Source organism: Delphinapterus leucas, chromosome 9 (assembly GCF_059928025.1).
Source record: "Delphinapterus leucas isolate spDelLeu-1000000601 "Yukka" chromosome 9, BTC_Dleu_Yukka2, whole genome shotgun sequence".
NCBI lineage: Eukaryota > Metazoa > Chordata > Mammalia > Artiodactyla > Monodontidae > Delphinapterus > Delphinapterus leucas.
In genome coordinates, this window is record NC_143137.1 from 103624009 (window position 1) to 103912366 (window position 288358).

General features: G+C 46.7%; 3 protein-coding genes across 22 annotated transcripts; 2 read left to right on the forward strand and 1 right to left on the reverse strand.

Moving 5' to 3' along the window:
- The first annotated feature begins 265 nt into the window (after positions 1-265).
- On the forward strand, positions 266-55425 carry DDC (dopa decarboxylase). The gene is made up of 13 exons (XM_022593194.2): positions 266-472; positions 2596-2709; positions 4805-4924; positions 13199-13333; positions 15144-15287; positions 26040-26106; positions 31791-31885; positions 36447-36514; positions 44562-44638; positions 47517-47536; positions 48458-48556; positions 51080-51181; positions 54479-55425. Exons 1-13 carry the CDS (start codon positions 272-274, stop codon positions 54725-54727), a joined length of 1491 nt encoding a protein of 496 aa, XP_022448902.2. The 5' UTR covers positions 266-271; the 3' UTR covers positions 54728-55425.
- A 9835-nt stretch (positions 55426-65260) lies between these two features.
- Positions 65261-71037, forward strand: FIGNL1 (fidgetin like 1). Of its 8 annotated transcripts, none has more exons than XM_089917931.1 (3): positions 65261-65321; positions 66086-66181; positions 66597-71037. In XM_089917931.1, exon 3 carries the CDS (start codon positions 68263-68265, stop codon positions 70294-70296), a length of 2034 nt encoding a protein of 677 aa, XP_089774057.1. In that variant the 5' UTR covers positions 65261-65321; positions 66086-66181; positions 66597-68262; the 3' UTR covers positions 70297-71037. The 8 variants fall into 8 exon arrangements, with proteins under 8 accessions (XP_089774057.1, XP_089774063.1, XP_089774062.1 ...); XM_089917937.1 differs by lacking the exon at positions 66086-66181 and having other exon boundaries at positions 65281-65321; positions 67142-67177; positions 68253-71037; XM_089917936.1 differs by lacking the exon at positions 65261-65321 and having other exon boundaries at positions 65553-66181; positions 67142-67177; positions 68253-71037.
- A 29524-nt stretch (positions 71038-100561) lies between these two features.
- IKZF1 (IKAROS family zinc finger 1) lies at positions 100562-215846 on the reverse strand. 13 transcript variants are annotated; one of them, XM_022593203.3, is made up of 13 exons: positions 215721-215844; positions 210225-210312; positions 202748-202872; positions 199144-199277; positions 196387-196534; positions 178475-178528; positions 170078-170197; positions 132718-132777; positions 124717-124977; positions 118926-119093; positions 114688-114813; positions 111796-111900; positions 100562-104931 (listed from the first exon to the last, which is right to left on the reverse strand). In XM_022593203.3, the coding sequence occupies exons 5-13, from the start codon at positions 196421-196423 to the stop codon at positions 104222-104224; spliced, it is 1641 nt and encodes a 546-aa protein (XP_022448911.1). In that variant the 5' UTR covers positions 196424-196534; positions 199144-199277; positions 202748-202872; positions 210225-210312; positions 215721-215844; the 3' UTR covers positions 100562-104221. The 13 variants fall into 13 exon arrangements, with proteins under 13 accessions (XP_022448911.1, XP_022448910.1, XP_022448916.1 ...); XM_022593202.3 differs by having other exon boundaries at positions 111766-111900; positions 215721-215843; XM_022593208.3 differs by lacking the exon at positions 114688-114813 and having other exon boundaries at positions 111766-111900; positions 215721-215845.
- Positions 215847-288358: the final 72512 nt, after the last annotated feature.

The following is a 288358-nucleotide window of genomic DNA, read 5'->3' on the forward strand; positions in this document are numbered from 1 at the left end:
CATTGTCTTTAGCTGAGTAGCTGGCGAATAGCACAATAAGCACTTTGCTGCCGTCTCCAAATCCAGGGTCATTTCCACCCCATCCAGACAAGGAAGGAGAGTGCTGCTGGCTTGGGGTCTGGTGGACTCCAGGGTGTTTGGGTCTCCACCCAGGCAGCCCCAGCTGTCAGCTTGCTTGGAACTGCCCTGCTCCAAGTGAGACCTCATCATGTTTGCAGACTGGTTTCTTTTCTCTTTGTGCAGGTTTTGCCTCTGAGGAAGCCCGGTCACCATGAATGCACATGAGTTCCGCAGGAGAGGGAAGGAGATGGTGGATTACGTGGCTGACTACTTGGAGGGCGTCGAGGGGCGCCAGGTGTACCCCGACGTGGAGCCTGGCTACCTGCGCCCCCTGCTCCCCACTGCTGCTCCTCAGGAGCCAGAAACATTTGAGGACATCATTAAGGACGTCGAGAAGATCATCATGCCAGGGGTAAGCCTGTGTCCAAGATCGGAAAACAGGAGGGCTAGTGCTAATTTAATATTGATACTGACTGGGCGTCAGGCAATTCATATGAATTATTTCACCTAATCCTCACAACCATTTCCTTGGATAGAAACTTTTTTATTTCTATTTTATAACTGAGGCAACTGAAGCCCAGAGAGGTTGGGTGATCAGCCTAAGGTCGCACAGCTAGTAAGTGACGGAGCCAGGATTACAACCCAGATCGTGTGGGCTCCAAAGGCAGCGACTGTGCTTTCCCCCCAGCCCCGCAGTTTGTCACCGAACCAACTTGGGTCCGCTCACCCACATGCAGTAAAGCCGATCTACTGACACCAGGTTGTGGTGAAGGAAAGTGCAGAGTTTACTGCAGGTGCCAAGCAAGGAGTCCTGGACAGCTAATGCTCAAAAACCCCGAGCTCCCTGATGGGTTTCAGCAGAGCATTTTTAAGACCAGGTGAGGGAGGGGAGGCCCCGGTTAAGTCATCAGCTAGTGCACAGTTCTCTGATTGGTTGATGGTGAGGTAATGGGAATTCTCAGGCACCAGTAGGTCTGGGGGCTATGTGGTCATGGTCATCAGGTAGTTAATTTTTTCCATTTGGTGAGGGTTTTAGCATTGGTAAAATAACTCAGGAAATATGTGCATCAGATACTGTTATCTGGGTACTTCAGAGAGGAGCCACAGCAGAGGACATGGGGGAGGGGCCTGTCCCGGGAAGGCCCCATGGGGTCCTGCTCTCCTACAAGGTTAGACCCCTACCCTGAGACCCTGCTAGGTGAGAGAGTCGTCACATGACTGTTGAGGAAGTGAACCCCTGGAGGCTGGTTTCAAGTAAGTTAATTGCTCCAAATAAAGCACACTCTTACTATTTTGTGTTCAGCAGAGGGGAGATCACACGTGTGGAAGAAATGTTTCCTTTATTTTACGTGAGAATATGGGCTGCGTGGTGCTGTGTCCTCTTTGAGGCCAGTGTGCCTCGGTGTGGGGTGTGCCAGGGGCCGCAGACAGGAGTGGGGAGGACCCAGGACAGTTGTCCCCACAAGAGTCACTTGGAAGGGAGCAGACAGCTCCAGTTCAAAGGAAACTGCACTGCGGCTTCATGCTTGCACGGTGAGGTGTTCCCTGCCCAGGACTCGCCTAAAAGCATGTTCACTGCTGTGGCAGGAGGGCCAGACCCTCAGCCTTACCCTCTCATCTGCAGTCAGGACCCCGGGGCGTGGGATCTCAGGACCTGGGGCTCAGGGTGCAGAGCCCCTGCCCACGGGGTACTGGGCCTCCGGCCTCAGCTCCCTGATAAGTCCCTCAAGCCCAGCTCCCCTCTCTCGTCCTCCCTGGAGTTCCCGTGACATTTGTGCTTTGAGCTGAGCACAAGATTCCGGTTCTCGCCGGCCGGGAGGTTGTCTGTGCACACACGAGAAGCCGCGCAGCATCAAATCCCTCCCAGGAGTGAGGTTAAATGTCAGGCCCCGCCCGGGCTGTCCTGGCTGTTCTGCGGCTGCAGACACCGCCGCTAGCGTCTTGGACAGCGCATCCACTTCTCACGGGGCTGAGGCTGGGCGTCCGAGGCCAAGGTTCTTGCAGATCCCCCTCCTGGGGGGTTCTCATCCTGGCCTCTCCTCCCTGCGGGGGTGAGGTTAGGGGGGCCCACCCTCACCATCTCATCCTACCCATCACCTCCCGAAGGCCCCAGCCCCGGGCACATCGCACAGGGTTAGGGCTTCAACACAGGAATTTGGGGACACACACTACAGACCGTGACGGGGGCGCAGGGAGACTGTGGAACCCGGAAGCTTTGCTCCATTAGCAAGGAAGGGATTGTACGGGAGAGTGAGGGGGCAGCAGTAAGGCGGCTAAAGAAACCTCAAAAATCAGACCTCTTTTTTTTTTTTTTTGATATAGACTAGTTTTTGGAGTACTTTCAGGAAAAACAATCTCGTAACAGGAAGAGATGGGGCCTCAGGGGCAGACCCCTCACTGGCACATGCTCCTGGCCAGGATTTAAAGCAGGGTTATTCTAAGAGACTTGGTTGGCCATGGCAAACCCAGCGCCCTGGGTCCCCTGCCCCCGGGGCCGGCCTCCCTGGCCCCAAGTGACCGCCATGTCCCGTACAGGTGACCCACTGGCACAGCCCGTACTTCTTTGCCTACTTCCCCACGGCCAGCTCGTACCCGGCCATGCTCGCGGACATGCTGTGTGGGGCTATCGGCTGCATCGGCTTCTCCTGGGTGAGTGTCGGCAGGGGCGCCCTGGGGGTCCTTCACGGGGACGTGCAACCAGGACTCAGCCGGTGAGCAGGTGGCGGTGCCCCCGCAGGAGGGAGGTGGACCCAGCCCTGGAGGGGGGTGCCTCATGAGGGCATTTGGGGAAAGAGAGGGGGAGTCATGTCCACATGCAAAAGCCGGTTCTGCACAGCGGTGTGTTTAGAGGTACTTGGCTTGCATTCAACCCGCAGCCACGGCCCTGGAGCTTCTGCAGCCCCAGCATGTCTCCCAAGCAGAACAGGGATCTCTGTACAATCTGCAGTTTGAGAAACACTTCTGCCCTCGTCCCATCCCCTCTGTTCTCGGCCACGTCTGCCGTCCGGAGAGAGAGCCCAGCCCAGCATAACGGGAAAGAGTCCTGCCTTCCCAAATGCAGAGCGCTCGGAAGGAGGGCTGCTTGCTGACTGCGCCCAGGACCCCAGGGCTGCCCACACGCTGGGACTTCTCCCCAGGCCAGCGTCTGCTCTTGGCCTTTTGGGTCCAGAGTGCCTGCCTACTTGCTTGTGCCTTGGAGCCGAGTGGACTCATGACTCCTGCCTGAGGCCTGCAGGAGATGTGCGTTCTTGAACGCACGAGCAGAATTGCCCGCTGCCCCTGCCACCTTCCCCTTGCCCCCAGCTCCCCACTTCCACCCCCCACTGCTCCTCTTTAGCCTGGGGTCCACAGTTGCTGGGGGGGTAGGCCTCGGTGCCCCAAGGAGCACCCGGAGGGTCACCCCCGGGTCCTGCTGCAGTTCTCCGCGGAGAGCAGCCTGGGGCCGCCCTGTGTGGCCTCGGGGACCTTCCTCCGTCTGGGCTGAGCACACCCTCCCCTAAAGGACATTCCTTACATTAGACACCGCAGCAGATTCCACTCAGCTCTGCCACTCCAGAGCCATCCAAGGTGATGATAGCATCTTTCCAACTATGTCTGTCCTTCCCGAGGACAGTCTGATGGTCTAGGGCCTTGGAGGGTTTTCTTGCTGTCTCTAAGGTGTGCTGGCCGAGCCCCGGGTTCTGCACAGCGAGGAAGGTCCCCGTGCCTGGAGCCGGGCTCGGCCAGGATGGAGTGGGACCCTCCGTGTGGGGCTGGCCAGCAGTGCATGGGGAGCTGGAGAGCACTCGGACCACCACAGTGAGACCCACATGGACGGGAGGTCCGTCCACCCTCCGGCGGAGTCTGGGGCCAAGCCGCACCCCTCCTCCCCGAGCGTGGAAGGCAGGATCAGAGGCCTGCGGGGGGTCCCGGGGCTGCACCTCCTCTGCTCAGCCCATCTCACTCCTCCCACTGTGACTGTAGACGAGGGTCCACCAGGGAGCCTTTCTGGCTCCTTCTGTAAACAGGTGGCTGAATGAGCTCCCTGTGCGGGCCCAGCGTGGCTGGGGAGCGGGTCATTGCGATGGTCACTGCCTTCCTGCCCAGGCATCCTCCTCGAGTCACCGTCAAAGAGCATGTTTGACACCTTTTGGGGGCATTTGAACAGCATCTTGGATTGGGAGAGTTTAGTCTGGGTGGGATTCACTGGAAGATTTTCAGCAAGACCTGGGCCCTTGCTATGGCCCCAGCCCTTAGAGGTTTCTCTTGGAGAAGCGTGGGGTGACGTCAGAGTCAGAGGTGACGTCAGCAGGGACCCGTGCCTACGGGTGAGGCATGTAGAGACATGCAAACCCCTGCAGGCAGTGACCTTGGACTTCCAGCGGTCAACCTGGGCCCCGGGGATGGTGGCTCCTTCCATGCTTCTCCAGGTGCCGGGGTCGAGGGGCAGAGCAGAAGGTCATGTGTGCCGCTCTCAGCACCAAGTTCCCCCGCAGTGATCCTCAGTGATGCCTTGGGGATGCTGGGGGGCAGGAGTCCAGCCTCTGCCACTGCTTCTCCGGGAAACCTGTGATGGGAGAGCCCACCTTCAAAGGGGTTCCCACCCAGGGATAGGCCTTTTGAAAATGTTGAGAGCTTTTTGCTAAATCGACCCATCAAAGGGAGGGGAGTAAGGAAGCCTCCCTGTTTGTCACTCCACTGGACCCCAAGCTGGCGGGAAGGTGAGGGCGGCCAGCCTACGGCTCACCCCCACCTCCCGCCGCAGGCTGCCAGCCCAGCGTGCACAGAGCTGGAAACAGTGATGATGGACTGGCTGGGGAAGATGCTACGGCTGCCTGCGGTGTTCTTGGCTGGAGAAGCTGGAGAAGGGGGCGGAGTGATCCAGGTAAGGCAGGGCGGGGGTCCCACATCTGGGGTGCGCGGGCTCCCGGAAGGCGGACAGCAGCAGCTGGGCAAGAGGCCCTTGAGCTTCCTGTGTCCTCATGTTTCTTCTGGAGAATAAGCAGGGCTGAGCCTTAGGAAAGCTCTGGATCTGGATTTGGATCCCCGAGCCAGGCCCCTCTTTAGGGTGGGCAGAGTAGTGGCTATCGCTTGGCTGGTGCATAGCAATAAAAACAACAGTGGAGGGCTTCCCTGGTGGCGCAGTGGTTGAGAGCCCGCCTGCCGATGCAGGGGACACGGGTTCGTGCCCCGGTCCGGGAGGATCCCACATGCCGCGGAGCGGCTGGGTCCGTGAGCCATGGCCGCTGAGCCTGCGCGTCCGGAGCCTGTGCTCCGCAACGGGAGAGGCCACAACAGTGAGAGGCCTGCGTACCGCAAAAAAACGAACAAACAAACAAACAAAAAACAACAGTGGAGATTTGCGTGGTTCCCCATTGCCCGCCAATGTGCTGGAGCACTTCCCAGGCCTGGACTCTGTTCTCACAACGCTATGATTAGGGGCCATTTTAAGATTCCCATTTTACAGGTGAGGAGACTGAGGCTCACAGCAGTCAGGGAACTTGCCCATTGGTCCCCAGCTGGTAAGTTCTAGAGCCAGGGTTTGAGCCTACACCCGTGTGACCGCCACTCAGGGCCATCCTCAGTGGCAGAGGCTACTAGAAACGGCTGCACCTATGGGAACCCACCGTTCACCTAAAGATGCTGCCTTTTCTATGCGCTGATTTAATTCATTCTTCACCTGACATGTACCTTTGAGCGCAACTACGTGCCAGAGGGCCCATCAGGGGACAGGACACGCACAATGACCGTCACAGTGGAACACCTGTGGCACAAATGCCACTAAGAAAACTTGGAGTTCTTGGCTTTCTTCTTTTCTAGTAGGGAAGAGGGATGCTCCTAAACCCACCGCCCTCCCAGGGAAAGCAACCTTTACTTTGGAGAAAAAGGAATTTCCTTTTTCAGACACCGTCTTCTCTCTAAGAATCTGTCATGCATGGCAGTTGTGATTCTGTCCACTCAACGATGAGAACTGAGGCCCGGATGCCTCAGTGTGAGGTCACCTGCCGGAGTGGCCAAATGTGACAGGATGCGAGCCCCAGCCTCCAGGCCCGAGGCTGCTCAACCGACCAGGGTTTTTAAACTCCCATGCGTTTATTTTCTGACAAGCCTATTATCTTACAGTTCTGTAGGTCGGGAGTCTGAGGTGGATCTTACTGGGCTACAATCAGGGTTGACAGCTTGGAGGTTCTGTCCTTGCCTTTTCTAGTTTCTAGAAGTTTCCCGCATTCCTGGACCATGGCACCTCCTCCGTCTTCAAGGTGGCTGTGTTGCATCTCTCTCACCCTTCTTTCATGGCCACCTCTCCCTCTGACCCCAGATGAGAAAGGTTCTTCATGTTTCAGGATGCAGGAGATTAGATCAGGTCCATGCAGATAATCTAAAATAATCCCCCCTCCCCTCCTGTCAAGGTTCTTAAATTAATCACATTGGCAAGGTCCCTATTCCTTGTCAGGTAGAGAGTCACAGCTTCCAGGATGAAAGCATGACATCTTTGGGAGGCCTTATTCTCCCAAACACAGGCAGTACGGCTCAGGGTCAGGGAGGGAGTCTTCCTCTACCCTCACAGATTCAGATTCAACAAGTCTTAGGTGGGCCCAGGAATTAGCATTCTAACCTGCATGTCAGGTGATTCTGATGCAGAGATGCTGACATGCACTTTGATAAATAAGCCTTGTGCTGTGACCCATGGCTGAGTTCTCTGTGACCCACGGCCTATTTACTCTCTCAAAGTAAATCTTTTGTCAGATTTCTTATGTTTATGGTGGGATGCCTGAGGTGATGATGGGTAGTGAGACACGTCAGCACAGGGCAGGTGTTAGTGGTAGACAGGCTTTTCATAAGGGATATGATATAGGTTGGTTCAGTTGGAGTCCTGGCTAGCATGCTCGGATTCATAAAAGCGACGGTCAGGAGGAGGGTTTTGATAATGAAGTTGGCTGTGTGTCATTCTGGCATGTAGGGATTATGGAATGCTCCCAGGATTATAGGATGGCTTCGAAGATGTTTATGATGATACTGGCAGATTCTCTAGGAAAAACAGGGCAAATGGGCCTGCTGCATGGTCCTCGCTGAAGCCAGAGAAGAACTCTCCCTCTGTCAGATCGACTAGGGCCCGGTGGTTTCTGCCAGCGTGGAGATAAATCACATCATGGCTCCAGATTGTGCTGGGAAGATCAGTCACAGATGCTCTCGCGTAATGATTATGCTTGAGGGCGTCACCGATCCGTTTATCAGTAGGACTGATAAGAGGATAACTGCTGTGTCACCTCATATGAATCAGCCCCACCGTCTCTGTCCCCTCCTACCTCACCTCTTTGGTTACAGCACTTTCCCTCCTACATCAGCGATTCTGAGTGGGGCTGATGAGAATGAAGCATCAGCCATGAGTAAGGAAGTTTCCCTACGATGCTGTCAACGGGACTTAGACGTAGCGGCAACGATGATTTTTCTCACAGCTGCAAACATTTCAGCCACCCTGGACAGTTTTCTGCTGGTCAGAGGTGATGCATCCTGGGCAACCTTGGAAAAACCACACACAAAGATTTGAGTTCTCAGCTGCTTCCAGCTTTAGGGAGGGGACTGCTGTACATGGCCCCCTTCCACCCCCCCACACCCGCTCCCCGTCAGTCAGCTGCATCTCACCTTGCAGTGGGGAGGGGTTCCAGTCCCCAGCACATGGGTCCTGAAGCTCTGGGGCTCCGCTGCCAATGGAGAGCAGAGCCCGGCTGTGGGCAGAACAGAAAGTGGCCATAGTAAGAGCAAGAGAGGGGCTGTGATGGGGGCCTTGGTGTTGAATTCTATTCGACTCAGTTCCGGGCCTGGGGGTGATCTGATAGTTCATGACAACCTGGACCTTGCAGTAAACTTACTTTTTCTTTGTAATTCCACACATTTTGCCAAGATCTACTTTGTTCTATCTGTGCTGTTCATCTTGACCCCAACCCCCAGCATCTGGGAAGCCCTATTAATCCGAGACTCAGCTCTTCCCTCACCTGGGGACATTTTAGTCATTGCCTCTGGGCCACTTCACTCTGTTTTTCAGGAGCTTCCATTTTCCACGGATTGGGTACCTCTTCCATAATTTCTAACTTTCTTTTGTCATTTTCTTTTTTTTGTCATTTTCTCTTATGTATTTTTTGGGGACTTTTGCACGGTTTTTTCTACATCATCATCTCCATTTTCCACACTGCCAATTGATTGCCTTCGATGTCAATTTTGGTTCCGTTATTCCACTTAAGAGTATCATCCCCTTTCTACCTATGAAAACTAGACATCCATTAGAAAAATGGAAGAGACACGGAAACATTTAGGGGCAGCTTCCTTCCAGTGTCATTTTAGTACCGATGTGTTTGTGTGTGTGTGTGTACATATATGTGTACATAATACAAACAAAACTGGGATAATGCAACACATCATACAGATTTTCTGTGTGATGTTTTACTTACTATTTTATTGTGAGCATTTCCCATTGTTTAAATAGTCTCTGAGAATATTATTATTGCATGATTTTCTATGATGTGTCACAATTTATATAAATAGGAGATACAGTATATACATTGTGTCACATCTTTCACTCTTATAAATCATATTTCAAAGGACACTCTTTAGGATGAAGGTTAACAATCTCCTAAGAAGATCCTCAGCTTTCTGCTGGGGCTCCCCTGGTTGAGTCCATATTCACCACACATGCTCCACCAAAAATCAAAATCAAACAAAAAAGTTTTTCTGGGTCACTGGAGATTATAACTAAAATAATTTCACGTTCAATTCTTTTCAGCAGCCCAAGCTGATTCCTCTAGTTTGATACTTCTCAAAAATCTTAACGACTACCCTGTCAATCAAGGTGTGTGTATTATAATAATAGCTACTTTGTATTGCACACCCACTCTGAGCTAGGCTGTGTTTTAGTTTTATTTCTTGTGTTTAATGTGCTCATTTTTCAACCTCCAAATATTTATCAGGCTTGATTGGATTATCAACAACCTTTTTCATAGATGAGGAAACCGAGGCCCAGGAACGTCACGCATGGGACCCAAGGGCAGGAGCTATTTAGAGGCAAGGCTGGTGCACATGTGAGCTGGACCCACGAGTGTTCCACCAGCCTGTCCCTGACCCTTTGCTTGGGTGAATGTGCAGAGGTGGGCATGCTGCCATGGGCTCCATCTTTAAATTATCTCTTCTTTGAAAGACAATCCCGTTTTCCAGAAATAGCAGAAGCCCCGGCATTTGGTTATAGGAATAATTCTGACATCACTCAGCCCAGGATTCAATTGAGTCCCCCTTGGAGCCCACCCACCCAGTATGAGGCAGGAATCCCGCCCTTCCCACTGACAAGGCTGATTGTCTGTAATTTGCGAGGTCCTGGAGCGCCTGAGCCTGCTGACAGACGGGGGGCCCGGATGCGGGGATGCGGGGGGAGCCCCTCAGAGGCGTAATCACAGCTGCTGGGCGTCGGCACCGTGACGGGCGTCTGCATCAAACGGCAAATCATCCTTTGATCTGGACAAACGGGACCATGAAAATGGTCTCTTAATTGGGTTTGAAAGCTCTCTTGGAAGAAAAGCCCATTTCCCGCCGTATATGGGGTGACACTTGAAAACCCAGAAGATGAAAGGACATTTCTCCTCGCAGCATTCACAGCCGAGCGGCCGCGCTCACCGTATTTCTTTCTGCCTCCTAGCGGCTTTGCCATGGCAACCTTTGTCTGAGGCAGGAAAGCAAAGGTATCATTACTGTCCTCGGAGCAAGAATGCCCCTGCCCCTACCTCGGCCCAGATCTGCTTCCCACAGAGGCCTGGAGACCGGCTCGTTCTCCTGTCCCGGTCCCCGAGCCATGACACTTATGGATGCCTGGCTGACGATTTTTTCACTGGGCAATTTTTTGTTTGTTTGTTTTGAGTTTTATTTTCAATTCTTCTTGTCAACACATCTCCTTAATGCTGACTACATTTAGTGAAACTTCCTTTAGAAGTGTGTAATGACCCTTTCAGCTATAACTATCCCTGTTAATATTTTTTTTAATATTTTTTAATTCCACATATATGTGATACCATGTGGTATTTGTTTTGCTCTGTCTAGCTTATTTCACTTAGCGTAATGCCCTCTAGGTTTATCCATGTTCCAGGTTTATCCATGACAAGGTTTCCCCTTTTTTTGTTAAGGCTGAAAAATATATATTAATATAATCACATTTTCTTTACTTTTTTTTATTATTAATTTATTTATTTGCGGTACATGGGCCTCTCACTGCTGTGACCTCTCCCACTGCGGAGCACAGGCTCCGGACACGCAGGCCCAGCGGCCATGGCTCACGGGCCCAGCTGCTCCGCGGCATGTGGGATCCTCCCGGACCGGGGCATGAACCCGTGTCCCCTGCATCGGCAGGCGGACTGTCAACCACTGTGCCACCAGGGAAGCCCATGGGTCATCTTTACTATCATTACTCTGAATTCTTTTTCAGGTGGATTGCCTATTTCCTCTTCATTTTTTTGGTCTTGTAGGTTTTTACCTTGCTCCTTCATCTGTGACATATTTTTTTGCTGTCTCATTTTTTTTTTCCTTTTTTTTTATGAGTGGGGTTGTGTTCCTGTCTTACTGGTTGTTTGGCCTGAGGCTTCCAACACTGAATTTTGCAGGCTGTTGGGTGGAGCTGTGTCTTGGTGCTGAGATGAGGACCTCCTGGAGACCTCACTCTGATGAATATTCATTGGGGTCTGACGTTCCCTTTTAGTCCAGTGGTTTGGACTCGGAGCTCCCACCGCAGGAGCTTCAGCCCGACCCCTGGCTTATGAACCAAGATCCCACAAGCTGTGTAAGGGTGGCCAAAAAAAAAAAAAAAAAAAGAGAGGAGAATGATAACAAAGTAAAAAATAAAATTAGACTAGGAAACTAACAGGTATGTTAGAAAAAATTAAAAATAAAAATATAGATGAAACAACTGAAGCTAAAACAGAACCATAATAGTAAAAAGGAGGAGAATAAAAGGTGGAAAAGGCCTTGGCTGTGGAGGGCAGGGCCAAAGCAAGGGCGAAGTTTGGGCAGTGGGCGGGGCCTATGCTTAGGACCCACAGGGCTGGAAAAGGCCGGGGGGGATGGGGGCTTAGGCTCAACAGAACAGAAGGGGCTCAGACGTTCCTCCAGCCTCTGTTCTCAGAGGGCGGGGCACCCCACCTGGGAGCCCAGCAGGCTTCCTGGGTTCGAGTGGACATGGCAATCACCCTCCACTCCTCTCCTGCTCCTCCGGTCCCGGAGGGCCCCTCCCACCTGCCTCTCCTGATCTTCCTGGCCTCCCTCCTATGCCCCCAGGACCCACATGGCATGGAGGGGGCTTTGGAGGGCGGGGCAGCAGCCTGGGAGCTCAGCAGGCTCCCTGAGTCCGAGTGGGCGGGGCAAACGCCCTCCGCTCCTCTACTGGTGGGCCCCTCCCGCTTGCCTCTCTTGTTCTCTCTGGCCTCCCTCCTACGTCCCCAGGACCAACCCAGCCTGGAGGGGACCTCTGAGGGCGTAGAACCTGGTCCGAGAGCCAGGCAGACTTCCCCGGCCGATTAGGCAGGGAAAAAGTTGGGTGCACTCCCCCCTGATCTGAGCCCCCGCAAGGGTCCCTCCAGGCATGGGAACCCCTCCCCCCTCTCAGCCACCCCTCAGGGGCACTGGTCCTGTCCAGCCTCCACTTCTCCTCCCCCCCTCAGTCCCCCCACGTGCTACTGGTTCCCTTGGGGGTTCTGCCCATCTCCGTGGGCGTCGGGGTCCCCCACCAGCATCCAGCAGCCACCCTAGTTGTGGGGAGACGTGAACTCTGCGTCTTCCCACACCGCCATCTTGTCTCCGCCCCCCTCCCCTAAAATCTTATAAACCTCATAGTCAACAAAACTCTACCTTTAAAATTTTTTCTTTCTAATGGTAATACTGTTCAGCTCCTGGTTTCTTCCAGGATTTACTAAGATTCCGTGATCAAGAGCAGGGGGAACAGGAAAGTTGATTATAAATGTGGGGAGGTTCCCGCCGGGCAGATGTGGGCTCACTCCTAACCATCCCACTCCCTAGCTGCTGATTTGGGGCAAGTTACCCTCTCTGAGCATAGTTTCCCACCCTAAGATGATAAAATTTAAAAATGGGATTATTTTGCAAATTAGCTGGGCTAACACGATGGGTGCTGAATCCATATTCTCTTTCACCTCCTCCCACCCTCAGAAGAGTGAATTTTGCATCCTTCTTGACTACTTCGCCAAAATAAGTTGTCGACATTCGTTGTGTTAGCTTGCTAAGGCTACCGCAACGAACAACCACAGACGGGGCAGCTTAAACAACAGACATTGATTGTCTCACAGTCCGGAGGCTGGACGTCTGAGGTCGAGGTGGCAACAGGGCTGATTTCCCGGAGGCCTCTGCCCTTGGCTGGCAGGCGGGCATCTCCTCCCTGTGTCCTCATGTGGCCTCTCCTGCGTGCGTGTGTGTGTGTGTGTGTGTGCGTGCGTGTGTGTGTGTGTGTGTGTGTGTGTGTGTGTGCACATCCTCAGCTCCTCTTCTTACAAGGACATCAGCCAGGCTGGATCAGGGACCCTCTAACTTAGTGACCCCTTTATAGATCTTGTCTCCAAATATGGTCATGTCCTGAGGTACTAGGAGTTAGGGCTTCAACGTATGAAATTTTGGGGGACACACTTCAGCCTGTACCATCAGTGACTGAGGAAAATCCTGCAAGGCAATTTTTGAGTCTCAAAGAAGAGGAATCCCATTTATAGAAACATACAGATTTATCTGTCCACGTTGCTGTGCACACAGAGCTGGGCTGAGAGCTGTGCCCTGGGCCCCATCTCCTCCTCTTCCCGGGGAAATGGGCCAGCACCTCCTGGGTAGACCAGGAGGCGTCCGCGGGAAAGTGCCTGTGAAGTGGGCCCAGTGATGCCTGGTACGCGCTGAGTGCTCAAACATGTGGGAGGTTATCTTATGAAAAACAGACAGAGCAACGTTGAATTGATAATAAGAGCTGCAGGGGCAGTCACAGGTGTGCAGCCTTTTCCCGTTGAAAGGAGAGTGAACTTGGCAATTTCAGATGCATCTTTTAAGAAAATATGGGGACCCCAAATTCCATCTCCCAAGTTTAAGATGATTCCCTGGCTGTACTTGGAAGCCCATTTCGACCTTTTCTTTGATTTAGGGAAGTGCCAGTGAAGCCACCCTGGTGGCCCTGCTGGCCGCTCGGACCAAAGTGACACGATGCCTGCAGGCTGCCTCCCCGGGGCTGACACAGGCCACCATCATGGAGAAGCTGGTGGCCTACGCATCTGACCAGGTGGGTGTGGTTGCCCGGAGCCCCATGGAGCCTCACAGGGCAGAATGATTGGTGTGGTAGCAAGTCAAAACCCAACCAAGCTGTGCAGCATCATTTCCAATCCAAGAACAGTTCCCCAGGGAGACCTATGCTAAAGACAAGGTGTGGGCTGCAGGTAGGAACTTAGTAGATCAAGTTGAAAAGAAAATAAATGTACCATGAGGTCACCGTGACCCCACTTGCACCTGCTCGTGTTGAGGTCATCTGGCTGCCTTCAGAGCAGAGCTGTGGAGACTCATGTGGGACGTGGGCTCAGAGACCTGGGCTCGCATCCCAGCTCTGCTGTTTCAAATTCTGTGATCTCAGGCTCATGACGTCAATTCTCTGAGCCATTATTTTTAACCATCAAACAGGGCCCAAAGCGCCTGTCCCCTGATAATGCAGCTCTGCCAGCTGGTGGCTAAACTAAGATGAAGGATACAGTGGTGCTTTGTAAGGTTTCGAGAACTCTGCAAATCGGGGCATCTAGCATGTGGTCAATTCCAGTGACCAGCCCACTTAAAAACGGTTAAAAACAAAAACAAAACCGAATTGTGTGAGAAGGAACAGGAGGAAAGAGCATTGAGCGGTAGCTCCATGAGTGAAAGTGTAGTCAAGGGGGCACTGAAAAGTGGCACCACTGAAGGATTTGGTTCCACAAGGAATGGCTGATTTAGCTCTGCTGACATAATATTTGTAACAAATTTCTTAAGCCAGGCATTTCAACTGTGACAACTTTGTTCTAGTTAATAAATACGTGTAGCCGGAAATCAACACAACACCTATATTTTGATGCTTAATCAGGAGTACTGTCTCTGTGTGTATTCTAACTCTAGGCATTAGAGCTCCCTGCACATCAAGAAAACTATTCACTTCTATCTCCCTGGTTTCCCAGAAAGACACGAGGAGACTTGAAGAAAATGCACGTGTAGGTGTTCGGTGAACCTAGGCTGGGATAAGTTGCTATGAACGTTAGGGTGTAGCCTTTCCCAATAGGGTTTCCATGAGGGAATTTCACCCTACAGAAGTGATTTGTGATGCTTCTAGATTCTCCCAAGGATGGTGCATGGCTAGTACCATCCTAGGTGATGGCAGTCAGGTGGGTTCCTTACATCCACTGGACGGCCATGGGCTCTAGGACGCAATTCTTCCTCAGCTCTCAGGCAGGTTCCCCAGGAGCGGGACCTTATGCGAGGCTTTAGGGGTTCACTGTTTATTCAGTGGTGCTTTCCGGGGAATCCTGTAGGAGTTAGGGAAGCAGAATGGGCAGCGAAGGAGCAAAAGCAAGGATGTGGCCTCTGAGACAGTCACCGCCTGTCACCTCCTCCTGAATGGAATCTACACTTCAGGAGAGCCTTAGCCCCCGGGAGCACGGGGTCAAGGTGCTGGTTGTAAATTAATAACCTGATCACCTCACTCCTCACCTGAGGTTAAAGAGGACACACAAACCACGAGGAGAACTACTTCCGAGAATTGTCTTACGTTTCACAGACGATTTTAGAGCCTCAGAGGGAAAGAGTAGGAACCGGAGCTTATTGAGTGCCCTTATTAAGGACACACCATTACGTGTCATTATCCCAACTATGCTTTCAAATGGGCATTCACTGCTTCACTAGAATTCAAACCAATGGATGAAAACACCCCCAGTACTGCCGAGCACTTCTCGCTCTAAGTGTCTGAATCATTAAACTGGGAAGCAGATTCCTCAGGACCTGAAACAGCTCCAGGCCGGAAGGTGGGGGGCAGGAGGGCTGTGAGCTGCTGCAGACTCTACCCCTGCGCTCTCTTGCAGGCACACTCCTCGGTGGAAAGAGCCGGCTTGATTGGTGGAGTGAAATTAAAAGCGATCCCTTCGGATGGCAAGTTCGCCATGCGAGCTTCCGCCCTGCAGGAGGCCCTGGAGAGAGACAAGGCCGAGGGCCTGATTCCATTCTTCGTAAGTTTGTGTGGCTCCACGCGCGTGTCTGGGCCCTGCAGGGGTGGGCCCGCAGTGGCAGGGCCACTTTCCAGGCTGCCGCGGTGGTCACACGCCAGGTGGTACTCAGGTCAGCCCGCCTCTCCTTGAGGGTGGCTGGAGCAAAACTCCATTTATTTTTCCTTCCATTTGTGTGAATCTCAGAAACGAGTAACACCAGAGAACCCAGCCTGAAGGATGCTGCGAAGCCGAGAAGGCTTGCTTCTGCTTCCTGTTAAAAATGACGCCATAGGGTGGCCCCTTGACATGGTAGATGCGTGACGGACATCGGAGTGAGCCGAATTAAAAATAAAACACACTTCCCACCTAGATTGGTGTCCTCAGTAGATGCTAAGAGGCGTCCTTTGCGAGAGGTGTATTGCAAGCAAGCAGTGACTAATTAAAATACACATAAATAGGATATAATTAAAACATCTAACTAGCCAAATAGCAGCTAGTTTTCTTGTGCACGGGTGGGCTTTTTCCAGTGGGGAAGAAACAGTTGCTGTTACAACTGGAGGCTGGGAGCTGTCATGCCTGGTGTGATCATGGCATCAGCCGGTGTCTGGACTGGGACGTCAGGTGTGATGGCAGCTGAAAGGCTGTGATTGTGGCACTAGCCCCGTGAGGTCATCTGGCTGCACTTTGGGGTCATCTGGGGAGCTGTAAAGAATGCTGATGCCCAGACCTCGCTCCAGCCTCTCTGGGGATGGGACCAGGCGTTGGAGACGCTTCACAGCAATTTCCAGATTCTCCTGTGTACCCAGGATTCCATGCTCTGAGCCACACCTGTCAGTATCTGGGTATTTCCTAGTTGTAGAGCAATCTAGGTTCAACAGACTCAAGGGGCCATGTAGTAATAACTTCCACTACTTTTTAAGAGTTAATCTTTGAGACAAGCTTTTTTATCCAAAAAATTGTTTTGAGCGATTCAAATTTAGCGCCCTTTATTGAATATCTAACATGTAGGCTGGGAGAGGCACAGAGGGTATGATTTTATACACAATTTGATCCTGATTCGAGGAATTCCCAGAGGAATCAGGAGCATAAACAAATAACTGTGGAGACATCAACAAGATTCAGATTGTTGAGTTTTAAGATTTCTTTGTATATTTTGGACACCAGTGCCTTATCAAAAGGTATGATTTGCAAATGTTTTTTCCAAGTCAGTGACCTGTCCTTTCATTCTCTGAAGTATCTATCACAAAGAATAAGTTTTTATTTTTAATGAAGTCCATCTCATCAATTTTATTTTCATGGAATATGTCATTGGTACCTAAACACTCATCACAAAACCCAAGATGTTCTAGGTCTTCTCCAGTGTTATCTTCTAGGAGTTTTATAGTTTTACATTTAGGTCTCTGATCCATTTTGCTCTGGTTTCTGTAAAAGGTGTAATGTCTGTGTCCAAATCCATTTTTTTTTTTGCATGTGGATGTCCAGTTGTTCTAGTACCATTTGTTGAAAAGTCTATCCTCTCCCCATTAAATTGCCTTTGCTCCTTTGTCAAAGATCAGGTGACCATATTTGTGTGTGTCTATTTCTGGGCTCTCTATTCTGTTCCATTGATCTGTTGGTCTATTCTTTCCCCAATTTTACACTGCCTTGAATTGCAGTAGCTTTATAGTAAGATTTGAAGTCGGGTAGTGTCAGTCCTCTGACTTTGTTCTTCTCCCTCAGTGCTGCGTTGGGTAGGGAATTCCCTGGTGGTCCAGTGGTTAGAACTCGGCAATTTCACTGCCAGGGCCCAGGGCCCGGTTCAATCCCTGGTTGGGGAACTAAGATCCCGCAAGCCACGTGGCAAAATATATACATATATATTGTGTTGGATATTCTGGGTCTTTTGCTTCTCTTTATATACTTTAGACTTGGTTTGTCAATAGCCATAACATGATTGGCTGGAATTTTGGATGGAAGTTTATAGATCAAGTTAGGAAGTACCGAAATCTTGACAATACTGAATCTTCCTATCCATGTACATAGAATATTTGTCCATTTATTTAGATTTTTTTTGAATTCTTTCCTCAGAATTTTATAGTTTTCCTCATATAGATCTCATACATATTTTGTTAGATTTTTACCTAGCATTTCTCTCTCTCTCTCTCTCTCTCTCTCTCTCTCTCGCTCTCTCTCTCTCTCTATCTCTAGTTTGGTGTTAATGTACATGGTATTGTGTTTCTAATTTCAAATGCAAATTTTTCATTGCTGGAATATAAGAAAGCAATTGACTTTTGTATATTATCCTTTATTCTGTATCTTCTTATAATTGCTTATTAGTTTCAGGAGATTTTGGGTTTGATTTTGATTTTGGTTTTTTTGGGGGGTGAGGGGGTAGGATATCTATATAGACAACCATGTCATCTTCAAACCAAGGTAGTTTCATTTTTCCCTCCCAATCTGTATATCTTTTAGTCCCTTTTCTTGTCTTACTGTAATAGGTAGAATTCCCAGCATCGTGTTGAATAGGAGTGGTGAAAGCAAATATCCTTGCCTCGTTTCTGATCTTATCAGGAAATCCTGTAGGTTCTCACTGTTAAGTGTGCTCTCAGGTTTTTAATAGATATTCTTTATCAAGTTGAGGAAATTCCACTCTAATCCTAAATTCGCTAAGAATTTTTTATTATAAATGGATGCTGGATTTTGTTAAATACTTTTTCTGTATCTATTGATATGATTGTGTGATTTTTTTCTTGTTTAGCCTTTTGATATGATAGGTCATATTAATTGATTTTCAATGCTGAATCAGCCATGCATACCTAGAATAAATCCCACCTGGTTATTATTTTTTACATATTATTGAATTCAATTTGCTAATATTTTGTTGAGAATTTTCACATCTATATCCATGAGATATTTGTCTACAGTTCTTTCTTGTAATGTCTTTATCTGATTTTGGAACTAGAGTAAGTCTGGCCTTACAGAATGAGTTAGGGAACATTCCCTTTTCTTCAATTTTCTGGAAGAGATTGTAGAGAATTTGTTTAATTTCTTTTTTTTTAAACTGAAATATAGCTGAGTTACAGTATTATATTAGTTTCAGTTGTACAACATAGTGATTCAGCATTTTTACGGGTTAATTCCATTAAAATTTATTACCATATAATGCGTATAATTTCCTGTGTACAATATATCCTTGTTGCTTATCTATTTTATACATAGTAGTTTTTATCTCTTAATACCCTACCCCTATCCTGCCCCTCCCCCTTCCCTCTCCCCACTGGTAACCACTAGCTTGTTTTCTTTTTTCTTTTTTTTTAAAAAATTAATTTATTTATTTATTTTGTGCTGCATTGGATCTTCGTTGCTGCATGCGAGCTTTCTCTACTTGCCGCTAGTGTACTCTTTGTTGCGGTGCCGCGGGCTTCTCATTGCGGCGGCTTCTCTTGTTGCGGAGCATGGGCTCTAGGCGTGCGGGCTTCAGTAGTTGTGGCTCGCGGGCTCTAGAGCGCAGGCTCAGTAGCTGTGGCGCACGGGCTTAGTTGCTCCGCGGCATGTGGGATCTTCCCGGACCAGGGCTCGAACCAAGGTCCCCTGCATTGGCAAGTGGATTCTTAACCACCGCTCCACCAGGGGAGCCCTAGTTTGTTTTCTATATCTAGTTTAATTCCTTTCTTAAATATTTGGTAGATTTTACCAGTGAACAAAACTGGGCCTGCTGCTTTCTGTTATGGAAGGCTTTTAATTTACTGACTTTATTTCTTTAATAGATATAGGCCATCTTAGTCTGTTCAGGCTGCTGTAATAAAATACCACAGACTAGGTGCTTTATGAACAACAGAAATTTATTTCCCACGCTTCTGGAGGAAGGAAGTCTGAGATCAGGGTGCCAGGGTGGGCTCTGGTGAGGACCCTCTCCTGGGTGCAGACAGCTGACTTCTTGCCATGTCCTTACATGGAAGAAGGGGCAAGGGAGCTCTGTGTGGTGTCTTTTACAGGAGCACCAATCCTGTTCTCAAGGGCCCCACCCTCATGACCTAAGCACCTGCCAAAGGCCCAGCCTCCTAATACAAACAACTCTGGTTTCAAGGGTTTTGCGGAGGTGAGGGGGGAACAGAAATGTTCAAGCCACGGTATAGGCCTATTGAGAGGATCTATTTTTCTTTATGTGAGTTTTTGTAGATTACATCTTTCAAGGAATTGATCCATTTCATTCAGGTTTTCAAATTTGTGGGCATAAAGTTACTCATAATATTCTTGTACTACCCTTTTACCATCCATGAGATCAGTAGTGATGGTCCTTCTTTTATTTCTAATATTAGTAATTTGTGTCCTCTCTTTTTTCTTAGTTAACCTAGTTAGATGTTTATCAATTTTATCAATCTTTTCAAAGTACCGGCATTTGGTTTCGTTGATTCTCTCTATTGATTTCCTGTTCCTAATTTCACTGATGTCTACTCTAATTCTTATTATTTCTTTTCTTTTAGTTCCTTTGGACTTAATTTGCTCTTTGTTTTCTAGTTTCCTAAGGTGGAAGCTTACATTATGGATTTAAAATTTCCTTTCTTCTCTAGTATATGTATGCATTTCATGCTATAAATTTCCCTCTAAGCATTATTTTCACTGCATTCCACAAATTTTGATAAGTTGTATTTTCATTTTCATTGAGTTAAAAATATTTTTAAAATTTCTCTTGAGACTTTCCCTTTGCCCTATATGGTAATTAAAATCTTTACTATGTTGTCTTTCAAGCCATGAACATGATATATCTCTTCGTTTATTTAATCTCCTTTAATTTCTTTCATCATATAAGACTGTACATGTTTTGCTAGATTTATACATACAGAATTATTTTTGAACAACTATAAATGGTATTGAATGTTTAATTTTGATGTCCATGTGTTTATTGTAGCTTATAGAAATAGAATTAATTTTTGTATGTTGATCTTGTATCCTGTAACCCTGCTAAACTAAGAGGGTTTTTTTAATGGATTTCTTGGGGGTTTTCTATCTAGATAATCATGCTATATGCAAATAGGTACAGTTTTACTTCTTCCTTTATGACCTGTATGCCTTTTATTTCTTCTTCTTGCCTTTTTGCACTGGATAGAACTTCCAGTACTATTTGTATAGCAGGGATGAGACTGGGCATTCTTACCTTGTTCCCAATGTTAAGTGAAATGTATTTAGTTTTTCACCATTAAGTAAGATGTTATCTTTAGGTTTTGGTAGGTGTTCATTGCCAGGTTAAGAAAGTTTTTCTCTATTCCTAGAGTTCTGAGAATTTTTATCATAAATTCGTGTTGAATTTTGTCAGATGATTTTTCTACATTGATTGATATGGTCATGTGGTTTTCTTCTTTAGTCTGTTAGCAAGGCGGGTTACATTGAATGTCAAATATTAAACCAGCCTTGCATTCTTGGAATAAATCTCACTTGTTCATAGCGTGTAATTCCTTTTATATATTGCTGGATTCCAGTTACTAATATTTTTAGGATTTTTGCTTCTCTGGTCATGAGTAATATTGGTTTGTAGCTTTCCTTTTTTATAGTCTTGTTCTGGTTTTGATGTTAGGGTAACACTGGCTTCATAAAAAGACTGGAGAAGTGGTTCCTTCCTCTTCTATTTTTCTAGAAGAGATTGTATCGACTGTACTTTAAACATCTGGTTTTGAATTTAACGCCTTTCTATGTATGGGAAGATGCAAGAGTCTGGGCTCAGTGAAATCATTCCTTTGATATGCACCTTAACTGACTAGGCTTTTCTCCATCCTGAATTCCTTCAGGGTGCACAGCTGGGGGAGGCTGCAGTGCTGATGGCGTGATGGCCACAACATCCTTTGTTTACTGATGTGGCAGGTGACATTCTTGTCCACACTCTCATAATCTTGTGGTGGGACTTCAGAGGTAGTGCCGTGTTTCACTTTGGCTGCTACTCTGTGCCTTTGTGTTTACGAGGAGTTTGAAATAAGCATCATTTGTGAGCTCTTCAGGGTGGCCAAGACCTCTGTTGGAACATTCTGTGTGTGTCCTTTAAGAGGCATCTACACTTCCATCGACTACGTTTTACGATCTCCATGGTGGGCTCTCTCATGCAAAAGGTGACAAGTTCATGGCCTTAGGAGCAGCAGGTGCCAGATACTTCCACTGATCGCATTTCAAAGCTTCTGGTGATGGAACAGGCAACAATTCATGTTAATTCACTCAGTCATTCACTTGTTTGACAAATGAATACCCTCCACGTACTGGGCCTGTGGGTGCTGAGATTAAGGGGGGTGGGCCTCAAGGATCTTATTTGCTCAAGTGGAGACATTAAGGGAACAGTCGTTTGCGCCAAGGTAAATGTGAGCTGTGTTCGAAGTCCTGTGATTCAGAGCAGAGGGTTTCACAACTCATCAGAACTCATAGTCTGACCTGCGTAACGTGCCTGTTTCCCTAGAGCACTTCCTGTACCAGCCCTGGGCATCTGTGGAGAGGCGTGGTCCCTTTCCTCCTGCGATGTTCCTGGAGGGAGACAGATGTATCCCTGATCTTATCTGATGAGGACTCTATGCATGTGGACAAGGGGTAGAGGGTACAATGAGTTTCGTAGGGGATGTCAGTGAAGCCTTTGCTAAGAGGTAACACATAAGCCCAGTGTCCTGGAGGACGTGCGGGCACGTGCCTGTCTTGTGAGAGAAAACAGTACTGTAAGGCACAGAGATGTGAAAGATCATAGGATACAGGAGGAGATGCAGCTGGCTGTTATCTTAAAGGGGCAGTCAAGGGCCTGTGAAGCTGCAGAGAGAAGTCCGCCTGGGTCGGGCAGGAGGGTAGCTTGAGCTTTGACATGTGGCTCGCTTATTCCCATTGAAACGAACGCGTGCTGGTTATCATTCTGCACATGCGTAACTCTGTGCCCAACCCTGAGTTGCGGACCCTGATGCCTCGATGTCTTAGGGAGCTTGCTGACCCTGGAGGTCTAGCCAGTTTCCGGAGGTCTGAAAGGCAAGTGAGGCTTTCCTAAGCAAATCAGCCACTCGGAGCCCACAAGCCCTGCCCACCTCCTTCATGATTTCGCAAAGAGGCTGCAGCCCCTTCAAAGTCAAGACCCGCTGCTCAGATCAGGGGTACGTTGGGCAGATTTGAACAGGGAAATCAGAATCACTGCCCCTCCACAAACTCGCTGTGGCTTGTAATAAAGTTCCCTTTCTCATCTCGATGGTTTGCCTTCCTGACTTGCTAAGGTCAGGCCCGAGGGGGAGGGCGGAGCCTGCAGGGCTTGTATTAGAGCAGATCGGGCCCATGGTGAGGACGGCAGAGGAGAAGGAGGGGAGGGGACAGCGGGAGTAGCAGGACCGCCCCGGGCTCTCAGAGATGGGGCGCCCACACAGGCCCCGCCCGTCTCCCCCTGCACAAATGTGATTAGGCCCCTGAAGAGCGCCTGAAATCAGGTTAGCATCACTGAGCTGAGCTGGGGTAATCAGAGCCCGGAGCGCAGCAGGTGCCGGGCTTGAAAGTGGTGTCTGAGAGTGAGGGCAAGCTGACCCACAGCCACTAGAACACCAAGCACGCAGGGCCCGCTCCTCCCCTCCCCTCCCCCTCCCCCCTCCCCCTCCCCTCCCCCTCCCCCTCCCCTCCTCCCCTCCCCCTCCTTCCCTCCCCCCTCCCCTCCCCCTCCTCCCCTCCCCCCTCCCCTCCCCCTCCTCCCCTCCCCCTCCCCCTCCCCTTCCTCCCCTCCCCTCCCCCCCCGCCCCCTTCCGGCCCGCCTGGAACAGCCTCGCGAGAGCCTGGATCCCCGTGCCGCCCACGTGCGGCCCGGTGAGCCGCAAAGGGCTGGGGTCGGTTGGAAGGGCCTCGGGCACGGTCCAGCATGCTGCGTTCTCTAGGCGGCAGGACCAGAGTTCACGCACCTGGGCTCACCTTGTGGTCTGCTCCTGCCTGCGTGTCCCTGGACCAACCCCCGACCCCGCCACAGGAGACTCACGTAAACCAACTGTAAAGTAGGGGTCCCTGAAGGCATCCAGGAGGGTCGTGATGACTGGATATAATCTCTGCAAAGCTCCCAGGCCTGGCTGAGACGTGTTCTCTCCTGAGGCCACTCCTAGGACTGGGCATTTTCTTGTTGTTTTTACAGAATGCTCCATGCTCAGAACAAAAACATCAATAACTACATAAAAAGCTAAGAATAGACGGTTTATATTAGCCAAATCTCATCGTAAGAGACAAGCAGTACTAATATTAGGTGGAATCGTTCTAGACACACTCCTGTGTACACATTAATGGAAAATAATTTTAACAACAATTTAATAATTTTTAATGTTTAGTGTAATTTTAAAAACAGAAGCTATGGCATTTATTTCCATTAGAATTTAGCTGAGGAAAATGAGATGAAACTGAAGGAAGTGCTGAACTACAGAAGCGTCATTCCTAAGAGATTAAAATTGAGAAAATAAATGACAAGTGATATTAAGAAGGTTTAATCATCCTTTGGTTTTCTGAAGCTACATGGTTTATGACATAGACAAAGCATTTTAAGAGTTCCGTGCTCTACCTACCAAACTAGGCCCCTTAGACAAAGCATTTTAGTATTCAGTTATATATTGCAAACACAAGAGAAAAATTGCTCACTGACTTGGATTCCCACTAAGTCATTTATCTTGTCAAGATGAAGCAGACGTGGAGAATGCTTGGCACTTGGACCAGGGAGGGGATGGGCACAGAGGCGGGGAGGAAAGGGGCTGAGAAGCCACGGGAAACGTTGAGGCTGGAAGGTCTACACCCGCAGACCTTAGGGTCTGGGCAGGTCCTGGTCTAGTGCGTTTGTGTTGTAAGTGAGAAAACAAAACCCCAGCAGGTGCCAATGTGATGCAGAACTGGGCCTCCAGTCCCGGCCTTTTTGCCCCAAATGCTGAGCTTCAATGTCTGTGTATTCATCTTGCCTTTTTATTTTCTGTGTTGCTGATGCCTGGATGTCTTAAGGACCTTGCTGACCCTGGAGGTCTAGCCAGTTCCTGGAGAGCTGAAAGGCAAGTGAGCCTTTCCTAAGCAAACCAGCCACCCGGAGCCCACAAGCCCTGCCCACCTCCGCTTTACGAGTCTCTCACACTCCAGGCCACACTTCTCCTTCCCCGATCCCCCCAGGCCACACTTCTCCTTCCCCGATCCCCCCAGAGCCAAGGACCAGACAACCAGGGCAGTGCCTCACAGCCTGCTGAAATCATCTGAAAGAGTTCACACTTGTCAATCCTAAGCCTGCCTGCTCTGGCCTCACCTGTTCCTTTCTGCAGGGAACCCATAGTTCCCGCCCACCTTTTCCCTTCCCTCTGCCTCCTGACTGACCCTGACGCTTCCCTGTGTGGCTCTGCATGGCATGGCATCCCCTCTCCCCATGGGTATAACGAGCTATCTTTTTAGTGGCAATGTCCTCCCAACCTGTTGGCCTCACCACACCTGAATAGCAAAGCAACACTCTCTCCGGCCCAGGTGACTGTGTCAGCTGAGCCATCACAGAGCGGAACCCATGCCCCCCCTGGCCAGAGCACTTTGACTCTCTTTGAAAGACACATTTGGTTTTCAGGTCAAAGGCAGGTGGTTGCAGGCGAAATGCACCAGAGAGGCCTCCAACTGGGTTCTCAGGTTTCCTAGCTTGCGTGTTTCCGACCCCTGTGTCTCTCTTCTCAGGGCACAGAGCATTGCTGGGGGCTCCATAAAGGCCACACAGATTGAATGAAATTTCACAGCCTTATCACATCGAAAGAGAAATTTCATTATCCAGACTGTGCCCGCCATTGTAAATCAATTAGGCTCTTTGGTTTGGAAACATAAGATGCTTTTTGATCATTTGGAGAGCGTTTGCATGCAGCAAATGTTTCAGCACCTATTCTGTGCCAGCAAAGTGTGAGTTCCTAGCAACACAAAGAAATAAGACGTAGACCCTGGTTTCAAGAGTTTCATGGGTCAGGAGGGAGAGACAGCCTCGTGAGTGGGAATTTACAAGTCAGGCGCGCAGGTGTGATCACAGAGCTGCAGGGCGCTCAGGGAGCAGAAGTGAGACGGCAGAGAATTCCCAGCCACGTCTCCCAGCTGGGTGACCAACCGTTCTCAAAGCTTTCTCGGGACACCCTTTAAGAATTATTTTCAGGGTCGGGAGGGCTTTCTCGTGAATTTCCTTAGGAGAGCAAAGCTTCTTCTTTTGAGGGTTGAAGTTAATCTTTGGGAACAGTTTCATTCAGAGAGAAGGGCAGCAGGTGAACACCAGTGAGTGATGCCGTTGGTCCATCTCTGAGCTGACCCGGAGGCTGATCCAGAAGAAGCATCGCACGAGGTCTGGAGCAGCCCCAGCCAGGCCGATGACGTGCGCATCATTCTGTGTGCTTGCTCTGCGTGCGCGCACACACACACACACACACACTCAGCTAAGAAAATCCAGACTCCCTACTTCATGGAAGGAATGATATCCCTATAGTCAATATACACACTTGTATCAATAAAGCGGAACACAGGGAACGCTGTTCACACGGTCCGGGCCTTCCTTCCCGTCCCTCGGCATCCTGGGAAATCTGTGCCAGTGCCCTTTGTAATCTCACAGTCTAGTTTTCTGTTACCAGCTCTGTTTCTCTCAACCCGTTATGATGCTTCCATGCAAATATTAAATACGTATCCACAGACTCACCTCTCCATCCAGCACACGTTCAGCCAGCATGTGTATTCAGGCTGTGGGCCCCATCTGGGTAGGGGTGGTAGCTGTGTGTGTGTGTAGGGTACGACAGTGACTACGATGCAGGGCTGAAGGGACCTCTGCTTCCTGCTCTCCAGGTGGTGGCCACGCTGGGGACCACGTCCTGCTGCTCTTTTGACAACCTCTTAGAAGTGGGTCCCATCTGTAAGTATCTGATTAAAATTTTCTTTTGGAAAATGGTCTCAGTATCCGGGGACTTCAGTAGACTGCCTCTTTGGTCTCTCCTTCATAATATTAACTTCATATCATAATGTAGTATATAAAAGGTAATATAATTATATAGTAATAAAATATATTCATATAATATTAACATCGTTAAACTTATTGCAGGATAGTTTGCCAAACTCTTCTCGTGTTTACAGTGACAAAAACCTCCTTAGCTTGAACCCCATAAACTCAGAATTCGGGCTAATTGGACAAAAGCTAAGCTTAGCTGTACCAACACGCTATTGGTAAGAAAACTATAACAGTGATGACAGATTACAAAGGCTGTGTTGCCCCCGGTTGAGGGGAATCAGCTCTTCACACTCTCAGAGGGTCGTGTGTGTGATGGCAGGAGAATTTTCTGTCCTTGGAGTAGGTCTTCCAGCATCTTTTTTTGCCCTTTTGGAATTCCTGAATATAATTGAGCAAATTAAAGTGATTAAGCAAGTCAATATCAAAAAACTGGATTTCTCCCAAGAAGAGTGTGTGCTTCGTGTGTTTGCCGGGCCCCCTCACCTCCCCCTCACTGGAGCACTGAGGTTTTCTCCAAGAGACAAGAATTCAGAGAATTCAAAGGTGAGCCCTGAATAAGCGGCTTCTTTAAGCTGAGGCCCTGGGAACTCAGCAGGCCCAGGAGGTTTTCTGTGGCCAGAAAGCCTTTCCTCAGGCAGGGGTCCCGGCTTGTGACCCACCCCTCCTCTGTCCTCGGGGCAGGAGGGCCTGTCCCACCGCTGCAGGCGGAGCTGCTGCCCCGGGAAGGGGAGGGCCGGGTGGCAGGAGTCATCGGAAGGGTCTGGGTGTTTCATGGCCGAGCTGCGGCTTGTGCCACTGGGACCTGGCTCACTGCCCGTCTGTGGAACCCCAGCGGTCTCTCGCCTCTCCTCACCTGGGTCTGCCTGTGGACCACACTCAGGGGGTGCGGGAGTGGACCCCCTCTCCCCCGGTGTGACGGAAGTCTGATGGAGTGCGCTGGGCAGGGCTCCGTCACAGGCAGCCGTGGTGCAGCCCAGGCCACCCTTGACGCCGTGTGCCTCAATTCTGAGCTGCGTCCCCATCTGCGAAGTAGAGATGGAAACATTTATTGTAAAGCAATGGGATTGTGAGTGGACAAGTTAATGCACGGAGAGGGCGCGAGACAAGAGCGAGAGAGGAGGGCTTCTCTGGTGGCGCAGTGGTTGAGAGTCCGCCTGCCGATGCAGGGGACATGGGTTCGTGCCCCGGTCCGGGAAGATCCCACATGCCGCGGAGCGGCTGGGCCCGTGAGCCATGGCTGCTGAGCCTGCGCATCCGGAGCCAGTGCTCTGCAACAGGAGAGGCCACAACAGTGAGAGGCCTGTGTACCGCAAAAAAAAAAAAAAAAAAAAAAAAAGAGCGAGAGAGGAGCCTTCGTGCTTTGAGGGACGTGGAGCCGGTGGCTGGTTGGTCAAGTGGCCGCTGGTGTGGCCTGGCCCGTTCCCATGGGCTCCGCCACTGTGACCGTGGCAGATGTCTGTCCGAGCAGCTGGCCGGAGGCAGGGCTGCAGGGCCGGGGGCTGGGAGCCGGGAGGAGGGACAAGCCAGTCGTGGCTGCAGCGGTGGCCTCATGAGCTGCAAACCCTGGACCCAGGCCAAGGCGCTGAGCCCCTGGACTCAGATGTCAGGCCGGGAGCTGGACGCCCTGGCCCGTGGCCGGCTGATGTCACTCCGGGGCCATGGGATTAGAGGGCCGGGTCACCTGCCGGGCACAGCCCACAGGGTCCTGCCGCCCCAGCACCGGCTGTCGTGATGTCCTGGGGCTCCCCCTGCGCTCGGGCCTGGGGGCCATGGGAAGACCTGGATCGGTGATGCGTACGGTGCCAGATGCCGAGGCTGTTCTGGGCAGGCGTGGCGAGTGCCACAACGCTCCACTCGCTGCCGAGGCTTATCCACGAAGCCGATTTGGGCAATTCTGTTCATTACCAGCCATGCTCTTGCTAATCATTGGTGGTGACTTGACGGTGAATGAGCGCCTTTCACCTGCTTCCCCTCCTCTGACGTCATTTACCTGAGTCGCCAAATATTTAGCATCCTTTAACTTCAGACAGGACCAGGCCCACCTTGTTCTCCCGTGCGGTTGGACTACACCATTAAAATAATTCAGATTATTTATCTGCGCACCACCGCGTGACCAAGAGAGCACGTCAAAACTCGGTTTTCTCCCAACTGCTGCTTTAGGAAAGACACTTTCTGTTTAGCTCCTTTCCAAACAGTTTGCCGGAGAGACTGTTTCAGTTGGTCCTCCTGGACCGGTCAGTGGAATTTCCTGGCAGATTTTATTGAGAACAGGATGAGAAACAGAAAGCAGAGAGTTGCAGGGCTTCCCTGGTGGCGCAGCGGTTGAGAGTCCGCCTGCCGATGCAGGGGACACGGGTTCGTGCCCCGGTCCGGGAAGATCCCACATGCCGCGGAGCGGCTGGGCCCGTGAGCCATGGCTGCTGAGCCTGCGCGTCCGGAGCCTGTGCTCCGCGACGGGAGAGGCCACAACAGTGAGAGCCCCGCGTACCGCAAAAGAAAAAAAAGAAAGCAGAGAGTTGCAGGTAGACAGGCAGGCAGTGTGAAAGTGGGAAGCGGGGGTCCCAGGGGTGTGGCAGGGGGAGGGGTGCCTGGCGGGTCTGTAGCTGATGGTGCTGGAGGCCTGTCTGCTCCTGTCCACGGGGGCCTCGAAAGGAAACAGGCAAGGCAGTGGGGGCCCGACAGGCACAGGGGCTGCCCCTTCCCTCTTGGACGCATCAGAAACCTCCCCGTCGAGGCGGCCTTGCCTGCGTGCTGGGTGGGCCTCGTCCTGGGGCATGCGACTCCTGTGCTCTGGCCTTGGGGCCTCAGTGACCCCTGACCCCTACAGAAACCCACCGTATTCGGTGGGCACGGAAAGCAGGTTGTGCTGTCAGCCGATCACACGTAAGACTTGGGATGCAGAGGTGGTGCTCAAGGCTGTTCCCCTCCCCGTGGAGAGAAGAGAAGCCCATTGGGAATCCACTCCCCACGGGTGTCTGGAAGTTCCTCCTGCAGGAGTTTTAGGCCAACTACACGGTTAGAGGGAATCCAGTCCCTCAAAGGCTGTCCCTGGTCCTGACACCAGCTCCAAGGTCAGGGCTTCCAAAGCTTCCCTCAGGTTTGATGCTCCACACCTGAGAGCATACTTGTGGTTACGGTTTATGGCAGGAGGAGGTGCCTGGGGTAGAGTGGGGAAGGGTCCAAACTTGGGGCTTCGGGTCGTCCTCTCCTGTGAAGTCACCCTGGGTCCCCCCAACCAGCCCTGATGCATGACAGTAGGCCCAGAGAGCGGGCCCTCCCTGCCAGGGAAGCTTGCCGAGCCTTCGGTGTCAGGGTTTGTACTGGGCTGTGTCACACACTGGCCGGGAGGCTGCCCTCTTTCCCCAGCCCCTCCCGGACATCCAGCTCATACCTTTCGTTCCCAGTCCTTCAGGACTCAGGACTGACATGGAATGGCCGTCTGGGGGGCCACAACTTCTCTCAGGCCAGGCCTTCCAGGGGCTAGAGGTCCCCTCCCTGGAGCCGAGGGCAAAGGCCAGAGCTCTTCCGGGGTAAGGCTAGTTCTCTCTGGCACCTTCTTTCTGGTGCCCCGCTTTCGAAACCCTGAGCGGCCCCCCATCATTCCCCACACACTGCCCCTCTTGGATCTCCCGTATCCTCTGGAGTGACAGAGACTTGGGGGCTGACATCGTTACAGCCCTGTCCTGGGGGTTCAGGGTCAGATCTCCTCTCCTCCATCTGTCCCGGGTTAGGCCTGGCTAAAGTAAGGGGGTGTGGGTTTTACTGTGTTAAAGCATCCCTCTCTCAGGGTGAGGGCCGAGGGGGAAGGAGAGCCCGTCTGCAGCTCCCAGACTCCGTCCCCTCCTCCAGCCCTCACGGCTGTGTCCCTCCTGCCTTGTCTGCCTGACCCTTCGCTGCTCAGTCCTGAGCCGGACGCAGTCAAACTCCACCCAAGCGCCTCCATCAGAAAATGCAGCTTACCTTAGCAGCTCCCACGGCCCCGAGGAGAGCACAGACCTGCCCTGAGATTTTGTGTCTATCCTGCACGTGCGTCTGAAGCGTCTCCCTCCCCTCAGCGGGTCTGAGCTGTAGCAGCAACAGGTGACAGCACTGCTGCAGCGGTGGCGGCCGTCCTGTCCTTTCCTGATCCCCTTTCTCCCTTCCTGGCTCACGGCCACATCCATGGGGGGCTCCACGGGCACCTGGGGAGGCTGGTCTGAGTGCAGTGATGAACCCGTAAGACGTGCTTTAGGCTCACTCAGCGTGATCCTCTGTGGCGATATCACCACCCCCCCGGACACATTTGATCCTGAGGCAACCAAAGGCTTCATCCCTTCCATCCTGAAGATCAAACTGAACCGAGGCTTTGAATTGCCTCTTCTGTCTTTTATCAGCAGAGCTCAGAACCACTCCTCACACCTCATAGCGTCGTGTGTGATGAATCGGCTTCACGCATGCAAAAGTGAACCGTGAATCCATCCACCAGCACAGATGCAGGTGTCGACGGACCCCTGCCAGGGTGCCCTGATCTGGTGCTCCTGGGGCAGCTCCGCCCCTGGAAGGGAAGGGCGCCCACCCCTTGCTGCAGACCCACAACCTCTCCTGATTGCGTATTTCACGGCCGTGGGCAGTCTACAGCACGGAGGCAGGAAATAATCACGGGGATCCCGTTGCTCTAGGAGCGAGTCTGTCCTAGTGTCGTGACGGGCACATACGAGTGTTACCTAGTTTTTCCCTCAAGGTCTGGGTGCTGTTTCATCTCCATTTGCTGAGAGGGGAACGAGCTTGCAGGAGGGCAATAAGACCACATGGTGGCTGGGTGGCTGGAGATGGGAGTTGAGCCCAGATATGCTTGAATTGAGGGAGCACATTTATTTTTTATTTTACTTTTTTTTTGGCTGCACCATGTAGCATGTGGGATCTTAGATCCATGACCAGGGATCGAACCCGTGTCCCCTGCAGTGGATGCTCGGAGTCCTAACCACTGGACCACCAGGGAAGTCCCGAGGGACCACATTTAGACAGGACTCTATCCCAGCTCAAAGTCAGGCAGGTGCCCTTCCCGCGAGACTTTTCCAGTACGGCTGGAACACAAAAATCTCATTTATGAAGGGAGCTGAGAATGATCTCAGGAAGCGTAAAGCAGGTGACTGAACTTCCTGGAGAGACCAGTGTGGGCTGCGTGGTCCCAGCCTTAAGAGATGCTTGTGGGAAGGATTTCAGACCCAAGAGAATCGAGGAGAAAGTTCCCCGAGGGTGGGGTGGGGAGGGCAGAGCATGGCACCTGCCTGGAGTAGATGTGGGTGGACGGGCTGCTGGTGTGGGGTAGGCTGGCTCCTTGGGGCTCTGCTGGGCGTGAGGGTCAACACCGAGGGTCAGGGGTTCCCCTCACCTCCACGCGTCCTCTGAGCTCTGGTCCCCGTGCCAGGCACCGTCGGGGCCAGTAGCACACGGCCTCTGCCTCAGCATCACTGCTTGTCAGGGATGCAGACATCAGGCCAACAAACGCTCTTGACAGACTGTATTTGAGAAGATGCTGGGCTGGGACAGGTGCTCTGACCCCGGGATGAGGGCGGCCCTCCGAGTGCTCACAGGTCGCTTCTGGGCTTCAGGTCGCGAGGAGGACGTGTGGCTGCATGTGGACGCTGCCTACGCGGGCAGCGCCTTCATCTGCCCCGAGTTCCGGCATCTTCTGAATGGAGTGGAGGTGAGTATGCTCTTCCACAAGAGCGTTTTTAAAAGGTATCCTGTGACCAGTGACTTCTCCTTACAAGGATGTGACATTTATAATTTTTACTACTGTGGTTCGTTTCAGCAAATGACTTCCAAACCAGTTTCTGTGATGAGTGGAGGTTACACTTCCCTGTGACAAGGGGTGAGAACCTTCCCGATCATACAGCCTTGTCTTCTCAAAATACACCTGACGTTTACACTATTTCTCCATCTGCAAATCCTGGGCAGAGCTATCATGATAGGATAGAGTTGAGCTTACAAACGGTGGGAAACTGTTTAGGAAGAAAATAAAATCTGAATGAGTTTCAGATCAAGGGATATTTTTTTAAAAAACAACCTGCAATTCCATGTGATCTGGATCAATAGTCATGTTCTGATCACGCAACTGAGTATGATGTTCACTTTCACTGAGATGGAAAAAACAGCCACCAGTGCGTTGAAATGTCCTGAGCACTTTCAGAATTTGGAAAACATGGCCTGTAACGCCAGCTAAAGTATCTGCTGCTTTAGAGAAGCAGTCACCAAAACGCTTGACAGATGCTCTGCTTCTCCAGGGTGCAGAGTTAACACTAAGTGATGAGTTGTTTCAGGCTGGAGCCGGGTTTCACTGTCGGCAGCTCGCGGGGCAGGAAGTTCCTCCTTGCCAGGGACTCAGATGTACATGCCATGAAGGGTCCAGGGTGGCAGACTTTGTCAGTGAGCGGGGGAAGAGGATAGTAAATCAAAGGAGGCCAGTAATGGCTTCGTGCTCAGAGGCAGGGTTTTCTCGAGACCTTGACCTCACGAGGTGCGTGGTCTTGGGCCTTGGACAGCCTGTTTGCATCCTGGCTTTGCCCTAGGACCAGCCATGTCCCCTCGGGCAGGCTGGTATCCTCTCCCCACCTCACAAGATGGATTTCGTAATCATGCCTCATTTGAGGGGTTGTTTTAAGCATCAGAGAAGTTAACCATATTTCAAGGGCTGAGAAGCAGCGTCTACATACAGCAAGCTATGCACGCATTCCACGCCACTGTCATTTTTCACCACGACCTGGAGAGACCATCCCTCCAAACCTCCCTCTGCTCTCTTGCCTGCCGCCGATCAATTTTCTAGTGACTAATTTGGATTCTCATAACACCATAATACCAGCAAAGTGGGCGTCAGAGGCATAGAATACAAAATTCCCCTCTTTGGGATGAATAATGGCTTTATCACTAATGAATGAAGGCGCATTCTGGTTTATAGCTCCCTCACATCCATCCATTTATTCACTCGTTCATTCAATAATTACTTATTGATCACTGAATGTGTGCGAGGGCTTAGATCAATCCTCGGTGGGTAAATAGAGCTTCCAGAGACCTCTGGAAATATTGGGAAGGGGTGTAGTACATGAGAACTTCTGGTAACGGGAAGCTCACACTGGCCTCTATAGTTCATGGCTGGTAGCTAGTTAGGTGGGTGTTTGGTGCTAGGAAGTGAAGAATAAACCTCTGTACCATGTAAATACCTTTTGTTGTGGTCCTGTGGTCTTGTGTGTGACGATGCACATCACTGGGAATGTCTGTCCCTATGGTCTCCAGGGACCAAGGGCAAAGTATTCATCTGGGAGGTATGTGCTCCTCCCAAGGCCTGGTCTTTTCTAACTCTGAGTATCAGGTGTAGAATCTCACGATCTGTCCCCCTTACACTCCTCTCTTGCCCATGAACCCACAGCTCGAGGTTTCACTTTCATGGGGGTGTCCAATTGTCAGACCACCCCCGTGGTGGGGCTGCAGTGAGATCCTATCAGCAGCAGACAGGATTTCATACCCAACAATGAGTCATTGCCATCTGTCCTCCTGTGGCCACTGGTCCCTGGGCTGGGAGGGCCTGCTGGTCAGCTCGCAGATAAGGGGTGCAATATCCTGTCTGGCCCAGCCCTTCCCTGCAGATAAGAACCTTCCTCTCCATCAGCCGGAAGAAAACGTCGCAGTGGGTAATGAAAGACGTTTCCACAGATCAGCCCCCAGGAGGGAACTAATAAAATGCCAAGCAAACAAAGCCCCTTCTTTCACCTTCTGTTTCCCGTTATCAACAAATGAAACTTGTCATTTCCTGTCTCTTTCTCAATATTGCTTTTATTGGAACCTCGAGGGAAATGAATCTGCTCCCCCAGAGCGGGCAGACGGGTGAGGTTGCCATTGGTGACCACGCATCTCCCTGTCGGCCCCTCCTGGCTACCCCCTCTCCCTTCCCTCGTTGGGATGGAGAAGAGGTGTCCCACGGCCTTGGGGAGACTTCGAAGCTTCCCCACCCCCTACGAGGTTCCTCCCAGCTGGGGCCTTGCCATGGCCGCTGCCATCATTCTGCTTCAATTATAGATGCAGCCGTGTGGCCTCCAGGTGGACCCAGGTCCTGTCCATCCGCCAGAGGATATATGCCAAGAGCCGGCGCTCTGATAATCGTAAGGGCTCGCCACTTGTGATGGCTCAGTGAAAACGCAGACTGCCCTCCTTGACCAGTCTAGGTGGTTGAAATCTCTCATTTTTCTACTTGAAAATGGGATGACACTTGAACTTGAACCTAGAGCCAGCTGTTGGCAGTTGTTACCACTGGCATCCAGGAAGGGACCCTGTTACTGTTATGAGTACGATGAATGTGGAGGGTGTCTTTAGAAATAAAGGAGAAAACATTTAGATAAACGGGAACCGTTGTTGATCTGTTACATCAATGTGGGTAAAAGAACCAAACCCACTAAATGAAAAAAATGGGCTGAGCCTGATTACTGTAGATGAGCTACGAAATTTTCACTTTCCCATTGCTGATCATGATACATACATTCTGAGAACTTTGCCAGTTCATAAAGTTGAGGAAACGTATGCATAAAGTATTTCCCAGGCCAGATCGGTCCAGTTGTCTGACAGAGCACCTGTGAATTAAAATTTTGATTATTCCGAACTGTCTAGTAGTTTGAAATGTGGATAAATTTTATGTGACTTCAGACTGCAAATTTGAAAGCATGCAACATAAGCCATGAATTACATCTCATTTTATGTGGGAAAGTAGAACTGTGAATCTCTCCAATTAAAAATGAATTGGGACTCACAGTTTCAAAGCAGGCAAGCCCCCCCAAATATGAACTGTGTCTGTGTTGCTGCCAGGGTGGGTCTCCTCACGATGACAGAAACTTCCCATGACCTTTGGCAGGGTCGGGCTCCGATTATGCTTTGAAATTCTGCATATTTGCAATTATCCGGGGTCCTCGAAATGCATCCCTTGATCCAAGTGTGAAAGCCCTACACCAAATTAGGTTTAACACATACATAATAGGAAGGCTCTAGATACTATCTCATTCCAATCCCTCACTTATAAATTCCTGTAGGAAAATGTTGCTGCCATATCAGTAGACAAAGGATGTTGCAGCCGTCAAGCCATCACATTACAGCCGCCCTGAAAGTGAGCCCTGAGGGAACTCAGGGTGGGAAAGCATAGGACACTGGCCCCAGGTAGCTGAGGTGCCCATCAAAGGGGTGGTTTCAGTGAGCCCAGACTCTTGCATCTTCCCATAGATGCATAGAAAAGAGCTAAATTCCTTAACTTGAGATGTCTGGTTTTCTTTTATTAATGGTAATCTTTTGATGTTCCCACTACCTGGTCTTTGTTGCAAAAACCCCTCTAGATCCTGGCTTCCCCCTTGCCTCTTCAGAGCAGCCCCTCAGAGCTACCTGAGATGCTGTCTTCTGGGCTTGAAGTTCTCGGAAAGTCCGCCACAAAAAACATAACTCAACTTTTAGGTTGTGCATTTTTTTCAGTCGGCAACCTGGTACCCTTCACGTCCAGCGGACCTCAGCGTCGCTCTGGTTCTGTGGGTGTCTCTCTGCAGGGCACACCCTCCCCTGAGGCACATCCCAGCCCGGCTCAGCCAGTCCCTTCCCTCCGCCTCTGAGCGGGGAGCCAGCTTGAGGGCTACCTGGCGGTCGTTTTCATATGGCCCAGGGACTGTTCTCTTGCCAGGTCTCCCCGCTTAACCAGAGCTGCAGGAGGTCAGTAGCCATTTTCTCATCACGTGGTTCCCTGGGCCACCGAGCTGGCTGGCTTTATAACCACGGAGCAGCGACAGTCTCAGTGTTTGCACTGGACGGTTTCTGCATCACCCTCGGGAGCTGCACTGAAGAGTTTGTGGCTGTGATTGCACGCCTTCCCCACGAAGCAGAACTCCCATCCAGGCCACACGGACAGGCGGTTGTGCCCGGAAGCCAACCCCGATTCTCTGGCTCCAAAGCTCTCTTCCTCCCCTTGCGCTTCAGCCCAGAATCAGATCTACATTAGCTTCATGTTTCATGAGACAGGATTTGAAAATGAAAGAAAAGAGGCTCAGGTAGGAGCGGTGGCTGCCCAGAACTTCCCAAGTGCCCTCGAGCCCCAAACCCCATGGTTCAGCTGCTTCCCTTCTCCTCTGTCTGGTCATGTTGGTTTTCATTTGAGACTGCAAACTGTTAATTACTATGTACGAGGTCTTGTTTTATAGCTAAACATTAACAACTGTTTTCTTTTTGTTGTTATTATTCCTTGGCAGTATGCAGATTCATTTAACTTTAATCCCCACAAATGGCTTTTGGTGAATTTTGACTGCTCTGCCATGTGGTAAGTTGCCCTGCTCATTAGATGTCAATTACCCTGCTCCTTAGAATAGTTTATACGAAAGAAACCTGGCAGGTGAGGTGCCATTGCTGGCGAAGCACATACATCACTTACTGCTTGCCTGCGTTTCTGAGCCATGGGTGGAATGCTTGCTAAATCTTACCCTGCTGTATGCTGTTATCTAGAACATATTGGCACAAGAAAAGAGGATAACAGAGAAAATCTCTGGTCTAATCTATCTAGTATTAATAAAAACAGTGCTTAGTAACCTTAGCACATATTTCTAAATCATTTGCTTCTATGTTTTTATTCGTAAATGTTTAATAAATCTAAGTCTATATGCCTAAAAGCATTTGCTAAGGAAAAATAAAAGCAATTCTGTTTTCTAAGCAGTTTCCTGAAAATTCTTACCAGCAGTACCAGCATCACATTGGTTATCTCTAGAGCAAGAAAAAAGAATTCCAAACTTCCAAAATGAAAGTGGCTGGTATTTCACTACATTGATAATATTTAAAGAAATCATGATGACTGGGAGTGGAAAGGGATTTTACTAGAAACTAGTTCTTCTGAGTTTTTTAGAGTAAGAAGGTGGTTAATGAATCTTGAGATCAGGAGGCTTTGCATGAATTTTGTGCAAAATTGTTCACTGTGTAATTAAGTGAATGGTTTTCCACCTTAGAAAGGTGAGGAAACCAGCTCTCACGTAATCCGGCTAGAGTCAGTTCACCAAGTAATCAGTTCCCCTTGAACTCTGTCTGAAGATAAACTACATGTTCAGTGCTTCACTTCTGTTTAAATCAATTTCTCTTTTTTGTCAGTCTTTGACCCAAACTCTGATACATGATTTTAAAACCCATTCATATTTGGGCTACAGTTTTTCTGCAATGTTAATAAGAACCGATAAAAGATACAGCTTTTATGAATGTTAGTATTCTTGTGGTTGTGTTTGTCTATTTTACCTGGATCGGAACACTTTAAGGCTAGTTTTTGCAGCGTGTCAAAACTCCCTTTTTTCAAACTTTAATTTGGGTTGAGATGTAATTCTGTTTTGCTGGGGTGTTGGGTCGGGCGCAAACACTGTCCGAGGGAGCTGACGGGTGGATTGTGGGTCCAGAGCACCCAGCTGGCATGGGGCCGGCAGGGGTCCCCGAGGCCTCTGTTCTGTGAGGAGGGGTGCTGGCCTCAGAGCAAGTTAACTGGCAGCTAAGGGATCCTTAGCTAAGGCATTTGGCAGAGAAAAGCCACAGAGCCAGCCTGGACAGACCAGCTGACGGCTGATGGGGGATGGAGCGAGGTGACCCCAGAGGGGCCTGTGGTAAGCCGTGATGTTCCATTCATTTCCTGGGTAAAGTAATAGCAAAAATGAATGTGCAAGGAGCCCCCGTCCGTGCAGGCTGCCGTCATCACACGCGATTTAACCGAAGTCACTGCCCTCCCAGGCAGCCTTGCAAAGAGGCTGCCCCCTCTTCCAGACGGGGAGACTGCAGCTGTCAGGGCCCACTGATGTATGAGCCAAAAGCTGAGATGTGATAAGGATGAATACAATAAATGTAGCATCTGCCTTTGCATCCAGAAAGCCAGGGAGCAAGTTAAGGATGAGAGAAAACGTGCTTTATCCGTGGCCTTTCCCAGAGCCTGGTGTGACGGCCGAGGCTGCTGGAAGATGCGGCCAGAGCTGGGGGCTGTGTGTTAATCTGTCTCAGACGGGTCCCTTCTGGCATCTTCTGTTCAGGACCAGCCCGTAGAGGGAGATTTGGCAAAGGGGAGGTGATGTATGGGAGGAGACGGGAAATGTAGGGATGAGGCCACGTCGTTTGGAGATGGAAAACGGACCTGAGCGTTATGAGCCTGTAGGAGAAACTTACACATGAGCCACAAGACACAAGAGCAGCCTCCAGTATTTGAAATTTTGCCAAAGAGAAGGGTGATTAGTTATCCCCTCGGAGTGGGGAATTGAGGGGTGGGAGCCTCCCACCTGCCTGTGGGTTTGAAAGGCTAAATAAATAGAGTAAAAATTTAAATTATAATAGAGGATGTGCCTTCTCTCTCCTGAGCTATTGAGGTCCTGGCCAGAACATTGTCAAGGGTTTTGAGGTGATTTCACACATCTGGGAGATATGGTAATGATGATATGAATATTGATTGATGGAATTTGATCTTGAAGGATTCGTGTTTTAACATAAAAATTACCCATGTCTACTATTTCGGGCGCTGTGCTTATATTACCTTGCTAGGGCTGCTGTAACAGAGTACCACATACTGGGCGGCTTAAAAAACTGAAATCTAATTCTGGAGGCTAGAGGCCCGAGACCAAGGTGTCTGCAGGACTGGTTCCTCCTGAGGCCTCTCTCCTCAGTGTGTAGACAGCCTTCTTCTCCCTGGGTTTTCATATGGTTGTCCCTCTGTGCATGTCTGTGTCCAAATTTCCTCTTCTTAGAAGGATACCAGTCATATGGGATCTGGGCCCAGACATGTGACCACATTTTAATTTAATTACCTCTTTGAAGACCCTGTCTCCAAATGCAGTCACTTTCTAAGGTACCAGGCGTTAGAACTTCAATGTATAAATTTGGGGGGTGGTGACACACTTCAGCCCAGAATAGTGCTCATAAGAAATTACTAGTTAAAGCCAGAAGGCTAAAATTTAGGGAATTAACCCAGGTCAGCTTACTTTAAACCCTAGAATCTTAATTATGCCACCTACTACTTTCTGAGTTTTTGATTCTTATCAAACGTAGGTTTTCCTTTGACCCCAATGTGCCAAGCACCCCTTCCCTGCAAAGAAGTTCTCTCTCCTTGCCCACAGGGGCGTGTTGAGCACTTCCCAGCTTGCGGGGTGCTCACACCGCCCAGACCCCCACCCCAGGGGTTGCCCTGGGTGACGCTAGGGAAGCAGCGTCTGCACCTGGGGGCAGCCCCGTCCAAACCAAGACCTACAAAGGAGAAGGGACGGTCAGGATTTAGTTGGAAAGCATTTCGTTCTGAGCGCTGTGGACTGAAACCAGAGCGCTATCATTCCTGGACTCGAGGAGTCTCAGCCATGGCATAGAGTTTCCAGTAAATAAAATACAACCAAAGGAAACTGAGAACCTAAATGAAATCAAGTCTAGTCCAGTGCAAACTGAGATCCATGGGTTGAGGAGGTGCAGGACAGGGAAAGGGCTTGGGAAGACAGAGGAGAGCGGTTCAGGGGAGAAGCGTGGGGAGCTGGGGGTAGAGAGGGATGTGCGGGAGAGACCCCTTGATCGGCCCCTTTGTTCATTGCCCAGAAGCCTGTCTGGTGAAGTGGCGTCTGACAGAGGGCACGTGAGGAGGGTCCAGACAATGCGGGTGTGGGTGTGTGGGGCAGTGGCCAGTGCAAAGGCCCTGAGACGCACGTGTGCACGACAGCAAACTCAGAAGAGGTGACAGCTACTGAAGATGGTTTCCTGTGGTCCATGTAGGTTTAAATTCCTTTTAAATAAGCTGCCCACATTTAAAAGTTGGTGTTTTTACATAAACGTGCAATTTTCCAATGTCTCATCCATTACTAAGCACCTTTAAAGCATCATTTCTGCCCGTCTGGGATCCTGGGGCATCCTTCCCACCTGGCACAGCCCCGTGGCCAGCCTGGCCCTGTGCACCTGTGAGCACCAGGCTCCTCGAGCATGCACACGTGAAAGATTATAGTTGCTCTCCAAATACTTCTGGTTTGAAGAAATGATGTACCAAGTTAAATCACAGCACCAGATTCTACGAAGAAGTGAGATGTAAACCTAAGTTCTTGGGCTGTGTGAAGAGAATTCCCCCTGCCCTTGCTGGAATGGGCAAAGCAAATGCACCTAAACCCTCATCCAGGGGTGCCTGATTCTTCGGTTTACAGCAGTAATGATGCTTCGAGTACAAATGTTACATTCAAGATATTACCTGCTAGTAGGTGGCCTTTTACTTTCTCATACACCACCTCACCTAATCCTATTGCAGTCTTACTGGTATAGGAATTATCGTCCCTCATCCAGATGAGGCAACTGGAGTTCTGAGGTGTGCATGGGTTTGCTAATGGCACGCAGCCATCCATGCCAGAGCCATGTGTCTGATGCAATAGGGGTGAAGGTTCAAAAACTGTAACTGAGTAAAAAGAGTCAGATACAGAATTATGTATCTCCCAGGATGCAAATGAAGACAAGCACACAAAGCAATATCCATTTCACAAACACACAGGTAAACAGAGGATGCACAGAGAACACGTTGGAATTGTCCCGGATGGATACAGAGAAATTGGAGAATGAGAGCTGTTTTTAGTGTGAGTGAGGCAAAATTGGGCCCTGATTCCATGTCCACTTTTATTCAATCTGACTCTGATTCCACTTTCTCTCTGAATACTGAAAATAATCCTGGATTTTAGCCCTGGCACATACAGCCTAAAGTCCAAAGGAGAGTGAATGGGCCACAGCGTTCCTCTCCTGGTTCAAGGCAGCTACCCCTTTGCCTACCTGAGCTGCGGGTCCACTGAACAAGCTGGGCCCAGGTTGGGGGCCCCTGCGTGTTTGCAGAGGAGGTAAGCGAGCCTTGCGGCCTGGTGACAGAGAGCAGGGAGAGAAGGATGGCTAAGAGTCTACTCAGAGGCTTTTCTGCCCCGTTGTGAAAATCCAGGGGATCACATACATATATTTTGCTATTCTAAGAGGTTATTGCAGCAAAAAATGAGGTGTCCTAACACAGTAGAATGCAAACAGTCCTAAGTTGTGATTTTTTTTTTTCTTTTGCGGTACGCGGGCCTCTCACTGTTGTGGCCCCTCCCGTTGCGGAGCACAGGCTCCGGACGCGCAGGCCCAGCGGCCATGGCTCACGGGCCCAGCCGCTCCGCGGCATGTGGGATCCTCCCGGACCGGGGCACGAACCCGCGTGCCCTGCATCGGCAGGCGGACTCTCAACCACTGTGCCACCAGGGAAGCCCTAGGTTGTGAATCTTTTATAGATGTGTTTAAAGGTTTTGCTAATACAACAAACAAGGTGTAAATGGATTTTGGTTTTTTTTTTGCTCTCACTGGCTTTTTTGTATTCCTCAAAATCATAAGGGTCTGTCTTTTGTTTAATGAAATTTTATCAATGGTTAGTCCATAATTTAAACTCAATTTGTTGGTTACATTCTCTACATATTAAAATGGACAAGATAATAGAAGTTTTAAAAACTTGGCCTCATTACCAGCCCAGTAAATAGGTTTTGTAATGATTTCATTATTCTCTTCATAGGTTCTTTATTGTTCATTTGGGTATTTTGAATCTTTTATATGTAAATATGAACCATTCTGCTCTGACCGCAATGTCCCTTAATATCAGATTTTCTCCAAAGAAAGCCTCAAATTCCACCAAGGGCATGTTTTACTCTGCCTTTAGAAAAGAGGGTTAATTTTTTTCCAAATAAAATTAAATTTTTTAGTTTTATACCTTTTGTACACCCCTGTTATATTGGATTTTTTGAAAAATTCAGTTACTTGGGAAGATTTTAAATCACTCTGGTTATGGTAAGACGTGATTCTAGAAACTGTGCATGACAGCACAGTTTTATCTGAATCTCCTTTGTTTCTTTGCACTTTAGTCCTAGTGCTTTTGTTTTCGCTTTTTTTTTTTTTTGCGGTACGCGGGCCTCTCACTGCTGTGGCCTCTCCTGTTGCGGAGCACAGGCTCCGGACGTGCAGGCTCAGCGGCCATGGCTCACGGGCCCAGCCGCTCCGCGGCATGTGGGATCCTCTCGGACCGGGCAATGAACCCGTGTTCCCTGCATTGGCAGGCGGACTCTCAACCACTGTGCCACCAGGGAAGCCCACTCCTAGTGCTTTTGGCATCTTGAATTCTTTATACTGTTTCTGGCACCAAGAGGTAACAGGAGCCCTCATTCAGGGAGCCCTTCACACACAGTGTTGTAGATTTCTTAAAAAGACAACTGAAGAAGCCATGCTTTCTGCACAGGACAGGCGTCCCCTGCCCCCTCCTCCATCAGGACCATCCCTCAGGAATGTGTCCAGTGACAGGGAGAGGCTTTCCTCACAGTGAGGCCCATCAGGGGTGAGATGACATTGATGCCTAGAGAGGGTGTTTCTGTGCAAGCGTGTGTGTCTGCGTATGTGCGTGCACACGTCCATTTGCTTGTTTAAATAAAGTTTTCTTCTTTGAGTTATCATTAAACTTCACAAGGAAAAGCAAAGCTGGTACTTAAATTTTGAAGAGCAAACCACCACAGACCCACTGGAGCCATGGATCAATGAACAAAGGGAAACTGGAAATCCTAGGACCTGAATGAATGTGAAGATGTGACAGAATTCATGGGCATGCGGTAAAGCAGGACTTGGAGAACAGACTTAAACAGAAAACATGAAAGCCAGAAAATAATTAGCTAAGGGCCCAAAGGAAGCCAGAAAACAGCGACAGAATAAACCCTCAAAACTAGAAGGAGGGAAATAATGACGATGAAGAGACAGACATGAAATAGGAAATAAGGAAACAGGAGCACAGATCAAGAGAGCCACATGCTGGTCCTTGACCTGCCTAATAAAATAGATGATCTCCAGAAAGAAGGACCAGAAATAGAGGAGAAGGCACAGTTTACTGTACTGGAAATATAAGAAAGACAAAACCACAGACACAGCAGGCATTTGAAAAACGAGTCAGAGAGTACTATGAATTACATCATTCCAGAATTGCCTACAAATGTACATATTCAATAACTACAAAAAATATGTCATCAGAACTGACTCAAGAATAAATAGAAAACCTGAAACGTCTCATAGCTGTAAAGACTATGTGCCAATAGTTACATTTCACACAACAGAAACATCCAAATTCTTCTAACAGCAAGTTCTACCAACTGTCAAGGCATCTATAGGTCTAATTATAAATGTAATTCAGAGACCAGCAAGGGGGACATATATCATGAGGTCAGTGTCACTTTGATCCCAAAACCAGATGAGAAGCTGAGAAAGGAAAGCTACAGGACAAGCTCACAAAATTACATGTGGAAATTCCAAGTAAATTTTAGCAAATAAAATTCTATAATGTTTAAGGGGAAAATAAAGATGGTATATTGTGACTAAAATGTGTTCATTCCAGACATCCCAGGGTGGTTGAAAAATATTAAAAGATTTTAAAATGTTATGACCATGTTTAATAGTAAAGGAGAAAAAAAAGTTATCATCTCATTAGATACGGAAAAAGCGTTAATAAAGTTCTAACCCAAGCAAAACAAAAGCTCTAGTAAAAGAGGAACAGAAGAGAACTTTCCAAATCTGATAAAAAAATATCGTCCAAAAAAATACAGCAAACCTATTCTTAGGGGTGAAATATTAGAAAAACTGCCTTTAACATCGGGAGAAAACTTTACAATTCCCTTAATACACACCCTATTCAGCTTTGTGCTTCCCTAACCTGTGCAGTAAGACATGACAGAGAAGTAAAAGTAAGGATTACAGTGGAAGCCGTAAAACTCATGATTCTCAGATGCTGTGAGTGTCTTCAATGAGAACAGAATCTTCCGAGAAAGTATTAATAAGAGAACACAGCAAGATTTCTAGATACACAGCACTTTAAAGGTTGCATTTATTTGCATATATGATAAGTAGCACGTGTAAAATTTTCAAAAGAAATATTCTTTTATAATAGCAAGAAAAGATGTCAGGTTACTATGAATAAATATATCAAAACCTGTGTAGATTTGTATGAAGAAAAGGGTACAACTTTTTGGAAGCCACTCCAGAAGTCCTAACTAAATAAAAATGGAGACTCAGTGTCAGGTCTCAGCGCAATTCTAGCCGGACCAGGAATAAAGACCGAAGACTTATTTTTATTATACCCCGTACCCGCAACCTCAGGGGCCCAGAGCTCTGGAGGTTAATGCTGTGCTACAGCCGAGCCAGGGGATGGGGGCTGCAGATGAGGGCCATGCGTGCCGGGTGGGGTGTCAGGGAGAGGACTGGGGAGCAGGGGAGACTGAACCCGGCGGGAGAAGGAACAGGTGGCATGCAGGCCCACCTGAGACGCCTTCTCGTTAAGCCCCTTGGTTTGTTCTCTAAAACAGGGTGAAAAAGAGAACTGACCTGACCGGAGCCTTTAAACTGGACCCCGTGTACCTAAAGCACAGCCACCAGGACTCAGGTAAGCCGCTGGCCTTGCTTTCTCCAGTCGTTCCCATCAGAGCTGCATCCATGGTACCCAGGAGCCAAGGTGAAGAGTCATGTCCACAGACTGGTACTAGGGGGCCGGGTGCAGAGCCAGGACGAGCTGCTTCCTGAGGCGGGATGCTGGTGGTGACGCGGTCCTGCCTCTTCTCCTCACTGTTTGGGGCAGGGTAGGGGGAGGCACCCATAGGGCCGGAGGGGCCACAGGGCCCTCAACACGGGCATGGGCACCTCCTTCACTGAGCCTTTGAAATGACGACTGCCCTAAAGAGAGTTTGCATCGCTTAGACCAGTAGCACCCGGGGAAGAAACAGCTGGGCCAGGGGCCTGGGGAGGGAAGAGAAAATTGGGCGAGGCTGAGGCAGGAACCACACACAAATGCGGATCTCTAAAAATTAAGTCTCCTAGTAAAAAAAACAAATCTTACGGACTACTTGAGATCCTGATCAGATAAAATGCATGAGGCAACCTGCACAGACTCTCCCCCGTCCCTCTGTGCCCACTCGCTGTAATCCACGTGCTGGGGATGGTGATTTACATGCTTGTCTGTCCCTATAGGACTCAGCCTCCGGGTGGGAGAGGGTTCTCTCATTCTCCAAAGCCCTCATGGCCACCAGCAGGTGCCATGCCGGCCACCATGGGGTCCGGGGACCCCGGGGAGGGAAGGACAGGCCAAGTCTTTGGGAACTTCTGCCACTGTCTCGTTGAGTTTCCTTAGACAACAGTGGATGTTAGTGATGGGAGGGACACCGGAGATCACGTGACCCCACCCTCCACGTACTGAGCAGGAATTGGGCTGGTTGGAAGATGAGGCAGTTTTGATGACTGTGGCAGGAGCGCTGAACAGTAGTGACACAAGTCGAGGCACAGGCCCTTCCCTCCCATGCGGACCCCAGCCCGCGCGGTCTCCACAGAAAGATCAGACCTGGATTTTGCCCTCTTAAACTTGCCCACCATCCCATGGGGCGCATCGGATACAAACACCCAGCCCCTGCTCAGTTGTGCTCAGAACCTAAAACTGCTCTAAAAAATAAAGTCTAGTTTTTAAAAATGGCGTTGGCATAAAGCCATGAGAAATTAGGAACCAGCTGCCAAAGCTCTTCTATTTAAAAATACATTTCATGTTTGAATAATGAAAACCACAGTCATCATGACAGTTAGCAAAATGCGGCTCTTAAACAAGGAAGGAATTCTCGGGACTTCCCTGGCAGTCCAGGGGTTAGGACCCAGCGCTTTCACTACCAGGGCCTGGATTCAATTCAATACCCGACGACCGGGGAGCTAGGATGCCGCAAGCCATGTGACATGGCCAAAAAAAGAAGAAATTCTTAGAATGAGTTTAAGCCATCTCAGTAAAGTTCATTGCTCCAGGAATTTTTAAAAAGTGTAATTTTATTCCACTTTTATAGAAAGGCAGTATCTGATAGAAATATTAGCTGTGGCTGTTAAAGATGAACAATCTTAGTTATTTGTACTTTTTCCCTAAAATAATCTATGAATCAACAAAAGCAATGACCCATTTTGTGTTTACCAAGTAAATCACCCAAAATCAACTTTAAACTTCTGTGGCCACTGGATATAAGCGTCTATTTTATCTGGATGGATCTCACTTTCCTGCTAAGTCTGCTGTAATTTGAAATGGAATATGTTTAGAGTGTTTTTTAAAAAGATCCTTTTTTTTCAATAAAGAAATCTCGGGCTTCCCTGGTGGCGCAGTGGTTGAGAGTCCGCCTGCCGATGCAGGGGACACGGGTTCGTGCCCCGGTCCGGGAGGATCTCACATGCCGCGGAGCGGCTGGGCCTGTGAGCCATGGCCGCTGAGCCTGCGCGTCCGGAGCCTGTGCTCCGCAACGGGAGAGGCCACAGCAGTAAGAGGCCTGCGTACCGCAAAAAAAAAAAAAAGAAAAAAGAAATCTCTTCATTATTTAGCTATTAAAAAACCCACTCAGGACTGCCCACGTGGACTGCCCCTCACCCGACACCCCGCAGCTCCCCAGGCTGCAGCCCAGTCCCTCCTGTGGGTCACTGGGACGCCTCCCTCTCGTCACTGGGATCCAGGACCAAAGTCTCCCACGCAGGGGTCCTCCCAGGCCTCCCGATGTGAGTTCACTTTCTGCACTTACATAAGCATGAAAATCTCAGCTTTCTCCTCGTGCCCGGTGGTAAATTGGCATCAGATCATATACAGCCCTCATCATGCATTCATTCATGCGTGGGAAGGTGAATTTGTGGTATAAAGAGCAATTAGAATGTAAAAAAGAATCAAACTTTTGATGGGTGTTCATCTCTGTATTCTCAGATCTTAGTCTGGGTTCTGGCGCTGAGCAAATACCCAGTGGGTATTCTTCGCGTCAGTTTCATTATCTGGGATTCAAATGGCTTCACAGGGGTTACGAACTAGTTTTCATTTTAGTCTCCCCTTGTGCCAAGAGCTGTAAAGCCAAGGATGGTATGGAGGAAAGAACGCTGGACAAAGAATTTTGTAGACAGAAGTTTCTACGTTTCTAAGTTTCTTGGGCACAGAATCAGGTGGGGATTAGAAAGATGCGTTTTGGACACCTGATGCTCCAATGTTGTCCAGAGGAGGCTCGCTGTGGCTGGTGAGCATCCCCGGCTTCCCAGGTCAGATCAGCTGTGGCATCCATCCATTCATAATTCGGCACTTCCATCTATGCTTTGCTCTCTGGAATCCCTGCCGCCCTTGAATCTGTTACCTTGGGAAGTGGCTCAAAGAACAGTCAGCCCTGCCCTGGGTTTTATGTCTGGTTCAGGAGATGATGGAAAAGACTTGGACATGTAATCAACTAAGGTGTCTAATGGTTCCTTTTTGTTTCCTTTTTCTTTCTCTTTTCCAGGGCTTATCACTGACTACAGGGTAAGTGGAGATTTGTCTCCCTGAGTCCAGGTCCATGGTAATGCAAACTGTGAATGCAGTGCGGGGCACTGTCATGGGCTGTAGCCCCTGCAGTCTCCCGGTCCTCTCAGGATCAGGGTCCCACAAGAGGACACCCTCTAACTGGGTCCTAACTAGAGATCGGGCCTGGCAGTGGGCAGCTCTGCTGAGCCCACGGATGGCAGGTCTCAGGTTAAGAGGAAATGAAGCTGCCCGTGATGCCTGGAAGATTCCTCTGTAAGGTGGGGCGGTCCCTCCATTGTGTGCTCAGGCTGTGTGCCAGGAGCTGACATCCCCGGGACAGTGGGAGAGCAAAGGGTCAGAGGGCATAAGAAGCGCTCAGATGACAGTCTCTTAACTGGCTGCTCTGGTGACAAGCCTCCTTCCCCGGGCAAGAGCCGTGCACTGCTCTGGCAGCTGCAGTGAGCCGGGAGATGGGCTGGGAATCAAATGGCAAACAAGCCTGGGCCCCCTCTTCTCCGAACTCACATCTGGTCGGGGGTGAGGGGAAAAGGCTAGGTGCACAGGGCACCTCTGCCCCCGGGGAATCTACCCCACTCCAGCGAGGTAGTGACAGCATTTTAGGGTGACACAAACATTTTAGGGCCGCACGCCCCATGGGGCAGTCCTGCACCTCCCCCAATCTGCTCACGATGGCTCCCGAGCCTAGCACCGGCCCCCATGTGCCCTGCACGAGCATCTTGGAGCTTTGTAAAGACAGCCTCCGGCTGCCGGACCGCTTACTCCACTGCTGTCAGCTTTGCCATCCAGGATGGGGCATGGCAGCCAGAGGGTTTGGCCTCCAGGGCCTTCAAGACCCCTGGAGGACAAGGCCATGAGCCGTAAAGGAAAGCAGCCCTTAGCGTAGCCCTCACGGATGTGCCGTGTTGTGTCTTATTTCAGCACTGGCAGCTGCCGCTGGGCCGGAGGTTCCGCTCTTTGAAGATGTGGTTTGTTTTTAGGATGTACGGAGTCAAGGGACTGCAGGCCTATATCCGCAAGGTGAGTTTGTTTTCATTATTTATCCGGGTGACATTAGGGAGGTCTTAGACTTTAGAAAGGAAGTAAGATGTCTTCATAAACCGCTATAAGGGAAAGTTTGGGCTGTTGAGAGTGGAGCATTTATAAGATGCTCAATGCACGATCCTGGGTCTTTTAGACACTTTCACGGGGACGGAAGGCTATCACTCCAGGAGACTGTCAAAGTGACAAACACTCTTACCTGCCACTGGAGCCACCGCTGGCCCACAGCGAGGCCCAGTCCACAATGGCGGTAATGAGGATGCAGTAGGTTTCTCTCCAGAAAACTGCCAGAATGGGAGAGATTGGGCTGCGTGGGCTGCATGTCCTCTGACACAGCCCCGACCAGAAGCACATGCACGACCTTGGTCTCTCGGAGTGGGTTTCAGTAACCTCTATATAACAAGCAAACAGGTGGCTGTGATGTACGCTAAACTGTGAGAACCGTGGATCGACCCTAAGCCCCACGACCCTGCTTTGTTGTTTTAATTTTTTTTTTTTTTTTTTTTTGCGGTACGCGGGCCTCTCACTGCCGTGGCCTCTCCCGTTGCGGAGCACAGGCTCCGGACGCGCAGGCTCAGCGTCCATGGCTCACGGGCCCAGCCGCTCCGCGGCATGTGGGATCTTCCAGGACCGGGGCACGAACCCGTGTCCCCTGCATCGGCAGGCGGACTCTCAACCACTGTGCCAGCAGGGAAGCCCTGATTTTTAAAATTTTATTGGAGTAAAGTTCGCTTGCACTGTTGTGCTAGTTTCAGGTGCACGGCAAAGTGACTCAGTTATACATACACGTCTGTTCTGTCTCAGACTCTCCCCCATGGGTTATTACACGATGTTGGGTAGAGTTCCCTGGGCCGCACAGTAGGTCCTTGTTGATTGTCTATTTGATATATAGTAGTGTGTGTCTGTTATACAAGTGATTCAGTTAAATATGGATGGATGTATATCTATACTATACGCGTCTGTTCTGTCTCAGACTCTCCCCCATGGGTTATTACAAGATGTTGGGTAGAGTTCCCTGGGCCGCACAGTAGGATCTTCTTGTTTATTTTATATAGAGTAGCGTGTACACCCTGCTGTTTTGTTGTTTTTTTTTTAAACAATCGAGGACACAGTCCAGAGGAGGCCTCCCTTAACTGGCTGCAGAAGGCCTGCCGATTTCCAGCCGGGCGCTCCCATCCGGCTGTCCTTCCTCACCTGTGGGCCCACCTTGATGGACAGAGGTCCTCAGACATCACGGGGATGGGGCATCCTGCAGTGTCTCACTCTGGTGACAGTGCAGCTTCGGGCGTGCCCTCCCCTGTGACGGGGCACATGGCCCCGGGCCCCTGCGGTACCGCACACGTGAGCATCCATCTGTCTTACAAGGCTGCTCTGGAGGCCATAACGCTCCTGGAGGCTCTCCGTGGGGAAGCGAACAAGGAGGGACGTGTGCGTGAGTTCACGAGTTCTCGCCCACTGCAGGGCCCGTGCTCAGAAGTGATGAGCATGCAGCTGTTCTGGGGAAAGGAGGCGAAACACAGGTGGTTTGGTTCCAGCTGGAAGCTCAGTGGGGAGCTGGGTGTGATCACATCGCTGCTTCCTGAAAAGCCCTGCAAGCCTCCCTGAGAGGGACCGGCCCTGCCTTCCCAGGAGGCAACTGAGTGGCCGGAGCCGGATACAGCCCGGCAGGTGGGCAGCTCCTCAGGACCCAGCTCGAGGGCACCCCTGCCAGCACAGTCTCTGGAGCCCTCTAGTTTGTCCCGGGCCCGGGGACCACTCATTCAAACGATGTGTCTGTCCCAACACTTGGAGCGGCACGATCTCTGCTCAGACGCTCCCGGGGCCCCTGCCAGTGACCCCGCACTGGATACCGGGGTTTAGGACGTGCTCCATGTGTGCCGAGACCCGGGCCAGCTGGCTCTCAGATCACATACTGCGTGAAGCAGCTTTTGGTTTCTGTAAACATCGAGACGTTTAGTGAGGGGGTGGGTTCAGGGAGAGCAGGCAGACCTGGACGGATGAGGTTCTCACCTCCGGTGGCAGGTGCTGCGGCCTAACAAACAGCGGCAGACCTGGAGCTCTGGTATCGGAATCAGCTTCGCTCTGCTGGTCTGCAGAATGGGCGTGACTGCGGTGTCACTCCCTGTGCCGCGGGTCAGCTCGACAGCTGGCTGGTGAAGCGCTCAGGTGCCCAGCCAACGTCGGCCGCTGTTTCTCTTCTGGAATGTTTAAATCCCCCTTGACAGCATTTATCCTAAAATTACAAAAGATTCTTTGGTGGGATGAAAAGAGTCCCCTGAGCAGAAGATGACAAGGGGTGTTTTTCTGAAGACTTCCGGCCTTTTCTTCTGGTAGCCAGTTTCTCAAGCTGCACGGGGAAAGCTGGGAGTGGGTGACATCAGCGCTGGCTACAGCTTATCAATGAATTATATTAAACGTGTGGTCTGATATGGTTTTCCAGGTGGCTAAGCTCTGAACCAAGCGGTGATGAGAAACTCAGACAGATGTCCCTTCCCTTTGCAGCACGTCCAGCTGTCCCACGAATTCGAGGCCTTGGTGCACCAGGACCCCCGCTTTGAAATCTGTGCAGAAGTCACTCTGGGGCTGGTCTGTTTCCGGCTAAAGGTACGTCTAAGTCGACTTAGTCGTCTGAATTTTCTTTGAGCAGGACAGAGAGGAAACTCTCATTCATTATGTCCATGCTCCAAAACCCTCCAGAGCTCCCCAGAGACCGTGGATTCCCCCCGAATTTTCCAGCCTGCTCTTCCCACCTCCCTGCCGGGACACCTACCCTTCTCACTGGTGCTCAGACTTCTTGCCTGTGTAGACCCGGCCCAAGGATGCTTGCCATCTTCTCTATCCATCCATCCCTGCCACTGGAACCCTCCAAGGACTGACCCACCCACGGGCTCACTGGTCCTAGCGTGGTCCCCAGACTAGCATGGGCATCACCTGGGAGCCTGTGAGAAGCCAGTCTCGGGCCCACCCGGGACCCGCTGACCCCTACATGGCCCTCAGGCTGCTGGTGCGCACACAGGGGCTGGAGGACTGCTGGTCCCTGGGGCTCTGTAATTCTGCTGCCTGAGGGCCTCAGCCACCTTTGCTGGGAATCATGATCACATTGCTCCAAAGACCCCAAGAGGAGCTGCACGCACAGGCCCCTTAGTACCCTGCCCTGTGTGAAGGATGCCGGGTTGGGACCTAACGCCCTGCCTGCTCTCCGGCTAGCTTTCTGTTTGCAGAGTTGACGCCACCCACAGGCCTTCTTGTCCGAGTCCACAGAGGGCAGCAGGAGAAGGAACCATGGGCTCAGTCGCCTTGGCAAGGTGCTGCCCATCCAAACGTGGCCCTTCGCTCCCCCTTCCTTTCCCCTCAGCGATTCTTGGGGCTTTGAAGGCTGGCAGGAACCAGCCATGGAAAAGCCTGGAAGCAGGAGAGAGAGAGCAGAGTCCTGACACAAGAGCTGGCAGGGAGACGTGAGGTCCCTGCAGCGCGTCACTCAGAGACGCCTGAGCACAGGTGTGCAGAGGCTGGCGCAAGATCCCCGGGGTGACCGGATGGGGCAGTTCAGTCCGCGCTGGCATTGGTGGCAAGCGTGTTTTGACTTGCTAGCCGTCAGTCAGTTGTTTTTGCTTCTACTGCCAGTGTTCCTGTAGGATTTAAATTCTTTAATTTTTAGCCGTTTTATTGAGATACAATCCACGTGACATACACTTTGTCCATACAAAGTATACATTTCAATGATTTTTAGACTATCCACGGGGTTGCACAGCCTTCACAACAATCTAACTTCAGAACATCTTCATTTTCCCCCAAAGAGAGCCCACACCCACCAGCAGTCACCCCAGCCTCCATCCTTCAGTCCATGGACCCGTTTCCTGTCCCTACGCATCTGTCTGCTCTGGACAGTCATATCCACGGGATCGTCAATATGCTGTCTTTTGTGAATGGCTTATTTCACTGAGCGAAATGTTGTCAAAGTCAAGACTTTCATTTTCTCCTGCTCATTTACAAGGGCACCGAAGCCACCTGTGTGCCCTTCCCACTCTTCTCCTGGACAGCATGGTGTGCCCTCCTGCCCAGGGGCTTTTCAGAAAGCGAAATATGCCTTTGTGAAACTTGTTACTTCCATTCCACGAATCCAGTTTTCTTCTCAGTGAGGAAGTTATCCAGGCATCGTGGCTCACCCTTCTGTCCCCCACATCTGCTATCTCGTTATTCTATTCTTTGCCCCGTGGCTGCCCATTCTGGATGTCAAGTCCTCTCCATCATCCATGGCTCAACGTGTGCGTGGTCTTTATCTGACCTGAAGTGGATAAGCTGTTGCCATGGCATCAATTTCCTCCCCTCCCCCATCTCAGCCAGCCTCCCTGATCCCACTCTGCACCTGCTCAGTCCGTCTTTGCCGTTACTTCTGTTGTTACATCTCAGACGGATTTCTCTGCTGGGTTCTTTGCCTCTAGCTCGTAGAAAATATATCTTGTCCAATCCATTAGAAAATGGCAAGCAAATTTTTCCCAAGTGACTTGCTTTTACTTCCTACATACATAATTTTCAGGTGTTTGCTCTCCTGTGAAGTCTTCCTGGTGAAATTCCATCCTTTCGTACCACCTTCTCCTCCTCATCCTCGAGCAGGTCCGGCTCTGTCTGGACCCGGTGCATGTCAGCAGCTTCTGAGTGGCCTTTGGCTCATGCACTGTGCACGGGGCATCAGCTGGAGTCCCGTGCAGGCCATCAGCCAGCGGCCTGGAGGCCCTGCGCGGACACGAAGCCGGTGTCTGGCATCCGGGCGAGCAGGATGCTTCCCTTCCCACCATCCTCCCTGCCCTTGAGATGAAGCAAGAACAGGAACAGCGTAACCCACTGAGGGTCACATGACCCAGGACTCAGCCCCACTTCCAGGCCCTTCTGCAGCAACTATAAGGCGCGTGGGGGTGGGGTCACTGCCTGGGAACAGAATGGAGACCGAGAGGGCTGGGGGCAGCTATGAGGAACAACGGGACTGACCAGGCAGGAGAGGGACGGCTCCCAGGTCTGTGTGACACACGCCTCCCATCTGGTCCAGTTAGTGTGAGGCGTGGGCCCCCCGTCTCCCTGCCCAAGGCTGCTGGGCTGCTCCTTTCCAGAGGGGGGTCCACCAGTGGTCCCTTGGTCCATAGTTCATGGACAGTTTTCCCAGATCCTAGCAAGCAGTTGGCTATTACACTTCATTTTCTATACAGGTAAGTCCCCTACATAGGAACAAGTTCTGTTCAGAGAGCACAATCGTAAGTCCAATTTGACCGTAAGTCCAACGAAGTTAGCCTAGGTACCCAACTAACACAGCTGGCTGTATACCACTGCTCTTGGGCTTGCTTGCAGACATCCTGGGCTTGAAATAAAGATACTGCACTATTGTACTCTATACAGTCCTGTACAGTAAAGTGCCCCAAAGCACAGCCACTTGTAGAGGATGCACGCACGTGACAATGTACGCCAGACACATGAACTAACTTACGTGATTGGACGTGCGCGTTTGCATCTTTGAAAGTTCGTACGTAGGGGACTTACTATATTGTTGAGAATTCTTCTGAAGCTTTCTCTTCACTGGTGCCGTTAAACAGTTCTGCTCTTTAAGCTCATGAATTTGTAGATAACATGTCTAGGAATCTTCATTTTTTCTTTAAAAACCTGGATCACGGAAGGCTCATCTTCTGACAGCACGCTAGAACATGAAGAAGTTGTCTTGTGGGAGGGCTGCCGTCTTTCAGGGCCACGTAATGATTACTTAGTTGAATTTTCTACCATTGCAGATGAAAGGCCAGTGGTGAGGTGACTCCCTCACTGATCTGGGGCTGTGTCACCCAACGCGGGCCTCACTTGGTGGTGAGTGTTTGGGTCCCCACAGATCTGAGCACTGCCCCTCTCTCTCAATCCCTGCAGGGCTCCAACAAACTGAACGAAGCTCTTCTGGAAAGAATAAACAGTGCCAAGAAAATCCACTTGGTTCCCTGTCACCTGAGAGACCAGTTCGTGCTGCGTTTTGCTATCTGCTCACGCACAGTGGAGTCGGCCCACGTGCAGCTGGCCTGGGAGCACATCCGAGGGCTGGCGACCGACCTGCTGGGAGCACAGAAGGAGGAAAAGGCAGGTAAGCCATGCTGGGGAGGCCAGATTTCCTCCACCATATAAAGAGGGGGCTAAACCCAGGCCCTATCAGGACTTCCCCGGTGCTCCAGCGGTTAGGACTCCACACTTCCAATTCAGTGGGCATGGGTTCGATCCCTGGTTGGGGGAACTAAGATCCCACATGCCACGCAGTGTGGCCAAAAACTAAATAAAATAAAATAAAATACTCTGCATTAAAAAAGAAAAAACAACAACCAGGCCCTGTCTGGTCCGGAGAAGTGGAAGGAACATAGCCTGTAGTGAATCTTTAGTAACTCTGATAGATTTCTGCTTTGTATTCTTTTATTCGAGACCGTCAATCACATATGCCTATGATCTCCCCTCAGCTTTCTTCAGTTTGCATTGAGGCAACTTACGATCACAACAAGCTTATACATTAAACTGGCAAATGGTAGATAACTGAAAATGGGTGAAAACATTCAAAAAGGAATTTGACATGACTGCTGGCTTGCTGTCAGGAAGGACCAAATTCATGATGGTTCAGAGAAAGGAAATGTCTAGAATACTGGGCATCAGTTACAGGAACCCTGAAGACAGCGGGCAGGCGACTTCTAAGGAAAGTATCTGCACAAAGGCAGTGTTGACAACAGGTTGGAATGATGTCTATTGAACCATAGGAATCTTCAGAGCCTCGGCATTAAGCTATTTTAGGAATCATTCCACTAGAGTTTGTCCACCGTCTTGCTTTCTGTCTTTTTGCCTTTCGCCCCACTTGGAGGAGGCAGGTGGTGGGAGCTTCTGCTTCTCTTTCTCTCTCTTCCTGCTCACTGCCCATCTGTCATCACCCACGGGGGATGCAGAACTTCAGTGTGCAATGGGATTAGTCTACTGACTGCATACAACTTGATCTTCTGGGCTCTTAATTTTAACTGCGAATATCTGAGATACTATAGTGCTCAAAAAAATCAAAAGCTAAATACTGTTACATTTATGTGAGAGGTCCATCCAGGCTTCTGACCTGTGAGGTCAGAGACCCACCTCCTCTGTCAGGACATGTCCTGAAACACCAGGTCCTCCTCCTGGCTCGGCAAAGCCCTTTCCTAAAGGTCGGATGCTCGTAAGCTGAGGGGCCACCCTTCCCAGAGCAATGCCACAGTTATAGCTTGATCATCTCTGAAAGGTGTTGGGTAGAGGCCCATAGTTCCAGATTATTCCACTCCTCTGCAATAAGCATGAGTGTGTGTGGTGGGTGTGTGTGTGTGGGGGGGGAGGGGAATAAGATATATTCAAAACAAAATTGCATCAGGCAAACGCTCCAGAGGAACATTTCTGCAGCCCTATGTTTGTGTATCTCGTCATATCTTATTCCCATATGCTCCAAACAACACAGAAAGAGACTGTAGCTCAGAAAAATGATCAGAAACAGAGGCACGTTTCCAACAGAAGTCACAATTACTGTGGAGTCATTATACTTGCTATGAATTGCAAAGCTAAAAACGAAAGGATTTAATTTTTTAAAAATGTAGGATACGATAGTAAATCACCATGCGTGTATATTGTTTTGGTCAGATTAATGACCAGAGTGATGAAAATCTTAATACCTTGGTTTTACCTGTGCTTATGTAAGGCTATATCAAATCCAGTGGTCACAGTTCTGAGAGAAAGAAGGAACTATTTCTATTTGACAAAAGGTAGGAAATTGGACCAAGATTCTAGTTGACATTAATAAAATGTATCATGGAGAAGCCAGATTGGCAATAAAAACTCATTTCTTCCAGTTCAAACTCTTTTCCATTGTACAGTTGGAGAAAGAGTATACTCCTTCTCTGTGTTCAAATGAGGAGTATACAAAGTTCTAATTTTTACATTTTGTGTGTGTGTGTGTGCAATTACACTATTTTATTTAGTATTTTAAAATTAGGTGTTATTTGCTTCATTGTTAAAGGTACACGCTCGGAGAAAACGAAAAAGATGATAATGAGTATTTTGGCCAAGTTTACCCACAGTAGCCTGACTCAATCCTCCAGTCAGTTGAATCCTTTAAAAATCACTTTTTAATGTGATATATAACCTATTATATATATATATTACTTTATTACAGCATGATCAAACTAATCTATTCAATCATTTAGCCAACAAGCATCCATTCTGCCAGGAACTGTGCAAAATCTGGGGGAAATAAAGATGAATAAGAGTCTGATGGAGATGGAGATGGTCGCAGTAACCACTGCTACAGCTTTGATGAATGCAGTGACAAACGCTTTCTCTTCACGTCCTCTGGACACAGTCTAAGCTGTTCTCTCATTTAGCAGCCTGTCCTCTTCTAGCAGCACATTATACAGTGCCTAAAAGAGACATAAGCACACATTAAGAGCTCAGTAAACAATTAAAAGTATTTAACTTAACTTTCGTTTTATTTTGTGTTATGTACAGTGCTAAGTCTTCCAAATGTTTATTGCATGTAATCCGTGTTGTACTGGTAAAAGCCTCTCCCGGGGGAAGAAAGCCTTATTTGTAGTGTTTGCTGATCTCAGTGGCAGAAATGATTTTTGCATTTTTTTGAATACAGCCATATATTCATGTTCTTTTTTTTTTCTTCCCTGTAGAGATCAAACCCTGAAGTGATCTGAATACTGGAATGAGAGGAAAAGATGTATCATCCCAGCTCCATGGAACCAAGTCTGAATGTGGCCCATGCTTCTTTCTCCGAAGTTATCCAGAAAGAACCTCGTGATTACACCTGTTCAGCCTCTCATCAATGAAGACATATGTGCTATAAGTTAACCCCAGTGGATATAGCTTTTATTCATTATCTGGCTGTGACTTTGTTGGTTATAAAATCATCAGTTTCTGTGCCCCTGAAGTTGTCAGTGGTGGTCAAGCCTTATTGAAATATTTTCCGGGGCGATCTATAATTATGGGACTTGACATTATATCCATGGTCTTTAAATTGTTCTGTCATGTGACTTAATGCTTAATAAACAACGTGAAGTGTAACGGCAATTGTGTCTGGTAAGCTTCCTGTTCTACATTGTAGCAAATTGAGCGGCATTCTTGGATATTTTTAAACGGTATTCATTTAGTCAGCAAATGTTTATGGAGTGCCTAGTATATGTCAGGCACTCCTCTTGATGCAATAACAACACACAAGTTTTATTTGGAGATGACTCCAACTTCTAAAGAAATGAATTCAGAACCAAGACATAGCCAGAGACCAAGTTCTGCTGGTGTGATGGGAAAGGCTTCTGGAGCCTTGGTTTCTTCATCTGCTCAGTCTACCTGCCCTGTGGTACCATCACTAATGAACACCTGAAGATGCTCTTTACACACAAATACCAAGAAAATGCAGTTTTTAATCCAAATAACCAATCTTTATTTGAAATCATTTTTGTTCTTAGAAACGTGTATTTTAATCCCAAGACTAGTTCTTGTCATTTGGAAACTATAGAATTATCAAAAACACTCTCAGAATGCGTCCTTGGATTATTAATATGGATATGTGAATTTCAAAGACCTCTGTTATCTCTGTGACGTAATGTACATCTGGTTTTCGGAAATCTGGAAATATGTCAGATGCCACGTGGTCCCCATCTCATTTGGTCAGGTGGTTTGTTCTCTACCCATCAGTGGAGCAGACCTGACCTCCAGCACGGTGCGGGGATGTGGGACGGGCCACTGGGACCCACTGGGGCCACCATTTTAGGAGCTGTAGGAGGCCGAGTGATCAGGCCACTGCGTCGGGGCTGAGGTGCCTGCATTTTACAGTGAGGTTGTCTGCACCTGAGTGCTCTTGAGTTGAGATTGCTGCAGGGCCCCCAGATGGGGTCACAGAGTCACCCATGCAGCCCTCAGCCTTTTGGGAGCAGCTCCACCCAGCCCATCCACAAATGCACTTTGCGATGACTGAGATTTAGTTCGAGTCAGGAGACCAGGAGGCAGATGACAGTAGGTTTGCTGCTGGGAGACGTGCACAGACAGGGGGCAGGAAGCTAGTTGAATGATGAAGAGCCCCCCTCTGAACGGGCTGGATTACTTCATCGGGGATTCTCAGACATCAGCTCAGGTGTAGACCCAGCAGGGATAGAAGCTTGCCCGACTTCTGGCTCAGTTCTAGGTAATTCATGACAATTCACCCCACCTCCAGACCTCTCTAGGCATCTCCATAACATAGCGATCAGACCCCAAACCACCCAGCCTAGAAACAGGAGGACATACTTCCCCCCAGTTTATTTAACACACATCCTCCTGCCATGTGCTCTATGCCAGGCACCGTTGTAAATATTTGTAATATTAACTTATTTAATACTTATTTTAAGGTCCTCAACTATTATTCCCATTTTATCGATGAGGAAGCTGAGACATCAAGAGGTCTAGTGACTTGTCCGCATGAGGACTGGAATGCGGCACCCTTCCCCATCCCCCTCTGCTGTCAAGTGTGCTGTCTGCTCCCGGATGAGCCTTTTCTCAGGATAACCGGTAGTGAGGACATTCACTTCCTCCTGGGAGAAGCCCGCCTTCACCTCCCAGGGTAGAGTCCTGGACCTTGACCCTAACCAGACAATCCCCAAATAGCCCAATGGGGGGAAGTGTTTGAAGGTCTGGATTACACAGCCTAATCCATCTGTACAGCATCTTCATCTAAACCTATATTCAATCTAGTGTCACTGTGTAGCACACAGACCACCACTGGTACTGGAATCAGATAGCATCTCCCGATAATGGGCACCTCCAGTTAGTGCTGGGAAAATGCCAGATCAATCTGGACACAACTAACCTCTTGATACCAGGAAAACAGTTTTTACTTATGACACTTCTGACACCAGATGAAAGGGTTTTCCCTCCTGGCACCAAAAACATGGAGTCTTTTCTAACATCACTTCTCCATCTGTCTGACAGCACCTGCCTGGAGTGAGTGTCATACTGCACAGGTTAAAGTCTTGGTCCCACAAGACACTCTCACCTCACCACAAGCCCGGGACCCCCTGTACTCCTGACTGACCCGCTATAGACTGGGGGTTCCCATCATGCCCTCATCAGGGTCTACAATTGGCCAGAACAGATCACAGAACTCAGGAAGTCACTTTGCTTACGTTTACCAGTTTATTATGAAGGATACAACTCAGGAACAGCCAGAGAGAAGAGAGGCATAGGGCAGGGCAGGGGGAGGGGTGCGGAGCTCCCATGCCCTCCCAGAGGGCAGAGTCTCCAAGCAGCCTGATGTGCTCACCAACCTGTGCTCCAAACCCTGTCGATTAGGCATGTTTATAGGGCTTCCCGTAAATCACTGGTTGATCAAATCATTGGCCATTGTGATTCACTCAGTCTCTGGCCCCTCTCCCCTGCTCCGAGGTTGGGGCTGGGATGGGGCTAAATGTTCCAACCCTCTCACCATGGTGACCGCCTCCATCCTTACCCTCTCTAGGGACCTGCCAAGAGTAGCCTCCTTAGAACAAAAGAGGTTCCTGTTACCCACAGATCCCAAGGGATTTAGGAGCTCTGTGTCAGAAACCGGGACACAGACCAAATACATAGTTCTTATAGTATCAGACCTAAGGGATCTCCTGGAATCATATGCCTCCTCCCTGATATGCAGCAAACAGCCAAACTTCCTGAAACCAGAGACTGGCATGCGGCTGACTCCACGCCAGTCACAAGAGGAATCTGTAGAACAGCCCAGATAAAACGGAGAAGCAGGAATATTACTCAGCCATAAAAAGGAATGATATAATGCCATTTGCTGCAAGATGGATGGACCTAGAGATCACCATACCGAGTGAAGTAAGTCAGACAGAAAAAGACAAACATCGTGTGATATCACATATGTGGAATCTAGAAAGATGATACAAATGGACTTATTTACAAAACAGAAACAGACTCACAGACTTCCAAAACAAACTTGTGGTTAACAAAGGGTAAAAGTGGGGGTGGGGGGAGGATAAATTACGAATTTGGGATTAACACACACCCACTACTATAGATAAAGTAGATAACCAACAAGCACCAATGGTATAGCACAGGGAACTCTATTCAATGCTCTGTAATAACCTATATGGGAAAAGAATCTGAAAAAGAATATAACTTAACATAACTGAATCACTGTGTTGTAGACCTGAAAGTGACACAACATTGTACATCAACTATACCCCAATATAAAATACGAATTCAATTAAAAAATAATAAATTTTAAAAAGGAGAGGCAGTTTGTCACTGGGTGGCCCCCTGATCATCACAGGGGAAACAGAGGAAGACCCCAGAGGAAGCGGGTATCAATCATCCATCGACTTCACACCTATGCCCCTTAACCTGTGAGTCCAACAGACTCAGCAAATTAGCAACAAATATTGCTGATCTTTTCTTCAGAAAGCCTGTTTTTGAGGAAAGGAATGGAAATTGCCCGTTGACTTTTTGAGCTAAGGATTGTTTTCTTGCTTCTCTGAATCATGTAAATCCCTAAATATCAAATCTTTTTTTGCTTTTTTTTTTTTTACTGAATTTGATATTGAAATCTATTTCTTCAGTATCTCTGTGTCATTTGCCATCACCTATACTTGTAATAAGTAATAGAAAAAATTAATAAGAAAGCAGTGAGAGTAATTTGCTTGCATAAACTGGATAAATTTGGAACTACCACTTCAGAGAAAGTTGAGTGTGATACAGGCAGAGATGCAAATTGGATGGATCCCAAAACGTCCAGAAGGTTGAAGTCAAATCCAGACCCCGCCACAGGTAAGTGATGGCAATATCCCCGGGTGTCACAGAGGAACCAAGTCACATGAGGAGGGTTAAAATGCAGGATGTCTGCTGGGAAAGACACAGAGAGGCCTTACTTGGTAGCTGTCTTCAAATTTTACACTCACTCTGACTTGAAGGGACTTTGTTCCTCCAAAGAGCAAGTGGTACAGAGGGAGACAGATTTTTCCAACATGGAAATCAGCCAGTCGTCAAGCAGAATGTGTTTTCTTACAGGGCAGTAAATTCTCCACCACTGTGAGTGTTCATTGGTGACAGGAAAGTCAATGGTTGAGAAATGGTGCAGGAAACATCTCCAAGGGACTGAAACCTACAGTACATGACCATTAAGCTCTCTTCTGTATCTGAGATTCCAACAGTCTATGAAAATAAGAGAATCTGGCTAAATTACAAAGCAGAAACACCACCATCAGCATAGGTTATTTTTCAGTGACAAGCTCTAATCTGGGCAACCCGTGTTGAGCAAAGGGCTCGCCCTGCGATAACAATGCCTGACACTTGGATGGTGTTTCCGGGGGCCAGGCTCTGGTCTGAATGCCCTTCAGATGTCAAGTCCATTTATCCTCCCAGCGGCCCTTGGAATTAGATCATGAGTAGTGGAGCCAGGATTTGAACTCTGGAAAGCTGACTCCACCACCCCTCTGCCATAGCAATACATTGTGTTCGTTTCCTAGGGCTGCTAAAAGGAACAGAAATTTACTCTCTCAGAGTTCTGGAAGCCAGGATCCGGAAGTGAAGGTGTCAGCTGGGCCATGCTCCCTCCAATGCCTCCAGGGAGGATCCCTCTTTCCCTATTCCAGCCTCTGGCACCCCAGACGTTGCCTGACTTGTGGCTGCATAATTTCCACCTCTGCCTCTGTTTTCACTCGGTTGTCTTCTCTCTGTGTCTCTACTCTTCTTCTTTATAAAAACATCAGTCACACTGGATTAGAGTTCATCTCAATCCCGTATAACCTCGTGTTAACTCGATGACATCTGTACAGACCCTGTTTCCAAGCAAGGTGACATTTACAGGTACTGGAGGGTAGGACGTGGACATGTCTTTTGGGGGGATACGATTCAACTCACAACATATGGTATCAAACCGGAAGCACCAGAAGTATGGACTCAGGTTGGCAGTGACGCTCTGGAGGAAAACAACCGAAGCAGATGGTTCCTTCCCGGCTCTGCCCGCCCCATTTCAGGGGAGGCCCATCTCCCCACTCACCAGCTCTGTTTATGATGGTGATGCCAGGGAGCCCATCAGAGCCCTCGCGGGTCATTCAGTGCAGTCAGGGAAAACCTTTTGCTGGCATTGCACATCTCAGTCACTCCAGGTCCACACACCCCTTACTCCTCCGATGGAGGCAGGAACCCATCACCTCGGTCCTCCATCCTCATTCTGCCTTCTTCCTTAACGCTGGACATCAGTCAGAGTCTAGCCACACTCAGGAGTCCCACCAAGAAGGAATTTACTCTTGTCCTGTCTGCTTCCACATCCCCTCTAGCCGATCCACCTCCTTGGACCTACAAACACACCTCTTTTAAAATTAAAGTGACTCTCCTTGTACACGGGGATGCACATTATTTAGGGTCATAGTCTCCCTCCGCTCAAAAACAAATGAGATCACTGAAGTGTGCATTGGCATTTGTTGGAGACCATGTTTATAATATTCATGAATATGGAAATGAGCAGCCAGCTCCCAGAATCCCTTGCGCCAAGAACTGGCGCTCTGTTTGCTGTAAGTGAAAACTTCTTCCCTTGCAGGTTCAAAAATTTCTCCCCAGGAGAAAACAGAACAAAACAACCTATGGTCTCAGAAGGAAAGTTTAAGACCTGCATAGCTCAAGTGCTAAACTCCTACAAATTATGCTAAAGTATTATAACATTATTCTAAAATATCCCGTTTGTAAAAGAAGAAAAAGTCTTGCTATGGCTTAAGGGTTTGGAGCCCCCAAATAGCATTAATAGTAGCAATAAATATAGCATCACAGCTTCTGTTGAATGTCTGCAATGTGCCAGCTCCTGCTTTGATAATTTAATCATTAGATCTCATATTAATCATAACTCTTACGATAGCATCCTGAGTTAGAGATGCTTATTCCTGTTTTATAGATGAGGAGGAGGTTGACGTTCAGAGAGGGTACGGAATTGAGTTAGATTTTGCCAGCTACGCAGGAAGAAAAAACTGCCGGATTGGGAAATGCTTTTCTATCAAACACACAAAAGTAAAGTGGCAACGCTAGTGTCACTTGTTGGAAAAATTTTAATACCGGCAACAATAAATGTACTTCAGTATGTGAACAGTACTCTTAGGAGGATAAGACGGTGGTCTACATGAATTCTCCAAAATGCTATCACTAAAATTTTGGTGATAAAAAAACCAAAAATTGCTAATTACCCAAAGATTATTTATATGGTGATTTCTAAACATACAAGTAAAAAAAAATAGCTAGTGGGTTTCCCTGGTGGCGCAGTGGTTTAAGAGTCCGCCTGCCGATGCAGGGGACACGGGTTCGTGCCCCGGTCCGGGAAGATCCCATATGCTGCGGAGAGGCTGGACCCGTGAGCCATGGCCGCTGAGCCTGCGCGTCCGAAGCCTGTGCTCCGCAACGGGAGAGGCCACAACAGTGAGAGGCCCGCGTACCGCAATAAATAAATAAATAAAAATAGCTAGCAAGCATACAACTGAACTGGTCTTGAGATAATAATGGTTTTCATTTTCTTTTATTTTTATTCTGGGTAATTATAATAATTAGCAAATTAGTTAATAAATTATGAAGAATTAGAATAAAAAAGTCTTTTATTACTATCTAAGCCAAGAGATGAATTGTAAGCTGTCATTTTCCCTTGTCTATTTTTAAAAAGGTATTGTCCAATCATTCCCTTTTGTTTAGTTTGTGCCCATTTTTTAAAATCTTAAAAGAAAGGTCTTAAATGTTTTGCCTCACACTTCTTAGGTCTTGCATTTCAATGTCATGTGCTGTTAATTGCTCCTGTACAGTCATTTTCTCCATGCCCGGTGCCACTCACTTTCCGGGTAAGGGGTACCCACAGGACCCGGGAGCCAAGGAGAGGAGAAGGCACTGGGGCTTTCCGAGGAATGGCTCCTCCTTTTCCCAGGGGAAAGGTTCTTCCCCAGTCCGGCCCCTCCTTCTCGCTTTAAACAGGGTTGTGTGAGCTGGTTCCCTGGGTTGTTGGGGGAGCCCTTGGGACACGGAGGCGACCAGCCGGGGAGGAAGACGGCAGGGTGACAAGGTGGGAAGACGGTCCTTCGGGACCCCCTCAGGTCACGCCATCAAACCTCCACATTTCCCAGGTGACGCGGTGACACAAACGACCCGTAGGCCGCTGTGAGGGCTATTCCGTTCCTCGTCCTGCCCCAGGACACAGTCCGCTGGGAAAAGGGCGCGCTTCCCGGTCTTCTAGGATCGTGTCCCCAGGGCAGCAGGGAGGAAAGGGACGCTCCGGCACCGAGATGCAGATTCCAATTCCCCGATTTGGTCTAAAAATGTGTGAGGGGGGAGGAGCCCCTCCCGAGGGGCAAGCGCGCACCTACGTACGCGCCTGTAGGGGCGCTCGGCCGCGGAGCCTCGGGGGCGTACCTGGGGCGTGCCTGGGGGGGGACGAGCCTGGTAGGGGACGAGCCTGGCGGGGGACGAGCCTGGCGGGGGACGAGCCTGGCGGGGGACGAGCCTGGGGCTTGGACCCCTCCCGGGGGAGCAGCGCTGCCTCTCCCCGGCGCCCCGCCCACCGTGCGCTCGCGCCCCGCCCACCGTGCGTTCACGCCCCGCCGCGCTCCCCCGCCCCGCCGCACGCTCACGCTCGTACAGACGTATGAATGCACGCACGTACGCACAGCGGGGCCGAGCCGGCAGCAGCGCGCAGGCGCACGCGCTCCGCGCGCTTTTCGGAAGTCGCAAATTGGTGGGCAGTGGGGAGCGCTGGGGGGGCCTTGGGGGGGCGGCGGGCTGGTGTTTGCAGGGGGGCGGCGAGGGGGGCTGAGGCCCGGGAGGGGCGCGGGGCCGGAGGGCTGAGGGGCTTCGCTGGCGGGCGAACGGGCAGACCGGCCCGGGAATGTGTTCTCGCGGCTGGCGCGCTCCCGGCGGCGTCGGGTTCGGAGGCGGCCTATGGGGAGGGGCGTCCCGGCGGGCGGGCGCCGCGTTCGCGGAGGCTCCGCGAGGGGCGGCCGGGCGAGCCCTGGGCCGGGAGCTAGGCCTGAGGGGAGGGGCTGCGCCCGGGGTTCCGGCCGGCGGGCGGTGGGCCGTCCCGCCCCGTGAGCGCCGCAGGGTCCCCAGCCCTGTCAGCGCGGTGACTGCTGTCCCCGGGGGCGCCCCGCTCCGGGTGCGGGGAGACAGTCGGTGTGGCGGGGAGCATGTACTGTCTGGACGAACGCCACGTCCTACAACAGGCAGGGAAAACCCCAGAAGATGGGCATGTAGCTCGTGCATCGCTGCCGCCGAGTAACTTTAGTGATACAGACCTAGGAAGTGGTACTTGGGACCCGGCAGTGCCGCTGACGGGCGTGGCCAACACGTCCTTGGTTACCTGTGTCCATAGTTTTTGGGTGAATGCGCTGGAAGGACGAAGTAAGACTTGGGAGGTGAATGTTGAGCAAATAGGAGAGGGTGGAAAGGAAAGAGCAGGGTATTTAGGGAACAGTGACTAGAACTCTGTCTGAGCCTTTGTAGGAATCCCAGTTTTGCGGATGATAAAATGGGATGAAGTCGTGGAGAGGAACAGGATGTTCACAGTAACAGGAAAGTTGGTGATAAATGGTTTCCAAGGTACCTCATTTGCAATTTCTCATTTCAGCTGTTGCATAAAAGATTAAAATATGGTAAAATGGAATAGTGGAAAGAAGGATGAATTGTTTGTCAGGAGATGTCAGTTCTAGTTTTGACTTTATGGCTTTAAGCAAATTAGGATCTCACTAGGCCTTAAGTTTATTTTTTCAAAAATAATTACAAAGGTTTATGAACACCTACCTACAATGTGACAGATTCTTTGTAGGGTTTATGGGAGAAACAGAGCTGTATTGAGCATGGGTCTTGCACCAAAAGAGCTGCTGATTATTAAGCTATATTTATAGGTAATTTGGAAGGTACATTTTAGCGTACACGAGTTCTTGGTTTTTACTTGACTTCAGTACCCTTAGGAAGCTTCATAGTTTTCTTACAAATTTTTCTTCTGGATTGGCAGGTAAACTCTACCCATCTGTCAACATGATACATCCATCTGCAGTCCTGTTAAAATCATTTTAACTTAATGTAAGGAGGCTTATAAAAGTAACCTGAGGAAGAAAATCTAAAATAAACCACTTCAATAACACACTTGTTCTCCTATTTCATTTATCACGACAGCTTCACTTTTTACTGCTTCTTGTGAAATTGGGAAATTGTGAGAGATTCTGAGGCATCCTGTTTTAAGTGCTCATTTATAAATCCTTGAAAACATTTAGTATATGACTAAATACTGTTGTTTGTATTTGTGATCCATGCTGCAGTGACCTTTGGTGGCAGTATGAAGGGGCATTTATTTGGTGAAGTGCACACTAAATGCAGTGAAACTGCTCGTGTGCGAATTTTGGCACCATTGCTCACTGGCTGTGTGACCTCAACCAAGCTTTTGAACTCTGTCTGCCTCAGTTTCTACATTTGTGCAGTAGAGATTATAATAGTAGTTTTTAGGTATTTTCGTGTTCATTATTTGACTGGATTCTCATAATGACTTCTCTCATTTTACAGGTAAAACTGAAGGCCCAGTGATGTGAAGAGGCTTGCGTGAGATCATTCGTCTAATTTTCCTAGGGAACGGAGCTTGGCTTGGTTTGTTTTGCTTTGCTTGTCTCTAGATCCCTTGTTCTTCCATGTTGCCTTTCGTTTGCTGAGTAATTTTTTTTTTAATTTAATTAATTAATTAATTAATTTATGGCTGTGTTGGGTCTTCGTTTCTGTGCGAGGGCTTTCTCTCGTTGCGGCAAGTGGGGGCCACTCTTCATCGCAGTGTGCGGGCCTCTCACTATCGTGGCCTCTCTTGTTGCGGAACACAGGCCCCAGACGCGCAGGCTCAGTAATTGTGGCTCCCGGGCCTAGCTGCTCCGTGGCATGTGGGATCTTCCCAGACCAGGGCTTGAACCCGTGTCCCCTGCATTGGCAGGCAGACTCTCAACCACTGCGCCACCAGGGAAGTCCTGCTGATTAATCTTAAATCCTCTCCATCTAAACCTTTCCCTAATCACAGGGAAAATTATTATATAACTAAAACAGTTTAACCCATAATAGAGCATTATTATTATTATTTTTTTGGCTGCATTGGGTCTTCGTTGCTGCGCACAGGCTTTCTCTAGTTGCGGCGAGCAGGGGCTGCTCTTCGTTGCGGTGCGCGGGCTTCTCGTTGTGGTGGCTTCTCTTATTACAGAGCATGGGCTCTAGGTGCACAGGCTTCAGTAGTTGCAGCACCCGGGCTCAGTAGTTGTGGCGCGCAGCTCTAGAGCACAGGTTCAGTAGTTGTGGCACACGGGCTTAGTTGCTCCATGGCATGTGGGATCTTCCCGGACCAGGGATTGAACCCGTTTCCCCTGCATTGGCAGGCAGGTTCTTAACCACTGCACCACCAGGGAAGTCCCTAGAGCATTATTAAGTCAAGTCTTTAATCTTTTATATCTTGAATGCCTGAAAGCTATGGTTAACTAGATGTTCCCCTATAAACGGTCTTTCCTTATAAATTTACCTTGTAAATGAAAAGTCCAGTGTACCTTCCTTCAGATAGGCAGAGATTTTAAAAGTATCTTTAAAGTATTATGTCTTTGTTTCCTTCTGGATACTGAATCTTTTTCATCTTTGTCGTCTGTTATAGAACCTCTAAAATGCAGGTCTCTAGCTCCAGGTCTGTACACTTGAGTGAATGGCAGAAGAATTACTTTGCAATTACGTCTGGCACGTGTCCATCAGGAGAGAAGGCAGACGCGTACCGAGCACAGATTCTCCGCATTCAGTACGCGTGGGCAAACTCTGAGATCTCCCAGGTCTGTGCTGCCAGACTGTTCAGAACATATGCAGAGAAATATTCTGCAGTTATTGATTCTGACAGTTTTGAAACTGGCTTGAATAACTATGCAGAAAACATTTTAACTCTAGCAAGATCTCGGCAAACTGACAGTGACAAGTGGAAGTCTGGATTGTCAATAAATAACGTGTTCAGAATGAGTAACGTGCAGGAGATGATGCACGCTGGCAGGCAATCCAGAGACTCTCTGTTGGCACCTGCTGATGAGCCAGTAGTCATCCACAGAGTGGCCGCTGTCTTTGATCTTCCTAAATTTAGTGTTTGTGGTGGTTCTGGGGAGAGTGACCCATTAACGAACTCAGCCCATGGTGCCGATAGGACCAAAGACTTCCCAGAGGGCAGTCCTTCTTTGAAGTGCCCTCAGAATGCCCAGCCACCTCTGGTCACTGACACCACTAAGACGTGTCCTACAGTCTCAGGACCTTTCGGTGAGTCAGCCACTGCAAAATTCCATGCCACACCATTATTTGGAAATGTCAAAAAGGAAAATTACAACTTCCCGAAAGCCAACATAGGACTAAGTGTGTTCTCATCTAATCAGTCTTGTTTTCCTTCTGGCTTTGAAAATCCACGGGAAATGAAAGCTTTTTATGGTTCTGGCACCATTGATGCACTTTCCACTCCAGTAATGAATAAGGCTTTTAGTAAAACAGAAGATAATGGCCAAAGAGAGGTGAGCAGCCTGCCTACTTTTAAAACTGCAAAAGAACAGCTATGGGTAGATCAGCAGAAAAAGTACCACCAGCCCCAGCGTGCGTCAGGGTCTTCACATGGTAGTGTCAAAAAGTCTCTGGGAGCTAGTAGATCCCGAGGGATATTTGGAAAGTTTGTTCCCCCTGTACCTAAGCAAGATGGGGGAGGTCAGGGCGGGGGGACACAGTATAAGCCTCATGGCGCAGGAGCTGCAGACCCAGCACATCCCGTGGATGAGCGTCTGAAGAACTTGGAGCCCAAAATGATTGAACTTATTATGAATGAGATTATGGACCAGGGACCGCCAGTAAATTGGGAAGATATTGCAGGAGTGGAATTTGCCAAAACCACAATAAAGGAGATAGTTGTGTGGCCCATGATGCGGCCAGACATCTTCACTGGCTTACGAGGACCCCCTAAAGGAATTCTGCTCTTTGGTCCTCCTGGGACTGGTAAAACTCTGATTGGCAAGTGCATCGCTAGTCAGTCTGGGGCAACATTCTTTAGTATCTCTGCTTCCTCCTTGACTTCTAAGTGGGTGGGCGAGGGAGAGAAAATGGTCCGTGCATTGTTTGCTGTTGCACGATGTCAGCAACCAGCTGTGATATTTATTGATGAAATTGATTCCCTATTATCTCAGCGGGGAGATGGTGAGCATGAATCTTCTAGAAGGATAAAAACCGAATTTCTAGTTCAGTTGGATGGAGCAGCCACATCTTCTGAAGATCGTATTCTAGTGGTAGGAGCAACCAATCGGCCACAGGAGATTGACGAAGCTGCCCGGAGAAGGTTGGTGAAAAGGCTGTATATTCCCCTCCCAGAGGCTTCAGCCAGGAAACAGATAGTCATTAATCTGATGTCCGAGGAGCACTGCTGCCTCACTGAGGAGGAGGTCGACCTGGTGGTGCAGCACTCTGGTGGGTTCTCGGGGGCTGACATGACACAGCTCTGCAGGGAGGCGTCTCTGGGTCCTATTCGCAGTTTACAGGCTGCGGACATTGCCACGGTAACGCCGGATCAAGTTCGACCAATAGCTTACAGTGACTTTGAAGATGCCTTCAGAACTGTGCGACCTAGTGTGTCTCCAGAAGACTTAGAGCTTTATGAAAGCTGGAACAGGACTTTTGGTTGTGGAAAGTAAATGGGACGCTTGAAATTAAAAGATGGCATTTTTGTAGCCCAGTCTTCCCATTTTTTTAGCATAGGAAATTGATTACGTGTGCATCAAATGTATATTCTGAATTCTGTACCTCAAATAAAATAGAATAACAATAGCTCAACTTTTACAATTGATTGACTTAGACTATGTTAATATAAGCTCAATTTTCCTTCCAGTCACCACCTGATACGTAAGCCTATTCATGCGAAATGGGAATGTACTTTTTCTGTTTTGTTCCTAAGAGGTCTTTTCAAGATGTATAGGATGAACAGTGAACTCAAATTGAAACTTAAAATCTGATTTGTATATGAGGATGTATCTGACTTACATGTATCTTTTATTGAAGAAAGTTTCTTCTGAGGATCACATAATTCTTAGTATTGGCTAGTATAGTGGTTTGCATTTGAAACCGAGCGTTGCTTAGTGTTGTTTAATAGATTTAAAATCTCAACCAAAGCTGAAGTGAAAGTGCCAGTTTTTACTTTGTTCTGGCTTGTAACTGCTTATGGTTGTCTTTCCTTCCCAAGACTAATTAATCAGAACATGTTCAGAAATAGCAAAGGGTAATCTAACATCAGAGACAGGTCCACAGAACTGAAAGGGGAAGAATGTTGTGTTTCTCCAGGGGGTGGGTGATGTTTGAAAGTAGTATTTTATTTGGCACTACTTTACAACCTGTAGGGTTGGTCTCTTTCAAAAATAAATGTTTTCAGGTTTTAAAAACGGACTGTTTTGTTTTCCAAATAGTGCATGTTCTATGTAGAAACATTGGAAAATAGAGGTGAACAAAAGGAAGAAAATAAAAGTCAGTTACCCTGCCACTTTGCGGAACACAGTGTTAACATTTCAGCATCACTTCTTCCAGATGTTTTATACAGGAGTGGGGTTGTGCTACGCCTTTTCGTTTGCAGCTGTTTTCTTTAAAGCCCCTCATCATCCTCTTCCACATTGACGTACTTCTGCATCTTCCCGTACGTGAGTGCCTGGGATTCCGTGATATGAGGGGGCCTATAATTTAGTCAGCATTCAGGGCAGTTCCTTAGGTTCACCTTTTGTATATAGTAAATAAAATATGTTAAATGCCTTAGTTATCTTTTTAAAAAACATACATTTCTTGAGTAAAATTCTTGGATTAACAATTTTTAATGCTTTTGGCATGTGTTCTAAATTGTCTTCTGGAACAGTGGTACTTGTGTAGAATTCCTATCTGCACTGAGTCAGAGTGCCTGTTTACCTGAACCTGGTGGTCATGGACACTGTCCAGCTGCCAATTGGACAGTACACAGGTTTTGCATCCATCCATTCAAAAAATATTTATTAGGTGCCAGGCAGTGTTCCAGGCGCTGAAAGTAGACCAGTGAACAACAGACAAAAGTCCTTGGTCTCATGGAGATTACGTTCAAGTTCTAATGTCTTGAGAACAATTCACCTTAAGAAATGGAATTTGAAACTTTTAGTAGATGAATTTAAGCAATTTATATATTGTTTTAATTTTTATTCTTGGTCTGTCTGCTATTTTTATGCTCTTTTAAAAGCTTTATTTCTCCAACTTTTAGTTTTTCCCTTTGAAATATGTAATTGTCTTTTATTAGAATTTGGATGTTAAATCTCTTAATCTTTTGTTGTATCTTTTAAAATCTTAAAGCACTTCACCATATTCATTGCTATCTTCTTTACAGATCACTTCCACCCACTTGGATCTTACAGTTACTGTAGTTATTTAGATTTATCATCAATTGCCTGGGAGGTGTTAGTGTTTTATTTAACTTTGTAACTTGGTCTTAATGTTTATTAGCAGTTTTTTCTCGACAGCAACTTCTGCCAGTTCTGACTTTCAGCTCCATTGATCACCAACCATGGGGCCATGTCCCTCTGTAGAACTTCTTTTTTCTTTTTTTAAAAAAAATTTTTATTGGAGTATAGTTGCTTTACAATATTGTGTCAGTTTATACTGTACAGCAAAGTGAATCAGCTGTACTTTTAGATTTTGACCAAGAGAAAAAAAATCTCATTGGCCCAGCTTATCTTGGACTAGGCAGAGCCATGTCCTTGTTAGATTGTGAAATGGCCCCTCCTGAATTAAGGTCTTCTCTGTTCAACTGAGACTCTAAGCCTGAAAGGAATAAGCAAGTAGGATATTTTAAAGCTGGAGAGAAAATAGGAGATAGGGAGTCACTTGGCAGTTTCTTCTATGTTATACCACATTAGAAGCATCCTTTCTCTCAGCGTTTTGTGATTTACAGTATGTTTCTGAGGCATTTGGGTAGGAAATTTCCTGAAACTTAGACTTGAGATTTCTTTCTATTTCTGCATTATGAATATTCTCTTGATTGAATATGATAATTTTGGGTTGGATTCTCTCCTCCCAAGTGTTTTGTGCTGTGCTGTCTTTAGCCACTGTTTTTGAGAAGGGAATATTTACCTGTTCTTTGTTTGTTCTGTTGTTTTTTTTTTATGTCATTGAAAGATACACTTCCTTTGTAGAAATACACACACACATTTTACCAACACGTGTAACTTGTTTATATATTAATGCTTAAAAATGTTGGTAGGAATACAGAAATTTATCTGAGTTTTTAATGTCAGGACTTTTTAAATGTTTTTGTTATACATCTAATTATAGTTTCTGGTTCTTTTAATGTGTATTCTTTGGGAAATTCGATTCCAATTTACGGTATTTGCCATTCTTTTGAAACTCTAATTCATTTTCTCAGTTCCAAAATACCAAGTCTGCCTCTACGTCGACAAGTTGTTAGGGTGGAATCTGTGTGAAGGGCGTGGACTTTGGCACAAAATGGGCATGTTAGACTCTGTCATTTACTAGTTGGGACTGTAGCCTACCTCTTTGTTCAGTCTCAGTTATGAAATTAGAGTAGTCTGTACCTGTCTTGTTGCAGAATGAGAATGACACAGTAAAATACAGGTTTGAAAAGTCTGACTGCTCAACAATTGTGCACCCTCCTCTGTCCATCCAGCTCGATTCTGCCTTCATTGCTCTGAAGAATCATTTTCTTTTCAACTGTCTCATGTGATTGTCTATTCCATCTTATTATTCTTAATTCTACCTTAATCCAGCGTGGTACTGGCACAAAAATAGACACATAGATCAGTGGAACAGAACAGAGAGCCCAGAAAGAAACCCACACATCTATGGTCAATTAATCTTTGACAAAGGAGGCAAGGATATACAATGGAAAAAAGATAGTCTCTTCAGCAGGTGGTGCTGGGAAAACTGGACAGCTACATGTAAAAGAATGAAATTAGAACATTTCCTCACACCGTATACAAAAATAAACTCAAAATGATTAAAGACTTAAACATTAAGACATGACACCATGAAACTAGAAGAGAATATAGGCAAAACATTCTCTGACACAAGTCATACAATGGTTTTCTTAGGTCAATCTCCCAAGGCAATAGAAATAAAAACAAAAACAAATGGGACCTAATCAAACTTAAAAGCTTTTGCACAGCAAAGGAAACCATAAACAAAACAAAAAGACAGCCTACAGAATGGGAGAAAATACTTGCAAATGATGTGACTGACAAGGGCTTAACTTCTGAAATACACAAACAGCTCATACAGCTCATGGCTGATAGGCACATGAAAAAATGCTCAACATTGCTAATTATTAGAGAAAAGCAAATGAAAACTGCAATGAGGTATCACACCAGTTAGAATGGCCATCATCCAAAAGTCAACAAATAATAAATGCTGGAGAAGGTGTGGAGAAAAAGGAACCCTCCTACACTGTTGGTGGGAATGTAAATTGGTGCAGCCACTATGGAGAACAGTAGGGAGGTCTCTTTAAAAATAGAGCTACCATATGACCCAGGAATCCCACTCCAGGGCGTATATCCAGAAAAGACAAAAACTCTAATTTGAAAAAGACACATGCACTCCTATGTTCACAGCAGCACTGTTTACAGTAGCCAAGACGTGGAAGCAACCTAATGTCCATCAACAGAGGAATGGATAAAGAAGATGTGCTACATGTATACAATGGAATATTACTCGACTATAAAAAGAGAATGAGGGCTTCATTGTCTTGAGAGAATGTGGTTGAGAGTCCGCCTGCCGATGCAGGGGACACGGGTTTGTGCCCCGGTCCGGGAGGATCCCATATGCTGCGGAGCGGCTGGGCCCGTGAGCCATGGCCGCTGGGCCTGCGTGTCCGGAGTCTGTGCTCTGCAACGGGAGAGGCCACACCAGTGAGAGGCCCGCGTACCGCAAAAAAAAATAAAATAAAATAAATGCCATTTGCATCAACATGGTTGGATTAGAGATTATCATACTAAGTGAAGTAAGTCAGAAAAAGACGTATCATATGATATCACTTATATGTGGAATCTAAAATAAGTGATACAAATGAACTTATTTACAAAAGAGAAACAGACTCACAGACATAGAAAACAAACTTATGGTACCAAACGGGAAGCGGGAGGAGGGATACATTAGGAGTATGGGATTAACAAATACATACTATTGTATATAAAACAAATAACAAGGACCTACTGTATAGCAGAGGGAACGATACTCACTATTTTGTAATAACCTATAAGGGAAAAGACATATTCATATATATATGAGTCTCTGTGCTATATACAACATTGTAAATCAACTATACTTCAATCAAAAAAAAAAAAAAAAAAAGAGGTAGGATTAACGTAGTGCAAAACTGACATGAATCCAGAGTCAGAAGCTCAGCCACTGGTCCCATTCCTGGGCCACATGATGAATTTGGGACCTAAGCTAATAGACCGAATAAAGGCAGCTCCACCTTTGCTAGGAAGATCATATCAGTAGACATTTGTCTCATTAAAGAGAGGAAACTGTTTCCTGTGTTTTCAGAGAATCCCTGCTGAAATTCCTGCTGAAATCCTTGGGTTGGAAGTAAAACTAAGCAGGCCTGAAACAATCACAGATGTTGCCAAAGCAGAATTATAGGTGTTTTAATAAGGTGATAACCAACCCACCAATTCCAGGCAGAGCAGACATGATTCAGTAAAGCAACACGTGGGGTTGTAAAGTGCCTACTGTAAATGAGCCAGGGGCCCTACCAAGAATTGATGCTCTTCCTGCAATCCTTATGTCAGCAGCTCATGGGAATAGTTTTTCCTTTGTAATCGCACTTTTCCCAGTCTTTCATCTGTTGAATGGGTGCAGGACATCTAGAACAGGGCTGTTCTATATATATATATATATATATATATATATATATATATATAATGAGAACCACATATGTAATTTGAAATTTTTCAGTAACAACGGTTAAAAAGAAAAAGAACCAGGTGAAATTAATATCTAATTATTGTCATTCCAACATGCAATCAATGTAAGAATTATTCGTGATATATTTTACTTTCTTTTTCTCCTACTGAGTCTTTGAAATCAGTGAGTATTTTTCACTCACAACACATCTCGATCTAAGTGACCATATCCAAATACTAGACGGTCACATGTGACCGGTGGCCACCACACTGGACAGGGCAGGTCCAGAGATGGTATATTCAGCCCCATATTTGTAATTAAGGTAAGTAGTTCTCTTAAACTCTGTGTTGTATATATGCAGTCAGCCTTTTTTTTTTTTTTAACATGTTTATTGGAGTATAATTGTTTTACATTGTTGTGTTAGCCAGCCTTGTAGGAAGTAATTTCTATACCATTAAAGCTAACGTTAAGAATCTGGCTTCAGGAATTGGTGAACTTCATACAATGTCGGCTTCTGGGCAAACAGTTCATCATGTTACCTCAGTACTGCAGCAAATGTGACAATGATCTTTAAACTCTCCCAGGCTTCATTGTCAGGCATTTCGTTGTAGCCCAGGCTCATTCTGTCATCCAAAATCACTGTCAGAGGTAAGTACTTACTATAAAAAAGAGAAGGTATATAAAAATAGAAATGCTTAAAAACAATAATGCTTTTATTGACATAAATTTTCATTTAAAAATGTCTCTAAAATTGTTGATATTGAAGTTCGGAACTCACAGAGTAGTGTGTATTTAATATTGCATTTAACTTCTTGTATCATGTTCTTATGTTCTCTTTAATACTTGGGGTAGATGACTGAATATTGATGAATGTTTCATATTAAATCACTCCTTTAGAATAAATGGCAAATTATTATTCAATCAGCACTGATTAAACATCTAACTATGTAATATATGAATATATATGCATATTTAAATATATATCCCATTTAAATTAAGGTAAAAACAAAACTAATATATATATATGATATATGTGTGTATATGTTTGTATATATATTTTAAATACATCTGTCTAAAATGTAAGTGAAAATGATAGTAAGAAATAAGACAAAGGTAAGAAATGAGATATAAAACCTCCAAATCACCAGAGAAAAATAAAAGCAAGGAAAACCTGATCAATCCAATGAAAGAGAAAAAAAGACTTTTTAAAAAAGCATGAAGAAAAAAAAGAATAAAAGCTTAATAACAGAACATTTTAAGTAAGATGTCAGAAAAAAAGATTAAATACTTCAGGTTCAGAATAAATGGGAAGAACTTGATTAATAAAGCCTCATAGATGAGGTAAAAAAGGCAAAGTTCAATGATATTATCTTTATGAAGTGAAACAAGAACGGTGACAATAAAGGGATGGAGAGAAATGCAAGCAGGAAAGTGCTGACAACAGCAGGAGCGGCACCCTTACTCCCAAGGAGAGAGGAATCGGGGTCAAAAGCAATAAACTTGGTGAGGAAAAATATTTCATGTTGATAAAAGTTTCCTACCTTTCACACCATTCGTGAACCTTTATACGTGGAGGCAAAAGCATCAAAATAAACAATTAACGACTACAAATGATTAAAGCACCAGCAACAATGTGAAATATCCATGGTACTCCGCGCTGGTAAAGCTTTGGAGAGCAGGCATTGCGCACACTGCTGGGGGAGAGTAGAGGTGAGTCCAACCTTGCAGGAAGGCAGTCTGATCACAGCTGCCTAGAAATGCCTCCACTGCTAGGTACGTATTACATAAATACGTTCATGGAAACATTTTAATATGTGAAAACTAGTGCAGACATCTATCAATGGAGAATCGTTAATCTGGTCCATGGGGTTTTAGTAGTGGTTTTTAAGAATCAAGTAGATGTCTGCATATACACTGATGGGAAGAGAGCGCCAGGCTCCATTGTTCATTGAAATGAGCAAGTTGCACGGTAAATCATGTGTCTCTGTGTAAGCAAGGGAATGCAAAAATACTCCAGAAGGGTATGCAGTGACCATTAAGACTGCTTACCTCTTGGAGTGAGGTTGGAGGAGGTGGCCAATTTCCATATCTGACAACAATAATGTACTCTTTTTGTAATTTTTAAAAACTCAGTGAAATAGTATTTTTAAGGTGTTGAACATGGCTTTGTTGAATAATTAAAGTTTTTATTTTTTTTAATTAGAGGAGCCATGAAGTTTGCTAGTAAGGAAGAGGCAAGGGGTGAGAACTGAAAACCCTATCATAAATTCCTTTTAGAAAATATTACTCATTTCATATGGAAAATGAGGCTGAAAAGATGATGACCAAACAGAAAATAAATCTTTAAAAACCAGGGTGGAAGTCTCCCCGTTTTGCACATACATATAATTGTATTTAGAAGTAAACCTCTCAGAATCAGAATTTGTAGCAAATATCATTCATCCAACTCCAAATTGAGCAGGACCATCAAAATTGCTTTAAAAAGTAGCTGTGAGACAAATACAGATTTCATCTGCATTTTAAGAAACTGAATGCTCAGAAACCCATTATACAAAGGAATCTTTGAGAAAGCAACATACATGCATAACATCACAACAATGACCACAGAAGTGGTTCAATTCTATTTTATCAGAGTTTGGGATGCAGATAATGTTGGGGCCTCACATCTGGAAGAAACTGCATGGCCATAAATATGCTTCTGACCCTGTGGGACATGGCAGCTTGAATGTATGAAATTTTGAGACATAATTTCACAAAATATAGGAAATTGCTATAAAACTAGGGCACAATTACAATTTAAGGGAAATGGTGCAGATAAATCTATTTTAGTGGATAAGCTTAGTAGATGCAAAATAAATATGTCAGGACTTCATTATTTATTCCTCTCAACTGGCCTAAATTAGGGTGGAAAATGCACACAATATCCAGCCTGCAGTTGTACACAGAAATGAAAACAATTTGTTTTCCCTAAACCATTTTAGTATTTTGGAGAAACTTAATCCTACTGTATAACTAATCTCAAAGGCTGTTTCTGACTCAACTCCACTACATGATCTATTATGTATCTTTTTGTGTCACACATTACCTAGGCTCACCACTGAAAGAAGTTCACAAATGCCCTTCGGGTCAAGTGAGTCTCTCTGGACTCTAAGGTATTTTCATTCAGCAAAATTTAGGTTAGTGAATTGGACAGAAAGAGCTGCCTGTCATCACTACCAGACAAAAGGGCAAATGGGGATGAGCCCAACACAAAAGGCTGTGATACCTTCCAATTCGGTAACTCTTGGTTTATTGAGCAATGTGATTAAGTCATGAGCAAGGCTTGTCTTTCTTGCAGCCAACACAACAGATAGATTAAGAAGGGGACCTAAAAGTCTAAGTAAACTTTTACGATTCCAGACTCTCCTAAAATTCTACCTAAGTTGAGAAATCAATTCATAGATATTTATCCTAAGAAATGGGGAATTCAGTATAATATTTCCTTTATTATATTAAATTTGCTAATTTATGTAAAAAATAGTACACATTTTATCATGTCCTAGAGAAAATAAGACTTTTTTTTAAAGGCAAAGAAACAAATTCCCTGATAAAATTCTGTAAGTAGTGTTATCCACTTAAGATAAATGAACTCCTCTAAGTTTAGTTATCAACTTGAAACAGGAGAAAGTATATTAAAAAGACAAAGCGGAATTTTGCCTGAGAAAAAAGCCCAACACATTTTCTAAGGAAACCATAAAAGTATGTACAGGTCCAGGGTCAAAAAGTGAAACAACTGAAATTGGGTCGTTCAAGCATAAAAATCAAGAATATAAAATTCTAGGTACTGGGATTTAAGAATATTTGCTCTCCTTGTCTCTTCTTGATGTTTTATGTTTTATTTTTCATAAGGATAATCAGAGACATGCTCAATAGACATTAAAACATTTTTTTCTTTTCTTTCTTCCATTTTCCCCCATTCTTTATCTTTTCTTCAAGTGTTAATTTAAGCCTTCTGATTAGTATTTGGATACATAAGGAGCTTTTTCTAAAATTTTATTTACTTTTATACAGCAGGTTCTTATTAGTTATCTATTTTATACATATTAGTGTATATATGGCAATCGCAGTCTCCCAATTCATCACACCACCACCACCACCTGCCGCTTTCCCCCCTTGGTGTCCATACGTTTGTTCTCTACATCTGTGTCTCTATTTCTGCCTTGCAAACTGGTTCATCTGTACCATTTCTCTAGATTCGACATATATGTATTAATATACAATATTTGTTTTTCTCTTTCTGACTTACTTCACTCTGTATGACAGTCTCTAGGTTCATCCACATCTCTACAAATGACCCAATTTCTTTCCTTTTTATGGCTGAGTAATATTCCACTGTATATATGTACCACATCTTCTTTATCCATTTGTCTGTCGATGGGCATTTAGGTTGCTTCCATGACCTGGCTATTGTAAATAGTGCTGCAATGAACATCGGGGTGCATGTGTCTTTTGGAATTATGGTTTTCTCTGGGTATATGCCCAGTAGTGGGATTGCTGGATCATATGGTAATTCTATTTTTAGTTTTTTAAGGAAGCTCCATACTGTTCTTCATAGTGGCTGTATCAATTTACATTCCCACCAACAGTGCAAGAGGGTTCCCTTTTCTCCACACCCTCTCCAGCATTTGTTGTTCGTAGATTTTCTGATGATGCCCATTCTAACTGGTGTGAAGTGATACCTCATTGTAGTTTTGATTTGCATTTCTCTAATAATTAGTGATGTTGAGCAGATTTTCATGTGCCTCTTGGCCATCTGTATGTCTTCTTTGGAGAAATGTCTATTTAGGTCTTCTAACCATTTTTGGATTGGGTTCTTTTTTTTTTTAATGTTGAGCTGCATGAACTGTTTATATATTTTGGAGATTAATCCTTTGTCGCTTGCTTCATTTGCAAATATTTTCTTCCATTCTGAGGACTGTCTTTTCATCTTGTTTATGGTTTCCTTTGCTGTGCAAAGCTTTTAAGTTTAATTAGGTCCCATTTGTTTATTTTTGTTTTTATTTCCGTTTCGCTAGGAGGTGGGTCAAAAAGGATCTTGCTGTGATTTATGTCATAGAGTGTTCTGCCTATGTTTTCCTCTAAGAGTTTTATAGTGTCTGGCCTTACATTTAGGTCTTTAATCCATTTTGAGTTTATTTTTGTGTATGGTGTTAGGTAGTGTTCTAATTTCATTCTCTTACATGTAGCTGTCCAGTTTTCCCAGCACCACTTATTGAAGAGACTGTCTTTTCTCCATTGTATATCGTTGCCTCCTTTGTCATAGATTAGTTGACCATAGGCGCATGGGTTTATCTCTGGGCTTTCTATCTTCCATTGATCTATATTTCTGTTTTTGTGCCAGTACCATATTGCCTTGATTACTGTAGCTTTGTAGTATAGTCTGAAGTCAGGGAGTCTGATTCCTCCAGCTCCATTTTTTTCCCTCAAGATTGCTTTGGCTGTTGGGGATCTTTTCTGTCTCCATACAAATTTTAAGATTTTTTCTTCTAGTTCTGTAAAAAAATGCCATTAGTAATTTGATAGGGATTGCATTGAATCTGTAGATTGCTTTGGGTAGTATAGTCATTGTCACAACATTGATTCTTCCAATCCAAGAACATGGTATATCTCTCCATCTGTTTGTGTCATCTTTGACTTCTTTCATCAGTGTCTTATGGTTTTTTGAGTACAGGTCTTTTACCTCCTTAGGTAGATTTATTCCTAGGTATTTTATTCTTTTTGTTGCAGTGGTGAATGGGATTGTTTCCTTGATTTCTCTTTCTGATCTTTTGTTTTTATGTATAGGAATGCAAGAGATTTCTGTGCATTAATTTTGTATCCTGCAACTTTACCAGATTCATTGATTAGTTCTAGTAGTTTTCTGGTGGCATCTTTAGGATTATCTATGTATAGTATCATGTCATCTGCAAACAGTGACAGTTTTACTTCTTCCTTTCCAATCTGTATTCCTTTTATTTCTTTTTCTTTTCTGATTGCTGTGGCTAGGACGTCTAAAGCTATGTTGCATAAGAGTGGTGAGAGTGGACATCCTTGTCTTGTTCCTGATCTTAGAGGAAATACTTTCAGTTTTTCACCATAGAGAATGATGTTGGCTGTGAGTTTGTCATATATGGCCTTTATTATGTTGAGATAGGTTCCCTCTATGCTCACTTTCTGGACAGTTTTTATCATAAATGGGTGTTGAATTTTTTTTTTAATTAATTAATTTATTTATTTTGGGCTGTGTTGGGTCTTCATTTCTGTGTGAGGACTTTCTCTAGTTGTGGCAAGTGGGGGCCACTCTTCATCACAGTGCACGGGCCTCTCACTATCGCGGCCTCTCTTGTTGCGGAGCACAGGCTCCAGACATGCAGGCTCAGTAGTTGTGGCTCACGGGCTTAGTTGCTCCGCGGCATGTGGGATCCTCCCAGACCAGGGCTCGAACCCATGTCCCCTGCATTAGCGGGCAGATTCTCAACCACTGTGCCACCAGGGAAGCCCCAAAGCAGGACTTGTAAGTGACTAACTCGTCATTGTGACCAGACACGGGGCTTTCAAGCAAAGTGTGGAAGGTGCTAACTGGTTCCTGCTCATAGTGAAACACAGGAGGAGAGATGGGTACCGATAGAAGAGCCATCAGACAAAGCAGAACCAGGGCTTGATGATTTTCAAAATCCTCAGCCTCTCCAGATGGCAAAGGTGCTAAAATTAAAAGATTTATTGTCAGGAAAATGTCTCGAGGAAAAGCAGAGCGTGTCACTTCAGAAGGATGAAAAGTTCAGAATACTCACACAAAAGACACTTTGGTGCCCCACAGACCCTCCCCATTCAGCTGGCTGGCCTCCATCCCTTGGCCGTGCTCAGGGGCCATGGAACAGGAGGGATGGTCTGAGGGCATCAACATCCCTCAGATGTCTGATGCGGTCAACCCACCAAAATCCACAGAAGGCTCATACAGTATCTGAGAAAAACTGTCTTGGTGGAAACACTGTCAGCTTAGACTAACAGGGACAACGAATAAAAATGAAGGCGGATGGCAGACTCTTGAACACTTCTGGCAGAAAACAGGCTGGTGAAACTGCTCACCTGCCAGTACCTTCCATGAGAAAGGAAGGATGGCTCAGAGGGCGGAACCCGAGACTCGGAAGGCAGAGCCAGGGCCACGGGATCTTGTACTCAGGCCTTGAAACTGAAGCCCCTCCCAGCGTTAACCTGGTGGAATTTCAGAACCTCTCGGGGTCAGTGCCACCCACCTGTGTGCCTCTCCCGTGTCCCCATTTGGCGTGAGGGTGTGTGTAGCTGCTTTCCTACCATTGTACTCAGGTTGTGATGGGGTAGACAGCTTGTCTCTTTCATTTGCAGGCTCTCAGATCAAGAGATTTTGAACCCCAGGAACTTTCTCAGGGGCCACATCTGGACCTGGACTTGACTTAGGTGATAAGAGTTTGGACTTTGAGTTGAATGGGATGAGACTTTTCAAGGGGTGACTGTATCTTACAGGTGTCAGGATAGAGTCACTGGGGCCAGTGGGAGGATTCTGGTGGATGGACTACAAGGCAGTTCCCAGGATCCTGACTTCATTTGTTCATGGTTTCCTGTAATCCCCTCTCCTTGAGGGGATTACAGGAAACCATGAATACAATACAGTAAGTCCAGTACATACAAACCTTCAAGTTGCAAACTTTCAAAGATGCAAACATGCGTTCCATCAACGTCAGGCATGAGTGAAGTTGCAGCTTGCCCTCCATCCCCTGTTGCTGATGACCCTTCAGCTCTACCATCTCCCACCTCCTCTCCCTCCACCAGTCAGTAAGTCTTCTTGCCTGTTCACTCGATGCCAGCCCCTATGTGCCAGCTGTTGTACCACTGTACTTTTCAAGGTACTGTGCTATAAGATTAAAAGTGTTTATTTTTTGTGTTTGTTTTTTTATGTACATATTATTTGTGTGAAAAGTATTGTAAACCTATTACAGTATGGTACTGTATAGCACTGTTAGTGTGTACCTAGGCTAATTGTGTTAGTTGGGTACCTAGGCTAACTTTGTTGGACTTAACGAACAAATTGGACTTACGAATGCGCTCTCAGAATGGAACTCGTTCACATGTAGCGGACTTACTGTATAGCAAAATTGATCAGATGTCACCTCCATGATTAGTTCTCAAAGGCCGGTTTCTAGCTCACTCCTCTCTTGCTGCCTCACTCTGTGGGTGGACGGCTGCCATGTGTGAGCTGCCCTGTGGAGGCCCACACAGCAAGGACAGAGGCCTTTAGCCCATGGTCAGCAAGGAGCTGGGGTTCTCCATCCAACATCCCGAGAGGAATTGCATCTTGACGATCCCATAAATGAACTTGAGTGAATCTCCCCCATTTGAACCTTCAGACAAGACCTCAGCCCAGGCAAACCTTGTTTCCAGTCTTGTTGGATGCCTTGAACCAGAAAACCCAGCTAAGCTGCACCTGCATTCCTGACCTCCAGAAACTTAGAGAAAAAATGTTTCCCGTTTGAAGCTGCTAAGTTTTGGGATAAGGTGTGTATAGCAATAGATAACCAATAAGGCCTGTAAAATGATATTTCTTGCACACTTGAGTTTGTGGCCTGAAATTCAAACATATAATAGTATGCATAATTTCACTGCTAACCATATATGTTTACCCCTAAAACGCTTGCAGTAAAAGGAAGACTTAGGATTTGCTTTCATAGATTCCGTGGTGTCTTTCCCATAGCTACTATTTATTTAAAAACTCAGTGATCCCACTTCTTATTTGAAACTTGCTAGCTCACCCACTTTTTTTTTGTTCTGATTAAAACGTCTCCTATTTTATTCATTAAAAATACTTCCTATATAAAAATTTCAGACTTACAAGAAGTTGCAAAAATAGTACAGGTTTTGTACCCTCTCCCAGTTTCCCCTGTGATAACATCGTACATAACTGTAATTCATCATAAACATCATCTCTAGTTTTTGAATAGAAGAATAAGTCTATTTGGCAGATTTATAAGTAGGAGTTCACCCTCCATGGAAAGTCTCTCTGTCACTGGAGCCTTCCCCCAAATGTGGCTTCAGATCGTCATTCTTCTCTTGTTTAACAGAAATTATTCCAAAGATTGATGGGAACCAATACCTCTGTGCAGGCCTTACACTAGGCTGAATCCCACAAAATTGCCCATATTGGACCACTTTTTGGACCACATTGGACCACCTAAACCATGGAACTTCACAGGGTACAAGCTGATAGGAAGATGATTCTACTACTTCCCAGGCCTCGGGTCATCACTGGTCAGTGGTGCTAGATATGCCCACCCTCAGCCTCCAACCTGCTCTCGGGTCTCCCCTACCCCCGTGACCCTCACAAGCAGGATGCTTCTTGGAGGAAACCGGGCATGGATGGTGTTTCCAGCAGGTTCTCTGTCTTGGGGTCTCTGGTTTATGTGCCCAGTGAAAGGAGCACTTCCTGGCACTGTGTCCTTCCAGGCTGAAGGGAGAACGACTTCGCTGTTCCAGGTCAGTGTTTATGCTGAGGCTCTAGAGCAGAGTTCCCGGGTTCTTCACAATTTTACTGACTTTCAGTCCTCTGTCAGCCTTGGCTTTCCAGCCGTAGATCCAGACTCAGTGTGTCTCTTATTCGGCGTCCTGATTGCTTTGGGTGCTTTCGTACAGGGAGCAGAGTTGTGTGAAGGTTTTACATAGTTAAATGAGAGAGACAGAGACAGAGACAGCAGAGAGAGCTGGGGAGGGGGGGAGGGACAGAGAGACAGAGACAGAGAGACAGGAGAGAGCTGGGGAGGGGGTGAGAGACAGAGAGACAGGAGAGAGAGCTGGGGAGGGGGTGAGAGACAGAGACAGAGGGAGACAGGAGAGAGCTGGGGAGGGGGAGAGAGACAGAGACAGGAGACAGGAGAGAGCTGGGGGGGGTGAGAGACAGAGAGACAGAGACAGGAGAGAAAGCTGGGGAGGGAGTGAGAGACAGAGACAGAGAGACAGAGACAGAGGGAGACACAGAGAGAGACTCCTACGTGCCCACCTTACAAGGAAAAGCCTGTTCCCAGATGCCCAGCAAATGGGTCTCCTTGCCATCTTCCTCTCTAGTCTTGGTTCCTATCTGTTTATGTACCAGACCGCGCAAACTTCGGTGTTTTAATGGACTTTTCTCTTGTTTCACTATATCACAACTCTTTCCTGTAAACTTAGGGTTAGACCTGCTGCTCTCAGATCACTCTGGCGCTCATGCACACGGAGGGAAATGACCTAGGAGTGAGTTTTTGCACTGGATTGCAAGTTCTGAAATTGCACAACCGAATTTCACCACCACATTTTGTGCGGCAAAATGTTGCACTTTGTTTGGGGAAGATCTGCATCTTAATGAACTAAAAATTTGCCTTTTTAAAGATAAAGTTTTAAAGTGGCAACTTGCATCTCAGTGGGGCTTTGGAATGAGTCTTGGGCTTTAACCCCGACTCAGTCCCAATGATGACTTTGGATGTGACCTAACTGCTCTGAACCAAGTCTCCTTATCTGTAAAATGGGTCTGATTGTACCTACTGTGTGTGCCTCACTCGTAGCACTGTGATAAAAACAACTGAAATGACATGTTTAAAAGTACACAGTACCAGTTACATGTGAAACATTAGAAGAAATTCTATAACTGAATTTCACTTATTAATATAAATTATAATGTATATGAAATAGCATATTGTTGTTTAAACTTGATGAAGTAATATTTGTTAATGGGCAGGTGAAAGGAAACAATTGTAAAGGTTTATAAAGTATTTTGCTGTGGTGAAATGAAACGCTTTGCCATCAAGACAGATGATGGAGTAGAAGTATATTCACTGATGTGGGGAGGGTCTCAGGATGGGCAGAGGTGGAGTGGGGGGGGGTCCTCAGACTTCCTGGTTCCACCCAGAGGGATGTCACAGGGCAGGAGAAGGAAGAAACACTCTGTTCTCAGAGAGCAGGACGGAAAAGTGAAGACCATCTCGTGCTTTTTATTTTATCTTGCTTTACCTTATTTGATCTTTATTCTCTTCTATTCTGTTCTATTCTTGCTATACAGAGAGTGCTTCTTGTGGAGATAAGGACCCAAGCTCGCAGGGCCGTGCTTTCCTAGGGCAGCTTTCCAAGTTCATCTTTTCTTCAAAGAAGAAAGGTGTTCCCACGGTGAATGGCCAAGCGTCCACTTGCCCAAAGTCTCCTGAGCCTGGAAAAGGAGGAATTAGAAATATCAGTGGGGAGGAAATATTACTCAAAAATTTTGCAGAGATACGTGATGAGTTATTTGGAAACATCCATCTAAATACCCTGTGACATTTAACAGCATCAAAGGACCATGCTGCCGTTCACATGCCACGTCACATCTGGTCTCACATCCCATGTTTTCTTTCCTTCCACATCCTTGCGTTGTCTAGACCAGCTGTCCCAAAGATCTTTCTGTGATGATGGAAATGTTCTGTGTCTACACTGTCCCAGACAAAATCCATTGGCCACATGTGCTACCGAGCACTTGAAATGTGGCCAGTGTAACTAAGGACCTGAATGTTTCATTTCATTTCATTTTAATTAATTTAAAGTTAAAGCCACATGTGGATGGTGACTACTGTTTGAGACAGCACAGGTCTACATGCCACTGGAAAAACTGTTTATTATCCTGTGTCTCCTGAGCAGATCATTTCCTAAATGGTCTCTACTTACTTAATGGCTTTGCCACATTAATGTTCTGAGTTTTTGCTGGGGACTGCACTGTGAGGTTGATTCCACACTTACTCTTAAATGAAACACCTACAGGGTTTTAAACCTGGACATTGTTGACAAGAGCCCTTGCCTATCCTGAGAGGTGTGAATCAAGAACAGGTCTGTCATTTAGCTGAAAGGGTCTTGTGAAGTCTCACACTTAGGTGCCCAGAGCCAGGATTGAAGTGATGCTTGCTCTTGCCTTGAATCCAAATAGCAGCGCCCCCTTCCTCCTGGAATCTGTGGTGTATGTCACCATGCTGCCGCTGCTATTATTTTGGTGGTGTGGCTTTCCCCTGAAGCCTAGGGCTGTTGGCCTTCTGTGGGGCAGGCTCATCAGGGCTGCAATAGGCAGGCCAGGTTGATGCTGCTCTACCTTTGCTGACGAGCACAGCTCCCCACAGAGATGCTCTGGGGTTCGGGCTCTGCTCCCTGTACAAAGGTACCAAAAGCAATCGGAGGCTGGACAAGATGCACAAGTGGACAAACAACTTCCCAGAACCTGGGCTGAATCCACAGCAATAGCATAAATAATAAGTTAAACACAAATAGTCTCTCCTAGAGAATTAAGTGAGCCTTGGTGGATCTGTGCGCCTGGGCCCCGGTGTGATCCTCAAAAGACACACCGTCCTTTGCTTTTCCCACGTTTCGGATCATTTTCCTGAATAGTCACTGTCTGACACACGAGGGGGCACGCTTAGCGAGATGAGGTCGCCTCACCGCCGTGACCACACCTGCGACTCAGCCAGTGAATCCAAGCGCATCTCAAGGTGAGTCTGGATTTAGAGCCAACATCTTGGCTAAATATCTTCCTTCAGTTCTTCAGCTTTCAGACTTCTCACAACGGCGGCTTATTATTTATTGTTGCCTGTGCCACTAACAGAGTGAGGCAGAATGAGTTAAATAAGTTGAAGGGCTATCATTTCCCTTTTACCTTTAGAATGACTACTAAATACAAGGAATGCGACCCCGTTTCCAGCAAATCCCACATATGGGGTTAAATATTTGTGATTTTGACAACTTGCAAGGGTCCCAGATGCCAGGACGGGCGGTGATGTTATCTGCACTGGATCCTAATGGATGCGTTGTATACGGAGGCCGGTCTCCCGGCCCCAAGGTGAGCCTGGGGTGAAGGACACCACGGGCTTGTCAGTCTTCCTCACGCATGTTGGGAGGACCCTTGTGAAGCTGGGGACCCACGAGTCTCCTGAGGCAAATTTGCTTGTGAATGTCAAGGGTCCGATCTGCTCTAGGACACGGCTGCCCGCCAGGCATCAGAGGTCACTGGTTTGCTCTGACGTTCACACTTTCCCAAATAGTCCATCCTAGCATAGACCAAGAATCCGTAAACGTCAGGGAGCCTCCCGGTTTCCAGGGCTCTGGGGATCCCCGACAGTCTCCAAGGACCAGAATGCAGTCAGTTCCTAGGCAGTCGGACACAACCCTCAGCAATCGATCTCCCGCTGTTGGCAGGTTTTCTCCCACCCTCGGGTTTCCGTGCATTGTTGCAGCCTCCTGTCTGGCCTCAGCCCTTCTTCACAGACATTTATTCAATAAACACATAGGGACAATTGCTGGTGACAGTGGGGTTACAAGTATGAACGGGACGTGAGGCCTGACCTAAAGGAGCCCGCCGTCTGGAGGCCAACAGACCTCATGTATGAGGGCTAGAGCTCCAGGGCCGGGATCTCCCGAGCACTTTCTCCCATCCCTCCTCACATGGTGGGGTTGCCCTTTCTTAAGCACGTGGGCGCCTCCATAAAGACCCTGGACCCACTCCAACGTGTTGGGGGCAGGGGAATTCCCACAGCACCAGGCACTTCTCGGACAGCAGCTGGGGGTCCTACAGTTTAACTCAGATCTGACACTGTCTACCTGGAGGCAGGATCAGATGCCACAGGTGAAGGGCTCAGTCCCACAAGACCACCCTTCACTTCAGGGGCCAGTCCCAAACCCAGACTATTACCTGTGCTTCTAACCAAATGGCTATAAATCAGAGGTTCCCACAACCCCTCCTTGGGTTCGATTCATTGGTTAGAAGAGCTCACAAAACTCACAGAGACATTTTACTGACTGAGTTACTGACTTATTATAAAAGGATATAAGGGATAGAGATGGACATCCAGATGGAGGAGATGCATAGGACAAGGTGGGGGAAAGGTTGTGAGGCTCTCATGCTTTTTCTGGGTGCTGCCATCCCCTCAGCCTCCACATGGTCACCAACCCAGAAGCTCTCTGAACCCCGTTTTCTTGGGATTTTATGGAGGCTTCATGGCACAGGCAGGATGGAGTCAATCATTGGCTGTTGTGATAGATTCAACCTCCAGCCCCTCTTTCCTCCTGGGAAATCGGGGTGGGGGGCGGTGAGGGGCAGGACTGAAAGTTCCAACTGTCTGATCACATGGTTGGTTCTCCTGGAAACCAGCCCCATCCTTAGGTGGGACCCCAAAAGTCACCTTCCCTGAAGGGTTTTCTGGAGCTGATCCCATTGCTTTTATCACTCAGGACAGCCCAAGGAAGGGTTTCAGGATCTGTGAGCCAGGGATGGTGCGTGAAGGCCAATCATATAGGAGAAACGTGCGTGGTGATTCAGGTGAATGAGCAAAAGTATATATGTGTTTCTTATGAATCACAGTATCACAGTACCCGCACCAACCTTACTAGCCAACCCTTACGTACCGTTGCCTTTCCAGAAACTACCAGCCCCGCACATTGAGTCCCTTTCCTCGGTCTCGGCCCTTCTCATTAAATTGATCTTTCTTTGTCTGGATGGTTCAACAGCCCCCAAGCCTCACTGTTTCTTGGGGGGGGTTCTCTCCTTTCTATGAAGTCCCTTGTGCCACGTAAAACTTTTAACACCAAATAAAATTATGTGCCGTTTCTCCTGTTGACCTATTGTTAGCTTATTTCGCAGACTCAGCCACTGAACTTAAGTGGGTAGAGGCCAATTTTTCCTTCCCTACAGACATCAGGTATCTTGGTTCCAGGAACCTGGAGGCCCCGGGTTAAGGGCCAGTGGAAAGAAGAATCACTCCTGAGCAGGTGAGCTCCTGAGACCCCTTGCTCAGGCCAGGGGGAAGCTCCACAGAGGTCGAGGTGGGATGCCAGGTAGGGGTCGGATAGGAGCACCCATCAAGTTAGAAGGGTTCTGGGCTAGAGTGAGGACCCCCCTCTGGGTGGGGGAGGTCCCTGCGCTTGGTGTTGACAGAGTTTATGCCAGAACTGATTTCAGGGGGCATAACAGCTGAATAACGGATTTTAAGGGTGTTGAACATCAAACTATAAGCTAATGATACTGAGAGAACACATTTCCAGCCTTAACATGCTAAGTGACCAGTTCAGTTTTCACTGCCTCAGGGCTCCGTTTGTCCTTGTCGCAGTGGCGAGCTGGGCTCAGTGTGTAGAAACGCTCTCCCCTGGTAGGTGCTGTGAGACCCCGTCCTGGAAGCAGGGGGTTGGCGGCTGCACTCTCTGCCTTCACCACTAGGGGGCGCGCGTCTCCCGCTTTCCTTGGGGCTCTGGGTGGGCTCTGGAGTTGCCTGTATCCAGCCAGCCGTTTGACATTTTTTTTTTAATTTCATTTGTGAGCTCTTTTTTGTTTTATTTTACTTTTTAATTTTTATTGGAGTATAGTTGATTTACAATGTTGTGTTAGTTTCAGGTGTACAGCATAGTACTTCAGTTATAGGTATACAATGTATCTATTCTTTTTCAGATTCTTTTCCCATATAAGTTGTTACAGAGTATTGAGCAGAGCTCCTCGAGCTCTACAGCAGGTCCTTATTAGGTATCTATTTTATACATAGCAGTGCGTGTATGTGTCAACCCCAATGTCCTAATTTATCACTCCCCCTCCCCCCCACCACGTTTCCCTTTTGGTAACCATCAATTTGATTTTGAGATCTGTGAGTCCATTTCTGTTTTGTAAATAAGTTCATTGGTATCATTCTTTAAATTAGATTCCACATATAGGCGATATCATATGGTATTTGTCTTTCCATTTGAAGTTTGATACTATTTTAAGGAATTCCAACTCAGATGTTAGAGAATGTTCAGCTAGTTTGCCACACAACTCAAATATTGAGTTTCTTCACTTTTGTATTTAAACTAAAAACAAATTGTGCTTACTGAATTGGCTTTTAAAAATGCTCTGGCCTATAGTGTTACTGGGAGCTTTCCAGCTGGATTGCTTTACTGATGCTGGTTTCTGTGTACACAGAAAGGGCCTCGAGTCCCTTCCAAGGGACCTGTTCTTTCCTGGGCCAAGCAGACGTGTGAACCGGTGGAGATGGGGGAAGGCGGGCAGTCGGTTCCTTCCACCCTTCCAGCCTCTGTGCTTTCCCAGCTCGGTCGCCTGCCAGAGAGTCCCCAGGTCCTCAGCCCAGACACTGAACACACACACACACACACACACACACACACACACACACGGAATGGCTCCCTGGGAGGGCAGTGCACACGTACTCTCTTGACGTCTAGCGTCTCCTGAACCCTTCCCTCTGCTCTCAGGACGAGTATGTTCAACCTTGCTTGTTACAGAGGAGGCAGGTTAGAGTGAGTTGCTAACCAAGGGGCCCCCAGCCCCCCAGCACACACAGAGGCCTGGACTTTGTCCATTTGCAGCAGGGCCGCGGAGAGGCCTGGGCCTTCGGGAGGCTGCTGCTGGCTGACAAGGTCGCCATCCACCCTGGGAGGTCCCCAGTTCTCGGGGGAAACCTTCCAGAGCTCCCAGAGATGCATCCCGTCCCACCCTGGAGTCCAGCGGAGATGAGCACACACCATCAAAGGAAGAGCTGGATGCTTCGAGCTGGCGTTTGTCTTCCGACAGAGATGCAAGGACTTTAGCCAAAGTCCAGGGATGGGGGAGCCAGGCCCGGGGAGGAAACTGCCATGCAAATCCCTCCTGGAGGCCTGGGTGGCACAGCGTGTGGATGTGTGGAAATCGCTTTCACGAGGAACATTTCTCTAACTGCAAAGGAAATGAGACAAGCAGTTTATCGAGGAGAAGCAGAAGCAAGAGGAAAGTGATTTGCCTTCTTTTCCTCTTTTTCTCCTGAGAGGAGAATGGTCCTGCAAGAATCTACCAGCAGGGCGTCAGAGTCCTTCCCTATTTGCTGGAAATCCCACCCTCCCGCGGCTGCTCGGCAGGTCGCCACTGCCAGGAGGGGACTGGAGGTCACAGGAGGAGCTGCCGGGGCACAGACCCAGGGGAAGCAGGGTGAAAGTCTGGGAGATACCCGTGGGGCATCGGGGAAGAGCAACCCTACCCCAGAGACACCTTGAAGGGCCTGTGAGTCTGCTTTATTAAAGGTACATGGTCTCAGGCAAATGCGGTGTCCCTGCTGGCAGAGTGGAAGGCCTGATTCCCCAAGGGGAAGTGAAAGTTGCTGCATAATTTGAATATTGACGGCAGCCTTCAGGATTCGGTACCCCAGGGCAGGCTTCCTCAGGAACAAGCTGGGAGCCCATGGTTTTCTGGGGGGAGGGAGTTAAGGTGTCCCCCTCCAGGCGCTGGACGCTGAGGGGCTGCTTGGCACCCTGGGACAGAGCTGCCCCTTCGATGGAAAGCTTTCCTATCTGCTCTGTCCAGCATGGCAGCCAGAAGCCCCACGTGGCTTATGGAGCACTTAGAATGAGGCTATTGCAACAGACAGGCTGAATGTTATAATTTATATAGTTCTGATGATTTTAAGTTTAAATCGCCGGGGGTGGCTGGTGGCTAACGTGTGGAACAGCATCGTTCTGTGTAGAACCTCTCTTTGGGGAAGGATCTCAATACTCTGTTCTGGCATTTCCAAGCTGCAGGTGTGGAAAAGGATGCCCTGTTTCTCGAAGCAAACAGGCGAGAAGCAGAATTGCTCTTTGTTTCTGCACGCCTTTGTTTCCGTGCGCCTTTTCGGCTGCTCTGTGTTTAATCTCCCAGTACAGCCTGCGTGGGGCTGGGCGCGCACCCAGAGTGTGTGGCAGTGACCAGGTAATCCTCAGGGTAAGACACTGTTACCTGTTTTCCTTTCTGGTGGTTTAGCATGATCCTGTTGTACACGAGTTCCTGCCCAGGTCACCAGGAGTCTGAGCTGCCCCACGGCCTCGTAGTGTGGTGACAGCTCCCCCCAGCTGGGGGACCCCAGGCCAGGTGGGGACCCTCTAAGCCTCTTTCACATCGTCTCTAGGGCACAGGGATAGCGACACCTTTGTTTCAGGATTGCTATCTGCATTGCTGTGCAGTATTATTCTTTTTCCTATGTGTCTGACCCAGAGAAATATTCATTCAGGGACTGTGTATCTTGGGCATAAGGGGCGTCAGGAAGTGTGGTTCAAGGGTGACTCTCTGTCACCATGAAGGAGTGTCTCTGCTTCCCTGGCCTTCCTTTCACTACCTGAAGCTGCTGATAACGCCCCTCCCCGCCCTTCCTCCGAGGTCCCTTGACAGCCGGGCAGTTCTAGGACCAGGACGGGGGTTCGTTTCCTGCCTCTTTCCCCAAGCCTCGGCTTAGCATTGAGAAGGCCCTTCTCAGTCTCAGTGTGGATGCCCCCCTTCCTGCTGGACCCCCCAGTGGGCTGGCTCCTCAGCACCACGGAGGCTGCAGACCCCAAAAGCCCTTCCGTGTCCCTCTGGCCAAACCCAATGGCATGGCCGTCCCCAAACACATGGCCATGTTCTGGCCTCTGGACCCGTGCTCACCTGTCCCTCTGCCCCAAGTGCCTTCACACCTTTCTTCACCCAAACACCTTCTGTCTTTCCAATCAGCCCCGTCCTTCCTGGTTTTCTGTCTGCTGGATCTGTCTGTTTCTGATGGAGGGTGTTGACGTCTCCAACCGTGAATGGATTTGTCTATTTCTCCTCGTGGTCCTATGGCATATTTGGATGCTCTGTTTGTAGGTGCATACACGTTAAGAATTGTTGCGTCCTCCCAGGGGACTGACCCCTTTATCGTGACACAAGGCCCCTCTTTACCCCTGGTAACTTCCCTGGCTCTGAAGTCCACTGTGTCTGAACGCAGTATAGGCTCCGCTCCTGCTTTCTTCCGACTGGTGTTGGCGGGGTGTGTCCTTCTTCATCCCTTCACTTCGATCTATGTGTCTTATGTTTAAAGTGAATTTCTCATGGATGATGTGTAGTTGGGTCTTGTCTGTGGATCCACCCTGACAGCCGCTGCGTTTTAATCGGTGCATCTAGATCAATGACATTTAAACTAAGGATCGATACAGCTGGACCGGTAGCCACCGCATTTGTTACTGTTCTGTTTGTCGCCCTTGTTCCTCTTCTTTTTAAAAACTTAATTGTCCTCCGCTCCTTCTGCCTTCCCTGGTTTGAATCGAGTGTTTCTGCCTCTGTCTCTCCTGACTCAGCTGAGACGCACTTGGTCAGTGGAACCTGGCTGCCCCGCCTCCAGTCCTTGCTGCTCTCTGAGCAGCAACCCCCAACCCCACCCCCAGGGCTGCTCAGCCTGTCCCCTGGACGAGACACCCCTGACAGGGCCTGAACACCAGGACCCACGAGAGAGGACCCTCCTGGAGACCCCGGGAGCTTGGGCCCTGTGTCCCATTGCCTCCTGCCTTTCTCTGGGGAGGTGACGCTGGCCCTGAAGCAAGTGGAAAGATGGGAGGGGGCTTCAGAAGGAAGAGCCATGGGCTGGGGTCCAGGCCATCATCTTGGGTGAGATAAGACCTCACAGACTTCCAGACGCAGGGGAGGAGAGTCCATCCTACATGCCACGTGCCATTCCTGGGGCCACAGGGGCATGACCCCAGCTTGGATTGGAGGTTTGGGGGTGATGAGGTAAGACCCCTGACTCATAGTCCGACAGGGGAGGTTGGCACTTAACACAGCACCGTGAGGGCCCTGACACAGATTTAAACATGCTGCTCCAGGAGCCCAGAGAACTGGCCTTGAGAAAACTCCAAAAATTAGCCAGGGACAAGGGTTCAGCCTTGTCACACGCCTAGTTCAGCAGCCGGCAAGGCTCGGGGGGCATCCCAGGGCCAGCGGGCTCGTGGTGAGAGGGAGCCTGGGTACCAGGCTGCCTTGAAGGTTGGAAGCAGCCTGGAGAGAGGCCGGGGATCAGGTCTTGATCAGGCTGGATGCCATTCTGGAGGGGGTGGACTTGAACCCCAGACCCGTCTCCCTGACCCCCAGGCCCTTGGTGATGGCAACAGACCCCTGAGCTCATACCCGTGCCTATTCTATTTTTGTAGCAGTGGATATACACGTATGATTGCTTTCTTGTAAGATGGTTCAAAGGCAACTTAGCAAAGGAATTGTGATGCCTTAAGGGGTGGGGTCCGGGTGTGGGCAGGGGGAGCCACGGCGGGTTTTGTGGAGGGCAGTGCCCAGAAGGGAGGAGGGCCCTGAAAGGGGAATCGAACTGAGGGCCTGAAACCGCACGCCCCCCTTGCTGTGGGGCCTCGCCTGCCCTTGCCCACAGGAAGCGGGAGGGCTGATGCAGCCGCAGGTGTGGGGATGGGGTGAGGTGCCCGGGAGGAGCTGCTGCCAGGAGCCTGGGGCCCTGCCACGGGGTCCCTCTGAGAGGGAGCGGGGTTCTGCCTGGGCAGGGGGCACTGCTGGGTTGCCCACAGGGGCCGTGGACCAGCCGGGGAGGGGACCCTGGGAGAGTAAAATCAGGGGAGAGGGAGGAGGCCTGACTCACGCAGGGAGAAAGAAGACATCTTTGGACAATTCACACACTCAATGTCGTATCTAGTTGGCTTGACAAAACATGGGAAAGAAGAAGTGAAATTTGTTAACTGTACCGAGATCCAGGCAGTTCACTTCAGGGGACAGCTTTGGTACCAAATTATCCTTATTATGCAAATGTCCTCCCCAAGCGGCTGGGTCCCAGTTGTGCGCAGGGGACCACGGTGGCCGCATCTGCTTCCGGTCCTGCGATCCCCCAGTCAGCCACAGCCCATCTGCTCTGCCGGGGCGGCACCCCGCTGCCAGGGAAGGGGGGCACGGGCTGCTTGAGTTGGGGAGGGATGTGGGGCCGGCTCCCCAGGGGTGCCCAGAGCCCCAGAAAAGGGTGGCCACAGGAGACATCGCACAGGGATGGTGCCTTGCTCCTGTCCTTGGCTTTGCCAAAAAGCAGAAAAAGTGAGGGGACTTCACACTGAGGTTTTCACCTTCCTCCTTAGGAAAGTTCAGCCCAGTACTTGGCATTTTTGAAGCATCAGGTCCCAGCTGAGGCCTGAGGCCCGTGCTTCAGGGAGTCCCCATTTCTTCTCTGCCAGCGTCTCGGGTCCCAGCCGTCCTCCACCCATCCTTGCCTCTTGAACCCACCTGCCCGACCACCTGCTTTTTGGCCTCTTCTTCATAGAGGAGACCCAGGTGCTGGACCCAGCATGCTTTCCTTCTGTCTGGAACAATCGCCCTCTTCCCTCTGCAGTTCCAAAGCGTCTCCCACCCTCCCACCTGGCTCTCCCCTTGGGCACCTTCCTGTGTCCATCCCGCTTTCCTTGCTGTTGTCCACATGACTCTCAAACTCTGACCTGTCTTCACAGCTGACCTGCTCTTGTCATCCAATGGCTTCAATTAAACAAAACCGAGCTTCCTTCCCCAATCCCACTGCCCAGCCTCCCTACTAACTGCTCATACAGGACCGGAGACTTGGGGTCAACGCCTCATGATTCCTTCATGTGCAATCACGTTAGTCATCTTCAGTAGGTGATTATGCATGATGGTTATTGACCTCCGTCTCCATCTGCGAGCTGCTATAACAAAACGCCAAAGACTGAATGGTTTATAAACAACAGCAATTTATTTCCCCCAGTTCTGGAAGCTGGACGTCTGAGATCAGGGTCGGGTGAGGACCCCCTCCCGGGTGGCAGACTTCTCCCTGTGTCCTCACATTCAAAAGGGTGAGGGAGCTCCTTGAAGCCTCTTTATAAGGGCGCTAATCCCATCACAAGGGCATCACCCATATGACCTCATCACCCACCAAAGGTCCACATTCAAATACCATCACCTTCGGGGGCATAGGATGTCTGCATCTGAATTCTGGGGGGACACAAACATTCAGACAATAGCAAGCACCTACTATGTGCCAGGTACTCTTCTTGACACTGAGGATATGACAGCAAAAAATTGTCCCTGTTCCTGGAGATTGCATTCCAGTGGCAGAGATTCATGTCCTCCCCTCTCTGCTTCTGCTCCAGCCCCGCTGCTGTACAGGTTACAGCCATGTCTCTCCTGCCAGGACTGCTGCCTGGCCCTCCCATCGCTCTCCCTGGTTCCCACTACATCACTCTCTTCTCTGTCTCCAGTGGCTTGCCTGCACCTGGTTCCCTACCTTTCCACACTTGTCTGGCTGCAGGAACTGAGCTTGCTTTCTGCTGCTTTCCTGGGGTCTGCTGCCTGCAGGATGTGGGCTCTGGTCCCCCTCCCCTTTCTTGCAGGGTAGGGGCTGAGCCTCTTCAGGGGGTGCCTGAGTTTAAGTCCTGTCTGCATCCAGCAGAGCAAGTCTGCCTGAGGTTTGCAAGCCCGCTGTGGTCCATGCACTGAAGCCATGTCCTCTAATCTAGGTTTCTACGGGTAGCACGGATAGGATTTTGACTTCCTACTCTCTGACTCTCTTGTCTATATCTGAGTTGTCTCAATCTTAAGAGGGGGAAGAGAGAGACATTATTAATTTTTAATAATTATTCATTTTTATTAATAATTATTAATTTTCTTCCTCTGTCAAAAAAGAGGGGGTTGATTGAGCTGGAGGAGAGGGTGAAGGCTGTACCTGCCTTGACGGCGAGGGGGCTGGGGGGAGTCAGCTTATCCGGACTTGGGGAGCTGGTCCCACACCTGGTGTGTGGGGCTCCATGCAGACCTCCAGCTCCAGAATGGTCAGGAGTGGGTCTCTGGAAACTGCATTTTAAAGAAACAGCCAGGTGATTCTGAGTCGCCTTTGAGAACCAGGGTCATGGGGGAGTTTTGGAAGCCCCGGGGCTTGGGGAAGGTGGCATGGTTTAGGGAGTCCAGAAGCAGCCTTGAGCCAGGAACTGGGAATTTGGGTTAATCTTGGGAGAGGCCAGTGGGAGGACAGCAGCCTGTCTGTGAGGCAGAATTGTTATTCCAGGAGCCAAGGGAATCCATTTCCCCCTCGTTCCTGGGTTCTCTGGGGAAAGGCAGAGAAGATCAACGCTACATAGGCAGTACTCGGGCTCCACCCAGGGTTGCTGCTCTGGGTTCTGGTGGCAGAGAAAGGCCAGCGGGGTTCAGAGCGATGCCCTGGGCTTTGGAGGAATATTGAACTCCTGTGTCAGTGGTCTGAGAACGTCTTCCGAGTCTTCAACAGATTGTCCAGCTCCTAGATGTCTGTTTTGAGCTCTGCTCTGTGTTTGGAGTTGAGAGGTGGCCATACAAAAAAAACAAGACTTTTGGCAATGTCCAAGGGATCCTGTTCCTTGAGAATGCACGTGCTTTTAATGAGAATGCACAACCTCACCAAGGAGTCACAGAACCACCAAGACGTCTTATTTTGATAGCAAAGATGACCAATTAATTGGAAATGGGATCAGAAATCTTTGGCATCTGAACCCCGAATTCTGATGTTTAGCTCCCCAGATTTCACACTAATATTTAAAATATAGCACAGCACTCATCAGGAATAGAACTGGATGAGCAGCTGTTTCCAGGGGGTGGGTGGGGGATGATAAACCGCATGCAGGAAACTTCCAGGGCTGCCCCAGGGGCACCACCAGAGAGGGAGATGTCCAGCACGCGCCAGGCTGTTCCAGGTGCGCTGGGAACAGTGTCAGGTGTGAGAGCTGCGTCCATACCTCGCTTCCTCCACTCAGCCTCTTCCCGGCCCTCCGTGCCGGCCACCGGCTCTTCGAACCTTGCTGCATCCACCTGGAATTAGGCGTAGTCCTCCTGGGGCCAACCAGGCAGACCGATGCTGACTCTGCTCCCTCCCAGGTGTGGAGGTGAAACGCTCTGGTCCTCACCGTCACCCCAAGAAGGTGACACCCTCCAGGTCAGCCTCCCCAGAGTGGGGCCCACCGGGTTGGGCACATGGAGTGGATATACCACTGACTCACTACAAGTTCGCAGGGGCCCAGAGGAAGGTTAATGGGAACGGTGGTTTACAGCATCAGAAAGACATGCTGAGAATAATCATTCTTAGGAGGACTCAAATAGAATAAAAGGTAGTGAAAACCAAGGAATGAAGTCTCGTCTTGCTAGTGGCTCTCGAAGTGGGTGTTTGAAAACTCACCCTCACTCGTCGCCACGTCCCGGGATCCAGGACAGACGCCGCCGCCCCCACCCACCATGCTCAGTCGACGGGCACCAGGGAGGCTGGAGAGAGGAGGGCAGGCAGCTGCTCCCCTCACACCCCTTCCACACACACTCGTTAGGCTTTGTAAGATGTACACAAACACAGTCACGTCCTCACTCTCACGGTCTAACCCCACACTTTTGAGTCACTTTTTCTCCTTAGGTTGAGCCTAGGTCATTTCTGAGTTAATGCAAGCCTTCTTTATTTTTTGGACCTGTGATCACTGAGAAATGACAGGACATAGCTGTGAAACGGTGGGATGGATCTGGCAATGGGTGTGTCATCACGTCTCTCTAAGCCACACGCTCTTTCAGAACTCACGCGCACTGTCAGTGCTGTAACCGAAGGAGGCATTCACCGTGAGAACTTCCTTTGAAGGATGCTGCCTCAGCCAACACCACTTACGAAAAGCTCCTGATGCCAGAGCCTGATGTGAAACAGTACAGTCTATGGATTTCATTAAAGTTTCGCCCCATTTGGGTCAAATGTTGGACCATGGAAACTTAGTCACTTCACCTTGTTTAGTAGATCTGAACCCATAGGATGTCTGGCTGGTTGTCCAAAAGGACCAGAGGGTTTTCACCACCGAGAGTGTCTGCAGCAGAGCTGAAGCGCCCCTGCCCTAAGTGTGCAGCTCTGCAGGGAGAGTGCCACCAGGCGGTCACTGCAGTCGGTCACTGCCTCTGGGCTCGCCGGGCCACGGGCCTGCTGCTTGCGGCATTAAGCACTGCTCTACGAAGAGCCAGGGATGTATGTCTTGCTGCTCTCGACTTCTACCTACCCTCAAACCCACAAGTACCCTAAGCCCAGCACAGCTAGGCCCGGGGCGGGGGCGGGGTGTCAGTCTGCTGAAGTGAACTGACGCACTGGCAGGAACGTCGTACGCAGACGATCACATATTATTCCAACTTGTACTGTACCCGCCCCCAAGCCCATCTCCGTTTCCTCCGACCCGGAGGGGGTCTGTAGCAGGTGGCAGCTCTGCAGGACCTTCTCTCAGACTAGCGTGGGCTTCACAGGATAGGGCAGACAGTACTGGTTGCATTTATTTGTTCTATCACTACAGAGGAAGCTTTTCAAAATGTGTACAAAAGGATACTCTATTCCTCCAGGGGTACACCCCTTGTTCACAGCAAAACAGAAATAATTTAACATCGTCATAGAGGCAGATTGGAAATACAACTGCATTTTCCCATTTACAATCCTGTACACGTAACTGCCAGAATGGCAGCCGAACACCTAAAGCTGCATTAGATACAAACAAGTTGAACCCTGAACAGTCATCACACACAACATTGTAAAAAAGTGTATCAGAAAGTATTGGAAACAAGATTGCATATTCATATCTGGTTACACGGGTTCACAGTGAATGCTATGGCACCAACAGCCTATGTGCTTTTTTTTTTTTCTGATGTCTGTATATCTTAAATAACTCTAATTTTGGTTCATTTTAAAGTAACACACACACACACACACACACACACACACACTGAACTGAAGGAGCGGGATCTGGGTTTTGAGTAGTGGTGACCCTTCATTATTGCTGGAACTTAAGAAGTGCAAGAGAGAGAAATACATTTGCTTCATGACTTGTCTACAGCAGTTCATTCCATCTCGCTTTTGTTTCGGCAAGAAGATGACACCATTGAGAGTCACAATCAAAACAAAACAAGAAAAAAGCACAAAAATAGAAAAGAAAGAAAAAGAACTCACATCTCCATAACAGGTAGCTGTCTTTCTCAGTGAAAATTCTGAGATTTCATTCTGTGGTTGATTCTGAATTGGAAGTGAAACGCGCAGGTATCTGAAGCGCTGGGTGCTGGGACATGCCCTCACGCGATAAAGCAACGGTAACACAATTCCTTTTAGTGACTCTTCTACTAGGACAAGCCCATGCTTTAAGGGACGCGATGCAGGAGGACCTGGGTAAGGAGCGGGCATCCAGGTGTTTCGCATGGAGGGAAGCTGGGTGACACGGAGCGGCAGGAACGCCAAGCAGGGATTTCTCGTTGTGATCAACGAATCCACCTGCTACTAGTGCCCCTCCTTTGGTTGATATTTATTTTCAACGAAACGAGAATGCATGAAACCTAGTGCATCCATGACAGTCCCCGAGACATACACTCACACCATCAAACAGCAGAACAAACCACAGAACAAAAGGGAGTGAGATCATGCAAAATCCTACTTTTACCAGCTAGGAGGAAAACGTTAACAGCTTTCGGTACAGAACATGGCCGCTTTTCAAACATAATTTAAATACTTGTTGACATTATATGAAACTTACTTTAAATACAATAGTTTGAAAGAAAAATGGTGTTACAATAGAAAACCACAACAAAAGGTGTGTAAATAAACAGTTATATTGGCTATAAAAGGCAGAGACAGGGAGGGGAAAGCCCTGGAGAAAAGAACTCCTGTAGCCACTATTTACAGTGGTGGGTCCAGCTCTATTTGAAGTCACAGGGAAAAATAACTCCGTTCAGCCAATGGACCCTGTGGAGCTGGCTGGGAAAGGACAGGGCAGGTGAACTTGGCCTACAAACTGGAAATCTAAGCAGTCTCTCACCTTGAATATATATGTTCTTGGGGATGAGGTGGGTCTTTCTCTGTAACTGCAAATGGAACTAACACTGTCCACAGCCCAGAGCCTCCCTCTGCCCCTTCACCCAGTGCATCAGTGTGTCACTGCCCAAATTATTACAACTTTGTCTATTTCCAGGTTCAAAATGTCAAACGGTTCTGTAAGCAAAGAACCCCATGCCTCAAGGATGCTGGGATGCCATCCTTTCCAGAAAACTCAAATGGACCTGAGAGGGTATGCTTCTGAAGACTGAAGAGGGATAATTCATTGATAGAATTTATAATGAATCCAAAGGAACAGGAGTCAGGCTCCAGCCTGCTGATGGGAAACATTCTTGCAGGGCTTCCAGACCCTTTGGAAGGCCTCCAGACCCTTGACTGGTTCAGAATTTGCTTAGAGCAGTGTTCTCCACTAGGGGCAACTCTTGTTCCCAGGGAACATTTTTGGTAGTCAACTCGGGGTCTTACTGGCATCTATCGGGTAGTGACCAGGGATGCTGTTAGCCTATGATGCCCAGGGGAATCCCCCGCAACAGAATATCCAGCCCCAAATGTCAAGAACTCTGGATTTAGATGAAATGCAGAGGTGCTTGTGCACAATTTTTCCTGTTTCTTCATGGTCACCTTGGACATTTTTGGTGATGACAAATACTGGAAACATTTGAAACTGTATGCCCTTCCTGCTAGATGGTGGAGATGAATGTCCGTAATGACAGAATTACCTTCCTGGTTGGGATGAGAACCCACGGACACCTTCGTGGAGCTTCAGAGAGCACCTCTGGGGCCACCCGCCTCTGTCCTGTTGGACTTCGAGTTCTGGTCACGAGATGGTCCCGAGTCAGACGGGTGCGTCCTGCCTACGTGGATGCAGGGTGCAGCTCTGTCCTTACAGGAGAGAGTTTCAGATGGTTGGAAAGTTTAGTTTCAAACGAATAGGTGCTGTGTGTAAGAAGCGTCTCCCGGACTTCACCTGTCAAACTTCCTTGACCTAAAAATGAAGGGTCATTCTGAATCCTTCTTTTACGGATTTTAAAATGAGAATAATATACACAGCGAGCAGGGTAAGAAATGTACTGACGGTAAGAAATCCAGGCCTGGGGCTGCAAACAAAACATTAACTGAGGTCTAGGATGGGCCTTCTGCAGGGAAAATAGCCTTCTGGTCATAGGTAGAACCCAGCGGGGAAGGAGTACAGAACCAAAGAAATGAGTGTGGAATTTAGAATAAAATTTTGGTTTCTGGGGGATTTTATTATCTGAACATTTCAAAAGGAATTAAGGTTCAAATTTCAGGACTGGTGTTAAAAATGTAGTGATAGGTTTTGGGGGGGGCCTTAAAAGTACTGATATGAGGGAGCAGAGGACAGTAGTCCCAGGTGCCCCAGGGGAACAGGAGTTCATCCCATGTGACAACAGGCCTCGGAAGGCTTAGCTGTGGGCTGAGCAACCTCACGGTCTGGAAATCGAGAATGAGTCCAAAGGCTGTGCAACCCCTCGCTCCCTCTGCCCAATGGTCACTTGTCCCCAACAACGTGCAGAATTTGACTTAGAATCATATCTCTGTTTAGAACCTGTGGCCTGTCTTCCCTGGATGCACACGCAGCTTCCGGCCCTGCTGTAGGGGCACTCACCCCCAGGGTCACCTCACGACCACAGCTCAGGGGCTGCGCACACGGCTCCTGGGACCTCGGAAACCCCATCTGGGGCGTGAATCCCATGCTTAGCACGGAACCGGCTCATTCCTTCCCGGGCTTCCGCCTGTTTTTATAAAATTCTCTCCGAACATGACCCATCATTTGGAGGACAGCAATTTCTAGGGAGCAACAGGGGAGGGGATTTCAGCCAGCGGTCTACAGAATTGTCTAGTAAGAGAGCATTTTGGGGGCTCCGAATGGAACCCTGCATCTAACAAGAAAAACTTCTTGTTTTCAAAAGCAAACCAACTCAGAACAAAACGAAACACGACCTAGAGGTCAAAGCACAGCAGTCGGTCCATCCCGGCTGCCCGCGCAGGGGCTGGCGCGGGTCCTGGATGCTCTTCCTGGGGGCGGGGCGCGGTCCGCGGGTGGGGGTGGGGTGGGGTGGGGGTGGGGGGTGCTTTAGCTCATGTGGAAGCGGTGCTCCCCCCGTGTGATGTGGGACGAGAACTCGTAGCGGTCCTGGCTGTGGTAGCCGCACATGTTGCACTCGAAGGGATCTCGGAAGCCGTGGCAGCCCATGTGGATGGTGTACATGACGTGGTCCAGGAAGAGCACGCGACAGTGTTCGCACCTGTACACCTTGAGGGGCTCCCCGCTCGTGCCGATCACGCGCAGCGCGTCCGCGGGGCCCTCAGAGGCCGCGCGCAGCACGTCGTAGGCCGCGTGCTCCTCCTTGATGGACAGGCCATTGCGCGCGTGAGGGGTGAAGTGGTTGGTCAGGTAGATGAGGCCGCCCCGCTGCTCCTCTGTGTTGCTTTCGGTGTCCGTGGAGTCTTGGCAGCTGTTGCTCGGCGACGCCTCGCGCTCGGAGGACGCGGACTTGGCCTTGGAGAGCAGCAGCAGGTTCTCCACGGCGCCGTCCTGGGCCGAGTGGTTGGAGCGCGTGGGGCCCTCGGCGTGGGGCTTGTGGAGGTGGTACATGGGGCTGAGCACCGGGACCACGTCGGAGCTGCCCGGGGGCGTCTGCACCAGGGGGCGCAGGGACTCGGCCCCCAGGTAGCTGATGGCGTTGTTGATGGCCTGGTCCATCACGTGCGTCTGCATCATCTCGTTCTCCTTCTCGTAGCTGGTGCTGCCGTCGTAGGGCAGGTCCGACAGGCACTTTTCCCCTGTGGGAAGCGGGGGACAGTCAGAGAGGCCCAGGTTACCTCTGCACCCGGCAGCAAGAGCTGACAACTACACCTGCGGGGCACCGACCTCGGGAGCACCTCCAACATGGGGGAGAGCTGACACATCTCTGCCTGCCGGGCACCTGGCACGGGGCTCTGCCCGGGGTCGGCGTTTAAACCAATTTGTCTGGACAGATCAATAAATGAATCGGGGAAATAAGGATGGTGTGCCAATTTAAACAGCATATATTCAAACGGACGAAACCAATACTTGTGTCTTTTACTCCGGATGTTATAAACATTTTTATGTTTAACATTAATATTTAAATGATGTATTTTCAATATACTGTTGTAAGAAATTTACAATGGCTGCTTAATTTATCAAATTTATTTAATTAAAACATAATTATATGATTACAACAATGTGCGACGTACTTATTTAAAATAATATTATCTCGTATGTTTAAATTCCCATCTTTAATATGCTAGAATAAGGCTTAATCAAAAATACCAAAACTGTATATTCTTTATAGTGAAATGGTATCAGTCTTGTCAGTAGCACAAAGCTGGCTCTGACTTGCGTGAGAGTGAAAAGCATCATCGGACGTGCCGGCCTCCACATCCTGCCTGGCCTCCAATTCCACTCTCGCCTCCCAGCCCTTAGCAGCACCGAGCCTGTGCTGCAGAGTCACGTGGTGGAGAGCCGAGAGCAAAGCAAGGAGGCTCCAGGGGTTACATTTACTTGTCCTTTCAAACAACTACTGAGCATGAACGATGCCCGAGAATTGTTGTCAAGGACTTGTCAGCAAGCTTAGCCTCAAGAAACTTAAGGTCTAACATCACGGTTTGTAGAAGGCGGCGAGCTCGCTTCCCCTGGAAAGGGGAAATTTGAGAAAAGGTTTGACTTCTTGTAATTAACTTTCGAGTATAAATTTTCACAATGAAATAAAATGAATATACTTGAAGATACACCTTCCCGATATACTGGTCCTAAGCTCAGTAGGAAACCATGGCTTCATTAGCAAATTCATTAATGAACTGTCTGTCCTCATGGTCAGGGCTATTGATTCACTGGACTTTCAGCGGTGGTTAGTTAATAAGTCACAGGACGAGAGGCCATCCACAGGCAGGTCTGAATTGTTCAAGTAACAGTGGTCCCCATTCTCAGCAGCCCACAGGGGAGACAGACATTAACACATGATAACATGCAGTGCATCCCTGTCTGAGAAGTTGCATGAAAGGAAAGGAAGGTTTGCTACGGGGACCTAATGAAGCTTTCTAGTATGATGAGGCATATTCCTGCCACTTATCAATGGTCACAGATTTTTTTACGGATTAATAATAAGTCTGGGAAGCATGGAGCAGCTTATCCTTCTGTTGCTAAGAGCTGGCTGCAGACCGTGAAGTGTGTCCCACACAGGAGAAGCAAGAGGACCGAGAGGAGAGGGAGACTGGAGCCTTGAAGGGATGGGTGAAGGTGGCCAGAGCCCTGGGCGGATCAGTAGGCTGGGTAAACCCTGCAGAGACTGTGTCTGAAGGAAGACAGAAAGGTCCGAAGGAAGGAAGCACCCTTCTCGGTCACTGGCGGGAGGCAAAGGTGAGGAATGCCTTCCGGCTGCCTAAGGGTCCAGGTTACAGCTGATGGTGGCTGGAGCGGCTGGTGACAGCAAGGACCCCCACACCTCCCACACTGAAACCTGACAGCACGGTCTGCAGCTAGTTCTTAGCAACGAAAGGAAAAATTGCTCCACAGTTCGTAGACTTATTAATAATCCTCAAAAATGTCTGTAACCTTTGATAACTGTCCAGGAGTATGCCCCATCATACGAGAAAGCATCATTAGGTCCCACTTCTTGCTTTGTTAGGGATGTGTATCATACAGCCGCCTGGCTCTCATTCATTCAAATCTGCTGGGGGTCAGGAGCGACACACGCTCTGACAACAGTACAATGTGACCCTTGGATGACACAAAGAAACTTGTCAGTGGACTGCCACGCCCTCTGCAGAACTGCAACAGAATGGAATTTCTACGTAAGTTGGGTGGCAGGGATCACAGAAGTGGTGTTTCTCCCCATTTAAGGTTAGAAGTAATTGAGTAGCATTACAGAAACCACGTGGTTTTTTTTTTTCCTGTTTTTGTGTCGAGGTGCCAAGTGTCTGGTTACATTAACCTCAGAGGAGAAGGAGTCCCTTCTGGCTGGTATCTCAGTCTGCCCCTCCACCAAACCCCAGCAGGGAGGGGAGGGGAGTGGACTTCACAGACAATTCTGATACATATAAAAGTGCTTTACAGCTCCACCAAAAATGGTGCTTTCCCACCTAATCATCCTGTTTCTCCCAAAGTCATGGCTCTGTGGTTTCCTGAGAAACCACTGAAATCTGTTGTTTTTAAAACTGGGAATCAACAACAAAAGGATGTAGGAAATAAAAAACAACAACCTAGATTTCAGACTCACGTGGTATATTAAAACCACCCACAGAATTTCTCTTCCCTACTATTCCACAAAGTGAGAAAATCCCACAACATTCACTTTGGCAATATGCTAAAGAAAGGTACATAGTCTAATGAAATACATGTTTATAAAAAATCAAGGACCAAGGAAAGAAAATTCTGGCATGAGATACATGGCAAAGCTTGGCTGTTGATCTCACTTACAAAAACCTTAAGTATGAATCAACAAAATCTTCAGCATTTTCCCTAATATCCCCATATCCATAGAGAATCAATTCAAATAGGTGTCTTTTTCCACTTATGATCAAAAAGCAGTTAAAACCTCTGCTAATGAGACCAGGTGACCCTGGCCAAGTGAGCAGTGAGACTGGTTCTCTGGATGGGAGACAGGAGAGTTAAGTCCTCAATGCTGTACACTGGGAGGAAATAGCCCAAAGGACCAGAGCAGGCCCCTGTGGGAAATACTCCCCAACCAGGTACAGTGCAGTGATAACTGGTTTAGGGCATTTAACCAGGTCTCAGAACGAGGGACAGAGGGCGGAGAGGAACTCTTTTAACAAAGGCTGCACTTCGCCTCACCTGAACTCTCCCAACCCCATCCTTGGCATTCTTTCAGTATTGAGAAAAGTCAATAGCTCTCACAGGAAAAAAAAAAAAATCTCAGATACAATAGGAAGAATGTAGACATGTCAATCAAACTCTATCAGCCCAAGCTGAATAAGCAAGATGAAAAGAAAAGGTCATGGTTGCTGTGAAGATATTTTCTAGCAAGACAAGGGAAGAAAGGAAGTGAAACACAGACCACTAAGCCCATCCTAGGGAAAAGCTTAATTCAAGGAAGAGAAGTAATGTTTCATAATTGCTTTGTGACACGGATTCAATTAAAAAAGATACTGAAACATGGCAGGCTAAAACAACAGAATAAGATGAAAACAGAGATTTTCGATCTCAGGAAACAAAATGAGGTCCAAACAGTATTATTACAGAATTAACACATGGATTAGAAACATCAAGTAATAGAACATAAACTCCTAAAAATGGAATTACTAACATAGAGGAAAAACACAAGATAATAACAGTGAATAAATGTGAAAAAGCCAAAAAAATGAACTTAGAGAAATGCTAACAGATATGGAAGACAAACTCTCCAACATAAGGACATCTGGTATCTCTGAATAGAGATCACAGCAGATGAAACAAAATATATATTTATAAAAAAGAGAATTTCCAAGAAATAAAAGAGAAAAGAAGGGAATCCCCAGATTAAAATGTCAGGAAATTTTTATTCAGAATGCAAAAACACTAAGACACATCCCAGTTAGGGTATTTAATTTTTAGGTTAAAGAAAAAACTCTTCAGGCATTCAGAGAGAAAATGAAAATCTTGCCTTCAGTCATGATGGCAAGATCTAAAAAGTTCCCAGGGGAAAAAAAAGAGTGAACAACATCACATACTTGTCAGCATGCTCTTCAGGTAGAAAGGCAGCAGCCAGACCTCCTCAAACACAAAGCAATTATGAAAACAGAATACCTACAGAAGCTTCTTGAAAAGAGTGGCATGTAAAGTCCAATCAATTAAGAGATCACTCTAAATAAATAGAAATAGTAGTAGAAGGGCTGGGTCTGAGCCTCTCTTGAGTTCAAACTCGGAGCTCTTTCAATCCCACCAATACCCTGCCAGCTTGTACGGTAACAGCTGCATTCCTACACACTCTTTCTGAATTTGTATACAAGATAGACCACTTCTAGAGGTTAGAGGTCCATCTCCTTTTTAATTTTAGAGATGGAGAAACCACAGGTTAGGAGTGGTTGATGAAAACCCCATCAAGTTGACATGAGGGTGAGGTAGTCATCTGGGGGCAAGAAGAGGCATTATTTTAGAAATAAACTGCCAATCACCAAACTCTTGGGCAAACACCTAACAGAACACACAGCCAGTTCTGAGCCCTTTCTTCCAATCTCCACTCTGCCATCCTTGTCCTACTGTCTACTGTCGTTCCCCCCGGGACCCTGCCACTTCTCCTGTGCTGTCCACCTCTCCCCAGTGACTCCTTTTTACCTTAGCTTTGCTTGATCAGACAGACGGGTTCTGGTTTTATTTGTTTATTTATTTATTTATTTATAAATAGCATCTCAATCTCAATACAACACCTAAATTGTGCTCTCACCCACGGTGGCTACTGCGGAGTTTCACAGAGAGTTATTTGAAGTCTCCATAAGCTGCAGGGGCTGAAATGCCCATTTATAAAGCCCTTGGTATCCCTCACTTTCCTCACCTGAAGGAGGAAGTGGTACCCAGCTCCCCAGGGCCCGTGACTGTCAACAATCCTCGGGCACACGTGCTGCTCCATCTCTCCTGGTCACCGGCCCCCAAGCTCCCTCCACACAAGGCCTCCAGGGAGGAGCTGAGGGGCCCCAGGCTCACCTCCACCCGGTGCTACCTGAAATCCCACCCGCAGCACTTGGTCCTCCACGTCACGTCACTCCCACTCTGCTCAGGAAACATGAGGCCTCCCCCGCCCAACAGTCTAAAGGCTCAGGTTTGTGTGGGCGACTCCCCAGACCACGTCTCCAGCCGGTGGTTTGCAAAAGTGTTTTTAAACTGAATCCTTCCTCCCCCCACCCCTCCAAACACCCAGCTTCCGATCAAAATGAAGCCTGTTTTAAGTGTCAGAGACAGGATGGAGCCCAAGAACTTGGCCTCCTGTTGCTCCTGCCCACCTCCTGCAGGAAAGCAGCTGCCCCAGGCTTCACTGACCACTAACCCCGTGCTGGACCCACGCCCTCTCCCAACACACGTTTCCCAGGCTCCCACAGGGCGTCACTCAGAAAGCCCTTGAAAACGAGCAGATCAGACCCAGACTCTATCTTTTCCCAGAACCTGTCAATGGCACATGGGTCCCCATGACTCATAACTTCCATCCCCCAGTCCCGGCACGGCCCCCATACCTCCCTCCTTCCACCACAGCCCCACCGTCCTCGCATTTCCAGTCAATCTTTGGCACTCGAGCTCTCTATTTTCCAAGATGTGGCTCCAATCAAAAACATGCCAATGCTTTCTTCTGCCTACTGCATTGAGGCTACCTTTCTCACCTTGGCATTCCAAGGCCATTCACCTGTGGCCAGAGCTGACTCGGGCTTTACTATTATGGCTTCCCTGAGGATCCGTGGGTCACCCTGGGATGCGTCCTGCTTGTCAGACGTGTCCACACGTCCCGCTCCAGCCCCCAAACGGCATCATCATTTCTCTGTATTTGTATCCATCTGCCTAGAACCCTCCTCCATTCTTCCACTGTCAAAAATGTGTTGAAATCCTCTTCCTCCCTCCCAGTGACAGGTCACTGTCAGCTTCACAAGCTTTTACTGATCCTCTTCCCTGGACATGACCCTCCCCCCCGGTAGTCCTCCCTGGATGTGACCCTCCCCCCTGGTAGTCCTCCCTGGACATGACCCTCCCCCCAGTCCTCCTCCTTGGACATGACCCTCCCCCCCTGGTAGTCCTCCCTGGACGTGACCCTCCCCCCTGGTAGTCCTCCCTGGACATGACCCTCCCCCCCAATCCTCTTCCCTGGACATGACCCTCTCCTCTATGTTCCTCCTTCTACATTATCTTCATGATATTATCTTCACACTGAGGGCTTCTAAATGTTGTCACTTCCTTGGTGCTAATCTATGTTCATAAAACCCTGTGATATACGTAAAGAGTGGAACCAAGGCTGGAGAGTTTGACTAATTTTGCGAAGGTGACAGTGTGGCTGTGAACTCACACCCTCAGGCTGGGTCCCCAGCCCAGAGCCCTTCGCCCCTCCCTCCTGCCCAGGTGTCATCCTTCTTGAACTCCCAGGGTCTGGGCTGGATGATGGCTACATTGGCAATAACCTCCTAGAGGAAGGGCTGCCCCACCCTGAAAGCACCTGGCACAGGTAGAGAGTCAGAGGTATCTCCTTGCTGGGCACCTCATAGGCCAGTTGCCCTGCAATTCTGCCCTTTTAGCCTTCAAAGTAGCCCATGTGGGGAGTATTATGAGCTTCCTCTGAAAAATGAGCACCTGAGGCTCAGAGAGGCTGCTCTCCAGGCCATGCACCCGCTGCCCTGTGCCCACTGACAGGCCACCCCCAAAGGACACAGAGCATCCCAGGCAGATCTCACCGAGTGCCCCAGAAGCTGCAGAACCACCTCTAAGGACAACTCCTGGGAGAAGGTCTGTTATTTTTAAGAAGCCTATTGGAAAACCATTCCGAGATATTTGAGAAATGTTAAGCTTGCCAATGTTTGCTTTTTAAAAAATGAGATATGTTTTCCTTTCTTCTACCCTCAACTAATCACCATCTAAAGCACCCGCGTGGTTGTTCTTTTAAGAGACAGGAAACATTTAACTCTTACCAACAAATTTCTGAGGCATAGAGCTCTTACGTTTGGCGACGTTACTTGCTAGTCTGTCCAGCACGAGCGAGCGCTCCGATCCCATCTTGCACAGGTCTTCTGCCATTTCACTGTGATTAGTTTCTTCTTTAATGACTAAAGTCAAAGACAGTTCGAAAGACCAGTTTAGAAACACTTACGGGGAAAGGATTCAGTCTCATCATCAGTGTTAAATATGACACGTGTCAAGTGCCTACAAGAGCCAGGATCTTCACGGGGATTATTTCTAATCTTCCTAGCAACCCTGCCAGCCAGATGCAGGCTGACCAGAGCCACCTGCTAATGACACCTGCCTTATCCCCCAAGACCAGGGAATAAGCACCACCACTGTCCCTAGAAGCTAGACTGTGATTAAGTAATTGTGTCCCTTTGACAAGTCCTCTTAACTTTTCAAATACACCCCAATCCACTAATTCAGTCAATCCTGAGAGCAGCCCTCCTGAGAGTCAAAGAACTCTCAGCTAGAAATGATCTAAGGCTCGGACTCTGCCACAGTGAACAGAGGTGCAGGAGAAACCTGGCCACAGAGATGCTGCAGCCAATCCTGGCAACATGGGAATGAACTCAGAGCTCCTGGACCCTGAACACAGCAAACCGGAAAATCAAAAAACGTGCACCGTAGGAAATCTAGAAATTGTGGAGGTGAATGTTGATCTAGGAAGTGTTTCTAGCCAACCTGTGCTTTTCTATGTCATCCCTTTCTTTCCATAATTGAAGACACAGCTTTGTATCCTGCATAACCATCCGTGTTCTAGTTTTTATGGTTGGAGTTTTGGAAATATCGCTCTTTCATCCCCCTGCAATTTATCCTAAGCTATAAGAAGCTAAAAATGCAAACTGATTATCTTCCAAATGGCTAATCAATTCTTCCCACACCGATTCTGAAAAGTCCACTGAAATCCCACTGCTCTGTACTTCTTCCTTTTTCAGATGGGACAGGCTGATTGATCACAGGGTCTCTGGAAGTTTTACTCATTTCTATTATTGATTTGTCTGTCTATTCTTCAAAGAGGTCCAGATGACAGCTACATTTGAATACAGCATTAGACATTACTCTTCTCTTTAAAAAATGCCATTTCCCTCATTTGCTTTTCCAGATACACTTTATAACATTCCAATAAGATTGACAAACCAATTTCATGCTAAAACCATGCTGTGATCCCAGAGGACACACGTGCAGTGTCCAAGCCTCTCTCCCTGTGACTCCTCCATGTTTTCTGGCCCCAGTATTGTTTGCTAGCTTTCTTCATCATGGACTGCACATGACCTGCTAAGATTATTTCTAAGCATTTTATGTCTTCATTGCTTCATGATGAACGCCACTTTGAAAAAACAGATTTCAAATTGGTTATTATCGCTGGTAAATGTAATTTTTTAGCCTTGGAAATGTGGGTTTCTTATTAAATGGACAAACATAACAGCCCACACCCTGATTTATGTGAGGGGTACCCATAAAATCCGTAGAATTCAATTGCACTGGTAGTATTTTTGATCTATCAAGCTAATATGCTTCCCGGTGTATCCATCCTTCTCTGCAAAGCCGGGCCTGTGGCCTGTCCAGGGCGCCTACAGCATCTCGAGCTGGGTTTCCTCTCTGCCAGGCCATGGGGCCTCCTGAGACCCTCAGAGACAGCACAGTGAGGGGCCACGAGCCCAGGGCTCCCAGACCACTGACTCTTCTGCCATTTGATTCATTTCTCTCTAAGCTTGTAACACAATCTGTGCACCTAAGGCTCAAGGGAACCTCATGTTTTCCACAAAGACGTTAGGAAATTATGACAGATGACCAAAAAGCCTTTTCCTAAATAAAATCATATTCAGAAAAATTAAATCTTTGCTACATCTCATAAGCTAGGCTTTGTCTATACCTAAGCCCAAAGAATGGCTCCAACCTAAGGGGATGGAGAGGGGTGAGCCTGCTTAAGGGCCCATCTGAGTGCTCATGGGGGCTGGTCCTGGGGGGCCCGGGAGGGATGGGTCATGAGAAATGCACAGAGGGCACAGGTCAACCAGCCCAGCACAGCGAGACCCCCACCCACTGCCTGCCCAAGACCCGGTGTAGTCTTGCAGGAATTCCACTGGCTTTTATGGACCCTCAACCAGCACTAACTCCACACGAGAAGCCGTCTCATCTGAGTACAGGACAGAAAGCCATCATGAAGAATCCCAAACCATCTGATCACCAAAGGGAATCACTTTGCATCTTAGGACTAAATGGATCCACATTCTCTCTGTTTACATCTTTCACTTTACATTATATCAGATCAGAGCCAAATGTTATCTCGAGATGCAATACACAGCAAAGCATCAGAGCACATGAGGAAAAAAAGCAAGCTTTCCTTGAAACCTGTGACAGCTGCAAGACTACAGACAGTCAGGGTCTTCCAGTCATCCCATGTTCCAGGCAGGTGCCAACACTGATGAATGAAAACATGGTCTGAAAGCTCTTATTTGATCCACTCCATGAAAAAATCATTTTTAAAACCAGATTTCACATCTTATTTTGATGACTAAGCACAAAGAAGCAATCGATGCTCCAGGTTAAAAAAAAAACAAAAAAACAAAACACCAAAAACCAGAAAGAAAAGAAAAAAAACCAGACTTTCAAGGGTCACTACAATCTTAGAAGCTTCCCCAGACTTCGAGAGGAAGGGGTTTCAAGGTCACGTGCTCCCTGGTAAGAGGAGGTCTTGGAAAGCTGGGAAGCACAGGGCACTCCTAGTGAGAGTTCAGCGGCCAAAAACATCCCTCCATCCCAGCTGTGGTGGCTCCCGGGCCTGTGCTCTGGTCCAGCTGCATCCCAGTGGGCAGGGGGCCCTCCTTCCCCCCAGCTGGGGAGGGAGGGGGAGCCAAGGCCAGGCAGCCTGTGCCCTCGGCGCTTACCTGGGTACAGTGTGCCTGGAAGGCCCATGCTTTGCAAGTAGTTGTGGCAGCGCTCTTTGTGTTCCTCTAAAGAGCTTCGCTGTTTATAGCTTCGGCCACAATATCCACATTTGTGAGGCTTACCAACTGCAGGAGACACAATGGAGTTCAAGACCCCGATTAAATAGCGGCCGTACGTGTCATGGGAAGGCATGCAATACACTTTTTACCAAAAAGGCAAAAAAAAACTCTGCTCTTGAGAGCTAAAAGCATTATGGGCTCCGTCGAGTTGACTGAATTTAAAGGTGTGAATGCCCAGGTGTTTCCTGATTGTACCAAGAACTCCTGTTACCTTTTTATCATTTTAACTTGTTCACTGCCTAACAAATTCTCTTCTACTTAAATCACAAAGTCTGAATTTTAACTGGAAGAAACAAACCACTGCAGTGTTATAACAGGGATGCCCGACAACAGGGCAGAGATGTGAGGAAGGCCCGAGCTGGCTGGATAATATACAGACTCAGCTCCAAAGTTGGCCTCTTGTCCATGGCCACACCGTGGGCCAGGTCTGGAGTGACAGTGGCGTCAGGTCTAATGCAACCAAAGTGAATTCAACTCCTAAACTAGTGCTAAACAAATACCTGAGGTCTCTAAGACACCACAGTGTTTCAATAGACTTTAATGAAATAAGCATTTTGTTTCCAAAATGTACTTTCTTGTTCTAACCTTTGGAAAAGCTCTGTTTTCTCCCCAAAGACCTTTAGGGATGTCATGGCTTCGAGATCAGCCCTGCCCCACAGAATTTACTATGAAGAAGGAAATGTTCTCCACCTGTTCTGTCCAATATGGCAGCCACCAGCCATGTGTGTCCACTGAGCATTCAAAGTATGGCGCACGCCACTAAGAACAGAAGTCTGAATTTTGTTTAACTAATTGGCTCGTGGCTATTGCATTGAGCAGTGCGCTTCTATACAGAGTTTAGTTCTTCCTGAATTTTATTGAGTGGTATTTTAGGAAGAGAAGACTAGCACAAGTTCATATCATGCCTAAGTTTAAAGATCTTAATAGCATTTTAGGAGATAAAATGGATAAAGGATCTTCTATTACTTATACAATACAAATTTCCATCCTAAAGCCAGAACCTTTTAGTTCCTCCTCATATGGTTAGATTTCACATATTTGAGAGTATTATGTCAAAATCGACGCCATCCAAATAGGACTGTTTGGTGAAACGGCTTAACCAAATCTTGTACTGGTTAAATCTCTTCCTTAGGTGAACAGAAACTATGGTTTAAGAAGACTAGATGAAAACCAAAATTTGACTTCTGGAACATTTACTGGAGGGAAAAGGGAGCTTTTTTTATCCGGAGAAAGTGTTGTATCCCTAACATCAAAGAAACAACATTGACATATACAATGTTGCCTAAAACCGCACGTTTTATTGAGTATGGCCTTTAGAAACTCATAGAATATAGATAACCCACTCAATGTCTTTTCCTGGAAAAGCTACAGCTTTAGCAAATTTCCATACATATAGCCTGGTGTCTGAATACCCATTTCTGTCTGAGTATATGATTGATTTTAACTCTGGAACATAAGAAGTTCATGAAAGCAACTGAACGAAAGTATATCTTGAAGTGTAGTCCACTGTTCTGCAGGAAAGAAGGTCTCTAGCCAAGCTTGCAATTTCCAAAGAAAGCGGAGAAGAAGGGAGGGGAACCCTTCCTCACCCTTCCAGACTACCCAAGCCCCTCTTATCAGTATGGGACAAATCCTATAGCTGGAATCTCGGGCCGCCACCAGTTGCCAGGGAAAGCTACCAGGTTGATGGTGGTTTTTAGCGGAATGGGGGTGTGGCCATTTCACAAGGGACTAGAACGTGACCATATTTGAATTTGCAGACAAAGGCTGAAGTCCTCATTTCATTCTAGTGAAATCATCTTGTAGAACCTAAGTCATTGTCTTTTTTTTTTTTTTTTTTGCAGGAGTTGTGTGTCTGTGGCACTTTCCAATGGCAGAATCACCAGCAGCCCTGGATCAATGATGGTTTTCTCACTACAGTTTTGTCTACTCGCTCATCAGTGGATCCCTAATAGAAATAAAGTGTCCAAAGTCTACCACTGTTATATGCAATCAGCCACACTTGGAGCAGGATACCATCACGCCTCAAATGAAATAAGCAGGCATGGAGCCAGAATAAGTTAAAATACTGCACTAGATATTTCTAACTTCACCATAGAACTGATACGCAGGAGAGATTTCTGTTGCCAGTCAGAGTGGCCCAGGGATGACAACAGTATGGTTGGTGTCAAGCTAAGGCTGAGTCTTTATGTTTTCTACCAAAGGGGATATTGTGCATCCTACAACTCTAATGCAGTGTTACTGCTGTGATGATGTCAACCTGACTCCACATGAAGGCCACCTGTGAAGTTTCTCTGCCCTAGAACCCCTGGTAGGCTCTGTACACAGACGGTGTCACTGTCACATCTGAAGCCTACAGAGACCCTGCAAACCTCCACCTCTGGGGGGACGACACATGTGCTCCTTGTTAGCCACACGTGTAAGCACCTGCGAATGCTCACTGTCACGGCGTCATCATCCCGCTTTGGGGGAGCCGCCTGTCTTCCTGTCCCCTGCAGCAAGGTCCTCCCCAGCCCTCAGCAGGGCCCAAGCCCCACAGGCACCCCCGCTGACCTCTCCTCGTGGAGAAGCCACTCCTCGGCTTCGTGTGGCTCCTTTCTCGGAAGATTCTGAGAAGCTTTCCCACGCCATCTCAGTGTTCTAAGAGCATTTGGGAGCCTCCGCCATGCTGACGGTCAGGAAGGAGTTCGGAACGAGGGACGATGGCTGGGCCGAGCATCTGAGAACCAGAGCTGCCGGGACCCACCCCCCACTGTCCCTGTGGCCTTCCGCTGACTCCCTGCAGGCACCACCCACCAGAGGAGGACCACCTCCCCACAACACTTGTAAATGCCCAGCACCTCCCTTTCCCGGACCACATGCTCACTGGGAACTTTTCCGAAGGTGAGCCTAGAAACTCGCCCTGTGGCTGGACCCAAGCCCTGCCTCCTCCTGGATGGACACCTCCCGCCCGAGACTGACTGTCCCCTCCCTGTGCTCCCGCTGCCCCTCAGATGCTCGCACCATGGTACCTGGCACATGCTGGGGCTCTGCCGTCTCCTCCCCGGGGTGCTCAGTAAATGTGTGACGAGGAAGCGGCCCCAACCCTGGCATCAACTACACCCATCACCTCTGGGGAGTGGGGCCTGAGCGCAAGCCAACCTTCCCCAAGGATGCGCATCCCCGCCTCCTGTGCTGCTGTCCTGGGGGCGTCGGGGGGAGCTGGTCCACAGCCTCTTCCTCTCCCACCGCAGGTCTGGACAGTCTGGACAGTGAGCTCCCTGAGGGCAGGGATGAGGGCCCGTCACCTCCTGCTCTCGGGGCTGGAAGGGCGTGATGTCAAATACCCCTGCGGGTGGCGTGCTGGCACAGCACACATTCCCTACCCTGTCTTCTGACCTGGAAGGTTACGGGGCCACTGGATCATGAAACACCAAGGAAGCTTCTCCAGGGACAGAAGATCCAGTCTACTCAGAGGTGGATCTGTGCTCTCAGGCTGGAGCGCTTCGAATATTGTGGGACATTCTCGCTTACCATGACCTTGCTGAGACCCTGATTACTCAGGACGCATTTACTAAAATCTCATAACAGCCCCAAACTGGCCTCTCCCACGGAGGCCTCGGCTGGCCTCTGGCGTGACCGTTGCACTTGGGCCCAGTCGGGAGCGCACCCTCAGGGAACAGGCAACACCAATCAGGACAGAATCACCTTATCTACCACCTTTGCAAAGAAAACTAGCCCCATGATGACTCCCAAAATGCTCGGCATGAAACAGTAGCGAGGGTGGCTTAACGGTTAACATTGAGAGACGTATTTGGAAACTTTGGGGCGTTAGCAGCACACTCAAGATAAGTATGGGCTGGCAAAATCCTTTAAAAGAGAAACCCACTTACCTGGCACAAGGGGACGAGGAGGCCTCTTTTGAAATACTCTACCTGAGACGTGTGCATGCGTGTGTGTGCGCGCGCACACGTGTGTGCGTTAAGGTTCCCCACCCATCAGAGCACATGGGGTAGGGCACTGCTGTCTCCGTCAGGTGCAGCCGATGACCGGGGGAGTGGTGTCCCGGGAGCAGGGCATCCCTGAGAGGATGCCAGGCAGTCCCCAAGCCAAGCCCCGCCTGCGCCCAGAGGACCTACCAGAGTGCGTCCTCAGGTGGCCGGTGAGGGCGTCCCGCCGGCGACATGCGTAGTTGCAGAGATGGCACTTGAAGGGCTTCTCGCCCGAATGAAGCTTGATGTGCCGGAGCAGGTTGCCCTTCTGCGTGAAGGAGGCCCCGCACTGGTTGCACTGGAAAGGCCGCTCTCCTGCGGGGACGAGAAGGGAGCCGGTGAGAGCGGGACTCAGCGCTGGGACGAGGGGAGGACGTGGCGAGAAAGTTGTTTCCCGAGGGCCCGGTGACTTCCACCGGCTGCAGGTTTGATGGAACGTGAGGCTTTCAGACTAAACCTGCCAGTTCCTTAACGCTTCACTGGTTGGGTCAATTTGATCTGAAAATCTAATTTTTTTCCCCTAAATCAGAATGGCACATCACAATGCAAATTCAAACTCATTTAAATAAAGTGGCTGCAACATTTTGCGATGAAGAGCCACTCTTCCTCTTCAGCAGTTTTGGAATAAACCAATATCCAATTTTGCGTGTTGTGGCATTTGGTGGGGCTTTTAATGTGGCTTTTTTCAAAGGGTCTTTAAAATATGCCACTGAAGCAGCAAAATAAAAAGGAAACTCATTAAAAATGCATTTCAGGATCACAAGTTCATTTCAGCGTTACATTCTTATATTTAAATGAAAGGCACTTCATTATAACAGTTATAATAACTTCTTTTCATTTACATTTTCCCTGTATTTTCCCTTTCAATTTCTTCTCCATTACCTGTCTGTCCCTATGCAGGCAAATCAGGAAAGAGACAAGACAGAGTGTGAGGGTGGGAGAGAGAGAGAAAGAGAAAGATTGAATAAAATGAGAAGTTGAGAGACTGGAGGGAAGGTCTGCACCGTCCAGAGAAGAGTCCCGAATCTCCCGGTGATGCTGCCTCAAAATCTGACCTGCACTGAGGTTTCTGGCTTTTTGCTTTCCTCACAATCCTACAGCCTTGACGCTAGTATTGTTCTATCCATATTCATAGAAGACAGTTATATTTTCAGTACAAATATTCTAAGAGGTGCAATTTAGTTGTCATTAGGAATTCTTTCAGGGGTGGCACTACTGGAGTGGTGACAAAAACAAAAACAACAAAAAAAACACTGGACCCTCTGCTGTGTGTCAGCTCATGTCCCCAAACTCTGAATCCAACAAAGGAATAAACAGGTATCTGTGCTCAAGAAATACGCCACTGAGTAGTAATAGGTCTCAGAATCTAAAATCGGGGAACATTTTTATTTAACTCTCAATTAAAAGAGGGATACATTTGTCATGTTTAAGTAAGCATTAAAGCTCTTTTAAAAACAAATGCTTTTTTTTTTCCTTTTTTTTTTTTTTAAGAAGGAGAGCTCTGTATGACCACAGTATCTGGTGTTGAGATACCATGAGAATGCACTTCCTATTAACAATTTTTTCTTCAGAAAGAAGAATGTGTTAAAATGTACAGTCAATTTTCCCAATTGGCTTACATGATTTTAGTGAACAAGACAGCACTTAGCAAAAGCGATTAAGTAGAAGCATATCTGGTACTCTTAAAATCTACACCAGATTAAATTTAAAAGTCTATATTGGCCTCTGAATTTCATGGTTAGCATCATTCTTAATTTTAAGTGGGCAGGACAGATGTGCTACTGGAAAAACTGAAACTAATTTACAATGATATTCAATCATAGACCATTTGGAAACTTGACACGAACCAGAATATATTCAGAATTCTCCCAAATCTAGATCTAGATTGGACTTGGCTGAGCAGAGGAAGTCCAGCAGGTGGGAAGGTGATTATAAATGTAACTAACTACCTAAATCTCTGAGTTAGGAGGCCACAATGGATGAGATTAAAATAGCTGATAGGCAGCCCCGAGGAGCGTCCAATAGAGATTGTTAATTACCTACTAGAAACACTTCTGAGCCTTCACACACACACACACACACACACACACACACACGCGCGCGCGCGCGCGCGCGTGTGGCTGCCGTGCTTAACTCTAAGCAGACAAAAGAAGGAAGAAGAGTCCAGAGCGACCTCGCAGGGGAAAAGCCTCACCCACTCGCTCTGGCAGGGGGACCCTCGGGCTGGCTGTTCTGGAAAGCTGGGTGATCTCATGCCACGCAGGTGCGTGTGACAAGGATGTGGGCCACTCTTGGTGACCAGCGTGCCTCAGTGTGACCCCACCCATTGTGAGGCGTCCCCTCTGTGCTGACGAGGTGCTTGCTGGGCTCCCCCCGAGCTCGGGCGGGCTGGAGGGAACACCGGCTTGGACCCTGCCGTCCAGCCAGCCTCTGTGCAGGACAGCCGGTCAGCAGAGCGAGAAAGGACAGATCCTTCCAGCCACGCGTCCCTTCTGCAGAACAGGGCAGGCAGGAAAGACAGGGGCCGTGCCTTGGAGAGTGCAATCTGTCTTCCAATTTGAGTCATCGGCTCTAGTGTGTCCTGCTGGGCCTGGTGTCTTAATCCCGCTGGTAAGCGTTCCCGGAAATCTATTTGTTTCTGATTTGCTGTGCTGGCATGAATATGTATCACAGGGCCCGGGGACCGGAAGACAGCGTTCCCTGAACTGACAACACGGAGCTCAACTCAAGGTGGTTTCCCTTTGGAGGTGTTAGCAGGAAAGGGATCAGGGCCCCAGAGCTAGACGACACAACACGGCCCACGATACCTGTGTACTGCTACTGGTGATCGCTTGCCCCCCGCACGTATACGGCTGATGGGAGCCAAGTTAGACCAAGTTCCTCCAAGGCTGTATTCCCTTATAGTTAATTGGGATGAGGGCCTTCATATCATTAATTCAAAATTTACTTTTTAATCCCAGGAACTCTATAATCTGCCATTTCAGAGACTCCCTGTAAGAAATGTCTGAGCTCCTTTGCATAACTTAATTGGGCAAAAAAGAAAGTCTCCACGGATGCCCACATCAAGAAATTTCTGACCCTATATCCGAAGAAAGTGAATTAAAAAATACACGGAACTACGAGGCTTCGCTTGGGCTTATTGCAGCTGTGCCTTGTAACAGCACCCAGTGCGATGCCGTGTTTATAAAGCACGGAGACTCTGCCTTTCCGCCTTATAGATGGGAACAGAGTGGGCACAGGGCCGGACAGAATAACCATAATTCAGACACTTTTCTTGATGCTTCCTGTTAAAAATCCCATCATTTAGAATCAGATTACTGCACGTTCCTCTCCCACTACCTTCTGTCTGACTCCCCCGTGAGCCCTCAGAGGTTGGCGGGAAAGTGTTACTACGACGCTTGAGTTTAAAAAAATGAAACTGAACAGCAAAACTGGGGAAGTGAAACGGTGTCATCAATGGACGACTCACACAAGGGCAGCCCTGGCCCCGCTCGGAGGCGGTGACGTGGGAGATTGCCCCGGACAGCTGCAGTCCTCCAGAAGGAAACCCCAGTGCGCCCATCCCACTCGGTGACGGCAGGTGCGAGTCCTGGCTTCTGGGGGGACATTAGGTGGAGCCCAGGCTCCCCGACGAAGGGCCCCCTGAAATGGCACTGTTTCCGGTCCACTGGCAACTGCATGTCCCACCACCTACAGATGCTCCCAGTGTCCTCTGGGTCTGGACCAGAGTCTGCATTTTCAAAGGACACCCCAGTGATTTATGGGGACTTGACGTGTTAGAGAATTCAGGACGGGGTCGGTGATTAGCAAAGCATGTCTTTCTGATACATTCCACTCCGATTCCAGGAAAGTGGAAACCTTCTAGCATGTCTATTTATTCAAACCTAGTTTGGCCAAACTATTTCTATATCGACCTATGACTATATTTATGCAAAGTGGAAAAGCATTATGAAAACAAATCAGGAGTGCCTTGTTTCGTTTTTTTTTTTTTTTAAATAAAAGTCAAAGCAGGAACCATAAAACTGATGGTCTCTATGTCCCTCTTTCTGGAATGAACTTGTTCTGTAAGCGAAAGACTGCGTGTTGGCACCTACTTGGCCCGTGGCCACTATTTGTGGGCAGAAGTGGGCAGCAGACAGCCGGTCTACTCTGTATGTCTATGCTTGGCGGGTTTATTCATTAAATGCAATTATTCTTTCTATCAGGGCAGGAGGTCATTATATTTTGGCCATTTAGTATGCCAGCATTCCATTAGTTATCAAATATTTATTGAAGAGAACTTTCACTGTATAGTCAGGTTTTACATGAATTAGCAGGAAAGTAATTCATGTGCGAGGTCTATTCCTCCATCAGGAATGAATGGATACGGGTCCCTGTGTTATCCTGTGAAGGGTCTATCACCACGTAACCTACCCTCACGTTGATTTCCACCTCATTACAAAGTGGGGAGCCTGACTGCTCTTCTGCGAGTTCCCTTGGGGCTGGATGTGGCGTGGACATTCCACCGGATAATTGGAGGATTAAGAGGCACATTGGGAAAAGCAAAGTCTGCTAAACTGTAGAAGTTAAGTTTTTACCGAAAATGAATGTTGACTGAAAATAAACATATTTTACGGTTTTCCAGATGTATGACAAACAGAAATTATTTTGGGAACTGCCTGATTCAAATACAAAAAGGACAACTCCACAAAGGTCCGCATTTCCTGACAACCCAGCTGTTTTGCTCCATGAATTTTCTGAGTTCCTGCTTCAGTTTTGATAATCAGATAAACGTTTGGCCCCTGGGGAGAATCGCATGAGGCTGTGATGCTCTTCCTTACTTCCCTGAGCTAGCGGACAAAACCCACCCTGCTTCTTCAGCCTGCTTTTATCGGTTTGTTTTTCTCCTCTTGTGGAGAACAGGGGCAGACGCTGGCTTTATGATGACCTAAGATGCCACCCACCGGGACAGCAACGGCTCACGGTATGTTTTATGTCCAAACTTTCAGTGACCACTGGAGTTGGCACATTTATTGTGTTGTTTCCACCTTTCAGGCAGAAGAGCAAAGTTTCTGTTCAATTCAAAAGACACCTTATGCATGCAGTTTAGGTAAGATGTGACCTGTTAACATTTTATTTTGAAGACTGTCTAGTGCCACTTGTGGTGACAGTCCTGGTGGGGACACCCGTGACTGGTCACCCACCAGGACTGTGCACCCTGGGGGATGTGGATGGTGCAGAACGGAAACCCTATTCCTCCGGCCCTCAATGTGAGAACATGTCAGGAGCCTGGGTGCAGCCGTCAGACACAAGATTGTCTGCATCCCTTCATTTCTGGACACAGAATACTGTTTTCTACTGCCAAAGCCTCCTCTGCCCCGTCCACTAGGACAGGGGTTTGGGTATTAAATTCTTTACCAATTTGAGATAGAAACCAGTGGCAACCAAAGCATCTTGGTGGGAGTGTCACCTGCTGGAGGATAAGCCATCTGAAAACAGAACTCTTTCTGAAAGACTAAATTTTGCTGCTATTCAATCATTCAACGAATGTTTCTAAAAATCAAGCCTTGTCAGTTTGGATACCCCCAACATGCACATTTGACTCATGGGTTTCTTAGTGGAAAACTGGAGGAGTAGATTTCCGTGTATCAATCTCCTCTTATCTTGCTTTGTCTTGTTTTTTGAAGGGTGAACCACCTGACAGCCCCACCGCCAATATTTAGAGAATGTGCTCTCAGGCCCTTGTCAGAACTTGCACACCGGTTACCTTTTCCTTTTTGTTTACGGCTTTAATATATAGGATCGAATTGGTGCATGTTCAGAAGTCCTTTTCTGAATATTGCTCCCGAATAGGGAGGCTACGCCTCGCCCAGGACACTCAGCCGGGAAGGGCCTTGTCCTCTGCAACACCCCGTGGGCCCCTCCAGGCCGCCAAAGGAGGAACCACGCCAGGCCTTACCAGTGTGGCTTCTTTTGTGCACCGTGAGCACATTGGGGCCGATGCAAATTATCCCACAGACATCACACTTTAGTTTGCCGTTAGGAAGTCGAATGCCCCCAGCTCCTGACAAAGTTCTGCTGCCTTGGGCACCGTGGGAGCCATTCATTTTCTCTCCGGAGGCATCGAGCATCCGCAAGTCCTCCGCACACTCTTCCCCATTCACTTCACAGGCACGCCCATTCTCTTCATCACTCTGAGTCTCTACTTTAACATTACCAGCTGAAAGAGACAATACAACACAGGGGCCGTTCAGTGTCATCGCAAAAACACAACAGGACAGCACAGCAGCAGAGATAACCCGGCGGGAGCGGCACCTGCTAAACACGGGTTCCTGGCAGCTGACACCAGGGGACAGTGGCCCGGGCTCTGGACCCACCGGCCCACAGGGGACTGTGATACATGGCAGCAAGCATCACGGCTTTGGGACCCTCGTCTGCCCTCTCTGTAGGTCCGAAGGGCAGACGGTGGAAATGCATGGAATTTATAAATTCTCGCTTTAGACTGGGTGTGTGTGGGGGGACCTCTATGCAGGGTAAGGTCACCGGGTCCACTGTGACAGCCTGGGCCCCTCTGGAGGGACCTGAGGCCAAGTCCAACACCCCGTGAGCCAGAAGACCCCTCACGCCAGAAGGTGAGTACTGATCACGTAGCACCCCCCCTAGGTGTGGGACCTTGTTTGGCAAAACCCCCTAAGAAGCGCTTATCTAGCCTGAAAAAGTCCCCTTAATCATAAGGAAAAGCATAAACTACCTTTCCTTCATTCACGTATGAATAAACATGGAGACAAAACTCAGCAAACACGCGCTCAGATTTCTGACCAGAGATTCCTGAAAGAGCTCTGTTTGTTTGTTTCTTTGGCACGTGATCACTCTAAACCCTTTTTATTCCACGATGAGAATAAAACCTGCGTCCTAAAGTAGGGCCACGATTTCTCAGGTTTCTTCCAGTTGCAGAAGGGTTGACCAGCATGATGGTGAACGTCACAGATCTGCAGTAGCTTTTCAGAAAGTAAGACTCGTGTGTGCACGGGGGTGAAGGGCTCCTGGTAGCAGTACAATAACCACTGTCTACTCTGCATTTAGAGTCATTATTTCTGTCATTCATGTATTTTTCCCAGTAAAGAAAATAGTCATTTGGTTTTTGCATTCTTCTGAGACACCAAGTGATGGTGGACGGCTGAATCCAATACTGTAATGACCGGGAGAAACTGCAGTTACACTGAAAGGCCTCAAGTTCATCACAGTCTCTAGAGATGAATGAGAGGAAGTAGGTAAATTCTGCCCAGTAAAATAATCAATGAGATCGACAGTAACTACGGCTACAAAATCTTTGATCAATGTTGTAAATCAGTGGTTCTCCAAGTGTGGTCCCTGGACCAGCAGTACTGGCATCTCCTGAGAACCTGTTGGAAGAGCAGACTCTTGGGTCCACCCTAACCCGCTGAACTAGAAAGTCTGGGGGGTGGGCCCTGCCCTGGGCGTTCCTCACATGAGCCTCCAAGGGATTCCCACGTACACTCGAGTCTGAGAAAAACTGTGCTAGTAACACTCCAAGTTCGTTTGACTCAACACATTTCTCGTGATTTGGAAGCCCAGAGCCCAGACTCTGAAATCAAAAGCCCTGGTTTAGAATCTCAGCTCCACTCTTTACAGGCTCTGAGGTCTTGGGCAAATGAGAGCACGTTCCCAGGAACTACCCACGCTAGCCCAGCAGGGGCTCTGAGAGGACTCAGTGGGTAAAGGGATGTAACGTGAACTTAGGCCAGTGACTGGCCTGGCAAATGAGAGCAGCACGTTCCCATAGAGCCGTCCCCTTGAGGGGGCTCCCCAGGAATGTTCATGGCACGGACCGTGTGCCAGGCACTTTAACTGCCCTGTAATGGGTAACCCTCACAACGGCCCTATAAGTGAGGTGCTGTTATCCTATTTTACAGTTGAAGATGCCCAGGCACAGAGAAGTCGAGCAACTTGCCTGAGGTCACACAGCTGGGAGATACTGCAGGCAGCCTGGCCCCAGGGCCTACGCTCCTAACCGCCACACCGCCCAGGTTGCCCATCAGATCTTTGGAAAGAAGACTTGCAGACAAATAAGCAAACGGAACAAATGAGCTGGGACACGGGCCACACCCCCACTGTGGACTTGGAGACCCCAGAAGTGAGGGGATATCTCTTCCCATCACATTCTGGCATCACAGAAGACTGTCCCGAGGACTCAGGAAGTGGGGGTGTCCAGGTGAGCCCCCCTACTAGATCCCGAAGAGCAGGGGCTTGGGAGCATCCTGCATCTCAGCGGCCTCCTGCTGACCTCTCCCAGCCTCCGGAGACAGGGAACCAAGCCCTCCGACATGGCGAGCTCAGGAGACGAGACAGGTAAGGAGGGTAGCTGTGCCATCATGTGAAGGAGCTTCACCCCTGAGCCCTCTGGAATCACGTTCTCAAAGCTAACTCACGAGGGCCTCCCTACCCACTGGGTTCTGCTCCAGAATGCTCAAAGCCCTCTGCACTCCTTCACCGGGGTTATTTTTAATCATCTCTCTCATGGCTTTTGAAAATGAGATGGGGCCAGTTCAGAGCACAGCAGGGCAAATGACTGTAGGTGTGGCAGGTCCTCCAGTGCCCGGAGGTGGGACCCGGGGTGCAGGCCAAGGACCCTGTGGACGGAGGAAGGGAACCAGGCAGATGAACAAGCGCTGGCATAATTCCCTCCGCCGATCTTCCTGCACTCAGCTCCAGGTCGTAAGTTTAGAGGCAACCAGCTCAATGGGACCGACTCTTGCTTTCTCCAAAACACACCTCAGTATAGGACTTATTAACGCTTGCCCCCAACTCCCACCTGTTCTGCATTAAGAAGACAGGTGTTTGTGTGACCGTCTGGTGGCCCTGTGGCTTGTGTCGATGACGAAGTGCTGGCCCTTCCTGGTGAGCAACAGGGGAGCTTCGGGCGACCTGAGGTTTCTGCCATCAGGACACACGTCCCGGTCCCGCGGGCAGCCTGCTGGCAGAGCAGGTAAAGCGCGTCAGGAGTGAACGGGATGAGGACAGCGGGAGTGAAAATCGAGGGACGGATGTCACCTTAAATACCGCAGACGCCCTCAAGCCAGAAGCCTTGACGCCAGTCACCCATCCGACCGCAGTTTGTGCAGGCAGGCCAGCTGCCACGTGGCAGCTTCTCTGAGGACCCTGTTCACAGAGCCGAAAACCAGAGGCTGAAGAGAGCTTATTTTAAATTACCCTCCGATCACTGTGGGTCCCCTCGTACAACTTTAGGTAGATGTGTTTGGTGCCAGAAGAGACCAAACTCGAAGAAGAAAATCCAGTATCCTGTGATGTTCTGGTTTTCGGAAAAAAGGTAGGCAGACCCCCAGACTGGGGGTCCCTGCATCACAGTGGCAAGGCCAAGGCAGCGTAAATAATGGGAACCGGACAGAGCGCCCCAGGCAAGCAAAGGGTAGATGCACTGAGTCCCGGAGGCCAGGTGCCGGGGATGCAGAGCCGGACGCGTGCTAGAGCTCTGGGGGTGAATTTGAGGCCAGACTGTGACAGGAAAGATCTGTGGCAAGTAAGAGGGGAGAAAGGGGACCTGAGGGGGCTGGGAGTGGACGTGAGAACCAGAGAGCAACACGTCAGCGAGGGCTCAGCAGATTCAAGCACGTGTGCATTTTCTCTCAGTGTTGGGGGAAGGTTCCCATCTCTTCGTGGACAAATGCAGGCTGGGTGCTGGTTGCACGGAAGAGGGGCAGAGATGCCCCCCACCCCTGCGTCTGTGAAAACGGGGCCTCTCGTCTGATCGGGAGGCGAATACAGGCGACATGCGTCTTATTTTCGTAGATGATGGAAATCAGGCCACGGAACTGTCTTAAAACATGGCAAACACAGACCAGATCTCAAAGGTCAAAATCTAACAGACATCCATCACTTAAGGTAGAATACACATTTTAGAAACACAAGCTTGGACAGGGGTGTCTTGGCTTCACCACCTCGGGAAATGTGAAAATGGCTTCGGGGCTTTTAGGTCATGAGGAGCTTGATTAGTGACGAGGCCTGAGCAAAGGACAGCAGAGGCTGCGGTCTTGGGGGCCTCTGTTATTGACATCTAGAGTCCCCTGAGCCAGCCAGGCCGGACGCCTCCTTTAAATGGGGGAGTGCAGCCCGGAGAGGGTCAGAAAGAAGGAAGTCGGGGGACACTGAAGCCCATTCCTAGGGGACATTGCGGGGCCTGGACATGCTCGGCTCAGAGACACAAGCCTCCGGCTGAGAGCAGAGATGCCGCCACCCACCCTGAGCTCCTGAACGAGGGGAAGCAGAAAGAGCGGCAAAGTGGGGATCGGCGGTCCCTCCACGGGGGGCACCCGTCCTGGGAGGCCTCGGAGCAGCCCGAGGGCAGAGGGCAATAGCCGGGCTCTCGCTGCCCGGCTCCCAGGCAAGGCGCCAGAGGGGCGGGTGCTGGTGCGGGAAGGCCCTCGGGGGTCTGAGTGCTGGTGGGCCTGTGATTCTGAACTCCACCCACCGAGAGTCAGCGGCACCAGCCTTTACTCCAACCAGTGAAGGAGGAGACTGGGAACAGGTGCTGGGAGCGTATGCAAGCTGTCCATCTCCTGCAGGTTCACATGCAAACAGCCCGGAGCCCACCCAAAGGGACAAGCAGGGTTCCTGCATCGTCCCTTGAGAACGCCACAGGACCAGCCCCGTCGTTTTCTTTCTTCAGACCCGCCCGTCATCAATTCCAGGAAATGGTCCGTCCTCCCTAGCCTGCATTTGGTGTACTGGGTCCGCCCCACGGAGGCTGTCTCTATGTCCCTCCCCTCCTCGGAATTCCTAAACCACTTCTTTGGCTCCGTTTCCTTGGACCCCAAACTGCTCAGCCGCAGTACTGCTTCTGTGAAATGTTATACTCTCCTTGAATACCGGGATTATACTTACAAATACCTTCTGACTCCATCCTCCCACCACTTAGAAAAATGTCAAACTCAGTAAGGTGCTGAATGGAAGTGATTAAATCTAGAACATGAAATGGAGACTTCTGTGTTTCTTGACCCCAGAACACTCTGGCTCAGGCCTAGCCTTGCAGCCTTTCCACTGACGCCCAGGAGCTAATGGACGGGACCCCAATGTCATTATTTAATAAATGTGGCTGCATGAAGAGTGGATGCCTTCAAATCCTGAGGCAAAAGCCACTTTCCTTCCCCGATGCAATTGAAAATTCGGGAAAATGAAAGTTTCGTTGTTATATATTTCAGAGGCCTTCTATGTGTTTAGTAACAGGGCAGATCCAGTTGACCCTGGACCCCTGAACCTTAGCACTTAGACAAGTTTAGCAATGAGAGAATCCAGGGAACTCGGGGCCATCGGGGCCTTAGTCTCCTGCCAAGCATCTTACGGCCTCATGAATGATCAAATCATTTTAATGCACAGGAATAATGCACACTGGCAGCCCCGCCTCACAAAGGGATTCTGTTTCCCTTTTGTCTTCTTCTTCCTTTCGAATGTGTCTTTATATTTCCTGGTGAGGTAAATGGTACTCTGACAGCATTTTTCCATTGAAAAGATATCCCCAAGCTGTCACTGTGAGTTTAAGCCAGGGAAGCTCAAAATGCTCAATATTTTAAATGAAGAAACAGGAGACAGAAGTATTCCTGCAACTGACGACTAGTAAAAATCAAATGGAATAAAAATGTTTAAGAGATATCTTGAATGAGGGTAATTAAACGAAAATTTTAGATGCAGAGAAAACGTGTAGAAGTTTTTGCGCTGTCTCTAAAGGATTTATGAAAACTTTCAAGCATTTTTAAGGTTACCGAAACCATTTATTATAACATATCATTTAAAATGCAGGTGTTTTTTTTTCCCTTGCAAAGATGCATGGTTAGGAATACGTTTATCCTTATTTTATGTTTTAGGTTTTAAATGGAATGAAATCAGGGAGAGACAAAAGAGGAAGATTATGAAAAAAAGAATGAATTACAAGCATATTTACATTTTCCTCAGGTAACAAGGGACACAAACTGAGGTAGAGGGGGTCGAACAGTTTATGTTTTTAATTTTCAAGAAGGAAAAAAAGAGAGATGAGTGAGGAGGACAATTTTCCACTATGACCACTAGGTGGTGATGTTGGCCCAGAACAGTTGGGTTGCTGTTTGGGTGGAGACTTCATCAAGGTCAACAGCCATTTAGTTACAACTTGGGTACGTGGGAGGGGGTGGGGAAGGAGGAGAGAAAGAGATACTAATACCTTGTGAACCCAACTGTATAAATATATAGACAGGAAGTGTATCAAAACATGTATCATCTATCTTACAGTATCTCCAAGTATTGTAGAGGTAGCAATTTTTTACATACTGAAGCCTTCACCAAAGGATCTGCTCCAATATTACAATATGCTCGAGCCTAAACCTTCCTCAGATTTAATGAAAACACATCTGAGAATGCATTATCTTACTCTTAAGTGCTTTTGACTTTTTAATATTTCAACAATGTGATTGCTCATCTCGAAATTAGTTATCTGTCCTAGTATAACGTTTTATATAATCATACCAGCACACATATACATATATACGCACATATACACGTTTATATATATATGCATATAGATCTCACAGAAATAAATTTCAAGCTGTTAAAGTTAATTCAAAGGAACATTAGTAAGAGAAAGATCTCTATAACTTTTTTTAACATCTTTATAGGAGTATAATTGCTTTACAATGTTGTGTTAGTTTCTGCGGTATAACAAAGTGAATCAGCTGTACATATACATACGTCCCCATATCTCTGCCCTCTTGCGCCTCCCTCCCACCCTCCCTATCCCACCCCCAGGTGGTCACAGAGCACCGAGCTGATCTCCCTGTGCTATGTGGCTGCTTCCCACTAGCTATCAATTTTACGTTTGGTGGTGTCTATATGTCCATGCCACTCTCTCACTTCGTCCCAGCTTACCCTCCCCCCTCCCCGCGTCCTCAAGTCCGTTCTCTATACTGGTAAAGCAGTCAATGTAGGTTTTGAGAAAAGAGATATCCTTAGGTTGATACTGCTAAACCCTTTAGGTACCAAAGAGTTTTTGATAGCCGGGATGTCAGAAACCTATCTTTAACAGCTACTGACACCTTTTAGACTACAGCCTGTGCTAATAAGTGTTACAGTATTAACAAGCATGGCCTGTCTTCTGATGTTGCTTTAATATTAGATAATTTATTAATACAGGCTCTGAAGACTTAAGTCCTAAGGGGGCAACCAACTTGTACCACTTTGAATATCCAGCTCTCTGGACATTTTTAAAAAGCACTTGCCAGTCCTTAACATACTCCCTCAGGGATGTTGCCCAAATACACTTATCTCTCAATTCATAAAAAAGAAAAATGAAATTAACATCTGTGTTTGGTTTGACAGCTCAGATCAGGAGCGTCCCGCACGCAAAAGCACTCAGTGTGTCTGCTCAGGAAGCGAGGACCACGGACTAACGGCTTCAAAGCCCCGCGATTTTTCTCCTCGCGGTTCTGAAATTAATACTTCAGAGCAACAGAAGGACAGTATGTATCCTTCTCCGTCCTACAAAACTGTAAAAAGTATCTTGAAAGTATGTTGGGTTATTTAACGGTGACAGAAAGTCTGGCCTTTATCGTCATACTCAACAAAGAGGAGATGCGCGTAACATTCGTAACAAGGCTGTTTAACAGCATTAGTAGGGTAACAATTCTGTCGATACTATTGTTACTTCTACCCTTACTATTACTGCATTGCCACCACAAAAGGCATGCTCTGTAGTATATCCAACAGTCTAAAACCAGGCATACATACCTCAGTGTGTAAGAGATGTTCTCGATGACAGATGTTTAAAAAACAGCGTGATTGATTTAATTTATCTTAAGGAAGGTGATGAAAAAAGACGCATTCACAACATTTACACTATGGAAACTGAGTATGAAATGAATACACATTACCATTTTCTAGAAGCAAAGTGTATACTTACGAGAGAAAGAATTGGGAATTATTGCATGAAAATCCCTAAAGCCGTCAACCCCATAAGCAACTGCAATAGAGAAGGCAAAAAGAAAGCTGGGCTGTAACACCATCTGAGAGACACAGTAAGAGTTTAAAAGAAAGCATTGTTTTTTAAAAGGAAAGTAATATTACTCAAAACCATTATTTAGTTACTAATCTGGTACTGTTAGCTCTCAGACAGAGGGCTGAAACCATAACACAGTGCTTACACAGAAAGACGACCCCACTTCCCAGAGGTCTGATCTCATGGCACTATATCACACAGGCACTGCAGAGCAACGTCTGGTGTGTTGAACATCTTAGGGGCTGCAACCTAGAACATTCTAGAACTTTGCGGAGAAACCCTTCAGGGGAGTTGGTGTAAACAGGTCCAAGATCTCAGCATCACAGCCAAGCATCTCCTGGGAAAGCGCTTATCTTCACAAAAGCAGTGTGACTCTCAATGGGCTGACTGCATTGCAAATGTTCTTCCTTCAGCTTTTTCTTAGAAAGTGTTCCCAGAAAATTAGAAAATGTTCATGCAACACACTGAGTGGGGAAAAATTCGTGTTTTCTACCTCAAAACGAGCTACCAATTTCTGTGGGTATTCCTTATCAGCTGCCCTCATGAATACTATCACCACCTCAAATCGCCAAGTTTGTTCGGTTTTGTAGGTCATAGCTTTTCAGTGTGTGCCTGTATCTTGAAACTTAATAGATACAGCACATCTCTCTCTCTCTCTCTCTCTCTCTCTCTCTCACACACACACACACACACACACACAGTTTTCTCTGCTGGAGTGACCCCCAGTAACTGAGTTACGCATACTGAGTAGCTGCTAAATTAAACGTGTTGCTGAACTACTGAATTAGCAGAGTTTCCTGCAGGAAACAGACCTACTGAAGTTTGCTTAGACCAGTGTTTTCCAAACTTCTCTGACCACAGACCCTCCCTTTTTTTTCCTCATGAAAAATTTAGTAAAATACTGGGATAATAGGGAAACAGTTCGGTAGACACGTCCAAAGCTACTCCTTGAAGTCGCTACCTTAATGATTTCCTAGCAAACCCTTAGTCTTCCTCTATTCCTTTTGTTCCTTGAGCATCCGAATCTAACAGTCACCACCTGTGTCCCACCCAGCAGAGCTGTCATCAGGTGGTCCACTTGGGTGCACCTGTGCTCCACGGTCTGCAGACAGTCAAACACGGGATGCTGATTTCACAGTGACCTTTGCAATTCTATCGTCTTCACTGAGTTCTAACCCTTTGTATTGACTTTTGGTACCTCAGTCGCTCTGTGTCATGGGGGTGCTACCATCTCAGATAAGGGAGAAAAGGTCAAGATGTTTTGAAAGGTAAGCATTACCTTTTTAAATCAGGAACATCACATAGCATAAAGTTCTCTGATTAAATGATGTCACTGCCCCAATTCCCTGAGATACGGCTGAGGTTGCTGATAGGGGGCTTGAGCGTGACTTGATTTGAAAGTGAACTTCCTGGTATCCCTTCAGCTACAGGCCATGCGCGATGATGAACAGCATTCATCTAAAAGCTGCCTCGCCAGGAGAAGAGGTACACTTGCACAGATCCTGGGTGATCAGAGCGTAAGCCTTAAAGTATGGAATTCTGTCAGAATGCTTTACCTTTGAATATAAATAATATTACAGCACATCGTCGGACACTGAATGTTAATCATTTTTCAAGAGCATCAGTTCTTTGCTTAGTATAATTCAAATGAATTTGAAAGCCGTTGTCCTAAAGATTTGATTCCCTTCAAATTACAAAAAGTTTAAAAAACAAAACAGCTGTAGCTATAAAGTTGTTGTGCTTTTCCCGAGGAAAGCTGAACTGATAAGAATTCACCCTTGCTCGGGTACCATACACGTTCCTGCAGTTACCTACTTCTGAGTTCAGGAAAAGGAGAGCTCTCACTCCCTGTGGGGAAATGATGCACAGCAGGGAACCGTGAAAACTCACCCTATCCTGCCCCGTTCCGTCCCATCTCATCCCATTTTACTCTGGTCGGTCCAGTGCCTCGGGGAAGGCATTCACCAGGAGCTCTGTAAACACCAGGGACTTACAAGCTCTTTCCACAAGCTGCCTTTAGTCTCCACGAGGCCCTCCAAAGGCAGGAACTATCATTAGGTCACAGGGAGGAGGCTGGGGCTTCCAGGAAGCTCTGGAGTTTATCCTCTTGGTGGTTAGCAGGGAAACAGGTGAATCTGAGACCATATGTAATTGACGTATAGAGTCAGTACTCCAGACACACACTCTCCCTGCTGGAAGGGCCTCTGGGAGCTGTGCTCTCTCCCTTACGATGTTGGAGAGGCACTGGACCGCGAGAACGTTACCGCACCTGCACGCACACTCACCACGCGTGAGAGCTACAGCGCATTTACCTACAGAATCCCCTGCACGATTAGCAGACACACACCACTGTGTAAACAATAGGTAACCAACAAGGACCTACTGCAGAGCACAGGGAACTCTGCTTATACTCTGTAATGACCCGTGTGGGGAAAGAATCTGAAAAAGAATAGACGTATGTATCTGTAGAGCTGATTCACTTTGCTGCACACCTGAAACTATCACAACATTGTAAACTACCTCTACTCCAATATGAAAATAAAAATAAAAAAAACAAAATAGATGAGCAACAAGGATATATTGTGTAGCACAGGGAATTATAGCCATTATTTTGTCATAACTTTGTTTTTTTTTTTTTTTTTTTTTGGCAGTATGCGGGCCTCTCACTGTTGTGGCCTCTCCCGTTGCGTAGCACAGGCTCCGGATGCGCAGGCTCAGCGGCCATGGCTCACGGGCCCAGCCGCTCCACGGCACGTGGGATCTTCCCGGACTGGGGCACGAACCCCTGTCCCCTGCATCGGCAGGCGGACTCTCAACCACTGTGCCACCAGGAAAGCCCTGTCATAACTTTTAATGGAGTATAATCTGTAAAAAATACCGAATCTCTATGCGGTACACCTGAAACAAATACAATACTGTAAATCAACTGTACTTCACTTAAAAATTATAAAATAAAGAATAAATATCTTTACTAAAAAAAAAGGAATTGCCCACACAACAAAATGATGACCAGTGAGTGGTCTGGAAAGTGTGCCCCCCTCCCCCTGCTGCTCTCTGCACGGCCACCCAGCCCCCTTGCCCACGGGCAGTGAGAATGCATGGTGGGCATGGTGGTCAGGGTCTCTTGCTCTCTCTGGACTGCTGACCCGAGTACCCTGCACTCTGATGGTGTCCACGTGCCTGATGAGTGTGAAAATCAGCCACACCACCTTTCTCCCCAGGCACCTGGGAGGCTGTGTTACAGGTGCAGACCTGATGTGTCTCTGATCACAATCCTGGCTGGTCCCAGAAGCTTCACCATGGGGGCAGAAGTGATGCCTCCTTGACTCTCAGCCTTGTCTTCATTTCCCTAGTAAATTTCACCCCACATTTCAGGCTCTTGTCTCATAAAAAGGTGCAGACACAAACAGATTTAATGAACCTTGTTAAGTTTCCTAAATTTCATGAAATATATTCTTTTAACCAAGAGCAAACTGAGCTCATTTGCTAGGAATTTTTATTCCCCAAATTGTCACAAGCATTTTTGTATAAAACGCTGGGAGTGCCTCAGGTTTTGAACCCTATTCAGATTGCCAATTGATGACCATTCTGGGAAAAAGGTGAAAGCCCCCAAAACCACACTCTTCAGTTTGCCTTTAGTTGTGCAAACTATAAAGAATATAATTACATACTTCTCACACTGCTGGAACCTTCAGGAGAGATGAAAACATACTTGGGATTTTCAAACTGGGAGAGAGGAAGTCTGCCCACTTCCAAGTCAAAAAAAGACTCTGACGATTTCAGTGTAAACACATTCAGATTCGTATGTAGGAGAATTTAGAAATGTGCAGCCGTGTGACTTTTTTACATATTCTTTAAATCATATTAGCCTGTCGGTCACAGCCGGATCATCAGTTTCTTATTAACTTGTGTAAGCATGGTTTGCAGTGACCTTTGCGATACCTGCAGATCTAGCATTTCAGGGAAGGGCATCCTCACCCTGTCACTGCCCTAGCGACAGGGTCCCCGAGTGGGCCAGTGGGCAAAGGAGAGGACCAGGGACCCCCCCAGAGCCAAAACCCCAAGGCCATGCTACTGCTAGAGAGCTGGTTACATCCTGCATAGGTACCGGATCCAGATTCTCTTGCGATCCTGCCACACCCAGACGTTCCTGGGGTGCATATTTGTCCTCAGACCATCCTCTATGTTAGGGGGCTCTGTGTCTTGCTGGGGAAGAGAATGTTGACATTTCCTGACCACTCACGCCAAGAAGGGGGTGTCCTTCCAGACTGACAGAAGAGGAAGCTAGTCTGAGCCCGCACACCGAGCCCACGAGCATTGGCTGAGGCCTCACACGTAAGCTGAGCCACTCCCAAGCGGCTCCTGTTGCTACACCCTGCTTCTCGCTCCAGATCCTTCCTGCAGCCTGGGCCCCGGCGTCTATTCAGCCCTGTGTCCTGCATGGACACAGGAAGCAGCGATGTGCCAGCGCCCCGACTGCAGGGTTCTCCTGGGCTCCGTCCCTAATCCAGACTCAAGGTCTTTCTTCAGACCCAGCTCTCCGCCCCCTGTCCCATGTGCCAGTGGCCCTCTCATCTGGCCGCGTGGCCTCACTCCCTCCCCTGGCCTTCCACGGCCAATTTCTCTCTGAGTTCTGTCTCTCTGACTCTTTTCCAGTCACATCGCAGCCAGCACACGCGTGAAGCCGCTGCCTTGCCCCGCAGGACGACCCCCACCCCACCCCCGCCCCACATCCTTCCAGGGCTTCCTGCCCACTGCCCGGCACAGGGAAGGGGATGACCTTCACCCTGGGGACCCCGCTTTCAGGCTCCGCTTCCAATCCACCCTGCCCATCGCCCTGAGATTCTCACCCACAGGCTGCCTTTATCAGGGCACCTACGTCCAGAGTTTCCACTGGTCTGCACTGTTGTGATGAGACAAAACCCCCAAGTTCTGGGCCAAATCCCTCTAGGACTGGTCAGCAATGACCATGACCCTCCCAGCTGGTAATGCTATTCAGACAACCAAACGGATGAACCTGCAGGAAAAATGCAAGAAAAACCAAACCACCGGCTGCACTCATTTGTAAACGCCTTGCAGCCGGTATGGAGACGTCCTCCTCGTCCAAGCAGATCTGTGTCCTGTGCAGATGTCAGGGCCACCGGCCTCAGGTCTCGTCCCCCCGACCTGCTCAGCTAGCAATGCCTCTCCGCCCCCCGAGGGGCCCCTCTGCTCTCCCGCCCTTTCGACAACCGGTCAGAACTCACCCTCTCTCTCGGTACGACAGCCTGCACCATCTCTACTCCAGAGCCCTTGGGATTCGCGCCCAGTTCTGGAAGCTGGTGTGTCTGGAGCCCAATTCCGTGATCAGATAAAAGGCTACGGGGACTTTGCTCCCCTCTCTCATTTCCTCTCCTCCTGCACAAGACCTAGAACATGAGGGGCTCATCACAGGGTCACTGAATCAACAAACTCCTTATTTTTGGAGACAACCATCCGACCTGGACGTTTTCAGAATTTCATTCCAAGAGGAACTGCAAAGTCTGAGGCAGAAGGCACTGCACTTCTTAGGTCTGAGTGTGGCTCCCAAGGAAGTGGGTGCACTTAGGTCGAGTGAGTCTCGGGGAAAGTGCTGGACTTGACTTCAGTTTAGAGAACCGAGCACATGGGCCCAGCCTTTCTGTCCTCTGGCTACTCCTGCCTGTGTCACATCACGCCCCAGACATCCCCGAACCTGGAGCTGTGTCAGCTTCTGGGAAGAAGGGGCGCTGTCGGAGAGCGGGGTGCAGGGGCTGCAGGGCTGGACACTTGGCTTTGTCCCCCCAGGTGATGCGGACCCGGTCAGGCACCAGCTGCCCTGAGCCCCAGCTTCCTCACCCACAGAACGGGAATCATGGTGTCTATTCTGTCGGGTCCACGTGCAGATGCACCGTAGCGCCTGTAAGGCCCTCTTCTCAGTGGGGAGCCCCGGGCAGATAACCAGGACCTATGATAACACCTATCTTCTCGTCAACAAAGACTTCAGGCTGAAAGGATTGGCTACAGCCGACTAGCACTGACCACGTTTTTAATACACGGGGAAAACAACAGGGCTGGTGCTTTGCAAGACCATGACGGTGCCTAGGAAAGACAGACACCCTCGGGGACCATGTCCTTGGCACCTGGAAACCCAAGTCTTGGCAGGCTTCCCTCCCACCCCAAACACCCTGGCAGGTCCTCACCTCCACTTGGGAATGGGGCTGGGGTGACCTTATAAGGCCTTCACTCACACTTACAGGGTTTCCAGCTGACAGCCAGGTCGTGGGGCAGTTTTTGTTGTTTCAAGTGGAAAGCGACAAAATGGTCAAAGTCCACTTGGCGTCCCTTCCCACGACAACTGTTGGGTCTGCCGTCCAGAGCAGACAACACACGGAACTAACCAACAGCCTGATGAGCTGACGGGGACAAACCAACTTCTGATTCTCTCCATGGAGGAGACCAGCTGGGGACCAGCCCTATTTCTGTTTATATTTCATTAGTACAATTTTAAGTGTTCACAGCGAACTAAATAGCTTGGAAAAGCTCTGATCGCTAAACCTATAATTTAGGAAGGGAAACGTGGATAAGCAAAGACTCTTCTCCTGACGAGCACAACTGAGCAAACAGGTTCAAAAATGATGATTCTGTTTATGGGACTGTCTTGGAAGTCATTGCTTTGGTGTCCTTTGGAATCGCCCCCTACTCACCCTCTTAGATAGAGTTTACTGCAATTTATGGTGAAACATTCAACAGGTTAAAGAATAGATTTAGGAATATTCTCAGAATGTTGTGTCCTTCTTTCTTTTTCTTTTTTTTTTTAAAGAAAAAATACCTTTTTATTGGTAAAAATAGTATTTGCCTATTCAAAGATAGCAAGTACACAGAAATACCAAGATGAAATTTCTAAAATTCGCCTCCAACGCCTATAATCTAAAGAAAACCATGAAGAGGAGAACATGGAAACATAATAAAAACAGAGTGAGAGAGCTTAGCTCAAGCTTTAAAATGAGAGAAGGAAAGGGACATTTTCAGGCAATAAATAAGGGCTGAAGGAAATTCAGATGGCTGGAGAAGCAATGAGAAGCCATAAAATTCTCACCATGGACCTGGGGAGGTTGAAATAGTGTGAGGGCCTGGATGTAGGTGAAACCTTGAATTTTATTTTGTTTTTCTTTTCCATTCAAAATCTTGTTTCGGTGAGGGGAATTTATACTGGATCAGACAGGCCGAAATGGTAAGGGAGGGAGAGTTTGCTCAGACCGCTCGCAGGCATGTGGACGGTGCCAATGGGCGGGGCCAGCGCAGGTGCATGGGGCCTCCTTTCAGTGTCAAGGCCCCGTGAGGAGGGGAAGAGACCAGGCGATGGGTGACTGGACCCCTGGCCACACGGACAGGAGGGATGGGGACGGACAGCTCTTGGCCGTTGGGGCGTGTGCTGGGTGTACCCGCAGGTGCTCTAGCTGATGTGACTGTAAACACTGTGCGTGTTTCAGTTGTGGTTTTCCCGGGGCACATTCTTACTGAAGCAACGGGCTGAATGCCACTGCCAGCGCGAAATGAAGCGGTGAAAGCTGAAGGCAGTGTTTCGACGGTTAGATGTGCCTGGCCCCTGAAGCACGGTTGCTGTGTGCACCTCTGCCACACTGAGGAGGTACAGGACGGGCTGCTCTGTCGGCAGAGGGGTGAAGGGAGGGCCCCCTCCGGCTCTGCAGACACTCCAGGCCATTCCCTCCCATCCCCGCAGTTGGCACGGTGTCAAGCCCCACAGATCCCAGGAGCCCAGGCCATGCTTCGGGGAGGCCGGAGATAAAGTAATCTCCCCCGGGACACACGGAGGGCGGGTCCCCTGCCGTCCCTCCCTTCCAGAAGCTCAGGGGGGTCCCTGCCAGAATTCCAAGCAAGAGGTGACTCAGCAGGGGGAGGTGGGTCTGGAAGGACAGCTCTGCCCACCGCCGCGCTGTCCTGAGCCCGGGGGAGCAGCAACGCGCCCTGTCTTCAAGGGCACTGATCTGTAAGGAGAGGCCGCTCAGGATGACTGTGCCCTACGGCCCAGGGCGGAGACAAGCCCTCACCCTGCCTTTCCCATCTCTTCCTGTTCTCCGCCCCAAAGCATGCCGTCGGGCAGCAGCTGGGGGTGAGGTGAGGTCAGGCGAGGGGCCAGGATGGAAGAGGGAAGGGCAGAAAGTAGGAGGCACCTCAGGTCCGCGAGCACCTGGGCATCTGCACGGGGACAGGGCCGAGGCTGGGCAAGTGGCCGGGACTGACACGCGGTGGGGTGGGCGCCCCTGGCCTGTGCACCGGGCTCACACGTGTGTGCACGTGCGTGTCTATGCACGTGTGTGTGCGCGTCAGTGGCAAAGACTGCTCTTCCTGCCCATGTATTTACAAAGGCAGCTCAGAGAAACAGCCTCGAAGGTAGACAGCCAGGCTGTCATGCTGACTCTCACACTCGAAGGACAGTGTCCCCAGGGCATAGACGGGCCCCGCTCCGTCCCACTTCCACCAAGCCCCGTGGTCAGAGGCATCTCCACCGTACCCAGAAGTCATGGTGAGGTCCCTGCCCCCTCCGTTTCTTAGCTGGGAACCATCCTGGAGAGATTCCTGGGTGAGGAACCCTCCATCTTGACAGTAAACTCACACAGGGGGAGACATGGGCCAGAGGTGCGGCCGCCACAAGCTCTTCAGTGTCTAGTGTGGACTTACTGCAAACCTGCATAAAAGAAGTCTGAATACTCTGCATTTTACAGTTCTTCTCTTACGGAACTCTGAAGCTTTCCCGCTCTTCCTCTCTCTTCTCTCACCCCTCTCACTCTCTACGTGCCTAACAAATGCGATGTCAGTATATCCACCCTCCCTGTAAAGCTCTGGGATATGATCCCAGACCTTTAGTCCAGGGAGGGCGCTGGAGATGGATTTGGGGAAAGAAGTCCTGCTGTGTTCCCTCCGCCTTCGAGAAGCTCCGGGACCCAGAGCGTCACCCCGCCTCAGGCTGGGTCCCCTCAGATGTGACACCAGCACACAAGGCTGGCTCGGGGGTGCAGGCCCTCGGAGGGCGAGGGCCCAGCAGTCGCAGGGCACAGACACCCCACACCCTGTGAAGGGCTCACTCATTGCTCAGCAGCCCCACATCCCGGCACTTCAGCCAACATTTCACATCTCTCGGCAAGAGCCTGAAACATCCCACCCTTCCCAGTAGGTTTCAGCCGTTTCTTAGGACTAGGGTCTCTCAAAAAGTCCTGTCCTTCCCTCGGGCAACATTTCTTTGAAATGAGGAAGGTTCCTCCTCCGTTTTCCCTGGCCCCCGCCTCCACCAGCTCTGTGATTCAAAACCATGTACTGAGAAACGTGTGAAAAGGACCAGTTTAGGTCACGTGTTCTTCCCGTTCAACATCCAAGCTGTACCAAGCATGCACCATCTAGGGCAGGGCTGCCCGGCCTGGACCTGTCCCCTCCCGTCTGGGTGTGCTACCAGCTACTGTGCAAAACGCTTTCTGGGCACCCGTTCCTTTCCTTTTTGAAGCTGCCCCATGAGGAAACCACGACCCCACTTTACAAATGGAGAAATAGGCTCAGACAGGCCGCCTGCCCTGCCCAGGGCTGCCAGTGGGGACTGGGACCCAGTTCTCCCCGCAACCCCCAGGGTTGTCTGCTACCTGCAGCTCACCTGATGAGTCCTCGCCCGTCTCACGGGAAAGCAGGCTGAACCCTGGTGCCTGAGATCGGGGGTTATCACTCGGGAAACAATTCACCGTCTTCCTCTGGTCCCACCAGGGCTGCTCTGGCCTCTGAAGACCCCCGGGGCCGGCAATGAAGGAGTTTATGAAGAAGGCCCTGAGTGCGCCTGGGCACCTAGCATTCAGGGGTGGCTTATACTCAAGCCTTGCAGAGTGTGGTGCGAAGCCCCGAGGGAGGGCAATAGGGTCTCTGACGGCAGGAAGGTGAAGTCTAAGAGGGGCAGGGGGAGAGAGGCCCCCCACTTCAGGGGGCCCAGCACCAGGGAGTCCCCCTGCTTGGAGCCAGCAGAGTGATACGGGGCCTGGTCTCCCAGAAGGATCACGTTTAGAATGAGAAGTGGGAAAAAGGCATCCCCAGTGGACACACAGGGCAGCCGCATGGGTGGCGGAGGTCCTCCAGACGACGGGGTGCAGTGGGGAAGGGCTGGGTTCTGGAGGCTCCTGGAAGCTGAGGTGAGGCCCCCCCAGGCCACAGGGAGCATCGAGGTCCCGGCTCAGGGGCCCGCGCTGGGGGGCCTGGGTTAGGCGTCGGGATGGAGGGGCTGCAGTGTGGGGGCTGGGCAGAGGGGACGTGGAGGAGACTAACAGCCCACAGACAGACAGATAGACAGTCACACAGGGAAGCTGGGAGCCCGTGGTGGCCCAGGGCAAGGAGGCTTTGACTCGGGAAGGGGCTCCTGGGTGCCCCAGGCTCCCTAAGCAGAAACGGCAGCCGCAGGCCTCCGCAGCTTCGGCTAGCAGGAAACTCCGGGCTTTAGAGGAGAAGCACGCTGGCGTCGCCAGCGCTTCTGCATTCTGTCTTCTCCCCTCTCCGTGCCTCCCTCCTCCCGCCTCATCCCAAAGCCTCCAGGAGACAGGCCCAGGAGCGCGATTGTGACACGGCAGCCCGTGTGTCATATTGTAACTGCGTTTCCACATCCTCCTGGCTGTGTTGTACAAGCCCTAGAAGAGGAACAAGGGCGAGTAATGAAATACAGGAATGCGGGGAAAGAGGAAGCCCGGGACAGCAGCCCAACCGAAATGCAGAGAATTATGGAGAAGTGACAGAAAGGGAAGCAGCGCAGGAATTGCATTTGGGGCGGCTGAGCAGAGTGTGTGTGCACACACATTCACACTGTCACACACAGACAGCCCTACATACATACACACCCCCATACACACACACTCACATGCCTACAGACAGGCACACGCGTACACACACTGCCACACACACACACAGGTACACACAGACACACACACACACACACATCCATGCACACACAGTCACACACACATACCCAGAGACACACATAGGCACACACTCACACACACACAGATACACAGACTCACACACACACACACCCATACACACGCACATACCCAGAGACACACATAGGCACACACTCTCACACACACACACAGATACACAGACTCACACACACACACACCCATACACACGCACATACCCAGAGACACACATAGGCACACACTCTCACACACACACACAGATACACAGACTCACACCCACACCCACCCATACACACGCACATACCCAGAGACACACATAGGCACACACTCTCACACACACACACAGATACACAGACTCACACACACACCCACCCATACACACGCACATACCCAGAGACACACATAGGCACACACTCTCACATACACGCACAGATACACAGACTCACACACACACACACCCATACACACGCACATACCCAGAGACACACATAGGCACACACTCTCACACACGCACAGATACACAGACTCACACACACAGACACATACACACCTACACACACAGACACACACTCACATACACACCCCCATACACACACACTCACACACAGACATACCCCCATACACACCCCCATACGCACACAGACACACATATACTCAAATACACACATTCTCATGTACACAGAGACACACATACACACCCACATACCCAGAAACTCATATACACACAAACATACACACAGTCACACATACATACATACACACCCCCAGACAGACACTGACACACACACCCTGTCTTGCATCTCAGTCAAACTTCTACAAGAGGATGATCTCCTAGTTCTTAGCCCGGGAGGGAGAGGGACACGTCTGCCCTGTGGTCCAGTGGGCTGGGGGATATGGTGCAAGGGTCACCTGCACGTCTGCACTAAACCATACTAGATCCAGAAATTCCCAATAATTCTCGGAGGCCAATCTGTTCTTCTTCTCTTGTATTTAAAAAGCCAGAGTTAAAAACATGGTAACATTGCCTTGTGTCATCAAACACACAACTTGAGAGCCGAGACCAAAACAATGGACTAAAGGTACAGAAAGCATAAGTATATGCAGGTAGCTCCTCTTTGGGACGTCCAAATACCATTTTTAAAAATGAGAACAGGCCACGAGAGTAAAGCATGGAATCAAGGGAAAAATGAGAAAGAAACTGTGAATTAACTCGTTTGCGGCGTTTTCTGTGCATGGAGATAACCAGCAGCGGTTCTCTATGTTAGGCATTCCCACCGGAGGAGCCTTGGAGGGCGCTCAGAAACACGCCTTATCTAGCATTTCCATGGCGTGTGCCTGAGGGGCGGGGGCCCACCAACCTGCCTTTGAGGTCTCTGAATTCAGATGGAAAGTTCCCTCCCGGGGCCGCGGGTTTTTAAATGAATGCACTATCTTCCCCCTTCCTTATTTTCCAAGAACTACTATTGTTCTTATAGAAAACTACTGATTATCTCTTGAGACTACATTTCAGGAGCACCTTCCCAGGAGTGGTCCTTTCCGGTTATTCTTCACAGGCTCACATGTTGAATCACACGAATATAAACCGAGAGAGGCCGTGTCCCGAGGAGACGGTGGCCAACCTTCAGCCTGTGGGTATCACCTCACCCCTGTGCACGCCACCTGGGGTGCAGCGGGGTCAGGAGGGGCTGCGGCCCCGGAGAGGGCTGCCCTGGGTCAAGGCCCTTGTCTCCATCTCCACCCAAGACCCCAGGACACCACCTCCGGGCCTCCTGGGTGAACGTTCTAGATGACGGTGCATCACCCATCCTTCCTACCCCTCACGTGATGCTTTGATCCTGACGTGGTCCAAGCGTCCACGTCAAACCGAGACTGCGCGTTTTCCTTCCTGGGCAAACTTCAGTTTACTCAACCAGCTCATGCTGAAGACCTGGGGCGCCGACTCTCTGCACCACCGAGGGTGCCACATCCACCCCCGGGGCCACAGCCTGTCACCAAGGGCACTGTTTACCTGTTTTACTTTTTGCATTGTTCCTTCCGATTTTGGGACAAAGGGCGGCAATGCAAGAGGGTCACCAAAGGCCCGTGACCCCTAACTGTCTGAGTCCTTTTTCTCCCTTGGGTTTTGGTAAGTTGGTTTCTCATCTCAGAAAGTGGATGCTCACCCTCCGTGGGGCAGCCCTCGGCCAGTGGGGGAAGGGGGCCACGCATGCCCCTCCTGCACCCAGCCTGGCGCTCAGAGCGCCCTGGAGAGATGGTGATCACCTGCGCACTGGTTTTCCCTTCTGCTTTCCGCCCAGTGCCTTCCTCTGCTCCCCCTCCCACAGGCTCATCTTTTAAATGAAATTAACTGTCTGCTCATAGCACTCACGTCCAGCTGCCCTGGAGGGAACCCGGGCTGGGAGAACCACTGAGCTCTTCCAAGTGGGGGGCTGTTGATCAAGAAGAAGCCCATCTGGGGGCTTCCCTGGTGGCGCAGTGGTTGAGAATCTTCCCGCCGATGCAGGGGACACGGGTTCGAGCCCTGGTCTGGGAGGATCCCACATGCCGCGGAGCAACTGGGCCCGTGAGCCATAACTACAAAGCCTGTGCGTCCGGAGCCTGCGCTTCGCAGCAAGAGAGGCCGCGATGGTGAGAGGCCCGCGCACCGCAATGAAGAGTGGCCCCCGCTTGTCACAACTAGAGAAAGCCCTTGCACAGAAACGAAGACCCAACACAACAAAAATAAATAAATTAATTAATAAACTCCTACCCCCAACATAAAAAAAAAAAAAAATGAAGAAGCTCATCTGCACAAAAGGCAGCCCTGGGTTTTGTTTTTTTTTGTTTTTTTGTTTTTTTGTGTGTGTGTGTGATACACGGGCCTCTCACTGTTGTGGCCTCTCCCGTTGCATAGCATAGGCTCCGGACGCACAGGCTCAGCGGCCATGGCTCACGGGCCCAGCCGCTCCGTGGCATGTGGGATCTTCCCGGAACGGGGCACGAACCCGTGTCCCCTGCATCGGCAGGTGGACTCTCAACCACTGCGCCACTAGGGAAGCCCCTAGCCCTGGGGTTTTAAGTCCTGAGTTACAGATAAACGCGGGTAGAACCCCCCAACCAGCGCCATCCGCTGCAGATGCTCCGGAGGGAATTCCGCCTTCCCTGGACCCTTTGTCATTCAGAGTTTTAATACACTTCCTGCACCCTGGCTCTGGGACGGGCTGGGTCCCTGGCGTGAACGGGTCTCCCTCCTTGTAACAGAGGTCCCAGGAGAAACAGGCAAAAGGCTTGTGGACACTTTTCAATAAATGCAGCAGATTTAGAGACTCACTAGCGGATCTCGTAGAGCAGAGATGCAGCCCCTGGGTCCTTGGCAATGAGGCTTCCAAAGCCTCTGGGGCCAGAGAGACCCCATGTCCCCACCAGAGGACTGGCTTCGATGGTAAGTCACTGCATCTGGTGACATCAGAGAGTCCCCAGCATTGTGGCTGGAGGGGGATGGGAGGGAGAATGGCAAACTTCTTTTCTCCCTCATAAGCATCAGTGCAAAACCCTGCAGGCTTCACAGGGTTCACAGGCCAAGGGAAAAGGAAAGAGCAGCAGACTTATGCACGGTGGGTGGGTGGTGGCCGACATGAGGAGCCCCACCCCCCCTGGGGTGGGGCGGTGGTGGTCAAGGGTCTGAAGGCTAAGACAGCACGTTCTGGCCAGAGCTGTGGCCGGCACGGCTGAGGGTACAGAAAAGCAGGTTCCTCTCTCTGTCAAGTGCCCTGGAAGTCTGGGAAAAGTGGAGCTGCAACTTCCGTGGGACGGCGGGGAAGAGGATGGCCCCTGGCATGTCCCATGGGGAAGCATCGCCGCCAACCCGTCCTGCAGCCCCTCCAGACCCCGGCTCTCCAGCTTGACTTCTATGATGAGATTCTGCCATCGAAGCAAGGAAGGGAGATTTGGGAAGCCATAACCTTGCTGAGAAGCAATTTTATTTTATTTTCAGAAAACCAAGTATTTAAAAAGCCTAACAGTATGTAAGATGGAAAGATACACACCACACGTGGAATTCAGAGAAAGTTTTACCCCCTGCAAAGACAAAATATTCCTATTTAGCTTGCCAGTTATTCCAAGGTATGTCATGGTTGAGAGCCAAGTAAAATAACATTTCTAATAAAGAAATAAGGAGATCTATTTGCCCACTAGATAAAGCCTTTCATTTGCCCACTATGAGCCTTTCATTTTGATTTGGAGGCTGCCGGTTTAAGCGACAGAAAGAAGCACAACGAAAACTTAAATTGGAAGGATCTGAATAAAGATCAAAGAGATTGAAAAACTTAGAAATATAAACTTGAGGAACTCAAGAGCATCACCTACTGATCTCATGCCCATGCCATTTCCCTTACTCAGAAGCCACACGGCCATCTACAACGACCCACAGCAACAGGTCCGGAAGGAGAAAAAAAGTAAAACTGACCTCTGAGACAACCAATAAAAGAGAAGTAGGAAACCTTTCAGCCAAAATTCACTTGTTTACTCATGGGTGAGTCCCTCCACGCTCGGCGGGGGCATCTGTCTTCCACGTCGTGGACAGCTGTGGAAACGATTAAGTGGTTCTTTCTTAACACTCAGCAGATTAAAAGTTGCAAATTAGAAAGTCAAGGAAGAGACTGAAAATATTATTCAAACAGATGAGAGAATTCAAGGCCAGGGTCATTTAGGCAACAGTGAGTGATAAGCTCCATACACACCACAATGACTATTTCTGAAGCCACGTTCAGGACCTAAGGGTTGGACACGTGCAGGTAAGTTTTCTGGCCACAAGAAGACTGCACAGTTGTCATCTGTACGTTACGTTGCAGGTGTGAGAAATGTCTGCTGAAGGAATGAATAAATGGATGAGCAAGCGAACGCCCTGATGATACAAACCTCCCTGCTGGCAGGGCTCACAGTTCGCCAAGCGTGTGCGTGCAATGCTCTCTCCAACATGCTGGGTCTAAGTGTTTACAACAGTGAGAAGGACTTAAGAAGAAAAGGTGAGAGCATATTCAAGATATTCTTATAAGGATCTCGGGGGGTCTAGCAGGTTCTAGCAAAGATTCCTTATCCAGAAGGGTTAAAACACAATGAACGTAAAATGGAGTAGGCTTGAGTAATTTAGAACACTTAGTTGTGAAGAAATGCTCCCTCCCCAGCAAATGCTACATGACCGAGATGTTGGATGAGGTGGCCTGTGGATGAGAACCGTGACCATGAGGTCAGACCCGGTACGAGACCTGGCACCAGGCCCAGCATTACAGGGGCTCACGGACCAGCTGGCTGAACGATTCTGCGCACAGTAGGGACAGCGAATTTGCCTCACGCCTCCTTTTCTGTGCAGAGATCTTGTAGATCTGATGGCAACTGCGTGCCGAGTGCAAACATCTGAGGTGAAAGAGTTTGCTGTCAATTGCTTCCAGGGTCCTGCTGCCAGGAAAGCAGATATACGGAGGAAATACAGAACATTCTGAGATTAAAAACAGGAAATGGGTGAATTCAGTGCCCCTTCTGGGAAATGATGAAATGAAATGTGTTTCAACCTTAACGTGTAATCATGCAAATCTTAGTTTATCAAGTTTATTAAGGCATACGATTTCTCTGCATGAGAAATGACTTTTTAAACTTAAAAAAAGCTAGTATAATGGTTAAATCCACTCCTTCCCAGATCATAAAACTACAAGGTGCTAGATGCTTGGGTATTTTCTATTAATAGACAATAAAAAAGGAAAGGATCTAATGGACTATGGTGATATGGTGAGTATTTCAATGATCTCGAATCAGAACTTATAAAGGTTATAACCTGTTCGTTTTGCCCAGAGGTGTAATCCACCAATTGAATTAAACAACTAGAGTCATTGTGTGAAGACGCCAGACCTTTCTGCTAAAAAGCACAGCTAGGATGTTCAAAAGCAGCTCTTCAACAGTAAGTGAGTGAACCAGAAGCCCACTGTCCTCTGTTTGCTGGTGGTCAGCAGCCCAGGCCGGGCTCACTGTGATCCCACTTCAAGCTGACCACTGGCACCCGGCACGTGGGGACCAAGCGACCCCGGCAGCTCGGCTGGCCCCAAGATTTCTTTTCACAGACTGACACACAGAGCGGTTGTACAAATCGCACTGAAGATCTACATTTATGAGTAACCAATGCAAATGAGAGGAAATGAAAGACCAGAAAATGATGGGAAATCTAACAGCATAAATAGTTTTACACTTCAGAGACACACTTGCAATGGCTCAGACCGAGGTGGTTATCTGTACGTGATGTAGGGCCGCTGGCCGAGTCTACTGGGGGACACGCTCTCAGAATTATCTTCCCATCTACCTGTCTCCAAGTCCTGGAGGGGTCTCTCTCCAGCTGCAGAATCACCTGCATGCTGTCTCAAGGTCATGGGAAGCACCACGGCCTGGGCTACGATGGGTTCAGAGACTTGACCTGTCTCACCTGCTCAATTCACTCTATTCTCTAGGCCCTGAGAGTTGAAATGGACTCTGCACCAGGAAAACCCATGGAGGTGGCAACAGAGGGGAGGAGGGGAGGTCTGTACTGCCTTCTTGAGAAACAGAGCACGGCCGTGACCCCTGGGACCCCTGAAGGGGCTTCCGTGTCCCAGGATTTCCCACCACGGCCTCTGGAGCTGAGGGCAGCTGCACTGGGTGCTCAGGAAGGGGTGGGGGGAGGCGCCTCAAAGCCACGTGGTCACGACGGTGATGTTGAGTGACACCCAGGCCTGCATGTCCGCAGGGCCCACCCAGGGCCACGCCCCTCACTGCTACTGCATCCGCGTAAGATCTGCTCCGACACCCCCGTCTGACTTGGGGATCATTTCAATTGTTTCTCACGTGGGTTCTCATCCCTACTTTTGGAATTTTCCAAAATTCCAACAGCTTTCTGGATGAATTTGTAAAATAAATAAGACAAGCTGTCTGGTTTCCAAAGCTTGGACTCAAACTTTGCACAGAGGGTTCCCATCTGCCCCGAACTCCTTTCTCAGAGCTCCTAGAACACGACTTCACCTAGAAGAATGAATGCCCTGAATGTGATAGGGTTTCAATTAGGGTGATCCAGGTAACGGGATTTCTTGTTGAAAGGCAACGGAATAAAGGGTTCAACTTGCAATCATTTGGGGGGAAAGCTAAGCCAGCGACTCCCCGCCCCAACTCCCTCACCCGTGGCTGTGACTGCCCAGGGAATACGTTTCCGGAGCACCTCCTCTGAGGTCAGACCAGGGTCCGCCTCGGCCCATGCAGACACCAAAGCTGCAGTGATGCTTCCTCGGCCCACGGATATGTCCCCCACCTGATCCCTCTCCCATCAAGCTCTTACAATCCTACGCATTCTTGAGGGAACAGGATACATGTCATGTCTTCTAAAAAGCCTACACTCATCAAAGCTGATTGTGCTCCTGGCCTGTTCTGTGGGGTTTTCTGGCTCCGGCAGCGTTCCGTGTATTCTGTCCCCTCGGGAAGGCTGGTCTTGCCTTCCTCATCCCCTTCACCCTTCCCTCTGTGCCCTGCGAACACTGCACGGTGACGCTAGCTGGACTGCAGCGATCGTGGCCACATTCTCCCACCACTTTTCCAACCCCATGGAGAATACAAGACAGTACTGTCCAACGTCGCTCAGCTAATACTTGTGTTTTGAACGGTGACAAAGATCGTAAACACACACACTTAAAATAAAAATGGTAAAACTAACAGTCAAAAGAATGAAAGATTTAAGATCAGAAAAGTTGGGTCCACACAGGTTGTGTGATTTGAAGATCAGTTAATTAACCTCACTAACTGTATAACCACCACCTGCCCAAGGAGGCCGGGCGACTCTAAGCACCAACTACCCTTCTAGGCCTTGTTACGGTCTGGGCAGGTGCTGGGAACGCTCTCATCTGTAAAACAGAGAGAGTGATGCCTACCTGTCCCACCTGTCCACGCTCTGTCTCCCTCCAACTGACTGTGGGTCATTTAAGGGCAGGGTGTTGGCATCTGTAGGGCATGATTCTGGGGCATTTTATTAAATGAGTGGGTACTATTATGCATAAAATAGTAATTGTTTTGTACTATCTCAAGTTGTGTTTTCTTTACTTTTTCCCTTGTCTACCTTCAGAAGAGCTGCCTGCTTTGATCACACCTGCCATGGGATCCATCTGTTCATTCCTGAATCAACATGGCGGCCGGCCTCCTTCCACAAGTGGGCGGAGCTTCCGTAGCTGCTCTGATTGACGCCCATGGTTTCAGAACCGCCGCACTCTTGTTCTGAGCTTTGTGCCATAGTAACGAGGAAGCAGCACCTCACAGAGGTACCTGACCTCAAAGAATGTGCCAAAAATGACTGTTTCTCAATGTACATACTCTACTCTTCATTTTTCCTGAGGTGAGAACGTTTGCTAACAGCCAGTTTGCGGGGCATCTCCTGAACTCACTCATCACTCATGCTGCGTCTTCGTTTTGTTTCCTGTGGGAATCGCATGCTCTTTCCATGGACTCCGAAACGTCGGGCCTGTCACTCCCAGGGGCAGCAGCCGAAGATTTCAAATAATTAAAATTTTCTGACAAACTTAAAAACGGAATTCCTTTCCCTGTTTGACTATTTGGAAGGTACAGCCGACTGATGGGCATCTACAGATGTGTCTCCCTGAAAGGGGAATTCTCCTGGAAATGCCTCGGGCATCTCATAGGGAAATCTTGGCATTTTCTTTATTCTTCCCAAATGAAGAAAAGGACACACTTCATCCTTCGATGACAGTAAAGCATCCTTCCCTCCAGGCTCCCCCTGTTTCTCTGTGCATCTTGGAATGTGAGCCTTCCTGACCCAAAGAGTTGGGAATCCAGTCACAGCAGCAAAACTGTGATGACTACACAAAGCATCACAAAGAAGACCACCCACGTACCTAATATTTTCAAGCACACTTTCTACCTGATTTCCCTTTCACTTAAAACTTTCTAAGAAATCTTTCCGTCTTTACGGTGTACCACCTGCATGTGAATGGTTCACGAAATTACGTGACACGACACCTGACGTTTCAACTGAGCTGTGGAAATTCTGGATTGAAGGAGTGGACCGATTTGTTTAAAGATAACGTTTCTATTTACAAAAGTAAAACTTAAACTCGATGAAAGATCTCATAGACACAGCTGTTTGCAAGACTAGCTTCACCTAGAATAAAATAGGATGCAGGAAGAATTTCAGTGGGAACAATGGTATATTTTTCTGCTTTTTGCTTTGATGCACGGTGTGAGCTTTGCTCCTTTTAAGGACCTTTTAAAAACTTAGGTTTAAAAGCAAGACTTTGACCTTAGGCCTGGTTTGCTGACAAACTACCGTGAACTGCTTCCTTTTTATATCTGCTTGTCCCGATAGCAGGGCAAAGATCCTAAGGGAATCGGGGATCAGACAGAGTGGAGTCATTAGCAGCACAGGTATGCTAATTTCATCTTTTTTAAAAAACTAGATTATCTGAATGTTTTTTAAAAAGGCTACATTTTCATCAGGCAAAGTTGCTGAGGTACCAACATGTCAAGGGAGGCCCCCTCTTATTCACCACTGTTCCTGCACGAGGAACCCACAGTCCTTCCAGAAGGACCCTAACAGGCTGAAGGGAAACACACTGTACCCAACAGCACGGGACACTCCAAACACCAAAGGCACAGGTGCAAGAGGAGGGAGACAGTCTTCAGAGCTGTTCTGAGAAATGGACGATGAGTTCTTATTTGGCGGTGAACCCAAGTCTCGGCTGCACACATCTGACCCGACTGTGCATCTAGGAGAAACCTGCACCCAATCAAGGAAGGCTCTATTCCTACATGGCCCCTGCTCTTCAGAACTAGAACATTAAAGTTCAAAAGGACAGAAGATGTGTTCTGTACCCACGTGTTTATAAACTAACAGCAGAGAGTCCTGCACGGTAACAAAATTGGCTTTGACATGCGGTCTTCCCTCGCACCCTGGGGACAGAGGTAGATCTGGACCAAGGGGAGCTCATCTTCGGGGCAGAGACTGGGCTTCCTCTCTCACCTGCGTCCCCAGCCAAGGCCAGCGAGGCCCTTTGGTGCCGGGTTTCAGGAGACTTGGGCACACCGTGCAATGCCCAGGGACCGTGAGAACAGTGAGGAGAGGCAGAGCAAATATACGATCCTGTTTATTTCATCACACTCGGAGGGAACCAGAACACATTGGCTGGGAGAAGGAGGTGCTTCGAGGGCCTGGTCTACTGTCTCCAACGATTGGTGGGGCTCCCACACTTCGGAGAAAGTGTTGCTATAGCAGGGATGGCTCTGGACAGAAGCAGATTCCTTCAAGTCTTTTCTAACATTCAGTGTCTCTCGAAACCTTAAGCAGGCTGTCTCACGAGGTGCCCACACAGGCCGGCCATCCCCTATCAAGGATGCCGAGCCCTGGGCTCAGGACCACTCAGGGACTTTGGTCTGGAATGCTTTCTGGGACTGGGAATCCATCCCTACCGCAGACACAGAGCAGAGAGCAAGCAAGCTGTGTACACGGCTGGTTCCGTGAGTGCTGGGGTGGCGGAAGCAGTCAGCTTCAGAAGCTTTCCTAAATTGGCCTGGTTTCAAGCACGTGCAGACAGATGCTCCCATTCACCTTTTCCCTAGGGGAACGGTCATATTGCAGTCAGTGCAGGCATGAACTTCAAAGCATCAAGCTAAACATTTTCATTACTATGAAGCAAACGTTTATAACCAGGCAGAACTGTCTGCCGGACAAGAAGAAATATTTTATTTCTATATTTTCCCTTTTTACTATTTCTCTCTCTGCTCAGCTGCATCCTTCCTCTCTCCCACCAGCAGGTAAACTCTTTGAGCCCTGGAATCTTACCTTTCGTAGTCGCCCCTGTGCCTAGCAGGGTGCATGGGATGGAGCAGGTAATTAACAAACACTTCTCTCACTAATCAATCCTCCAAGGCTGGCTCAATCCCCACCTCCAGCTTGCTCCCCTGCAATCTGGAACGCTGACACTGCTTAGAACCTGGGCTAGCCATTTAGCCACAAGCCTACCAGGGACCCTTCAGGTGCCTCTGTCCATTTAACCCCTGCGGATGCCGCTTCTCACACAGCTCTGACCCCCCACGACAGCTGGTCTAGCAGCTTGGGACGGATTCAGTGATAGCACTTCGAAGACAGGACAGTTTTCAATACGATGTCAGTGAGCAATGGGATTTCTTTTCAATTTTCAAGACTGAAGAGGATCAAACAAACCCAGAGTCTATGCCTGTAAACACTGGAAAAGATGGCACTTCCGTGTAGGGCATGCTAATAATTTCTGGGATCCCAGGATGATGTTAATTCAGGTTATTTGTCCCCTTAAGCGTTGGGAGAAGCCCAGAGGGGGGGCCCTTCACAGACTCTGGACCTCAAAGCAAATCCTAATTATACAGCAAAACCGAAAATATTCATTTCCCTTTTACTTCCCATACATATTGATTTAAAGTTTTAGATGACATTTTATTTTCCCCTCAACTGTGTTAAGTATTGCTTCCTTCCCATTTGTGTTAACTATTTTCCTTCGATGGTTAAAATATTGTTTCCAGACTTTCAACTAAAACGATTTTCTGTTTCTACAGCCAGTCTCATGAACAGACACAATAAAGAGGATTTTCACAATACACTGGATTTGGTATATCTGAGTGTCAGGATGTTCATTACGTCCTGCTTTTCCCCTCATTGTGTTACGGGCTGGAGAAGCAGCAGGAGAAGTGCTGCCTGCAGGGACCCTGACATCTAGCTGGACGCAACGCACGGGCACTGGGCATCCGGTGCCCTCAGGGCGGGTCACATCCAAAGGCGGCGCATGTGCCTCACGGCATCTTAGGCTGGTTTTGCATTTTCAGCACTGATGGAGTGCAGGAAGGCCAGGTGTGCTCAGGTGAATTTAGGTACACAGCTTGGAAGTTGTGAAATATATTTCCCAGAGTACAACGGGTACAGAGGTGAGATGTGGATGACAGGTCCTTATGGTACCAACCTGTAAAGAGAATGGGGGAGACAGGCGCCGAAGGGCTTCTTCAAGGACTCATCGGGAGGGACAAAGAAACGAATCTGGAGTCGCAAAGGACGTGGCCTGTCCATCCCCCACGCACGAGGAGACGCGCACGGCAAATACACAGCAAGATGGTCATCCTTTCCAAGCCAGTTTTAAATACTACCTTACACGGAATGCACTTAGGGAAAACGTCTGATTCATTCAATGTACCTGCAGACGCAGGCAGTGCATGCAGGGAGCTCTGCTTCCAATCCTACAGCGAGCTTGACTCAGCATCTTCCGGGGGTGATTTTTTAGGGTGAACTTATGTCAACCCAGAAAACAATTCTCACTACTTTACAATTAAACTGTGTTTTTGAACCAAACAATAGCATTCCCCAGACTAAGTCAACACTTTCGTGCAAAGGTCTAAGGTTCCAAATGGACTTTTAACTATTCCTAAAACAAAAAGAAAGGCTTGCCTCAAATATTCAAAAGTAGGTGCTTGGGGTTCAGCAGGGAATGACGGTGCGGAAGCTACAAAGTGAGTGTGAGCAATGGAAAAATCTGGGCCCCTGAGGACAAGTGCTGGGCACACGCACTCAGGTGCAGCAGCCTGGAACCCAGCCTGGAGGCACAGCATTCCTCCACGTGTGCTCAGCTGGGGAAGGCGTGCTCTTCAGCTCCAGAGGCAACCCTTCCCCACGATGGTTTTTCCTGGTACAGCCCTTTTGTACAACGACGTGGTTCTTCTCAACAAATCATGAACCAGGTCATCCCTGTCTATTCCATTTAACAAGCAGCAAAAGGCAAGAGCCAGTGACCTTGAACTTGGGAGGCTGTGAATCTTCCCGTCACTGCCGACTGTACTGCTACATTAGGCTGCTTATCGCACAGGTACGCGGTACCTGAGGGCACTGGAGCAGCCTCTCCTTGAGGCCTCCTAAGATAGTTTGTTCCTGAGCTAAAGGTTTCCATTATTGGTCCTTGGACCCAAGTTAGAGAACCTTGATGAAACTGTTTCCAAGATCAATATTTAAAAAAAGACGGGAAGGAAGAAACACTGGCAGGAAAGGAAAAAAGAAAGAAAGAAGGGGAGGGAGAAAAGGAAGGAAGGGAGGGAGGGAAAAACAGGAAGGAAAGAAAAGATGGAAGGAAGGAAGGAAAGGAAGGAAGGAAGGAAGGAAGAAAGGAAGGAAGAAAGGGAGAGAGAAGGAAAGAAAGAAACAAAGAGAGAGAGAAGGAAAGAAAGACAGGAGGAAAGAAAGAAAAAAAGCCTGAGAGAGTGACAGCACAATCAAAGCCACAGTGCTGCCTCTGTGGCTCTTTGGATCTGCTGTGCTCAGGAAACCTAGCAGCCACACAAGGACACGCTGTCTCCTGAGATGCAAGAAGCGAGCCAGTAAGTAAGCATGAGGCGTCCTTGCACAGGAAGGCTGGGGTCTGGCTTGCACACAGCTCAGCCTGGCTGGGTGCCAGGGTGCCCCATGCACGGGCATCAGGACCTGGTGCTGAGATGAAACCCCAGGCTTGTTTACTCAGGGTGCAGTATAGGCACCGGCTGCTTTCCTTTCCCACATTACAGTAAAAGAAAAAAGCCTCTCCTTTACCACCTCTGCCCCATTGCTTCATCAGGTTGCAGCAGCATCTTTTGGGAAGTTATCAAGAAGCTTCATTCTCCACAATTTTTGCAAACAAGTTCACCAATATGATGGTGCCCGGTTTTGGAACTCAGTTCATGTGGTGCCTGTCCTAATGGCACTCTTATGGAAATGTGCTTTACGTCTATAAAACAGTTGCCTTGCTTCAAAACATTCAAAAGGATTTCCCACCACCCAAAATGACCATAGAGAGTGCATGAGAATAAAATGAACGAATGAAAACTAAAACAAGAAAAAATAGTAGATTTCTGTATTTCATTCAGCTACTATGCTTTGGAAAACTATTTTATTTTACATGTTTACATTTTGCTTTATTCCTGTTACTTTGTACTTAATCAAATGCCTACAAAACCTATGGCTGAAACAGAGCTACATTAAGTGAATCCCAATGATGTAAAAAAAATGGAACTGGACCTAGGTTTTCTCTAAATCAAATGTGGCCCAAACCAGAAGAACTAAAATGAAAAATTTCCAATTCCTTTGTGATGACAATTGAGAAAATGTTTTGAAGATAAAGCTGATTTAAAAACTACTTTCAGAAAGTGGAAGACTAACTAGTTTGGGGCTTAATTTCAGCAAGAATTAATTGTAAAAGGTTTTCTATGATGTAATGACACATACTTCCATAGAATCCCAGATCTGCTCCGTCCAGTAGGTAGCCGCTGGACACAGGAGGCTTCTGAGCCTTGAAACATGCGCAATCCAAATTGAGGTGTCCTGTAAACCTCAAATACACACTGGGTTTCAAAGACTCAGTAGAAAAAAGGGGTAAAATGGTCATTAATGATTGTCTATACTGATAGCACGTTTAAATAATAAAATTTGGGGCATACTGAGTTAAATAAAATATATATAAAAATTCGTCCCACCTGTGCCATTTTTCTTTTTTAATGTGACTCCTAGAAAATTGAGAATTATCTCTGTGAGTCTTATTATATTCCATGGACAGTGCTACCCTGGAATAGGTGATTCCCAGGTTTCACAAATATGTTCCAGAAATGTTGGCTGCCATTCATCCATGAAACCTTTTCCCAAACAAGGGCTGTTCAAGGTCACCATGTCTCAGAAGGTTTGGAGTCCAGCTGCCTGCGAGGGCCTGGCTGGAAGGACCCCACACCTACCCTGCAGAGGGTGTGCATGTGTGTGCATGCACAGGGCAGGCTGATTTTAAGGATGCCTTGCTAGGAGATACTCCATCGTTAAAAAAAAAAAAAAAAAGGCTATTGAAATGGGAAAAACAAACAAATGAACAAATACAAACCCTTAACTGTTAACACCTATAGCTCTGGCTTCAAGTATAAAAATCAGCAGTGAGTCCGCATATTTATAATAATAGCACTTCTTTAAAATTGTAAGTGTCGTGTTGATCATGACAAAATAATTCCCCTTCCCTCCCCTCCCCTCCCCTCCCCTCCCCTCCCCTCCCCTCCCCTTCCCTTCTCTTCCCTTCTCTTCTCACTTAAAACCACAGCATTGTCTACTGAACATGAATTTCGCCAAAGGCCGCTTGAACCGTAATGCTAAGATTACCTAAGTGCTCTCTATACCGGATAATAGTTAAGCGTCATCATTTAACATTATGGGGGGGTGGGGGGAAACAGAGGCCATCAGAAGTGCTGGGGGGAGTACAGGCTAAGTCATATTTTTATTGTTACCGCGTTTGACTGGAGAGAGTAGAGATATTGTGACAGGAGCAAAATTCTGCCGCATTCCAAGAATAACAATAAAAATAATCACAGAGCTGCCTGCAGGGCTGTCATCAAAGTCCTTTTCTCATTTCAGCAGGATTTCACCTCTAGTGTGGCAGTCCTTCATTCTGAAAAGGAAAGTGGCTGCCTCTGCCACGCGCTCTGTCAGCACAGTGAGGCCCTGGGGTTGCAGGCCTTCCGTCCATCACACCCCACCCTGCGGGGAAGACACCGGATGTTCAGGGCTTCACCGGAATCAGGCCCGGGTGATTTCAGTGGAAATCAACAGCCTGCAGCCACATCCCCTGCAGGGGAAGTGTTCTCCTGGCAGGCAGCCTCGCAAGACACGCCCTAGACCTGCTGAAAGATCCTTGCAGCTAAACTCACTCCTCAAAGTAGGGCACGAAGACTCTTCCGTTAATCCAGCTGCTGCCAGGGTCAGGTGCTTCGAGCATGAATGCTGGAAAGAGCCTCTCTGGTCCTCCAATGGCGATTAGCTTTCCAACCGCTCCCCAGGCCGCTCACACATTGCTGGGCCCTTGCTGAGAAAATGTCCCAGTGAAGCCACCACATACTTAGGGACCACCACAGGGGTCACCTCCCAGATCTGTACCCACATCTCAGGGTTGTGTTTCATCCAAGGAACTCAATACAGAAACATTTTTGAGAAGACCAAGTTCAATCCCATGTGTTTTGAAGAACGGCGTGAGCCCAATGCTTTCCTGGAAAAATCACTGTAATTTAGCAACATATTGATGGAATGCAGACAAGTCTCGCTTCGCATTTAAAGTTCTTCAAACCGAAATAACAGCAATAATAATAATAATACTATCTCATAAATAAGACACAGAATCCTTTCTAATCACACTCCCCCAGCAGCAAAACTAAACTGCTAAAGCAGCATTCTACTTATTAATACAGAGAATCTAGTTGCTATGACATTTCCAGTTTGTGACATCAACAGCAAAGCATCACTTGGAATCAACTCGTGTTGGACAAGCTGCATCTACCCCTCACTGCCCCCGGTCTCCCCAGCAGACTGAGACTTCCCTAACACCCCCTCCAAAAACCACCCACCCCACACAGCCATCAGTAAGATAATTCCTGCTTTCCACTGGAGCTGTCAAGACATTACAACCAGTGTTAAGCCACTGTATGCGGGTAAACTAGCTCTCAAAAAAAAAAAAAAAAGAAAAAGAAAAAATTCCTAATTTGTAGCATTTGCCCATTTCTTCGGTGTAAATCCTTCCAATCACGGTAGTCTGCCGACTACCAATAGATAACGAGAGCCTGGAAGCTTTGATTCCAGCCCGAGAACCTGAAGACAGTCTCCCAGTTGCCTGTAAGCTCCTGTCTCCCCGCCAAGTCCTAACAGGCAAAGGGTTTACAATTTTGAGCGGCTCTGCGGTAACGTGTGAACTGTAGTTCCTGCTAAGACCTTGCAGGGTGCTGGGCTTATCTGGCAGCTACAGTGGGCTCGGCCTCAACCCCACCCCACGGCTGTGGGACCAGGAAGGCGGCTTCCTGGGGCCTGGCTCAACCGAGCAAGTGTTTTCATCTCATCGAACTGGTACTGTGGAAACTTTACAGGGCAATGGTTAGGGCTCGGCTCTGCTTAGGCTTCTACTTTTGCATAAAAGGAGGGGAAGTTTTTTTTTTTCTGGGTTATATTTACACTTCCCAAATCAGAAATGTCCTAACCAGATAGGACAGGTGGCAACTGGCAACCACAGCTCAAAAGCTTTTTTTTTTTTTCCATTTCTTTCTGAAACCCCATGCAGAAGGAAAGTTAACAAAATGTCGGTTGGTTGTTTTATCCCCAGAGCTAAGTATGCTTTCAACACAGATGGAACAAAGCAGAGAATAAAATGGGGACCAAAACCCTAAAACAGAACATACTACTTTAATAGGTAAGAATCTATCTTTATTTCCCTCAGTAAACCAACTAGGTACAATGTGATCCTGAATTTAGGTTGTCAGAGGAAGATGGACAGAAGCCGATCATTGGTTTCTCTCTGTAAAAATAACCAGCATTTCCAAGTTCACACACTCCTTTGGAGACACAAAATGAAACTACAGTGTATTAATGCACATCTGTGGAATCTAGAAAAATGGTACAGATGAACCAGTTTGCAACACAGAAATAAAAGACACAGATGTAGAGAACAAACGTATGGACACCAAGGAGGGAAAGCAGGGGTGGGGTGTGGGTGGTGGTGAGATGAACTGGGAGATTGGGATTGACATGTATACACTAATATGTATAAAATAGAGAACTAATAAGAACTTGCTGTATAAAAAATAAATAAATAAAATTCAAAAAACAAACAAAAAAAGAAAACTGGAAGCGTGGGTTGGAAATGCCAGGCTTGGGGTATTCCAACCTCTCCGGGCCCCGTTTTTCTATAGGTTATGCCCTTTTAAAAAAAGTCATACTTCTGGTTCTGGGACACTACTGACTGTATTAAAAAATCTTCAACAGTCAGCCACAAAACGCCTGTCTGCAGTGTGAAGCTCGCGTGAGTGGACACATGGAACCACGTGAGGATGACGGTGTTCAGGTTAGATGGTTCTCAGTGGGGAAACATGGTGACACCTGGGCATCATGATGAGGGGGTTGAGGTGGGACACAGGTGGCTAAACAGCCCCTGGCGGGGGAAAGGACAGTCAGCCCAGGAAGGGCTCTCCACCCCAAATATCGATGGCACCCATTGAGAAAAGGGGCCTAAAAAATCCACGTGATGAACCTTAAATTCGGGTGCAGCCTTAAATTCCCCCCCCCCAACTTAAAAGCTCTCTCTCCTGTCCTGCCAGCTCTCTGCCTGAGAAAGCTGGGCCACCATCCCATGCTTTCGGTGCACGCATCCTGGGCGCCCACCGGATGCTGGGACGCAGAGAGCAAAGCCCAGGGGCGTGCTTTCCCTGCAAGTGGGGACAGGTGAAGAGCGAGAGGTCGGTGCTGCCACTTTAGGTCAGGGAGGGCCCCTCGGAAGTGGCATTTCCGAATGGAGACTGAATGCAGGAGGGGAGAGGGTCACAAGGGCCTGGTGGGGGGCAGGAAAGGCAGACATACCCCAGCCCAGCCCCTGGATGGCTGGTCCTGCCTGCGCTGGGGCTCCACTGGGCTGTCATATATTAGTCCTTTCCCTCTAGTCACTCCTTCCTATCTGCCTTCTAACAGACTTAACTATCCCCCTCTGGCATGGGCCACCCTGAGAATCCTCCCTGGCTGCATCCTCACAGCCTGCTCCCGGCTCGTCCCTGCATCCCTACTGTCTGCCGGCTGCCTGAGCTCCCGGGCCCCTCCTGTTCCGCTACATTTCGATCTGGGCCTCCACCCCTGCCGAGCCCTCTGGGAAGCTACCACCCAACTCCCGAAGGCCCCTTCCCAGCCCCTCCGTCCTCCCTTTCGTGCTTCGCATCTTCCCTAAAACCTCTATCCCGGTAACTTCTACACCATGTTTCTTTCCAGAAAATTGTACCCGAATCAAGCAACTGATTCTCTGCTTCCTCCTTTGCTTTCTCTTCCCGACAATCACACACATGTATTCCTGAGGCCCTGGTGCTTAGCATCCCTCCTGGCATAGCCGGACCAGCTCCGTCCACCCCTCCCATGCCCTGCCTTCCAGACAGTTCCTTGGATACAAACTTGTCAGCGGACTTCCAGCCAACCCCAACTCTGGGTCCATTTCCCGTTCTGTTAAGAGAATTGCTGCAGTCCCTTCACTCACGTGCCCACACCGCGTGGAACACGCTGTGCCCACTGCTGGGAATCACCTCCCCACCCGGCCCCTCCCAGCTCAGGCACAGGACATCTCTCCCTGTTTGCTGTCACCAGATGATCTTGCCAGCACTCAGGTCTGGAGGAAACATTTTGCGGGGTCCCCTCCAAACCCCACAGCTCGCTCCCAGAGCTGGCCACGGGGGCCCTTGCTGTGACGTTGCCCACCCACTTCTGCCCCTCCCAACTACCACGCGTTTCCTAAGGTCAGACATGACTCACCTTCGCGCCTCTGTGAGAACTTCAGCTCCCTGAGTCTCCCCATGGCCCCACTCCCCAGCCCAGCTGGGAACAAGCCCTTCTGGCCACTTTCTTTAGAGAAAACGTGATGTCCCTGTGAGCACTCTGCCGTGCCTTACGGCGCTGGGCGATTAGTCTGCAAGCTGTAACTGTTAAGGTCTGCAAGGCAGCGGCTGCATCAGCCAGCCAGGGAGAAGGGCTCAGTCAATATTACTCTTATTGAATGGAAGGTCCTCATGTCCTAAGAGTCACAGAAACACAAGTTCAAACAAAGCACAAAGCTAACCTAAACGGTGCAGTCCCAAATCCTAAAGTGAACCCAGTGGGGAGGTGACAGGAGGGCGGGGCCCAGAGCAGCCTGGCCTCCAGCAGGGGCCCTGCTTTCGGTCACACACACCTTGACAGCCTCCAACCGTGTGGTCACTGATCTCCGAGTACAAGCAGGACACACTGGTCCTCAGATGACCTGACAGCTCAGCGCCGCGAGTCCCTCGTCCCCAAGCACATCCTCCCGGTGGGCCAGCCCTCACCACGGCGGGGTTGGTGGGGGGACATTCACGAGCCCTCCACCCTCCAGCCAGGCCTTGCCTCGTATCCCGCTCTCTCCAGCCGCTGGGAAGGACCCGGAGTTTGCTGAGACCCTCTGGTCTTGCCACACTGATCACGTGCTGCTTCCCGTTTGCCTTCTTTCTTGGGAATTTTCGGCGTCTTGTGAGGTCACCGCCTTGGTGCTTCTCCTCCAAGTCACCTGCCAGGAGGTGACCTGAGCACGTGCTCATCTGGTGTCCAGATCCCGCAGAGATCTCACAGCAAGCATGCCTGATGGATGATAATGACACCCACGGCTGCCGCTGCACGGATGCCCCTACCTCGCAGCCCCACCGGCCCCCTGGTTACAGCGATGGGCAAGGTGACACCCTCACCGCACAGGGAGGCGACCTGCCAGGGCTAGCAGGACGGAATCACTGCAGCTGGGTCCGAGGCACAGAGATGCTCCTCCAAGCGACCCACTGTGGTGTCCTGTTGACTACCACACAGAACACACACACACACACACACACACACCCCACAGGCACTACACACAGAAGCCCTGCTGCCTGGTCTCACTTTATATACCAAAACCCAGTACAGGATGGCACCCCATGCAGCACACAATCACTTATTTTAATTTCGTGTACCAACGTGTCAAGATGTTCCACAAAGATCATGATTTCCAAGTGTTTTGCACTGCCCCACAAAACAGAGGTCAGAAAAAACTTAACATTTACTTTTAAATGGGAAGCAATGAACCTGCTACATAATAGTCCCTCTTCAAAACTTGAAAGACTTAGACAGTAGGCAAAATATATATATATTTTTTGATGCTGTGTCTCACGTTTTGGGAAATTCAGGAAAATGAGACTCTTTCCAACTGGCCTCCTCTTGGTTTGGTGATGTATGGTAACCTCGGTGGTCTTCACCAGGCACCGCAGGCAGAGACAGCAAATTGGAAGATGAAGACGACAGAATCTTTAAAAGGTGCCCATCAAAAGCACTGCACAATGTGTCAACTACGAAAAGGAGTAAGGAACTAAATAAACCAGAGGCGTGGACACGAATCTAAATGACATGCTTTGAGCTGTTCCTCAGAAGAAGCCTGGAGACCAAGATACCCGAGCCCTGGATGGAGTTCAGCCCTGGATGCGTTTCTCTGTGAGACTGTTTCACAGCGCACATCCCATCCCAACAAGCTCGAGACCAGCTGCAGCTAATGCTCAGATGCTGTGAGATAATAGTTCTCCGGAGCTCAAATGGGGTTTCTCGGTTCAGAGGAGATGCATTGCACAGATAAAAACGACTTCCTCTAACTGCTGATTAGATAAGCGGGCGCAGCATCCGTACTCAAACGCCAGCGCCCCAGCTCCAATTAGACCAAAGCCCACTGTTTTCCACCGTGAAAAACTCTCTCCAGCATCTCCCATCAACCCAAGCTGTGGAGAGGTGTTACAGCCCTCACCCACCGTCCTGCCACCGTCATGGTGCCCTGCCTAGAACTTTAAAACAAAAGTGAGATCTGGTACCAGGATCACCAGTGAAAAATGTATGAATCCTCTTACGATTCACACTTTAGGTCTGGAACTCATGATGGAATAAAGTAATGTTTATTTCAAGTGAATGGACCAAAAAAGAGAATTTATGTGTAGACACAATCATTTTCCTGGATTCCAGGGGGAAGAACGCCAGATTTCTTTTCTACTTTTTTTTTTCTTTCCATTTTTGCCAGGGTGAATCAAACCCTGGTCAAAATCTTCCAAGGGAAGGACCCAAGGACCCAAGCTGATGCAAGAATTCAGCTTCTAGAATGCTCCAAACACCACTCTGGGGGATGTGACCTGCAGGAATTACATCCTACAATAAACCACCCAGGAAACAATGGCTGTCACCGCCCTACTTTGGGCGTAGGTCCTGAGCAAGGGAAGAACATTCTAGAATGTGGCAGGGAAGGCACAAACACACGTCATCGCCCCATATTCAAAAGGCACCCAACCTCGCATCTCCCTCTGCATTCGAGTGACTACTACACAACGTCATCCTGACTGTCTGTCCATGGAGCCGACCGAGCCATTTGGAAAGCCTCCTTCAACCTCAAACCAGCCTCGCGTCTTTGGCCGTCGGCTAATTCAACCACTCCCGGGGCATTACTGGGCTTCTGCCCCTGGGTCTTCCCTTTGATTCTACTCTAAATCCTAACCTTGCCAGGCATCTCTCTTAGGGTACCATCTGGTTTTCTGGCCTCAAATCTCTCTTCTCCATCTCTGGCCTCTCCCTGTCTCCTCTGCTCCAGCCCAGCAAGCCTCCTTCCCTGCCAGCCATCTACACTCAAAGGGGAAGGGGCTTCTGACTTTATCCACAGTCTCTCTTGGGGCTGCAACCAGCCAGCCTGCAGTCCTCACCCTTCCTCTCCAGGCCTGTGCACTCACTGATAGCATGCGGCAGCTGGAGGACCCCTGCCCAATCTTAGGACAGGGAAACCCACACAAGCAAAGGGAGAGCAAGGCAGTAATGGGTAAAAAGCCACGCCCGAAGGAAGAAAGCAACGTACGGGTTATTGAATAAAGGAGGAAAAGAACTAAGCTTTTCGTTCCTTTACTCAGTCCTGTTAGACGCCCGTCCTGACATCATTTCTACACGAGACACTTTTAATCACCCCTGGTCAACAGCTGTCAGAAGAGCTCTCGACCCATTTTCCACTTCTCTAGGGCACCTGCCATGGGTGACTGAGTAAATTTGGGGGTTGCCTTAGGAGGTCACTGAGTGCATCCTCCGTTTTAGCAGTTTCATACACAACCACTTCAGAGAGGCAAGATTTCTCTCATTTTTAAAGAGACCACTTCAGAAGAACGAGCTAGCATCTCATTAAGTAGACTGTCCTGATGACTAAATCCCTCATGGCCAGGAAGTCCTCTCCTGTGTCTATCTTACATTCTTCACGTTGCACTTCAGACCCTTGCGTCCTCTTATTCAGACCCAGAAGAAAATGGAGCCAGATGAGAGCCAGAGCCTTGGCCTGGCCTTACTCCTCTGACCACCTTTCCACACAGTCTTCCAGGACTTCCCTCTCAAGACTGCGGGAAGGCTTGAGGTGCAAAATCATTACTCTTCTCATGCTGGGAATGACCTGCCACCAGTGAGATGCTACCTCCCCATCTTAGGGGGCTGGTTTCTACCTTTCCCAACAACTTGCTCATTACTCAGGTCTGTTCTCCTGGTTGGGATTAGATTTGTCTAAAACTGGTAAGGAGGGCTCAGAGCTTTTCAAAAGCATCACTTGGCTCCTTCTAAAACAGACACCCAGTGATCTATTATCACCTAAGACTTTCCCATCTTTTCCCATCTTTTGGCCTCTCGCCATTTCTCCTTGACATTTCCACCGGAGGAGCCAGGACCCTTGACTGGACCTTGGGTCTGGGGGTAGCCAGCACCTCAATCTCTCTCTTGGTCTTGCCCTCTCCTAACTGATCCCTCCCCCGTCTTCTTGGCTATCTTTTCAGTTTGCTTGATCTCTGGATCACATTTTTTTAATTAGTAAATTCCTCTTCTATTCCTGGTGCTGCAAATCTTATCCACTGTCTTTCCCTTCTCTCAGGGGAAGCTACAACAGGCTCCTTTACTCTGCCCATAAACCTTTAAAAGATCTTTTTCTGCCTTTTACTGTCTGTTTTACTTTTTGACTTTGTTATTCTGTCTTCAGCAAAGCGAGTTTGCATGTTTTCAGCCACCCCTGGAGACCATTCTGTGAGTTGGGTTCCGATGCTGCCGCCAGTTTGAAATGAGGGCAACAAGGCTCAGAGGTCTGCCTGGGAGGGGCCCAGGCTCCACCCTTGCCCTCCCAGGTGCACCTTCTCCTGGGCCAGCCTCCGCCCTCCTCACCATCCTCCCCGGTGCCTTCTCCCTGGCTCTTCCTTTTTATGCTGTGCTGCTCCGGCTTCTGTGAAGGGAGGGGCCCCCCCAAGCAGGGCGGGGCTCCTGCTTCCTGTTGTCTGTCCCCTGACCCTCCTTCCTTTGCTTTCTTCCCAGGGAGCTGAGGAAACGTGCCTTTGAGTGCCTTTCCTTTTCCTTCTGGCTTCGAATTCCCCATCTTTTAAAGCGGTCTCCTAACGCTATTGACATACTTCATTTGTTCAGTGCTACCTAAGATGCATCACTTTAATAAACAACCTACCACCGCCTACTCAAGCCAGCTGGTTTCCTTCAAAAGCCATAAGGGATGGTTTCTAAAGCTCACTGGCCGAGCGTGAACAGCAGTCAATTTCCTTGATGCTTCTCTCTACCCCTTGGTCTTCTGGGATTCTCTCCCACTCACCTGTCTCCTTAAACCTGCCCGCTGTCTCCTCCTGTAGTCTGTGCTTCTGTCCTTTCTAGTTTCCTGGCAGTGACCCATCACTCCTCTGTCCCTGGCCCCCACTTCCAACCACCTTCCCTGCCTGTCCACACGGCAGCCGCTGTTTACAAACCAAGGAAAGAGGATGCTTGGGCGTTTGAAGTTTTACAACTCTGAAATTCAGTCTTTAGAAACCTTACGCTGAAAGGAGAAGTGGGTGAGCATCGTGTCGCACGGCGAGCAAGCACTGGAGAGAGCCTGCGGGAGATCACACCCCCCCAGCTGTACCAGCCACACCTGCACGGGCTCTGTCAGGACCCAGCCCGAAGTTCACCACCAGAACGCAGCCTTGGAACCAGGGGCTTGATGACCTCTTACCAAGGCAGATCACCCACAACCTGAAGTTCTTAAGGGGTGGTATATTTAGACCGTGAAGGCATTTATAACAAAGGCTTGTTTACCTACACCAAGTGGACTCTTCTCCTCTCTCCAGGAACCGGCCCGACTTTCAGTTCTCTACAGGTTGACCAAGGTGACTATGGCTGTCAGCCTGCACAGCAGCTGCAGGGATTTCGGTGCGGGGGCGGAGGGGGGCGGCTCCCCAGTTTCTCCATAATGACCCCGGAGTCCTAACTCTGATGTCTGGGTTCTCGGTTCATTTAAATGGTTAGTGGGTACGTATCCACATAATTTCTTCTGGCTTTTGGTCCCTGAGCCTTTGCAAATTTTTATCATGTATACACACCCTCATTGTCCTAATGTTTTTATTTAAATTTGATCTTTTAATTTATGTAAATGTGCCTTGAAAGGAAACTCTGCAGCAGTACAGGGTGTATGACAAACCAGTATCTCTTGTAATAAACAGAAGACAATCTTAAACATAAGTGCATCAATTACAATAAAGCATGCTCTTTTGTGTCTCAGCTTTGGGAAACCCTGAAAGGATGTGTGTGGAACAAAAGGCAAGATCCACAGACCTTCTTCTCTCCCCCTACTCACCCACATATACATTTTCTAACAGGGAAAAGGAATTCAGAAATGTACATGTTTTCTTGGTTCATCTACGTCAAAGGGCTTTAGCCACTATCTTTGTCTGTTTGTACAGCTAATTGTATAGCTAAATTAAGACAGAAGAACCATAATACCCAGAGTCTATTTGGTTTCCAAGACACATGAAAACATACAAAATCTGTTTCTTAGTTATCACATTAGGATGTCCTACAGGAAAATAACTGGCGATTTTCAGAACCCCGAGAGCTTCACACACGTGCCCTCCTTGGCTGTGGCTCTTATGAGCTGATCCACATGAGATCTGTCCTACCTGTCCTACCTCATTTCCACCTGTGTACCCTTCATGATACTCTTTTGTGCAGATAAGTGGCTCTCAACATCACAGTTTTATCTTTATAAAAAGAAAAAAGATAGGTATTCCAAGGAACTGTTGACTCGTTAGCTGATGAGAATAGGGTATAATGGAGTGAAAACCAGTCTTTGAGTCAGAAATTGAGTCTCCTTCTGACTCTGCTATGTGACCTTGGCTAATTCACTGAATTTCTCTGGGCCTCTGTTTTCTTAAAGAGGGTGGACTGAGATTTCTCACCATGAACTGTAGCCTGGGTAGGCAGATACTTCCATACACATTCTTTTATGGAGAAGGCGTGTAAATGTCCGCTAGTCAAGATTATCTAGATTTTTTTTTAACATTAAAATTTTTCTACTTGTCAAATTTTCTACTTTCCGTTAAACTGGACATTCAAGAAACAGAGATGTGAAGGGTAACTTAAAATGGCCAGATGCAGCTCCTTCTAAACCAAAGCTATGAAAATGAACAGCCCTATTGCCATTACACATAAAATGGATAATTTTCCCTGTCTACAATCCATAAACTTGGATGTTGCTGCAGTGCGCTGAGGACACGAGGCCAGTGATGTGCCTGCTTTGGGGGATGCTCCGCAGCTTGGCCACGCTGCTTCCCACATAGGGCTCAAGACCACACTGAGCTGGGTCTCCCGTCCTGCAGGTGAGGTGAAATGACTGTAAAGAGACAAAGGTCCAGGAGGACTAGAGCACGTGACAGTCTGTGGACAGGAGGCCACTTACCCAGTCCTCTGTCACCCTTGGAGCTCTGCTGGCCTCCAGACGTGGTGGAAAGGTCTTCAGGGACAGGCATGGGTTCATCGCCATCGTCGGGGGTGTCACTCACCGGGGGGCTTTCCTTCCCTGAGGAGGCAATTAGGAGCTTGAGTTTCTGGGGACATGGTCACCCCTGGGGTGGTGGTCACTGCGATGGGCCTCACCGTGGTTTGGCTTCATTCGAGTTACTGGATTGAGTTCACGTTTCTCTCTGGGGATTAGAACCTGCTTTCCTTTTTATAAAATAATATCATTGCCACACCCAAAACTGAGAGGACACAGATGTGAAAACTACATATCACCTAGAGATCACCACTATTAAAACTGTGGTGTGTGTGTGTACACATACATGGATACTTATATATTATGGATAATGCGTGGTGACATATTTTCTTGATCAAAATAAACTGTACTTTTTAGACATTCTCATAACCAGTGGCCCTACTTCCATAACTTTGTGGTGTCTGTGTAATACTTCATTGCATGGGCACACTAGGATTTATTTAAATCCTTTTTCTAATTTTGAACTTACATTGTTTTCAATCTTTTTTTTTTTTAATGAAACAACACTGTGGTAAACCTCCAAACAGACAGCTTCTGCCCACGTTTTTAAGAATCACCATAGTATAAACCCCGGGAGTTTTATGCCTGGGTCAAAAGGCATCCACATTTTTAAGCCTCTTCACGTGTTAGGGCCAAATTTTCCCCTGTAAATTTGTTCCACTTTACCCTCCTACAAGCCTGCTCACCACACCCTCATATTATTTCATTTTTAAGGTCACCAGATTGAGTGTCCTGCTCAGAGCTACACATTCTGGGTCTGTTCACTCTCTTTTTCCAGAGCCAGGGGGTAGGTATTTTGCCAGCTGCCCGATTTGATTAACTTGATGGGGCCGGGAAGCCTGGAAGGAGGATGAACAGGGAATCAACACGATTCTGCCCCACGTGCACAGAGAGTCTGCCACCAGGAATTTTTATCCTCAAAATATGAAAGCAAAACAGAATCCACACAACTGTAAAAGCTGCTTCACAAAGTAGGATTTACCAAATGAGATAGGGTTTTATGGGATGCCCGACTCTGTTTTTGACTATATTATAAGGTTTCATCGGAAGCTCCAGAAATGGGGAAATCCCTCCCACTCCCAAGAATTCAATACGGGGAAGTCTAGATGTGTAGAAAATGCTCCTTCTCCTTTGAAATGGAAACCCCTGTACCTTCTAACATAGATGTTACCTAAAATTGAGTTAGGAGACAATAAGCCCAGGCAAGGAAAGAGCTGGTGAGGCCCCCAGTGGATGCAGAATAGCCCATGAGCACTGCTGTGGAAGACAAGCCTGGAAGACAGGGCGAGGCAGAGTGCGAAATTGTCTTGTTTGTTTGAATAAACCACCTGTGAAAAGCAACACAACCCTTTAGGGGAAGGGCAGGACCAGTGCAAGCATCCCCGGCATAGGAGACGACCCTTCCAGGAATAATTTAAAATAGAAGCTGCAAGGCACCAAGGCGATGCTTTGGGGAATAGTATCGCATTCTCTAGCAAACAGACATCACAGGGCTTCCCTGGTGGCGCAGTGGTTGAGAGTCTGACTGCCGATGCAGCGGACGCGGGTTCACGCCCCGGTCCGGGAAGATCCCGCATGTCGCAGAGCGGCTGGGCCCATGAGCCGTAGCCACTGAGCCTGCGCGTCTGGAGCCTGTGCTCCGCAGCGGGAGAGGCCACAGCGATGAGAGGCCCGCGTACCAAAAAAACAAAAAACAACAACAACAAAAAAAACCAGACATCACAGTTTAATATTCCAGCTTAGCTGTAATTACCTCAATTGGCATATTTTCAGAAAGAGCATTAATGGGTATATTTGGATAGCCAATACAAGATGGATAGTTAAAGGTGGGGCAGGCTGATAAGAATTTCGCAAGGAAAAGCCAAAGGCCAGAGAGAAATTGATTGAAGTGCTCGTGTTGCACTAAATGTGCATTACATCAGTAATATTTTCATCGCCCTAAAAGGAAGACTTTAAAAGTAGCAACAGCTAAAGATGCAGTGTTACTGTTCACCTGTACAGGTGGGCCAAAGCTCTGAACAGGAGCCTGCGGGAGGCATATGACCAACTGACAACTCTTTTTTCCTTCTGATTTCCTAGAGCTATGGTCTTCAAACCTTGAGGACTTCAGGGAGGTGGTCAGAGGACTCTTTTTCAATTTTTGGGGGGGTAAGAATAATATATTTTTTAAATTATTGAAGTAAAGTTGATTTACAATATTGTGTTAGTTTCAGGTATACAGCAAAGTGATTCAGTTATACGTATATACGCACACACACACACACACACATTCTTTCACAGAGTCTTTTCCATTATAGGTTATTACAATATATTGAATACAGTTCCCTGTGCTATATAGTAGGACCCCCTGTTGTTCGTCTATTTTATGTATAGTAGCGTGTATCTGTTAATTCCAAACTTCTACTTTATCTCTCCCCGCCTTTCTCCTTTGATAACCGTAAGTTTGTTTTCTACGTCTGTGAGTCTGTTTCTGTTTCGTAGGTACGTTGATTTGCGTCATATCTTAGATCCCGCATATAAGTGATATCATACGATATTTGTCTTTCTCTGTCTGACTCACTTCACTTCGGGTGAAAATCTCTAGTTCTTACACAGAACTTCAATATACGAAACCCGTCTTCTGTGCCCATCTTCAGCCTCTGGCTGAAGGACCAGAGGCCCAGGCCACTTGCTTCTGCGAAGACCCCCAGGGAGCCTCCACAGAACGGACCATGGGAACTCTGGCCCAACAAACTGACCGGATCATTAAAGGTACAGAGTGTGGGGTGTGCACGTTCGCCTTTCTGATTAACCAGCTGTCATGGTTATGGGCTGGGAGCGGGACACTGAGAAACTAGACTGTATTCATGTTTTGTGTTGTTTTTTATTCTGAGCTTCCTGATGATAACACTGGAGAACTCTGGGATCAATTTAGATGCCTGGGCACGAGGAAACCAAGGGAGCATCATAAAGAATCGGGATTTATCCGGTGCAGGGATGTGGTCTCTCTCCTCCATTCACGTGAAAAATGCATCCACATAATCTTTTTTCAAATTTCGCTGATTCGTTTCTTGGGAACAGGACCAACTAGAACTTGCTGAGATCCTAGGCACGCTTCCGCCTGGCTGGGCTCCTGTGCCGAGCTACAGCCCAGCAGTCCTGCAGCATCTCAGCGCTTTCATTGCTTCCTACACGGGGGAGGAAAAGGAATAATGGAAACAGTAGGGACCATGATTCTAAATACCCTGGGTCGGGTCGATCCATAGGCGCTCCCCATGCAGAAGCAGCGAGAATAAAACATGAGTCTCGGCGTGTGCAGGGGCATCTGGTAAAAAGTCAGTACTGGAAGAGAGCGAGGTGAGACAGCCGCGTACCTGTCACGAGCCCTGCTGGAATTGAGCCTCACCTCGCCTGCACTCTGTGGTGGTTTTTAAGAGCTCATCTGATTTGCCTAAAAGCCCCCAAGTTTGAGCAGTGGCTACTGAGGCATTAATCACTGGCTTGAGCCTTGGTACTCAGCGACCCTGGGATCCTTCCCCTGCTGGAGATTTCCACGATGAACCTCCACCACTTCATCATAACCTTCATGGGGAGCAAACATATTTTTATGTGTTGATTTTAAACCAATTTACCCAGTTAACCGCTTAAAATACAACACCGGGTATAAAATACAACACCATGATAAAAGATAAGAAAATGAAGTTATTAAATCAGGCCAGCACATAGCAGACATTAACACACTGTGACTAGAAGTTAGTTGACACGGGTACAGCTCAGATTTGACCAATTGTAAGACAGATTCCATAATAAGTCACCTCTTTAAGGCTCTTTCCTCAAGAGTAAAATGAGGCTAAAAAACATGATTTTGGCTTAGCTCACAGGTTGTTGTGAGGATAAAATAATAAAGTGCATGGATGCTCATATGCTAAATAAGCTTATGGTATTATTTTGTAAATATAACACCCTATAGAAAGAGGTATGCACAGCACCAAGTGCCCATATGTCCCCCAAGTGCATGTACAATGTCACACAGACACGCAGAACTGCAGACAGTGAGAAATCAAGTATTGAAATGGAAGAATTTAGGAGGTGAGAGGTCATTTTACTTATTTAGAAAAATGGAAGAAACTTCTTATCAATTTCTATGTAAGTTACCTACTACCCATGTTTCAAATAAAGCTTTACCTATGAGAAGCATTTTGGGCAAATTAGATGAGAAAATTGTATAATTAGCTTATCAACAGCAAGCAAATATTCCTCAAGTAGATTATAATTCACCCAACAAAGTTCTGTGATTCCCTTTCTCCCTAGTGGATGAGTTTTTACTATGCACAGTTACCCAGGAGAACATAATTCCTCGGTGTAAATAACAACTCAGAAAATAGACTCTACAGAATAGTGGGGAAGCTCCTACTCAGTGCCATGTCTGGCTCCCGTGGGACTTCTGATTGGTTATTGAAACTGAGTCTCAGCTCCCTGTGAATTGAAGACAGTCCCTGCATCTTCTTCATGGGGGTCTTGTAAAGTTGAAAGGAGAAAAATGCCGAGGGTGGTGTTTGGTAAATCTCAAGCACTCAATCAATGTGATTTACTCTGATTAACATTTGCACTGACACTTCAACATAGATGAGCCTCATTTCCCAGGCAGGCGATGGATGTCTACAGAGCATAGTTCTTGTTTCCTTGTTCCAATGAACATTACAAACAACCACTAAGAAAACATCCCATAGGGCCCCAGGAGCCTGAGCATCCTCTAAGCTCAACTGGCTCCAGTCCCCCATTTTGCAGAGGACACACAGTGGTCCAGGAGGCATGGAGAACGGTTTCAGGTCTCAGAGCTGGAGGCACAGATGAGGTGCTGATATGGGCCTCACAATTCCTGTCTTCCCACAGGCTGCCTCTCCCCTTAGAACCCAAAACAAACCATAAACCACACGCATAACCAATAATTTGGAAAGTGTGCCAAAGAAAAAAGAGACAGAGAAAGCAATAGAAAACTTACCCAAAGAATGAAGGAGATGTGCCCTAAAGGAAAGGATGGCTTTGCTTTAGACATACTCTCCTCCAAGCCTATTCAACAGCATTTCCCGACTCTGGTGGATGCAAGTGGGTAAATATTTATTGAGTGTCTACTATATGCAAGACCCTGTAAACCAGGGCTCAGTCCACATTTAGGATAAATCCCAGGGAAGAAAGAAACAGGTAGTTTGAAAAAAAAGTTAGGTATTAAGTACTTCTCTATTTTTCAAGGGAGTAGCGCACATAGATTAGGTGGACCCCTATGCAACTGCTGATGTTGGAACTTTTTTTACCTATGATAGTGGCAATTTCGTAGGGTTCAACTTAGAAAAAAATCTATTTTTCTTTTTTGGGAGCAGCATATAACAAGGAATAGTTTTGTGGGGAAAGGGGATGATTCAGAACATATCCCTCATATAAATCAAAAATTTAACTTCTGTTTGGCTAAATGTACATCCTTATTCTACAACTTGCTGCCACCTTCCTCCATTTTAGAAATCAAAAAGGAAAAGTGATCATTACAAGGATTGTATTGGAGAAGCAGCAAGAAGTAGAAAAAGTGTGCTTCAAACCTCTGGTAAAAATGGCACAATTTGGGCTTCCCCGGTGGAACAGTGCTTAAGAATCTGCCTGCCAACGAAGGGGACACGGGTTCGAGTCCTGGTCCTGGAAGATCCCACATGCCGCGGAGCAACTGAGCCCGTGCGCCACAACTACTGAGCCTGCACTCTAGAGCCCGCGAGCCACAACCACTGAAGCCCGCGCGCCTAGAGCCCGTGCTCCGCAACAAGAGAAGCCACCGCAGTGAGAAGTCCGCGCACCGCAATGAAGAGTAGCCCCCTGTCGCCGCAACTAGAGAAAGCCCACGTGCAGCAATGAAGACCCAACGCAGCCAAAAACTAAATAAATAAAATTTAAAAAATATTTTTAAAAAGGGCACAACTCTTTAAATGCTCTAATCTCTGTTTAGAACGCTCCAAGCTTAACACAATCCAAAGGACTATTTGTGTAAAGTACTACAAGTAGCATTTCCTTTGCTAGGAGTATACAAAAGTAAATTTCAGACCAAATCTTGAATCTTTTTTAAACCAAAGAAGAGTTGGCTTTTTCAGGCCAACCTCACTCTTGACTCCACCCCCTGCCAACCTTCTCTTTAGCCACTTCCAAACAAATTGAGTGTTTAGCATAATGTTAAGGGCAAGAAAAGTAGGAGAAGAAAATGAGGGTTTTGTTATGTTTGTTGCCAAATGAGGGGATCAGAATATTGACTGGCCATTCTCCTACAAAACTTTCTAGAGATGCCAGCCCAGGCTCAGGCTTTCGGCTTTGCCTTTGGGACAGCAGAGTCTGCATGGACCCAAGGGCTCTCCTCCTCAATGCATCATGTAAGACGCCAATCTGGAAGCCACCCAAGATGAAGGTGACAAGGGAACACAGAGGATCAGAAACCACGAAGGGGTCTCTTTGCACCTTTGTGGTGTTTAACATCCCGTGTTCCTGGCCCTCTCATCACCTCTAGCCATGGTCTGCAATTCCAGGGAATGGGGCTCACCTCTCCTTCAGCTCAGACTGCCTCTACCAGCAGCTATCAGATCCTGGCCAAGCCGAAGGAGAGGCTCCAGAGAGCGACCATTTTTGTTTTTTTAAATAGTTTTATTGTTGTTGCTGTTCTACTTACATTTAAGAAACAAAGTGTGTGTTTAAGGGAAATAAATCCAAATAATGCTGAAAGGTAGAAGATGAGAAACCAAAGTCTCCGTCCCCTTCTTCTCTAACCCATCCCCTCCTTCCAACCTCAGTCTTCCAAGAGGAAGCGCATGTTTCATAAGTATCACTCCAGAATTTTCCTAAACGTATATACAGGCATGTGGAAAGTGTGTGTGTGTGTGTGTGTGTGTGTGCGTGTCTGTGTGTGATATGTTTTCATTTCAAAGGATGGGATCATACTCTGCATATCATCCTGAAACACGCTTTTCTCACCTTCACATACATCTTGGATGTCTTTCCACATGACTATGTTCCGATGGCCCTCACTGTTCAGAGCTGAACGAACAAGGGCATGGAGGGACCAAAGTTTTCCGGTATCAGCACCAACGCTGCAGCGAGCATCGGCAGAAACGCCCTGTGCCTGTGTGCGAGCATGTCTCCTGGGCTGATTCCTCCAACACAACTTTCGTTTCTACAGATAAGGCCAAACGTGTTGACCAATGTTCACGTCCTCCAACTGTCCATCAACTGCCTACATGCCACAGCTGAAAAGCCAGGAGTCTGCTGGTACTTCACAGCCTGGAGAGTTCAACCCAGACTTTCTAAATGACAGGAGTGGCAGGGACAGAGCATGGGGGACCGTGGGCTGCAGGAGGCCGTCTCCAGGTTGAGGGGACTTGAATCTCCCCTCCTGCCCATCTCCCGGGAGTGGCAGCCACACGCTCAGCCCTGATCTCCATCACCAGGACGGACCGAGGCCCAGACGCAGAATTCAGTCACAACTTGGAAACCAGTGGGGGCAGGTTGGCCGTGCCCAGAGGACCACATGGGCCATTCTAGCAGAGAGGCTTACCTGGGATTGACCATGGGCCTGAGACTGGAGAATATAAAATACTGAAAACCCGACTGCTGCGGACCCATCCAGGTTCAGGACTAGCCAGACAGTGGGCTTCCTGGGCCCGTGAATATGGAGCTGGGCAGGCTTGGCTAGACCGGCTGGGGGTCCAGCGCACGGGCATCGCCCAGCAGGACAGCGTGATCCAACCTTGGGCCTCATCTCCCAGGACTGCCCCAGGCCCTGGGTCTCCCGGGATGGGGGGAGCTATGTCCAATAGGGCTTGAAATAAACCTATGGAGACTGGGGCAGCGTTGTTGCCACGTTTAGCAAATATCCTGAATTGTGCCCCAAACTCTGTTTTCCAATCTACTTTCTCCTTGTCTCCCTTCCGCCTCCTCCCTCCATCCTTCTCTCTCTCTTTCAAGCACTTTCACTGGCCTGTGTTTGGACTCTAGGGCAGATCACCCGTCCTTTCTGCTCCCCCAGAGTATCAACATAGATTGAATCCTTTCCAAGTTGCTCGCAGATGTAACAGGAAAACCAGTTTTATCTGGGAGGGAGATTTTTCTGTCCTGGTTGCCACATTGGGATAATCTCCAAGAGCTGAAGTGAAACATGGATACCAATTCCATCTCGGCCTTTCCTTTGGCAGGACAGCCCTCTACCTCCCCCGCCGCCCCCAGCAAGCACCTTGGCTTTGGGTGCCCACTGGAGTGGGCTTCCTGGACTCCCCATATGGGCATCTCACCAGCTCTCACCTGAAACTTGGGACATGTCTTGACCCTCATCAGCATCCATGGTCCTCGGGTTATCTGAGAAAGAGAGGAAGGGATTTTAGTTGAAAGCAAATTACTCATAAGATACGAGAGAGAGAAAGAGAGATAAGGGCTGAGCTCTTTAACAACGAGGCTATCTACCAAGAATAATGCATTTTCCTCCTCACACACTCGCTGGAGTATCAGACTGGCACAGACCTTGATCCTTTTAAAAACAGCATTACAAAGATTTATAAAAATATCATTACAAGGACAGGAGGACCAAATTTGTTATTTATTGTTAATTTCCTGCTGCATAATAACCCAAAATGCAAACTGACTGCAACAAAATTAAGCAGAAAATTAAATGGCCCTGGGTCATTGTAGGCACAGAATTCATTCTCTGGGCTGATCCACAGTTACGTTCTTTCTAATTTACTGAGCATGCATCGATGAACCTTGAGTCAGCTTGGTGACACGCGTACAATCAGCAATCAAAAAACGAAGCAATTTGCTGAAGAATGTCTCATTTACCCAGGCAGGGCTGCGTATATGAGCAGCCACCGTGCTCCGTCCATCAATAATAAATACACCTCCAGCCTGGCAGATGGGCCTCGCGCCGCTGGCTTTGTACCCCGCTCTTTCAGGGCCCCTGCCTGAGACTCTGCCAGGCTCTGACGCGGGGAGAAGGAAACCTCACGACGGCTGCCAAACCGGACCCGGAGAGCGCCCAGACCTTCCTGTTCTGCTGACACGTGGCTGGCTCCTCAGGCGGGTGGAAAGAGAGAAAGCGAGCCTGGAGGAGCTGCCCTTGGGTGGCGATGGGGACCGTTCTGCTCGCGGCCACCACAAACACCGGGGAGAGGCCACGTCAGCCGAGCAGGAGGGAGGGATGGCTGCGTTCTACACTCAGGGTCCTGGCCTGCACCTCACAGGTCTCAGGTAGCCCTGGTAGGTGACATCTGGAGGCTCCGTGGATAGGAAAGCTGGGGACCACCAGCAGATGACCTCCACCAAGTCTGCGTGTTTATGCTCTGCTGGACAACCTTCAGAAGAGCGCCTTCTCCAACCAGCCAACGGAGCCTGTTTTGACTCGAAATCAGCTCACTTCCTTCTGGGGGACCACCTCTGTCTCTCCCGTTCAGATGTGTGTGTCTGCGCTTTCAGGCCTGTTCTCAGCAGATGCCTGCACAGTGATGGAAGGTTCAGGGGGCCTGACCCTCTCAGGGGAGGCTACAGCTCTGAGCAGACAGAGGCCATGTGTGTGTGTACGTAACAGCCGTCATGGTGCATTCGGAATACAGATTTTCAGTTTCAGTCCTGGCGGCGCTAGTCACGAAGAGTCACGGACGACCAGCACTGGCTCTGGATGGGGAAGGGTTTGCATCTATTCCTGAAAAAGCCATTGCACTAGTCTGAGCTGTGACTCGAATTTCCAAAGCAAGTGTGGGCCTTAGGGGTACAGCCCGTGACCCCAGAAGGGAAAAAGGCCCCATGGCCCACTTATGTTTCAGTCCCAAGACTGAGGGTCCACCAAAAGCAAAGCCAGACAAACTAGCCCCAGAAGCAAACACGAAACCTGTCCAGGGTCACCAAAAAGCAATGTGTCCAAAGTCTCACATCCTTTTAACAGTAGAAAAGGTAAAAAACCTATGATTCTTCTGAAACGTGCTGAAACAATTCTAAAGAAACAAGGCAGACTCAAATGAGAAAAACCTTTGTGTTCACTGAGCAGCATTAATACAAGATTCAGCTTTCTGAAGACAAACACGGTATTTTACAGTGAAATATCACAAACCAGTTCTCAAGCGTCCCCGCACTGACGGGGCGACGTATAGTAGATAGAACTCAGGTGTTGCCGCAACAAATGATACTCTAACTCCCAATTTTTATTTTGTTGACTTTGAACTTCTTTTCTGCTATGTGAGTGATACATATTTTACAACTGTTTTAACACAGAGGCAAGTAAATGCCCATAATTTCCACTACTTAGGACTACTACATTTTTTCTGTGTGTGTATGTGTGTGTGTGTGTGTGTGTACACACAGAACTTTTTAGAACAACAGGACACTAAACATATTCCAAATAAACTGTTGTAAAACAATTTTTTCATTTAATACTACACGTATCTTTTTAATTGACAAATATGCATCGACATTCTTGTTTTAATGACTACGCACTGCTCAGTGGCAGGGGCTGATTTCCTCAATACCCTACTGTATTTTCAAGTAATTTCCGAGTAAAAAGAGAAAATGTTTCGTAAGGCCCAGCTGATGGCCCCCCACCCCAGCCCTGCCGGAGAAGGTGCCTTCCAGCCCACCGGACCCTATGGACCCTCTGGGTTCACTGTCGGGGCAAAATCTACCCATTCCCGGCTCCCCTTGGTGCATCGGTCTCTTCAGGTGGGGAGATGTGAGAACATGTCACAAAGCAGTAAAAGGATGCTCTGGGCCTGTGGCTAAGGCCCAGGCCCGGCTCTGCTGGGCGGGCGCGTGTGCCTGTGTGTTCCGAGGGGGCAGGGCGAGGGCACCCTCCTGGATCCAGCCCTGCCTCAGTGTCCATTGGTGCTCTGGACAGTGGGCGTGGTAGGCAGCCGACCCCAGTGATCAGAGGATGCAGGATCCCTGTCACAGGCCTGTTTCCATTTTCACTGAATGTCTGCAACCCCCATGTGGAACTGTTAGGTCCTCAGACTCACTTAGAATTCCAAATGCACTCTCTACCAACCCTACACGGACCCACTATGTGTGGGCCTGCAGCCACTGCAGTCCTGGGGCTGTGCTTACGGGCTGCCCCCCCTTGATTGGACGAATGTTTTGTTGGCACCATCGTTTTGAGATTCGTAAGATATTAGGGCACAGTCCACGCCGGCCCTGTGATTCTGTGGCCTGTCTTGTCTGACATCACACGGTGGTTCGGGGCGTAGCTTGACAAGCTCCCTCAAACTTCCCCAAAGTCGAAATTTGCATCTCTTGGGACCAAAAAGTAGTGAGTTTTTTGTAAAAGTGACTTTGCTTTTAGGCAAAGACCAAGGAATAATCCGACAATGGAAAACTGTCTGAGGGAGAGGAAACGCCACCCCCTCCAAGACCAAGAAGCTGCCAAGGGGCAGCCTGGAAGGGTCTCGAAGGGGACAGTGAAATAACCTCATCTCCGGGAACACAGGCGCGGCCCAGGCTCTGTGTTTCTTTTTAGACTCGTGGAAGCAGTGCCCAGTGTCAGATGGAAAATGGCACACAGGCTTGATCTGATCTCAGTACAAAAGAGCTTGCAGTCAGGAAGGGGAGTTTATCACAAAAGTGACTTAACACCTTATTTTCACAAACCTTCACCTAAACCCAAACGAAGGCCAGCAGGCCTGTAGAGGGAGATGCCAGAGGGAACACTTATTTCACGGGAACATTGCCATATTCTGCTCTGCACAGGGAGCCCCAGTGTTTTGAGGCCAGAGCCAACATATTGATGGCAGAAAACACAACAATCTCAGGAAATTACCGTCACCGGGCAGCTCTTACAGACGTGAACGCTTTTATTGTCTCTTCGGAGTGAGCAGCCCTGAATCCCGCACACGGGGAAACAGATGCAGAGATAAGGGGCAGCCAGCGGGGCCTGTCCTTTCAGGAGGCACAGCCTGCGGTCAGGACCGTCACTCCCCTGCTGCTGCTCGGGACTTGCCCATCTCTCTCCCCACCGTACCTCTGGAGTCTAGAGAACAGGGGAACAGTGAGGACCAAGCACAAGACGGAAGCAGGCCCACAGCACCCTGCTTCCACGGTGGCCAGGCCAGGGGGACAGCAAGACCTTCTGGAAGCCCCTCCCTGACCTCGCCTTCTTTTCCTCCTCCCATACCCACAGGGGCTGGAACCTGGACGCCTCCCCGGGGACAAGCATCCAACAGCCCTGGGCAGTCGTGGCTTCCGAGAGAGGAGCCCGGGCACGTCTCCAGGACGAGTGGCCCCATTTCTACCTGCCGGAGAGCAAGCAGCTTGAAAAATGGCTCGGCAAGAGCCTGCGAGGACCACTCAGGTGGGAAGGGCCGGGGAGAGCAGGGGTCCCCAGACCCTCCTCAGCCGCCTCCCCTCACAGCACTTTCCCTGAGGTGCCAGGGCTTTTCCATAACCCAGAAAGGTGAGTCTGGATTAATGAAGTCAAAATTAAAAGCCAGATGCTTGTCACGAACCACAATTTGATGACTCTCCAAGCCACCCTGATTAATGGCAATTAAAGAATTAAGTACACAGCACAACAAATGTGCTATGATGAACCACATGGGTGAGTTTCTGTCCAGAAATATTTCATAACCTTTCTTGAGTGCCTTATATATGCCAGAAAAAGAGGGAAAGGAAACGATACCGGGGTTAGTTCGCTTTCTTGAAGCAACTACCACGCGCCTAGCATTTCACTGCTATAATCCCCACAGGCCTGGACACCACCCACGTTGTCCTCTTGTCTTATCTGAGCGCCCGGCAGAGTGCCCACTGTAGATCTAGTATTCAATCCCCATTTGCTAAGTGTGCATCTTTAATCCTTACAATTAAACTGTATTCTTCTTATCATACATAATCCATATTATTCTTTCCACTTTGTAGATGAGAAAACCGAGGCTAAGAAAGAAGTATTCTGCCCAAGGCCACACATCTAAACAGACAACAGAGCTGAGATCTGAACCCAGGACCACTTGGGAGGCGGTCCCAAATTTTAAATGTATAAATGGATAAGGAATGGGTGTTACCTGTATCTTCACAGAAAGTAAGCATGTTCTTTGTAATACCCTGCAATTAAGGCAAACTTCATCACAAAACTTCTACAATATAGTTAAATTCTGGTTATTTGGTCAAATGGATGCTATTGGTTATTTTCCTCCCTGATGAGTGAGGTTGCACTAGAGTTACGTTTGGGGTTATTTCCTTATAATCTCAATGACGCTTATTTTGAAGGGGGAACACGGGCCAAGCCTATAATCTATTTAAAATGTCTCAGGTCACAGACCTCTTTAATAAAACCCATTATTCCTGCTGAGAGAAAGTCTTTTGATCTTCAGACTGGTAGATTTTATTTTTGCAAATCTACCCTATCACTGTGAATTACACTGTCTCTTACAAAAGGAAACTTTCCAAGAGAAAGCAAAGGCAGTATGCAGGGTCTTTGTGTCTGGTTCTGGGGACCATAGAGGTTTTCCTAACAACTTGACAAAACAGGTCGGGAGAATGTAACAACTTCGGAGCCCAGTTACTCCATTTCTGAGTCTTTTCATTTTTCAAAAATTAGCTGCCAATCTACACATTTTCATGATTATTCCACAGAGATTAGGGCTGGTACAAATAACAATGAAAAACAAGATTTAAACAGGATGGCAGGGAATCCAATTTGGCTTTCACACACCCTCTCCCCCATATTTAACTGAGCCATTCACACACACACACACACACACACACTTTTTTTAAACTGAGCTACAGAGAACTCTTCCTCCAGCGGTTTGTTCTGCTGTGAACCTGCTTTTTGAGGGCAAATTAGCTCCCATGAGCAATTCTGTCCTCACATTTTTTTTCTAGGGGCAGGAACTGATATGCAAAAGAGGAAGGGTCAGGGGGAACTCAGGAAGCCTCTTCAAAAAACAGCTGAAAACCCTGCAGTCTGAAAACATTCTTAGTGAGGAGGGATTTAATACAGAATGAAAAGAACCATGAGACTATTTGTAAAAGCCATCATGGAGCCACCTGTCTCGAAGTGAGGCAGGAAAAAAGATGCGAAATATTAGAAATCAGAAAATAATACAGAAAACGGAGCTGGAGACAGTTTGTGCTTTCAAAACAGGTCCAGAGCTGGGTTTCAGGTGCCCCAGGAAGGTCCAGCACTGCACAACTATTGTGTGTCTGGACCCGCTCATGTGTGCACCCCTGTACACTGGCTCTCAAACTGCTAACAGTAACTGCTGTTTATTCAGCAACCCTGGGAGAGGCAGACACACTCCGAATTTACATACTCTTTTGGAGGACTTTTCCTGATTCTGGCCATCATCACAGGCCATTTCCTAAGTCACTTCCTCAAATATAAATGGTCTTTTACACTTCATCACTTAAGTAAAAAGTCTAAGTTTACATCATTTTCTTCTACCTTCTTCCCGATTTTAGAAGACTTCATGCTTGGCCAGCAACTGTGCAACAAAAGTGACATCTCCATCTTTAAAGAAAAATGTAGGAACTGGACCAAAATAATGATTTACACGGATATTCTCATAAGTGTTGATCTCTTGTCATTATAAAGTGAAGAGACAGAGGAACCCAGGAATAGTTTTTGTGTTCCTATTATTTTTCAAAGATTTTTTTTCATTTTTTATAAAATAGATAAATACAAAGTTACAGTATGAACTCAGTTTTTTACTCAGCAAGGCAAGATGCTGTCACGAATACAGTACCTCCTCTTGCCTTCTTAGCAGTGAAGTTTTATGTGGACATGAAAAATTCAAAATTAAAACTGTATACGGTAGCAAAATCCACGTGTCTACTCATAACACTCCGAAAACATACCTGTCATACTGAGGTTTCTACAAAGGCCATTGGACTTCTTTTTAAAGCTATATTTATGTCATTTAGACCCAAGGAAGTAAAATTACGCTAATCCCCACAGGAGTACCCAGTGTTTGCAATCCATACATGTCTATTTGTCAACAACTGCTGAAAAGCTATTGTTGATTTTCCCACTGAGGACACCATCCAGTTTACCATATAACTTTTTTTTTTTTTTTTCTAAATTTAGAAAAGCCTCTCCCGCCTAGCTGGTGGGGAAACAAGAGCTACAAATCTAGATGCAAACAGAGAGAGAAAACGTATTCCAGAGCCTCATACGATGCTGGCTCCAGAGAGAAATGGGTGCAGACATCCTGATGGCTGACTCTCCACGTTAAGGCCATGTGGTTTCCAGGTTAATGGGAAATTCTCCCTAAAGGACTTGCATTCTGAGATCAGTTCTGTCTACAACACCCCAAAATTATCAGCTGTAATGAATTAAATTATCAGCTGTAATGAATTAAAATGAAGTAACTTCTTATAAAAATTCTTAAAAAATCATCTCTATTCGCTTTTCGAAACCAAGTTCATAGTACACAGAATGTAAATTCAAAAATCAGGCTCCTTAAATCGCAGCTTAATCTCTTAGCAGCTTCAGTACTTTGGGAATTTACTTTGGTCACCCCAGCTTCAAATGGGTCAGCTGAAGTCAAGTTCAGTTGTATCTGAGAAGGGTAAAGGAAGTACAAATGTATCAATGATTTGGTAACAGTGATTGCTACTGACAGTAACTAAAATAATCACAGAGAAGAATACCACTTGATATTCTGAATGGGTTCTTTAGTTGGACCAAATTAGCAAGAAAAGTTCTAGATTTCCATTGTAATCGGTGACGGACAGAGAGCTGAGCTATCCTGTAACCCAAACCTTGTAGGATCCCGAGGACAAAATGCCCAACATAACAGAACACGTAACAAGGTCCATATGGATATGCTCTCCTAGTGGGTATCAGGCCCAACAAGGACTGCTTGGTGTCCGTTCTGTCATCCACAATGTCCTCATGCAAACCCAGGGGGAGGGGGGGGGTGTCGTCAGTAGAACCTCACAGAGGCTTACAACTTCCTCGTTTGCAGGCCTACAAAATCAGCACATCTTTATGTATAATCAGGCAGAAAATGCTCACATCCATCAGGGAGCAAAATATAGGAAAACTCATTTTAAACACTACAGTCAGATTTTTCTGCAGCCCTTAAATAAGTTTAAATTATTTATTTTCAATGTTTTACTTTTTTTTTTTCCCAGCAAATTACATTTCTTTTACAAAAGGCTATCCGCTCTAAATTAAACTGAAAATTCTTGAAATTCAGGTTAAACAAACACAACTCCAGAGAGAAGTGAGAAAACGCAGGTAGAAATGCACTAGAAATTTCTAAACCATTTTTAAATGGTAATTAATTGCCTTATCTCTAACAACCTGAGATAATTAGCAGTATGATTTTTAATTTAATGAAGTAGGATACACAATTTATCAATATGTTTTCACTGTGGATCTCTTTGAATATCACTGCCCTACACAAAACCCAGCACAAAGGAGGAAGTAAAGGTCACTTTTTCAGGCTCAAAGTGGGGCTCACAGCAGGGGGTCGCCGGCTCTCTCTAGTTTCCATTAAAAGCACCGGAGTTCATTTCAGAGTGCCTCCAAAGTCAGCTTATAAGAGATCAATCCCTCATTTTCATTTCTCCTAAAGATTCTAAATTAAACATTTTCCCCATTTGGTCTAAGGAGGTGTCTTACGTGCTATTTCACATGCTCCAAGTGTGCCAGTGAAAGTTTGATGTAACAACAAAAATTTACCAAAACCTGATGAATCAATATTCACCGTGGAACCCCTAGCTTTAGAAAAGGACTCTAATCCAAACCATCTTGTTCAATTTTAGACAGTTTCAAACTGCCCGAAAAAGCTTTAGAGTGTCAATTTTAGCATGTGAACTCCACAATGGAGCCCAGAAGTCTATTTCAGCATGTGTAAGGTCATTTACAAATTCTTTATGCAGTTCTTAGTTGTCTCTGCAAAAACCCCACACATGAGAGACAGAAGGAAGATGGAGACACAGAGGCAGAGACAGAGAGGAAGGAGGGAGGGAAGGGATGAAATAACAAAGCTGGGACCCTTGCACACTGCACCTGCCCTCAACACACCCCAGAAGCCCTGCACCAACTGCACGTCCATGAGAGCTCACTTTTGGCGCGAACATGGCAGGAAGAGAGTCAGATTTCTTTTAGCAGTGAGCTGACTGCTGAAGAAAAACGAATCATTGCACACTTGAATGAGAAAAGCTGAAGGAGGAGCTTTCCCACTCATTGGGGCCCATCTTCAGCAATTCGTTAAGCCGTGGCCCTGTGCCGTAAGCCATCAGGAGGTGAAGCGGGGACCCCCGAAAGCAGAGAGAGCACATGGAAGGTAATGAGGCTCTCCATCACCCAGGACAGACAACAGGAGGGGTGCCGGGCAGGGGCTGGGTCGTAGGCTGCCCTGGGAAGGAGGAGAGTGCACGCTGGGAACATCCCATCTGTGGAAAAGCAGCAAAGGAATGGGCGATCTCACCCAGGAGCCTGTGGCCCCTGGAGACCCAGGGGGGCTGCCCCCCAGTCCTACCTTGGAGGCCTGGGGCCTTCGGACCCTGAGCTGCGCAGAAGCCCCTGGACTCAGCCACCTGCAAGGGACCCTGCTGTCTCCTTCACCTCGTCACTGCCCTCCTCGCCTTCCACTGGGGTGGAGAGGAAGGTGGGCCCATTTGCCAAATATGCAAAAAAGGAGGGAAGGTAGTTTTCTCTCAGGAAAACAGGGGCAGGAAGGGAGCCCGTGCTTCCTGTCCTGACCAAAACGGGTTCACAGATTAGGACGTCTGACTTGGCGGGCTTGCGGCGGGTGGGAGAGGGATCTCTTTTAGTCAACAGGCATTCTGAGCACCCCAAAGGCAGAAACAAACGGCCCTGGGAGAAGGGAGACAGAGCCAGGCCCGTGGTGGGGAAGGCAGGTGGCCCCCAGGCCTGGAACTCGGGGTTTTCATCATTTTTCACAGTTCATCCCCAGGTGGATCGTGGGAGGCACCCAAGGCATCCACCCACCTGTTCATTGCAGCAAAACAGGAGAAGGAAAAAAAGACGGACTCAGGGGATGAGGCCATTTCCTGCAGACGAGGCCTGGGCTGCCTCCCCACCAGGCCCTTCTCAGGAGCGACTCCTGGCCCCCAACCAAATACACACCAAAGCAGGGTGGGCCCTGCCCACCTCTCCACCCTGGGGCTCTCTGCAAAGCTTCTTTTGTTTGCTCTGTTTCACTTGTAACAGTGCAGCATTTCACTTTTAATGTTTCCTAACATCTCACAAATATTTGTTAGACTATTGTCAAACGTTTCAAAGTGACGCCAAACACAAGCTATTAAAGCAACGACACTGAAAAGGGAAGGACGTGAACATATACAACAGGAGATGCCGAAAGATAACCTGCAGTGCAGAGCCATTTATACACTGCAAGGAACAACAACATGCCAGGTCTCCGTGGAGAAACCAGGGTGGGCATCTGCTCGACCCCATGATACAACCAGTTTTGCGGGTGTGGCTTGAGTCTGCTTTGGGAGGCCCACGTCCCTGATGAACCCCTGTCTCCCTCCTCATCTGGATTTTAAATGTGTGTGTGTGTGTGTGTGTGTGTGTGTAATGCCTATGCTCTGAAATGCAACCTGCCCAAGGTCTGGATCACATGTGTACATGTGCCTGTTCTGAGCAAAACCAAAATGATCTGTCTCAAGGTGTCAACTGGATCAACGGTTCTCCCCTTGTCAGCCTCAAAGGATGGGTCACTTGTCGCTTTTACATCTTGTGTTTTCTCCAATGACATGGAATGATGCCACACACATGCCTGAGGGCTCTGCAGGTACAAACGGACCGACACCAGACAGGGACTAACGGTAACCATCAGGGCTGGAGGGGCAAGGTCTTATGGCCACAAGTGGGAGTCACAGCACCCAAAAATGTGTGTAGAAATAGCGGAGATTAACACAACACTGTAAATCAACTATGCCTCAATGAAATTTTAAAAACAATAATTAAAAAAAAGAGAAATAGCAAGGGCTGTCAGTCAACCCCAAAGGGTTGCTCTCTGTGAGCTGGATTCGCTGATATAAATCTCCATTCAAATAAGGCAACAAAACCAAGAGTTATTTTGTAGTGAAAGTATTTCATAATGACAAATATTAGAGGCGGGAAAAAGAAACAAAAACGCCTCTGAACGCTGCTACCCTTGATGAGTTCTGGGTTAACTGCAAATACGTGAGGCAGACACCCAGAGTACTAACGTCACTTATGCTTAAATTCACCATTCCAAGCAGGAAAAGCTGTCTTGTTTTAGTAAAAGGTAAAAATCAAACAAACCAACCAACAAACCCAAAAAGGAGGGGCTTTAGTACCCAGGTCAGGTGTGTTTGATGTTATAACCCTTTCCCACTCTGCCCCCTGCGTCTCTCCCCACGCTGTGTGTACCCCCTGTGTGTCTGTGTGCATATGGTCACATAATGTCTTTATTTCCTGTATTTATTAATACACATGTAACCGTGAAGGATACACACGACACGTGGACAGGTGGGGTGGAGGTGTTTCACAGCATGGCATGTAGTAGACTGTATATATACACCGGGTCCTCTCAAACTTCAAGAGTTTGACGTTTATATTGACAATATGCTCCTACACATGACCCAACATGAGACACACAAATCCAAGCCAAGGGGAAAAGATCCCCAAACCAAAGAACCAAGATCCTCAGAATCTAGGCCTCCAGTGAGGAAGACACAGTGGTCCCAGCACTACTGGCTACAGCCTCTTGGCCAGGAAATTGGCTGTGATCCTAATTTTCAACAAGGGAAATGGCTGCAAGGAAACCACTGGTTACCTTCTCTCAGGAGACTTCAGACATACTTCTCAAAAGACCCAGATGCAACATACTTTGATTCACGGACCTGTGGGCTCATCCCATGAGGCCGTGATGATGGGCTTTTATTGTTACGATGCTCCTGAATTTCCGAGGATATGTAGTTTCCCAAGATGTAGCACTTTTATTAAAATATTGATGAATTAAAGAAGCAAGGAGGAGTTTCTGAAGCTGCTGCCTTCAACTATCACCAAGAAACAGGACGGGAAGAAAACCTGACCATTTAACTCAGTGACATGTTTTGGTCTTCAGCTCTGGTGGACTTTGAGGCCAGGAAACACATATTTTTTTCCCCACGTAAAAAAGGTATAAACATGTATGACCATGGGAAGTTTTGAAATCGGATACACTATATCAAACCCAAGTTGTATAGGATTTTTAAATGCGACATCATTATTTATATCTGTGCACACAAATTATTTTTTAACACGTTCTGTATAATCTGGAATGTAAGCAAGTAATCTTCCGGTTAGAGATATCTGTGACTGCTTAAATTTTAAGCCACATATCAAATAATCTAATTTGTCACTGAAACAATTGCAACACATATAATATACATAATACTTGAATTATTACTTTAAAAATCCCATATAAAAGATGAATCCAAATAACCTCATCAAATAAACATCTTCAAACAAAGCAGTGAATTCAAGAGGCTCAGACCGTTTCCTGCAGGTTCCACTCTCCCCTCAACTCATAATCAAAGTGAACCAATCCTTAAAATCACTGAAATTTCCATGAAAGTTTAAATATTATGCATATAAAATATTTTCAGCTTCCTTTTTTTTTTTTAACTTTTAACAGAAGGTTAAGGAGATATTTCTTCAATAACAGTTTGTCTTTCCAAGTTTAAAATAAGGTACCTCAGAGCTGAAATACCCCGTGGGGAGCAGGGTGGGGAATTTTGAGTGTTGAAATTGAGGGAAGCACAGGGCCTTGACATTCACTCCGGGGGCTGCAGTCCAGAGAGAATGGAAACTGCATTTGGAAGTGCCGGATCAGACCCTCCGAATCGAATCGTAACCCTTTTTGCTTCTCCAGATGCTACACTCCGTGCCTCCAACTTAGAAGAAAAAAACAATCACACCTTCAGGAGATTCCTTAGGAATCACCAAGGATCCTTGACGAATTTTTCAAACACGTTTCAAATACAGTCGCAAGTAACCCGACGCCTTTTGACCGAGGGGTTTCGTAACCTGACAGCCAAAACGGCACTCGGCAAAAGTACTGCCAACTTTTCAAACCGGGATAATTCCGATTTTGCGGAAAGCAAGTTCAGACTCGATCTGTTTATTTTACAGTATAAACAAAAAGCTCTCACGTCAAAAATAAGAAAAGAAAGCGCGTTATGAATGACTTTATAAAGGCTGACTTCCGTGATCTCACTATATAAGCGTAGATCGATTTAAACACGACCGGGACCACGGTGTCCTCCCCACGGGGACAGCGGGGCGGCTCACAGGTGTCCCGCGGCCGGCCTGCCCTGCACCTGCAGTGACAGCACCAAGTGGCCCAGGCTTTGACAAAAGTCAGCGCTCCCACTGTCCCCAGAGAGGAGAGGCGGACCCGAGCGAAACCAGGACTTACACATCTAACCGCCTCGTCTTTTCTTTCTTCCTCTCTCTTTTTTTAATCCAAGTTTTCCTACGGAAATTCTACCTGGAAACACTTACGTGGATGTGTGCGTCGCACTCTGGGGGTCCAAGACCGATCCTCGGGCGCCAAGAGCAACCTCGGAGCCGGGCTCGCCTGCTCGGCCCCCTCGCCGCGGCCAAGCGTCCCGCCCGGGCTCGGCTGCGCTCCGCGGGGACCCAGGACCGTCGCCGCAGACGCCGCCCCGGGCGCGGGCCGCGCAGGCACTTGTCAGAGCGCCCGGCTCGCTCGGCCGCCCAGCTCTTCCCAGCTTTCTTTCACAATGACTTCCTGAAGTTGCTCACTCGCATTGTTCCCCATTTCTCCTCTGCGCTCCCCACCCCCCGCCGGCCGCCACCAGGCTTTCGCGCTCCCGGCCGGTCGGCCCGTCCCGCGCGCACAGCGCCGCCCACGGGCCGCGCACCTGGGCTCCGCGCCGCGCCCCCGCGGGCCAGCGCTCCGCCACCTGCGGCCGCCCGGCCCGAGCGCGCGCCCGCAGCCCGCGCTCCACAAACTTTGGGGCTGCGCGCCAAGCCGGTCCCGGCGCGCCCTGCCCCGCCGCCGCTGCCGCCGCCGCCGCCGCCGCCGCCTCGGACCCCGCGCACGCTCCGGCACCGAGCGGGACAGGAGCCGGGAGGGGGGCGGGACGCGCAGCGGGGCTCGGAGAGGGACGTGGACCGGCCGCGGGGCGGGACTCGGAACCGGGCGCAGCGCGAGGCTCGGAGCGGGGCTCGCAGCGGGACGCGTCGCCCCTGCCGCCGGTCGCCCGCTCGCACTGCGCCGTCCCGACCGCAACTCCGGGGCCGCGCGCGCAAACTTTGCCGCCGCGCTGGGCTGGACACCGGCCCCCCCTCCCCCCGAGCCCAGGCTCTCGGGGCGGCAGCGGGCACGGGCAGTACCTGCTGGCGCCGCCGCCGGCTGCAGCCCGCTCGCCTGCGCCGGGCCCGCTGGGCGCGCCGCCGCCACCCCCGCGCCCGCGCGCCCCAGCCCTCCCCGCGCCGCCGCGCTTCCTCATTCCAGCGCCGCATCCCGCCGCGGCCCCGCGCGGCCGGCGGTGACCGCCTTTCCGCGTCCCGGGCTGGCTGGCGTGTCTGCCACCGCGCCGCGGGGCCCGCGCTTAACCCTTGGGGTTCCGGCGCGGACGACGCGTGCGGGGCCGCTGAAGCCGGGGCGCCCTCCAGGGGACCCGCAACCCTGTGCCCCGGGCCGCTCGTCGGGGCACCCGCGTGCTCGCCCGCCCGGGGCACTCGGGGTCCCGTGAAGCACTTTCCCCGACGTCTAGGGCAGCCCACTGCCCACCCGGCTTCGTTTCCCTCCAGCTAGGGCCACTTGACTTCCCGGTTCTGGCTGCGACCCCAGGTTATGAGTGCCCACCCGAGGGGGTGGGAAAAGTTGATCCTCCGCAAGTGAGGGGAAGGTGCAATTCATTTTCCCAGACAACCAATGGAATACCTCTCGTCTCTCTTCCCTCCCACCCGCTCGAGGCACAAGTTAGGATCGCGCCTTCCGGCTTGGCCTGTGTGCACACGCGAGTGTGAAAGGGCGGCGGCGGCGCGGGCGGCTCGGAAGGCAAACCTGTAACCCCTCCTCGGCTCTCTGCGCCTCAGCCTCCCCCTCCGCGAGCCCCGAAGCGGGAGTGTAAGGCGCTGAGTATCGGTTCAAACGGGAATGCCGGCTCTGATGGCGCACCTCTTCGTCCTCCGCGAGGAATCCGTCATTCTGATCAGGCAGGCCCCACCCGGCAGGAGCCCGGAGAGAGTGCTCAATTTGAGCAGAAGAGCAGGAGTCATGAATTCAACAGATTTGTGCTGGGCATCGCCCCCAACCCCCGCCCAGGCGCCAGGGGAGGGTCTGTTACACGAGCCAAGACCGCGGCCTTTCAAGACTTGCAGGGGCGCATCGGTAAGGCTCAGATAAACGGCGGCGCATCCCTGCGAGCAGGACGAACAAAACGGGACCGCGTCTTTCCATGGGAAGAGCGAGAAAGGGCTCTGGGGCCTCGAAGCGGCAGGCTGGGCAGGCCTTCCAAGTGGAGAGAAGTGCCTCCGGGCAAAGGGAACGGGCAGCTGAGTGAGGCCAGGGAAGGCTGAGGCCTGTCTAAGGAGGCTGCTCGTGGTGGGGCCAGGGGCCCTGTTGACCACCTTCGCCTCCGCCATCCCTGGGAGAAGTCTCTCCTACCACCCTTGAGCTACAAACAGCATGTGCCAAGTTCTTGCTGGACCCCTTCTGCGACACTAGTACTCGGTTTGTCCTGAAATTCTGCTGTGCTGAGCCCGAGACAGTTAACTCCGTGCTTAAAAGCCCAGAGGAGGCTGGACTTGTAGAAGTTTCATTGACTTAATTCCTAGTCCTTCCCTTACTTGTGTGACCTTGGGAAAGTTATTGAACCTCTCTGAGCCTCATCTTCTTTATCTGCAAAAGAAATAAACGCTACTTCATCCTAAAGAGTCCTTGTCAAGATTCAATGAGGCAATAAACATAGGGTGCAGGGCCCCAAGGGAGGCAGATGACCCGGTGGAGGGGTCATGACCTTGGATGAGTGCGACACTCTTAGCTCCGCCCCCCAGGCTCCTCTCTTTAAATGTGTGCCATGGTCTCCAGGAGTGCGTGTCAAGGACACAGATGTGTTCATCCTACCAAGGCAAAGCCTCCTGAGGCAGAAGAGCATGAGACTAGGAGCCGAGGCCGTTGGGCTGTGTGACCTTGACCGAGGTCACTAACCTCTCTGAGCTTCAGTTTCCCCATCTATACATTGACGGTAATAATATAAGCTACCTCCCGGAATTGTTGGTGAATAAAGTAGATCACATACAAAACTCCTTGCCATATGCTTCTTGCTATAGCAGAGAGGAGGACTCTGTGAGCAGTAATTATTATTTATTATGAACTCTACTATTACTAGCCAGTCTCATGTACCACTGCAAAGAGGTGGAGCGGAAGGAACTCGGCTTGTAACCTGGGTCTGTGGATAAGACTCCGTGGGGCCAGAGATGACCCTTCCATCAGAAGTTAAAGCTGCTGAAGACAACAATAAAAGCATATTGGAGGATCTATATAGGGGCAGGGGATTAAAAAAAGGGTTATTATGGGATTACGTGAAACCACGTGTGTGAAACTTTTTAAACTGTAAAGCACTATATAATTTAAAGAATCTTTCATTCGATAAAAAATAAAAACGATAAACATTAAAAAACACATTGGAGGAGAAAACGTATCAGTGGAAATTGAAACAGGTGTGATCCTCTGAAAAGTTATAGGTGTCATTTTGTTTCTTTAGAAATATATATATATGTGTGTGTGTGTATATGTGTGTGTGTGTATAGATAGATATAGATAGATAGCTGTTTCCATAACATTAGAGTGTTAAAAATAGCTTAGTTCATTCAGACAATAATTGCTAAATTACCATTTTTTTCTTTCAAGATAATCTTCTCAGAAGAATAAAAACACCTATAGAATTCATCAAAGTCTACTTATTCAGGACTTACTATAATAATGGAGTCAGTTACGGGCGCTTTTGTTCTGGCAGAGCCTGGATTGCATTTTAAAGCAGAGTGAGTTTTGTAGAGGAAAAGGATAGTTGAGGTGATAAGTGTGGTTATTAGTTTTGTTTCTTACTAGCTGTGTGAGTCTTGGTAAGTTACTTAACCTCTCTGAGTTTCAGTGTGTCATCTGCAGAGCATACCTACTTTCCAATGGTGTTGCTAGAATTCAGAGAAATTAAATGAGATAATGTATGTAAGTAATTACGATGATGATGGTGTTTTTTTCTTTAAGAAAATCTATTAAACAGCAATAAAATGAGCATCCCTTTGCCTCCAGCGGTTGAGAAATAGTAAGTATCTTGTTAAATAGTAAGTATCTTGTTAAATAATAGGTAAAGTTTTCTGTAAAACATGAAATTCTGTTATCTTTCTGTAGTGTGAAACTCATACAGAACGCTTGTGGTTCTGTATGGTGTGAAGGATCATGAACTTGAGGAAAAAGACCAAGCACTGGGATGAAACTTCTGCAACAAGGGCTCTGCTGCTCTGGTTTCTTTTTCCCAGTTTTTATGACCTCCAGCTTCTGCTTCTTCTGTTTTTGAAAACCAAAGCTTTCCAGCCTGGGGCAAGGCCTCGACCCTTTTCCTTGGGGTTCACTCCTTGGGTTTGGAAGTGAAGAACCAGGACTCAGGGGTGGGGAAGTGTCGGGGGCGGCTCATGCAGAGCCAAGACTGTCCAGCTGGCAGAGCCTGGGTGGGAAATGCCTGGGGACCCAGAAGGAGACCCCTCAGGGTGCACCACGTCCTCTCCAGAGGCTCCGTGGCTCCTGGTTTTGAAACTCAGAGAAATGCAGCAGTGCAGCTGGGTTTTGAATCAAGGACGTGATGCAGCTGACAACCAAATCCTTCCCACTTTATGATAATTCTTTCACCTTATTCCCTTTGGTATTTGTAAGAAGAATACACTTAGACTCTCAGAAACAGTGACTTTGTATCAATATCGTTTGCTTAGAAGCGACTGAAAAACAAACTGAGTCAGATATAGTGATTTGGAGGAGATAGATTCACCCAAAAGCCTTCCAGTGAAAAGGGTTAAAGATGTTTTGTGTGAGCGAAAGAAAGGCAGATACTGAAGTGATCTGACCAGATTAGGATAAAGGAACCCGAGAACTGAGCGCCACCCTCCCCACACTGACTGTATGGAGTAAGTTCGGGATTGGAACACTATTTCCGGTGGTGTCACACCTTCCGGTGGGATGCATTTATTCGTTTATGCAAAGAGCATGTATCCATTGAGCGCCTACCTTTGCGGGTGGTATCTGAGAGACAGGTAGTCCCCATGAAGCATCAGATGTGGTCTTATCCCTGAAGGGCCTCTAACTGCTAATCCAGAAAAGTGGAAACAACTGCATTTTGACGTGCAACGCGCTGTGGTAAATTCAGACACAAAGCCTGCGGACACACAGAGGGTGAAGCTGCTCAGTGGTACTCGAGCTGGTGTAGGAAGCGCTGGTCTTCTCTACCTGCGGGAGCTTTAGAAGAGTTTCCTCAAAAGAGACAATTAACCAAAGGCGAACAGTCATATTCAGGTAACAGCCCTATTGAGCCCAGCTATGTGGAAGACATTGCCAGACTATTATTGCCAGGTTATTTTCCGTCTAACAACGCAACGAGGATACTCAAGTTCAGAGAGCGTGGCTTGCCCGGGGTTGAAGGTTAAGGGCCAGACCCTGGAGCCAAACTGCGTTTGGGAGCTTGGCAAGCTCCTAGGCTTCCCCGGGCCTCAGTTTCCTCTTCCGTAAAATGGGAATATAACACCACCACCAACAGTCAGATCTTCATCAGTAACGTCCACAGTCTGAATGAGTCAATGTGCGCTAAGCAACCTTGAATGGATACTCAGCACTGAATCAGTGTTCGATACTTTTGAAGTATTCAGTTTCTGAGTGGTTGGGCTGGAATACAAATCTCGGTCACTTCTCTCAGCTATGCCCCCTGCCTATGCCCTGTTTCCCAGCAGAGAGCTGAGATCCCTCCAAGGACTCATTAAGGACATTTAAGACATCCTCCTCCCGCTGGTGAAGAGTCTTTCTTTCCAGGTCACTTTCAGTGTTTTATTTCCCCTGAGGCCAAGTTGCCAATCTTGGCAGCACCAGTCTTGGTAAAGGGATCAGATCGACACATCCAGGAAAGATGAAGGTTTGTGACTGGGCTTTCCAATCTGTAAAGTACATAGACATTGAGTCTAGCTATTTTTGTACTGTTATAGCAACTTTCTCTTTTCAGTGTTAATACATCATAAATCTTTCCTGTCCCATCTGTAGAGGAATTGGGATGGTTTTGGAGAAGGGGTTGAGCTCTGGGTCTCTATAGTGGAAACTGTCCTGAAGATATCGGTGTCTCTCCCAGCTCCAGGTAAGGCCACGGTAGGAACTTAGTTGAATTACATCACCTCTCTGAGCATCATGTTCTTATCTGTATCTACAACAGGAGAGGTCAATCCTGCTTCATGGAGTTGGCTTCAAGATTGATTGAGAGCCTGGATGTAAATTTTCAATCCTAGTGCCCGGTAATCCGTGTTAGTCCCCTCTCTTTCCTTTCCCCTGCTTAGGGAGGTCCTTGAGGATTCTTGGAAGGTGACATCCAGCAGAAAGCAGGTGAGGAAGAAGGCCAAGTGCCTGAAAGGGGTTTGCAGGCTCGCAGTTGGGACTCACCTCGACCAAGTTGCAAATTGATTGTTTCTTTATCCGAGAAGAGCTGGGAAGAATTAATTCAAAGTGGTTGGTGCAAAGCCCAGCTGGTTCCAGGAGTAGTAAGTGAGCATTGATCTAGGGCTTTAAAGTTTACCTAAAACACGCATAAACATTTCTTCTGGACCTGATGACATCAGGGAGATAGATGTTCATGAGGCCACATTTGCCAGGTTTTTCCCTCTGTCATGGGCTTCTCCATCTCCTTCCTGAAATGCTGGAGCTCTCCAGACAAGGCCCCAGACATAGTTTTCAACGTCATGTGTATCCTGACATCTGCAGTTCAGACCTCCCTCTGAAATCAGGATTCATACACTTTACCTGGGGATCTAATTGGCATCTCATATTTACCATGGCCTCAAACCAAATCCCTGATATTTCCCCTCAAACCTGCTTCATCTTATCTAATAGCAACTGGAAATGGCTGAGGCCAAAAAACCTTGAAGTCATCCAGGATGCCTCCTTCTCTTCCCATCCCATCTGCCAAGACCTCGTGCCAGCTCTTCTTCCAACAGGTATCCAGAACCCAACCTCCTCTCATCTCCATGGCAACCATATTGGTCCAAACTACTGTCGCCTTCCATCTGCAAACTGTGGGCCCTCCTAGTCACTCTCTGCTTCTGCCGTCGCCCCTCACAGCACCCAGGGAGAGCCTGAGAAAAATGAAGTCAGATTGTGTGCTTCTTTGCTGGACAGTGTGCCAGCGCTCTCTGACTAAAGCCGAAGTCCTGAGGATGTGTGATTTTTCTCTCCTTCCTCATGTCTCTCCCATGTCTCATGTCCAGCTCTTGTGCCCCTTTCTCACTTGCCTCCAGCCACTTGGCTCTGCTTTGCTACTTTTCAAGCATCTGGACCAGCTCACTGTCCTCTGGGTACCTGCCTGCCTGCCCTCCTGCTGGCTTCAAATCTTTGCTCCGATGTCATCTTGGCTCAGAGACTGTCACTTCTACCCTCTGTAAAGCACGACAACCCTCCCCCCACCCCCACCCAAGAATTTCCTGTTCTCCTTCTTTCTTTCCTTTTTTTCCCTACAGCCCTTACCATCTGTACCATGTTGTAGAGTTAACACTTATTTTGTTTACTCTCTAGGAAGATAGAATATTTTTCCTTTGTTTCCTCAGTGGCTGCAACAGTGACCAGAACAGTTAACTGTTATTTCCATTTATGGGTACTGATTTTGAAGGGTTAATCTGACTTTTCTAACTCAGGAAAAACAATTTTGTTTAAGTCAAACAACAAAGAGTTGTCATCTTTGTTTTCAAATTTGCATAGGAACTGCTTTTTCCTGGCTTTAGAGCTGGAAGGACCTACCTTCTCTTTGTTCCTCTGTCCATCTGGGGCACCAGGTTCATGCACATCGTAGGGTTTCGCCTTCACCTGTTTAGTGCTTCCTTAGCAACAACAACTTCAGCACAGCAAGTTCCACATTTCTTTCCTCCTTAGGTCTATAGAGAATATGACAATTTAGTTCATACTATCCTTATACATACATTATTCTGTTCATTTTCAAGCTATTTTTCAAAAAGGAGACAAAGAATAATTTACAAATACAACACTTCAGATTCATAATAAACTTCTCCTGTTCTGGTTGTGTGGGGTGATGATCCTTTTCATTTCTATAGGATAAGAACACAGATTATAATTTACCAAGGCCAGGACTCAGTATTTCTCTAAGTCAGTGATTTAGAAATTATTCAAAGATATAATGTACTCTGTAGCTACTCACAGCCCAATGGCTGTGTATTCTTTTAGTATTTACTCGTAATATTCTTATTACTTGCAGATATGTTTTTTCTAATGAAGAAAAAGAACTCATTTTCTATGATATGCGTTTCAGAAACTGGCAACTTTATTTCCACTTCAGAGCTCAAATACACTATTTCCTTTAGCTCAAACAGTCTTTTGCAATTAAGCTGAAGGGTTGACTTCTCATTATAATATCCCTTTATTTTCTATGATTATATCTCATAAACATTCTTTGCCAAGCAGCATTTTCCAATAGGTTATAGTAAATGACCCTGCATTTGGGGAGAAGGGATAATGTATTGATTGATAGATGATAGCAAAGGCTATTGCTAGTACTTGGTGCAAGTTGAGATGGGGGATTTGTATACGTTTGTAAGATGATTAACTGTAGTTGGGGACACATTCCACAATCACCAAAAGGTGACAAGCCAAGAAACTAACCTGAGGATACAACTGAGAGGTTTGGCTCCATTTGCTAAGTTGTAGAGTGCAGATGTGCGTTTACTGATCATTCAATCACTATGATAGATCAATAGAGCCTGCGTGTTGGTTTAATTCCTTTATTATTAGATTATTTGTGAAGCAAAAGTCAGGTCCATCTTGCGCTCACTCCTCCAGCCTGTGAACAGCCCTTTGTTCATTTCCAAGGGCAGCTTCTGGCCCTTCAGATTCCAATACCATTAAGCCCATAAGACACAGTGTTGCACCAAATGATTGATGCCCTTTGAGCTGGATGGCCTGATGGAGCAGGCTTCTCAGAGCAAGTCCAAGTTCAGTGGTCGATAACCATAAACTTAGCAGCTGCCCCTCCACTACAACAGCGTTTCAGTCATCACCACCAAAAGACACTGGACCTGGCTCTCCCAGCACATATTTCTTGTAGGTTCCTGGAGCTCTCGCAGGCTTCAGTGACAGCTCCAGGCGCCTACAGCAGCAGCAAGGCAGTGTGTGCAGTACTCAGTGATTTATATTTGCGTGGCTTTTGAGCTAGTCAGCAAAAAGCACTCATCTATCTTCTCCTCCCCAGGAAGTTGGACCACGCTATTATTCATATTTTGTCGATGAGGAAACTGAGGTGATGGACCCTCCCAAAGTGAGGAGATTGCAAAAAAAGAGACAAAGCTCTTTCTTGATCCAAAAGTAGTATTTGACATCTGATCTTCTAACAGGTGGTATTGAGCATTTTGATGACTTAGCAGAGATGGTATTTGATGGAGACATTCACACCAGTGGAAAACACTGCTGCTCCACTGTGATGATTCCTTTTAACTTTCTGAATATATTGTTTAGCTAGGGCTTGTCAAGCTGGTAGATGAAGAAAGGCCAATGGGACCTCTCTCTTGCTCTGCCTCCCCTTGATCAAGTTTAGACCGAGAAGCGCCCAAGGTCCCTGCCCATGGAGTTGCCAAGACTCAGCCCACAGCCTTGTAGTAATAACAGACAATACATTCGGAAGAGCGGGCTGCATGCCTTGCTTCTTTGCTTCCTCCAGGATAGGCTTGCACCAGAATTATTTCCTAGATGTAATAAATTTAGGAGCCTCCCACAGTGGAACTGACAGCAAAGGCAAAGACTGTCAACCCACCTCCCCCCGTGATGGAAAACTTCACAAGGTTTTCCCAGCAGTGCATTAGGGCAGCTCCGTAAGAACCCACGGTTGTGCGCGCTTTGAGACTTCACGTCTTCCATTAACCAATTCTAAGACAGAAGACCAGTGTCTTTATTTCCCATGTTGTTGAAGTACTTTACATAGGCTTTAACCCAGTTGCTAAATTGCTTGAATTTGTTAAATGTACAAAAGGGCCTCCTCCCCGTTGATGGAGTAAAAGTAGATGTTTGATTAAGTAGATAGCTAGATGTGCTTTTTTTCTCCCTATCTGGATGTGCTAAGGGGGTATGTTTGAAACTTAGCACTCAGTTCATGCCTTTCATAAGGGGAGGGAAGAGGGTATTTAACAAGGTTCATAATGACAGATAGAGGAATTGACACCACAAAAGAAAAAGAATCATTCTAGCATTTCGTGACAGTTCACAGACAGATGTCGTTGGCTAAGTGAGAATCTCGTAGACGTGGGGGTAATATACACCTTATATGCATATGGATTAGCGAAAGCAGACTGTCAAGTCGGTGAGTGTGAGATTGTCAAATATGAGACATAGCTGCAGAAAACCTGGAGAACTACTTACTATTTATTTCTTTTCTTAAAGACCCAATCCTGTTGTCTTTTCACAGACAAAAGACTGAGTACTTTAAGGACAGAGGCAGGCCAAGGGTAGGAGGGAACTGAAGCGTTGGATCGGGGCTTCCGGAGGACAGCAGGGCTAGTAGTCTATTCCCTTTGAAGTGTATTTTTCATCTTATCCTAGGCCAACCATTCTCTTTTGTTTCAGTAGACCTTACCTCACCCAACAGGCCAATATCTAGTCCCATCTTCCTGATGTCCATGATGAGGGATTCCAGAATTGCAATTGATGGGACCCCAGATAGAGCAAGTTATCTTTGAAGTCCCTTGGAATTAGTTTGACCATGGTGGTCAACCCCACTGAGGTGATTTTGGGCTCTGGACAAGAGGAGATGCTTTAGAGAAGCGTCACTGGCCTTCTGAGCTTTGGTAGAGGTTGGGTAGGTGGAGAGTGTCACCAGCCAGAGACAGTTTGGTTTGGTTGGGTAGATGGACAGTGTCCCTCGTTAGAGTCAGGTGACCTGGTTTTGGTCACGCTTCTCTCTACAGCCTTGGGCAAGTCCTTCAGGTCACCTTCCTAAGCATCAGTTCCTTTGTTCATAAGATTGGAATGGTTGACAAGATGGTCTCTGTGGTCTCCCCAGAATGACCCTCCATGACTTGATTTTGGCTTTGGCAATGTTTTTCTGTGGGCTTGCATAGACGTGAGAACAGCCTTGGCAAAAAGCTCTGCAGGCTCTTGGCCCATTATCTGTAAGTCCACCCTCCCTCTGTCCTTTAGTGCCGTGCTTCCCAGAAGTCCCCAAACACTGAGGGCTAACTCTTCCAAAAGCAGTCAGAACTTATCACACCCTGAAACATGCACCAACACAACCAGTAACTCCATCACCTACTAACCTATACTGACTAAACCTCTTTGGCCAAACCTGGATGGTTTGACTTCAGGACTGTGTGAGAAGGAGTGAAGAAGTAGACAATTCTCCTACCTGAAACATAAGTAAAACTGATACGTGCTAGAGAGAAAGATCCACGTGCCTTTGATCTGTGTAGTGCCCTCACAGAGAAGCTTGATGTTTCTTGCTTGCAGCAGGATTTTCCTGGGAAAGTCCTCCTGAGTAAAAGGAGAGAGACACCTGGTGAAGATCAGAACTCTTGGAAAAGGCTGCCCCCTGCCACAGCAAGGGGAGATTTAAGGAAGGTGAGTTAATATCAGACTAAAGTAAGTATATCGATCTGAGGGAAATTCTGAACTCTGCTGTGAGCTAGGCCGTTGGTAAGTAGGAAATGCTTTGGGGAAAACCCATGACTTCCCCAAATGCCTATGTAAATGCCTACAGCATGGAAAATGGGCAGGGAGACCCTGAGATCTCAGCAGACACTGTCACTTCAACTGGAAATGTTGAGCTGAAACTGAAGAGAGGCCGTGAAGATCAGAATTACAACAATGTGTAGGTTCAAAGGCCTGCCATCATCTTATGCTCAGAAAAGAGAGTGTGATGACAGTGCAGAGAACATCTGAGTGGAGCAAACATTCTTTGTAGGGAAAGAGAATATGATAAGAGTTATAGAAATGTGTGTAAGAAATTATGCAAAGTAGACAGATGAAATTGCCTCTGGTTAAAAAGGCAAAACAGCCCAAGCAAAATGACCTGGGGGGGTGGTAGTTTGAAATGGATATATATCATCCAAAAAAGTTTCACATGGTAGGTGAAATTTTCTTAGTATTAAAGATGGATAGGTTGTGAAAATGTCTTGTAGTTATATGTCAAAATGTCCTTATCAATTAGAGATGCCTACTGATCTATTTATGGGTAAAATGAGCTGTGCTTTAAAATACTCCAGCAAAACAACAACAACAACAAGAATTATAAATAAAAAAAGCAGCTGAGGGATGGAACCGGGTTCGTAATATCTTTCATAATTGTTGATGGAGGTGATGGCTATATGGGGATTCATTATGTGATTATCTGTTTTCGTATATATTTGAAAATTTCTGTGATAGCATTTTTTAAGAAAGAAAAAGAAGGCAAGAAGACCACTATTTAAATACAAATGATAGCTTGAGATAATATTTGCAATGCATGTGAAAGAAAGTCCATATATACATATATTTGCTCATATACAAAGAGCTCTTACAAATTAATAAAAAAAAGAAAAAGAAGTAACTCAATAAGCAATGGGCAAATCACTTCATTATACAACTTACAAAAGAAAACAAAGGCCACTGAATACAAGAAAAAGATTCAGCTTTAGTAGCAGTTAAAAAATGAAAATTAAAATATATTGCAACATATGACTTTTTATTTATCACACCTCAAAGATTGCTGTTAAGGGAGTGGAGAAAGTGGGGCTCCTTGGTGGCATTCATAGGGTGGATCAGTGCACCACTGAGCATTGCATGTCAATATGAATCAAAACGTAAAATGTATAAGTGTACTTTGTAACTTCAAGGAATGCATGCTCAAGAGCTAGGTGTGTGTGTGTGTGTGTGTGTGTGTGTGTGTGTGTGTGTGTATGATTTGTTGGTTCTTTTTCTCTTCTTTCCATTGTACTCTGAGTCTTCTTTTTTTTAAATTAATTTTTATTGGAGTATAGTTGCTTTACAAAGTTGTATTAGTTTCTGCTGTACAGCAAAGTGAATCAGCTATACGTATACATATATCTGCTCTTTTTTGGATTTCCTTCCCATTTAGGTCACCACAGAGCATTGAGGAGAGTTCCCTGTGCTATACAGTGGGTTCTCATTAGTTATCTATTTTATACGTAGTAGTTGGTTCTTTAGAATGAGGTTTTTAGAGACAGAAATTGAAAACAAACTGAATGTTCATCACAAGATAAGATAAAATTTGATATGTTCCTATAAATATATGTTCCTATAAATGAGTAGTTTTTATAGTAGTTCCTGTAAAAGTAGATGATGTAGATGATTTTTTGAGATGAAAAGATACCCACTATGAGTAGTTGAGTGAAAATTCAAATTGCAAAATGATTTTAAGCATTTCACAGGTTTTTCATATATATATGTACAAAGCTCTCACTAAAATGTTAACATTACCTGTGGGTGAGAGGTTCTTGAGTGACTCATACTTTCTTCTTAATAATTTTCTATATTCTTTGACTGTATTACAGTATTATTAGTAATATCTAATATTATCGATAAAGCTATGTAATATAAAAAATTGTAGTTGAGATACCTCATTTGATTTGCTTCATAGAATTAAAAAAGTGTTAACAAGAAACTAAGTTGGGTCAAAATCATGTTGGAAACCATCATGATAACTGATTAATTCATAAGGAAAAAGAAAAATATATAATAAGCAAAGACTGTTTTGAAAATTAATTTAATTCTAAGATATCCATGAGTCCAAGAGTGTTAGATGCAAATATTTTGATAGCTTAATTATCAACTTTATTGGAAAAGTGAAAGACAGTTTATTGCACACTGGTAAATAAAACCCAGGTATACAAAATTTAGAAAGACCCATAAATATGTCTCCAACAGCATTTATTTATTTTTTCTTTTCTTTTTTAAAAAATTGAAGTATAGTTGATTTACAATGTTGTGTTAATTTCTGCTGTACAGCAAAGTGATTCAGTTATTCATATATATATTTTTAAATATTATTTTCCATTATGGTTTACCATAGGATATGAATATAGTTCCCTGTGCTATATAGGAGGACATTGTTGTTTATCCATCCTATATATAATGGCTCACGTCTGCTAACCCCAACCTCCCATTCCATCCTCCCCCAACTCCCTCCCCCATTGGCAACCACAAAGCTGTTCTCTAAGTCTGTGGGTCTGTTTCTGTTTCATTGATAAGTCCATTCGTGCCATATTTTAGATTCCACATATAAGTGATATCATATGATATTTGTCTTTATCTTTCTGACTTACTTCACTTAGTATGACAATCTCTAGATCCATCCATGTTGCTGCAAATGGCATTATTTCATTCTTTTTTATGGCTGGGTAATATTCCATTGTCTATATGTACCACCTCTTCTTCATCCATTCAGCTGTCAATGGACATTTAGGCTGCTTCCATGTCTTGGCTGTTGTGAATAGTGCTGCTATGAACAGAGGGGTGCATGTATCTTTTTGAATTATAGTCTTGTCTGGATATACGCCCAGGAGTGGGATTGCAGGATCATATGGTAGTTCTATTTTTAGTTTTTTAAAGACCCTCCATATTGTTTTCCATAGTGGCTGCACCAACTTACATTCCCACCAACAGTGTAGGAGGGTTCCCTTTACTCCACACACTCTCTAGCATTTATTGTTTGTATCGAACAGCATTTATGATGAATCTATCACACATCTTGAACCCCAAGATTTAATACACACCTGTGGAAGCCATATTAACTAAAAAGAGTAGACACACTTTTCAAACCAGTATAACAAACAAAATGCTCTTTTAGAACATGAGATGAAGGTGGGAAACGTTACAACTGTCCCATAGAAAATAAGCCTTAAACACAGAGAATTTCTATTTTTACATAGTGGAAGCACTAGTTTCTGAAATAAAATTGGCTAATGAAACAAATTTAGATGATGCTTTTGAAGCATTTGACTGTTTTTACTGTGGTAAAATACACATCAAATAACATTTACATCATAACCTATTTGTACAGTTCAGGGGTGTTAAGTACATCCACAGTGTTGTAAACCATCACCACAATCATCTCTAGAACTTTCTCATCACCCCAAGGAAACCCCATACCCATTAAACAGTTGCTCTCATTCTCTCATTAAACAGTTGCTCTCATTCACCCCTCCCCAGCCCCTGGCAACTATGAATCTGCTTTTATCCCCATTAATTTGTCTATTATGGATATTTTCTATAAATGGAATCATACAACATGTGGCCTTTTGTGTCTGGTTTCTTTCACTTAGAAAGTTGTTGAGAATAATGTTCATCCATGTTGTAGCATGTATTTGTTTTTCACTCCTTTTTATGGCTGAACAACATCCCACTGTGTGATATTTTGTTTATCCATTCATCTGTTGATGAACATTTGGGTTGTTTGTATCTTTTGGTTAATGTGAACAGAGCTGCTATGAACATTTGTGTACAAGATTTTGTTTGAAAACTGTACCTGTTTTGAATTCTTTTGGGTATAGACTTAGGAGTGGAATTGCTGGGTTATGTGGTAGTTCTATGTGTAACTTATTGAGGAATTACTAATTTTTTTTCCACAGCAGCTGCACCATTTTAACTTCCTACCAGCAATGTATAAGTGTTCCAGTATCTCCACATACTCATTGATGCCCATGAATTTCCAGTTTTTTGGATTATATCTATTTTAATGGTTGTGAAGTGGTATCTCATTGTGGTTTTAATTTGCATTGACCTGATGACTAGTGACATTGAGCACCTTTTCATATATTTGGTGGCCATTTGTATATCTTCTTTGGGGGAAGGCCTATCCAAGTCCTTTACTCATTTTTTAATTGGCTTGTGTGTGTTTTTGTTGTTGAATTGTAAGTGTTCTTTATATATTATGAACACTTTAGATATTCTGGCTGTATACTAGAGTTGATATATTCTAGTATCTAGAGTCATGTTGGATGCATGATTTGCAAATATTTTGGTCCATTCTATGGGCTGTCTTTTCACTCTCTGGGTAGTGTTCTTGAGTTACTGATGCACAAAATTTTGTTGAAGTCCAACTTATCTGTTTTTTCTTTCGTTGACTGCATTAATGTCTATCTTAATGTCAATTTTCATTGCATTTTGGGATATTCAAATTTATCTGTAAGAGGAACTCTGGTGTGTTTTTATCACCCATGATTATTTACTTAAATGTATTTTCTTTCCCTGAAATAATTTTGTATTAAAATGTCTGTTTCCTCTGTTGTTGTTGTTGTTCTTCAAAAAGTGCATGGTCTTCATCTAGTTGGTGAAAATAAAACTTTAGTGTAAAATTAAGAAGTTGGAAGCTTTTCATGGGTTTTACCTGTTGTCGTAAAAAAACACCGTGACCTTGGGCTTCGCTGGTGGCGCAGTGGTTGAGAGTACGCCTGCCGATACAGGGGACACGGATTCGTGCCCCGGTCCGGGAAGATCCCACATGCCACGGAGCAGCTGGGCCCGTGAGCCGTGGCTGCTGAGCCTGCGTGTCCAGAGCCTGTGCTCCACAGCGGGAGAGGCCACAACAGTGAGAGGCATGCGTACCGCAAAAAAAACAAAAACAAAAAACAAAAAAACCCAAAAAAACTGTGACCTAAAAGCTAAAGCTTTCTATGTTAGAGAGATGAGATGTATGCTATAATTGGAAAGAAAGCAACTAAATAGTACTTTTGAAAGTAAAAAGTGATTTCATTCAGTACAATTGGATCCAATGGTTTGTATTTTCTGATACTTAAGAAATTACAAATCATTATGTACTGAACCATTACTTATTCATTGAGAAAAAAATGTAGTCGCCAACTTTAAAAAAGGATTCAGGTGCTTCCCCGGGCTTCCCTGGTGGCACAGTGGTTGAGAGTCCGCCTGCCGATGCAGGGGACACGGGTTCGTGCCCCGGCCCAGGAAGATCCCGCATACCGCGGAGCAGCTGGGCCCGTGAGCCATGGCCGCTGAGCCTGCGCGTCCGGAGCCTTTGCTCCGCAATGGGAGAGGCCACAACAGTGAGAGGCCCCCGTACCACACACACACACACAAAAAAAGGATTCAGGATGATTGTAAAAATGATAATGTGGTTAACAATATCAATTCATGGGCTATAAGAGTAGTGACCAGCTATATTACTAGTGACAAATCAAATACTTGAGCTCATTTTGTTGTTAGTTTTATAAAATGGGGATGCAACTTTAGTTTTGGAGAAAATTGATCCAAAATAAAAAGTTGCAAGGCAGCATTACAATAATTCCATGCAGAAACATCCCTATAGAGTTTGCTGTCAGAAATCTCATTAGAATAAAAAGCATGGAAGTACAGACATGTCACCAAAAAAAGAGATACAGATGGCAAATAAACATATGAAAAGATACCCAACATTTTGTCATTAGGGATTTGCAAATTAAAGCAACAATAAGATATACCTACACACCTATTTAAATGACCAAAATCTCTAGCACTGATAACACCTAGTGCTGACGGGAATGTGGAGCAACAGGAACTCTCATCCATTGATGGTGGGAATGCAAAATGGTGCAGCCACTTTGTAGAACAGTTTGGAAGTTTCTTACAAAGCTAAACATTCTCTTACCATATGATCCAGCAGTGTGTTCCTTGGTATTTACCCAAGTGAGTTGAAGACTTAGGTCCACACAAAAACCTGTATGTGGGTATGTATAGCAGTTCTATTCATATTTGGCAAAACTTGTAAGTAACCAAAATGTCCTTCAAAAAGTGAGTGTTTAGAAAAGTGTGGCCCATCCAGACATGGATGTTACTCAGCACTAGAAATAAACAAGTTATCAAGCCATATAAAGACACTGAGGAATCTTAAGTATATGTTAGAAAGTAAAAGAAGCCAATCTGAAAAGGTTACATACTGTATGCTTCCAACTATATGACATTCTGGAAAAGGCAAAAATATGGAGAGAGTAAAAAAAAACAGTGGTTACCAAGGGTTAGGGGACAGGGAGAGATGAATAGACAGAGTACAGAGGATTTTAGGGCAGTGAAACTACCCTGACACTATAATAGTGGATACATGTCATAATACATTTGTCAAAATCCATAGAATATACAACACCGAGTGAACCCTAATATAACTATGGACTTTGGGTGATATTTATGTGTCAGTGTAGATTCATGGATTATAAAAAATGTACCATCTGTTGGGGGTGTTGATCGCGGGAAGGGTATGAGTATGTGGAGACAGGAGGTATAAAGGGCATCTCTGTACTTTCTGCTCAATTTTTCTTTAAAAAATAAGGTCCAGGCTGGGGTGGGGAGAGGGATAAATTAGCAGTTTGGGACTAACAGATACACACCTCTATATATAAAGTAGATAAGCAACAAGGACCTACTGTATAGCACAGGAACTATATTCAACATCCTGTAATAACCTATAATGGAAAAGAATCTGAGAAAGAATATATATATATAACTGAATCATTTTTCTGTACACCTGAAACTAACAAAACATTGTAAATCAACTATGCTTCAATAAAAAAATAAGGGCTATTTAAAAGAAGGCTGTAAGTGATTCGTCTATTTAGAATGCCACGGGTAGATTGCTCTAGAAAATTAGGTCTCAAGACTTATAGTGTTAGAATTCTCAGGGTAGGTGACAAAATGGTGTATCAACAGTTTTGGCTCAGGAACAACAGGAATTAAGGGGGAATTAACAAAAAGATTTTAAAAGTAAGCATGAGAATCCCTTCAGGAACTGAGGGCCATCCCAGACTTGTGTGGAAGTGGGAGATGGTGGTTGGGGAAGAGGAGGGTCAGAAGTTGCACAGAGATGACAGATTGGCAGAAAGATTTTTGGCTTCTCCACTTGCCTTTTGCTCACAAGTCTTGGGACACGTTCTGCTTCTTTTCTTGACTTCATAACTCTTCAACAAGGGTCCAGACCACTGATGCCAGCACCTGTTGGGTGATATCAGGGTTGAGGAAAACCTGCCTGGTGTGAGATGTTGAAAAAAAAATACTGGTGGTAGGTGTTCAACTCCCCACAACCCCCAAAGCTAGAAAATTATACCTACAAGGACAGCCCTTCTAGGACTGCCACACCCCTCGGGGAGTGACTCTCCAGTTTGAACCTGTGTCCTCACCCTGAGAGCTTGTTGGAATAGATTGCTGGTGCCCACTCAGAATCATGCTGCAGTGGGTCTAGGGTGAAGCCCTTCATTTGCATGTCTCACAAGTTCCCAGGTAATACTGATGCTGATGGTTTTTGAGAGCCACTCCCTAAGGGCTTAAAGGTGGCATCCTGACTGGAAGAGTCTCCTAGGGTGTCTGCAAAGAGGCATTTGGTGGTGTTGTTCTGGGCTCCCTCCCTCCCCTTAAATTCCTGGGCTCCTGCAGTCTAGGACCCACCTCCCCTAAATACACATGGCTAGAGTGGCCGCTGCCCCCTGGAAAATGAGCTCCACATATCAGACATATGATGATGCAGTACAGCTACTTCAAACAACAGCAACAAACTGGGTAGCAAATGCCATCTGAGAAACATGGTTAAGTGCTAACTGAAACAATGTATAGTTTTCAACTAAAACAGTTATACACTTTGACATGGACTGAATATCCATATCCTCCACAAATCCCTTTGTTGAAGCCCTAACTTCCCACTGTGATGGTATTTAGTGGTGGAGCCTTTGGGAAGTAGTAAGGTTTAAAGGAGGTCACACGGGTGGGACCCTCAGGGTGAGATTAGTGCCCTTAGGAGAAAAAGAGGAGTGACCCCCTGTCTATTTCCCCTCTGTGTGAGCACACAGTGAGGAGGGCTATCGACAAGCCAGGAAGAGGGTTCTCACCAAGGACAGAATCTATGAGCACCTTGATCTCGGATGTTCAGCCTGCAGAACTGTGAGAAGTAGGGTCTGCTGTGTAAGCACCCCACCCTGGGGTATTCCGTCAGGGTGGCTTGAGTGACAGACCCACCTCGTTTCCTGTCAGGGCCACACCCTCAGGTGCCTGGAGGTGAGCTCTTCACACCCTCTGTTCCTCTACTTCCCAGGTACAGCCACACCCTCACCTGCTTCCTGCTCCTCTCTTCCAGGAGGCCAGATACTGAACCTGATGGTGAAATCTATTGACCACCTTATAAAGCCCTCTCAGAATCGTATCTGATTGTTCAAACTTCTGGCCACCACCTGTGTCAGGTTGTGTTCATTCAGACTCTGAAACAAGGGTTGACGTGCAGGTAGTTTCTCAGGAGATGATCCCAGGAGGCCCTGGTGGCGGAGCTGGAAGGTGAGTTGGGGAGGGAAGGAGGCCAACACGGGTGCATGAGTGCACAGGTGACACTGTGAGCAGCTGCACCTGCACCCAATGGGGCCTCTGGGAGACAAGGGAGCATGCCTAGGTGTTCCACCTGAAGGAAGCTGAGCAGCTGATCCATTGACTCATATCAGTCGTCCATGGGGGCTGCTCCCCAGAGGTGATAGTCTTCTGGCACTTTTGTCCAATGACCAGTGTTTGTGTGTGTGTGTGTGTGTGTGTGTGTGTGTGTGTGTGTGTTTGCATGTGTGTGCAGGACAGGTGGGAGCCGAGGGGTTGGGAGAAGGGCATTTCCATCCTTGGTACCTTATCTTCTCCCAATTACCAGGAAGATCAACAAGGCTTTCCTTCCTGCACCTTGAGGTCTGATTCAGATCAGCGAAGCATCTTTCTCCCCATCTGGTTATTGGTGCCTGACAGTCCTCTAAGTTGGGTACTTTACCAATGAGAGAGCAGAAGTTTAACATTAAAAAATATCCTGAGCCAAATAACACAGAGTCCAGTAGCCCTGGACCACAGATCTCAAGGCTGTGAGCCCCAGAAGCTTCCTGGAATGGTGTCGGAGTTTGTGCATTTGAGGGGCAGTAGGGGTACGTTTTCCTAGAAAGGGAGTGGTAGCTTTTATTGGGATGTTGATAGGCCTGTGATGCACCCACCCAGGAAGGTTAAGTACCACTGGACTAAAACTGCTGGAGCACGTTTACACAGAAACGTAGTCCCTCACAAAAGCGAATGCCCATAGCAGTGTCCTCCCTGTCTGATGTGAGGAAGACACTGTTGGAGTAGAGGAAATGGGTAGAGGAGAGAGGTACACAGGAGTGGAAGAGAAACCCCCAAAGCAACGTGACACTTGGAACTTTTAGCCTGGGGCTCAAGCTTGTTAGCTTCTTGGGTGAAGCCAAGTAGCAGCACTGTGTTGATGTTTTGTTTGGTCCAGGAGGCTGCTCACACCTGCTTGCCAAGCTGAACCACAGGATAGATGACACCAAGGCTTACTCTGATGTCATGTTTGCTATGGAACTCCCTCCCTCCTTCCTTCTCTCCTTCCTTCCTTCCTTTCCTTTCAGTCCATTCCTTCCTTTCTTTCAGCCTTCAACTCTTAAATCTTTTCCTCCATACATCATTTATCCAACCATCTACTGTCAACTATCTATTGCTACATACCAGGTCTTGGACCAGGCTCTAAGCCTATGACATGGTAAGTTATGGTGCCTTCACTCAACAGCCCCAGTGTTTAGTGAGGAAGGCGAACATGAAATCTAATGCCGTTCTGGATGATCAATGCTATGAAGAGGAGATAAATAGACTGAAAGCCCCAAGGACACCAGGGGCTTCTTTATAAGTGTTTGTGTCCCCCCAAAATTCATATGTGAATTCCTAATGCCCAATGTGATAGTATTAGGAGGCGGGGCTTTTGGGAGGTGCTTAAGCCATGAGGGTGGATCCCACACATATGGGATTAGTGCCCTCATAAAAGAAGCTCCAGAGAGATCCTCAGCCCCTTTCACCACGTGAGGACACAGCGAGAAGCCTGCAACCAGGAGGAAAGCCCTTACCTAACCGTGCTGGCACCCTGATCTCAAACTTCCAGCCCCCAGAACCGTGAGAAGTAAATTTCTATTGTTTATTAGCTACCCGGTCACTGGCATTTTGTTGTAGCAGTTCCAAAAGACTGAGACAATGCACTGGGTGATTTAAGATGTTATTGAAACTTGGACATAATTACGGTTTGATATTCTCTTGGTCATCCACCTTCTAAGTCTCAAAGCACGTTTTAATTTCACCTTTACAAACAAAGATGATCCAGAGTACTGGGGCTTTGTGATTTTCTTCCAAGCAATGGGGGTGGGTTGTCCTACTGTCCTGCATACACATTTTTGGGGTCAGCAGCACATGCTGGGTATGGGCTTGATATTGGGACTAAACCTGCACCCAGGGACTGTGCGACTAATAACTGATCCGTCGGTGACCTAACCCATGGTATGTTACCACTGCATCTGCCCAGCTGATGGATGTGGTCTCCCGTTGGTCATACCCAGAGAGGGCTCAGGCCCACTCAATATTTTCTCTCCCTTGAGGTGTAGTCCTAACAAAGTAAAGAATATATGGGAAGAATGCAAGTGCATCTCTCCTCCAAGGTTCCAGAGCGGCCATTTTCTTAGACACAGTGGCCTGGATAAAGCTTATTAATTACTTTAAGCCTATGAAAGTCATTTGCTAGTCTCATAGCAGATGGGTAGTGGGAGCCCACATGGGTCTCACCCATACAAGGTGGGAATATGTCTTTATTTCAACCATAAGTCCCTCCTCTTTCTGGGCACAATTTATTGGACTAGGGTTTGTCTCCTAACCTAAGACGGGCCAGTTAGATTTTCTTCCCCAGGAACTTGGAATTGTTACTTGACATGCTGATTGATATCCAAGGAAGGTCATGAGCCTGAGGTTGAGGTAGTTCTATTCAGTTGTTGATGTAGATGCCTCAACAAGGAAATGCATTTTGCAGACTCATAGGAATAAGAGGCACTCAGGGAGGAAGAGGGAAGACACGGCGAGACCTGCTGCTGAGGAAGGAACAGTTGAGGTTCCTGGCTGTGCTCAGTTGGGACTTCCCTGCTCCTGGTTCTAACTTCTGATAAGCCCCGGGGGACCTCTCTGACTTTGGGTATCACAGACACCCCTTATTCCTTATGAGGAAAGAAACAAAGAAAGAAAAGAACATGAGAACACACTTTTTACTTAAGGCAGGTTGAGTGGGTCTCTGTTACTTGCAACCTACGGAACTTGACTTCTTGTCCTAAAAGAGAATCTCAGAGTGTGGGTTATTCTCATGCTTGCTGACCTTGGGCAGTTGAATTTCTTGAGATAGTCCTTTAAAAGCAGATTATTATGACCAGAATGACAGGTACATGGAATCTTTAAGTCATGACCCTAGAATATAACAAGAGCATCAGGAGAGAAGGAGGAGCTGGGTGAGAACAGGCTGGATCGCCCTGAGGGAAATGAACGTAAGTGTCAGACAGAGAGGAGGTAGCCATCGAGGAGAGCAGGGATGTCTCCATCCTGAAGGTTTCCAGAAATAAGAGAGCAGTTGCTCATCGGGGACAGCTGGGAGTGTCTGGTGATGAAGTGACCCTCGGTTTTTCCTTCTCTTTGGCCTCTTGAGTCTCCCTCAGGGCTTGTTTGTGGCCATATTTTGTGCTGAGGGGTGAGGTCCTGCATCATAGGAATTGGTCTGGCCGGCTCTGTGGCACAGGGTCCACATCCAGGATCCATCTTTGCCACAGATTTTATGAGCAGACCTGTGAAAATTCCCCACTCTGCAATCCCCTGGATTCTGGTATCCTAGTTGGCTCATCAGAAATACCATGAAGGCGGTGGGAGAAATGACCGATCCAGAGAAAAACAGTGAAACCAAACAGGAAGTTGGAAAAAAGTGAAATTTTACTATGCACTTTCTTGCCCTTCACTTGTCTCTATTTTTCTGGCCAGGATTCATCCTGAGAGACTATTTTTACTCTGTTCCTGATCCAGCGAAACCTCGAGGTTCTGCAAATCTTACCAGATTTAGATTCCATTTGTGTTTTCTCTGTAACCTCTTATTTCTGGGAAAGGGAGAAAATCTGAAGGCACAGCTTCATTTTGCTGTGTGGCCTTGGTCTCTTTTAGGAGGAGGGCGTGTAGGGCCTCAAGCTGCCCCATGGGGAGGAAACCAAGTGAAGACTAATCTCTTCTCCAGAGTTTCTCTGCTCTTTGAAGCCCTGCCTTTGGGATTTCAGAGCTGGGTGAGAGGCAAGTCAGAAGTGTGCCTTCTCCCTGTGCTTTCCTAAAGTTGTCTTGACGCCGTTTCAGAGCCGTCCCTCATGCCAGTGTACTCAGGAGTGAAAGGCCGGCGGTGGCACACACCCCAAGGGTTCAAGACAAAGTCTCCCACACAGAATTTTCTCACACTCAGCATGCAGGGCAAGGAGAAACCAAGAGGCACAGGCTGAGCACTGCGGAAATCACAAGACGAAGACGTGGTCGCAGCTGTGGGGGACGGCAGCTGCCGTGCTTACCATTCAGGACTTCTTGTAGCTGGAATATTCCTAATAGTGACACCAGTCAGCAGAGGAGTTTCAGATGGGCTTGAGTAGAAGGGGAGAAGAAAGAACTGTTCTTAAGTGGATAATTCTCTTGTATCGACTTCACAAATATGGTGTCTGTTGGCCTTTCTCTCTCTCTCTCTGGTAGCATCAAAGCGAACATTCTGTCTTGTCTGAACTGAGTGAGACCTGAAGTCTATTTCTGGCCCTACCAACTGACTCCTGGGTGACCTCAGTCACTTCCTCTAAGAGCCTCAGAGTTCCCCTCTCTTCAAAGGACTTTAGAATATTCTTACAACTACATAGAGCCCCCAAACCTAGAAGATGCTAACAGACACAGCCTTTGACTGCTGCACTCTGAGCCCAGGTGGATTGGATTTAGCCAGGGGCAGGTAAGGTATGAGGAGAATATTCCCTGGTCATTTTCATCCTGGTAAAGATGCATCCAAGTGCAGTGTGTTCCTCCTGTCACTTTCTCTGGTTTCACAAAAGCCTGTGGATGAGCTCTCTGATTCCATCCAAAGCTGGTGATGGAAGATCCTGGGAGAACAGAAAATCTTGGAAATGAACTTCAGCTTCAGGAAAAAATCGCCCAGACAAACTCTAAGGCATTGGCCCCAGGCTCTGTTGGGCTCCAGCTACAACAATAGCGTGTAAACCAGAAGGAAGAGGACTGGAGTTGAGGAGCCTCAGGTCCTAACATTTTCTGAATCGAGGTAAAAATATTTATTAACTTTATGTGTTAAGTGTTCATATTAAAACTTCTATGGTGACCACTAAAAACAAAAAAACAGGAATAAAGTATGTAACTGTCAAACTATTAGTAAAGAAAAAACACAATTCAAAAGGAAACAAGAAAATAGTAAAAAAAAAAAAAAGGCAGAATACACAGAAAATGCAAAATGATAGAAATAAATCAGAATATGTCATTACTTAAAATAAATTTGAATAGGCTAAATTCTCTAGTTGAGATTAAACTAGATTTTGAGGGTGGATTTTAAAAATAAACAAAGCTATAGGCTTTTAATAATAGATATAAGATAGAGATTTCAGAAGGATTGAAAATGAAAGTATCAGAAAAGATAAAGTAGCCAAATAGAGATCAAAGCAAACAAACAAAGAAGTGTAGCTATATTCCCATCATACAAAAGAGACTCTAAGGTAAAGAGAATTATGAGAGAATAAGAGTTATTACATCATTGTCAGAAAAATATAATAATTCTTGTAATAAACTTGTAAACTGAGAAATAGCCTCATAATATAGAAATACAATTGCACACACAGGAATAAAATAGTTAAATTTACCATCATACTTTTAAATAAATAGAGAGATGTACCATGTTCATGGATTGAATAACTCAATATTTTAAACATGTCAATTTTCCAGATTGATTGAGGAGTTCAATTCAATGTCAGTCAAATCTCTACCTTTTTAAGGAATTCAAAAAGATAATTCTAGGATTTATGTGGAAGGGATCCACAAGTTAAGAGTAGCTAAGAAAATCCTGATTCAAAATGCGGGACTATTTTCCTGATCAGCTAACAAGAATTATTATGAATAACATAGTGACTACTATGGTCTGGTCTTAGTACAGAAATAGACAAGTGGATCAATGGAACAGAACAGAAAGCCTAGAAATAGACTCATACATACATGGAAACAATTTATAATGGAGCTAAAATTGCAAATGATGGAGAAGGAAAGTTTTTTCAGTAAGTCATAATTAGAGGATAATTCGTTATCTACAGAAGGAAAAAAATGAAAGTTAACCCTTTCCTCAATCCATTCCTTTAAAATGAAGACATTAAAGACCAAATTGTGAAGTAAAAAACTTATTTCAGAAGAAAATATAGAAAAAACTCTTCATGATCTTGAGGTAAGGAAAGTTTTGACACAAAAAGCACATTTTAAAAAAGAAAATATTAAAAACTTCTATAAAGAAAATGAAAAGACAAGCTCCAAACTGAGGGATTCTCTCACAAGTACATACATATCGTAGTCATTTCCAGAATCTGTAAAGAACATGTACTACTCATTTTCAGAATACATGAATAACTCCTACAAATCAGAATTTAAAAGTCGATTATAAAGCAATAGCAAAATGACAGAAGGCTTGAACAGGCACTTACAAAAGAGAACGTAAATGACTGAACAGATGAAAAGATGTTCAACCTCATTAGTAATTAGGTAAATGCAAGTTAAAATCATATTATCATATCACCAGATTGGAAAAACTAAAATATTCAAGAATATAAAGTAGCACTCTTTGTAAAAACAAAACTGTAAGAAACCAGAAGGTCCACTGGCAAGTGAATATTTTTAAAAACTGGGGGTACTGCATAGCAGTTAAAATGAACTAACTGTTCATCACACATCAATATGAATGAATGTCATGAACTTCTTCTTGAATGGGAAAAGCAAGTCACAAAGAAGATAAAAGGTAAATTTCTATTCCTGTAAAGTCCAAAGACATAAAAACCAAACATATTATTTATAGATGGTGAGAAATAAGAATAATTTTCTAAAGAACATAGGACAGAAGGAGATGAGATTAGGAAGGGGGACCTCAAAGTAACGATATACTTGGTTTTCCTAATGCACCAAGTGGGTTCATGGCTGTTAGTTAGCTATTCATTGTACTTTATGTATATTAATAATTTTGTGTCTACTCAATACTTAAGAAAAATTGAACATGTCGTGAATAATTTTCCAACTTCTAACATTCAGTTGTACTTCATTCTTTTTTAAAATGCATATTAGTCTGTAATGCAGACACGTCATTTTTGATCTATTCGTTTCCCTGCTGATGTACATTTAAGGATTTTGTTTCCCAAGTTTTGACATTTCTCATATAACAGAATCTAAAAAGGGCTTTTTAAAATTGGTATTTTTTTTTCAGAAAAGGATGTGTCTTTGTTTAATGAAACAAACACACCCATGCTTTCTAGCTCCCCCACGTAGAAGACTTGATGCCTTGGACCTTGGAGAATAAGGAAGAGAGATTCCAGAGAGGTGGGGGGTGAAGGGAGTGAGTCACTCCTGAGGCTGGGGTGATCCTAGCTGTGAGCCTGAATCACGCTCTGTAATCCTGGTCTATTATCAAGACACCAGAGAATTTCTGTCTCCTTTTGTTCCGCAGGAGTGAGCTGGACCCTTCATTTTACTGAAACGTCTTCAACCCCTCTGCTACCTCAATGCAAGTTTTTCTTATGTGGAATTCTCTTATCTGTAAATTTAGTAGGTTTTCTTTTTCTCCGAAAGCTTCAGGAATGGCATTTTCAGTATGAGTGTCGGGGATAATTAGAAAATGCAGGAACCAGGAGTTGGATCTATAAAGAAATGAACAGGAGAAGGCACAGGAGGTGTAAATTCTCTTTCCGTCAGTGTTTGCAAAGAAGCCCAGGGCCAGCCAGTGCGAGGCACACAGTGGTCCTCCTGCCTCTAAAATGATGCAGGAACATTTGTTGATTATTTAATTTGTTGACCATTTAAAAGGGAAAGAAGAATTTATTCAGTTTAGAACTGTTAGTAATAAATGAGTTCCTTTATTATAGATAACTCAGTTATTTTTTTAATAGGTTGTTGAAAATATGACCTGAGATGCCATTTAAATAAAGATGTTATAGTATGTAATGGGTCACAGAAACCAAAAACACAATATCCAAGTAATTAAATAACAGTTAGGAATCAGATTTCCATTAGCCATGCCTGGAATTGGAGCGTACTACTTTACTGCTTTCTATCAAGAAGACCTCTAAATTCCCAATTTAAAACGGATACATTTCAAGCTTGTGAATTAGCGTGGGTATCTGTGTAAGAGAATAAATTGGGCCAGAGACTTAGCCATTGTGCTCCTGTGCAAACCCGATTGCTCCTGAGAGGTTATTAGAAGTTCTGGGCTAATGTTCTGGAAAGAATGAATTTGCTATTATAGCAATCTTCCCGCATCATGGTACCTCTGCTATTAAAGCACAATCTCTAGATTTAGCGTGTCCTCTAGGAAAAAGATTAATTGAATTAAGAAGTATTTATTAGAAAAGAAATAAATAGCTCTTGCCAATTAATGAGATCGATCAGCCCAGCCATTAAAGAGGATGGAGGAGGTCTGCCCCATGGTGCTGGGGTTTAAGGTATGGAGGTTGATAGGCGATATTCCAGGGGTTGTGGATCACATTCATGAGCTGTATACATTTAGAGGCACAGAGGAAATGAAGTGTAAAAGAGAGTAATTGAGCCATTGTAAAATCAGATTAGAAAAATGTTTAGAAAAATGTATCACCATTGCCTCACCTTTCTTTTTTCCCCTCTCCCAAACATCTCACTTATATAATCCTCTGTATTGACTGCTACAGCATCTATAGACAATATTAGGAGCTGCTTGCTATTGTCATTTAATGATATTTGTTGCTATTTGGACATCAGCAACGTATGGATAGTTATTTTCTAATTTTCTGTCTAAAAAAGAAAAACAATTCCATTTGGAAAATCTGAAAATGTGTCAAATCTTCTACCTAATTTTATGAAAATTTCAATTAAACAAAGAGAATTCCCCTTTCCTCTAATGTCACTATAACTTTTTTCCAAAAGTGTTATTTCCAAACTTATTAGAATTGAGGAATAGGGGCTTCCTTGGTGGCACAGTGGTTAAGACCCGCCTGCCAATGCAGGGGACACGGGTTTGAGCCCTGGTCCAGGAAGATCCCACATGCTGCGGAGGAACTAAGCCAGTGTGCCACAACTACTGAGCCTGCGCCCTAGAGCCCGTGAGCCACAACTACTGAACCCACGTGCCACAACTACTGAAGCCTGGGCGCCTAGAGCCCGTGCTCCGCAACAAGACAAGCCCCCGCAATGAGAAGCCCAGGCACCGTAAAGAAGAGTAGCCCCCGGCTCACCACAACTAAAAAAAGCCTGCACGCAGCAACGAAGACCCCATGCAGCCAAAAATAAATAAATAAATATAAAGAATTGAGGAATAATTGATTTCTACTTGTATTTAAATATGTATGTATTACATGCAATATATTCATTTCCTGCTAATGGGGTGTATGTAAGGCAAAGAAAGTTTGCCCAAGGAGAGTCTTCATTTAATTTCCCAAAGTAAATGTGATTTTTCTTCCACAAGTATTGATCTGTGTGTTGGCAACGACCATAATTATGGTAATCTCGACTCCCAGCACATCAAGTGTTTGAAGCAGAAGGGACTTCGAGGGTTACCTGGTTACATCTATGTATGAATGGCCTGTATGTTTGTGTCTTGTTAGAACCCATTAGCAGCATCTCTGCTGACACCGCAGATGCTCTGGGAGCAGTTTAAGGTCCTGTCTGGCTCCACAGTAAATCTTCATTCATGAGGGAGGGACCCGGTTTATGAGAAGTGACTAACGTTTTTTTGCTCACTACCTCTGTGTGAACAGGTTTTATGCATCACTGAATTCCCATCACACCTCTGGGAGGCAGACATTATTATCCCCATTTTGCAGATGAGTAAAACTGAGGCTCAGAGCAGCTAGTCAGTTGGTGAAGTTAGACTTGAACTCACATATGTTTTGTATGAACTTAGTTTTCCTTTTCACACTCTCTTCTCTCCCCTCGTCCACACAGCCCAGCTGAAGGTGCTACCGTGGTCTTCCTGCTTATATACCGGGTAACAGGGACAGGCTCTCACTGAAGCAGACACTCCGCTTCTGCCTCCTCCTGCTCTGTGCCTGACACTTGCTCCCTCACCTGGGACGAGGCACCATAGTTAAGAGCATGGAGTCCACAGAGAGTCTGCCTGAATTCCAGTCCTGGCTCTTCCTCTTCTTTTCCGTGTGTCCCTGAGCAAATTACTTTGCCTCTCTGGGTCTCAGTGTCCTCCTCTATAAAATGGGGATAATAATAGTACCTCTCCATAGGGTGGCTTTGAGGGGTAAACGAATTAGTGTTTCTAAAGCATGTAAAAGCATGCCTGGCACACAATCTGGCCTCAATCAGTGTGGTCGAGTTGATTAAATAGGCACATAAAGGGATTAGAAGGGCACCTGGCACATGGCATGCACTTAATTAAGCATGTTATTCTTTAAGAACATAATGTGTTGACTTCTGCACAGCTGTTCTTGTGTTTTCTCCATCTTCAGAGACAAGTGTTTAAACTCTGCTCTTTGTGATGGGAAGAGTACATTTCAGAAAGCCTCCTTTGTGACACTCTGGGTTCTTCCAGGATGGAGCCATTTGGATATGCACCCTCCCACCCCCGACCTTGGTTTAATCAAGTCAGTTTTGATCACTGCTATGTTACCAGTGTTCAAGGACAGGATCCTGAAGCTTTTCTCTTTTATATGCATGCAGGTGCTCAATAAATGTTTATTGGATGAATAAATCAAGGTTGGGTCCTTCACTCAATATGGAGGCTAATTCCAGTTCTTGGGCTCCTGTGTGTATGTAGGCAGGAAGACCCACCACTTCCTCCTGAGCACATAACAGGGCCCACCCTTGAAAATGACCCATCTCCGCCCTAACCAACAGGGTTAGCCTCTTGGGAGAGAGGTAGGCCTAATGCCCCCTTGGTTCCTACCTAAGGGAGAAGGGCTGGGTTGGATACAATGAAATGACCTAAGTATACTGAAATAGCAGAAAACAACCCAGCACTAATTCTTTGGCTTTACCTTTTTTAAAATTTGGAAATCCTGGACGCTATAGGAAATAGCACAGACAGTGCTAGTCAAGTAAAGTTCTGTAAAGAATGCTGTGCTCCTTGTCTCCCTACTATTGTTAAAGTAAGTTTTCTCTATGATTTCTGTGGCTTGAAAGTTATCATTAAGTATTGCAATGCGGCGTATGCATACGGAGTGAAGGCTGGTTGGGGGTCTACCCAGTGGGGATCGCTATAGATGCCAATCACGTGTATAAAATACTGTAGCTAGTTTGCAGAGTGTCTGATACTACCCACTGCTCCCACTCTGTTAGGGGATGGGGGGAGGCTGTCAGCTGGGAGTCATGGAATAGTTGGGTCCTGTTTTTGGCCGGTGTCTTGAATCATCAGGCCCACTTCTTTCGTGGGTGTTGCTCAGGCTGCCCCCTGCTCCCAGCTCATTCTTGACCCTCACGAGGCCATCTTTCTGGGATAGGGTCTTTTACCCTGACTGAAAAAGATGCTCAGTTTCTCTCTCTGCAAGTGATGGATACTCACATTTTAACTGCAGTTACCCACTCCAAATGGCTTTGATTGTTGCTAAATCTTTGGGAGAGACTTTCCTCCCATTCTGGAATGTTCTGGCAGCTTTTCTGTTACTTGGGCATGAGTAGAGTGACCTGTGAACAGCTATGACTCCTCTGGATTGAGTGTGTGGAGAGCAAATCCTTCCCCACTGTGAATGTGGTCCAGTGGGCAGACACTCACCCCCATCGCCCATAGCTGCAGACCTGTGAGCTTTTACTGTTTAACCATTTCACATCCACAAGCGGCCCTGGAATGGCTTAGTCCAGGCCCAGCGAAATGCGTGAGATGGGAAAACGTGGAGGAGAACAGAGCCCTGTCACATGGCGCACGATCCGGAACGCGGCTAAGGATCTCTCCTGATGAAGATAACTGATGGAGAAGCGGAGTTTCTGAAACAACACAGGGTTTGCAGGCGCTGGGGCTGGCCGTGGACACACACCCCTTGCTCCTTCTGAGAAGTGGGGTCTGAGCAGCTCCACGGCTGGGGAGGTCCCCAGAGAGCAGAGGCAGGACAGTGGAAACGCCTCTCTTTTTTTTTTTTTTTTTTTTGCGGGGGGTACTTGGGCCTCTCACTGTTGTGGCCTCTCCTGTTGTGGAGCACAGGCTCTGGACATGCAGGCTCAGTGGCCATGGCTCACGGGCCCAGCCGCTCCGCGGCATGTGGGATCTTCCCGGACCAGGGCACGAACCTGTGACCCCTGCATCGGCAGGCAGACTCTCAACCACTGCGCCACCAGTGAAGCCCCGAAACTCCTCTCTTACTTAACTTAGAGTTCATTTTTAGTGCATGCAAGGCGGCCTGGCTCGTTATATATTTATTACCCTGCAATGCACTTGGCAACTCACACCAGATGCCCTTAGCTGTCCATACCGTCTGGACCTCCTTCATCCCCTCGACAGCACCATTAAGTCCAAGAGTAAATTATTAATGGTGCTGACTGAAACCAAAGCCCCAAATGATGCAAATAAAGTTAACTAATGTGCAGTGGGAAAACAGAAGTTTTCACCACGTTGAGAAAAGCTTGCTCCTCTAAAAAATGTGGCTTAAAATGTATCATTACGTACCGCAATGTGGCACCCTGTGATGCTGGGGCCAACTTGCTCAGGAAGAATTGAGCCTAGGGAATTTGTGTGGCAAATAGCATAAACAGACAGCGATACGCAGGCGAAATTGTGTCAAGAATGCTGTTTTCCTGGTCTCCCTACTCTTGATCATAATAATAGAGAAAAGCTTGATCCAAAACGTCTGGATTTGGTCAAATGAAACCTGTACTCCAGCCCACTTACCAAGGAGTCCGGATTTAAGGATCCAGATCTCTTTCTGAGAATAAATGGCAGATGTGGGAATTCTCTAGAAGCAGGGGTCAGGGGAATGCCCTCTCTCCACCTGTGGCAGGTGGCCGTGGTCATTTGTGGAGAATGTGGGATATGGCTGGGGGTTATCATGAAGCCCCCAGGGCTGCTCAGGGATGGAACCTCTGCTTTCAGCTTTGAGGTCAGTCTGAGGCCTGGTTCATGTTCAGGAGGCTTGGGTCATGGAGGGCTCAGCTTTAAAATGGTGAATTTAAGGGCTTCCCTGGTGGCACAGTGGAAGAGTCCGCCTGCCGATGCAGGGGACACGGGTTCGTGCCCCGGTCCGGGAAGATCCCACATGCCGCGGAGCGGCTGGGCCCGTGAGCCGTGGCCACTGGGCCTGTGCGTCCGGAGCCTGTGCTCCGCAGCGGGAGAGGCCACAACAGTGAGAGGCCCGCGTACCGCAAAAAATAAATAAATAAATAAATAAAAATGGTGAATTTAAAGTCTTCTCAATATCGACAGTCAAGAAATTTCTTCATGCAGAAAGACCAACTGGAATTTGATTCTGTAAGGCTGCGCCGGTAGGGCCTTCTGCATGCTGCTGTGCCCAGAGACTTTCCACACCCTGGGTGATGGGCTGCAAGGTGTCTGGTCATGGTCCTGTGTCCTCGTCAGCACAGAGAAATGTTAGCCACTGGGAAAGAACAGGTACCAAGATCCGGGAGTGAAGAGAAAAAGAGACAGAGGGTGGCAGAGAGCATTCCCTGCCCCAGCCTTCTTCACCTGCAGTCATCCTGCTTCACGGTCCAGCTTCTCCTTCAAAGCTATAGACCACTCAGGCACCTTTACTTTTTCCCTTCAGCTGCACCGAGCAGCTTGCAGGATCTTAGTTCCCCGACCAGGGATCGAACCTAGACCCTCAGCAGTGAGAGCACAGAGTCCTAACCGCTGGACTGCCAGGGACTTCCCTCACTCAAGCATCTTTTAATTTCTTTCTTTCTTTATTTATTTTTCAAGCATCTTTTTCATGAGAATTTAGGGTGGTTCATGCCAGTTCAAACTGGGTTTCTGTCACAGGCAACAGAGAGACTCCTGAGAAATAGGACGAAAGGAGAAAAAATGCACAAAAGCAAAATTAATAAATAAATCTAAGTTACTTTTGAAAAAACTAATAACATAGAAAAGTCCCAGAAATGCATACGGCGGTAAAGCACGTATCAGAAAGTTGGCATAATTCCAAAAATTTGATATCTGACATAAGAAATTATAAGGAGAGCAAATAACAGATATAGAACACAAAAATAGGAAATTTCTATCAAGCAAGTACACAATAGGAATAAAATGAAAAGGAAACAAACTGGGCAATATTTTCAATAAGTATGATAAGAGATTTAATATGGATTCTCATAAAAATTGGTAAGAAAAAAATTAGGACTCCAATAGAAAGTTGGACAAACTTAATGAACAGACAATTCACAGGAGTTGATTATACATTATCCAATTTGAAAGTTGAAAAAAAAAACACCCAGAGACACAAATTAATATCCTATGGTCACCATATAACATCATATGACATAAAAGTGTCAATAATGATAAACATTATGCTGACGTTGGCATATTTATGGCTTTTTGATGACAGGATATATTGATGCGCTCTTTTAGGAAACAATTAAAAATTCTCATCAAGCTTTCCTAAAACTGTCAATACTACTTGTCCAGGTCATCTTATTCCTTGAAATGTATCATAAGATAAGAAATTAAAGAACTTAAGGGCTATAGTAGGGCTTTGGTCACCAACAATGAAAATCCAGCTTCAATAAACTTAAATAAATAAAAGACTCTATTTTCCCTGGTAACTCTAAAGTTCAGGTACAAACAGGTTTGTAGGCCCCTGGATGGAAGCTTAGAAAGAAAGGCCTTGGGGCTGGCTACCTGTATCACTTTTCTATTGCTGTATAACAAAGTACCATACAATTTGAGTCTTAGAACTATTCCCTTTTTTTGTTTTTTTGGCACACAGTTTAATGGGTCAGAAGCCCCGTCACAGTGTGCCTGGGTTTCTCTGCTCAGCATCTTCTGAGGCTGAAATCAAGGTGTCGGCTGGACTGAGTTCTCATCTGGGGGGTCTGGGGAAGGACGTGCTTCAGCTCGTCCAGGTTATTGGCAGGTTCACTGCTCATGGTTGGAAGACTGAGGTCCCCCTTTCCTCCCTGCTGTCAGCAGGTGACTGCTGCCAGCATCTGTCAGCTGCCCATGGTCCTTGCAACCTGGTCCCCACCCTTCTCAAAGCCAACAGTGGAGAATGCCCCTAATGTCAAATCTCCTTCACACTCTGAGTCGCTCCCTTCCTGCCTCTGGCCTCTAGAGCCAAATCGAAAGGGACCATGTCCAACCAGACAGTGTCTCTTGATTAACTCAAAGCCAACTGATGGGTAATCTTAATAACATCTGCAAAAACTATCTTTCCATATAACATGACATAATTATGCTAATGGGTATCTCATCATATTCACAAATTCCACCCACACTCAAGGGAAGGAAGTTACATAAGGGAAGGGGCCTTTGGGGATCATCTTAGAATTCCCCTTACTACATACATCCTCCATCTCCCACTTGGCCTCATAGTTTAGATTGACTGTCTATCCAGGGGATGGGTATGATGCAGGCACCAGGTTCATACCATCCCAGGTGTGCAACCACACTCAAGACAGGGTATTCTCTTCCCAGAGAGGCTGGGGCCATCCCATGGTCCATAGTCTTATCCATCTAAGGACTTCGAGATGCTCTCCTTCATCATGGGGTCGAGAAGAGATGAAACAAATAGTTAACTCATGACTTAATCGAAATATAAGTTGAACAACTCTGAGATACAACTGAATACCTATCAAGTCAATAACATTTTTTAAAAAATATTTATTTATTTATTTGGTTTACCAGGTCTTAGTTGTGGCAGGAGGGTCCCTTAGTTGTGGCATGTGAACTCTTAGTTGCGGCATGCATGTGGGATCTAGTTTCCTGACCAGGGATTGAACCTGGGGCCCCTGCATTGGGAGCGTGCAGTCTTAACCACTGTGCCACCAGGGAAATCCCTCAATAACATTTTTTAAATTAAAAAAAACCCAAACAAACCTGAAACTTATATCTAAACAATATAGGAAATGTATCAGCTCAAATAGGAAGTCAACAGGTGACACAGAAAGAAGAAGACCCAGCAGATCTGCAAGAACATCAAAGATCCTCCCTGCCCATGGTCAGCCTTCTACGGTGTCATCCTTAGAATCCACAGGGTGGTTCCTGCTCAGGTGAGCTCTGCCCTCACATCCAGACCCAGGGGTTCCTTCGTACCATTCAGAGGAAGGGAGGATGTTGGCCCTTTGAAGCTCTTGCAGAGGACAAAGTTCTTCTGTCCAGAGGCCCTGGGAAGCATCCTTGGCTCTGATTGGGTCACATCCCTGTCCTGTAACTGATGACTGTGGTCGGTGGTGTCAGCCATTCAGGGCCCCTTCCTGCAGTGACCATGGAATCCAGGTCATTCACAGGTCAGCTCAGAGGAGGCTGCTCCTTGCGAGGAACTGAAGCAGCCCACGAGGCAGGCCCTGTACAGGAAACCAGCATGGGCATGAAGGACAGAAAGGTGTTCCCCAAAGTGACTTTGAGCCTAACAGAGCCCAGGACACCTCAAGAAGGTCCCATACAGGCAGGATTGTCAGTGACAGGTTGCCTTGGAGGGCACGAGCCGTGGGTGACAGTCCCTGTGTGGGCACAGGCCTCCTGCAGACCTGCATCATCTCCTCCAGCCGTCACCACTTCCCCGAGTAGTCCATGCCCCTTCCACATCTCAGATGAGGAAACGCAGGCTGGTCCCTATCTTGCTGGACACCAGCATGTTTGGCAGCTGCCTGTCATGGCCCCTGAGCCTCCCCACACATGTGAGGCACTGTTTGCGCGGCCCGAAGCCACACTTGCCCCAGGGAGTGGCCCTTGTGGCCATTGTCACTGTCTTTCCAGTAGGTGGGAATTTCACTTCCTTATTTCCAGGCATAAATAATTGCAGATGCAAAATCGCAGCCTTATTTTAGCCACAAGCGTTGAGAATGCAGCTCTTAAATCCTCGGCTGTACCTTGCATCTTTGAGTAGGTGGCCTGACCCCAACTTGCTGGCCGCCGGGGCCCTGGCTCGTATAGAAACCAAGCTGTGAGAGAGGAAGCAGGTGGGTCTGTCTCCTCCGAACCCAACCTATCCCTTAAGGAGAACGTCAGCCAAAGTCCCGGATGGTGTGGGCCCCAGGAGCCAGCACTCCGTCCATAACCTTGTGTCCCGGGTGACCAGGTGTCCTGGCACCCGCCGGGTGGGCAAGGCAGGCTACGTAATGGGTGGGTCCTGTGCAAACTGAAGACATGGGCTCCTTGTGCAAAAAAGAGGAAAGACGTGTTTTCTTTCTTTTGTGGTCTCTCTCTTAACTTGTCATGAGGGTTTTTATTTGTTATTTGAGGTCATCTCCCTTGGCCTCGGGGATACTCAAGGGGGTTACTGCAGACCTCCCAGTATCCAGGGCACCGCCCACAGCTGTGTGTGCCTAACCATGTCCCCAGGCCCCCAGGTCCCTGTGTCCCACACCCAGGCCGGGTCCCAGCGCAGGGTGGAGGGCGGCCATGAGGGAGGGGCAGGGTGCCGGAGCAGGCGGCAGGGCGGGGTGGGTGGGTGGGGAGACAGCTGGGAGCACGGCTCCCCTGGCACACTCTCCACTGTCCCCTTCACCCCACATACCAAACACAAAGTCAAAGGTGAAACACCCAACAGTTCAAGGCCACAACCGTGAAGCAGTACTGGTGGGGCCTCCCACACCCGGGCCCCAAGCGACCGCACTGTGGGCAGGCCCCGGGAGGTGACCCAGCTGCCAGGCTTCGTGGGCGGCCAGGGAAACAGAAAACCATCCAGTGCCTTGGATTTCTCAACGTTGATGGCTTCGTCTGTCTGATCTTTATGGGTCACGTGATCCTGAGAGAGTAGCCTGACCTTTCTGGGCCTCAGTTGCCTCTTCTGCATGCGGCAGCCGATCCCAGGGCACCGGGAGGATGGAGGGGTCGTCAAGGGCAGAGGTCCCGTACCTCGGGGGGTGACTGCCTCTGGGATTGACTGGCTCTGGGAGTTGCAGCTGCCCCGGGGTTGTGGGCTGGCCTCGTGGTCGGGAAGGCTGGCTGTGATCGTGGAGGGACCCTCCCCACCGCCCGCCCCCGAGGCCTGGGGCGGCCCTCAGTAGGCAGCTGTGGAGTCCACCTCTGGCCCTGCCTGGTGTGATATACTCCACCTGCAGCTGCTTGGCGACCCGATGGCTGAGGCCGACAGGGCTCCCGTACCTCTCACGGATGGCCAGACCCTTCGCTGGGCTTCAGAGACAGAGGGCCAGGGAGTTCAGAGCCACGGTCCCGGGCATGGGCAGCCCAGTGGGGCCCTCGGGAAGAGCAGTAGGGGCTCTGGCAGCATCTGGTCGAGAAGGCGTGCAATGCAGGCCCTGGGCTGAGTCCTCAGTGACAGGCAGATGAAGCAGGCAGGTGGAAATGGGAAGGGGGTGCCCTGGGCAGAAGCGGGGGGTGGCAGCTCTCAGCCATGGCCCCAACCCCGAGACCCCTGCTTCCTCATACCACTGAGACACATCCCTGCTTCCAAAATGACAGTGGCAGCTAAACACACGTCCTTGTTTGCTTAGCGCCCTTGCCGTGCGGTTAGGGGTGCGATCCCATCACAGGAAACAGCGCCATCAGTGCTGCAGTCTAGGAGACGGAATAGGCCAGCACGAGGCAGGGGGGCGGTGCCCTTGGCGCCAAGGGGGATGGGGAGGCTGGAGTGCCAACGCCCCGGGGCTCAGGTCACGCTGTCCTTTCCCAGGCCCAGCCCCTCCAAAAACTGTGAAAGGAGGCGACTCCCAAGAGAGCAGATGGTGTGCGTGTTTTGCAGAGCACAGAAAACGGGGGATCTCGGCGCCCGCAGGAGCCTGTGGTTTCTGAAATGGGGGGGCCGGCTTCCTGCAGCTGCAAGGCATGCCGGGGAGGAGGTGCGCAACCTGGGCCTCACCTCATGCGTGTTCTCAGGCGGTTTGGCTTCCGCGGGCCTGGCCTGTTGCTCCCTCCCGGCCCAGAGCACAGGGGAATCCAGCCACTGCCAGGGAAAGCCAAGGATGCACAGATCCCATACATCAGCGGGGCTCCGAAAGTGGAAGCCAGACAGAACTCTATCGCAGGCAAGGCCCCCTGGGAGAGATGGGGAGAGATTCGTTTTATTTTGTGCATGGAGACAGTGATTTTAATGTTATGTAAATGTAGCCGGTGATCCCTAATCTCTCCTGAAATGTGCGTGTCAGGGCTCTGGTGTAACTCAGGTTGCTGACAACAGAAAACAAGCTGTGTTTTTACGGGGGAGGCTTGTGATGACCCGCTTCTGAATTTTTTTTTTCCATTACAAATTTAAATAGAACAAGCTGAGGCGGTGGTGCCTCTTCGGAGCAGCCAGTGGAACACCTGTCTGCTGAGCATTGACCCACACCTTCAGAGGCAGCATTGCCCAGGAGACCAGAGACCGCAGTGACCGATGCTTCAAGGTTAACCGATAATTATTCCAGTGCTAAGCCACATCGCCAGAAGTGGCCCCGTTCTCTGCCTCTCAAACACGCCAAAAAGCAACTGATTTGGCAGGACGATTTCTTCTTCCCCCAGGGATTGGTGAAGGAAACAGCCACTTGGAACAACTGGTTTTTGGCTTTTTTTTTTTTTTTTGGCTGTACCGCATGGCTTGCAGCATCTCAGTTCCCCAACTAGGGATCGAACCCGTGTGCCCCCGGCAGTGAAAGCGCTGAGTCCTAACCACTAGACTGCCAGGGAATTCCCTACTGGCAAATTTTTAATCAGGGATGTTAGTAATAACTTTTCTCCTTATGCAAGTACCCCCCTTTGAAGTTCCGGGCCAAGGAAGTTTATTTTCCCTGATAAGCAGCAAGAATCATTGTGACCAGACAGTGGGATCCCACAGTTTGTCTTCTCTGTCCTGACTCTGACCAGACGAGGATGCTTGGAGCAAAATGTTTTACTTCATCCATTTCTATGTTCCTGTGCGTTTTATCTCTCATCCAAGAATTCTCAACAGAGGTTTTGTCCCCATGCCTCCCACCATCCTCATTCCTTTCTATTTCATGCTCATTGATTTTGTTCTTCATGTATCTGCTAGCTTTGTCTCTTTGTTTAATTCTGAGTCAACCTTAAAGCAATTTTGAAACGAGGTGAGCTGTCTCTATGTCACTAAACTTGAAAATTCGTCAAGTGTGTTCTGATGGGAAAATGCTAGAATCCTGTCCATTTGGCATCTTCGTCAATTTCACACTGACACGTGGTGGGTCAAGGTAGGTGTGACCATCTTTCCCAAGGCACCCGGCTCAGCAAATCAGTTCTGTGGCATCAGCAATTCCAACCTCGGAAATTCCACAAGGTATGAAAGAAAGGAGTTTTGCCCTTAGAAGAAAGAGGCCTCAAGCCACAGATGAGTCACAGACTACCTCCGCCTCCTCCTAGGCTTCTTCATAAAACCTAAGACTTCCTCTTTCCTTCGGCTGGAAGCATTCACCTCTTCTTCCTCCACCTTCCTTTCCTGGAGAGTCCTGACTCTGAAATCAGGCTGGAACCCCTTTCTCGGTCGCCACGTGCACGGACAGCGCAGGACCTGCATAGTTTTCTCCACCGTATCCCTCATTCCTGTTTCTCTCCCTGCATCCGACCCCCGTCCTGCTGGCTCAGACCTCAGTCCTGCTTCCAGACTCCCTCCCCTCTGCCCTCCTAACCCGCCCCCACTGCCCTCTCTCTGCTCACCTGACGCCTGCTTGTCATCCCCTCAGAGGTCACGTCTCTTAGAGAGGCCTTTCCTGTCCCCCAGGCTCACACTTGTCACCAGCCCCTCCACCTGCCCCATAGTCCTGTTTATTCTTCACGATGGTTTCCAGCTGCTGAATTTCTTTCTTTCCCTCTCCCTCCCTCCCTCCTTTCTTTCCTTCCTCCCTCCTTCCTTTCTTTCCTTCTTCCCTCCTTTCTTTCTTCCTTCCTTCCTTTCTTTTTTCTTGTTCATTGTCTTATCTCTCCCACTAGAATGCAGGTGCCATTAGAAAAAGAATCACGTCTGTCTTGTTCCTTTGCTGTATTTTTAGCACCTAGAAGACCATTTTGAGACATACTTAAGAGAATGAATGAATGAATGTATAACTCACTCAATGAAGTTCTTAGCACCATTTATCTGGGCCCTTAAAACCATCCCCATTCTGTGACTTGGGATTCTCCTCTTTTTATTTATCTTATGTAAGAGCCTTCCTAATATTTCTAGAATACTGATTCCCCTTTTAACATCCCTTAAAAGTTCCCTAGTCTAAGACTGAACAAGGTCCAATCTTCAGACATTGCTGTTGAAGGAGCCTTTCATCTGGCATTTATCTGATTCCAGCATTTGTCTCCTTGGAAGCAAACTCCACTCCATCTTACCATTTCAGCTTCTATTTCCCCAGCCTTGCAGTCTAGGTCAAGGCCCTTCTCCCACCATTCTCCCTTCCCTTAATTCCTTCTTCCTTCTGCCAGTGGAAGGCATCCCCATGTGGAAAAAGGCATAGTCTTTGGAGAGTCAGATAGATTTGGATTAAAACCACGCCCTCGCTATTTACTATATTTGGCCTTATGTTTTTCTTTGTAATAGAAAGAACATGGCAACATGTTAGTCTTGTCAGTACACTTTGCATTTCCTACAGCCCTTCCTGTGAGGGCTGTTCCAATCTTAGCATCGCCCAAAGGCGTCCCCAGCCCTCTGCCATCACTCCTTTGGTGAGTTTTCTCCAGGATTTGCTATCTGTACCTTTTTTTTTTTTTTTTTTTTTTTTGCGGTACGCGGGCCTCTCCCTGCTGTGGCCTCTCCCGTTGCGGAGCACAGGCTCCGGACGCGCAGGCTCAGCGGCCATGGCGCACGGGCCCAGCCGCTCCGCGGCATGTGGGATTTTCCCGGACCGGGGCATGAACCCGTGTCCCCTGCATCGGCAGGCGGACTCTCAACCACTGCACCACCAGGGAAGCCCTATCTGTACCCTTTGCATGGAGTGCAAACTCATCTGACACTGTTATCTAACCCTCTGTATCTGCATCAGCCCTTCTCAGCTATTCTCACGAAGGGCAGGAAACTTGTCTTATATTTACTTTCTCTACAGAAGGTACTCAGTAAATGTTTACTGCTTCTGTCCATTCATTCCCTTATTGGGTATGTATTGAACACTTGCTATGTGGAAGGCCAGATGCCAAGCCCTAGAGTGGCGGATGCACAGGCAGAAAAAGGTGGAGATTTGTTCTTAGGGCACTTACGTCCATGGGGCTTTAATCCACAGTAAAAACAGCATTACGGAATTATTCTGTACCTCCTCTGTGCTGAGATATTGCCAGTGTTAATGATGCTATGATGAACAAAACATACATGGTTTAGGTCTTACATACTCACACACTGATTGTAAGAGAGAAATGGCACCAAACAGACATCAATTCTAATTTCAGGGGCATTTAAGAATAAGGAGAAATTAGGAGGATGGAGATGATAATGCATGATGATAGAGTAAGATAACATTGCCCACTAAATTTTCAGATTAAAAACACCAGATTTATCATTCTGAAAAATTCCAAATCGGCAATTATGTGGTGATTTTTGCAGTTTAACATACACCATCTGTGCTGAGAGCCCTCTGTAGTCCCCCTTCCTGTTTGCCCAGCTTTGGTCAGGTTTGCAGCTATTAAATGAGACTCAGATCCACTGATGTCTCTTTGGCTCACTCACCTAATCTAGGAAAGGGGGGAGGCAGAAGAAGAAACCTCTTCTCCTCCCCCCTCTTGTACTGCTTTTCAATCATTGCATTGCAGCCAGAGATAATCACAATTATTCTTAGAAATGTCCAGATGAAAATGTTGATTGAGAAGCAAAGTTGATCAGGCAGGTTCTAGAGGCGTCTTTGAAGCCCAGAGATTTATCCCACAGAGGAATGGCCTGAGGTACCCTCCCCTCTCCTCCACATGCACCCCTCCACTCCCACCCCACTCTGGGATGCAGACTCCCAGCAGAATTCCCTGAGGCACAGGAGTTGCTAATGCACGTGGCAGATTACATAACCCATCTTATTTTGGGCAATTGCCTTATCAGAACAAGTCCCCCAATGGGAAAGTGATGGAAAAAGAGGAAAGAGATGGGCATTTCAGTACAGGAGAGGTTGCAAGAACTGTGCCTTGGTTTATTAGTAATCACCACGGTAATCTCGTGAAGTGGGCATCGCTGTTCATATTTTTCAGATGAGGAATTTGAGACTCAGAGAGTGGATGTTCTGGGCTGCCTGCTGCCCCACCCCCCCTTCCAAAGGAAGATATCACCACCAAGTATAATAAAAATTGGAAAACCATATTACCAACAACAGGTTATCCAACTACTGTCATTCAGAATCTGGCCAGTGCCAAGGTAGCTATGAGGGAGGTTTTGTCAGGGTGGTCACTGAACACTTTCCTCTGGTTCTTTCCACTCTACTCCTGGGCAGAAGCAGCTGGGCACCACAGTGGCTTTTCTTTTTCCTTTTTTCAAAGAATTTCTGGCCTGTTCAAGACCAGGAAGTTCCGGAAATTGGGCAACAAAACTTAATCTCATGAGATTTCCTACCCAAATAGGTACTGAAAGTTCAAAGTTTCCAGATAAGTGTACAGCTTCTTGATGCTTATCTAGCCTAAAAGTTTAAGTATTCTGAGTTTCCTCAGATTCCAAACCAGAGAGAGTCACAATGTCTTCTTCTTGTGGGAATTTTTAACCTCCTATGATGCTATGATTTAGGAGGAGGTGGTGAGTACTCTCATTTTATACTCAGTTTTCCAGGAAAATAAATATTGTCCAGAAGAAGCTACTAGAGGGGAAAAAAAGTTAAAATCCAATCAGTAAAATTTTGACTTAGCAACAGAACAAGGCGTCCTAGATATCTGAACACCCACAGATAGAGATCTCTCACACACTGAGGCCTGCTCAGAAACAAGGGCCACATAGAGTCATGCAACAGATGGAGAAAGAACTTGCACACACCTGTAGAGCACAGTGATTGATTCACAAAGGTGTGTCCATATCTGGAAAAAAAGTAGTAAAGCCAAAGCCAATTAAAGATGATTAAAAGTTCTGCCATCATTTGGATAATGTTTTATCCTTTTCAGAGCATTTTTGCTTTGCATTGTCTTCCTTTAGCTTCTCCCTAGTCACCCACTAAGATAGGCAGAAGCATTATGACCATTACACAGCTGGGAAAATTGGAGGCCCAGTCATGTTGAGTGACAGCTAAGAAGACCTGCTGGAAGTGAGCCATTGCTAGAATCCGGACTTATGGTTTCCTAAGAGGAGGTTGTGATCTCCCTGTATTAATAATGAAAGAGAAGTCCTAAGGAGAGCAGTGGAAACAGCAAACTATGGCATCATGGCCAGCAAGGCAAGGAAGGCTGGTTTTGATACAAACCAGGGTTCTTGGCCTTCCCCAATCAATAGAAATTGGTACGTGGCCAGACAAGAAATTCAGGCAAAGCGTTACTGGGGCCCCTGCTTCAGTAGTGGGGAGCGAGAACAAGTAGGTTCCCTTGTTCCATCCCCGAGGAGGGGCAAGGTTGTTCCTTACATGGGGTGAGGGTAGAGGTGTGTCCAGGGGTCGGGCCAGAGGGGTGGCTTAGGTGTTTTGCCCACCCCTTTGGCGGTGTTGAGTGCTGGGCGCATGTGCAGTGCCCTGCTTTGGCTCCTAACACCCTGTTTTTGCTCCTGGTTCTTCAGAAGTAGCAGCTGGGTCTTGGTCTTTTGTACCTTGTTCTCCATAATTTGCCCCAACTGCACATGCATAATTATTTTTAGTCCCTTATAGTTTCTTTGTATTTTCTTGCTTGAGGAGATACTGTCCAGGTGCAAGCACTGCAACAAAAGGTCCCAGGTCCCAGGTCCCAGCCTGTCTCAGTTTCATGAAAAAAAGTTGAACTTTGGGGCTACAAAGCTCTTCCATTCCTGTTTTGGACTCTATTTATGGCATCTTGGGCAAGTAACTGAAATTCTCTGGACCTCAGCTTTAGTAAATATTTATGAAATGAAGTGTCTTGTGAAGATGAAATAATGTATGTATAATAGGCAGTTACTACCTGTTTGATTGCATCTTTTGTTCTTTCCGTCTAGGATTTACCAAAACTAAATAATCACATTTGTAGAAACTGTTACTACTGATACGCCAGCTGCTTCTCCTTTTTCATCCTAGGGACTCTACAAGATGCCCCACTTCTCCTAAACTCTGCTATCTCATGTTTTCACTGACTGGGGGCACAGAACTGAGAAGATATAACCCATTCCTCAATGGGGCTCAGTGCTTACAGTGACTTCATTTCCTTCCTTCCTTCCTTCCTTCCTTCCTTTCTTTCTTCCTTCCTTCCTTTCTTTCTCTTTCTCTCCCTTTCTTTCTTTCTTTCTTTCTTTCTTTCTTTCTTTCTTTCTCTCTCTCCTTCCATCTTTCTCTCTTTCTTTTCTTTTCTTCTTCTTTCTTTCTTTCTTTCTTTCTCTCTCTCCACTCTCTCTCCCTCCCTCCTTCAATCTCTATCTCTCTCTTCCTTTCTTTTTTCTTTCTTTCCTTCCTTCCTTTCTTCTTTCTTCCTTCCTTCCTTCCTTCCTTTCTTTCTTTCTTTCTTTCTTTCTTTCTTTCTTTCTTTCTTTCTTCCTCTCTCTCTCCCCCACTCTCTCTCCCTCCCTCCCTCCTTCACTCTCTATCTCTCTCTCTTCCTTTCTTTCTTCTTTCTTTCTTTCTTTCTTTCTTTCTTTCTTTCTTTCTTTCTTTCTTTCTTTCCTTCCTTCCTTCCTTTCTTTCTTTCTTTCTTTCTTTCTTTCTTTCTTTCTTTCTTTCTTTCTTTCTTTCTTTCTTCTTCCTCCCTCCCTCCCTCATCTTTCTCTCTCTCTCTCTCTCCTTCTTTCTTTCTGACTCTTCTATCATCTATATAGAGATGTGTAGACTGTGGCCATTGATAAAATTTGGTCCAATACCTAATTTATATTCTACTCTAAGCCAAAAATTGTTTTTGCATTTTTAAAATAGCTGTCTATGGCTACTTTCATGTTACAACTACAGAGTTGAGTACTTTATCCACAGATCCTAAAGCTTAAAAAGCCTAAGCTATTTACGCTCTGGCCCTTTGAAGAAAAAGGGTCCTGATCTCTGATCTGTTTTCCATCCTATATTTCATGACAGTGCCCAATGCCCAGTGTAACTTGTGCATGTGCTCTGCCTTCTGCTTGCTTGAGGGTTAGTTTGTTTTTCTTTTTCTAGTTTCTTAAGCTGGAAGCTTGGGGTATTGATCTGAGACATTTTTCTCTCATATAGATGCTGAAGATGTAAATTTCCCTGTGAGCACTGCTTGAGCTACGCTCATAAATTTTGATACCTGTGTTTTCATTTTCATTCAATTTAGAATATTTTAAAATTTCCCTTGTAAGTTTTTTTCTTTAACCCACTTGTTATTTAGAAGTGTGTTGTTTAAGTTCCAAATATTTGAGCTTTTCCCAGATTTCTTTCTGCTGTGGATTCCTTATTAAAATCAGTTGTGGTCAGAGAACATATTTTATATAATTTCAAACTTCTAAATGTATTAAGGTTGTTTTGTGGCCCAGGATATGGTTTATCCTGGAGAATATTTCTTGTGTATTTGAAAAAGAATATGTACTTTGTAGCCCATGAGTGGAGTGTTCTACAAATCTCTGTTAGGTAGACTTGGTGGAGAGCTTTGTCCAAATCTTTTATTCTTGCTAATTTTCTGACTATCTTTATCAATTATTGAGTGGGATTTGTTGAAATTTCCAGCCATTGTTGATGAATTTCTCCTTTCAATTCTGTCAGTTTTGCTTCATGTATTTTTTGGCTCTGCTATTAAGTGCATATACATTTATAATTGTTATATCTTCCTGATGTATTGACCCTTTTATCATTATGAAATATCTCTCTGTGTCTCTAAAAATATACTTTTCTCTTACAATCTGTTTTATCTGCTAATAGTATTCTACTCCATATCTCTTATGGTTATTGTTACAAATCTTTTCTTATCCTTTTGCTTTCAACCTATTTTTGTCTTTGAATCTAAAGTGTATTTTCTGTAGATAGCATGTAATTGAATTTGCTTTTATATTGCCTGACAATCTGTACCTTTTGAATGGGATTTTTTTTCATTTACTTTTAATGTAATTGCCGATATAGATGGATATATGGCTGTCAGTTTTTAAAATTTGTTTTCTACTTGTCTCAGGTCTTTTATTTTTTGTTCTTCTATTCCTCTTTTACTGCTTTTTTTCATGTTAGATAAATATTTTTAGTGCACTAATTTGTTTTACCATATTTTAAATTTTTATTTTCTTACTAGTTACACTAGGGATTGCATTATACATCTTATCACAATTCACTTCAGATAAAAACTTTCCTCCAATACATCTCCTTTCCCTCACCCCTCTTTTGAGCTATTATTGATATATAGATCATGTCTATATAGGTTATTAATTTAAGAATGCAGTATTATAAATTTTTGCTTTACACTACCTTATGTCTTTTAAAGAAGTTAAGAAAAGTAATAAGAAAAAATATAAAGTGTTTTATATTTATCCACATATTTACTATTTCCACCGCTCAATATTTCATCCTGTGGACCTGAGTTACCTTTTGGTGCTACTTCCTTTCAGCTGGAAAGATTTCTTTTCTTTTTTAATTATTTTATTTATTTTTATTTATTTTTGGCTGCATTGGGTCTTCGTTGCTGTGGGAGTGCTTTCTCTAGTTGCAGTGAGCGGGGACTACTTATCGTTGCGGTCTGCGGGCTTCTCATTGCGGTGGCTTCTCTTGCTTTGGAGCATGGGCTATAGGCGCATGGGCTTCAGTAGTTGTGGCTCATGCTCTTTAGAGCACAGGCTCAAGTAGTTGTGGCGCATGGGTTTAGTTGCTCTGTGGCATGTGGGATCTTCCTGGATCCTGTGTCCCATGGAAACTGGACTGGAACCTGTGCGCTGGAACCTGTGCCCCCTGCATTGGCAGGTGGATTCTTAACCACTGTGCCAACAGGGAAGCCCAGAAAGACTTCTTTTAGTAGTTCTTGAAAGGCAGATCTGCTGCCAACACATTTTCTCAGTCTGTTTTAGCTGGGAATATTTTTATTTCTCTTTCATTTTTGAGGAGTAGTTTTACTAAATGTATAATCTTTAGTTGACAGTTTTCCTTTTAGCATTCTGAATATGTCCTTCTAGCCTTCCTTGTTTCTGATGAGAAGACAGCATTAATTGTATTGTCTGTCTCTTGCCCATGGGTCTTTTTTCTCGTGATGCTTTCAAGATTTTCCCTTCATCTTTGTCTTTTAAAAAAATTAACTAAGTTGTGTCTAAGTGTGCATCTCTTAGTGTTTATCCAAGTTGGGTTTATTAAACTTCTTGGATTTGTAGATAAATAGTTTTTCATCAAATTTTGGATGTTTTTAGCCATTAATTTTTTCAATTTCTTTTTATGCTCCCCTCTCTGATTCTTCTAGGACTCTTATTACCCATAAATCAATACACTTGATATTGTACCATAGGTCTTTGAGTCTTTGTTCATTTTTGTTCAATTTTTGTTATTCATATTGAATAATTTCTACTACTCTATCTTGAAGGTTACTGTATCTTTTCTCTGCCATCTCAAATCTTCTGTTGCAGAAAGGAAAAATTTTTATTTAAGTTATTATTAACTTCTGATAATAATTCAGACCAAAATTTCTATCTGGTCCTTTAAAAAATAATTTATATCTCTTTACATATATTTCTATCACTATCTTTAAAGCTGGGTTAAGCCTTACTGAATTTTATACCCAATTAAATTTGCACATTTATAAATTGGTTATATGTGTAAAGAGCAGGTCTCACACAGTTGAAAATTAAATCAATACGTGAAGTGAAAACTGAGAGAAATTCTACTAGCTTTCTGAGGACAGAGGGAAAACAATGAAGAAGATGGAAGAGAAGATGGGGATTATGAAGGACAGAGACAGAAAGCTGACCAAGTGTTGCTGGTGTTTTAGAGGGAGGAAATAAAGCAGTTAGAGTAGAAGGAACAAATAAAGTCAGAGCAGATTAAAATTCTACTGAACTAATAAAGGAGTGAACTGATATACAAGCAAAATTAATACAATTAAATTTATCAGACTTACCCTGGCAATATTTTTGAACTACAAAGATAACAGCAAAAACACACATTCTTATAAATATGCAGAAAAAAAAAGAATAAAAAGGAAGAGATGGAGCACCCACAAATGTTTAATAAATATACTTAATCTCTTGGCTTTCCTCTGTAACAGTATTATGAGGAAAAAAAGGCAGAAGCAGTGTCTACAGAATTTTAGTGCAAATGATATGACTCAAGAATGTGATGTGCCACCAAATTTTTATTAAGCTGTGAAGGCTATAAAAAGACCTTTCCAAATAGTCAAAGAAAAAATACCATTTGTAAACCTTCTTTAAATAATAACATAAAAATTTGCTTCAGCCAACCAAAAAATAAACTGAAAGAAATCAAGAATGAGAAAGTAAAGATATCAAAGGACTAAAGGTGAAAATTAAATTAAATTATTATAAAATTACTTAAAAATTAAATCCAAATCTTAATGCTATTTATGAGACATAAAATAAAATAATTCAATATGTCATCTAAGTGACAAACATTATTGCTGGGACAGCATAAATTTTATTCTGTATATCAGTTCTGACCTGTTTCTATAACTGCCTAGAAAACAATATTGTAAAAGTGTCTAAAGCCACATCTTGACTCAAAGGGAAAGAATTCTGTGATGAAGTAGAGGTATTTTCTATAATCAATCTGTGATGTCTGCCTTGGGTGCACAAGTGGGTGTAAAGGCTCATGTGCTATATTCATGGCACCTTGCATTTCCATAGCCTGGAAACAAAGTGAACATAATTCATAATCTTGACTAAACCTAATATCAAAAGTTTATAAAGAGTTAAAATGTAAGGCAATAGAATAAATGTGTCATATGTGTGTGTGTATATATATATAAAACATATTATAAATTTGCAAGGTGGGGATTTCATTTGTTAATGGTTTAAACCAGGAATATAAATCATTTTAAGGATCTGTTGAAACATTTTCTGAATAGTGTTTATAGACTACAAGTTCAATGAGATATTAATCTTAATTGGTATGTTAAAAATAAATCTTTTCCAGAACAAATAACCTTGGGAAAGCTACACATTAAATCAACATCATAGATATTGATTAAGATTAGAATATTAATGTCTTTAAGAAATTCTACATTGAAAACAATTCATAACAAGTAACTATAACCCTTAACCCAACTTACCAAATATAAAGCAGGCTTGGTTGCCAGCAATAACTAGTTAATATAGTTAGGAATAAAGTTCTATTCATAAGAGCACAATACAAATAAATAATCTGTTAATAATACTAATAAAGATGTGCAGAACATACAAGAGAAACATTATTGAGAGGTCTAACAGAAAAATTTAATAGTAAGTTATGCCATATTTCTGAGTGGAAAAACTGAAAATAGTAAACATATCAGTTTTTGACAAATCTCAGCCCAAAGTGCTATAAAATTATTCTAGGAAGCTGAAATAATTATACTAAAGATTATGTGATAGCACTAATAGGTAAAGCCGGTTATAAAATTTTAAAAAAAAAGAGCCAAGATTGTGTAAAGTAATACTATTAATTCTGGAAAAAACAGAGTGAACTTTTTGGCCAACCCAATACAATCAGGTATTAAAATGTATGGTAAAGAGATAAATTTCTTCAGATAATGGTCAATAGTTTGTTATGAACAAACTTCCACCTATTAAAACTAGAAGTGCTGGATTAAAAAAAAAAAAAAGAGAAAGTAAGCATTGGAGACCTATCAGGAGAGCAGAGAGAGACTTAAAGCTTCAAATTTTTTAAAATAAGGGAATTGCAGATAGGTGGACTCTATATTAAGAGGTGGAGGAGAGCTTCCTCTAGTCTTATGGGGCAGAAGCGACCAAAATTACGGTTCAGAAACCATGAAAGAAGTCAGACCCTGCTAAGTCAAGGATTTTATTTTACTCTTTTATTTTATTTACTCTCAGGGGCAAAACCAGAAACAGATCAGCATCACAAAGATTGAAACAACTCTGTCCTTCGTGGGATTAAGTTGACCTGCTGCTACATTAAGTGTCTGCCAGTAACAAAAATAAATCCTACCTAGAGGGATATAAAAGTATTTAGAGCCATAAATGGCCTGTAAGATTTTTCATATATGATGTCCAGCAGACAACAAAAAATTACTAGGAATATCCAGTAATTGGAGTCAAGACCAAATGACCAAAAAGCAGTAGGGATAACATATAGAGAAATCAAAATCACAGGAAATCCAGGAATTGGAGTTATCAGACACTGATCTTAATTTTTTTTTTTTTTTTTTTTTTTTTTGCGTTATGCAGGCCTTTCACTCTTGTGGCCTCTCCCGTTGCGGAGCACAGGCTCCGGATACGCAGGCTCAGCGGCCATGGCTCATGGGCCCAGCCGCTCCGCGGCATGTGGGATCTCTCCAGACCGGGGCACGAACCCGTGTCCCCTGCGTGGGCAGGCGGACTCTCAACCACTGCGCCACCAGGGAAGTCCCACTGATTTTAATTTAATTGTAATTTATATGCTCAAGGAATTAAATAACAAGAAGGAGAATAACAGAGAACTAGGAAATGAGGAGTCAAGGAAAATCTTTAAAATGTAAAATATAATAATTGAAACTATTGAGATGCCTTTAATAGCAAACAGGCATAGATGGAGTGATGATGAGCTGGAAGAAGGTAGCCAGGTGGAAAAGGGGTAAAAAATATAGACAAGAACCTCAGAGACATTTGGGACATGATGAAAATGTCATACATATATGTAATTAGATTTCCAGGAGAGGATAAATAGTGGAGCAAAATCATTATTTAAAGAGATAATGAAAAAAAAAAAAAGAGGTAATGGCCAAGAATTTTCAAATGTGATAAAAGGCATCAGCCCCCAGATTCAAGGAGCTGAAAGAAGCCAAAATAGTATATATATAAAAAAAAAAACCCTGAGACCCAAATACTAAGAAAAATTTTAGGAGTATTTAGAGGGAAAACAAAACAACCTAATTTTAAAGCTGCCCGAAACCTCTGGGTGGGGGGAAGATCAGTGGGAACAAAGAAGCTTTCTGGGGCTGGTCAAGGGTTACTTGTGGCTGAATTGGAGGGGGGCAATAAGGAGGATCCCATGGACTGGAGAATCCTTTTCCCCACCTCGAGGCATCAGGTAGCCTGGCTGGAGGGAACTCCCCTTGTGCCCTCTGGTAGCATTGGCAGGGATCAAAGGAATTCCCAACAGAACCAGATAAACCAGAAGAAATAACACTTCAAAGTCTCTGAAAATGACATTGTCATTGGAACTGTCGTCCACAAATATAGGCCAGGACCTGTGTGCTAAACTATAAGTGAACAGAGCTGCAGAGGCTTGAGGAACAATAACAAATGATTCATCCCTCACCGGAGTCCAAGAAGGAAAGGAGAAAGAGAGCAAATCTGAAAAAAGAAGGGTTGCTGAAAACTTGGGATCTAAAGAAATTGGGAGCTGAAAACATCCAAATTTGGAGGGAGACTTAAGCCTATAGATTCAAGAGCTCAAACGAATCACAAATAGGGTAAACTCCAAGAAATCCGTGCTAAGGTACATCATAGTTAAACTTGGGAAAACTAAAGACAAAATAAAAATCTTGAAAGCAGCAGAAAGAAACAACACATCCGCTGGAGGGGACATCAATTGGGATGATAGTAAGTTTCTCACCTGGAGCCCTGGAAGGCAGATGGGAGACCACTTTTTCAGATGCTGAAAGAAATAACTGTTAACTATAAGTTTTATATTTAGGGAAATGATCTTTCAGGAATGAAGGGGAAATAAAGACATTACCAAGTGAAGAAAAACTGAAAAGAACTACTCACGTAAAGACCTACCCTTAACAAATGGCTAAAGGAAGTTCTTCCAGCAGAAAAGATATGAGAAAAGAAGAAATTTTGGAGCATTAGGAATGAAGGAGGAACAAGAAAAAACAGAAATACCAGTACATACAAGAGACCATTCTCATTGAGCTTTATAATGATATTTGATAATGGAAACAAAAACTATAACAACACCTGATACTCAAGACGATGGTACTTAAAAGTGGGGACAGTAAAGGGACACAAGTGGGAGTGGGGTTTCCACACTTCAGTCAACATTGTAAAATGTGACGGTGAGCGGACGGTATGTCCCACGTGTGTCTTGTCACACCCAGAGCCACCGCCAGTAAGAACACCATACAAAGAAATGCACTCAAAAACAGAATAAATAAATCAGGATAACAAAATTAATAAAATGGAGAACAGATTAGTGTCACCAGGGGTTAGGAGTGGGTGGGGTGGGCAGCAGTATGGGGCGGGAGGTGTTACAAAAATTCAGCATGAAGGGTTCTTGTGGCGATGGAAGTCTTCTGTGTTCTGACTGTTGCCAGTAGACCTGCACATGTGATAAAATTGATAGAACTACACACACACACACACACACACACACACACACAAAGTATAAGTAAACCAGGGACTCTGAATAAGATCAGTGCACTGTATCAATGCCTGTACTGTGGTTGTTATGCATAGTTTTGCAAGATGTTGCCGTAAGGGAAACGAGGGTCAGGGTACACAGATCTCTCTGTATTATTTCTTGCACCTGCATATGAATCTATAGTTACCTCAAAATTTAAAAGTTTAGCTACCCCCCTCCCCCCAGCATGAAAAGAATACGCCAAAAGGCAGGAAGGGAACTCTAATATTGCTTAGGAAGTGGTAAAATACTTATAAAGAAGCCAAGGAAGCGTGTTGTAATATCTAGGGTAACTGCTGAAGAACAATAAAAGACTGTAAAACTATCAAATAAATAGAGAAAGAAGAGAAAGCATTTTTAAAAACAGTTGACTCAAACCCACATGAAGAATGGAAGGAGAAAAATGAAACAGAGAACAGGTGCTAGAAGTAGAAAATAAATTGTAAAATGTTTGATTCAAACCTACATATAAAAGTAGTTAGGAAAAGAAAAATGGAAAATGTTCCAAATAAAAAGACCACGATCATCAGACTGGATTTAAAAACGAAATATATAAGATTTACACCTTGGATATAAGGAAACAGGGAGAGCTTGACAGTTACTTCTTTGAAAAAGCCAATCAAATTGGTAAATCCCTGACAGACAGAGCATATCTTACCAATATTAAGGATTCAAACGTGGACATTACTACAGAAACTATGCACAGAAAAGCTAATATAAAAATTTTATTAAAAGCTTTATGTTAATAAATTTGCAAATTCAGACAAAAGGGTGAAATCCCTAGAAAAATACAGCTTTTCAAAACTGTCACAATAGGAAATAAAATGTTTGAATAATCCTACATCTACTGAAGAATTTGAATCTGTTATGAAATCCTTCCAACAAAGAAAACTTATCCAATTGTCTTCTTTGGTGAATTCTTCCAGACAGTAGAAAACTAAAAACCTTTCAACTCATCTTTACAGTGCTAGCATGATCTTGATACAAAATCTAGAAAGAATATCACAATAAAGGAAAATGAGCAGCTAAACCTTTCTCATGAACACAGATGCAAAACTCCCATCAAAATATTAACTGAGTTCAGCAATATAATAAAGAACAATTTATCACAACTAAATTGGCTTTAATTCAGAACGTCAAATTTTGTTTAGCGTTTGAACATAAACCAGTATCATTTACCACATTTACAGATTAAGGAGAAACATCTTATGATTACCTCCACAAATGAAGGAAAAGCATGTGATAAAATTCAATACTCGTTCAGGATAAAAATGCTTAGGAAACTGGGAATAGAAGGATCCTTTCTTAATCTCTTAAAGAAAACCCACATATACAAAACAGAACACAACAAGGCAAATCAACCTATGGCAGCTTCCACTATGGCTGAGTAAGCTCTGTATCAAACCTCCCAGAGGCCAACTAAAAACTCCAGACAAAACACAAAATACAAGCTGCAGGTTCTCTAGTGGAGTTGATATTAGGAAGAAGAAAAGAATATGGGGCAGCCTTACTTTTTTGGCTTTTAGCTTGTAGTAAGGCCCCAGTTTGCACCATGTAGCCCAGCTAGGGGTGTCTGAGCCCAGTTGGGATTAGAGAGGCATCAACACAGGGGAAGGCAATGATTGGAGATGGGTTACTTCCAGGGAGACGAATCACATAAAAATAACAAGAGTGGGGCTCTTAATGTTGGAGAAGGGTGTTACCTGTATGGAGGCTGCAAACTATGCTTCTGCATTGAATTCGGAATTATCCATGTGAATTCATGGTTTTATAGATAGATGTTGATCTACGCATATATTATCTGTGATGTACACAGATACCCTCCAGCTTGATCCACCGAGAAGGGTTGAAGCAGTGAGCACACGTAGGCCCAGTTCTTGATTTCCAACACCATTTTCCACCAAACGGAGCTGGGGCTCCTTGAAGGAATGGTTGATTCCAGGGCTGGAGCAGAGAAAACATGACATGAGCCTGAAACATTTTGTCATGTCAGACCATGATGGCATAGTTAATTTGAAGGGGAACCTATCAAAAGGACACATATGCTGATGTGGAGAGGTTCCCACTGTCCAAGTCTGGAAGAACTTGAGACTCAAAATAAATAAGGATAGTAATGGATTACAGTTCATTGAATGAAACAGGAAACTATGAGTTTATATAGATATACATAATAAATGCATTAATAAACTATAACTTTGTTGAGGCATGAGATATTTACCTAGTTTCAAAGTAGGTACCGTAAAATGTTTGTTAATTTGAACAGGGAAAACAATGATTTTGCAGTGGAGAAACTAGCAGATACCAACTTAATCAAACAAAGTTAATATCACCAGTTATGGGACAAATAAAAATATGTTCCACATGATAGAATGTCCACAGCACATGAGTCATGAGGAGATTCCTGGCAAACACATATTGGCAGAAATTCCTGAAACAATGGACCTATGCTCTTCAAACACATTAAGAACATGAAAGTCAAGAAAACGCTGAGTAACTCTTCCAGGTTGAAAGAGACTAAAATGAAATTAGAACTAAATGTAACACCCTTTAGGACCAACAGATCAAGTTCAGAATCATGTATTTGGGGGCCAGTTCATAAAATTTGCATAGCGTTTGTAGATTGAATGATAGTGTATCAATGTTGATTTCCCATTTTGACGGTGTTATAGAAGATTTATAGGATAATTTCTTTGTGTGTAGAAAATATACTCTAAAACATTTGAAGGTTGATTAAACATCACGTCAGCAACTTAATATCAAATGCTGTTGCAGGGGAGAAGCTTTTTACTAGTGTACTTGAGACTTGTCTCTAAATTTGAGATTGTTTCCCCAAAACCATGATTTTCAGAAAGAAAGGACATGGCCAATTTGGAAAACTGCATATAGGTCAATATGTTTGGAATGTAAGATACATTTGAAGAATGGGAGCTGAAGCTAGAGCCGTATCACAAGGGACCCAATGATTGTATTTTTGCTGTTTTAGGATTTTAAGGAAAGAAGTGTCATGGTCTAGATTGCATTTTAGGAAACATCATTCCTGCAGCTTAGCAGAGGATTAAATGAAGAGGATGCAGACACATAGTTAATAAAACAAGTTCAAGGCTGTCAGATCAGAACCCAGGGAGCCGTGCTCAATGAATAAGGCAGCTGGAGAGCGGCAAGAGCAGCTAGGGGATGGTCGCCCAGAAACTGAAGGGTAACAGGGTAAGGAGCACATGGAAGATAAAGAGGTGGAAGCTTAGACAACCGGATATAATGACAAAAATCTTGGTTCTTTCATATTTTTATATTGCCTGGGCCATGTTCATTCCTAAATCATTCAGGGAAGAAAATTCTGATGCATGAAGGTCCAGAGCCCTTGTACTACCTCGGGCAAGCTTGTCCTGGTCAGGCAGAGTGATGCAGAGAGCCTGGGGTCGCGAGGCCATGAGCAAGAGAAGGTTGGGAAGGGCCTACTTGGTGTCTGGCTGTGCTCGTGATATTTGTGGGAGGTTTGGGGACCACGCCAGCAAGGGTGAGGGTGACAGGTGTCTAATGGCATTCCACGGAGGTCGGTGCCCAGGGACAGAGATGTGCATCCAAGTCTGTGGAGCAGCGGTGAGGTTGGTGACATGTCAACCAGCTGGAGGACCCAGAGGACAGGAAGGGAGAGGGAGTGAGGGCCAAATGCAGAGCCGCCAGTGGTGGGATGATGTGCTCCCTGCTCAGATGCGATGCTCCTTGCCCTGTTCTCTGGATGATGCCCCTTTGTTCTCTGTGCTTATCAGGGCAGCAAGGGACACACTGAGGGCTTCTCTGTTCCAAGAACTGGCTGGATATTTGAGAGACATTATGTGCTTAATCCCTGCAACAAGTCTGCTGGAAGGGTATTATCTACACTTTCTAGATAATAGATAGAAAATAAATCTGAGGCTAAGAGAATTATTGTCACTAGCTTGAGAGGGAGATCCAGTGCTGTCTGACTCCAAAGCCCTAGAACTTGCACCACTAGTGCTTGACTCAGAGTTGCTTAAGCAAGAATGGACATAGAACTAATGCCAGAGGGAAAATGGCAGAATATATCCCTTCTCTAATGTAGTTAGAATTGTAAAGTTCAGCAGGTAGCTGTGAAAACTTGCCATCTTACCACTAATCAATGGTGATTCCTAGAATTTTATTTATTTTATTTACTTATTATTTATTTATTTAGTTTATTGAAGTATAGTTGATTTACAATATCATGTTAGTTTCAGGTGTACAGCACAGCCATTCAGTCATACATATCCTAGAATTTTAGAATTTCAGCACTGGCAAGACCTAGTTGCCAATTTATCACTCTTTTCTTTAACCAGTTGAGAAATTGTCACCCAGAGAAGTGAGGCATATTTGCCAAGAGGACACTGGATATTAAAGATCAGAAGGGCCCATGGAATTTTGTTGAACAAAACCACAAAGCCTTGATTGTCTTTATCAATGGTGCTTTATTTTTATCTTGAACCCATTGCTTCATGGAGAATGTGAAAAACAAAACAAAACAAAATAAAACAAACAAAAACCCTAAAAAAAAACCTAGCATACATTTTTGCATATTACCCATAATAATATTTTATAAACTTGTTTGTGATGCGCAGATCATAGTAAAGCATTTGATAAGTACTAGCTTCTCTCATAATCATTAGTTTAGTGATTTTTCAAACAATTATATTAGGGGCAATATGGTAATACTGCAAATAAATAAATACGGTAATACCAAAAAATAAATTCTCCCCCCTATGTCAGCAAAAAGGGGTGGCAGCTGGTTTGTGCATTTCTGTGATTTCGTGGTACTGTTAGTTGGTTTATTTTGGTCATTACGATTTCAGGTACTGAATAAACTTCAGGTCCACTAAATAAAGACATTGAAATTATAGCCAGTGTGACTGGTTTTGCTTAGAACCACTGGTCCCTTCACTCCATTGCTGGCCTTGCCTCCACACACCCAGGTTCACCCCCTCTAACACAGGGTAGGTGCACAGCTGCCCTCCTGCTTTTCAGTCATGGAAAATGCTGGAAATGCCTCATTCCACAATGCTTGTTGACTCTTGATGCTGTCAGGCTTCAAATTCTTTGCCAATCTAGTGATAAAACTAACATTACTGTAGTTTTGATCGGAATTTCCTTGTTTATTAATGAGACTGAACATGTTTTCACATATTTTTCTCTCATACAAAGTGCCCATCGAAATAATTTGCCCACTTCTCTATTACATCATTTGTCATTTTTGTTATTTTTATATTGGGAGTATACTCACATGTTTTAGGTAAAAATATTTGTGATGTGTGAAAATACCTTAATTCAATATGTATTGTCTTTTCACACCTTACCTGTACCTTAATTTTAAGATGAATTGGCCAAACCTTTCCTTCATGGAATGTGCTTTTAACATCTTTATGAAGTCTTCCTTTTTCTAGGTAATGGCCAGCTGCATTGTTTTCTTAAAGTTTAATAGTTTTTCTTTTAAGGTATATGTCATAAATTTACCTTAAAATGACTTTAGTATATTATGTGAGATAGGGATATTAGTTCATTTTCCTCCCCATATAAAAGCAGTTGTTTTCTGCACCATTTTCCCTCCGTCTCCACCACCAGCTCCATCATAATTAGGTTTCTAAGTTTGTGTAAGTCTGTCTCTGAGTCTCTTCTTCTGTACCATAAGTCTATTTGTTTATCTCTGCACCAATGAAATGTGTCTTAATCATATTGTTTAAAATATGTCTTGATATGTGGTCAGGCACATCCCTCCACTTGTTCTCTTCAACAGTGCTCTTTATAACTGTTGGCAATATGTAAATTTTAGAGCCAGCTAGATGCAGAAAATAACCTGTTGGAAATTTGTGTGCATTTGTGTTAAACAGAAAAATCAAGCCAAGGAGAATTAACATCTTTCTTCTATTGTCTTCTGAGTCAAGTATCTCATTTTCTTTGTTCAGGTCTGCTAAATTTGTATCTCTTCTATTGTATTTATTCCTACAATTTTTGTTTCTATTTTAGATAGAACTTAACCTGTGGTATTATTTCATTCACATTTATTTTCATTTCAACATAGTTGGATGTGTTTCTACCATTCTATTTTGTGCTTTTAATATCTCCCCTTTCTTTTCCTTCTTTTCTTGTCTTCCTTCAGATTGATTAAATTTTTAAACTTCTCATTCCTCTTCTTTCTCCTCCAGTTCTTTCAGAACTTACATACAGTTGTCTCTCGGTATCCATGGAGGATTGGTGCCAGAATCCGTGGAGGGTACCACAGCCTGGGGATGCTCATGCCCCATGGTTGGCCCTCTATATCTGCAGGTTCTGCATCCAGGAAGTCAACCAACCACAGCTTGTGTGTTAAGTTTGTGATCCCCGGTTGTTTGAATCCATGGATGTGGAACCACGAATAGAGAGTTTAGCTGTTTATTAGGAAAAAATATCCACATATAAGTGGATCCAACAGTTCAAACCCCTGTTGTTCAAGGGTCACTATTTGTTAGCGATTATCTTAGATATTTTAAAAGGGATAATGAATAAAGTATGCAGTTCACCAATTTATCTGTCTTCCTCGTAAACATCGCAAAGATCTAAGGTAAGTATGTTTTTGTTTTTTCGGTTCAATTATTTTAGATTAATTCTACTTTTACCTAAGCACTAATGTTAAATGTTGTTTTACCATATAGTTAATGGTTATTTAGATTTACCTGTCACAGTAACAAATATATTTGCTTGTTATTCCTTCTTGCATGTCAAATTATCCGAGTTTATATTTCTTCTTTTTAAAGTACTTCCTTTAGAATTTTCTTTAATGAGTATTTATAGATCAGTTTTTGTTTATCTGAGAAAAATTTCTATTTTCCTCTTGTTCTTTAAAGGGAATTTCATTATATGTACAATTCTAGATTGGCAGTTCTCTCTTGCCAACACTCCAATGGTATCTTTTGGCTTCCATTGTTGCCAAGGCAGCTGTCAGTGTAATTGCCATTTATTTTTTAGGTTTTTGTATTTTTCTGCCTAATTTTTAGGTCTTTATCATTGGTGTTGTGAAACATCAACATTTTGAATCTAGGTATGAATTTTTTTTTTTTTTTAGATTCCCTGGGCTACCTAAATCTCAAGAGAGAGTCCTATAATCAATTCTAGAATATTGTCAGCAATTGCTAATAAAGACATTGCTCCATCTCTCTCTTATTAGACTCTAAATAAATCTGTGTTAAACCATCACAATGTACACTTCATGTCAATCCATTTCATATTTAACATCTCATTTTCTTTCTGTGTGGCAGTCTCGATAATATCTTCAGATTTAATTTTCAGATAAATAATTCTGTCTTCAGCTGTATCTAATCTGATGACTATTGTATTTCAATTTTCAGTACTATAAAAATTTCAGAAATTTGATATGCTTCCTTCTTTTCCCAATATGCCTGGTCATATTTTATTGTCCACTAGTTTTTACTCATCGTACCCTATTTCCTTTTATATTTTATGATGTTCCTTTGAAATTTATTTGTAGGAATTCTTTGAGAACTGAATGAAAATTGGGTTTCCTGGAAAGGATTTGTCTTTCCTCCCAGGAAATTTTGAATATTACTAACCTGGGACCACTTGAATTTCTGGCTTTAGATTTTTCAAACCATAGAGACAGCTGGAATTTGAGTTGAAAATGCACGTGAAAGTCAGTAGAGATGATGAAATCTCAAAGGACAATTGGTTCCCTTTTATATGGTGCCAAAGCCAAGGTGGGCGACTTTCCCCTTTGTCTCTTTGTAGGTTTGTTTCTAAATTACCCTATCCTTCTGGCTTTTGACTTTAAGTAGGCATCTCTTTGTTTCCCCAGCTTGGGAGAGTATTATTTAACTCTTGTCCTTGTGCTTCGTGAGTGGAAATCAAGTCAGAAAGCCGATTTCAATAGTATTCCACTGATGCTTCTGGGAAAAAGAGCTTGAGTGCTTGCTTACATCTGTGGTTTCTTTTCTCAACTTCATTGTCTGCCTCTGAGCAGTGCAAAAAATATATTCTTAAAAATGTTTTATACTAAATTGTGTGTGTGTGAAAAGATATCTCAGGTCATTCTCTCATACTGTGTACTTTGGAACAATTTTATTGGACCTCGAAAATAGAAAATTAAATTAATCGTACTCCCAACTTTATGACACATTGTAATCATTCATCCGCCTCATTGCCATTGTTCTTATCCTACAGACAATAATTCTGATGTGTTTAGTATATATTTTGGGAGTGTTCTTTCAAAATGTATATTGGTATCTTGTATGCATGTATTTTTAATTGATTCCCATGGTATCAAAATATAATCTCATGCTGTTTATTACTCTTTTTTCTTCACTAAGCACTATTTTTTTAAAGGTTTTTCTATGTCTTATTGTATACGTCTAATTTGTTTCTTCTAACTATTAAATAATTCTCCATGGAAGACGTCTACCATACTTTTCCTACCCACTATTCTAGGACAGATTCCCTGTGGCTCCCAGCTCCCCACAACACAGGGATGCTGCAAGAAGCATCGTCGTATGTGAGCCCTTGAGGACTGCTGGGTTGTCACTGAGGAACCATTATATGTCCTTTGACTAATAGTACTAGATTGCTCTCTGCAGCAATTAAAATCAATCTATATTTCTACCAGTATTGTAGGAAGGGATTTATACCTCACATTTCTACTAATGCTTGACCCTATCTTGCTTTCAAATTTTGTTATCTATGAACTTTGTCCATGGTTTTTGTCATTAAACAGAAATAATTTTAGTGTGATCTAATAACAGGTTGTTGGTTTTCATTTTACTTAAGTTCTATACTTCTGTCATTCTTCAGGATCACTAAGGTATGGTCTTACATTTTTCATAATTAATTTTAAAGTTTTGTCTTTCATACTGGAATCTTTGATTCATGTAGAACTCTGCTAGATTTGCTATTGTACACTTGAAAGGTGACCAGTGCATTGAGGAACTGAATTTTAATTTTATTTGGTTTTAAATAATTTAAATGTAAAATCTGAAAAAGCGTTATCTTCCATCACACATAACTAATTGTTCTGATAGGCATGCATTTAACTATTACATTATATATTATTGTTTTATTGTGGTGTGTTTGTCGGGCACATGCATCATTTCTATTGTTACACATAAACATATTACCAATCTAATTGGTGTCACCCAATTCGTTTAGTTAAAATGATTTTATTCTATACACTGATGTAACATCATAGTGTATTTATTGAACATATTATGAAAACAGGAAGAGTTAGAGTGATACTTGTGTAAATTGTAATTATTAAATACATTTTAAAATTATTATTATTTAGTTAATGTATTTAATATCTTCCTAGTCTAAAAATAAGTATTACCAAAATTTTGTGTTTAAAATGAAGCCATACTACTGAAGCAGAAACAAGTGGAGATGTAGATGTATATAACAAAAATCAATAAAAAATGGAGAGATGTACATAAAAAAAGTTTATGATAAATGGCATTTACAAATTGCTCTAACACAGCAAAAAAAGAGTAAAATTTAAACATAAGAAAGAGGATAATATTAAGAGACATTTACAGCAAATACAGAATTGCCAACAAAAAATAACTGATAAAACTTAATCACTTGAAATGAGAATTAAATGACCAACACAAAAATTTTATATGATTTTTAATAGAAACTGGGCTTATAATTTTGCCATCTATAGAATGGCTTAAATTCGTACACAGAAAAGAAAGAATTTTTAGATAGGAAGGTGGTAAAAGAAATTATTAAGTTATAGAAATTTTGTTAGAAAGTTACAAAGGAAAGACTAAAGAAGATATTTTACTATAAGTGAAAACCTGCAATTAAGCCATCAAATAATTGCCCACAAAATACAATACTTTTCTAAGAATATCAAAGACCAATTGATTCAACATTTGAAAAGCTGTAGATGTGTCATCTGTTTTGAAATGCCACTCAACTAATACTTTTGGTATGCTTTAGCCTGAAGAACTTCCAAATATATTTAGAAATACTGTCAATTCACAATCTAAAAAAATTGAATTTGTGGCATAGATATTGTTGAATCTTTTACATTTTTTCAAAGAATAATTTCTGATAGATGTGGAGAAATTAGCTCCAATTACAACAGACAGTGTTCCAGCTATATTAAAAATCTGGATTCCTTACAATTTTTAAACAAGAGACTGATGTTTCTCTTATGGCTTCATTCTACAGTTTGATAGATATCGAAAATATCTTTTGCTCAGTTTTCTGAATCTTTTAATGAAAGGATCATGAATATAGCTGTTAATATCTTTCAGTATATAAGTGCAAAGGATATGGATCATCAATGGTTTATTTAAGTGTTGAAAGAAAATGAATTTAAGGATCTTGTGTTATTTGTCAGTGCTAGTTGTTTGAGTGGTGGGAGTGGCTTACAAAAAGTTTCTTTACTGTTAACCTCAATGTAAGATTTCTTGAAATAAAAATAATGCTTACCCTAAATTGAACAACTAAAGAAAGAACTTGCCTTATGGAGAAAATGTGTGTGTTTATTCGATCAGCACTGTTCAGGCATAACTTGGCCATGTGTTCAGTGTTAATGAATCAACAATGTATATATTAAGTAAGGTGTCTTTAAACAGAAGGGCACAAAAAATCCGGTATGTATTGATCAGTTGATAAAATTGTTGTAACCAGAGGTTCATAGGGACTTAAAACTGTATTTCCTCTAGAAAGGATGGTTCTGCATTTGCCACCTCAGTCCTCATGCTGAATTTGTAGAAAACAACTGCTGTGAACAATGATAATTGACAATAGAGGTCATTGATTTTTGCTAGTGTTTGGAAATGCTATTGAGTTTTGTAGATCAAGCTTGTGTACAGCAAAGTTGCTGAAAACTCTTATTAGTTTTAACAGTTTACCTGATGCTTTTTCTTCATTGGTAATCATGTCACATGCAAATAAGCATAGTTTCATGTTTTCCTTCCCAATCCTACAGCAACACTAGGTCAAATGGTAATGGTGATTATTACCTCTGGCTCTGGTTTAAATAGAATGCATCAACATTTTTTTCATCAAGTAAATATTTACTATAAATTGTTGGCATATACGATGAAGTTCTGTCATGTATCTCAAGGTAACTATTTCTCCATTTATTTATAAATTCATATTCTATACCAGAATAGCACAGAATTCTCAATGTGTGCCATCTCAGTTCAAAAGAATCATGAAAAAAAATGATTTATGCCATGAGTTTTGTCTTTAAATGTTTTTCAAAGGGAATTACTAATGAATAAAGGTTACTATTTCTCCATTTATTTAAATAATCATAATGTATTTATCCTTAACATATTAACATGGCAGATTACACTATAGATTTTCTTATATTGAACTATACTTATGTTCCTAGCATTTTATGACAATATTTTAAACATATTATTGGATTTAGTTACCCATATTTTATTTAAGGTTTTTGCATCTAGATTCATAAGTGAAATGGAACTATAGATTTTTCTTTGCTTGTTTGCATGGACCTTATTTCGTTTGGGAACCAAGAATACACTAACCTCACAAAATGAATGGGGCTATTTTTTTTAAAGTCTGGAACAACTATTTCTTCAGGTTTGGTAGCTGTGACCCAAAACCAAATTTGTAAGCTACCCATATGAAATGATATTCAGAGACCGTGTAGGACAAAGTCATCTTAGTGTTTTACTACTATCAGTGCTGTTGGTATTTATTTAGCTTGTTTCTAAACATTCTAAAATATTCCTCTTAGATTATAACAACTTGCCTTCCTGCAAAACACTTATAAAATATTTTCTTACTGGCTTTAAAAAATAAACTTGTTTAAAATATTTTTCACGGATGCATTTTATGGTTAATATACTTTAAACTGTTGACACTCTTCATGGATTTTTCTCTTTAGAACTTACTTTTAATTCAGAAAAATTTCTGCAGAGGTGCTGAGATTTCTGGTAGTTCAGAGTAAAAGCTGATAAATGGGGAATATTCTAATATTTTTGTGTTAAAATGTGTGTAAGTCTAAATATTTTCATAGGCATCATCTTTTTGCCTTTAGTCATTAGTACCTCCCTTTGACAAACATTTATAAGACAAAGCTCATGACATAAATCATCTTTTTTTCATGATTCTTTTGAGCACAGATGGCACACGTTGAGACTTCTGTGCTATTCTGGTATAGAATATGAATTTATACAAAATAAAGAAATAAGAGCTCTATTGAAATAGTGTTTCTACACATCTAGATAATCCAAAACGCAATTGTAGATATTCACCCTTAAATCTAGTATATCACTTGAGTTCTCATTTAATTTGTTCAGTCCCTTTTTTGCAACTTTGATCTGGATACAGTAACTGCATAGGTCCTTAGGTGGTTTCAGTTTAATTTCCAAGAATTCCTTTTGTTAAAACAGAAATGCTGAAGATTCTTAGCTCTCCACTTGTTGAATATTTTTATTAGAGATCTCCAGCTGATTTTGAACAAAATATACCCCAAATTTACAGAACTTGTTTACAAACTGGTTTTTAACATGAAATATATATATATATATATATATATATATAAAACATGGCAGCAGCCAATATCTTACTTAAGAGGGATCCATTAGAATGGGAGAAAATATTTGCAAATGAAGCAACTGACAAAAGATTAATCTCCAAAATTTATAAGCAGCTCATGCAGCTTAATAACAAAAAAACAAACAATCCAATCCAAAAATGGGCAGAAGACCTAAATAGGCATTTCTCCAAAGAAGATATACAGATTGCCAACAAACACATGAAAGGGTGCTCAACATCACTAATCATTAGAGAAATGCAAATCAAAACTACAATGAGATGTCACCTCACACCAGTCAGAATGGTCATCATCAAAATATCTAGAAACAATAAATGCTGGAGAGTGTGTGGAGAAAAGGGAACATTCTTGCACTGCTGGTGGGAATGTGAATTGGTACTGCCACTATGGAGAACAGTATGGAGGTTCCTTAAAAAGCTACAAATAGAACTACCATATGACCCAGCAATCCCACTACTGGGCATATACCCTGAGAAAACCATAATTCAAAAAGAATCATGTACCAAAATGTTCATTGCAGCTCTATTCACAATAGCCCGGAGATGGAAACAACCTAAGTGTCCATCATTGGATGAATGGATAAAGAAGATGTGGCACATATATACAATGGAATATTACTCAGCCACAAAAAGAAATGAAATTGAGCTATTTGTAACGAGGTGGATGGACCTAGAGTCTGTCATACAGAGTGAAGTAAGTCAGAAAGAGAGAGACAAATACCGTATGCTATCACATATATATGGAATTTAAGAAAAAAAAATGTCATGAAGAACCTAGGGGTAAAACAGGAATAAAGACACAGACTTACTGGAGAATGGACTTGAGGATATGGGGAGGGGGAAGGGTAAACTGTGACAAAGCGAGAGAGTGGCATGGACATATATACACTACTAAACGTAAGGTAGATAGCTAGTGGGAAGCAGCCGCATAGCACAGGGAGATCAGCTTGGTGCTTTGTGACCGCCTAGAGGGGTGGCATAGGGAGGGTGGGAGGGAGGGAGACGCAAGAGGGAAGAGATATGGGAACATATGTATATGTAGAGCTGATTCACTTTGTTATAAAGCAGAAACTAACATACCATTGTAAAGCAATTATACTCCAATAAAAAAAAAACATAAAAAAAACAATCACAACAGAAAAAAAAGAAAAAAAAGAAATGACCTAATTAACAAAGTAAGATAAATGTACCCATTATTTAACATTATACTAGAATTTGTAGTCAATAAAGCAAGGAATAAAACAGAAATAACGAATTCAAATATTGGAGAGTAGACAAAATTTTCATTATTTGCAGATGATATAATGTATATCTAGAAAATATGAGAACATTAAGTGCAAAAACTATTACAACCAATGAGAGAGTTTGGTAAATGGGGCAGGCACAAAGGAATTGCTTTAATTAATACTAGCAGTAAATAACTGGAAAAATATCTGTAGAAGATCCCATTGACAGGGACAACCTCAGCCAAAATTGTAAACTATGTTATAATAAGTACACAGAACAGAACAAGAAGATCCTAGAACTTTCTTACTGGACGTAAGAGAAATGCTTATGTAAGTGGTCATATCTGATTAGGGCAGCACGGGTGGCAGAGGCAGTATAACAGAGAAAAGAAATGAGGTGTGTCTTCCCAACCATCTGGTTTCTGTCTGAGGAGAGGTTTATTGTCTCTTCCTTGACCGTCCAGCCCCTCCTACACAGAGAATTACGGTCTGACCTCTGGAAGTTTTGACCTCAAGGCTGATCTCCAATCATCAAGATGCTTTGTCAACCACTCACCTTCAGAGTTCATGCAAGAGGAACTAAGAAGCCCAGTTTAGGACTCATGCCCTGAGCCACATTCTCTAACCTGGGTGTTATTACCTGAGTGCAATGCTCTTGCCCTTCTGTTCAATAAAGTCAGCATTTACTTCCCATGTAGAGAAGATGTGTGATTAATTTGTAGGTTCAAAAACCGATGACCACCCTCCAAACCCATAACTGCACATTTTTTTCCCCTTGAGTTCATCTCTCTTTAAGAAGCACAATGAAGGTAAAGACCTATAGAAAAATAGCTTACGTCTGATGTCACAAGGGGCAAAAGAGAATCTGTTGCTTATTTTTCACCCTTGAGCAGATTCTTTCTCTCTTTGCTTTTTTCTTTGCTGTGTTTTAAATCTACCAAAGTATTCAATGATTAATTATTTTAACTGATATTTATATTAACCTACTATGTGCCAAGGACTGTGCTAAGCATTGGGTGTAAAATAAGGAATGTATATATAATGTGTGTACGTGTATATATGGAGATACACATATGCGTATATATGTTGACATGTATGAATGCACTCACACATGTCTTATTTATGGAAATACATGCACAAAGGAAAAAGACTGCAAGGGAATACAAAATATGACAATGTCTGAGAGGTGATATTACAGGTGATTTTTAAGATATATATTTTTTTCAAGTGCTTATAAAGAGCATGGGTTATAATTTTTCATCTAGGAAAAATATCCTGAGGAGCTTTTTAAAAATAAAGAGATTTAGGGGCTTCCCTGGTGGCGCAGTGGTTGAGAGTCCGCCTGCCGATGCAGGGGACACGGGTTCGTGCCCCGGTCCGGGAAGATCCCACCTGCCGCAGAGCGGCTAGGCCCACGAGCTATGGCCGCTGAGCCTGCGCGTCAGGAGCCTGTGCCCCGCAATGGGAGAGGCCACAACAGTGAGAGGCCCGCATACCACAAAAAAAATAAATAAATAAAAAAAAATAAAGAGATTTGAGGGACTTCCCTGGTGGCGCAGTGGTTAAGAATCAGCCTGCCAATGCAGGGGACATGGGTTGGAGCACTGGTCTGGGAAGACCCCACACGCAGCGGAGCAACTAAGCCCATGCATCACAGCTACTAAGCCTGCGCTCTAGAGCCCACGAGCCACAACTACTGAGCCTGCGTGCCACAACTACTGAAGCCCATGCGCCTAGAGCCCCTACTCTGCAACAAGAGAAGCCACCGCAATGAGAAGCCCGCGTACTGCAACAAAGAGTAGCACCCACTCACCGCAACTAGAGAAAGCCCGTGCGCAGCAACAGAGACCCAACGCAGCCCAAAATAAATAAAAAATAAATAAATTTTAAAATAAAGAGATTTGAATTATTGAATCATGTTGCCTCTTGCTATGCCCTAGGCATGTGCTCCACACTGATGGGGTATAGATTTCTGCTTAAGAACCACTGCCAGGTTGGTGGTGGGTCACTCTAATTGCAGGCTTAGCTCTTTTCTGAGATGGCTATCTTCAAGGTAAATTTGGTTCCTGAATGTTTCCATTCTTATTTGTAATCACTATCTTATTTCTTTAACAGAGGAGGGAGTGCTGTGTTTGGGATTGATGAGCAGCCTGACCTCTAAAATATCCAGTCATCCAACTTGCAATGAAGTTTCCCTAAAAGGATGCATTAAATAGAGTTTGGAGACAAGGAAACGTATTAGAAAATGATCAGAACAATCCTGACGTATCTTAAGTATCTTATGGTCCCAGTAGATTATTTATACATACACAAATAATTCATTGAATAGAGACTTGCCCAAATAAACCCAATAATTTTTCTTTTAGTTGCCTCTGATATCTCTCCAAAGCAAAGTAATTCGTTTCCTTCCATCCTGGGTCCTTTATTGCTGGGGTCCAAGTAAAGACTTCTCAGCTTTCAGTACAAATTACTTTTGCAACCAGGTGACTTCAGGATAATTGGATTTTTTTCCCACAGTCACTTTATCAATCCTCTTTTATGTTGAAAAGTTTTTCCCAGAGGTGACTTCTGACTCTTAAGCTTTATAAACAAACAAACAAACAAACAAACAAACAAAAACTACTCTGACTACTCTCACAGTGGACCCTGGATAGAACTGACATTCTTCCCAAATAGTCTTCTTAAATAAGTCACTCTTTTTCATCATCCTTACTTATCCTCAGGCTTCTCCCATTTATCAACTCCTGGGATGCCTGGTCCGTATTTCAGAAGTCCAATTTATATTTGAAATTTTCACCAACTGGAAAGCATAGAAGTTTTGCTGTTTAATCTATAACACAGACTGGGATGAGATAAGGAGCAACACCAAATAAACAAGAGAAGAAAACATTAAATTTCTCAAAGCTAAGATGTGTGTTTTCTCATATCTTCACATTCCTCACATTGGGATACATTTTATGATCTATATGTGACTAATGTGTATATTTTGATCATACAATGCATTCTAAATCAGAAACATTAACATGTAGGAAATGAATATTTCCTCACCTTGAATGCTTACAGATGTGATTAAATCTATGGTAGGTTTATACTCAACGGCATCCTGGAATGAAGAAAATAGAAAGTAGAGTACATTTCCCTCATGGTAAGCCCTGTCTTGACTATGAATATGAATGATTGAACATTTAACAGAGTAATTTGAGAACTTGAGTAATGCAGAATGGCCATTCTGTTCCTCTCCGTTTGCAAAATTCAGCCACAAGGCAAAGCCATGTCTGGAGCCAATGGGAGATCTATATTTACATTTTAGGACGAGACTTGCTTCCTTTAAACCCTAAAATACTGCTGAAGATCTAGAGAAAAGAGGAACACTTAACTGGAAAGGGTTTGTATTGCTTTTCTCGTTTTAACAAGAAGAGCGATTTTAGTGGAAATTTAAAATGAACTATATTTAACAAGATAAGGATGAAATTCTCTTTAACTACAAATGCAGATTAAAATACAATACTGGGTCCTCGCTGGAGATGAGACTGGATGAGGAGGGGATAACACCTTAAAGGCGGCATTTGTGTGTGGCATTTTGTTATTTTCTTCTTTGATGTGAATAAATTGAAGAAGTTTCCAACAATTAGCCCTCGCCAAAGGGAACTGGTGAAGTGCGTGCTGTCCTGTCTCTCATTCACTGAAGCAGGCACGTGATGGAGAGCAGAGCTCCAGGCCCTCCAGGGAAGTTCGAGGTGTTTGGAAAGTGATCCCATGACACCTGCGACATTCGCAACAGCCTCACTCATTGTGGGGCAGGGGGGCAGGGACACAACGGGCTGTGTACCAAGATGCTTACTCTTCTGCATGTGAATTGTAATGAGATTATTTCAGACAAGCAGCAAGGCAAGAAAGATAGCTTGATTTTGATGCTAACTGTACTTACTCCACACTTACCCTCACTGCCCAGTTTACATACTCAAACACGTGAATTTGGGAATTGCCCGGTGGTCCAATGGTTAGGTGCACCTCCGAGGGTGAAGGTTCAATCCCTGGTCTGGGACCTAAGATCCTGCAAACTGAGTGGCCAAATAAATAAATACGTGAACTTTTCCTCCTCTCTCCCAATTTTTAAACCGAGTCAGTCAGGAAGTGTTACAATCTATAATAGAACGAACAAAATGGGGAAGGTGACCTTTAGTTGAAAATAGAAAATTTAATTCTAAGAACTCTTAGCTTGAAACCCAAATCCTGCTTCCCTCCACTAGATAATGACGCAAAGGTTCCTCTGTATTAATAGCAGCTCAGATGGGTTAGCTGTCCTGAAAGAATCACCCCCAGATTGGAAAACTTAGTTCCAAACAGAAAATGTTTGGTACTTACCACCCACTTAAGAGAGAAAGGAGAATCCCAGCTTCACCCACCCAGTTAACCAGACCTCCCTCTTCCAAGGACTCCGGGATGGAGAACCTCAAGGCCAAGGGATTGCTTTGCTTTAGAGCTGAAGAGCCATTCCTGGGAGTTTTTGCTTGCAAATATAGAAGGGGGTACGGTGTAGTGAAAGGAGCCCTGGATTTGAAATTAAACCCTCTGCTGGGAGTCTCGTCTCTATCATGTATGGACTGTCTCAATTTCTGGAGGTGTGGTGAGGGGACCGATATTAGCCATACAGCTCAAAAGATTATCATAAGAATCAAAATAAGACAGTGGTTAAAAAAAAAAGTGCCCTGAGCATTATGACATTATTGTTATTAGGAAATATAAGTGATTTATTTAGCATCTTCAAATTTTTAAAGTATGAATATTCTAGTTGTGTAAAATCAGGATGTTTTCTGGTACTTTCCCACGTCCAGCTGTCTGGCACATCTTCCATTATAGGTGAACCAGAGCTAACCTGTACTGTGAACCAACCCTAGTGAAATGATATGTTATCTAATCTCATCATCCTTAACACATATGCAAATCAGGTATTAGATTGAATTGTATTAAATTGTCAATTTTGGAAATAAAAGAGGTCCAGTATTGACTTTTTTATATGTTTCAACCTAATACTACCATTCTCATCACGTAGATGAACAGATGGAGCTGACGGAGAGAAAAAGATGAGCCCAAAGTGAAACAGGCGGAACAGGAATCTGATCCTGGGTCTGTCTGCATTATTACTGAGTCAGCTTACTTGAAGTTCACACCGTTGCCTGGGATGTAATTTTCTTGGCCTTGAACTGATTCAGCACAGCCTGTGGCTCTCATTTCCCCATTCATCTTGGGCTTCATTTTCCTTTTGTCAGGAATTCCCCACACTTTCCACCAGCAGCCCTGGCCACTCCTCCCTCACATCTCTTCCCCTGAACAGAGCCTAAAGAGTGATCTTTGCTGTAGTCAGTTTTCCAGAAGTCTCACTGCATTCTGACGACCGAGTGTCAGCCCGTATTTTGAGCCTGGATTGTGTGTTCTTTCCACCTTGTGCATATTCTTTGAAAATTCCAACCCGAGCTGGATCCCTGAGTGTTTCTGAGCATTGCTCGAGTCTCCTTGAGCACACATCCTTTTGAGAGTCTTGGACCACGGAAGGCAGCTTCTTTCTAATTCTTTTTTTTTTTTTTCATGCTGATGACCTGTGCCTAGAAATCTGTTTTAGGGAGAAATTCTGTGTTTGTAAGTTCATTGCATCAGAGGCTCAAGCCATTATTTTTATCATGGTTTTCAACTCTTTTCTTAAAGCCATTTATTGACTAACATACACCAACACATGCGTGGATTTTTGTAACAGCATATAGTTTCGAGGGATTTTCACCTGCCGGTGACTGTGCTGAGTGTTTTACATGTGCTGTGTATTTTAATTCTCATACTAATACTCTGGGTTAGGTATTGTCATTAACCCATTGAACAGATAAAGAAAAGGGAGCCCAGTTTCAGGCAGAGGTTTAGGGCCTAAGGGAGACCCTGCCCTTGTGTCTTTTTTCTTTTATAAAATGACAATGATACTACTTCCTTGAGTTCCAAAATATTTGTCATGTGCAAACATCTTGTGAAGTTGAAAGCATGACACAATGTTGGTTATAACACTTTTTAAAAATAGTAGCATATAAAAAATACTTTGCAACCATCACTACCCTTTAGTTCAGAAATTTTTGGTCACCCCAGATGGAAACATGTACCCATTAAGAAAATCACTCCTATTCCCTGCTGTGTGGAGAGGCCATATTTTATTTATCTACTCAACAGTTGGTGGACATTTGGGTTATTTCCACTGTTTGGCTATCATGAATAGTACTGCTATGAATATTCATATATAGGTTTTGTTTTCCCACATGTTTTAAATTCTGGGGGGTATATACTTAGGAGTGGAATTACCAGGTCATATGATAATTCTATGTTTAAGTTATCGAGGGGCAGCCAAACTGTTTTCCACAGCAATTATACCATTTTACATTCCCACCAACAGTGTATGAGTTTCCAATTTTTCCATATCCTCACTGACGCTTGTTATTTTCCACTTTTTCTATTACGACCATCCCAGTGAGTGTGAAGCACTACCTCCTGTGGCTTAGAATTCAGTTTCCCTGATGACTAATGATATTGAGCATCTTTTCATGTGCTTGTTGGTCCTTTGTATATCATCTTTGGAGAAATGTCTATTCAAATCCTTTGTGCATGTTTAAATTGGGGTGTTTGCCTTTTTGCTGTTACGTTGTAAGAGTTCTTTATGTAATTTAGGTAACAGACCCTCATCAGATATAAGATGTAAATATTTTCTCCCATTCTGTGAGTGTTTTTTCCCTCTTTTTTTTCCTCCCATAATTCCCATCTAATTCTCTAAACTCACGCATTTCCAACAAAATAAATATTTCTCGCCATGAAGTAGTTCCAATGACGTAGCATGTTCCAAATTCTTAGAAAACTAGCCTAACGCTGCAGCAAGAGTAAACAGCCATTACAAAGTGAAATAATTTATTTCTTTAACTTACCTAGCATAAAAGTTGAAATCCCTGGTTAGGCTTAATCAGAATATCTAAATATCTTTAGATGTTTAAAAAGTAGAGAAGTTGGAAATGATAAGCAAACACTTCTGTCTTTTGATAGTATCCTTTGACGCACGAAAGTTTTTAACTTTTTGATGAAATCCAATGTGTCTGTTTGTTGCTTGTGCTTTTGGTGTCATATCTAAGAAATCGGCCAAATCCTTGGCCATGAATATTTACTCCTATGTTTTCTACAAATAGTTGTAATATTTTAGTCCTTATATTTCGATCATTGATAAATTTTGAGTTAATATTTGCATATTTTGTGAGGTAAGGCTACAATTTCATTCTTTTGCATATTGGATATCCAATTGTACCGATACCACTTGTGAAAGACAGTTCTTTATTGATTGAATGGTTTTGGCACCCTAATCAAAACTCAGCTAACCATAGATATATAGCTTGATTTCTGGACTCGCAATTCTATCCATTGATCTCTATGTCTACCCTTATGCCAATACCACTGAAGTGGTAGATTTGCAGTAAGCTTTGAAGATTAGAAGTATGAATGCTCCAAATATTATCAAGATTGTTTTGGCATTCAAGGTTTCTTGCAATTGTATATGGAATTTAGGAATGACTTTTCCATTTCTGTAAAAAAGACTGTTGGGATTTTGATAGGGATTGCATTTAATCTGTAGATCACTTTGGGAAGTGTTACCATGTCAATAATATTAAACTCTCCAATCCATTAACATGGTATGTCTTTCCATTTACGTATGTCTCCTTAATTTCTTTCAGCAGTGTTTTGTAGTTTTCAGTGTACAAGTGTTGCCCCTCCTTGGTTAAACTTATTCTTAAGTATGTTATTCTTTGGATGCTATCGTAAATGAAATTGTTCTTCTAATTTCATTTTTGCATCGTTCGTTGATAGTTTACGACTGATTTTTACATAATGATATTGTTTCCTGCAAACTTGCTGGACTCATTTCTTAACTCAATACTTTTTTGTGGCGTCTTTAGGATATGCTATATACAAAATCATAACACCTGCAAATAAAGATAGTCTTACTTCTTCCTTTAGAATGTGAATGTGTTTTATTTCCTTTTCTTACGTGATTGCTGTAGCTAGAACCTCCAGTACGATGATGAATAAAAGCAGTAAAAGTTGAAACCCTTGTTCTGTTCCTGATATCAGGGGAAAAGTGTTAGTTGTGGGTTTCTCATAGATACCTTTTATCAGGTTCAAGGCATTCCCATTTGTTATGGACTGAATTGTGTCCATCCTAAATTCATACGTTGAAGCCATAACAACCCTCAAGGAGACTACATTCGGAGATAGGGCCTTTAAGGAGATAACTAGGTTTAAATGAAGCCATAAGTGTGGGGTCCTAATTTTATAGGACTCATGTTCTTATAAGAAGAGGAGAGACACCATTATTTCTCTCTCTCTCTCTCTTCGTGCACACACAGAGGAAAGGTCATGTGAGAGGATGCAGCAAGAAAGCCACTATCCGCAAGCTAGAAAGAGAGGTCTCACCGGGAACCAGCTCTGATGATAACTTTATCCTGGACTCCTCGTCTCAAGAACTGTGACAAATACATTTCTATTGTTTGTCCCCCAGTTCATGATATTTTGTCGTGGCAGCCCTAGCAGATGATTGCACCGTTTATTCTTAGTTTTTTTGCGTGTTTTTTAAGATCAGGAAGGGGATTTTTCTGCAAATGACTTTTCTGCATCAATTTAGCTGATCATACAGTTTTTGTTCCTTTTTTTAATTGATATGTTGTATTACATTAATTGATTTTCAGATATTAAGCCAACTTGAATTCCCAGGGTAAATCTTACTTCGTGTTTATACACGTGTTATAATTCATTTAATATGTTGCTAGATTTTGTTTGCTAATATTTTGTTGACAGTTTTTGCATCTATATTTATTTTTCTCAGATTTTTTTTTGATGTGGACCATTCTTAAAGTCTTTATTGAATTTGTTACAATATTGCTTCTGTTTTATGTTTTTTTTGGCTTTTTGGCCACGAGACATGTGGGATCTTAGCTCCCCCACCAGGGATCGAACCAGTACCCACTGCATTGGAAGGTGAAGTCTTAACCACTGGACCACAAGGGAAGTCCCAGCATCTATATTTATAGAAGGTATTGGTCTGTTTTCTTTTTCTCGTGACAATAGGGATTTTGGAATTTATGGAAGGTAAGGAGCAGGGGCAGATTACAAATGTTCCAAAGATCCTAACCAACCAGGGAAATTTCTTCAAATGACAAGACAGTGCAGAATGTACAAGAAAGGGTATATTGCATTTTATCTCTATCTTTGACACTTACATTAAGGCTTTCTTAATCCATTTTATCCCATTTACATAGTTAATTTTTGAATTGCCTAGAGAGAGTGGAACTAGGCTTTGTATCTGTGCAGGACCTGGTATCAAGCATATAATGTGCCTTTGAATGGACTTTTTCCAACCCCTTTGTTTCTTTATATTTGAGGTATTATCTAGTAAAATCCTATTAAAAACAACATGAGCCTGTCTCATTGTGTTTGGCTGAAGTCAGATTCCAGTAATGTTAGGATTCCTTCTAATCACTACATTATCTGGAATTAGTGACTGGGAAGCAACATTCTAGTACTGCAAACATTTTTGAGGTTGTAACCACATGGCATTAGTCACTTAATTTCTCCCTAACAAATGGTGTCTGTATATACACATACATATATGTATTATATATACTTGTGTATATGTATCTCTGCGTATATACGATTAAATATAATTCTACTTTTGAACATTTAGTGGGAATTATGAGATGGTTCACAGAGATGATCTGGTTGGCTTAAGTCTGTAGTTGAAATCGTTGCACTGGGTTAAAAAGTGAAATAGTGCGTGGAAATCAATTTCTCATCTTAGGTTGTTTTGCGTTTGCATAATAGTTCTGACATAGATTTGAGGTCTGAGATCTTAACCTTGGCTGTTTAATTTTCTTCTTATAAGCTACAAATGATTGTTCATTGCTGGTACTTCAGCACAGAACTAGAAGTGTTCCTCCACTACTCCTCCCACTGAGGGAAGGGCCCCAAGCTCCCAGGGAGAGCCTCACCACTCCAGGCAGCCACACCCCTCCCCGCTTTCCATCCGGGTGCCTCCCCACAAACTAGTCTCCTTTCCATTTCCTGCTGAGCTTGGTGATTGCCTAGTCCCTGCCAGTGTTACCCCACTTCCTCTATTTGGAGGTACTCTTCTACCCCTTTCCTAATTCATCTTCATGACGTGTGTTAAACTTTTCTATGTGAAATTGTCACTAATTCACTTCCTTCACTCTGGTGGCTCCTTTGAGCACCTCTATCTTGAAATTAGGTGAATTTCATAGAAGGAACTCCATCTTCAGCCATGTAGGGAGGTACAGAGCTGGGTCTAGGTAGTGCTTAGTCTGCCAGCCAGGGCAAGCAAACAAGAGTTAGAGGAACCCACGAGGCTGAGGATACTGTCTGGGGTAGGGGAAGGTGGACAAGAGTATCCAAGGGGCACATCTCAGTCAGGGGTCAAGAAACACTGTCAGCTCTAAGAATGGGATTGGGATAGGTAGGAGGTGATAGGACCCCAGTGGGAAACGGAGTGTAGACTTTCAGCATTTCAGGTACATGATGTCAGGTGGGGGGAAAGCACTTGGAAAATTGGTTTCCAAAGACTAGGTCCTAGCCACCTTGTGAGGTGTTCAGAGACCAGGCTTCAAGCTCCAAAGGCATGAGCTGTGCCATGAACAAGGGGTTCAGAGGGCTGGATGGGACTGCAAAAGGGGTCAAAGTCATTGTCTACAGCCTGGGGTGTGCACAGGGCAGGGACCAGCACCTGCGGACCTGAACAGGAGCTCCCCATTCAGCCCAGTGAGGGTATTAAATTCTACCTGTTTGAGTGACGAGAAGGAGATGGCTGCAGAGCTTTAAGTACTGAGCATCTTCATCAAAACTGATTCAGCACCTAAGGATGGGATAGAGTGGGGATATTTGGGTACAGGTGACTATTCAAATAAGTGTTTTTAAAGTTGTGGGACAGATATGGGGCAGTGAGGTTACAGCATCATGTCAGCAAAGGAGGTCTACTGACCAGGTCCAGGGTAAAGGCCTCAGATTTTTCAGGTTGAAGGAGATCAATTTTGTCAGCGCATCTTGAAGTGACCACAGTCTCAGAAAAGAATTCATGATATTCATGAATTCATGGCAGCTCACAAGATGCCAAATTATAGTTATTTTGTTAACTTCCAACATGAAGTACTGTTGACCCTTGAACAACATGGGTTTGAACTGCACGGGTCCACTTACACACGAATGTTTCCTGATAAATACTACAGTGCCACGTGATCTGTGGTTGGCTGAATCCACAGGTGCAGGACTGTGGGTACAGAGAGTCAACTGTAAAGTTATATGGGGATTTCTGGCTACACGGAAAATGTAGTCGAACCCCCTACCCCCTGTGTTGTTCAAGGGTCAACTGTATTCCTTTCTAGTGATGCTCATACGTGCTACCCATGGCACCACTTCCAAATCCATAACCATCAGGATATGATTAAGGGCACAGGATAATGGATGACATTTGAGGACCCTGGGAAAACCCACAGGACAATTCCTGGTACCACTTAGGTCTCTTAAATGCTAATATCTGCCCAGTCCTTCTTCTTTGGGCACTGTTGGCAAACACTCACTCACATCGTCCTCCTTCTCTCTTTTCTAAACCATCTGCCTTGTACTGGTACCCTTCCTCAGGCATGGTACTACCATGGGTTGGACCACTGCCTCTTCATTTGATTTCTGCATGGTCTTGCTCTCTCTTTGATTTAAGAGACACCCCATCTCCTGAAGACTACTGCAGTGTGGTCATCTCCATTAGGGGAGAATTCTGATAATTTAAACTTGGAAGCTCGGCTTAAGTCTGAAGACATGCTACTTTAACTCCTCTGTATTGACCAAAATAAGTTAATGTCATGACCTAACCTGTATCCTTACAAGACATTTTATCCTCAATAATTTGGATGAATGGTTGGATGCAGAGATGGACAAAGAGCTTGTAAACTCAAAATCCATGACAGAGGCAACATCTACTGACCTTCCTGTCTTTCATGAACTCTCACTTTATCATCACTTTCTGTCTGCATTTAATTATCACATTAGAACATTAATTTCTCAGGGTGGCATTGCTTATTCTGCCTCATAGGACTCCTTCTCCAGAAATTCCACAGCCCCTTCCTGACCTGGGAACATGCCACCACCTGGCTTGGATGCTGAGACTTGACCCTCAAGGACTAGAGGACAAACCACAGGAAGGCAGATTCGTCACCTGAGAATCTTGGTAGAATGCAGACTCTGATGCTAAGGTTTGAGGCTGGGCTCAAGGGTCTACATTTCTAACAAGAATTCCAGTGATCCAGGTGCTGCTGGTCTGTGGACCTTGAGTGATGAATCCCTAGTGGTAAAACCGTGGACTTTGAAGCCTCCCTCTCCTGAGTAGTTATCTCGGTTTCCTCCATTGTCAGCTTCATGACCTTGGGAAAATTCCTTCACCTTTCTGAGCCTAGTTGTATGTCTATAGAGTGGGAATTCTCCTTGCTTCCCAGGCTCCTGTGAGGATGGAGGGCATGAGTGCTCAGTGACTTGCATAGTATCTGTCACCTTCAATCCTCCTCTTCCAACCTAACCCTTTCCTTTCAGGCCCATCTAAGTCCAGCCAATCTCTGGCCTCTCTACCTGGATGATCCCACAAGCAGGACATGGGACAGCTGTTTTGAGGGCTTTTTCAAAAACATTCAGTCTTCTCAGGCTCCAACTATCCCCTTGGGCTGGTCACAGCTCCCTTTCTCAGCTTGTGCTCACCCTTCCTCTGGCTCCTGGATCACAGCTCCGGACACCTGGGCTCTTCCTGGGCCTGGGAGTTCTGAGCACACCTGGCTTAGACTCTCACCACCTATGGACACTGTGAAGAGATACCTCACCTTGGTGGCATCATCCAGGGAGGGTAGGTAATACATTTCTTTCACCCTAGCAAAGCTGCTGTTTGGATATAGTGAGAAAGTCTTGTTTCTAAACTGAATGAGGTTCCTGTTTATTTCAGGAGCACGTTCCCTCCTCCTGGTGGTCTGTCCCTCTGAGAAGTTGGTTGCTGGCCCACATTTTCCCAAAAGTTGGGTGACCCGATGGCACCCTCAGAATGACTCCTTTCTAGCCTTTAAAGACGACTCCAATTTCAATGCTATGAGAGCTGTGCAATCTCAGATTGCTGATTAGAGCTTTGGCCACTGGTTTCCTGCCTGCAAAGAAGAGAAGAGAGTCTGACATTTCTGCTCAAAAGAAGGGCAGGACACTCTTGTATAGAGAACAAGGGGAAATCATTAAGGTGTCCACGATTACCAAAGTATATGTAAGAAATGTGTTGTCTAAAGTGGAAATTGCTACCCTTGGGCAACAGGAAAAGGCTGGTCATTACATTATAAGTAGGAAATGGGAGATAATGAAATAGATGCCAAGCGCACAATGCAACCTCGATAAGGGAGTTTGCATCATAGCCCTCCCAATTCATCTTCACAGACGGTTCTTCTCTCGGGCATTTAAACATTGTCTCTAATATCAATCGGTGAAATGAGCAAAGAGATTTGCCCAGTTGTTCTTATTGTTACCAATAAAGCACTGGTCAGATATCCCCACAATGTCTGCTCAGATAGGAAAGCAACTTAACGGATCCAAGCCGGCTTGTGCGTTTCTGCGCTTCTGAAATGCCGTGTGCTCTGATGGCCCGAGGAAGTCGCAGGGGATTCATTGCATTCAAGTCTTAATGGACTCGGGCTTCAAACAGGCAACACGAATAGAGAGCACTCTGTAAAAATGTTTTCACTCAGTTCCCTGAAATGCTTGGGACCGTTTAACCATAATCTCTGGCTTGATTTCCTGGATATCCGCCAACTAATGGGTGGTAGGATTTCCGGTGAGAAATTCGGCACAATGAATGATTTCCCCAGCATATCAGAGAGGCAGCATTCCTGTAAGGCCAGATTCCCACGAGGTCTCCATCTTGAGTGACCATTGCTATAGAATCCACGCCAGCTGGTGTCACGGACCACTGGAGACCACCTCTGGCTTCTGCAGCTTCAGAACACGGGTGTCCAGGATGGAAAGTCCATGACTGTAAAGTCAGGAGATAAGTGGGGACAAGGGTCCTGACCCACCCCATTAGGTGGGTGGTACCGTATGAACCCTGACCTTGCACATCCAGCTAGCCCTTCCTCTGCTCTCATGGCTGTTGTCAAGTGAAGTGCACAGTGGGGACATGGAAGTGAGGCCACTAGGACACCCAGTGGAGCTACCATTCACAGAGGGGCCTATGAAACGGGTGACTTCTGGGATTACGCAACGCACAGCCCAGGGGGCCGGGTGCGTTACCCATGCTTGGAAAAAGCTGTGATCTGGCCCCAAATCAGAGGGCCCCGAAGCATGGTAAATATGGACAGAGTGAAAACTCCAAGTGGCAACCAACCCCAAGAAATCAGAGCTCAGGCCTGGGCTCTTTAGTACAGAGCTGTGGGGACCTAAGGGCTGAATCGGGCCCGAGGTGTGATCCATGCCCAACCCTCATGTCGGAGAAGGGGAAGCTTGGGCCAAAGTGGGAAGTGGTTTTTTTGCCCAGTGTCACTCCGAGCATCTCTGGCTGAGCCGGGGTGGGGACCCGCGGTTTCTGGATGCGAGGCCTGCACACCCTCCCATGATGCCTGAGGTGGTAGTGAGAGTACTGCTTGAGGAAGGGCTGTTGGGGGAATGCTAGGTGGACGGGTTGATGGCCGGAACCAAAGGTCGCCTCTGGGGAGCGGAGGTGACACAAGAAAGTTTATGACACGTACACAAACGCCTCTCTCTGAACCGATAAGAAGGTGTTTCAGCGCTCCTCCCTCTCTCTCCTTCTCGCACACATGCACACACAGCCGCTCACCAGTGACTTCTCTTTCTCTGTGGACCCGCGTTCTTAGCTCTTCACCGCAGGGGCAGAATATTCTTAAATCCAGCCACCCCAAGACTCTGTTGACTCCACCTCCAAACTGATGCTGCGTTCGGACGTGTGGGTCCCTAACTCTCACCTGTGGTTGAAGGGGGGCTTGGCAGGGACACCTGGAAAGCGGGGAGGCGAGCAGTGGTCCCTGAGGACCCAGGACTCCTCACATGGGGCTTTGAAACGACCCCGAGCTGCTCCACTCGGCTCCAGTTTCTTCTCCCGGATCCTTGCTCTGCCTTTGGGTCCAAATCGAACTTCATCTTCCCTAGTTTGAACCCTGCTGAGCGAGGCTCCCCCAGGCGGAACCTGCAGGATCAGGATGGAGCCTCAATCCTGAAGCAGGGCCATGAGCCCCAGGACACCCAGCTGCGTGTCCCCCCTCCTGCTGGCACCCCCGACCCTGCAGAGCTGGCAGCCGGCACACCGTGCGTCTCGTCCTCCACCCCTGGATGCCGCAGCATCCAGACCCAGACGGACGTCTGCCTTCGCCATCCTGCTCTGGGAACTGAGTCTGCTGCTGAGTGCTGAAGGGACATCCATCTGTCCGTACCGCCAGGCAGACCTCATCCAGATGGGTGAACTCTTGAGTTTTGGGTCACACAGAACTTGGTTGCAGTTTTGTAAATTAAATGATGCACATTCACATCCCTTCACTTTGACTGTTGATCTGAAGGCCCCAAGAGGTCCGGACCGGTGTTGAGCCTCATGAGGTCATGGAGGGACAGAGGGGCTGGGCTGACAGGTGTTGTTTGACCGGCTGCTCTGCGCCTGTCGCTGTGCTACACCTTCTACAGATTATCTCAGAGGGGCAGGTGGGAAAACTGGGGAACCACAGGGAAAGATAGGGGGATGTTTGTGACTCCTGACATCTAGGAAAGGACAGGCCTTAAGAGAAAAAGATAAGGGGGAGAGAGACACACATTCAGAAGAGCCGTGCTGGGCAAGGCCAGCCTGCAGCCAGCAGACCCTCTCTTGTCCCGTCTTTGCTGCAGATGTGACTCTGCTGTGAGGACCTTCCCAGCTACAGCTACCGATCCACGCCCAGCGTGAGCTGAGCGCCTGGGAGATCTGGGGGACCTCTCCACGCTGCTCTGGGAACGGTGGGGTTCTCCAGCTTCCCAGGGGCAGCCAAGGCCTGAGGGAGGAAGCCAGACACCCCTAGGCCAGGTCTGGGAGCAGGTCCACGGGTGATTCCTTGTTGCTCTGCCCCGTCACCAAGACTCTCCAGGAGAGCAGTGGCTGCTGCTTTGCAGACACTGGGCAGCTGGCCCACTAGCGCAGGAGCCTGGACGGTCCCTGCAAAAACAGTGTGATGAGCACTGCAGCCACCTGCCCACTCAACAGCATGCTCCTTCCAGACATAAGAGTTTTCCCTCGTGGACTCCACTTCCAAGCTGCTGGGCCCGGCCTGCCTGTGATTTGTGGGCCTCCTTCCCCCGGGGAACCTTAGGCCTCGGTGGGATGGGCCTGACCTGCCTCCTGAAGGTCACAGGTGAGCAGCTGCGTCCCCTCCCCCAGCCCAGGCAATGAAAGTGACTCGTGTTGATGGAAGGGCAGCTCTGAGCCAGGCAAACCGATCATTTCAGAATCTCACCTGCCAAGCCTCGTACTGCTCCCTGCTTTACAGATGGGGAAACGGAGGCCGCATCCCCCCAGACCCTGGGATCTGACCTCACGCTCCTGTCCCTTCTGGGCTCAATGCCAGCAAAGCAAAGGCAGCTCCTGTGAGGGATCCACAGAAGTGCGTGCTGGGAAGGGGGACGGACGGGAGCAAGATTCAGTGGGAGGGGCCTGGGGAGTTGCCCCCATCCCCCCACCCCGGCCCAGATGAAGCCAGTACCTCCCCGGCAACACCGGGGCTGGGGCCAAGGCCCGTTTTCAAGCACCTTCCAGCCCCGAGCGCCACCATACGCTGTGTGACCACAGGGCCGGGACAGGACCGGTGCTGTTGTGTGTGTGCGTGCGGAGGGGGGTGCTGAGTGTGTGTGGGCTCTGAGTGCAGGGGAGCAGGGATGCGAGGGCAGAGCATGCACATGTGGAAAAGCCAAGAATAGCAGCCGGCCGCGCTCTCCAGCGGGGAGGAGACCCCATCCCAGCGGGCAGAGTGGAGGCTGTTGGGAGGAAGCAGAGGCAGCTGGTGGAGCCCAGGGGCTCTCCAGCACGGGGCAGTTCCTCTCATGTAGAAGCCAAGGTACGGATGTGGTTTCCAACTCTCTGGAGGCCCCCTGAAGATACGCATCCTGGCCGCGTGCGTGCCTGATTTAGAGATAAGTGCTGTTCTGGAACCCAGGAGCGGGGGATGGGGGGGGAAGGAAGGAGGGGGAGGGGAGCCCAGTGCAGAACTTGTCCCCCCACCAGCCAGATAGATTCTTCCAGTCCTCTGCCTGCCCGGCGCCCCCTCCCCTCCCCTGCCCTTCGCCCGCCACCCTGTGCATCATGCTGCTGCCTCCAGTCTGGCCCGGAGTCCCGGCCCGGCCGAGCCCTGGTGGCCTGAGCCTGTCCAATGGCCGCACAGAGGCCCTCCTGCTCTCAGCACCCAGGGAAGCAGCTGGACTGAGGCTGGAAGAACTTAGCAGGGGGCTCACCTGAGACACTTGCCTACCTCGGTCCTATTTGCCGGGGGTGGGGGGCCTGGCATCATCACCCTGCGCCCTGGTCTGGCCCGTCTGCCCCCCTTGGAAGGGCACAGGGATCCCCCTGCCTCGACCTCCCTCTGAGTGGGGGCCCCCCACCAAAGTCTCCACCCCGACCTCTCCGCCCAGCTCTTCAGCCCAGTCCCCCGATGCCGGACGCCCATCAGCACGCTTCCTCGTTTTACTGGTACCACCTCCTGGTGCATCTGCGTTCCTCACCCAATACATCGTGGACTCAGAGACGGAGCCGGGTCTCCCTGACCTGGTCACCTCTGCCAGCCTCTCCTCCCGCAGCCCGAATGCAACCTAACCAGGACCTAGAATGTGAAAATGCGTCCAGTGTGAACTGTGGCCTGGGGTATCCTACGATGCAGGACCAACGACAGGGCAGCAGGAGGGCCGGCCTGGGTGAGGAGGGGACACAGGAAGGCGGGGACAGGCACTGCTGACTGCTGGGCCCTGGGCATTTACCCTAAGGGTGGCAAATGGCCTTGCTGGCCCGGCTCAACTTTCCACAGCCTGGGAGGCGACCCAGGCCCTGGGAGGGCAGGTGACGGGTCTCACAGTCCCTCGGAGCCCAGAACGTGTGCTTCAGTGGACGCTTCCTGGCGCCAGCCAGCTTCTGTGCTCAGCTGCGGGACCTCTGAATGGGGTCAGAACACACCTGGCTGACCTCACGTCTCTCCTTTCGTGTAGCTGCCTTGGGCCGCGCCTGCCCCAGAGTGAAGGCTCCTGCCAGTGAGGACCCTGGAAGAGGAAAGCAGGAAAAATGACCCGGCTCTGATCTCAGTGGCTCCCCTCCCTCTTAGGGGCTGCCACGCGCATCAATGTGATTGCTGGGGCCGCGTAGAGACCCAGCTTTCCACGTCAGACAGGCTGTGAGTGCAGGACCTGTGCTGAGTCATTTACGAAAACCTTCAGTATCAAGCACGGTGTTTGCCACTTGTCAGGTATTTAGTGACGGCTATCACACGAATGAATGAAAGAAAGGACGGCATGGTGTTTTTCAGCCCACGGGTACACATTTGACTGTACTAGCCAAGAGCCCTAACGACTACACGATACAGGCAGACACGTGGGGTGTGGAGGGAATGAGCACATTCAAGTCCCCCCTGCAACCTGGCAGAGAGCTCACTGCGTTTTCATCCCACATACCTGATGGGTACCCCTTATGTCACTCACAGAAGCTGCGCCATCATAATTATTCATTGTATTAATTCGACTCATCCTTAATCAGACATCGCAGTTTATGTTTGCAATTTTCTTTGATAAACATTAAAGCAAGTCATGATTTAATACTGTGAGATAGAGATTTTTATATTAAAAACTATTAAACTGTGTCGATTCCCCAAAACATGACTAGCACCTAAAAAATAGCAAACAGATCAACTTTTAAAAACTTTTATGGCTAAATGCAATTCATACAATTCATCAATGCGTCTGCTCCTTTACAATCTGTTTTTTCTGATCCACAACGTTACTGGCTCTCCACCGCACCCTGTGATGTGGGTATTGTCATTTTCCTTTCACCAAAAAGATGCTACCAATACTCGAAACCTAAGTCTCAAGAGGTATTTATTATAATACGTGCTCACCCTTTCTAAGGACACAAAATATGAGATTACAAGTGGCCTCAGGGGGACAAAAGGGATGGATGGCGCGAAACGAAACTGAGAAGATGAAGAGGTGGGAGGTGACCCTGTTGCCCGCGGGCAGCGGGCACCTGGCTCTGGCCCCCCAGGGCTGTGATGCCCCACATTTTGTAGTTGTGACCCAGAGAGACAGACAGACACGCTGGTACGAGTAAAATTCCATCCTTTTGCATCTGTTGAGTAACCTCCACTCATTTGATACTGCCTTATGAAGGAGGATAGTCAGGCATTTATCATGACACGTTAAAGAGGAGAAACCGAGGCCCAGGGCTGACCATGCCCAGCCCACCCGTGAGGGCAGCAGGAAGAGAGGGGAACTTCTGTCTCCATCCAGTGCCTCCCGTACCCAGGCCGAGGCCCCACAGCCTTCCAGCTCTCACACTCCGCCCTCGGCAGTGGTCTTGAGTAAGAGGGCTCTGGATGCAGCCGGTTGCACAAGGGCTGCTCAGCGAAGCCATCGATTGTCCTCCGGGCCTGTGCTGGGCACACTGTTATTGCACAGCAGAGACCGCCCAGATAAGGAGAGATTTGCAAAGTTCCCCGGTCGGTTTGCACACACTCCCATTTGACCCAGTGAAATCACTCGCTGGTGGGTGAGTCCGGCGAAAGCCACGGACGCCACCTGCTAACTCAGTGACCCGGTGGCTGGTGCAATGCCTAGCAGGGGTCCAGGGAACATTCCACATGGTTCATCAGAAGGACAAGGTTAGGAATATGTGGTCTGGAGGCCCAAAGCCCCTGACCCCAGCTCCAGCGTGTTCTGTGTGACTTACGGCAAGTAACTTCTCTGGGTGTTGGTTTCCACCTGTGAAAGCATTACCCAGACAGTATTTATTTCACAGGGCACCGTGGAAGAGAAATAAGGTAACTGCCCAGAGCAAGAGCCCTGTAAGTACATACTGCGATGCTCCTCCCAGCAGAGCTGCTGGAATGCAGACAAGGCCTCTGGACCAACCTCCTCTGCTCTCTGGAGAATCATTTCATTTCCTTGCTACTTCGATGTCCAGTGTGACAGATGGAGGTATTTTTGGTAGCGTCTCACGTTAACAAGAGGGCAGCACCCAGGCCGCAACTCAGGTTGCATCCCAGGCCTCACGTCCGAATCTGAAGAAGCACGAGTGGGCTGGCTGTGTTGGAGTCTCCTCCATCTCCGACCTCCTTCTGGAAAGGGAAAGAGTCTGTAGGGTCTGTAGGGATGGCAGGGGGGGCTAAGGTGTGGAATTGTCTGAGTTATGCTCGAAGGAACCACAGAGGAGAAAGTCCAGCCAGCAGACTCCGGGCAGGGACAGGGCAAGGAGGGACAGGGCAAGGAGGGACAGGAGATTCTGTGGCATCCCTGGTAGGTCCAGTGACCTGCTAACTCCAGCCAGGCACACGGCGCTGGGGGTCCCACATGTGGCCATGACTTTCCCAGCAAAGGGATGCTTCTGTTTGAGTCCTGAGGCTGCTGGCCTGTCCTGTGGTCTCACTGAAAAGACATAAAGTTACAGCCATCAGACTTTGCAGTACAGATTTTCAAAATCTATGTCTTCTGAAGGAAAACCTTCTTTCCAGCAGGCGTTGTGAATGTGCCCATTGCCCTGTGGCTCTTCTGCCTGATTCGAGATTCCATGCTGGCTGTCACATGGGTCGGGTGGGAAATACCCACCCCCCCCCAGCCTGAAATCCACCCTTGGAAAGCCGTGTGCTCTTGGACAAACACTTCAGTTTTCTCATTTGAGAAATACCTGCCTATTAGTTTATAATACTCAAATTAGTGCTGACATCTAAAAAAGCAACAACCTATTATGCTTTTGAAAAAAAAATTTTTGTGACGAAAACAAAGATCTGGCTTTATGGATTTATTTTCTCCCCTTGGCAGGAAGCCACCTTAGTTTTCTGTTTTAAAGCCTTTCTAAGGTTCTGTGAAAATGTTTGAAAATATTTTATTCCTGAAAAATAGACCCTCACACTTGAGGAGGACGGTTTCTTCAGAGAAACGTACAATAAGTTCTGTCCATCGTCCGTCGAAGTGGGACACCTCAGCCATGGTACAGTACCACGATGAAAGTCTGGGGTCTCTTAACAAGTGGCTTCTGTCCTTCATGCCATGTCTCTCTTCTTGAAGAAAGAAGAGAGAACAATTTCTGATCAGACAAGACCGTTCTATGATTTCAGTTATGGCCTCATTCCATCTGCTCTTGTCAGAAAGCACTCCGGACATGTGGATGCTCTTTGCAGCTAATAAAGAGGCGGGAGGCCTCGCTCAAATCAGTGCTAAGAACATAAAGAAACAAGAGAACACAGGCAAGCTGGAGAAAGGCGGCGGGCAATGGGGAAATCAGGGCTTCTTATGGCAAATGAACTGGACCGAGAGGCCAGCCTGGGGAGGAGTGTGGGTCTGTGATGAGGACCAAGGGCAGGACCAAAGGCCAGGCAGTGTGGGCCTGCCATGGGCACCAGCAGGAGAGGCGCCAGGTAGCCCCTAAGTGAGCATCCAAGTCCCCACCCATTATTCGGTACCCAAGTGAACGTCCAACCTCCCATCCATTATTTGGTACTCAAGTGAGCATCCATCATCGCATCCATTATTTGGTACCCAAGTGAGCATCGGTACTCCCACTCAATCCTCCATCAACTGAAAGGTGGCTTTCGCCAGAAACCTCACGACGTCACACCACCGTCTCTAGCCGCGTGGCCTCAACGTCACACAGTCAATCTTTCAAGGGCATTTCATCCAGCTCCCTTTTCACTGTCCCCCTTTCTCTGCCCTGACACACCTGCTCCATCAGCAGGTTTTCACAGCTTCACCTTCACTTCTGACCACATCCCGCACCTACACGCTTCTCCTTACCCTGTCTGCAAACTCCTGCCCCATCTCCCTGGTCCAGGGCTATGGCCTCACGTGCATGCTTTCCCTCTAATCTTTTTTCACACAGAGACCAGAGAGACAGCTGTACCCACCACTGGACTCTGTCAGCCCCACCTACAAACCCCTTCCTCGTTCTCAGAGGAAGACCCGCCTCCTTTCCTGGCCTGGACGTCCCCCTGGAGGTGCCTGCTGGCTGCGTATCCTCCCCAGCCCCGCTGCTCCCCTCGTGACTGGAATGGGGGCTCCAAGGCTCAGGTCTTATTCAAGTCCCTTCCTCAAGGAGGATACCCTGGCCACCGCCCCCCCCCAACCTCTACCAGGGTCCACTGGAGGGGGAAATAACTGCGTTGACTTTATCTCTACCTGCTTCTCTGGCTGTAGGCTGAGCTCCCCATGGGAGACGTGGTCCCCGGGCCCCCACCTGTACCCCAGCCCTTAGCCCACTCAGCTGAGTGGCTGAGTTTGAGGTGACAACCAACACATCACTTTTCCAACATCGGCTTCCCCTGAGCCCCCCGGGCTTGTGCCCAGGCCTCCCTCCTTAGCTCTGGATGTCCTCCTGACCATTGTGTGCAAAACAAGCCATGGGGCCGCCTGCAAGGTGTACAGGAGGGTTCCCCCTCTCCCCTCATGCCTTCCGCCTCGGTGCAGCCACCGGGAGGGCACCATCACCCCCGCCTGCACTGGACCACTCTGTCCCTCGCCTGACGCTGCACCATCTCCTGAGCACCCGCTGTGTGTGGACACTGAGACACATGGAGACACAAGCACAGAAGCATCTTTCTAGCAGTTTCCAGAGTGCCCAGCGTCATCCAGGGGACAGACAGACAAGTTATGTGGTGATGCCAGTGACGCTGATGTGAGGGAAGAGAGATGACAGAGGACGCTGTGGGGCCTGCAGGGACCCCGGCTTAGACTTGGGGGTTGGGGGGGTGGGCGGACTCCCCCAGGCCCACCCCGTCTGCTGTGCCCTCCCCACCTGAAGTCGTGGTGCAGATACTCATTCCAGGAGGGGTTCCCAGCACAGGTGACCGGTTACACAGATGGACTCTGCTGTTGTCCGGCCCCGCGAGGGAAGGACTCAGCTTCCCCCCCCACTGCGTTTTATTAGACGTCCCCCTTCCCACCTGCACAACCTCAGGCTGCAGGACCCCGCCCCTTGGCTTCGGGAACAGGCCGCTCCTCCCCCTGGAATCACCTCCCCCCCCAGCCTGGGGGAGGGCAGAGGGCAGCCCCTGCAGACCCCCGGCCTAGCCGACTGCAGGGTGGGTCCTGCACCCCAAATGCGGTACCGGGAGCTGAGGTGGCAGAGAGACAGCCCCTACCCGAGAGAGAGAGAAAAGGCTGAACTGTTGCCCAGCTGACTGGGAGACAGGGGTGTCACCCACAGAGTTGGCCTGTTTCTCACCCAGAGCTGGGAGCCCGTTCTGATTGGTGGGTGCCAGGACCCATCACTACTGCCACCTGCTGGCCAGGTACCCCACCTGCAGGTTCTGCTACGAAAGGCATTTCTGATCTTTAGGTTGGTGCAATTCCAGATCCTTCCCCAGTCCTAGGGAAGGAAGGATTCCTCTAGTGGGAGAGAGAGAGGATTTCCTTCCTGTACTTTTTTCTCTCCCACTTCCCACTGTGACCCAGACATGCGCTTCTCACAAAGACAGCTCCCGTGGGAGGAGCAGCCTGGATTTCAAGGCGCCAGCAGCACCTGTCGGGCTGTCTGTGCCTAGAGACCTCCAGGAGTGGCAGTGTGGGCTGCCCTGAGCTCAGCTCCAGGCCTTTGGCAGCACTGACTGTACTTAGGCCAAAACAGAGCCATTTAAAAATGTCTGTTAAGATGCCAGGCCCTTTGGTACATGACTCGCTTTGAATTCTGGTTTTCTTAGGGTATATGCCCAGTATTTACAATAGTCAGGACATGGAAGCAACCTAAGTGTCCATCAACAGATGAATGGATAAAGAAGATGTGGCACATATATACAATGGAATATTGCTCAGCCATAAAAAGGAACGAAACTGAGTTATTTGTAGTGAGGTGGATGGACCTAGAGTCTGTTATACAGAATGAAGTAAGTCAGAAAGAGAAAAAGAAATACCGTATGCTAACACATATATATGGAATCTAAAAAAAACAAAAAAAAAAGGTCATGAAGAGCCTAGGGGCAGGATGGGAATAAAGACACAGACCTGCTAGAAAATGGACTTGAGGACACGGGGAAGGGGAATGGGAAGCTGTGGCAAAGTGAGAGAGTGGCATGGACATATATACACTACCAAACGTAAAATAGATAGCTAGTGGGAAGCAGCCGCATAGCACAGGGAGATCAGCTCGGTGCTTTGTGACCACCTAGGGGGTGGGACAGGGAGGGTGGGACGGAGGGAGACACAAGAGGGAGGAGATATGGGAACATATGTATATGTATAACTGATTCACTTTGTTATAAAGCAGAAACTAACACACCATTGTAAAGCAATTATACTCCAATAAAAATGTTAAAAAAAAAAAAAAAAAAAAAAAGATGCCAGGCCCCACCAGCCACATTCTGGCTGGTTTACGTTCCCTTGTGACTCTAATCGTTCATGAAACAAGGAAGATCTGACCACCAGCTGCTCCCCTCTGGGGTTCTGTCAGCATCTCCTCACCGGGACCAGTAACCCAGCGGATGGTAACTGTGTGTCCTGGTCCTCTGGTCCTTGCAGCAATGACCTGGCCCCTCGAACATAGGATCAAGTTCCGCTAAGAGCCAGGCCGTGCCGGCAGCCTGGGCAGGCTGTCCAGACGAGCAGCCAGTGGGAAGCTGTGTCTGTGCGTCTGCTGGGCGGGGATGCCTCTTTACCCGCACACACTCCTGCCTCTGACACAGCTTTCCTGATGCCCTTGTGTCCTCACCAGCGCCTCGCGACCGGGTGGACTTTGAAGATGCCCAAGAATCCCGACTTAGAATTGTGTGTTATGCTAAGCCTTTTCCGTCTTCTCTGTCTCTGAATTGTAACAAGGCATGGATAGGGCCTGGGTCTGGGGTTTGGGGTGTCTGAGTGGCCAGCAGAAGGCTGACAGGAGTATCTCCCAGTCTTTCTTGGAGAAATAACAGGAAGGACTCTCAGAACAGAGGTGAAGACACGAGGCTCCAGGTTGAGGACGTGAAAGAGGAGGAGATGAAAGTGCGCCCACCCTCTTGGGAAGGACCCTGCTCCCAGGTGCGGGCTTGGCCTGGGACCCTGCTTGGTCACCTGCAGGCTCAGGGGTTATCTCTGAAGACCACCAAGGGAGGTTCGTTCATTCATTCACTTATTCATCAGATAATAATTGAGAGTCCACTGCCAAGGACCATGCCAGGGGCAGGGATAAGACACTGAAATGAAACCTCCACAGTTTCTGTTCTCAAAGACAGAGGTGAGGGGTAACCAAAATATCACATGGTGAGTGTGCCCTTACTCGGAGAACGCTACCTCACACATGACGGGAGAGCAAAGGAACTCACCTGGCCTGGGCTCTTCCAGGCTCCCCTGAGGAAGGGACCTCTGTCCAGAGAGTTGAAGGATGGAGGAGAGTCAGCTCGGTCACGAGGGGGAGAGGAACACCCCCCGACAGAAGGCAAAGAGGCTCAAAGTTTCCAGGGCAGGAGGGAGAGGGGCTTCTTTGAGGATCTGAAATAAGCTGTGAGCTGGAGCAGGGGGGTGTTAGGCTGGGGTCCCCTGCGTGCTCCCTGGGGACACTGGGGGAGAAGACACAGTGAGCCCTGGGTGGTCTCTGTCCTGCGGGAGATGAGCAGACAGCTACATGCATCGCAAGGCAGGCTGTCCGATGCTCCTTGAGAGGATGGTAAAAGCAGAGTTGGGGGGCTCCTCCCGGACAGGGGTGTCTGTACATAAAGCAGCATCTGGGCTGCCATAGGTGCTCCGTGTTTGTTGAATGAATGAAAAGGTGCTCTGCCCCATCCTTGGGAGGTGGCCTCCAGCACAGGAATGCTCCCAGGTCCTCCTGAGTTTTCCATCCACCTCCCTCATCCCACGGAGGAGAGGAGGGTGCTTCTGGATTGCTCAAGTCCAGGGATAATGAATGGGTCATTTTCTTCTCTTGAGCGTTAGGAAGTGAGATACAACAGAAACAGGCGATAAGACCCCTGCTCTCGTATTCTGTCACTCCGGTTCTTGTATCCGGACTTGCTTCTCCTTGATGGACATTTCCCCCCTTACCATAAAAGCAGCAGGAATGATGCTACAGGTTGAGACTGAGGAAACGAAAGATGGAAAGAAGTTCGTCACCCTGCTCCCTTGGGTCTAGGCAGGTGGTGCCCCTGGAGCGATCACATGTGGTTCGGAGGGGACTGCGCACACGGGGCCCTGCTAAGGCTGAAGGGGACACTTGTGGGGACCTGCGCCCGAGGTTCAGGAAGTGTTTGTGGGCATCACCATTCCTGTTTCTTCTGTTTTAACTTTTGAAGACCAAGTGTGACAATAGCATTAAAGGTGAAAGTACAAGGGTTGGAGAAAGTGGAGGCATGAAAAAAAAAATGCAGGTAAAGAAAGTAAAACTTAGACAGGCTGAGTAACTGTCCTGAGGCCACACAGAGAACTCTTCCAAGTGGGGAAGAAAACTGAGGTCATCCAGGCTCCAGAACTTTATTCTAATGGCTGCTCTGGGAACCGTGGAGGCAACAAATCTTACAGATACAGATTCCTACACGTTCGTGGTAGCTTGCAGAATACGGGCAGAGATTCCTTCCAAAGTGCACGTGTGCCCCGTGACAATGTGATTTTGTGCTCTTCCATCCAGAACTGGTGTGGATTTCCCACCCCTGCCATCTGGAGCTGTGACTTGTATTGGTATAATTGACTAAAAAATGAATGGAAATGGGATTCTGCAAGTTCAGGGTCTAAACCTTGGGAGATCCACTGGTTTTGCTTTGATCTCTTGAAACTCTGCCCTGAGACCACCGAGTAGGGGCACCCGTGTTGTCTTCTGGAGACTGAGCGGTCACATGAGAAGAACAGAGGCCAAGATCAACTGCCCAACATGTGACCTCAGCCCCGCTGACCTTGAAGCTGAATGGAGCTGCGTGGATGAGCTGAGGCCAGTCGGCCAGAGCTGCAGCCTATCCTCGCGGCCCTCAGGGATCTTACTCATCGGTGTTTGAAGCCACTGAGGTTTGGGGTAGCTGGTTATGCGTCAGTAAATCACAGCACCACGTCCTTCACCCCGGAGACTCCCTGCATCATCTTGTTGCAGCCTCATGACGACCCTGCAAGGTTCTTATTTGCCCATTTTACAGATAAGGAAACAGCCTCCCAGAGATGGCGCAAAGCCATTAAGTGGCAGAACTAATGTTTGCATCATGTCTATGTGGCCCACAGGCCATGCTCGCCCCGTTTCACGCACCTGTCAAAACCACAGAGATGGGGTCAGACAGCATGTCAGGTGCTGGAAACAGAGGCTCCCATCTGGGTCTGTAGCACCATCTCAACTCATCTGGTCACAGGACAGAGGCCACTGGGGAGCCAAGGGAAGCAACAGGAACCTCCAGGACACCAGGGCTCCTATTGGCTTTACTGAATGGGAACTAAAAACTATTGTGAGTCCAAAACTCTCATAATTGAGACCCACACTGCTGCTCTTCTGCAAGAAACTGCACAGCCTGAGATGTGAGGGCAGAAAACGCTGATGGTGCTGGTATTACTCATACGCTGCTGGGTAAAACGTTGTCCCCAAATTCAGCAACTTAAAGAAACCTGAGGGAGGTTGAAAATTGCAGTGAATTTGTTGGCCAGGGATGCAGTCATTAGAAGAGGCTGAAGCATCCACGTCTAAGCACGAGGCTAGTGGCGGGAGGATTCGATCCATCACAGGGTCGGGGAGGCAGAGGGCAGAAGGAGTGAGGGAGGGAAGTCAGAACCTTCCATACCTTAACCTCAGAAGCCCCAAACCTTTACTTTATGCTGTGGATCACACAAGCACGCCTGCCCGCTGCAAGGGGGGAAAAGACGACACAGGTGGGAATGCAGGAGGGGGTCACTGGGGTTCACACCGACCCCAGGGTTCTTGCAGCATCAGTGGCACAGCCATGCCCACCCCTTCAGAGGAGGGAAATACTGGCAACCATGCTCCAAAGTACTTGCAGGAAGCTGGATCATCTCTGCCCCAGAAACAAATGGCATAATGGCTTGTGACTCTGCCGAGTTACCATGCAAAGGCTTCCTGAGAAGGTAGAAAATGAAAAGCCTCATGGAAGATGAACCGGAGTGGAGGAATTATCTGATAATTCAAAGAAAACATATGTCACTTGATTTCGTCCCGTTCCCCAAAGTGACATAACGAAACATGTCCACAATTTTCTAAATGTCTATTACTCTCTGCCAGTCTCAGAAGGATTCAATTAACATTTTCCAAAGAGAGACGGAGGCACTGCCTTAGGATCAGTGCTCTGGCAGTTCTATAATCTCAAGTCATTACTCAAAAGGGTGTTTCCTCTCCCGGGACAGCCCTTTCCTCCGTTGGCACCACGGCTACCCAGTCGTTCTACTCCCTCCATCTTAACTAAATCTATTGGTTTGTTTTTGTTTTGTTTTTGTTTTTTTTGTGGTACGCGGGCCTCTCACTGCTGTGGCCTCTCCCGTTGCGGAGCACAGGCTCCGGACACGCAGGCTCAGCAGCCATGGCTCACGGGCCCAGCCGCTCCGCGGCATGTGGGATCCTCCCGGACCGGGGCACGAACCCGCGTCCCCTGCATCGGCAAGCGGACTCTCAACAACTGCGCCACCAGGGAAGCCCTTAACTAAATCTATTTGATAAAGATGGAGACATTCCCACCCGGCTTGTTGATCTTTGATCAAAGAATTGCAGGAGGGAGAATCATTCATGTAAAGCCAAGAAGAGCAGAAGAAGAATGAGAGAGAGAATAGCACAATACAAGAATATAGCTGAGGAAAAGGGAGGAGGCCAGCCTGTCCTGGCATCACCATCTGGGCTCCAGGCCTCAGTTTTCCTCACAGAGAAGCCAGAAAACTCCATGTCCAGGTGTCCAGAGGCTGGAAGGACCATCGGGCACTGGATCACTACAGCCGAACACCTGCCGGGGAAGGTCCTTGCCCTAAAGACAGAGCCAGAGCTTTCCATGCGCTGAAATCTGCCAAGTCAGCAGGCAGCACGTCCTGCGACCACCTGTACGGATGTGTGTGCTTTGCCTGGAATCTAAGCGTGAATTAGGACAGGATTTCTGATAAAGAAGAACCGTAATGACTAAACACTGTTCATGGAAAAAGGAGCTTCTCCATTTAAAAATGTGTTAACATACATATAACATGAAATTACTATTTAACATTTTAAAAACTTCTTTTATTTTTTTGAAGTATAGTTGATTTATAGTGTCATGTTTGTTTCAGGATTATAGGAGAGTGATTCAGTTATACAGTTTTTTCAGATTCTTTTCCCTTATGGGTTATTACAAAATATTGAGTATAGTTCCCTGTGCTATACAGTAGGAGCTTGTAGTTTATCTATTTTATATATAGTA

Bases quoted from the DNA above. Each gene is read 5' to 3' on its own strand.
- DDC (XM_022593194.2), top strand. From the start codon at position 272: ATGAATGCACATGAGTTCCGCAGGAGAGGGAAGGAGATGGTGGATTAC. The intron at 26,107-31,790 runs GTAAGTATCTGA...TCTGGGCTTCAG, and splicing joins CTTAGAAGTGGGTCCCATCT to GTCGCGAGGAGGACGTGTGG. The intron at 47,537-48,457 runs GTAAGTGGAGAT...GTCTTATTTCAG, and splicing joins GGCTTATCACTGACTACAGG to CACTGGCAGCTGCCGCTGGG.
- FIGNL1 (XM_089917931.1), top strand. From the start codon at position 68,263: ATGCAGGTCTCTAGCTCCAGGTCTGTACACTTGAGTGAATGGCAGAAG.
- IKZF1 (XM_022593202.3), bottom strand. From the start codon at position 196,423: ATGGGGACTACCTGTCTCTCAGATACCACCCGCAAAG. The intron at 178,529-196,386 runs GTAGGCGCTCAA...TCTCTTTCTCAG, and splicing joins CTCAGATACCACCCGCAAAG to ATAACCCGAGGACCATGGAT. The intron at 119,094-124,716 runs GTAAGGCCTGGC...TCGTCCCCGCAG, and splicing joins GCACAAAAGAAGCCACACTG to GAGAGCGGCCTTTCCAGTGC.